General features: G+C 43.3%; 14 protein-coding genes, 1 long non-coding RNA gene and 4 other non-coding genes across 39 annotated transcripts in view; 7 read left to right on the plus strand and 12 right to left on the minus strand.

Moving 5' to 3' along the window:
- The first annotated feature begins 44649 nt into the window (after positions 1–44649).
- On the plus strand, positions 44650–48364 carry tmem98 (transmembrane protein 98). 2 transcript variants are annotated; one of them, XM_054759921.1, is made up of 7 exons: positions 44667–44850; positions 45793–46023; positions 46544–46675; positions 46762–46795; positions 46860–46975; positions 47039–47098; positions 47495–48364. In XM_054759921.1, the coding sequence occupies exons 2-7, from the start codon at positions 45893–45895 to the stop codon at positions 47694–47696; spliced, it is 675 nt and encodes a 224-aa protein (XP_054615896.1). In that variant the 5' UTR covers positions 44667–44850; positions 45793–45892; the 3' UTR covers positions 47697–48364. The 2 variants fall into 2 exon arrangements, with proteins under 2 accessions (XP_054615894.1, XP_054615896.1); XM_054759919.1 differs by lacking the exon at positions 45793–46023 and having other exon boundaries at positions 44650–44850.
- svilc (supervillin c) lies at positions 46187–64941 on the minus strand. The gene is made up of 33 exons (XM_054759918.1): positions 63416–64941; positions 61963–62304; positions 61176–61313; positions 60872–61048; positions 60747–60781; positions 60314–60375; positions 58361–58506; positions 57174–57399; positions 56579–57099; positions 56174–56249; positions 55830–55871; positions 55687–55749; positions 55368–55442; positions 54153–54207; positions 53979–54062; positions 53764–53869; positions 53542–53702; positions 53365–53469; positions 53157–53293; positions 52647–52794; positions 52412–52557; positions 52070–52245; positions 51850–51994; positions 51475–51775; positions 51281–51402; positions 51119–51221; positions 50815–51034; positions 50593–50729; positions 50105–50260; positions 49905–50033; positions 49730–49842; positions 49336–49491; positions 46187–48474 (listed from the first exon to the last, which is right to left on the minus strand). The coding sequence occupies exons 2-33, from the start codon at positions 62184–62186 to the stop codon at positions 48364–48366; spliced, it is 4596 nt and encodes a 1531-aa protein (XP_054615893.1). The 5' UTR covers positions 62187–62304; positions 63416–64941; the 3' UTR covers positions 46187–48363.
- A 1434-nt stretch (positions 64942–66375) lies between these two features.
- On the minus strand, positions 66376–69579 carry cdk21 (cyclin-dependent kinase 21). Of its 3 annotated transcripts, none has more exons than XM_054760359.1 (8): positions 69329–69579; positions 68914–69151; positions 68539–68671; positions 68236–68433; positions 68048–68157; positions 67929–67979; positions 67097–67229; positions 66376–67020 (listed from the first exon to the last, which is right to left on the minus strand). In XM_054760359.1, the coding sequence occupies exons 2-8, from the start codon at positions 69141–69143 to the stop codon at positions 66943–66945; spliced, it is 933 nt and encodes a 310-aa protein (XP_054616334.1). In that variant the 5' UTR covers positions 69144–69151; positions 69329–69579; the 3' UTR covers positions 66376–66942. The 3 variants fall into 3 exon arrangements, with proteins under 3 accessions (XP_054616334.1, XP_054616335.1, XP_054616333.1); XM_054760360.1 differs by having other exon boundaries at positions 68236–68403; positions 68914–69169; XM_054760358.1 differs by having other exon boundaries at positions 68914–69169.
- A 140-nt stretch (positions 69580–69719) lies between these two features.
- retsat.2 (retinol saturase, tandem duplicate 2) lies at positions 69720–77662 on the minus strand. Its single transcript, XM_054760357.1, has 11 exons — positions 77430–77662; positions 76738–76920; positions 76361–76602; positions 76083–76284; positions 74334–74531; positions 74123–74242; positions 73646–73784; positions 73429–73538; positions 73180–73349; positions 70242–70401; positions 69720–70152 (listed from the first exon to the last, which is right to left on the minus strand). The coding sequence occupies exons 1-11, from the start codon at positions 77587–77589 to the stop codon at positions 70004–70006; spliced, it is 1833 nt and encodes a 610-aa protein (XP_054616332.1). The 5' UTR covers positions 77590–77662; the 3' UTR covers positions 69720–70003.
- Positions 77663–78470: 808 nt separating this feature from the next.
- nmt1a (N-myristoyltransferase 1a) lies at positions 78471–88093 on the minus strand. 2 transcript variants are annotated; one of them, XM_054759424.1, is made up of 12 exons: positions 87950–88093; positions 85678–85783; positions 85352–85496; positions 85137–85255; positions 84581–84672; positions 84295–84411; positions 83972–84142; positions 83784–83892; positions 83520–83690; positions 81343–81507; positions 81110–81247; positions 78471–79324 (listed from the first exon to the last, which is right to left on the minus strand). In XM_054759424.1, the coding sequence occupies exons 1-12, from the start codon at positions 88051–88053 to the stop codon at positions 79304–79306; spliced, it is 1458 nt and encodes a 485-aa protein (XP_054615399.1). In that variant the 5' UTR covers positions 88054–88093; the 3' UTR covers positions 78471–79303. The 2 variants fall into 2 exon arrangements, with proteins under 2 accessions (XP_054615399.1, XP_054615400.1); XM_054759425.1 differs by having other exon boundaries at positions 85678–85777; positions 87950–88086.
- A 565-nt stretch (positions 88094–88658) lies between these two features.
- plcd3a (phospholipase C, delta 3a) lies at positions 88659–109416 on the minus strand. 2 transcript variants are annotated; one of them, XM_054759423.1, is made up of 16 exons: positions 107690–109416; positions 107467–107609; positions 99120–99287; positions 97211–97439; positions 96685–96814; positions 96124–96349; positions 94649–94850; positions 94437–94581; positions 93804–93956; positions 93229–93381; positions 91265–91415; positions 91050–91166; positions 90584–90762; positions 89870–90005; positions 89572–89721; positions 88659–89498 (listed from the first exon to the last, which is right to left on the minus strand). In XM_054759423.1, the coding sequence occupies exons 3-16, from the start codon at positions 99256–99258 to the stop codon at positions 89362–89364; spliced, it is 2247 nt and encodes a 748-aa protein (XP_054615398.1). In that variant the 5' UTR covers positions 99259–99287; positions 107467–107609; positions 107690–109416; the 3' UTR covers positions 88659–89361. The 2 variants fall into 2 exon arrangements, with proteins under 2 accessions (XP_054615398.1, XP_054615396.1); XM_054759421.1 differs by lacking the exons at positions 107467–107609; positions 107690–109416 and adding an exon at positions 105874–106328.
- Positions 109417–110229: 813 nt separating this feature from the next.
- hexim1 (HEXIM P-TEFb complex subunit 1) lies at positions 110230–111895 on the plus strand. Its single transcript, XM_054758776.1, has one exon. The coding sequence runs from the start codon at positions 110557–110559 to the stop codon at positions 111565–111567; it is 1011 nt and encodes a 336-aa protein (XP_054614751.1). The 5' UTR covers positions 110230–110556; the 3' UTR covers positions 111568–111895.
- Positions 111896–111932: 37 nt separating this feature from the next.
- Positions 111933–180248, minus strand: arhgap23a (Rho GTPase activating protein 23a). Of its 7 annotated transcripts, none has more exons than XM_054758768.1 (24): positions 151935–152369; positions 144957–145160; positions 131902–131926; positions 131577–131669; positions 130385–130463; positions 129819–129873; positions 126867–128451; positions 123665–123820; positions 122607–122718; positions 122484–122523; positions 120971–121108; positions 120584–120892; positions 120385–120446; positions 120187–120305; positions 119924–120042; positions 119696–119848; positions 119114–119192; positions 118941–119014; positions 118764–118853; positions 118229–118354; positions 118103–118144; positions 117880–117973; positions 115757–115788; positions 111933–115683 (listed from the first exon to the last, which is right to left on the minus strand). In XM_054758768.1, exons 1-24 carry the CDS (start codon positions 152166–152168, stop codon positions 114343–114345), a joined length of 5361 nt encoding a protein of 1786 aa, XP_054614743.1. In that variant the 5' UTR covers positions 152169–152369; the 3' UTR covers positions 111933–114342. The 7 variants fall into 7 exon arrangements, with proteins under 7 accessions (XP_054614743.1, XP_054614744.1, XP_054614742.1 ...); XM_054758769.1 differs by having other exon boundaries at positions 122607–122679; positions 129813–129873; XM_054758767.1 differs by having other exon boundaries at positions 129813–129873.
- Positions 169172–173414, plus strand: LOC129170785 (uncharacterized). Its single transcript, XR_008566680.1, has 4 exons — positions 169172–169318; positions 169390–169577; positions 170366–170466; positions 172712–173414. It is a non-coding gene; the product is annotated as an uncharacterized LOC129170785 (long non-coding RNA).
- Positions 180249–184487: 4239 nt separating the features above from the next.
- On the minus strand, positions 184488–208363 carry lasp1 (LIM and SH3 protein 1). 2 transcript variants are annotated; one of them, XM_054759686.1, is made up of 8 exons: positions 208040–208363; positions 199641–199735; positions 194115–194199; positions 191144–191251; positions 189157–189223; positions 188970–189046; positions 184984–188336; positions 184488–184821 (listed from the first exon to the last, which is right to left on the minus strand). In XM_054759686.1, exons 1-7 carry the CDS (start codon positions 208106–208108, stop codon positions 188163–188165), a joined length of 675 nt encoding a protein of 224 aa, XP_054615661.1. In that variant the 5' UTR covers positions 208109–208363; the 3' UTR covers positions 184488–184821; positions 184984–188162. The 2 variants fall into 2 exon arrangements, with proteins under 2 accessions (XP_054615661.1, XP_054615660.1); XM_054759685.1 differs by having other exon boundaries at positions 188970–189049; positions 208040–208360.
- Positions 208364–209043: 680 nt separating this feature from the next.
- On the minus strand, positions 209044–221684 carry LOC129171382 (plexin domain-containing protein 1-like). Of its 4 annotated transcripts, none has more exons than XM_054759979.1 (13): positions 221537–221684; positions 215159–215316; positions 214027–214170; positions 212981–213050; positions 212662–212784; positions 212469–212587; positions 212304–212400; positions 212135–212230; positions 211763–211844; positions 211587–211647; positions 210481–210586; positions 210254–210405; positions 209044–210184 (listed from the first exon to the last, which is right to left on the minus strand). In XM_054759979.1, exons 1-13 carry the CDS (start codon positions 221601–221603, stop codon positions 210074–210076), a joined length of 1386 nt encoding a protein of 461 aa, XP_054615954.1. In that variant the 5' UTR covers positions 221604–221684; the 3' UTR covers positions 209044–210073. The 4 variants fall into 4 exon arrangements, with proteins under 4 accessions (XP_054615954.1, XP_054615956.1, XP_054615957.1 ...); XM_054759981.1 differs by lacking the exon at positions 221537–221684 and adding an exon at positions 216760–216976; XM_054759982.1 differs by lacking the exon at positions 221537–221684 and adding an exon at positions 216435–216562.
- Positions 221685–222810: 1126 nt separating this feature from the next.
- Positions 222811–233258, plus strand: rab5c (RAB5C, member RAS oncogene family). The gene is made up of 6 exons (XM_054759983.1): positions 222811–222945; positions 229429–229756; positions 230933–231084; positions 231303–231425; positions 231530–231623; positions 232174–233258. The coding sequence occupies exons 2-6, from the start codon at positions 229591–229593 to the stop codon at positions 232299–232301; spliced, it is 663 nt and encodes a 220-aa protein (XP_054615958.1). The 5' UTR covers positions 222811–222945; positions 229429–229590; the 3' UTR covers positions 232302–233258.
- A 317-nt stretch (positions 233259–233575) lies between these two features.
- kat2a (K(lysine) acetyltransferase 2A) lies at positions 233576–241808 on the plus strand. The gene is made up of 17 exons (XM_054758363.1): positions 233576–234020; positions 234285–234408; positions 234658–234803; positions 234892–234981; positions 235085–235458; positions 235521–235627; positions 236872–236979; positions 237046–237182; positions 237268–237476; positions 237568–237694; positions 238566–238676; positions 238745–238888; positions 238952–239066; positions 239132–239168; positions 240395–240458; positions 240651–240735; positions 240834–241808. Exons 1-17 carry the CDS (start codon positions 233796–233798, stop codon positions 241025–241027), a joined length of 2397 nt encoding a protein of 798 aa, XP_054614338.1. The 5' UTR covers positions 233576–233795; the 3' UTR covers positions 241028–241808.
- Positions 241809–241895: 87 nt separating this feature from the next.
- Positions 241896–250290, plus strand: dhx58 (DEXH (Asp-Glu-X-His) box polypeptide 58). 2 transcript variants are annotated; one of them, XM_054758365.1, is made up of 11 exons: positions 241896–243030; positions 243109–243299; positions 244573–244777; positions 244845–245035; positions 245287–245400; positions 245488–245620; positions 247186–247371; positions 247439–247677; positions 247772–248083; positions 248161–248351; positions 249276–250290. In XM_054758365.1, the coding sequence occupies exons 2-11, from the start codon at positions 243123–243125 to the stop codon at positions 249535–249537; spliced, it is 2010 nt and encodes a 669-aa protein (XP_054614340.1). In that variant the 5' UTR covers positions 241896–243030; positions 243109–243122; the 3' UTR covers positions 249538–250290. The 2 variants fall into 2 exon arrangements, with proteins under 2 accessions (XP_054614340.1, XP_054614339.1); XM_054758364.1 differs by having other exon boundaries at positions 249289–250253.
- Positions 250291–252770: 2480 nt separating this feature from the next.
- The window catches only part of znf385c (zinc finger protein 385C), a 116082-nt gene continuing 83159 nt past the window's right edge, over positions 252771–285693 (plus strand). For 3 of the 5 annotated variants that reach the window (XM_054758366.1, XM_054758369.1, XM_054758370.1), the window contains exon 1: positions 258029–258145. The gene's annotated coding sequence lies outside the window, so the exon portion shown is untranslated. Of the gene's footprint in view, positions 252911–258028; positions 258146–281039; positions 281100–285693 lie in introns of those variants that run through there. The other 2 variants (XM_054758367.1, XM_054758368.1) reach the window with 2 other exon arrangements.
- Positions 277203–277296, minus strand: trnai-uau (transfer RNA isoleucine (anticodon UAU)). The gene is made up of 2 exons: positions 277259–277296; positions 277203–277238 (listed from the first exon to the last, which is right to left on the minus strand). It is a non-coding gene; the product is annotated as a tRNA-Ile (tRNA).
- On the minus strand, positions 277776–277869 carry trnai-uau (transfer RNA isoleucine (anticodon UAU)). Its single transcript has 2 exons — positions 277832–277869; positions 277776–277811 (listed from the first exon to the last, which is right to left on the minus strand). It is a non-coding gene; the product is annotated as a tRNA-Ile (tRNA).
- Positions 278189–278282, minus strand: trnai-uau (transfer RNA isoleucine (anticodon UAU)). The gene is made up of 2 exons: positions 278245–278282; positions 278189–278224 (listed from the first exon to the last, which is right to left on the minus strand). It is a non-coding gene; the product is annotated as a tRNA-Ile (tRNA).
- trnai-uau (transfer RNA isoleucine (anticodon UAU)) lies at positions 281612–281705 on the minus strand. Its single transcript has 2 exons — positions 281668–281705; positions 281612–281647 (listed from the first exon to the last, which is right to left on the minus strand). It is a non-coding gene; the product is annotated as a tRNA-Ile (tRNA).

Genomic DNA, 285693 nt, shown 5'->3' on the forward strand with positions numbered 1-285693 from the left:
ATCTCTCCTACTCGCACTGGAACACATTTACTGCGACACACACAAGCACAAATTTTATTTATGACTTATTTTCTCTGATTATATCTACTATATTGGGTAATAGGAGTGTAAAGGTGACTATGAGGGTGTTATTTCATGTCTAGAGGGCTCTGATAATGTTGAAAAATTTAACAAAGATCGAAAACGGGGTTTCTATGTCATTGCTACGAAAATATTCCATTTATAAATCAGAAATGGTACTTTGTGGAAATTCACTTATGATGGAACCAATTAACCGATATAAACATGGGATTACTGTATTTACAATTTAAAGCAGAGAAAAAAAAATGTGGGGGAGTGAATGCCGAACCCCTAATTGGTGGGCAACTACTGTAATATGCAATCACTTTACTTTAACATCATCTTGGTGTCAAACAGGATTGAGCACCTTTTCCTCACATCTGTCATCGCTTTGACAGAAGCGAGCCGATCCGTGTGCTCAGAAAGGTTGGAGACCACTGCTCTCAATTACAGCCTGTCTGCAGTGTAAGGAGTCAGCGGAAAGGACAAAGACAATAAGGAGAGGCTCCATATTTAAGCGCCACACTTCTCCATTTGCTCCATTAGGAAGAACAAAGGAGCTGTTTCGTCTCCGTCCTCACCACGCAGACATAATTGGAAATTTCCTCGGACCTAAATTGCATTTGTTCTTTCGCCCTCCCAATGCTATGCTGCTCTGCCCGCCCCCGCGGCGGGTGGCAAACGAAGGCTACGTGGGAAATAATAACTTCTCGCTGGCCGCTAATGGTCATTGCTGCATAGGCTGAGCGCCACAAGGAGGATGAGAACATTAATTCCACGGTGCTGCCGCCTTAAATATTAGGCCAATTTCTCGCAGTGTAAGTCATGTGGGGGGGTAAGAAGGCACCAAATGAGCCATTCATTATGTTTGCATTGCATTACTGCTGCAGGGCCTCTGGTGTTACTTGACGATAAGTTGTACGGCACTGGAGATCATTTATTCAGCTAAGGAAAGAGTCACAACTATAGCTTCTAAAACGTACAAAAAGTAAAAATTCTAGTAATAGTTCACACTCCAGTCCAATAGGGGGCACCGTGGCATCGTGCACATCATTTATGTTTCCTTGCTGATCTACTAAAGGACGCACAGCAAACACACACAAAAGACCACACTCTGCTTGAACATCTGCTGATCTGTCAGCCGCCTGTTAAACGGGCCGAAAGACAGTACAAAAAATGCAGAGTACAAAAGATGCATATGTCTGTTTTTGTGGATAAAAATCATGTTTTTAGCACAGCGTTGAGTAAAAGCTTCTGGCAAAAAGCATCCAGAATCATTACAAAAAAAAAATGGTCGAAAAAGGGACTTCATGGTAATTAGAGGTGAAACATTTGAATCAGCTAGCAAGGAGTCACATTTGTGACCCTCTCCTGACAGCATTTAGCTATTCATTGTAATTAATTAACATTAATTACACGTATTACAGTCCCTTGCCACTGGTGCTCAGACAAACAAGCTTCAGAGACAAAAGGTTCATTTCCACATTCACGCTTTTACAATGTACACACACACACACACCTGAAGTAGAAACTAAGCACTACTGTATACTGTATATATATCTCAATTACTATTATTTTGGGCTGTTACAGACTTGAAAACATTTGCAGTCTGACAGTCAGTCAGATGGCTTTCCAGATGATTTCCGTTTCTACCGCCAGACACGTCCGCCGTTGCCCATTCTGTACATTTGTATGCACAAACACAAACACGAGGCCCCTTGATGAAGAGCAATCCATACTTTTTCCTTACGAATCAGGCGGCACGAAGCAGACAGAAGAATAGAGATGGTGTCTGCTCACACAATCTCTTCTCCAGCTAATGAAGTGTGTGTTTTTTTTTAAGATCTGTTCCCGTCAACGAGCGCACACAGCCAGCACAGAATGTGGGGAAAGTCACATTTTGGAGGCTCGTCTGGAGCAATGCTACAGGCCATCTGTTGACTAGCACCTCATGGATGCTTTCTTCGAGGACCTTCCTCCTCTTAACTCATAGTCTGAGACGCTACACTGTGCTAAATGGACTCACTTGTGTATTTTCTTTCCATCTGCAGTCTCACATGAGAATTTCTACAGTTTCTTAGGCATTATTAGCAAATATCTATATAGAACTATTGATTTTGAATGGCATAAGTGTGGCCCTTATTGTGCATTACAACACATTTGTGAAATAACATGAATAGCAAGTGAAGCTGGAGTTTCAAACCCCCAAAAATACTAGAAAAAAAAGAGGACTTAAGCAATTTTTTGTTATAATAATAACAACAAGGTGGAACAGGACCTGATTGGTTGGTTGGATTGTCAACAAATGTGACTGACTTAAATGTGTTCCACAGTATTTGAGGAAATATGGCATCCAAACCAGAATGGTAGAGGAAGCTTGGGTCAAACTCCATTCCTAATCCTAACCGTCCTCTTCTCAATCAATTTAGAGCAGTGGTTCTTTATTCTAACAAAGTTAATATAACCATTAAGCGATGGCTTGTTAATAAAAGCCTTGTGGGTTGAGCGGGTGTGTCACATGTTGTTCCTGTACGTCGGCCTTAATGCTGGTCTGGGATGAGCCCACAGACCCTCGCTGATGACGACTAATTAATGATGAATAAATATGACTGCTGTCAGCTCGCGTTTGTGCTCTGCTAAGTGTCGTCAGCGTGCTGTCATTTGGTAAAAAAATAAAAAAAATAAAAATAAAAAAAAGAGTGAGCTGAGCCAGAGCACAAACAAGCTGGAATGAATTTCGATGTTTGAATGATCTCACGCCGTTCACAGAATGACATTTGGGAATTTTAGCCTCTATTTGGTTACCATTAAGGAACACTAGAGCTGCTCCTCCCGGCTGCACGTAACGGTTCTCATTTGCAGCAGCGACAGCAGGGGAACCGCTCAGGCAAGAAAAAGCAATAAAAAGCCCAGTGTGCACTTCCTGTTCACGGGGAAATAATCACAGTGTCTTCAAATCACTTGTCACATCTTCAGCTGATCTGCAAAGAGATGAAACTCGTCACTTTCACACAGAGACGCCGCAAAATAGCTGTAACCATATTGTACATCTAAATCTAGATTTTTCAACTATGCATTTCACACAGAGAAGCAGGATTTCACTACAATTGTGAACGCTTTCACACAGACATACAATAGTGATGGGAAACTCCATTCCTATTACTGACTCCAGTTCTCATTAGTGAACCTTGAGTCTTCATCGATTACCAGTGAATCAGTGAAAGTTGAGTCTTCTTCAAGCACCTGAATGTCGGTGCTACTCAAATATTTGAGTACTGGCAAGTCAGTGAAACTCGAGTCTTCTTTGAGTACCCGTGAGTCAATGAAAGTTGAGCCTTTGTTGAACACCCATAAGTAGATGAAACTTGAGTCTTCGCCGAGCATCCGTGAATCAGTAAGCGTTTGTCTTTGCAGAACACCCGCGAGTCCGTGAAACTCGAGTCTTCATCGAGCATCCACAGGTCAGTGAAACTCGAGTCTTCCTTGAGTAAACCATGAGTCAATAAAACTTGATTCTTAATCGAGTACCCGTGAGTCAAGCAAAATCAAGTTTGTTGAGCACCGGTGTGTCGGTGAAACACGAGTCTTCCTTGAGTCAGCAACACCACTACAGGGTGGAATGACTTCAACCTTCGAGGTTCCACAAAGCACTCCTGACAGTTGGCTGAAGATCGGTTGATAATTGTGTCTTTTTTCATGCACTGAAAAACACCAATAAGATGGTAAATAAGCAAAATTGCACACATGGAAAGTGGTCCACAAATAGGTGGTTTCCAATGGCAGAGGCTGCAACAATTTCATTATTGTGCTTTTCCTGCACATTGAGCATGTTTGTGTAGTGCGGTAAATTGCATTTGCTCTATTCCAAGTCAGAGAGGGACTAGTGTGAATGACAGTTGGAAAATGCTATGCAATGAGACATGTGTGCTTTAAGGTACGAAACTGCTGCATTCACTTTCCGTCAGGTTTAATCAGAGCGTTTATGTAAAGTCGGGCCTGTAATGATAGCGGAGATCTATTGTGTTGCTAATTTTGGTTGCTTTGAGAGAAAAATGTATGTTTTCAACAATTAGAATTGGATTCAGTTGGGAGACGACACTGTCAGAAAAAAGCACAGGTTGAACGCATCAACACACCGTTGGTGCTGACACCTCTCCGCCCCACAGCCATCTTTGTGTGAGGCTGGTTGGAGGCGTCACACCAACGATCCTAATATTATGTCACTTTTTGTTGTTTGGACCACATTATGTGAGAAGAAAAGTGTGCACTAAATGAAAAACAATTCATCATGTGTCGCTGCTTGGGACAGAGTTCAGTGAGCATGCGCCTCAAGCATTAATTAGAGTTTGACAAATACAAACGATGGCGCCAGAAGAAAGCAGCTCTTTTAATTACAAACGGTCTATTATTTCCACCCTGCAAATCCCTGCAGTTATTTGTTACTACACATACCCAGACATATTTACTTGGTCACATGCGTTTTATTGATTAACGAGAGGCGTCGGGAAGTGACGGATGTACTGTACTGAATTGTCAAAAGGCAATATTATACAAAGTCAACTTGGATATACTTTAGAGTAGTCAGTGTACAGCTTGTGCAGCAGTACAGATTTACTATCCAAGGAAAATGAGTCACACGGCCATTATTGTCTATTGTCCCTTGCTACATTGCGGTTCACCATTATTTTCTTTTGTGTTTTTTTTTTTTTACAGCGTATGAACGTGCATTGTGTTCTGCATCCTGATTGGCTAAGGTACAACCCGCACATTGTGTTCTGCGTCCTTATTGCCTAAGGGAGAACCACCTTTTGTGTTCTGCGCCCTTATTGGCTGAAGGAGAACCCGCACATTGTCTTCTGCATCCTGATTGGCTGTAGACCATTGCCAATCTATCGATCTATGTCCTTCGTGCCGCACTGCCATGTCTCCTGCTGTGTTCTTCGCGAGCAAACAGCTGGCAGTGACTCTGAACTCTGTATGTTTGCAAGTTTTCTCCCCGACAAAAGCCACAATGTCGACGAAACGTTCTGCACCTGAAAAAGGCAGAGGAAGTCAACCATCGCACTAAAAGGTGGACTTCCGGACATGCTGAAGGAAGGTAGAAGTTATGCGGCCATTATGGAATAAATTCATCTTCGAGGAGGAGGATAACTGCGATGACTGACGACTGCAGCAATATGTTTTAACAAGGATCCAAAAACGCTACGGCGAAGCGGCGCCACGACGAAGGGGCACGGTCAGCAGTGAAATACGCGTGCGTCACTGTTAATTTCTTGTGTCCAACCTCGTAGGTTGATCTTTAAAATTCAAATGAAGGTTTGCACTTTGAGAGTGTTTAAACAAGAGAGAAATGTGAGGCAATGTTAAAAGTTTATGGTATAAAGTATAAAGTGTATGGTAGGGGTTTTACAGCCTTAAAACATATATACAGTAATAATTATGCTGGCTACTTTGCAGATTTGCGAAGCTAACCCCCGCCATAAACGAGCAAACACTGTGATTGTGTCTGCAGTCAAACATGTGGGTGCATGAGTGCTGCGGTGCATTGAGGGGAAACATGAATCCCAACATGTGTTGTGACATAGCAAAGCAAAAACTGGGCCACATAGCAGTTTACCAACATGATAAGGAGCCCAAAGACAGCCCCGAGATGACAAGTGTCTTGCTGAGGAAGTTGAATGCAAAGGTAATGGAGTGTCCAAGTATGTCTCCTCCACACCTGAACACAATTGAGCACCTGTCAGGTATCCTTAAGGAGAAGCAAGGAAGGAAGGTGGAGGAACGCAAGGTGCCTAACATCCACCAGTGGAGGAGTAGAAGAGGATTCCAGTAACAACCTGTGCAATTCCATGCCCAAGAGGATTAAGGCAGCGTGTAGATGATCTGTCAAGCTTGGCCCCTGTGGAACCGCACTACTGTGCCAAAGTACTATGGATCAGTTACTTCACAATCTTTGACAAGAGAATGCCAGAAACTAATCTAAACCTGTGAGGACTGAGCCAAATTGTACAGATTGGTGGAAAATTGTCTTTGTGACTGTGTCTGTGTGAGCGTCCTCCTGCGTCCCTGAGCGTCCACGTAGCAATCATCTGTCAACACCTTCACAGAGAGGCAGCGTTGTAACATGTGCAAGAACTATTAACAGCAATCTGCTCCCCCCCACCCCAACAGCTCTCGGAGAGCCGACAAACAGCGGAAACAGAAGTCTCTTTGGCAGCAATAACGTATTTATCACAACACCTGCGCCCCGGCGTTGGGATGTTGACGGCATACAGTATGTCCGAGATGAGTCTTGGGAAGGACACAAGACAAGAGGTCATCTCCAAACTGAGCAATTATAGATGAAGGGCTTTTTGTCCAGAATCTTAAAAGTCTGAATAAATGAGAGACAGATTCTTATATGCTGATAAGACACTGAAAAGAACTTTTTGCCAAAAGGGAGCTGAGCGACCGCGCCAAGAAGAAAGAAATCCTCTGGCCACACGAAATGAAGTGTTTACTGGCGTGTGGAGGACACCAGTCAGTGGACATGACCTCATTAAAACTAAGCCTACAGTCAATCAGACTGGAGTCGTTCAGCAGCAGACTGGGAGGGCAGTCAAGACAAACACCGCAGAGCTCATGGCCAAAAAGCCCGGCGGAGTCTTGAAGCGGTGGCGTATTTACGTTCCATAAGCCGGAGAAGACTCAGGCCATGTCCACACAAATGTGGATATTTTCCAAACTCTGGTGTTAAAAAAAATCTTCAGACGTTAGTGAAACCCCCCCGCCCAAAAAACACATCAAACACATTCACCAGCCGTTAGACCAATCAGAAGCCTGAAATAGCAACCACAGGTGACTTCATCAATATTGTCAAATATTAGATGTGCAACGCCTTACATATTATCTTTAAAATCAACGCACACGGAGCCCAGAGAATATATACTGCATATGTGCATGTATGAGTTCCGTTCCTATGACACTGTCCACAGAACACACGAAGGACGTAAAATACAGTAATCAAAAGATTAAATACAAGAATTAAATTAAACAACTGACTTAAATGAACAACTCACTTTTATCCCTGTGGTTGTCTTGCACACTAGAAAAGGTGTTGCAATGGAGGGAGAGATAGGACTATAGGAAGGAGGAACTCTCAATAACGAGACCACTACGCTTGTCATCACTGTCCATTTCAGTGGAGCGGATCCTTTCACATGTTCAAGGATACCATCTACCTCCTTGATGACGGTCAACGCTAGGACGGCCATTATCGGTTGGCATTCCTCCACTTATTGTATGTCTAATTTCACTTCACTTTTCACTTTCCTTTTCTTTGATGCACTGCAATCAGAAGAGTCTGCCCTCCGCTTGGGAGACATAAAAGGGAAAAAAAGTTAACTAAAAAGAAGGAAAGTCACATTGTCCTTCCTCAGTGTAGCAACTTTTTATTGTACAGCATTAACAATTTATGGGAGTGCGTCGTAACTACGAAACTTATAAAAACATTTTTAAAAATCGTAAATTGAAGACGCACACACATATACATACACACACATCCATATACATACATATAGATACATACAGCTCTAAATTTAATCATCACCTGAAAGTCAGTAACTTCATCGTTCATTTTCTGTTGTTAAATAAAGTTGTTAAATACGCTAATTTATTTTTCCATACACAAACACTAAAGGCGGAGTTCTCTTCACCCTGAAACGATCAGTGTGTAAGAGACAAACCTATGTTTGAATGTGGATGAAAGGTCAAAACGTATAGGAAAATCTGTGTGTTTGTGTGTCATCCACGACCTGCTCCCGATGGTCCGTTTTGTCCTCTGAAGACGCAGGTCCGGTAGAATGCCATGTACTGACACTCTGTTTAGTGAATGAGTATGGAGAAATATGATGCAACAATCAATTCATAGAAAATATCTTTTCACACCATCTCTTCATCACCATAGACCTTGGAGCTTTTGCTTTGTTCCGCGGCCATAATGAGGCCTTTCTCACCGTGTCACATCAACTCACGCCATTGAAAGCCCTTTGACAGAGATGGTTCCCGTTCTCAACAAGGAGTGCTTTTTCTGTGTGTTGTTGCCTCTTCTCCTCCTGCTACGGCGACGAGTGCCATCGAGGGTATGAAGCTTTACAGCGTCGTCACACACCATTCCGGCAGAAAACTGCTTTGCGAGACCCCTCTGAGAAATGTTGTGTATTTCCAATTCACAGCTGTCAGTGAAGTGTGGGAAAGTAAATGGAAAAACAGTGGAGCGTCTCATCAGAGACCTTGGGATCGCTCTATAAAAATAACAAAACGCACTGTGAGACGCCATATTTTGAAATGACAGACAGGGCACAGCAAAAGTCACCACTTCATCAATGAATTAAACAATTAGAGGTTGGACTAGACCGCTTTGGGGCCTCAGAATCTCTGGATTGACACTCAGAACAATAGAAAATTCTGGAAACGGCAGTGGCTAATTGCACTGCTCCGTACCATACGGACATTTCGGATAATTAACTATGTTGGTAATTGGTTGGTGTGGTTAGATGAGCTTCTGATGCATGTTGACAGGCAGTCCAGCTGTGCAACGCATCAAAAGTAACAAAGGCCGATGCCTCCCGTCATCACAGAGAGGATGTGCTCTTACAGCAACATGAGCAGCGGGAGATCGGGCTCTTCTCCGCCCCGTTGCCACATCTGTCCACGCGTGGCACTTAAATAAGAAGCAAAAAGGTCAGCCAAGCGGCGACGACCGGTCACGGTTTTAGAAGCATGCCAAGTGGCCTTGAGGTGTCCACTCTGGCCAACATCTCCTCAGGCCCAGCAGCCTGAAAAGGTCTCCCCCTCTGAGGATTTGACATATTCAAAGCCAGCACCCTGAACCGTCTGTACACAGCACAAGTTCACGCAGAGCAGCTGCGGCCCTGATGGAGCTGTGAGTGGGACCGACATCGCTTGATGCCTCTTTTGCATTTTTGCATACGATCAGCAACATTCAGACTGCAGATGCTCTGCCAATCAAACAGCAGCAACCAGCGAAGGCACAAAGTCAATTTTCTTTGACACACCACAAGAACACCTCTTTTTAAAGTTTCAGTGAAATCTTTTGTGTCGTTTTAGCATAAATAATCCAGACTAACAAGACTGCAATCAAAACAACCATGTGCCTTGCCTTCCCCCCCATTAAAAACAAATGCAAAACTGCGTCTTCTAAAGGGGCAGCAAGGATAACATCATACTGCGATTCATCGACTGTAACATGGCATGCAAAAATATTTACAGTATGCTCGCAAACGTCTCATTCTGAGACGCAAAGTCCACTTCCATGGGCAGAATGTGAGATCATCCCCGGGGATAAGAGCAGCAAGGAAAAGTTGAAGGTGTAAATTACAACTTGACAGCACACATGCAGACCTCCCCCCCTTGCCTTTTCCTGCAACCACAGATAAACTCCGCTGACCCCTTCTATCGGGATGAATGATGAGGAGATGACAGGTTCCAGATGTCATTTGTTTGCCACATCGCGACTGTTGAAAAGCGAAGCATAAATGTAAAAAGATGAGGAAAAAAGGGGAAGGAAAAATGAGCTATGAGGAAAAAAGTGAGTATACAGAAGTAGTGGCTTGATGAACACTACTGATTGCTTATTCATGGATTTTTCTCGAAAGATCAAACTTACATGGAAGATCTCATGGAAATGGATGGTCACACTCTCAGGGTTTTCAGACTCTTATTTACAGTTATTTTGACATATAAGTCTAAATTTAATTCGGTCAATCTTTAGGCATCAAACACAATGGGCGAGGGGGTAGCTAAAGGTTAGCTGCAGTTTTATTTTATTTTGTTTTTTTATTTAAATAGTGTATTGTTGTGTATTGTTCCCCAGCTGCCCTGAGAGCACCAACATTCAAATGTAACGCATGCACACAATAGTTATGTTTGTTGCCAGCTAATGATAGTAGCTAAACTTTTTCCAAATAGCTAACATTAGCTATGACTGAATGTGTAGCCCAACTGTATAGCCTCGTCTTTTTCGGACTTCAACGTCACTCCTGCTTCTTGCTAAGTTTGTTAGCACTCGCGGTTGTGCTCACGTGGGCTCTCTGGGCGCTGTTGGAAAGAAGTGTTGGAGCAACGTCTGAAATAGACTCCTTGTATCGGCGTGCAGGCCAATATAATCCGTTTTTTTTGCTGATATCGGATCAATTTCCGATATCCAATATCAATATCGAATCAGGACACCTCTGGTACTTTTCTTGTTGAACAACAAATGAACGTACAAAGTGTGCAGTACAGTAGAACACAAAGCCAGCATGAAATATATCTGCAAGAGAATCAATGCAGAAAACAAACCCAATATGAGTGCCATAAATCAGAAGCTAATGAGACCAAAGCCTTTTAAACCAGAGAAATTAAAATGGCAGCATATTGGCAAGTCAACCTCCAACAATGTTAGATATTCCATTCCAATATTGGACATTAGCACACAGCGGCTAACAATTAGCCTGCGTGTTGCACAACGTGTTCTTCCCAGCAGCTACATACAATCAAACATGCTATAGAAAACCCTTGACGCTCATTAAGAAGCCGATTTAAAACAATAAGTGAAGGTTAAGCAACTCCAAAGTAATTTACACTTACCATTCTGTGTTTTGAAGACAACCAATCTACATCTCCATGTCTTAATGCCCAAGTCCATGTTCTGCACGTTCTCTATTTCATCTCCAAATGTTTCTTCCTCCTCAAACTATTGACACATCGCTCAAATCTTTGCTATAATCACTGTAGACATCCTCTGTCTCCTACACCGCTATGTTTACCTGAGTGATAGTACCCCGATGGCCTCTTCCGGAAATTAGGCTGGACTGCAAGAGCTAGCTCGTCATGGCTGGTGCCATGAAATATAAATGGGATTTCTGTGAATTTATCATAATTGCTCACAATATATAACATATTTAAGACAAGTTGATGAATCAGGTTAGGGACCCTTCAAGAGTCGCGATGGACATCGAGTTGACAGCTGGGGGTTCCGTAGGTAGCACAATCAACTCTCATTCTGCGGACCCCGGGGCTGATTGGACCAGGTGCGTTACACATGTTTTGCATTTGTTCCCTTACTGTACCCAAAATTAACCAAACCTCCACCTTAAAGTCAAGCAGTGTACCGATCCGTGATTATGGCGTAAACATAACAGGAGTGAATGCAAAGCACACTTGCACTCTTCTACTCAGGATTCACCAAAAAAAAAGTGTTTGGTCCTGCATGCAAGCGATAAAGCAAAGCCTGTATTTGCATGATCAAACTTAGATGAAACTCAAGCACACACAAGCATGAGGACAATTGTGGGATTTGGAGGCTTTGTTCAAGGAGCGAGGTTCTAGAAGGAAAGATACCGCACTGAAATCATCTTCCGAGGATTTCTCTGCGTAGTGTTGGGGATTATCACTGTGTGAGGACGTGTCCTGGTGGCGTTTCGCAGATGTGCGGCGCTCGGAGACACAGAATGAATAATTCTCTTCTTGACCTTACACACGACGTCGTACAGTTTGCTCAGCCCCGCCTCTCGGCTTCTGGTAAATGTTGGCATTAGCATTTTGGCATTTGCACTGTTTGAGCGCTGCGCCCGTGTGGCTCGGTTCGAGAGTGCAGGCGAGGGCGGCATGGGTCGTCAGGTACTAAGGCGCTCACATTGCATGCGTAACAAGAGGGCAAAGATCTGAAACATCAGAAACATCTACAATGTGCCCTTTTCCCAGGGTCAGAATCTCACTTTTCACTGATCTCATTACGCACAGTGGCATTTCATTAGGCGCGGGCAATCATAAAGTGCCATTATCTGGTCAGCTGATGGAGTCCTCACAGCCTCACAGGCCTGCCTGCCAAGAATGATGGCTCGTCTCATACCGCAGCTCGGCAAGGAAAAAAAAAAGTAGCGAAACAACTTCAAACCAGGCTCTTATCTTATTCTTATCGAATCAACCAGCTTTAACAATTCAATATGGCTTCAATACAGTGAGATATTTGCCAAGTGTTGGCTCCTCAAAGGGCTGAAGAGGAATTCAATACGGCGTGACGTCTCCTAAGCAGCGCTCTCCAGGGAGCTCTTCATGACGGTGGCGTAGGCGGGGGTGACCTCTCAACCCTGTAAGAGCAAGTGTGTGTGTGTGTGTGTGTGTGTGTGTGTGGGAGGCCAACAGCAGTAATTAACCCAATTACAATTGCACCGCGCCATAGCATTACGTTATGGGCTCGGGTGTTGAAGTGCGGAAAGGTCGGACGCTAGTTTCCGCCTCCTTGAAATAGCAGAGGACGCGTGTATTGATGTCACGCGTGCTTGAAGGCCACCAGCTCACGGCAGCACTTGCATGGATTCATTTATGGTTTGGGGGGCGGGGGCTTGAAAAAAAAAAAAAAGGCTTTAAAAACTCAGTTATGACCGATAGATCACATAAAAAGCAAATAAAGTAAGTATGAAGGTGGATAAAAGATGATTAATGCATGCGCTACTTTTATACACTGACAACATGATATACCGTATTACAGTATGAAAAAACCTCATAATTACCCATTTTATTACCATTTTTAGGTTTAGGTTTCCTTTTATACAAATGTGACTTAATGACATTCGAATAGTAACATGCATCCCTAATTCTATCATCTACCTCACTTGTTTGCTCCCCTTTAGAGAGAAGAGGCGCTCAAATGCTCACTTTTGAAGTTACATGACATGAAAGAAAATCCTCCTTCCTGATGGACATGATACCGCCTCTGACCGGCCCTGAGCTACTTTGTTTAAAAAAATAAAAAGCAGGCTTTGCTACAAATCTTAAAATTCAGCCCAGAGCTCTGCTAACTAGCTGTCAGTCAGCTACATACTTAGGAGGTGTACGTTTGATCATGTTGTTTTCATCAGCAAACAGGCTGACCTAGCCTGATGTTGCCCTTAAAATGTGAGTGTAATGTTAGCACTTTAGCATCACCTAGCTATGCTAGTGTTGCTAACATTTGTCCCACTCCTTAATGTTACGTTGTTGTATGTGGTAACTGGCATCTATTACAAGTGCAGAGTTACTCTAGTGTTTGTGTAAAAAAGTGGACAAAGTACGCAATAGACCTTCTTGGAGACACACACAGCTCCGTAGCCTTAAAGCTACAGACAGCCATGTTCCCAATAGTGCTTAATAAAAGCTTTTAAACTGCCTACATTCCAGTATCAAGGCTAACACACTTCCAATACACGATTGATACATTTAAAATTGGTGAAAAATACTACATTGTAGATTTAAGAAAAATATTGAAATGTATTTCATCTAATGGACTTTCTGCACTAGTACAAAGAGAACATTGATGCTTGAGTCATCCTTCAGAGACGAAACAAAAAAACCCTAATGGCCTCTCCTGTCATGCTGCAGCCTCGTTACACCCGATTGCCAATTAGGGACTTTAATTAACAATGACGCCTCCTTCCGGCGATACTAACGGAATGTGATGAGAGCTCACACTTCAACCTGCAGAAGCCATCGTTATGATATTAGTGCCCGTAGCATGGTAGCGCCGCTAATGATGGAGAATCTCCTCCACAGGTGATGTCACACAATGAATGGACCAATGAGAGGCCATGAAAGTTAGCAACACATATTGTTCCACACCAGTGCGGCGTCCTATCCCAGGTGTGAACATTATCAAGCAGCGCAGCTGCAGAAGCAGAGTGAATTCATTTGTAAGATTTTATCCATATCTTTTAGCCCAAGTCATTAAAAACGTGCCCTGGCTGCAAGACCCGCCCGGCCCGTCGGCGCCGCAGTTGATAGCGGGGACCGTCCTCTGTGGGCTGTCGCCATTTATCACAGGCGGCGCTGATAAATGAAGGTGAGAGAAAAGGCGACGACGGAGATTAAACATATGAAGTTTTCCCTCTGGTGCATACAGACGCCTGGACTCCTCCATGCGACTGTGGGACACGTCACGCTTTCCACGTAGGTACATACTGTACTTGGAAAAAAGTGGATAAAGTACACAATAGCTCTTCTTGGAGAGCAACTTCATAAACTGTGCAAATAAATATAATTCACAATGTGGGTTGACTAATGTTGTGACAGCTTTTTTTTTTTTTTGAGTTAATCAGCATTACTGTCTCTGTAAAGGCAGAAACTGCAGAAAATGTTTGTATTAGTATTACAGAAGATCCCCTCCCCTTTCATGCGTTCTCAGTGACAATTACACGTTCACACATTCTCGCACATTTATATACTGTACATGAAGACATGCACACATACAAAGATACCTGTACACATGTACACACATGTATGCACACGCATAGTGCATACATACTTCCCCGCATAACTCACTGACTTAACCTGGGTGTTATTATGTTGTTGGTTTTATTACAGTGACGGCGATGTCGGCAATATGATTATAGTTTTTTACAATTGTGTGCATTACAGTAATTGTCATTCTGTTCACTATCATAGTTAATTATTTCATTACTACAAATATTTATGACTGTTGCAATGCAGTATTATTGTGGTTGATATTATTTTGTCCTCTCCGTCATGGTCTTTATAGCAGTCACAGACATGTGCTGATGTAGTACTGTTTGTTTCTGTTTTGTTATTGTCGCAATTTATTGTTGTTGCTGTTCTCCTCGTCGCTCTCTGTATTGTCCCCCTCTTGTCCCCGCACGTGCCTCCCCGTTTTCTTTTCTCTTCTTCTCTATCCCCTCCTGCTCCCGCTAAAATTTTTCACCGGACTTTGCAACTTTTGCAAACTTGGTGAGTTAAGGCCCTCAAAAAATGTGAGGAAAGTGCAGGCATAATAATAATAATAATAATAATAATAATAATAATAATAATAATAATAACAATAATAAACAGTTTCAAGGGGGCCTTCGCATGGAGGTGCTCGGGCCCAAATTAATTAGGCTTCCAAAAAAATAAATAAAATATGCAAGACAGAACCAAACACGTGACAAACTAAAGTCAGCATTTATGCAAAAAATGTAGACTGGAGTGTGGACAGAGTGTTAGTGTCGGTGTCCAAGAGGCGAGACGTGGAAGAGGAGGTGTGAATGGAAGACATGGATCAAGATAGAAGGTGTCAATGAAGGAGCGTCACATGGTGGAGGAGCGAGCGGGCCACTGGCATGTTGGGACCGGGCCGCTCAGGTTGGCGGACGTGTGAGCAAGTAGTGGACAGGTGATGAGGACGTGTCATCTTGAGGAGATGATAAAAGGCTCGTCACGTTCCAGACGAAGGTGAGGGCGTGGGAGGGTGTCTGGAATGAGCTATTCCATGTGTAGCTATTTTTCCTCGTGTGAATAATTTAAATGTTAATCTAAGGCACACAAAGATGGAGATCAATGCACGTCATCTGTGACAGCCTCAAAATGTCATCCTCATCAGACACAACTAAGCCTTTATCGTTACTACAGTATGTAAGCCACTGAAGTGGAACATTCCTGCGCTGTGCCCTGCTGACGGGCTGACAGGCTGTGGTGTGAAAGACTACATCAATATACAAATATCAGCCCTGGCTAGATTAAGACGCTGGATTCTATGTAAACTAATTATAAGTGAATACTCGCTAAAGATAGCTAAGTCGCTAAGTTGGCAACACTGATCCCTAATGCTATATCTTCTTATTCTCTAGCAAGCCTGCCATCTAATGTACAGAGTTGGAACAACAGGCTACATTCACAAACAGTCCCGTCAATGTGTGTCTGAGCGAGGACGAACAGGTCCAAATGTATTCGTGGCGGGCCAATGACAATGTGTTGGAAATACTGTATGAAGACTGAGTATCTTAGCGAATTTGCATTTTACTAATTAGCAGCGGTTAAGTTCTTTTCTACACGACAGCGGAATGCATGACGCCAGCTTACCATCTGGAGAGATCATTTCTCCTCATCAGCTCGTGCCTGCCGTCCCGATAGATGCTGCCTCCTCACACGGAACACGCTTGCAGTAACAGATATATCAGCAGCGAGCTGGTAAATGGAGAAAAGATGGGAGAACATTCGCCTGCAGTCAGCACCGACCACTTCAAGTGAGAAGCAACATTCTGGAATGTTCTATTTTAAAAGGAAAAGCGTGAGGGGAAGAAAAGCAAATTAGTCTTTTTCAACAACAGATCATTGATTGTTGAAATGTAATCACAGTTATGGCGGCCCCCGGCCCGGCCCGACCCATGCCCGCTTTTGTGTGCGGCTGAATGGCTAACATGGGAATAGGACTTGGCTAATTGAATTGCTTCTGTAACAGATCTTAATCAGGCCACAGCTTCAGCACGCAGACAGCAGGCCCATGCATCTCCCAGCCTGACATCTCAAGAACCATCACAGATCCTTAGTTGCGGCGCGTTTTTTTTTTACCCAGCCGATAAGGAGTGCCACGCCCGCTTCCGCTCTTAAAAACTCTCGTCGGCGATGTAAATATGCAAAGCCGCGTGAGTCACACTCTTCACAATCAGGCCCAATGTCACATACTTAGGGTCACTAGTGGAGGATTGGGATTATCATATAAATGCGAGGCTGATTGGAGGAGGCTACAAACTAATGTCCACGCGTGTGCGCATGATGCCAGACTTGAATTGCCTCATGCAAAAGGAACATCAAGCAAATCATATCATTTATAATTGATTTTTTTGTGATAATATTTAGGAGTGTGAGATTATAACATGACGAAATTTCTCATTTCGACTAAAGCAGCTAGAAGCCAATGAAACTGAACTATGGCATCACTACAGTGAATGATAACACACACAATATGGAAGTGGCACTGTGCGAGGCAGGATTGGAACTGCACATTAAGTTGCTTTACGGACACTATAAACCTTGCAATCCAACCTACACCTTGCTGTTCCCAGCACCAGCGAATGACGTGTAGCTTTTTTTTATTGCTCCCCCCCCATCGGCATTGAACAGCTGCCTTGTTAATGTCCAAGCAGAAGCTGTGGTAATTGTACTTTTAATCAAACTCACTAAAAACACGATCGCTGCGTAAAACTTCTATCAACACATGTGATAGCAGCGTCTATTTCGTGGCGATTGCGGCTCGATAATGAAATATCGATACTTCCGATACCAGCTATTCATGCTCTTAAATTGATTCTCAAATTTTAAAAAAAATATCAATATTTCAGTCATTTGAGGTCATGTTTGTCTGAAACATTCGTCTGTTGAAACGATGACCGATCGGAAACAAAGCCATGTGTGATTTGTGAGTAAAATGTTTCATTCTTATAATAGTTCTTAATAATGAATCATTTATCTTAATGGTTTCACAATTTTACTTTTTTTTATTGTTTAAAATACAATTTTCACATGTTTTGTTGAGTTTGTCGTCTGTGTTTTTCTGCTGAATATTAGCTTGGCTATATTGGAAATCACCCCGCTACCTCAATATGTCAGGGTTTAAAGTAAATAAATACAATTATTACATTCTTAAAATGAATCATTTAAATTAATATTTTTTAAAATCAATCAATAAATAAATACATACATTACTTAAATGACTTGTATTTATGCTATGATATGAAATACACTACACATTAGGTGAATTTGCACGAAGTATCGGTATTGCCAATACCATCCGGAATTTTGCTCGTATCGGAAACGAAATCAGTGGCATCACACATCACTACTAATTTCAGACTAATTCACTACTTCCCGGTAGCGCACTCTAAGCATCATGGGAGCTGTAGTTTTTGCGTAATCTACTGCGATGTATCTGACAAGTGTCTTTGCATAACTACACAACATAACTGAATAGTAGTAGCAGCTACAACGTACTACTCTCATTATTTTAACTTTTATGTTTAGTTTTTGTTTCAATCTGTTTTGTGACTCCGTTAAATAACAAGTCTGTTATTTGTTGTATATTTTGTCATTGCAGTTTTCTTAAAGGTAATGTTAAAGTTAATATCATATCGTCTCGCTTTTGTGAAGCCAATATCGTGTCTTGTGAGCTTGAGTGTACTGCGACACCCTTAATAATAGTTTAATAGCGATTCAGAATTCACGACCCCACAAATACAGATTTATCAAAATATATATTTTTTTTGTGGAAATTTCACTCAAAAGATTCCCTTTTAGCAGAACTCTGATCGTCGCCATACAGCTAGCTGCAGCTCATAGCTACACTACTCACTACGACAGTACAGTGAATCCAATGATGTTAGTATTATTATCTTGGACTGGATGTGTGATGTCATTCAGGGCGCAGTACAAAGGCCTGAATAAAATAAAACACATTGAGTGTGTTAGCTGTGCTGATAAGAGCAAAGAGCACATTGGGAGGATGCTCTTTGTCGCCAAACGTAAAAGAAATGTTTGTTGTTGGGGTGTCGTCCCTGGCAACGGAGCGTCCCTACGCTCCGCATTTGTTTGCACAGTCATTACAAAGCTCTCCATCCTGTGTGATCACACTGTTGTCTCAGTGGCGGCATTCCCCACCCCCACCCCCCCGGGTGCCTTTCATCTCTATCGTCACGGGAACAGAAGCCGCAGGGGAGAGATGGTCCGCAGGAAATGAGGAGAGTGACAAGATAAGAGGCGGCGTTCATCTGTATCTGTTCCCTGGCAACCAGCGAGAGCAGCTGGGGATGACTAAGGAAAAGGTAACTGCTGATGCTTTGTCTTATTACTTATAGTCACTTTCTTCCAAGCCAGACGTAAGTAACGCTATCTCGCCATCCGTCCCCTGCGGCGGCCGTGTGGAGTCAACACTTCAGCGTGCTTCTTCCAGAGCGCGACAGGAGGAAGTGCGGGCCCGTCTCTCACTGCGCTTTATAGCTCGGCACATCAGCACCGGCTGATAAAATGTTATTAAAGCAGCCGTCCCGCTTCTCGCAATGAAACTTGACGGCAACATTTCCAATCTGCCACACTTCGGGGATGATGAAAAAGTGAGCAAGGCATTGAGGGAATGAAGCAAATTGAAGTTGAAACAAGCACCGTGCAAAAAACAAAGTAGATTACTGCTTGCACTCATCTCAGTGAACATAAATGGTCCTGCTGGGATTAAGTGGCCTGCTTGAAGCTTCTGTGTAGAAATGTTCTTCCTGGCTGTCTTTCCACCAACATCTTTGCTCCTGAGTCAGGCTTTACTGCAGGATTACTCAACTGGAGACCCGCGGGCCAAATCCAACACATGAGTGACTAGCGACTTCACTTCGAAACGAACACTTTTGCAACAGACACACATCAGAGCACTCTTGTCATATAGAGGATCTCTGACTAGCCTTTTGTGCAGTGGATCCTTAAAAACACCAGAGCACTCCTGTTTTATAGAGGATCTTTGATCAGTGTTTTGGCAGTAGGCCCTTAAAAACAGAGCGTTTCTGTCATGTAGAGGATCTTTGACTAGCTTTGTTTGCAGTAGGTCCTTAAAAAAACAGCACAGAGTTCCTGTCATATTGAGGATCTTTGACTAGTTTTTTTCCCAGTAGGTTCCTAAAAACAGCAGAGGGTTTCTGACATATAGAGGATCTTTGACTAACCTTTTTTGCAGTCTATCCTTAAAAACAGCAGAGCGCTCCTGTCATATTGAGGATCTTTGACTAGCATTTTCCCAGTAGGTCCTTAAGAACACCTCAGCGCTCCTGTCACGAACAGGCTCTTTGACTAGTGTTTTTCCATCCTTTAAAAACAGCACAGCACTCCTGTCATACAGCAGCAAGCACTCCTGGCATATAGAGGATCTTTGACTGGCATTTTTTACAGTAGGTCCTTAAAAAACAGCAGAGCGCTCCTGTCATATAAGAGGATCTTTGACTACCCTTGTTTGCAGTATGTCCTTAAAAACAGCGCAGAGTTGCTGTCATATTGAGAATCTTTGACTAGCGTTTTCACAGTAGGTCCTTAAAACCAGCATAGCATTTCTGTCCAATAGAGGACCTTTCACTAGCCTTTTATGCAGTAGATCCTTAAAAACAGCAGAGCATTCCGGTCTTAGAGGACCTTTGACTAGTGTTTTCCCAGTAGGTCTTTAAAAACAGCAAAGCACTCCTGTCACATAGAGGATCTCTGACTAGTGTTTTTCCATCCTTAAAAACAGCAGAGCATTCCTGACATATAAAAGATCTTTGTCTAGCAATTTTGCAGTATGACCTTAAAAACAGCAGAGAGCTCCTGTCACATAGCAGCAAACACTCCTGGCATATAAAGGATCTTTGACTAGCATGTTCTCAGTAGGCCCTTCAAAACAGCAGAGCGCTCCTGCCATTTAGAGGATCTTTGACTCGCAAACCCCATGCCAATATAATGCTGGCCAGAGGAGATGAACCATGGTGGAGGTCTGACCTTTTCAGCAGCAAAATTCCAAAGGTGGTTTTGACAGTCAAATTGATCCACAATGAAGTCCCAGCAGGGAACGTCCGTGCACAAAAGGCAGATCCCGGCATTGGGTGGTTTAAACAAAAAAGGGCTTGTGGACAAGCAGACGCTGAGCGCAAACACTGACCTTCAGTGCTTCTCTCTGTCGAAAGCCTTGCACAGTTGGCGAGCAATAAGACGTATTTGACAAAATGATTTGACATTTAGCTCGCCATTGTCCCTTCCCTGTGCCATCGCTGCTGACACAAATCAACAAGCTAAAAAGGCAGAAGCAGAGTTCAACACTTCCATCCATACATGTTCTATGCCGCTTATCCTAATTAGGGTCACGGGGGTATGCTGGAGCCTATCCCAGCTGACTTGGGGCGAGAGGCGGGGCACACCCTGGACTGGTCGCCAGCCCATCGCAGGGCACATATAGACAAACAACCATTCACACTCACACTCACATTCATACCTATGGACAATTTAGAATCGCCTATTGTGTCTGGAATGTGAGAGGTAACCGGACTACCCGGAGAAAACCCACGCACGGGGAGAACATGCTAACCACTCGGCCACCGTGCGGCCCCAAGTTCAACTCATCTAATGACAAAATTTGTCCCCAAAATTCCCATTAAATCCATAAGCAAGTTTGTTCAAATTCCACCTCCGCCAAGGATTAGCAGTCAAACAAAGCGGGGTGAATAAATACATGCACACTCGCGCCACAGTCACAGTGTGCGCCTGTAAAATGACCTCTGACCTCAGCGTGAGCACATGAAAGTCAGGATGTTTAGCATGGCCGTGGGGCAGAAAGGCGGGAAGTCGGACAGGCTGTCAGCCCCCATCAGCTGCTGCTCATCTGTGATTCAGCAGCACAAGCGGGGGGGGGGGCGGAACAACAGGCGTCCACTGGGGTCGCATCCACGACAGCTGCCAGCGTCCAGGGCCTTACGCTCACACAGGTGTAAAAACAACTGTGACATAAGTAACGTTGTGCAACAGACATGGAGAAGAGGTAGAATTTAAAAAATAAAAATAAAAAAAAAATTTGCAGCCATGTTGACTTGTGGAACTGTAATCATGTGATGTTCCTTGATGTAACTCGTTAAGCATCAAATGAACCATCACCACGCATGGTGATATTGGACAAAAGTATTGGGACATGGCTTTGAATATGCTTACTTCACGTCACTTCCTATTCCTATGCATATTGTTGTTATTGTCACCGTTTGGGTCATTTTGGTTAACTCCAAGTTGTAGAACATAATTTTACACATTCAAGATATATGCTTAAGATATAAAAACTATAAACGGAATCAAAACTTTACAAATAGCTCTTGGTGGAGTTGTGCAATACAGTCGGCCTCCGCAAAATCACAGTTTGGTTGCTGCCCCCTCCTTGTATATCGTGGCTTTTCAGACATTAATGAATGATGGCTGTTTGTTCTATTAGTCAATTTCAACTTTCTTCTTAAAATAACCTTTGTAAATTATACAAACTAATTGTAAAAGTTACAACTTTATTTTGTTTTATTTGATTGTCATATGACTCTAAATAATACCATTTTTTCTTTACTATTTCAACTCTATGCTACTAAAATGACATTATTTTTCCTCATAATATAACAAGTTTATAGTTGTACAATGGTGACATTTATTCTGGTTAGAATAAAACGTTTTTCTCTTAATATTTTGACTTTATTCTTGAAACATTATAACCTTTTCCACAACCAAATTTTCCAAAAATAACAACTTTATTAATAGTTTTGTTTCTCATATTATAGATACATATATTTCTTAAAAATAATGCCTTTTTTCTTTAATAATTTACATTTTATGCTAGTAAAATGACATTGACATGACAAATTTCTCCTCATAATATGATGTTATTCTCCTAAAATTATGACATTGTCTTGTTAGACTACAACTTTTTCTCTTAATATTTTGACTTTATTCTTGTAAAATTACTGCTGATTTTTCCATTTTTGCCACCCCCGGGCCGCACTTTGGACACACCTGGTCTAACGCTTTCCACCAAATCAAATCAAGATGCCCTTGTGTCATTTCTTACATAAGCGCGCTTTCAGCAGGCCAAACGGTGACATTCGGCTTGAAAAACATGCCGAAATAATGAAAGCTCTTAAATTCTATGAGTAGTGACAGCGACGTGACTGGCAGACATGGCTGCCTTTCTCTGTCCTTTACGCTCATTCTTGCTCATTGGTGTCAGGCGTGTTCTCCGACATTACTAATATTTATTCACATGGTTTGGTTTGGTTTGGTTTAGTTTATTTGAACATGAAGGTTACAATGGAATACATCTCGTGAATCATTCTTTGACAGTTCCACATGTCCAAAAGGAGTAGGAAGAAGCAAAGCTTATTTAATCCTACCCCCCATCCATTCTACATCTAGTACAGTACATGTAGTTCACTTCCTGGATTCCATGTCATGTTTTCAGTGATAGTCAGGATAACACATAATAGATAACGGTGAGATAACCCTCCCCCCAAAAAAAGAGAGAACATTCATAATAATGATAATAATGATGACAATACTAAATAAATAAATAAATAAATAAGAACAAAGCTTTTTTTTTTCCCTTTCCTTTTTTTTTTTTTTTTTAAACACAACAAAGAAAATTATAAAAAAATAAATAAATAAATAAAAAATAAAATTTAATTAAATAAATAAAAAATAAAATAAAATAAAATAAAATAAAATAAAATAGAAAATAAAAAAATAAATAAATAAAATAAAATAACCAACCTGACAGAACAATCAGGACTCTTCTGCCTTGTATTTAGCAAACATCAACTGCTTGTATTGTTTTTTGAATTTGCTCATCTCTGTACATTGTTTGAGTTCTTTACTCAATCCGTTCCATAATTTAATTCCACACACGGAAATGCTGTGGGTTTTCAGCGTTGTTCTCGCATATAAATGTTTTAGGTTTAATTTTCCTCTAAGATCATATTTCTCCTCTCTGATTGAGAAATACTTGATTAGATTTTTGGGTAACGAGTTATTATTAACTTTATACATTATTCTAGCGGTTTGAAAGTGTACTAAATCTGCGAATTTTAATATCTGTGATTTTAAAAATAAAGGGTTTGTATGTTCTCTATACTTGGCATTATGAATTATCCTCACAGATCTTTTTTGCAGTACAGTGAGTGAGTGAAGATTGCTTTTGTAATTATTTCCCCATATCTCCACACAATACGTTAGATATGCTAATACTAAGGAACAGTACAGAGTGTGGAGTGATTTTTGATCAAGAACATATTTTGCTTTATTCAATATAGAGATATTTCTTGCCACCTTTTGTTGTATATATTTAATATGAGATTTCCAACTCATTTTTTCATCTATTATAACCCCAAGGAATTTATATTCTTCCACTTTTTCAATATCCGTTCCATTAATTTGTATTTGGTCGTACGTGTCCTTTCTACTATTACCAAATAACATTATTTTAGTTTTACTTAAATTCAGAGATAATCTATTCTTGTCAAACCATGACTTTAATATGACCATTTCATCCTTGACCTTTTTAATGAGTTCTTGTGTGCTTTCACCAGAACAGAAAGCAGTGGTATCATCGGCGAATAAGACCAATTTTAAGTTGTTAGTTACTTTGCAAATGTCGTTAATGTACAAGTTAAACAGTTTTGGTCCCAATATGGACCCCTGTGGTACTCCACACGTGTTGTGTAGACTCCCAGATGTATATTCTCCTAGCTTTACAAATTGTTTCCTCTTTGCTAGGTAGCTTTTAACCCAATTTAAGACTAAACCTCTAATTCCGTACCTTTCTAATTTTGAAATTAAAATAGTGTGATTAATTGTATCGAAAGCTTTTGTCAGATCCATGAATACTGCAGCTGCGCATCTTCTGTTGTCTATGGCAGTAGTGATTTCCTCCGTGATTTCCATCAGTGCCATAGAAGTTGAAATGTTGGCTCTGTAACCATATTGACTACTTGCCAATAATTCATTCTTATTAATAAATTTGTCCAACCTATTATTAAATAGCTTCTCCACAATTTTCGAGAATTGTGGTAACAAGGAAACTGGTCGATAATTTGTAAATTGGTGTTTGTCTCCTTTTTTGAAAATTGGAACCACCTTGGCTGTTTTCATTTTGCTTGGAAATATTCCAGTCTGAAATGATAAGTTACTAATATATGTTAATATGGTAGGAGGACATGGATGTTTATGGTTGTTTCCATCACAGGTAGCTAGCAAACACCCTGGAGGTGTCTGCGCTCACATGCGGCTTTCATTATTGCAACACGGAGGATTAGTATTGGTGACAAAGTGCACACTCGGCAGGAAGGCCTGCCTGGATAAAACCCTGAAAAGGAAAAACTCCTCGGATTGAGGAAAATGTGAAGATTTCCGACGGCTGACTCAGGAGGATGAGGAGTACCATGCTTAAAGACGTGGCTGTCATCAAGCAACATGTTGGGAAATCTCTATTAAATTCCTCTCAGGCCATCCAGCTGCTTTAAAGAGATTCTAGGAGACTTTAGGAAACAAAAGCATCAGCGACGCACACTTTGCAGAGTTTAACCAACACAATCTCTACTGTAAATAAATGCTTTCAGTTCAAATGCAGATGCCTCATTAGAAAAGACAGTTTGCACTCCACTGAGAAAAGTGAAGAAAATAACGGCGCTCAGTAGAGCAAAAACCTCCACCAAGACAACAATCCCAATTAGAATCACCTTCAGACACCATAAGTGCTCCAATTAATACCCCCATTTGATTAACCGCAAAGTCCCCTATAGTCACCGCATGCTCGTCTACCACAGCAAATACCCGTCGGGGTCTCTAATTAGCCCCAGGTCAAAAAACATTGGGAGCCGTGGCTGTAAGCAACCTCTAGATGTTGTTTTTTTTCATTTTGTTTTCTGTTTTCCTTTTTTATATAATAAAAAAAAAAAGTGACTGCATGGGGAAACAACCAGCGTTTATCCTCAGCGCACCTTTAACCCCCTCTCATGTGCTCTTTTCCATCGTTTAAATTATGCAACGAATCAGAACAAGAACAGCGACGGTTAAGCTGTCAAGCCTCGTCGTCATCCGTCAGCGTCGTCTTTGTGCGGCGGAGGGAGTCATGTTTAATCTGCGCTTGCTCCGTCTCGCTCTCTCCTACTGCTGGATAAGATGCTTTTCAAACTTTAGGGTTGCCCCCCCAGGCTGTCAAATCTCCACTTAAATCCTTAACCCTTTATACCAATAACGCTCACTTGCTGGAAGAGCTGATTCTAATATGTTATTTAGCAAAGGTAGTGGTCAAAATATTTTAGAGCTTCACTACAAACCAGCATTTATTTTCAATAATTGATTTTTTTTTTTTGTGGTATAAAAGTTTAATGACCCCCCCTCGGGGGAATGGACTTATTACTCGAGCAGCAACAATGATTGCAGCAGAGAGGATAGATGGTGTGAATAAGGCTGCGTGGAAATGATGAAAAGCTGCCACAGAGAGCAATGTGTGACCATGCATCACACCGGAACCAGGCGCTTCCAGCCCCATATTGTGCTATTTGTCAGCAATTATAAAGTCTGAGGCGGCCTGCAATACAGTGTATTGGAAGCGTGTTCCCCTTGAAGTTGGACATTTAAAAGTAAGATTTGTGTCTGTAGTTTTAATGTTAATGAGCTGTGTTTGTCCCTGATAGGGTGTGTGTGTGTGTGTGTGTGTGAGTCCCGGAAACACTATTGTATACTTTTTACATATACAGCGGTACCTCCGGTTTTGTCCGACTGTCCAACAGTCTGACGAAAACAGAAACAAAAATCGAGGCAAATTTTCCAACGCGGAATAATGTAAATCCAATGAATGCATTCCAGACACCCAAAAACATTAACAAAAATACATTTAATAGAGAATAATAGATTTACATGCAGAAAACAATGCAAAATCATTATAAACGACGAATGAATGGAACTTAATGTTGAGGCAGACTTCCCATACACCCTGTAGAAATGAATAGTGTTTCTCATCTCATTTATAAAATTGCTGGCACTCGCGACTTTCTTTGGCCCCATGGGGGGTTGTTTAGCAGTCACACTTAAAATAAAACCTTCGCTATATCGCGTTTCTTAAGAAATTAATTAATCAATGATGGCTCTTTCATGGTAGACCATGGTCTATTATTAGTCAAAACATATTGAAATACAAGTGATATGTAGTATTCTGGTCACTAGGTGGCAGTAATCACACATTGATAAGACATTACCTTAATACTGCATGAAGCCATGAAGTCTGTCACGGCAGAAGAGTTCTCCTCCCATCCCGTGTCGAAGTGGTATGTTTTTGACTTCTTAAGTTTAGAAGAAATAAATTCCAGGCTAACTGGTTATCTAGCGGCCGTCTTGAGTACCTGCAGCATAAGTGTCATAAGCGGCAAATTTTCCAAAGCAGAATAATGTAAATTCAATTAATCCATTCCAGACACCCAAAAATATCAACTAAAAATACATTTTATAGAGAATAACAGCTTTTTGCAGAAAACAATGCAAAATAATAAGTGACAAATGAACTTATTGTTGATGTGAGCTTCCCATACATTCTGTCAAAGTGGAATTCAAGAGTGTTTCTCACCTTTATTGAATTGTTGGCACTTTCTTTAGCCCCATGTTGGGTTATTTAGCTGTAACACCTAAAAGAATGCGCACACATTGAGTCAGAAACATGTAGGGTGCTTTGTTTGTGCACTCCATTTCGCTGAACGATATTTTACAGGGCAAATGGACCCGTTTGTTACGTGCAAGAGTGTACAGACAAAACAGACAAAATTTGGGCAAAAATTTTCAACGCAAAGTGGGGCGTACCTAAACTGAGGTTTGACTGTATAGTGTACCTCTGCACCTGTCATAGGTAATCGATGGCATATGTCACATACAACATTAAGGAGTGGGACAGCAGGGTCACATACTATATGTTGCTGACACTAGCATAGCTATGTGATGCTATAGTGCTAACAATACACTCACACTAACAGAAGCAGCATGCAAGGTAGCCTATTCACTGAAGAAAAACTAAATGATCAAACTTGCAGCTCCCATGTCTGTAGCTGACTGACAGAGTCGGCAGAGCTCCTACTTGCTGTATTTTAAGACATGTAGCGAAGCCTCTTTTTTTTTTTTTTTAAATAAGTGGTAAGCATATATACGTTGTGGGACAGAGGTTTCTCCTTCATAACATCATGAAAAGGCGCACCTTCAAAAAGGGAGCCTTTGAGCACCTCTTCTCTCCAAAGTGGAGCAAACAAGTGAGAGAGATGATATTTTTATCACGTTTGGTGCTCATAAAAACAGGCTCGAGGGACCCATATTACTGTTAGAACGCCATCAAAAATCACTTTGCATAATAGGGGAGCTTCAAGTGATTGCATGGTGAATAACAACCGATTACAATGATTTACCGAGGGTCACTTTTCTGATTACACCTGAGAGAATTCACAGCTCCATACATGTTCTTGTGATCATCCACACATGAATAAGCCAGGGAACATGCAGCCTTGACGTCACAGCTCACACGGCGTGTAGCCTGTGTGCAGGAAGTGGAGCGTGAGCACAAATGGTGGGAGAAGCCGTCATCCTAACAACAGACCGCGAGGAGGACAGAAAGCACAGCATGATAGCACACCTTAAAAGGTCAACAACTGTCATCACTTGTATCACACCAGGGGTCACGTGACCCATCTCAGGCAGGCTAATACAGTCATGGCAGGAAGCAGTCCACTAGCAGGGAAAACTAGCGACTGGCGCTTGCCGTCACATCTCAGCAGCTCCTCGCTCTGCTTTGGCGAGCAGAGCCAGACGCCGGCACTTGACGGACGGCCAATGCGGCCTGCGGCGACTCGGCCCTGCCAGCTGGTCGGAGCAGGAAGGACAACAGAACGCGGGTTGTGGTCACGGGCTCGCCCGGAGACGACGGGTAGCATTTGGCGGCCTTGGGTGCCACTGGGGGGCTTGTTGAAATATCACATACAGAGAGACCTCCACCAAAGTTCATGTCATATTTGCTGACCAACCACACAAAAAAATTTAAAAAATGATAAGCTGCATACACTATATGGATATGACACCCCTGGTCTATTAGAATGATACTGAATGGTGGTGGTGACATATTGAGAGTATGAGAATGCTAATTACATGTCAAATAAAAGCATGTGCCAAGTGTTTTCCTTTTATGTGTGTGTGTGTGTGTGTGTGTGTGTGTGTGAAATGTTGGCTCCCTACTGCTCTTGGATTTCAACCTCATAATTACTGTGAAATACACAAAAACCACAAGCCGATTCTTTTTAGCGATGCCAACTTTTTCTTCCTGTTGTTGTTAGAAAGTTCTACGTCTCTTGTCAGGCCAGCCACTGCAGACAGCAGAGAATCGTTAGAACTGTGCTTGGACCGGACAGAACACGGAGGTATTTTGGCTCGCTGTGATAAGATCCATGGCCAATTTGCTTTTTGCAAGGCACTTTCACGTTTAAAAAATATATTTTTTCATTATTGTCTCATCAATGTATTGTAATGACGGCTTTAAATGGCTTCACACTTGTATTACCCAATATAGTAGACAAAATAAGAGTAAATAAGTCATAATATGGAAATAAAACTCCTGCTCCAGCAGTGTCACAGTAAATGTGTTCCCTAGGACAGGGCGGGAGGACAGATGTGTTGGGGACAGGAAGTTCAGAGTTGAGTTTTATCTAGGGTTATGGTTATTATGATTACTATATTATTGTACCTGTGATGAGAATTTAAACTTGCAATAAACACCTGTTCTGATGCTAACATCTAGTGCCTGTCTCACCGAACAATAACTGACACCGAGTGGCCAATGTAGAATACTACATTCACAATTACAGCGCTTCTTCAGCCTTGTATTTGTTTTAGTTCGTTTATTCAGACATTTCTATACTTGAAAATGCTTAATTTAGGCCAAGAATGAGTACAATTTGCTTAAATATGCTTTTTTTTTTTTTTTTTTTTACTAACAGACCATATTCAACCACAAAACAGCAATTTCTTTGTGCTATAGTGAGGGCACGATGTTCAAACGGCAATATAGCGACTATATGATGATGATGATTTGACTTTTTGTAAAATAAAAAAAAAAAAGTATAAAAATCTCAGTGAGCAGCCTGCTGTATCTCTTGAGCTTTCAAAATGCGGCCCTCAGTGGAAAAAGTGTGGCCACCCGAGGAATCTTAAATAGTAACAGGCGATAATTTGACAGAGGCTGTTATTTCCTAAAAGTGAAAACTCATATTTAAAACAAGCCTTTTTTAAATGTAATAATGATTTGGAGTACATGAGAAAGTGGAAAGGAAATAACAGATGATGATGTAAGAGAGTACTATGACAAATGCTGCTGTTATATTTTCTTCAATGGCCTCCTCTGAACTCATCACAGCTTCACGTGATGAACTCTTGACATGCTATCCACGTCCCAGGAGTGTTTGGGCTCATCTGGCGCTGTGCAGCAATCCCACAGGAAGCGTCCTCCTCACAGGGATGTACGCTCGCATCAGCACTAAGCGCTTAGGAGGTTTTTGCGTGAATCCAGTCGAGGGCGGATGCGTGGGTAGGGAAATGTGACGCACAACACATCCACAAGCAGCACAATCATGGACTCAGATAGAAAGGTGGAGGGGGGGCTCTCAGGTTCACCTGAGCCGTCGTCTCACGCTTTGATGCTCCACTGGACAGATGGAGCTTCCAGGGAAAAGCCGCCACAAAATCATCTCTCTCTTTGCTCTGAAAAAGGGGTTGTGGAGTTGACGTCCACCTTTAAACAAGCACACACACACACACACACACACAACACAGGGCGTCCCCCACCTGACTGCCGGACGGCTGCAGGCTCTTCGCTGACGAGGAAGATGATACAAAACACCCAAACATCTTCCAGTGTGTGTCAAATCCAGTTAGCTCCCACCAGCACAAACACCACCGGCGTCCTGCTAGTTATCGAGCATGAGTCAGCGCCACAGACTACAAATCGATGCTTAATACGTGTTGCATTACAGTCAATCACACGCTTGTGGTTGTGTTGATTCCTCATAAAGGCTGATATTGATTGCATGAGGATGAATCATAAGAAGGACCAAGTCAGCAAAACTGTCACTATGCGCAGAGGAATAAGGAAAAATATTAGGGGTGTGTGGAATCGATATTGATATCGGGCTGATATCAGCAAAAAAAGTATCGGATAATATCGGCCTGCATCTAAAATCTCAGAAATTTGTGTGTGTTAAATTTTGCGCTTGTGCATGTCATCGTGCGCACGCTGGCTTGCGACACGGTCCCAGGATGATGAAAAGTCCCAGGATGATGAAAAATGTTTTCATCGCTGTCGCCCAGACGAGGACCAATCAGTGGGAGTTTCATGGATCGACGCATCCCGTGTGATGCCCGTTATGCCACGAGCGTCACAAATGTTAACACAAAACACGTTTTTATACTGTAGTTTTACATGCATAAACCCATTCTAAATGTATGTAAATGAGTAAAAGGGATAAATGAACATGAACATGACAAAACAGGTTAACGCATCACACAAGGTGCGCTGGGAGTGTCAACTCAGGCCGGGGTCATAAGGTCTTTGTGTAAACATGGTAATGACCTCAGATGGGATGAAGCCAAAGGAAAGCAAACGTCCGTGTGCATATCTATATTCAGTATTTACTTTACGTGATGTCTGCTGGGTACCACTGTCAGTTTACACCTGACCTCCACAAACACAAGCAGCAACTTTATGTGCATATCAAAGAATAGACTGCACAGGATGCACGCCGCCATGCATATCCCTCCTGCGTGGACTAGACAGGATATTGTCAGTCATGGGGGGTGTAAGTGCTGCTGCCATATATGAATAATGTGAATATTATCCAGCTGGCTCGGCTGCGGCACAAGGTCAGGTTTCAGCCAACCTCATCTGTTGTTCCTCTAGGGATGAGTGGATGAATTGTGATTTGCAAAACAGTCAGTGGCGACCCAGATGTGGAAAATGCTCTTGATAAAAGAGACTGATTGTAGATGGAAAACAGCATGCATGATCCTGCGTGTGTGCGAGTGTGAGAGGGGGAGTGTGTTTCTCTTATTCTGAACAAAGTGTACTATGCCGCCTTAAAAAAAAAAATCCCAATAATGTGTGGAAATATATCTGACATTCATCTTATCAAGTAACTGAACAGAATTTAAAAAAAACAAAAAACATTTCATTATTTTTATGACATTATTACACAGAGCTAAAATATTTGCCACTAAAAGGCTTTAGAAAATCTTCATGAAAGAAAGCAGAGATGTTTCTTCTAATAAGACACTGTGCTCACAGTTATTAGAAATTAGAGCCTCCAAGTGAGTCAAAATTGCCAGACACGCTATTTCAATCAAGAACAAACAATATCTTTGCATAATGTGCTTCTGTTGGATGCTAGAACACTACAGCCTAAAACGTATGGACAATTGTGTGGTTTTCAATACATTTGTACAATATATGATTTAATTCAATGATTCCCAACCGCTGTGCCGCGGGCAAATCAAAGTTCACTGACTTCAGGGCCGTCCAAAGTGCGGCGTGGGTGCCATTTGCGACCTGCGGCATTTTTTTTTTGCTTATCTGCAATAAGTCCAAAAATTTTGAAAAAAGTTGTAATCTAACAAAATGAAAATAACGTAATAATATTTGATATTGAGGGAAGCAGTAGGTTATGTTACGTGAATAAAGTCAAAATATTACGCAAATCGTCATAATTACAACAGCTAAATTGATGGTATCTGCGTATAGATCTGCTCCTATAAAATGGACAGTGACAACTCGCAGTGTCGTGGGCTCAATATTGAGACTTCCTCCTCCCAATCAGCCCGACTCTCCCTCCTTTGCAACGTGCCCTTCCAGTGTGCAAGACAAGCACAGGGATAAAAAAGAGCTGTTCCCTCTTTTTCATGATTGCTTCATTTAATTCTTGTATTTAACCTTTCTATTACTGTATTTTATACGTCCTTCAGGTGTTCTGTGTACAGCGTGAGTGGCTTAGATCATAAGTAACTTAGGTCTAAGTTCCAGCCTACAATAAAAAAAACTCAACTTACATGGCCGTCGTAGGGTGATGAACGGTAGAATGAGACCAAGACCATCCTATTCATAGAACCTGAATAAAGGTTCACAGCAGCTTATCAGGCAGCTTGATTAGATGCACCATTTAACAGCTTCAGCATCAGTTCATAAAAGAAAAAAAGGCTAGAGGCAGGATAATAATTGTGGTCATTTTCAGCGCTGTTGTACAGCTTCCACAGGGGACGTGAACAAATACCACAAGATCCAAAAATCCCATCGGCATCTTCACACATGATATTAGTACGACATTCCCTGTGGAGTGGCAGTGCGTGTGCGAGACCGAGACAGAAGGTGTGTGATTCTGTGTTAGTCCATCTATCGCTCCATAATTCATCTCCAACACGTTACATAAACATTGTGTATTTATTCACCGCGTGCTTTCACACCGTTTGTTTACATCACACTGTGGTGTCCGTTTGACGTCCAGTGCAGCTGTCGCATCACGGCGACAGTGTGGAAGGCGCCAATGAATTCAACAAAGAGGAAGGCCACACAACAAGAGACAACAATGGCGGACATCCAGCGTGCTCTTTCGTCTCCATTTCTAGTGTAACTAACTGTGTTCCAGTTTTCATGGGTGCATCTTGCCTCAACTCTTAGCTATGCTTTGGTTGGAGCGTCAGGCTTGTTTCACATTGACACGCTTGCTTCAGAAAGGCATAACCGCAACAGGAAGTCAAGCATCTGCAATTATCGACTGTAACTAACTGTCGCCACGGGAGAAGGAAGTCAAATTAAAATGGAGGTGATTTGATTGGACACAAGCCACACCAGGACAGACAAACTTAACGCAAGAATATTTCTGGAATTTCCCCTTGTGGGACTAATGAAGGCATATCTTCTCTTAAGGCAGGACCTCCTTTTTGACACTACTGTAGGGACAAATATACAATAGCACTGTGTATGTGTTTAGTGAACATATTTGTAGATTTCTTTCCTCTGCTTTAAATTTCTAACATCTCAGTTTGAATTCTGCGGTTTCACTAACGGTTTTCCAAAAATATAAATCACGCTGTTTCGTGGTTGAATACGGCCGATTATTAATCAAAAATATGCGTATTAAAGGACTTTTGTGTGTCAGAAATGTTCGGTGAGACATACAAGCGCCAGACAACTGGCTTTTATTGCAGGTTTGAATTATCTCACAACACTAACATACATTCATTCATTCATTGTCTATTAGGGTCACGGGGGTATGCTGGAACCTATCCCAGCAAACTTCGGCCGATCGATCAAAGCATCCCTTGCTAATCCAAGTGTAAAGAAGTCATTAGGTAAAGGTGACTATAGGGGTGTAATCTCATGTCTACAGAGCTCTAATAATGCTAAAATCCTTATTTAGAAGGTCGTAAACAGGTTTTCTATGCTCTTAACTACAAAAATATTCAATTTATAAATACGAAATCCTACTTCGTGGAGATTCACGAGAGATTACGATATTGTTTTTCATGGTAAACAGAGGCCGCACGGTGGTCTAGTGGTTAGCATGTTGGCCAACACAGGAACAGTCTGGAGATTGGGAAGACCTGGGATCGATTCTCCCTTGGGCATTTCTGTGTGGAGTTTGCATGTTCTCCCCGTGTGCGCGTGGGTTTTCTCCGGGTACTCCGGCTTCTTAATTGGCAATTCTAAATTGTCCATAGGTGTGAGTGTGAATGGTTGTTTGTCTATATGTGCCCTGTGATTGGCTGCCCCCGCGACCCTAATGAGGATGAAGCGGTATAGAAAATAGATGGTAAACAGAAAGTGCATCCAGCAGAGGGAGCTGTCTCACAAGTCAATTCACTCATTTTCCAGCAGGAAGATGCTTTGACAAGATGTGATGTGTAACTGCACGTTCTACAAGTACAATAATATCCACTATATGCCCGTTTTGATTTGCCGTGGGTGTGTGCATGACCGATATGTCAACAATGTTCAGCTTGCAATGACAGGATACAGTACCTATCTGTATACCCACGCGAATTTCTTTCCCTGCCACCACAAAACTGGATCCATCCATAAACACCTAATTGCTTCTTCTACACCGTGCATTTCCCATGAAGGTGATTGTGTTCATTTTGCAACTGTTGGCTGGTGTCACGTACCGTACATGTTTCCATTTGCAGGACAGACAAGTCATGAGTGCTTTATGTTCTCACGCAAGCCGAAGGTGCTATTTTACTCCACTGACTCATGACCACGTGAGCGGCGCCACAATGTCGTCGTCCATGTTAATGCATGCACACTCATCACATTTTAATGAGCCAGTGTGCTACAAAGCATGTACAGTTATACACGACATCCTAGCGTCTGCTCGCCACTCTCGGAGAACAAAGTGTGGGCATCGCTGAGGCCGAGTGGAACGCCGTGTTTGAACTCTTCCCCACTCTGCTGTGGGAGTGGGCGAGGAAGCAGAGGTGAGGTAAAATTCTCATTTCCCAGCTTCAAAGCGCCGCCGGCTCAGCGGCGTGTCACGGCTCCTGGCAGGCCGAGGCTTTCCCTGCGCTCTGCCGGTGGAATCAACATGACCCACAATCCTCCGCGGGGGAGCCGCCAGCTCAGACTGCGGGGGCCCGCCATCTGTTCGCTTTGGCCCGGAGGTGCATGCTTTTGTACAACAAGCTAAGACGAGGATGAGTCGGCACAAACGTCCCTCGCCGACCGTCCATTTAGCATGTGTCATTGATTCTGCTGAGTTATCGTTCACCGCTAAGTGCTGAGGCGCTAAAATTAGCATCTATGCCCTAATTAGCCGAAAGAATCAATTAGTGAGACTTAATGGCATCGTGTTTTCTGTCAGGAGAGTTTCTACGTTTGACCACATGCTGTGATTGCTGCACACACACACACACAGGGATACATTGATCCAGGTGAATCCCCTGTTGAAGCACGATGATTTATGATGACTCATTATGAGCTGCAAGGTGCTAATTGACAGTGTTTGGCTTTTTAGAACTTTATGGCCAACCTTATCACGCCAACAGCAATGCTCACTTCCACCACACTAATCTCAAACTCGCAAACGTTTCTCCGTCGTGCTCCACTCTAGCAACCAACACACTTCCTCATTAATGCTGAGGTGCATTCATGAACATTCCCAACATCAATATTACAACACAGAACATGAAGTCCTCGATCTTCGTACAAGTTCTGTTCCTACAACGGCAATGTAAATCGAGTTTGTGTAAATCTGAACTTCTACCTAAATGGTATGTAAATTAACTCACAATGTCCACAGAACAACAGTTTCATATCCAAATGATGAAGAAGAAAGAGGGCAAGACTTTTGGGTACGGCAGTTCATGGAGAACTTGCTGAAACGTCTGTTCTGAGGAGCATATGGGCTGATGTCGGAGCCAAGGAGTGGTGGGACATTGACGTGAGCCGCTTCAGACACTTGAAATAATTTTCAGAGGACAACAAGAACTCTTGCCTGCATCGGTGAGTACCTCATCCAAGTCTCGCACACACAAACACTTTTGATGACGTATAGGTCAGATAAATGAGACCTCACCGTTGAGGTGACCGCAGCAGCTCAGATATATCAGACATCTACATACGAATGAGGCCGAAGAGGCTATCCACACGGAAACGCTTTCAGGTCAAAACAGCAAAGTAGTTTATCATTTCACCTCTCATCCACACGGGAACGAAGTTCTGGGTGTCCTGAAACTGCATTGGGTATTACATCGTTTCACTCAGCAATGCCTTCCCGTCTGGATGCAACTATATGTACTAATCCGGCACAGTGTGGACGCTTTTTTTTTTTTTTAACCCGCCAAAAAAAATCCCCAGTACGTTTCTGTGTAGATAGGGCCTAAGTCACGAAACAAAAACCTGAATTGTACTGTTGACACGGGCATGAAAATATAAATAAATAAAAACACAGATACAAGTCACAAGTAAAAAAAAAAAAAGAAATAAAAGAAGTCTGAACTGACCTGCAGTGTGAACGTTGTCATAATGAAAAAAAAAAAAACAAAAGCGACATTCCTCAGTGTAGTGGAGTGACACGCGACTACGTATTCTTCACCCTAGGTATACTTCCACCTTGGTATTATTCTGCTGCACGCACGTAACTAGGTCTTTTTCTTTTTGTACAGTGTTAATTGTGTACATAACAACGAAATGCCATAACACAAGGACCGTCTGTACATTGCCAAAGTTCCTTAATCAATGGGTTGCATCATTTTGCTCCACATATTGATAAGTTCAAAGTTGTTAGTGTTGCGTGGGCGTACCGAGTTTTTAAATCTAATTTTTCCCTGTGGTTGTATGTCTCCAGTCTTGTTGGAAAAAAATTGCCAGCCATTATCGGGGAGCAGGTTGTTAGAAATGTGAGAGAAAAATCCCACGTGTGCACACAAATAAGAACACGAGAACAAATTGTGACACAAATTGCTTTGAATTGGCTTCACATTCCCACATGTCTATCTTGGAATGCTGTTCATTTTTCCTTCCAGAAAACAGCCAAATAGCAGAAATCAATCCTGTAGCGTGTTGGCACTCGGCAGGATCGAACCTGTGACTGGTCTATGATTGATAGGCTTTTTCGGAGTTCCTCACTCCACTTCATTTGGCCTCCTCCCACGCGGAGTCATTAGGCCCAGCGCGCGTAGGAACACACAGCAGCTTCAAAGCATCAGGCTTCATCTATGTGAACTAATTTGGATCCTACTCCCGTCACCAGGCGGGCAGAAAGAACGGATGCAAAAAAACCCCCAAACAAACAAACAAAAAAAAAACATCTTCCGTGGAAGCCAAAACCACAGACCAGGCTGAAGAACAAACGTCTGTTGTGTAGGCGATGTGGCTGCTGGTCACCAGATACGCTTAATTGTGTTCCGTTCAAAATCTCCGTTGGACTGATGGATGATCCAGGAGGCGTAGCAATAATTGAAGCACCGCATGCAGCTTCGAAATGACGTGCATGTATTTCACACGTGTTGAGATGAAGGATGGGGACCAAAGTGGAACGTCAGCGGGCAATCAATAACAACCAGAGAGTGATACTATACAGTACATGGATGCATCAGGTTTTTCCGCAGTACAAGAGTCTATGCGGTGGTGAGGTCCAGCCATGCCTCCTTTCTGGTTCTGGTCCGTCTCAACAGACAAATGTACCCTGCCGCAGTTGCGGCCGCCCCTGCAGCTCCCTCGTGCCTCAAACTAATGAATTTTTAAAGACAGCATCAATCAAACCGCAGGCCAGATCAATAGACCACAGAGAGGGATCGGTGCACGCTTTGGTCACGTCTGCTTGGCCTTTCTATGCTCAAGTGGGCTTCACAGCTGGCGCCGTGTGAGATCGGTTGGGTCACGGGGGCGGGGGGCCTCGCGAACCGAGAGAAGAGCGATACAATCAAGGCGGGACGTGATTACAGATAGAGTGGCTGATGGCTCACTGTCATCAATACACAGCACACTTGACTAGGACGATGGTGATAATGATAGGACAACAAGCGGTCCTGTTGGGAAGGTTAAATCCTGATCCGCCTTGTGAGTGGATGCGGGATCAGCCACGTAACATCATAGCACGGCGACAGCGTCAGGTGCCAATCAAGTCAACAAAGAGGAGGAAGGCCACGCCGTAAACAAAGGATAACAATGGAAGCTGTTGCCATAGCTACCGCCTAAAAAGAGCCTTGTAATAGCCGCTGCCACAAAAAGCTAATGGAAATCATGTGACATAATGTACAAAATACATTTTTCCCCCATAAGAAATCATGTAAATCCCAATAATCCGTTCCAGATACCCAAAAATAAAGGGTATCTGGGGAAATGGAGAACCACACGGACACCACCTTTGTGCTTTGCTACGACTTACAACTTTCTTTGGCTCCATGGTGGGTTATTTTGAAGCCACTCAATTAAAAAAAGCAGAGACTTGTGGTGTAGCTGTGTTAGTTAGCAAAGACCTACAGAGTCAACTGGTGATGACGTCACAGAGGGGTGATGGAACTTGGGGACAATGACTTCAGGGTGGGAGTCGAGAGCACGTTTTATAATAAAAGATAACAGCTTGACTCACGAAGTGTATTAATAACACAGCAAGACTGAGTCACCAGTCTTGTTTGGACACTCGACTTCGCAGAATGCTATTAGGGCATTTGGTTAAGCGCAATGATTGGCCGTATTGTATATTTGTGGCAATATTTTTTGTTGAAAACTGAATTCAATAGTGTTTCTCACTTTCAAGTTTTGGCACTTGCAACTTTTTTTGTAGCCGTCCTAAATAAAAAATTTTAAAAAACAGATTATGCTAACACGTTAATATGCAGCGCATTTAAAAGCCCCATCAGTCCATAGCACAGTGCTAGATAGGACGGAAGGAGACTGATAAGGAGTTCATTGTGCTGTGTGCGTTCTATGAACAAATAAAGCACACGCACACTAAAGGATTCCGTGGCCGGAATCCATATCTATAAAGTCTGCCAACTCAAACAAACACTCTCCACTCCTCAGAGACTGAGTCACCAATGCGTGGATGCTTTGTTTGGGAACTCGACTAATTTGTTAGGCGCAGTCTGGCCATATAATAACTGAGACAGTGAAAAAAAATTGAGACATTTGTGGCAATAATTTTTCTCGAAAACCAAATCGTACAAAAACCAGGGTGGTATGAAAACCGAGGTACCACTGTACAATGACAATACAAAGCCAGGAAATTGTGTACCATACCCAACTAAACACAAAAGAGTCAAACTTTGGTAATACTCAGGCAAAATTTGGACCAACATTGCCTAGATTAGCAGTCTGTAAAAACGGTTGTACCAGCCAGGACCTCTCATGTTGCATTGGCACTAGTATTAGCGCAAAGCTTGTGGAGTTGTGTGCAGTGTCGGTACACACCAACTAAAAATAACCAGACAATATTTATTGGAAGACATGATGCATGTAGGGAAGGCTTGAGGCCTTAAAAACATGTACAAGAAAAGAGCAGCCAATGTTCTGTCACGGTTGTTTACTTGAACAGTAGCTGGGTAGGGATCAAGACTTACCAAAGTTGGTGGGAAAATGACCTGAACCTCCATCAGAGTACCTCGAGATAAACTCTGCTTAAGTCTTGATTCATCATGAGCTGTGTGAGAAAACAGACAGGCTTGACTTCAAGCAGCAGCTCCATCGATAGCAGCTAAAACGATTAAAGCCTCCTCGCTCCGCTCTCTCTTCGCCACCAACTTGCTCAGAGATTAGGAGCCATGCGATGCGGAGATAAGAAAATCAAGAGGTGAGTAATCCCCTTTTTGCTTCAATAAAATTAAATTACAACTGTTGGGAGGAAAGGAAAGTGCAGGCAATAACATTAGCACTAACGTGCGTCCGCAGGAACATGTGTTGGGAATAGGGTTTGGTATCGTTACACAGTATTATCCGATACAAGTCGGTACCGGTGCTTAAACAGTGCCCAAACCAGTAATTAAAAAAAGGAAAACAAAAAAAACTATTTAATGCTGCCGGCAGTTCATTGAGGGAAATGTGAATTCCAACATGGCCTGTGACATTGTCAAGCAGAAACTGGGCCGCACGGCAGTTTTCCAACATGGCACGGACCCCACATCTCCAAGATGACAAGTGCCTTGCTGAGGAAGATGAAGATGAAGGCGATGGAGTGGCCAAGTATGTATCTTCCGCACCTGAACCCAATTGAGCACCTGTGTGGCATCCTCAAGCGGAAGGAGGGAAGAGTGGAAGGAGATTCCAGTAAGAACCTGAGCAGCTCTGCTCAGTTCCATGCCCAAAAGGATTAGGGCAATGCTAGATAAAAATGGAGCTCACTAAATATTCACATCAAGGACACAATTTAGCTATTTAAACAATGCTGGCTGTGCGTTGACTCGTTTTCAATGGACTGTAGATCTATACTGCCATACAAGCTGTACACAGACTATTCTAACATTATAGCATTATGCTTTCACATGGCTGAGTACATTACAGTGCTTAATTTTAACGTTAATGACTATCACCAGATAAAATGCGCTAAAAATCAATATTCTACTGCATCAGGCATCCATTTTTCCAACGTTACAAAACATGGTTTCAAAGACAACAACAGATTGTGAATGCATTGAAGAACTACGCAAACATGCATTAAGATGACCGCGCGTGTAAATAATAGGAAGATGGATGCAAACATGTTAGAGCAATTGCAGAGAGATCAAAGAAGCCGACTGTATTGGTCAGAACCGTCGTATGAGCATGTGACGACATGCTGTAATCTCCAACCGGAGCAACAAAAGAGCAAACATGCTTTGCGTCTTTCCCTGCCAAGAAGCGCCACTAAAGAGGACTGGGATGAGCGGGAATAAAGAAGCTGCTGTAGAAATATTTTGCTGCAAGCCTGCTGGAGTCTTTGCTTCTCAAGGACATGCTTTTTCCCCCTCTCCATCCACCACCCCCATCAATGGTAATCCGAGTGCACCCCACTCAGCACCATTGTATAATCCCAGTTTGCAGCAAAAAACATGGATCCGTCCTTGCTTGGAAGCTGCAGAGCTCCCACAGCAAAGACTCTCTTGACAGACAATTAGCGCTTTTAAAACATATTGTTTTCTCAAAACGTGGCCAGGGATGTTTCATCAACTGCAGAGAGTATCAGGCAGACTTAGTGGACAAAGGTTATTCAAAATACAGTTTTGGATATGACATGAGAGGGCAAAGTGCCGTCGCAAACATGCTGGTAACAGCATTTTCAGTTGCTTTCTTTCAGAGTAATTTAATCTTTTTTTTTAAAAATGCAAACAAAAAAGTGGAATACTCCCCAACCTTTGCAAGCCCACGGGCCAGCACGTGTTGTGTCAGAGCCCTGATGGACCAGGGTGCAGATCTGTCAGATTTTCTATTAATCTAATATAGTAATCTCGTGTTACTGTCAGCTACTGACGTATAAAACAAAGACGAGGTGCGAGCCTTTGCGAGGCTATTTTCCAGAGACAAGATGATAATAGCGTGGCTTGATGTGAGTGGGCGACAGGCGCAGCGTGTTTGTACGGAAATGGCAACAACGTCCTCGATGTCATTGTGGAAAGTTCTGAGTAGTTACTTTTCATTTTCATCCGAAAAGACAAAACAACTACCAACTTCTCCCCGCACACAATGAATACACAAATGGCTAAGTTGGCCTCACCAGCGACGGGATCGCACGCGTCCAACTTTGACCCCTCATGTGACGTCAGAATAAAAGATTTGTTTGCATTTTATTTTTTGATATACCATAAAAAACAGCCTTGCTTCCAGAATGTATATGCTTTTACAATACATTTGATTTACAGTGGTTCTTGACGAAACTTTATTTAAAAATGTGAGTGCTTCTGAAAGTTTTTTTGTCCACTGGTTCGTGGACAAGGCTGCCCGGTTGTTGGAGACCCCTGCTCTAAGGCTATGTCCACAACACATTTTTCTATGCGCTTTGACCTTTCGTCCACAGGCAAACGTAGCCTTTTCTCCTTAAAAACTAAGCTTCAGCATTCGTGTAGCTTTTCGACTTGTGCTGTAAGAAATGCGCTACATCATCTCCTGTAAATCTTACTCAAAGGTGTGTTATCCTGCTCATTTCAGGGGCTTTTAAAATTCTAAAATGGACCCCAGTGGGGTACTAGAGTAAGTTTCTCTTAATTAAATACTCCATAAATATCATGTTGTGTACATGGTGAATCTGCATTCTTCTCCTCTTGGCCGAAGTGCTCGTATTCCGCAGCCTGCTCCACTGACCACGCCTACTCTATTGCATTTTGTCAGATGTCGAGGGTTAGCTTTGTCTAAGCCCAGTATTTGACGCTTCCTGACTGACAGCCATATCTGCAGCATGCCAACAAATAGTTCAATTACATCTTGATGGCTTCTCTCTGGCGATGAAGCCACTGGTAACGTTTGATGAGCTGTTCCGCTGCTCACTGATAAGGCCAGTCTGCTTGTTAGCCAGCGCCGCTCGGAATCCGTCCACATGATGATGATGAATTAGGAGCGCAGAGGGAACGGGATGACCGATGACGGCAAACTACGGGAATGTTATACGCAAGCTGACACATATTGTGGTCCACAATGCCGGTGAAGCATGAGAGCGCAGCACAAACACACCTGTGTTGACAGCACGCTAACCAGACTGTGTGCCGCCTCCACGCTGACAGCGAGTGGAATTATCTCTGCAGGCAGCGTGGCAAAACTCACTGTGGTTGTGGGTCATTAACTAGGTGACTAGCCTATAACTATAATGGATAAACAATTAACCAGAGGAGGAAAAAAAGGGAGTGCAGAACCTTCACAGTGATGCTTTCTGTCAGATCTGACCATCTTTGCACACCTCCTGCAAACATGAGAGAAAAAAAAAAAAAGATTTAGTCTCATATTGATTTATAATACGTTTTATGGTGATAGCATGGGAAGTGTGGTGGATAGTGGTCAGCACATCTGCCAGGTTTGAATCGTTGCATGTTCTGTTCTCCCTGTGCTGTACCCTGCCTCTCACCCTAAGTCAACTGGGATAAGCTCCAGCTCACCCTGATGAATTTAAAATTTAACCTTATGCATTACATTGTGGTTGCGATTTATGGTGGTGTACAAGTGCACTGCATTGTATTGACAGCTATTTAAAGTTACATAATTTCAGTAGTGAAGCTACGCGGCCGTGGCCACCCTTGGTCACTCTCCGGCCACCCCCACGGCTGGGGGACAATCTTGCCAAACGCGGCTCTGTGGTGCAGAACATTAGTTCAACCTTACCGCAGTTTCCGCTTGGACGCATTTCACTGCAGCACACAACTTTCCGTGTGGAGGAGTTGTCAATAAAACCGGGTCTTGCATGAACTGCAGTACAGAGGTACGTTTTCCGTGATAACTTTGGTCGGTTCCGCTCAAGTTTTGTCAGTATGTTGACTCTGACTTAAATTCTGAAGCATGACTCCGCACATAAACCTGTTAATAATGGAAGCTCTCTGTAGCAGCATGAGTGGGCATGTAAAGTGTAGCGTTAAAACGGCATCAACTTCCGTATTATGCTCGGCGCGGGTTTGGCCGCCATGATGAAGAGCAGAATCCAGAAAACTGTACATTGAAAATATGTCCTAATAAGACAGTCCAAAAGCAGTGGCAGAGCTACGGGGTGGCCAGTGGTGGCGGTGGCCATATTTAATTTAAATAAATTTAAAGTGGTCGTGGCCACCACTGGTCACTCACTCTACTGCCACCCCGCTGGCCATTCAGTATCAACTTATTGCTACCCCCAAGTGAGTAATGTTCTCACCTTGGCCACCCCAATGAAAAATTTCTGGCTCCACCACTGCGCCATTTTAGCCATGACAAACATGATTAAACACATAAATAGCTAATTAAAAGTGCATCACCTGCTCGTGGAGTAAGGACAGTGCCGCCATTTTGAGAGTCCCGTCACGTACTTTGTCCTGTAATGTTTAAAAAGTAATCTTCTGTGTCATGTTTTGGCTTTGTGCTGTTGGAGCACGACCCCAGTGTGGCGAGAGATGAGACCCGATTGCAGGTAAAATGTATATTTTAATAATAATACCTGAAATAACTAGAAGAGAAACTTAAATTAGCAGCAGGTGCGCGTAAACAGAAGAGCAAAGCTAGCAAAAACACAGGACGCAGCAAAAAAAACGGAAGTAATAACAAAATAAGAGCATACAACCCGGAACTAAGGCATCAAACGGGAACATAAACACAGTCACGCGGGCTGAATCACAGAGCGTGACACTTCTGTATGCTCTTGGGACGAATCCTCGTATAAATGTTGCTGACAAATGTGACATTATATTAAATATGATCTTGTGAGATGTTAGCTTAGCTTGGTTCGTTGTAGTATTGTTTGGCTTTAGCCGAGTTACGGTCAGGTAACATGTGACGTCATTGCGTCACGTCGCAGGCTAACGTTGAAGTGCTATACCGCGGAAACAAAACAAAGGGCAAAAATAGTCAACATAAATGTTCCTCCAAACGGTTTTTAAGCATGTTTACATCAAAATGTAATCTGAACGTTCCGTCTATTTATGCACCATTATGGAAATATTTATGCTTTACATAAACGTAAACATTGTGAGCTCAAACTTTAATCACATGCTGTCTTTTAGTTCTGCAGATATTTGGTCCCATGACGAAGGTGGTTAAGTGGTGTTGGTGCGCCACCTGCCGTTCAAAGTTCCCACACGCCTGATGGGTGAAGTTTCAAGTTTCCTGGGAATTTTGTCATCATTGGCTGAACCGGGAGGCGCCTTCAAGTTCCACTTTGTTTGGAGATGTCGGCGCCGTCTCCACCCCTCATCCTGCTGCTGGAGAGGGAGGAGGAACTTTTTTTTGTTACTTTTTTTTGCGAGGAAAAGGAATCCTGCTAAATGCAACAAAATGTTAAGGTGAGTCATATTTCTGTTTTTAAATCACCAATTGTATTGAAATGTGCTGCTCTCACATGTAAAGACTAATTTTAACATATTTTGTTTGATTCAGTTGACTTTTTTTTTTTGCAAAGCACACAACCAATAAAGTGTAGTTTGTAACTCATTATAATTGCATTGGAAAGCACTTTAAAGTAGTGGTATTGCCGTATCGTTTGGTTTGTTTAAAATAACAGCTGGATGAGGCTAGTGTCGCAAAAAGCTGATTAAAGTGGCGTTTATGTCCTTTTACAGAGTCCTGTACTTTGCATCACACATTTGCTTTCATTTGAGCCAAAAAAAAGTGCAACATTTTGCATTTAGAAGTTGTATGAAGAAAACAATTATGTAACTACTGTATCATACAGAGAGAGCAGTTTCTATGTTGCGGTGGGATTATTCAGCTACATGTCAGGGTCAAAAATATTGTAATTTCGGATACAACCCTTGCATAGATGACTTTAGATTGTGCAGGTGTGCCTAATAACATGTCTAGTGTGTTTATTTGAATGTTATTCAAATGTTACAGTCCAGTTATAATGATAATCTTATGGGTTTTTTTTTTACCGTTTTTGGCATATTCCTGAATAGTGAGAGCAGGAGAAAGCCCCGTACGACACGGGCCACTTACCATTTAACCCAAAAATAATCAGATTAAAGAATTACAGCATTCCTCAACAGTGTTGGCGCTTCACCGAAAACTCAATGTTCTTTCTTTTTTACCTCAAAACATCCACACAGAAAAACACACAGTGTGTTGTGACAAGAGGAGGTGAATGGGTCAAAGATGAAGGATTCTGGCGTATTTCTGTTGTTACACAATCTACTAGTAGCTGGTGTAGTTCAGCTTTCTATTGCAATCAGAGCTAAAGTAGAACAGCTCTTTCTCATACTGAATCTGCCAATGAACCCCCTCCACAGATGAGCGCCCGTACATAGTACCTCTTGGACAGTCTGGCAGCTCGGCCTTCAGTATTTCGACTTGGACTCCGGCCGCTGTGGGAGGCCTCGCCCGGTCGCCATGGAGACGGTGGTGATCGTGGCCATCGGGGTGCTGGCCACCATTTTCCTGGCGTCCTTCGTGGCCCTGGTGATGGTGTGTCGACACCGCTACTGCCGCCCGCACCACCTGCTGCACCACTTTGACTCTAAGTTAGTCACGCCGGCCAAATACTGTGATATTAACAATATAAGACCATTTTGGTGATTTTTCTTCCCTGTTTCGTGGCATTAATTGGAAGCAGGCAATAATTGGGCAGTTAATGTTTTACCTCAAACAATGATTTGGAGTGAATGAGAAAGTGGAATGCTCTCTTTGACCATGTGGCTGTTTATGAACAAGTATATTGCACAACACAGCAGCAACAGAACCAATGCTGTAATAGCAGTAAGGAGCTAAACTGCTCAGCCAACATTAATAGCGAGGATTAATTCATTGTAAAAAAAAAAAAAAAAAAACAACTATGGGCAGTGTACACACATCATTTTCACATCAACAGCTGAGTCACAACATTTTAAAGTGGATGCAGAGGTAGATAAAGGTGCTCCATGACTCATGACACTTCAGAGGCAGCTACTACCATCTTCTTTGTTTTTGTAGACCATGCAACTATAGGAGAGTCTCTGCGGTAAACAGAATAGAGGCGATAATCTGTTCTTCATGTCCCATTAGGCCCACCGTGGACCTGATCGGAGCCATGGAGACCCAAAGCGAGCTGTCAGAGCTGGAGCTGGACGACGTGGTCATTACCAACCCTCACATCGAGGCCATCCTGGAGAATGAGGACTGGATAGAGGACGCCTCGTACGTTCATTCAGGCCGCCCTTGTCTTGTCTTTTGTCATGAAATGATTTATTTGTGTCTGAATTATTTGTGTCCTCCCCATACAGTGGTTTGGTGTCTCACTGCATCTCCATCCTGAAGGTACCTCAGCTTGTTATATTGTCTCGGGTGATGAATCCATGCTAATAGAATTATTTTGTCATAGATCTGCCACACTTTGACTGAGAAGCTGGTTGCCATGACGATGGGCTCAGGGGCAAAGGTCAAAGCCCCGGCCAGCCTGAGTGATATCATCACGGTGGCTAAACGTATCAGCCCCAGGTAAAGCCATTAAAGCTCTTCGTACTAACCTGCTGGATAAGTGACGTCCTTGCATTTGAACAGGGTAGACGATGTGGTGCGTTCCATGTACCCGCCTCTGGACCCCATCCTCCTGGACGCCAGGTGAGTAAACAACTTCTAAAAAAAACACTACAAAACTGTGTGTAGAATTATTTGTAAATTATTCACGCTTCTAAGCAACTAAGGCAAATTTGAGTGAGCTACCAGGCTGCAACCAGCAGAGGCGCTGTTGTTGATTCAGTTGTAACTACAGCAGTTTGCTGTCAAAAGGTTAACACATCAGCTAATGTGGTTATGCTTGCAAAAAATGCAAATTCACGTTTTGCTGATGCTAGTCAAGTTAGCATGTCTCGTCCAGTTTAGGTAGACAAAAGACCAGGCCAAGCATTCAATTATTGTGCTGCCCCCTGCCGACTTGGAGAATGAACTACACCGCCCCAAGTGAGTTAACATCCTATACGGATTGCTCCTAAATTGTAATTTATCTTCCTGACCCAGGGCCACGGCTCTGCTCCTGTCTGTCAGCCACCTGGTTCTGGTCACCCGCAACGCCTGCCACATGTCCGGCAGTCTAGACTGGATCGACCAATCGCTGAACGCGGCCGAAGACCACATGGTGGTCTTGCGGGAAGCAGCTTTGGCCTCCGAGCCGGATCGGAGCCAAGCTGGAGGTGAAGTCCAGAGAGAGCAGGCCATCTAGACTTAAAACATTCTTCATCTTCTCTTATAGGCACTTCCTCACCACTTTAAGTAATAATAGTTGGAAATGCCAAGTGGGCCATCTCCCAGTGGTGGTGGGCTTTAATCCAATCACATGAAGGCTTAGTGAGCTAATCCATCCCGAGAAAAATGTTCTGCTGCTGAGCGGACCAGCAGAACCTGGCGAACAAAATGTGAACAAGGGTCAGTGTGACTTCAGAAACTTCCCTTTTAAGGTGAAAAAAAATGGTTTGGTACAATACACAAGTAGTAAAACAGTTTTAGCTCGAACAAGCTAATTGCTAACTGGAGGCGGAGCACAACTTGCATGTTGTTCTGCGAAGGTGCAGTCCAACATGGCTGCCAGCTTCACTGTGTTCATCATAGAATATTGTTGTAACAATCACGCATAAAGTGTGTCTGAATACGTAAAGACAATCTGCTTAGACAATTAACCTCTTTTTTCCTTGTGTATATTTTTTATTCGATCTTTTCTCAGCACCCATGCACCACATACACTAATTGTCACTGAATTATCTCCATAGTCGGTCTACCTGTGATTTGTACAGATTCAGTGATTGGAAACGTGTCTTCTACTGTCTGTACGTGTTTAAAAAGTCCATGAATTACATAAATAAAGTTGAATTATACCATACTTTTTGTGTTTTCTACATACTATTTTCTGTTATTTGGGAAAGCAGTCCTTTGTTTCTCTTCAGGTCAGCTTGCTGCCGGCTTGACAGGGAGGCAAAGTCCTTTCGCTCCATCTCCAAAATGGTCTGAAACAATCACAGTTCATATATTAAATTTGAAACATGTTGCAATTTGTCTGCAGAACAACTTCCAGTGTTTCCCAAAGGACTGCAATCAATCTGTGGTGTCGGGTTGAGCGAAAGGGGGCAATGTCATCACTGTCTAATTTGCACAATTCTTAAGTTACATGTCATATGTTTTTAAACCTTATTGAACAACACAACATGACGTTATTGACTTATGGGTGTTGGTTTCAGTTCATGCAGTGGTAGACAAGCATGTGTGCACCTTACAGGCACAAGCAATTCAATGTTATCTGGGCTCCATGTAAGCACGCGCTGACTTTAAAGATAATGTACATGTCATTTATTGCTATTTAATGACCACATGCGTCACAGTGCGCAACCAGGCCAGTTGTGGTAGCATTTTCAGGCTTCTGATTGGCCAAGATGTGCATGACAGCCAGTGATTGTGTTTTTATGTGGAGCATACGAGGTGTGTCCCATTATAATGTGTTTATGAGCAAGGGTGAACAGGTAGCACCAAATCTAAAATAAAATCTAATTTTAAAAAGTAGTGGCAAATGGATTTGTGGCAGTCCAAATTTATTTGTGGTAGTCCACCACAAGACTTGATTGGACAAGTTTCTGCATTTAGATCAGGAATTAGCCAGCAGAGAAATGTGAGAAAATGGTATTGCCTGTCTGAGAAAAGTATATAAACTGTATAGTGAAGGGTTTTACAGCCTTAAAACATATGAAATAATTGTTGGCTACTTCGCGGATTTCACTTATTGCAGGCTATTCTGGGAACCTATCCCCCGCGATAAACGAGGGAACACTAGTATTTTAAAATCGAGCTAGTTTAAAAAGTTCCCGTGAGCCTACCTTGAAGTCCTGGTCCGACAGGTAGACCTCCAGGTGTCGCGGGTCCACTCCATCAGGTAAGGGGCTTTGCAGCAGCCGCTCCAGGGGGTACTGGATCCGCGTGAGCTGGGCCAGGGCGTCCTGCACCAGGGTCAGCTTGGATCGGCCCATGCTGCCCTGAGATGATTTTGGATAAATGTACACTAATAGGTTAGTTTCTGGGGTGCGTGGCCTTTACAGCGTCTATTGATTGGACAAGTTTCTGCATTTAGATCAGGAATTAGCCAGCACAAAATGAAATGCTCGAAAGAGATGTGCGGTCATGCTAACTCTTTCTCTACACATGCACACACTACTGCATAACTTCTGTGCGTGCGGTACATAATAAAGTGGACATTAAAGCTCTAGTTCACACCTGCGCCAGGCCTTCCCGGGTCCTCTCCCAGCGAGGGAACACATTAGTGAAGGTCAAAGGTTCTGAGCCCTCCAGGATGAGGTAGGCCTGTGGAGGGCGTCTGGGGTTGGCCTCTGTGACAAGGGGAGGCACTTTCAGCTCATCCTCAACCACCTTCTTTGTCAGACGGCTTTACCGTTGCAGTACTGCAGCGCCGTCTCCATGGCGCACTTCCTCTCACTGTTCCAGCTCTCTTCACGCCCCTGCACAGGATGGTTTCTTTGCCACAGATAGACCTCAAAGCGGTTGTCAAGCAGGAACAGAGCTAAGGAGGGTTTATGTTTGAGTGTTTTCTTTGCATGGTGGAGGTGGTCAAAGTGCTGACTCTGCTCTCACCAGGTGGTGGCGGCGCATACAAGGCCTCCTGGACGAAGGGCATGGCCATGACCAGACCGGGCAGACGCAACGGACTGTGCAGCTCCTCCACCCGGAAGCTTCCAGAAGAGGCGCTCAGGTGGAAAAGGCGGGGGGTGAAGTTATACTTGCCTGGATCTGATTGACAGCCAGAGAGGAAATAGTACATGAGTGCATGACCTGGTGATGCAGTGACTTAATGATGTACTGTACCAATATTATATTGTGCCTGTTATTGTAGTGCTATAATAGTGATGAAGTGACTTGATGATGTATCAACATGATATGTAGTACTGTATGCTATTGCAGTGATAATATAGTGAACACATTAGTTGTGTATCAATGATATACGTAGAATGTTATTGTAGTGATAATACTATACAGTATAGTGATGCGGTGACTTAATTATGTACAGTATCAATATGATAATAATGTATAGTGATGTGACTTAGTGATGTACTGACGTGTACCTTGCAGCATGCAGTCATAGGCCTTCCTGTCCATGTGTCGCAGCACCGCCCAAAAGTCTTCAGGCTCTGAGCCTTCCTCTACCGCCTGTATCTTCACTGGGCTGCTTGGACCACGGAGACCTAGTTCTGGTGGACACCTGATGCACAAGCACACATCACATCCAACTTATCATCCACATGAAAGTGGACTGTAACGAACTAGCAGGAGAACATGACACTCACACTTGAGTAAGGCGCTCCACCGCCCTTTTGGCCACCTCCCTGGAGCTAGCAAGAGCTTTACAGCCAGTCCAAAGGTACAGCACTCCCTGCTGGCCGTTGACCAGGACCAGCAAGCCCCTGGAGCGCAGGGCGGCGCAGCAACACTCCACCTCTAGCAGCGAGCCCTCATCAGGGAGCTCCCCTCGCACGCTGAACATGTGCCAGGAGCCTACATGCTCTGCTACAAATTAAACACAAAGCATCACTTAAAAAAAAAAAAAGTACTGGATGGGAAATTAGTGTACTTGCTATGAATTTACAGCACCTGTTTGAGCAGAGGTGGTCTCTCTGTGGCCTTTGTGGATGATCAGACCTCCCTGGAAAAGCTGCAGGAAACATGGAGGCTCTTTTCCTTGATGGATCACAACCTTCAACATGACACATACAATCAGAAGTATAGTAACAAAAATCACCGTAAATGACTTACCTGTGATTCTTCATTGTTGTTCACCCCGATGGAGAGAAAGGCAGCAGTGTCCCGTCCACTCACAGCGGAATGACGACCTCGCCACAGGAAGAAGGCTGCGTTTTCTTTTTGTTCACTCTCGTCTGCAGCAGACATTAAAAGCCATCAATTTAAGATGTTTTGAAGTAAAAATGCATCACGAGGATGTGACGGACCAGCAGTGCTGATGCTGTATGTCCAGCGGATGACATATGAGTCCCCCTCGTAGAGTTGTCCCGTGCTCTCTACAGGGACTTCGCAGTCGTCAAACTCGTTGACGTGCCACGTGTCAATGCCCACCGTCCTCAGCTGCGCCTGCACCCCACCCTCCAGCGTGACCGCGCCATAGCCCCTCTGGACGTCAACGCCAGCCAGCACAGTATGGGCTTCTCCGTCCTCGACCGCCGCTCCACCCGACACCAAAGCCTTGGCGTCACAGGGCCTTAGGGGGTCACATGACGGCACCACTGAGAGAGACTACGACAACAGAGGAAAAACAGTCAGAGGACATTTTGTGTTGGGATTCAAGTAAAGAAGTTCATACAATGTACCTGAGTCTCATTGGCCAATGGAGAAGCTTCTTCCTGGGCTCCGCCTCTTCCTGTCCAGTCCACAAACTTCTCTTTGAACAGAGACGTCTCATTGTGTTCCAAGATGACACCAAACAGAGCCCAGCTGGGACGTCCTTCCCCCCTCCTGAAAAATAAAGAAACCATTTTAAAAATAAAGAGAAAAAATTATGAAACCATCACGTGGAGGAGGCTTTCTTACAACTGCGCATTGGCGCTGCACCGTGTGGGATCCAGCGGGTTGACTCGACAGTTGCCATAGTCGTAGGCGCCGACCCATACCTGCCGACTCAGCTGGAGAGCCACGTTCCGACCACTGGCGGGGACGTCTTTCCCCAGCCACAGGTACACCTCGCTGCCAAAGTCAAACACCAGCGCCTGGACACACGACACACACAGGAGGTCAGAGTGAAAGTGGCCTCAGCTGGACAACTGCACAAGTATTAGGAAACTCAGCCCAGTGACAAGAACACATCAGTCTCACAGTACTTTTGTCCACATAATGATGCTTCTTTGCAAATGTGGATGTTAGCTTGAGGCAGACCTGACTGGACTCCAGCAGGGACATGCTGGGCATGGAGGCCCAGGCTTGTTCATGAGGTACCAGTCGGTTCTCCACCAGCTTGTAAACACAGTTGGACTCCACAGCACCGCGTTCATACAGTTCATCGTCCTCTAGTGATGATGCTCCTGTCGGGAACGGCGGACATCGAAGTAACACAACATAACATAATAACCCTTCTTTTGCACAAACAATGCTTGAATGCAATAAGTATAACCTCTGGAAGGTGTCCTTCCTCCCAGAACATTCCAGAAGTCAGTGGCCTGGCTGCTGTCACAGTTAAGCCCCTCCTCCAGGTGGACGACCTTGGTAGCCTGACAGCCGAGGTCTTTGTGGCTGTGAATGAAAGACGCCAACTCTGCGGCCTGAGGGACAAGCATTTAATACTGTAGTAGGGGACGGACATTTGACTACATTTCCAATTCATTATTTATACTTCTTCAAATGTTCTGAAGACTTGTTTCCATGCCAGTGTTGTATTGAGCAATAACATGCACGTAGCTCAACTTCCCGTAGAACACGTCATGTTCTTCTTTACAAACTACTGTAGTTAACACGAATCAACAGCGCCTCTGCTGGTTGCAGCCAAGTAGTGCAATTCCAAACAACCCACAGAATTGAAACAATTACTGTATTATCACAATCCCTATTAAATGAACATTGCTAACACTCCCATAAACAACAAGGACGCACCAGAACAATAACAGTAACCCATCCTTGCAGATACCTTCGCTCGCTCCTTCTCGTTGGCAGACTTTCCGCTCCACAGGACGCAGTTCTCTGTGGTGACCAGGAGGAAACAGTCTCCGCTGTTCAAGGAGTTCGCCGAAGGCTCGGCCAGGCGGACCTGGACGCGCTGCCTTCCTGTCAGCACAGACGCCAGTCAGTAGGAAGACCACAATGTGACGAAAAATGAAGCGCGTGTGTTTGCTGACCTTTTATGAAGACCAGCATCGGGCTAGTGAAGGGTGGATGACACTCCTGAAGATCCGGAGAGGATGAGGAGGTGTTCAAGTGTGCACTGGAGGAGTTATTAGACTCTATAGACAGACACCAGGTTAGATTCTTCCAGACGAGGAAGACAAAGCAAAGAAAAAGACATTCCCTCTCACTTTTCTCTGACTGTGTGGTCTCCTCAGTGGTCGTGTTGAGCCCCATGAAGTCCTGCCTGATGTCCTCGCGGGCTGCCAAAGCCCGAAGAGGGTTGCGAGATCCCTGCGTGCGGCGGGACGGACGCACTGCCCGACGGTGCTCAGCAACGGCTGAGGTCAGCCTGCACACAATTAGGCAATTACTGGAAGTCTTACTGTAGCTTTTAATAAAATCCAGCTCACATTGGGGTGTTGGTCTGGCAGAGCAGGTCCAGGTCCTGTGCCCCATCTGAGGAGGGTTGGCGGGTGCAGAAACCATTCTCAGAAGGCATCTCTTCCTGGTTATCTGCTGAAGGTAGAGACAGCACTGTGAGACAGCACTGCATGACTCATACAACTTCGCACATTTATGTGTTTTTGAGTGTAAAAGTGCGGACATGGTCTTAATCTGGCCTCACCTTCAACTGTGCAAGCTGGAGTGTCACTAGATTGACTCTTGTCACAACTGGGGTGACTTCGGGTTAATTCTGGAGATGCAACAGCTACCAAAGTACACACAATGATTCATTCATAAAAATATTTTTTAAAAAAAACAATACATCTAAAAGTGACTGTTAAAAATGTAAACACACCTCTCTTTTCTTCTGCATCAATCAACAGACACATGTTCTCCCCGTCTTCTTCAGCCTGCGCAGACAAAAAAAAAAAAAAAAAAAAAAGACATTGATCTGTTAGGATATGTCAGGAGTGTCCAAACTTTTTCCAGCGAGAGCCACATACTAAAAAATTACAGTAAAGGATGCAAGGGTCACTTTGATATGGTCAGAAGTTATACACCTTCTCATTCAATGCATTTTTTTTTTTTATTTTCATGACGAGATTCCCATCTACTGTAAACTATGAACGAACACATGTGGAATTACATGCTTCACAAAAAAGTGTGAAATAACTCTAAATATTTGTGTTTTATTTTAGATTCCTCAGAGTAGCCACCCTTGGCTTTTTTGATAGCGCTGAAAACGCTTGGTGTTCTCTCAATGAGCTTCATGAGGTAGTCACCTGAAATGGTTATCTCTTCACAGGTGTACCATGTCAGAGTTACTTAGTGGAATTTCTTGCCTTATTAATGGGGTTGGGACCATCAGTTGTATTGAGTGCGTCCAAACTTTTGGCCTGTACTGTATTTCAAGAAAAACCTGCATCTCAGCTTTGTGATATAATTGAAAAAGCCTATTAGTATGAACTTGGCTGTTTTTTTTTACCCCATTTTTCAAAAAATTACTTTATTTTGCTTTGTTTGTTTCTGACAATGTTACGACTTTAAAAAATAATGTATTTTTTCTTTCATATTTAAACTGTATGCAACTAAAAAGACGTTATTTCTCATCATTATATTACGAGTTTATTCTTGTTAAATTGCAACTTTTTTCTGTTAATATTTTGACTTTATTGTTGTTCTTGTTTTTCCATGTCTGCCATTTTTTCCCTCATAATTATGACTATTTCCATATTTTTTCTATTAAAATTACAACTTTATTCGTTGTTTTTTGTTTACAACTTTAAAAAAAATTACCTCATTAACTTCAACCTCATGCTACTAAAATGTAGAAATTTGCCCTCATCACGTTATTCTCAGAAAATTACAACTTTCTCATTAGATTACAATTTTCTTATTGTAAAATTACTGCTGATTTTTCCATTTCTGCTGTTGTTTTTTGTTTTTCCTATTGAATTGTATTTTTAGAAGTGCAGTGGGCCAATAATAAAACAGCACACTTGGCGCACTTTGGACAACCCTTAGATAAATAGATAAATAGAAATAAATACAAAATGCCAGGGTCTTCCACCTTTTCTCTCCACTGAGGCGGACTTCGGGTCTTCGTTGGAGATGCCACCTCTTGTGCCTCAAAGGACTGGTTGGTCTGAGGACAATATTTAATAACATGACATCTGGTTATTTTTTTGTACTCTTGTAATTCAATATAAGACAAAAAATTGCATCCAACCGAAGTCTACCCAATGCACTTTAGCACCCCCTGTTGGCCTGACACATGCAATTCTCACAATTCTGCAGCAAGCCTTTACAAAGGTGATGAATAAGAGATAAAAATGGAAGACGCCTTTGGTGGCTGAGGTAGCAAAGGGAATTAAACATGCAATAATTACCTGATTGAAACACACAATATACTGAGGTGTACGGCTAGAATACACAGAGGCAAAGACGGGCTCCTGGGAAAGCAAAAAATGGAGTATTTAAATATTGGGAAAGCAAACGTTATTTTACACTTTATTTCTTGTTTACAACTCACCCAACACTGAGGCCTCACTCCCTCTGGGTGACAGTTTTCTCCCTAAAATACAAAAAATAAATATAAAAATGCAACCAGAAAAGACAAGACAAGGTCATGAACGGGTCAACATTTGACCACCAGTATAGTGTATTTACATTCCCGTCTGTCATCTCAGGCAACGAGTCGCCTGTAACAACCCCCCCCTCCCATGCCGAAAAGGGATGCACCAGATCTGGTTTCAGTGGAATGGCAAATACTCCAATTAAAGCAGCAGCAGCAGCAGTTCTCCAAACGTGGCACGGCAGGTTTTTATCGCAAGAGAGAAAAAAATGAAATAGCACCCATGACACTGTGCTTCTTACCTTGCTACCGTTGGTCATCTGGCGCATTTGAGTGCTGCCGTTCACTGGAGCAGTGGTGACGTCTTCATTATTGTGCCTTTTAAAAGACATCACAGCACATTGGAATGGGAATTGTATGGGACATTGCCAGACAATAATAAAGTTTCTACCAATGAATGGATGCATGACAAATCCAAGCTACATTTACTTCAGTACAGTATTTCGCAAAAGCACAAACACTTCACACGTTTAAACAACCATCAATGAACGGCAGGTCCCCAGTGCCAGCAGCACTCATTGACTTGTATTGCCATCTATCACCACCTGTACACGCACAATATATCCAAAACTTGTATTTGTGGGAATTTGTTTCCATTTGTGAGGTCAGAAGTAACTGATGTTGGATCTGACAGAGATAAAAAATACCTTCCAGTGTGTTCTACAGATATAGTGGTCTCTGGCGTCTTCTGATGTGGTATCTCCTCCTGCTGATCAAGATGTACCGACAGCACTCGTGTTGGCATGCAAGCGATTGTCTCCCGCCTGTTCCGAGCCCTCTGCCTCCAGGGGGCGGCCGTCAAAGTTCTTCCGCCCTCTCCGGAAGCCTCACATTCCCCTCTCTGCGGTGTCGGCCCATCCGTCCTCGCCTCAACTGCTCTGTCTCGGTGCGGGACAGCTCCGTTGTGTTCCTGAGGCGCGTCCAGGTAGGCGCACGGCGTCCTGCCACGCTCCGAGCGGCTCCTCTTGAGGATTCCTCTCAAACCGGGCTCAGATTCGCATCGCTGCATCTCCTGCTGGGAGGCGGAGCGCTCTGTAGGGCTGATGTCGGGTTTGGATTGGGTGAGACGCAGCTCGCTGGGCTTCAGGTTGACAGACGAGGCCTGTTGTCTGTCAGACAGATGAGAGGACAAACACAAAGCGGGAAGCTGCACGGGGCCTTTCTGGAGCTGAATACAAACACATTAAACATCATTACTCGCATCCATGACTACACGTGTTGTATGGTTTCATCTGTGCTCACCAGGCTGACTTCCTCCACTGTGATGGGCTGGGTGCGGTAGCGGGCCCCCTTCTGCCTGCGCCTCTCCGGAGGCCCGTCAGCGTGCGTGGCCCCCGGCGCCTCCGGCAGTGAGAGTTTGTTGAAGAGCGCCAGCTTCTCACTCACGCTCAGCTTACAGCCCTCATCGTCGCCCTCTGCTGGCTCGGCCTGTGAAGAGTCGGCCTCCTGTGGTGCTGCTGGGGGCGTACTGCAGTCAAAAATACTCACTATAATTTCTAATAATAATTAGGTGTTATAATTAAAGGGAAATTGATTATAGTCTGATATTCAAAGATCTCAATGAAGGGGTGGTTGCTTTAAGTTATCAGTCATTTCTAATTTGTTGACCTTTCCAAGATGTCTTAATATGGATAAGTGAATATTGTCTTTACGTGTTTCTATGTTTGTAAATCTATGTCAGCTAAAACAAGACAGTTTGCTAATAATTTGCTGCTCTTATTTATCATTGTCATTTTTAAGTTTGATAATTAGCACAATTGCACACAAATTTGTAGATGGAAGGCATTTTGATGCCAATCCGTGATTTTTACCAAAAATAAAAATCAACAGTGTTTTCCATACATTCTTTTATTTGTGATGGCCACAAACACATTTGGACCGCCACAAAATAGTCATCCCTCGCCACTTTGCGGTTCAAATTTCACAGCTTCACTCTATCATGGTTTTTCAAAAATATGAATAGCTTATAGTTATAACTTCATACACTAGATGGCATCGTAAGCACACCTCATATGCATGTGGTCTGCAACAGAATACGAAAAACGTTGCAGGAGGGATTAGTGTTGCCAATTTAGTGACTTTGTGCAGCAACAAATCTAACATCTTTTGCTGGTCTTTTTGGACACCTTGAGACCAACATGAAAGCACATATCGCTCTTCTCAACGAGCCGCCTACCAGAACTACGTAGAAGCACTCATAGGCGGTTCCATCAAAAAAAAAAAAAAAAAAAGTGAGAGGAGGAAGTTCTCTTGTATTTTCTAAACATACTTGTTTTGCTCTTCATGTTTTTCTTGCTCACTTTTTGTTTCCCACAGCGTCCATAAAAATTCCATGCACATGCGTCAGGGCCAACAATGCAAATATCACAATGATGTCATTTTTATCAATGAAGCTGTTTACGGCGTGCATAGTAGGTCAAAGCGCTCACCTGATGGCCACCATTTCCTCGCAGGTAATTGGCTGAGTGAGGAAGCGATGGTCGTTGCCGCGGCGTGCCCTGCGTTCGTGGCAGATGCTTCCCGAGCGAGGCTTGAGGAAGGCCGATGCCTCGGGTGCGGCCGTCTTTTCCATTTCCTGCAGGTAGAAATGTCAAAAAATATATATATTTAATTTGTATTTGGCAGCATCCACTACATTTTAGGTGGATGTAGTTATATTAATATCCATAGTCTTGTGCTAAAGCCAGAGGGTGCCACTCATTTTATGTTGACATATAATGTAAGTACATATTGAATATTGACTATAGGATTAATATTGACACAGTGACGGCCGTGTTTGCTTAACCAAGCAAGGGTCAGGCTCAGTCAGCAGCCGCCGCCTCCGCCTCCTAAAAATTCATGAGCACAAAAACAGCAGCGAGCACTCTTGTTCTATTTCTAAAGGCCGAGGGGAGCCAAGGGAGCGCAGGGAAAGCAGCTGGCCTCGAGGCGAAGCGTCATGGTCGCCAACCCTAACGGGTCACAGTGTAACCCGAGTGGCACAATCTTCGGTTTCTCCCCCCGCCTGGCTCCACTAATTATAACCTGGCCGCTACGGTCGTCAATGGCAACACAACGTGTGGCACATTTTCACCTAGCGCCCCATTGCTAAAGCAGCGGTACTGGACGGCACTTTCGCATCAGGCCGCTGCACCTGTTGGACCAAATCACATCACGTCGCCATCATAATCATCACGCATGCTCACTGCACGTCTGGACTTTACCTTGAGCAGCTGGAGCAAAAACTGCTGGCAGATTTCTACGCGCCATACAGTCATGGAAAAAGTTTTTAGACCACCCTGGTTTCTTTAGTTTCTTGTTCATTTGAATGCGTGATACAACTAAAGGTACTTCTGTTTGGACAAATATAACGACAAACAACAACAAAAACAGCTCATAAGAGTTACATTTTTTGGCCGCACAGTGCTATAGCTATTCATGTAAGAAATTAAGCGATTTTAGTTATTATCAAGAAAACTATGGAAGTTGCTAGATATCAGCTCTTAAATTAAACGAGCTATATTGAATGAGCTATATTTGTTGTCATCATTATATTTGTCCAAACAAATGTGCCTTTAGTTCTACCAGGCATTAAAATGGATTAATAAACCAAAGAAACAAGCGTGGTCTAATCATTTTTTGTTCTTAAGCTTTGCAGCTTAAGAACATGTGACAAGGCTGACATGTCTCAATCGCCCCCGGTAGCTTTTGGTGTAATTACTATAAAACCTGCGGCGTCATGGCTCTTTGTCTGACAATAATAGCGATTAAATGTCTCAAAGTGTATGTCTTTGTCAACACACCATGTGTCCTGACAATTTCACTCAGCTGTTCCAGATGTATGCAGTGTTTCTTGACAAAGTTACATTGCCATCTACTGGCGCGGCATGCACATTACAGTGTTCTTACGACGTCGTCATGTGTAGTCTCGTTTTTACTGGTTTGTTAATGTCTAAACGTGTCCATAGCTGCTTTGAGAGTGTTAGAGAAAGCTTGATTTAGTGCAAGTAAGATTTTCCCTAAAATAGTTGTTGTTGTGGGACTTGATGATAGAAAGTGGGTGTAACATCATGATTGACAGCTACCCTTTCCCACAATCACATCTGTCCATTAACTTTTAAAACAATGCCTGGGGAAGTGACTCATTTGGACCTCTAACTGTAGGAATGAATGGAGTTTCATCATCCAGAATTAATAAACAGTCTGTGAGTGGGGTTTATCTACTGATGGGCGCTGCAGTTGTGTTTAGAGGAGTTCATTGAGGCTTTAAAATGAAATGTCATTCAGAGCAGCATCCTCTATTAATATGGCTCTGACGGTGCAAGAATGAGAGCGGTTGCCACAGCAGGGGAGGACGGTTATGAATAGCAATGAGTATCTTGTTTCAGGAGACAAAGACTTACTTTAAATAAAGACATCTTGGCCGCCACGCTCATTTGGGCTTTTTCATCTGTTTTCACGTCGGCTGCGGGACAAAAAGAGGGAGAGTCTTGACAAAGTCTCCACAATATGATTGATGCTTTTACTCAGTAAAGGGTCATAGGAGGCCTTGGTGTGTATTTGCTTTGTGGTTACAGCTTGAAGATATAAAGCAGTGGTTGCGTTGCTTGTAGTTTTGTTGTCTTTTATGGGCGAACATGGCTCTGACTCGTAAACCTGTCATCACTGAGAACATGGGCCTAAAAATACGACCCAGTTCATTTGATCATGTATAATAGAGCTGTCAATTTTGCAAGAAATGTGTCAGGATGAAGGCTGTATCTCTTTTATGGTCATGTTTCAACTCTATTTGAATTCATCACCATAGCTGGCATGATGTTAGTTTGTCTTTCATACCTTCATTCTTCTTCTCTTCCTCAGCATCCACCATCCTGGAAGAGAAGTAACATGACATCACCAGGCAAAATATGGCAGAGGGCGCCGGCTAAATAACATCAGGTCATCCAGTGACCGACACTTACCCGCCGGTATGCTCCATCTCATTGGCCGTGATTGGCTGAGTCCTGAAGCGCTCACTGTTCTTGCGTGCGCTGCTCGGCCCGCCGGGATGGTAACGCCGGGTGCGCCGGCGGCCCCCGTCCGAGGCTGGCTTCACCGCCAGGTCCAGAGAGGACGTGGCTCGGCCGTCATCCACACAGCTAACACAAACATACAGAGGGAGGACGTGTTGGCCTCTTCAGCAACTTGCAGTTCAGTTTAGTGTAGCAGAAAATGTCTTTCTATTGTCAAGATGTGCTAATGTCATGTCATGAAGGTGAAACATACATATTGTCCGTCTCCCCTCCACTTCCAGCCTGCTGCAGAAGAGCACTCCTCAGCTGGCCGACTGACACCCGAGTGTGGAGCTGCTGCACCGGGTGCCCCTCCTCGCCTGGCATGTTGGCACTGTCCTGGGAACCCTGCCTGAGGGGGTGCAAGGGCGGAGAGGGGGGGCAACGAGAAGTGGTTATGGCAACAATCAGTATGTCAACTACCCACAATGTGTATACAGTATATGTATATGAAAACAATACATTATTTTCCTAGAGGGGGGACAGAGATGTCTAAGCTGTGTGTGTGTGTAGGAGTTAGGAGTTAAGAACATAGGATGACTTAAAAGTGGGGTACACTGGCTCATGGTTTCCAATACATTCATTTATTTGTGGCGGTTCACCATGAATACAATTGGACCATCACAAATAGATATGGCGCTACCTGTTAGGTGGTGATATGTACGCATCGACTCCACTCCAAATTCACACACGGTACGCATTAAAAGTGTTATGAAGTGAATGAATACTTTGCCGCGGGAGCGGACAGCCAGACATGCAGGCCAGCTCCACAAGCTCGGGGAGGGTGCATTACCACGCCGTAGGGCTAAGAAGACAAAGCCTGGAGACACTTTAAATTATTTGGTAACACTTCTCTGTGAAATACGTAAACCGGGGGTGTCCAAAGTGTGGCCACTGAGCCATTTGAAGGCCACTGCTTGTTTTTTTATACACTCGTGGCACATTGTAGATAAAGTTTTTAATGAATATTTATGAAGTCATGGTTTATTTATGTGACTCACCCTGACAAGCAGGTGGATTCTGAAAGAGGGTCTGATCCATTCTGGACTCTGTACATCTTTCCATTCACTCCCTGGCCATGTGAGCCGGCCTTGTGCACCTCTCGGTTCACCCGCTGGGGAGTTAAGTCCTCCATGTTGCCGAAGCGCTCGGCCAGTTCCCGCCTCCTCTCCGCCTTGTAGCGGGCGATCCGCTCTGACCTGGGCTCCAGGACCGGGTCCTCCATGTCGTCCCTTCTCAAGGATTCAGTTCAGCTGGTTGGATGAGAAAAAGTGTCGCCCATGGGACTCAAAGACGTCCTGCTTGGCTCACGTGTCCATCAATAGGAAGCGATGGAGTAAGTCCTAAAAGAGGAATAAAAGTGGACTTCATCTAACCTCTTCTCCCTCTCACTCCCTCTCTCTCTGTAATGTAAGCTGAGCCTCAGCATGCTGGAATCTCCCACTGCACTGAAACACAAGACCAAAAGATCCTCTCTGGGCCCACGAAGACCTGCCTCATGAGTCTGCACCCTCGCTGGTCTTTTCCACAACACACAAGTAACTTAATCTGCCAGCTGAACACCCCCCACCTTTACATCGGTGCAGCCAAAACCAGCCAGTCGAGGCAAACGGCCGCCACAGGCAAAGACCATATGCTCGACACTTCAGAGAAAAAGGCAGGCTTCGCTACACATCTGAAAATAAATCCCGCTGCTCTGCCAACTATCCGTCAGTCACCAACAGACAAGAGAGCTTTGTTTTTCTTCAGCCAACAGGCTAACACAGCATGATGTTGCTGTTAAAAACATACTAGTGCTGTAACATCACATAGCATCACTAGCATAGCTAACGTCTTCCTCCATTATAGTCTGCTTTCTGCAGTGTGGACCGTTTGTTGGTAGGCGGTGTTTGTGTGAAAGCACCCTGAAACACCCTGGCAATAAATTCAGATGGTTTTCCTTGTTGTTTAGTTGCAAATATTTAATAATTTATGACACTCTTCAAAGCATGGCCACTGTTGTCTGCCTGGAAGTAAATTCATAACACAGTGAATGGCTGAGACTTTAATCCACATTATAAATAACAGCCATCCAACACTTGTATGTGTGTGTGTGTGGGGCGCATGTATTAACACGTGTGTGTGTCTCCCCCGAACTGTGGCTGTCAGCATTCCTGATATTTTAGCCTGACGCAGGAAGCACAATGGAGCTGGAACAAAAGAGACGTGAGCCGTGGACTTAGCACCCTGACTGGCTAAAGCTTCTGTTTGCAGCAAAGTTCACTAAATACCTAACAAAAAACACATTTTGTTTGCATGTAACACTTTCTTACAAGTGCTTCAACTACAGGAAGGACTTACAGTCTTAAAACGGGACAAAACATGGCCAAAGTATGACACAAATGAAGTGCATGACTGCTGTAGTCGGACACCAATAGAAGACACTTGGTCACCATGGAGACAACCAGAACTCACCTCCGCGTTTGGAGCCAGAAAAGCATCCCTGATCTCCCTCATGCACCTCACTGTGCGATGCTGTTTGCAGACAGAAGCCGAGCACAAGGCCACAATGGCAAAAGGTCATGTGACAAGCTGAGGTATTGTTGATTGGAGCAGGAGGTGGGGTGGGGGGACGATATTGAGGCTCAACGTGGATCACCAGGGGGATTGAGTCAAACTTAGGGATGAGCACACAGGAGCCACCATGGTGTGGAAAAGCACTCCAAGAGTAACTCCTTGCGGTCTGTACAATGTCACAATGTAATGGCCACGTTCTGACCCCGGAAGGGATTATCAGGGCCCGAGCACGGAACTGCAATCGGCTTTTTGACGGCTTTAACACACTGGAAAACTCACCACATTTTGCAAGCACGTGCATCCTGGTGGAATGTATGTATTTTATTGGACGTATTTTACGTATTTATGGGTAAAATGATAGGTACAATATTATCACCCGCCTCCAGTGTGACCGATTGACACAAAATCCATCACCTACGTTCATCAGGACAAGACGCACAAAAAAATCATCAAGGAACCTATGCTGTAAAGAAAACTCCATCCATCCATTTTCTATGTCGCTTATCCTCACTAGGGTTGTGGGTATGCTGAAGCCTATCCTAGGTGACTTCGGGTGAGAGGCGGGGTACACCCTGGACTTGTCGCCAGCCAATCGCAGGGCACATATAGACATTCACACTCACATTCATACCAATGGACAATTAGAGTCGCCAATTAATCTAACATGCATGTTTTGGAATGTGGGAGGAAAGCAGAGTACCAGGAGAAAGTAAAGAACACTCAAAAAAAAGTAAATAAATAATATATATTTTCAAAATAAATACATAAAAAATAAAAAACTACATAAAAAAAATTGAAAAACCGCACAGGGAGTCGGCCATTTTGGTTTGCAGATGAGGCCGAGTCCAGGGGTCGTACGTAAACGAACTCCTCCAAGGAGTCTGCACAGGCACCAAAATTGAACCACGACTTTGCATAGTAAGCAGTTGTTGGAGATTCGCCTTGAAACAGGAAGTTAGCAAAGATATTAGCACCTGCCACCATTGACTGTGGTGCGCATGTTCATCATTCACCTATAAGACGCACAGGTAGACTGCCATTTTGGTCCCGCCTTGACATCCATACATCAGATTCCAGAATTTCACACAGCAGCACCTAGTTTCCACTGTTGAATTCACAAAAGTCATCCTATCAAAGACTGTATGAACTCTTGTGGAGGAAAAAAACAAGTCACATAGACATGTAACACAACAAAAAGTAGATAAATATACGTAAACACTTATCGTTTTCTCCTTACAAAAAAGCATCTCCAAAAGCAGGTGACTTCATGGCTACTTCAGGGACCTTCCTCGCGAGAGTAAAAAGGAACCACCAGATTGACAAGACGCCGAGCGAGTGACGTAATTTCTTCTAATAACATCAATTAACAAACCTAGAACTAAAGTTAATCATTTGAGATTTTAACGGAGTAACAAATTTAACAAATTTCAATGTACACTTACGATGTCCAGCGAGTGCAGGCAGAAGGGGGCGTGAACAAGCGCCAGGTCAAGCTAGCGAGCACTTAACGTTCAAGAGCTGCTCCAAAAGTAGTCAGCCCTCGGGAGGAGGGGGACATGGCTTGGGGGCGTAGCACACACGGATGGAGAGTAAAAATAGACTCCATGGCTCTCGAAGTGTAGACTCTGTCCGGGAAACAACCTCCTAAGCCGCAACAAGTCGAAGGGAAGGGGTCTATCGCTGTGCCGAGATGCATTTAAAGACAGTCGGGGGAAAAAACTTACGGAGACCTGACAGGTCAAAACATAATATCTACTTTTTTAGCATCAAAATTTAATACCGGTTTTTCATAATTAATGTCAAGTAATTAGTCAAGTGTCAATACTATCACTTGCAAATGACCGTCACTCTATTCGGGGTAGGTATATCGATCCAAATACCAGTCGTATAGATACAAACGGTAGTATCCGTATTTGATGGATACTAGCGTGACGAGTTCGATATTACGCCGATTGTTACTTTTACAAATATCGGTGTTTTTTGCTGTGTTTATATTGTTTTATTTACGTATTGTTTATAAATTTAGGGTATAAATCCTTGGATAGGAAGACATTAGGGGCAAAAGGCCAAATTTTTAATGGCAGCCAGTCGTAGTTTTTTCTTTCATTACTTATTTAGCACTATTTACTTTATTTTTGCTCAAACAATTGTATATAATAAAATGGACTGCATTGACTGCATTGGTTTGTTGATATTGTTACATAGTTATACTATACAGTATCTTCCTACATGCAAGTTTGTTGATTCAGTGTTTAATTCTGATTGTAACCATGATCAACATATTAAATCCTGAAATCATTCAACGACCTATGAAATATTTCAAGAATCGGTGTTAGTGTCGGTAGTACCACCCCTGTACACTACAGTATTTACATGATACCAACATTTGCAGTATCGCCCAACCACTGAAAAGGTAAGGCTAGCGACAGCGCCCTCTGCTGGCACATAGAAGGAAAGACATCCACCTTTGAAATAATAACTTCCATCCTTCCACCAATTTTCTATGTCGCTTCTCCTCATTAGGGTCGCGGGGGAATGCTGGAGCCTATCCCAGCTGACTTCGGGCGACAGGCGGGGTACACCCTGGACTGGTCGCCAGCCAATCGCAGGGCACATATACCTGTAGACAAACAACCATTCACACTCACATTTGCTTCATTCTATTAATTTACCAGTAATTGAGAGAACATTTAACTCACATAGAACTGAGCCATAAATAATAACATGATACACATAATCTGTATAGTGTTCTCCTTACCCGTGTGTGGTGACTTAAAATTAGAAGTATAAAGGGATAGGGATAAATGGGACAGGCTCCACCCTTATGACAACAAGTGTTATAAAAAATGGACGGATGCTGTAAGTCCAAATGTCAGCCATGAAAGTGCTTTAATGGATGATGTCATAAATGTACTGTTTGCACTACAATGCAAGAATCATTATAAACAGTGGAACACGAGTAGGAAAACATCCTCACAAACATGGCTAGCGGTGAGACACTGCTCAGTGATCACACTGTAAAACCACAATCTTCACAAAATAAAGAGTTAGCTGTGCAAACTGACACAAATGTGTACACGTTAAGGTGCTCGTAATGTGCTTTTAAACACCTCGTAACAAAACAGACAACATCTGAGTGACTGAATGTCGCATTTCTTTCTGCTTTAAGCCCAAATGTCAACCTGCCAAGAAACGCCACGTGGAAAAACTCTTCAATGGAAGGGTCAAATAAAAAAAACAAACTAGTAGCATTAAAGCCATAATCTTCACTAAATTATGTGCTAGCTGTGGAAATAAAATATGCATTGAAGATAAAAAAAAGTGTCCAATTTAAGGTGGTTTGTTAAACAAGGTACTCCATTCATAATGCAGGTGTGGATGATGGTGGATGGAGTTCTCTATGAAGTCATCTATCATGGCCGGACTCAGTTCTTCATGAAGAACGGGTGAGCGAGGGCCTTGGCGGCTGAGATGCGTCGACCAGGTGTGAAGGTCAGACATTTCTGCGGGGCAGACAAACGAGACAAACGTTTGTGCTGCCATGGTCGTGTTAATATCCGTGTAGAAGAAGAAACTCACAAAAAGGAGGTCGCTCTCGTCCAGGCTCAGCTTGGGCAACAGCTCGGGAGACGGGCTTTGGGGGCCCCAGGAGGGAGTGTAGGAGATGGGACTGTCCTGGGGCCACTCGTCCTCGTTAGGCAAACCAATGACCCTAATGGATCAAATTCAAGGCGATACCATTTAAGGCGCATGTTGAGAAACACACAGATATACGCAAAATAGATCATATAAAACAGGGGTGTCCAAAGTGTGGCCAGGGACTGTACTTTTATTGGCCCCCGGCACATTGTAAAAAATATATTTTAACAAGACAACTTAAAAAAAAAAAAAAAAAAAAAAACAGCAGCAAAAATCAGCAGCAATTTTACAAGACTAAGTCAAATTATTAGGAGAAAAAGGCTGTAATTTTTTTTTATTTCAATTTAATTACAATTTTTTTTAAAAAGCTGCAACATGGGAAACAAACAAATCAAAATAAACTTCTCATTTTGTAAAATTAGGTTGGGAAAAGTAATAATATTATGGGAATTAAGTCATAATATTGCGAGAATTTTTTTTAAAGATTATTTATGAAAAAAGTTGAAATATTTGGAATATTTAAAAAAAAAAACAGTAAAAATGGATGAAAAAGGAAAGAGTGTTGCAGTTGATACTAATAATGGGCTTTTTCACCTACATCACAAAGCTGAGATGCAGTTTTTTCTTGAAATATATAGAAGTTCTTAGCATATTTACATGTGTTGCTTAACAAAATATCACGGTGGCAAAGTTGCATCCTTTTGTTTTTCACTGCGTTGCCCTTGTTGGAAAAAGTCTGGACACCCCTGATATAAAAGGACAAATGACTCACTCAAATATTTTTTGCAGCTGCTGCACCTCAGTGAGTCCTCTAAAGAGCGGCCTGAGGGATGCAGGAGCACGTTCAACGTGATTTTCATGCCACCACGGACACCAGCGAGAGCATCTCACCTCAGCAGGAAAAGCTCAGCAAAGATGCAGCCGGCGCTCCACACGTCCACAGACAACATGTAAACGGAGTTGAGCAGAACCTCTGGCGCTCGATACCACAAGGTGACAACCTGCAGTGACAAAAGTCGTGTATCATTTTAAAAATATCCACTCTGGACCTCACCAGCAGAAGGCGTGGGTGCACGTACACCTGGCGTGAGGGCCATGTTGAAGGTGTAGATACGAGCCAGGCCGAAGTCGGCGATCTTGACCTCTCCGCGGCTGCTGATGAGGATGTTCTCTGGCTTGAGGTCGCGGTGCAGAACCATGTTGCTGTGCAGGAAGTCTAGGCCCTGCATCAGCTGCAGCATCACGTCCTGTATGCAGCAGACACAGGAGCACAACATCTTCAGGGGCACAGATAACATCATCTTCTTATTTGCATAATTTCTCTTTTTGTGTTTTTTTAATGTCACAAGCAAGACAAAATATAACTATACTATTTTCTGCACCTTGATGTTGTCTCGGGTCAGTCCAGTGGCAGAGGCTTTGGACAGGTAAGCAGACAGGTCCTGGTCGATATATTCCAACACCACAGTGAGGTCCAGGACTCTGTCCTGCACTATGGCAGAAGCATCCAACAGCCTGTGGAGTCAAATGACAGCAGGAACAAGACCATATGCATTAGGACCCCAGCTAACAGCAAAAAATGTGAGAAAAAAATCTAAGGAGAAATAACTTTTGATGCCAATACAGTACAGTGTTTCCCATGCATTCATTTAGCACCCCACCTCAGCGCCACAGATATATTGTAGTCCTGTGGGGAAAACGAATAACACAAATCTACATGCAGGTTGTTTTTTGCTCAATGTTTGTTTGGGTCTTACTTGACGACGTTGGGGTGGTTAAAATACTTCATCTTGCCCAGCAGCGCCACCTCGCGAAGCATGAAGGGAGGGATGCCGCTGTCGCACGAGGCTGCTTGGATGTTGAACTTCTTCACCGCCAGGAGGCGCCCTTTCTCTCCCACCTCCCTGGCCTTGTACACTTTGCCGTAGGCGCCCTCGCCCACCTCCGCCAGCAACTCGTAGCACAAAGCACTCGCTCCCACGTCCATGACGGCACCTCACAAATTAAAATAATCTGACATTTTGATTAGAAACGTCCTTAAATTCTAGTGACAATTTAGAGAAAATGATAATGCGAGTGCTAATTGTACAGCAGACCCTGTTTAGCTAGCAGACCACCAATAAAGTTCTTATTACTCTTAATACTATTCATGACAACACGTTTTTACCTTACCTGATCACAATCCTGCCTCCATGTCGCTGACTTCGAAAAATGTGGCAGCCGAAAATTTACAGGGTAAAAATGACAACGCTTAAACTGTCCATCTAATCCGAAAACAACAGGATGTGCACGAGCAGGTGGACATGGACGCCACGCGCTGCGTTTACGTTAACAACGGAAACTTGAGACTTAAACATTGAAACTATAATACAGCTCGACTTAAAACTTTTGAAACATTTGTACAGTTGCAAACTTTAGGTTCGTTTGACGCACACTTCTTTGTATTGTCAGTGATTTAGGCATTCGTTGCAAGTGCTTGGAAGTTTGTACACTCCTACTTTTTATGTGCCGATGTGCAAATAACCACTTGTGCAGACTTGAAGGAATTGCATGATTCACACACTAAATATTGATCAGATTTATTGGTGGCACAATGGTTTTTTAATATAAAGTGTGTTAGCTAACAGGTAGTTATATGGTGCAAGAAACTGCAAAATAAGTTAGAGTTAACAGAGTACATAACATGATGCATAGTAACAAAAATTTGACCTACACAATACATATGTTATCATAACCCTATAACTCACTCAAAGCTTACATAGCCCTACACAAGTCTCCACACTTAAAGCACTTTTTTGTTGATAAATGGAGTCAGCCAAAAGCGAAGCCACTACTATTCTGCCCCAGTTACTCGTCTTTCAGTTTGGCGTCTACACAATTGATCCTCTTGGCCAGCGCCTGGGCGTCTAGGTGCAGCATGCGCTTGAGAATGGTCGAGGCGCAGATTACAGCGCCGTTCAGGGCACCCGCGAAGCCGCACATGAACACATCCTGACCTGTGACACGCAACAAGAGCATACAAGTGCAGTGAATGAGGTGAGTGCTGCTCAGGTCCCGTATGCTGACGGGATGACGCCGGGCCCACCTGTCAGGTAGAGGTTCTTCAGCGGCGTCTGAGGTTTCATCATGATGTTGAGCTCCGGGCTGAAGCGCTGCAAGCCGTGGTCCACTCCATAGAGCTCGCCTTTCGGTGATGCGATGTAGTGCGTGTTGGTGACCGGGGTCCCGGCGTCGATATATTCAATCTGCACAAGTAAATGTTGATTCAAATATCAAGTGTGTAAAAGGTGAGGTAACACGAGGCACATTCAAAAAAGATTATTTATCAAGAAAACCAAAAAAAAGAAGAAACATCAAAATGAAAAAAATCTGCAGTTATTTTATTTAATTTTGTTTAAAGTATAAAAGTGAAAATATGAAGAAAAAAAACGATGTAATCTAACATTAAAAAGTCATAATTTTACAAGAATAATGTCTTACTATAATGAGGAAAAACGTCATTTTAGTAGCATAAAGTGGAAATATTAAAAAAAAAAAAAAAAAAAAAGACCCACTTTTTTAAAAGTCGGAATATTATAAAAAACAAACAAGACGACAAATAAAGTTGTTGTTTTTGGAAAATGATCTTACTGAAAAAGTTATAATGTTATGAGAATAAAGTCCAAATATAGTCAAACTTGTCTATAGCGGCCACTAGAGGGAGTCTGCAAAAGTGGCCGCTACAGACAGGTGGCCTCTATAGACCGGTTGGCGTCCAGTTTGAATGTTGACCAGTAGAGGAAAAAAAAGAAAAAAAAAAAAGGGAAAAATAATAATAATAATAATGTTGACCAGTAGATGGCACTGCGGACTGCTGATAAAAGTTGTACAGCACTACTAGGCTTGTTATTATCATGGTTCATGGTTTTAATCCTGAACATGCATGAGTCAAACAGTAGCACATCACATAGTACAATTCACAATTTTGCATGTCCAAAACGGAGTAGGAAGAAGCAAAGCTTATTTAATCCTACCCCTCATCAGTTTCACATCAGTTGCAATACATTTATTCACCTCTTGTTCTTCCAAGTGTACTTTGTAGGTCTACATGGCAATGTAGTGCAATCATAGCCAAGGTTTTTACTTACTAAAAGGAAGCTAGAGGCTTAATAATAACTGATAACTGATAAAATACTTCAGTTAAGTACAACCGAACTCAGTTTTGCTCCCGCTGCCGCATGCATGCTAGCATATGTTTTTTTTTTTTATTGTAGCGTCGCTGGGAGCACGTCCTGTTCCCAGCCTAATTTGCGGTAATGTTTTGGTGCAAATGCTCTTAAAGTTACATGTTTGACCAGGAAATAGCAAGCTCAAAAGAAGACGGCTTTTTTGTGTGGAACAACTGACAGTTTGTGTGGATCTTGTGAATGATTGTGACTGAGCTAGGACTCAGTAATTAAAGTCTACACACGACGCCGTCATTGATTGAAAAACAAAACTTTTTCATGCATGAAGCTTCTACTTGAGTTGGTAATTTGGCTGCTATATGCAGTCAGATATTGACCAAGGGAGACAAAATGGGTGGCTGCTGGCCACGTTGGACAGGTGACTGCTATACACAGGGTCTATAACATGTAAATTTGCTGGGGGGGATTTTTCAGTGGCTGCTATAGGCCGGTGGCCCTTCTATAAAGGTGGCCGCTAAGACAGGTTTGACTGTATTGGCTAAAGTATATGGCTAATAAATATGGCTAAAGTCATAATTACGAGAAGAAAATTTCCAAGAAAGTTGAAATAGTTGGAAAATTTAAAAACAGATGAAATGGGGGAAAAAAAAACAGCTGTAATTTTATGAGATTAAGAGAAGAAAGTCGTATTCTAATGGGAAAAAGTCACAATTTTACAAGAATAAACTGGTTATATTATGAGGAAAAAAAATGTTATTTTGGTAGCATTGAGTATGTTTTGTTTTTGTTTTTTTAAAGTCGTAATATTATGACAAACAAAACAAAATAAATTTGTCATTTTTGAAAAATTCGGTTGTGGAAAAATGTATATTATTATGGGAATGAAGTCATTATATTATGAGAAGAACATTTACAAAGATTATTTAAGAAGAAAGTTTAAATATTTGGAAATTAAAAAAAAAAAATGGGGGGAAAAAAAGAGCAAAAACCGGGTGTCTTAATAATAATAATAATAAGTTTTATTCACCCACATACTGTATATCACAAAGCTGAGCTGCAGCTTTTTCTTGAATTATGTACAACTTCTTAGCATATCACAAAATAAAGAGGCCGTTGCATCCTTTTATTTCTGACTATGTGGGCCCTTGTCGGAAAAAGTTTGGACAACCCCCGACTAACTAGAAAAGCATTGTTGTAGACTACTACAATGTACGCCACCAGACATCTTCTGGATTTTTCTCCCGCACACAACACTTTTAGGGCCGCACGGTGGTCTATTGGTTAGCATGTTGGCCAACACAGTAACAGTCTGGAGATCGGGAAGACCTGGGTTCGATTCTCCCTTGGGCATTTCTGTGTGGAGGTTGCATGTTCTCCCCGTGTGTGTGGGTTTTCTCCGGGTACTCTGGTTTCCTCCCACATTCCAAAAACATGCAAGTGAGGTTAATTGGTGACTCTAAATTGTCCATAGGTATGAATGTGAGTGTGAATGATTGTTTGTCTATATGTGCCCTGCCATTGGCTGGCGACCAGTCAGGGGTGTACCCCGCCTGTCGCCCGAAGTCAGCTGGGATAGGCTCCAGCATACCCCCGTAACCCTAATGAGAAGTGGTATAGAAAATGGATGGATAAACAACAATTTTACAAACTTCAAAGCACTTTTTGGGATGCAGACATTTTGTTTTGTGAAAATTGTTGATTTTGATATTTTTGCCTGTTTCACCTGTTTCATTGCCGTGGCAACGACAACCCATGATGAGCTATTTTGGCTGTCTGACGTTGTGGTGGACCAGCCTGGACCTGGACACGTAGTGTGTGCTGGCGCTAATGCTAATATTGTGCGCAGAAAAGCATCACCTTGTCTCTGGTGACTTTGGGGAAGACTTGCAGGACCACCTGCAGGGCGGCCTCGATGAAGGCCTCCTTCAGCTCCTTGTACTCGGACGCCCTGTTGGTCACTTTGTCGTCCTTCCACTCCTCAAACCACTTGTATTTGGCAAAGCTGACCAGACTCAGAGTGGACTTGCCTGGGAAGAAGAGAAGTGAGCTGCTATCTGTAAATAAAAACAGCCTGCTGTGAGGGTAAAGATCTCGTTTTGTGTGTACCTGGGGACCTCTCCTCCCAAGTGGAATCTTTCGCAGACGGAGAGGCGACAAACAAGACGGGTAACCTTCTGCAAGCGTCCTCTCTGTCTCCGTCCTGGTACTTTTCAAACCTGAAGCGCCAAACATTTCTCACACGTACACTGCTAACAAACCGCAGCCTCTGGACGCTGACTGGATTTTGTGACGAGCAGAACGGATGGATGGCACGTGGACTTACAGTTCGTCTAAATTGTTTTCGGGAAAGATCCAGTAGTTGTCAGCTTTCAGACCCAACTCCTCATTGCTGCCGTTCAGTCCCAGAAAGATGCTGAGGCCGCCCTCGCCGTTCTTGATCATGCTCAGCTGCCTCTGGATAGCTGCAACCAACCAATAACACTCATGCATCACTTAAAGCCGTCCTAGTCATAATAATGATTTCAAACCCACGTGCACGCTACACTGACTTGTAATGAGCAGAGTAGCAGCTCTGTTGTTGCCATAGCAACACCTACTTTGACAGCACTAGCACTAGGGGCTATGAGTAGCCAGTACCGCCATTAGCTTCAGGCCATGTGTTTGTCACATGAGCATGTTTACCTTCTCTCTGTATTTGCTACAGTAGCTTCAAGGTTAAATGATACTGCAGGGGAAAACCCTGAGCGAAAATGTTTCTTACTGCTACTTTAATATATATTAATATATAAAATATACATACCCGGGGTGGCCTGGAGCTCCTTTGGCAGCAGATTCTGGTAGGTGTTGAAGATGCCAGCATTGGAGATGACCATGGGGGCGTGGATATGTATTTCCTCCTGGCCCTTCATAACACTTACACCTGGAAACAGAGAGAATAATAATAATAACAACAACAACAACAATTAAAGACAAGTGTGTTGTGCTGGTGAGTGACAGCAAAGCGAACCCACCGCAAGCTTCCTTGGCGTCGTTGAACAGGATGCGATTGACTGGCGCACGGACCAGGACGGCGCCCCCTGCCTTCTCAATGACGGGGATGATGTGGTAGGCAATCTCACTGGCTCCGCCTTTCGGGTACCAGGCGCCGCTCAGGTAGTGACTGACCAGCAAACTGTGCGTGCTGAAACTGGTGTCTTTGGGGACGCTGCCTGCAAGGTTGTGGTCAGTGTGTGCTTTTATTTAAAAAAAGGTGCCCAATTATGCAAAAGTTCATTATTAACTCATTCAATTCCGGCCATTTTTCAAAAGACAACCCCTTCAGTACCGGCCATTTTAGACCATGTTGACTGATCTTTCGGGCACACAGAATATTGCTTTCTATGGTTATACAAACATGGAACCTACCAAAAGAAAGATTAGACTCCAGTCTTTCATTCGAAAAAAATGTTTGTTTCTACCTTTTTCCGTTCTTCAGTAATCAGCAGTAGAACATAAAGTAGGTACGTTTCAGGAAAATATCAGTTCCCGACAAGAAAAGGGAGAAAGATACATTTCAAGCATAACTTTCACTTTGACACAAACGCTTTGCTTTTGTGACAGCTTAAATGACTAAACAACTATAACACATCATAAACAACACATTTGGAACTATGCTCTTCCACTTGCTCCTTGCTGTCGAGTGTGTTTTTACATGCAAAGATTCCATGCCGAGGTCTTATCAAATGCGCGCCTGCCACCTTGTGGCTGTTTTTATGGCTTAAAGCTGCTCTAAAAGTGACATCTATTAGTGGGCAGTCGTTTTGCTTTTTATTTATTTACAATTAAATATTTCCTGTAATTGTGACTCTATTATACATAATGAAAAATGAAAGCTTTGCCACCGTGGTACACCGACACATGTAGATACACTCTCGATTTTTTGTTATAGGTGAAAAAGCCTATAATTAGTATCAACTTCGGCCTTTTTTCCCCATTTTCGCTGTTGTTTTTTTAAATTTTCCAGATATTTAAACTTTCTTCTTAACCTTTGTAAATTTTCTTCTCGTAATATTTTTTTTAATTTATTCCCATAATATTACAACTTTTCCCCAACCTAATTTTCCAAAAATAACAACTTATTGTTGTTTTATTTGTTTCTCATAATATTATGACATAAAAAAGTATTTTTTCCTTAATATTTCAACTCTATGCTACTAAAATGAGATTATTTTTCCTCATAACATAGCTCATAAAATTGCAGCTTTTACTTTTATGACTTTTTTCTCTTAATATTTAGTTTTTATTTTCTAAAAATGTAAAAAAAAAAAATAAAGTCCTACTATTCCAACTTTCTTCTGGTAAATTATTTTCTCATAATTATGATTTTATTACCATAATATTTTGACTTTTTGTCATAACATTATACCGTTTTCTGCAACCTCATTTTCCAAAAATGACAAGTTTGTTGTTTTGCTTATTAGACTTAAAAATAAATAATTAAAAAATAGCATATTTCTTTAATATTTCAACTTTATGCAGCTGAAATTATTATTATTATTGTTCCTCATAATATTACAAAAAACCTGCCCCCGGGCCACACTTTGGACACCCCTGAAGTAACTGATCCTTCTAACTTGATTTAACTAGCAAATTTTTAACTAGCTAGCTTCCAATTTACATTCTGTTTGGATTTCTACTGTGCTCCACCATGCCAGGGTGCCTTCAAGAAGTAGCGACTACACAGTGCACACAGGCATGTAGACGTGAACATGGCGGCCTACCGTAGGTGCCATAGCTGTAGGAGAAGATGGCCCTGAGGTCCTTGTTCTCCGTCAATTCATTGACGACCTCGGTCAGGCTGCGGGGCGCCATTTTGTAGAAGGGTGACAGAGTTTTCAGCAAACCGCTGTGGACCAGTAACTTGGCCAAGGGGGCGGGGAAAAGCTTCAGCAGCACCATGTGCCAGACGCCGCGTGCTGTTGTCTGCACACACCACAAAGAAAGAAAAACACAAAGTGTGGTGGCTTAACTGTCAGCGACACGCCATGCGTCCTCCTACCCTGACCAGCCTCATGTACTCGTCGATGGCCTTCTCCTCGCCAGGGAAGCACTTCTTCAGTTCGGCGGGGAAGCGGGTGCTGCCGAAGTAGATGGGATAGCGGCGGCGGTTTTCAGGAGGTCCGATCACGACGTGGTCAAAGGGATTGTCCAACAGGTCCCACTGCAGCTGCCCGTTGGTGATCTGGTCCACGACGCAGCGGAACGGCTTGTGGCTCTGCATTTCGCCGATGTAGTGAATTCCTACAGAACATGACAGCAGCGTGACCTTTTAGTGTAGGAGGTATGGTACGCTAAATTGTCATTAACAAATTCAACTGAATTTGTTACCACACAATTACTGTTGAATTGTTGTTGAAAGGAAAGTGTACCGCATACCAACGTCAAACTCAAAACCCTTCTCTGTGAACGTGTGGCAGCATCCTCCGGCCCGATCGTGCTGCTCCAGGACCAGGACTTTCTTTCCCACTTTGGCCAGCAGTGCAGCGAGTGCCAGCCCGCCGATCCCACTGCCGACCACCACGGCATCCAAGTTCTCGGGTACTTTACTGGTCAGGAAGCCTAGGAGACGTGACAACGTGTATCAATTTGCTGTTTCAAAACAGGAGGATCAACTCAAAGATGCAAAAAGTTGTTTACTGTCTCTTTTTTTTACTGGATAATCAGTCTATAATGAAACCTGTAATTCAACTTTCCTGCTAAGTGAAAACATGTGTGCTGGTTAAATTTTTTTTATTATATTCACGCTTTCTGATGTGTATAAAATGATCAAATATACAGTATGAAAAATGTATAAGAAACATAAAAATTTATTCTAAAGATATTTCCAAACAAATCTCGCGAGAAAAACAAGACATTCTGGTGGAAAATCAAAATGTTGACAGGGTCGAGAATAATATTTGATCGACTTATTAGCTACAATTGTGAAATCACTAGCTCGTGTCTGCACGATGTGAGTTGTTGTTAAATTAAAAGTGAACTTAAAAATAAATTAACTATGGAAATAAATAGCGTATGTTGCTAAAGTGAGCAAAGGTTGATTACATAAGAACCATTACCACGCAACTTACCTTGTTTCAGCACTTTGTTCTTCTCTTTTCGGTTGAGGACCATTGGTTTGGGGGCTTCACGGCTGTCCTCCGCAAAGGGATTGAGTCCAGGAGCTGTGAAGACATATTTAAGTACCAAAGCAAGCAAAGCCACACAAACTAACGCCACAGCTATCCACATTGTTGCTCTCAGTCTTGACTCCTGTCAACTGTTAGCTCCACGCGCTCGCAGAGCCTGGCAGTGTTGTTCACCACTTCCGTTATGGTTGCAGAGAAGCACCGCCCATATTACTAACATGTCACCTTGTTGGCGAATCAGAGCCGGTTGCTATAAGCGTTAGGAAAAAGCTCACCAATCAACGTCAAGTATATTAATTCATGAGTTGATTAATTTATTGACTCTATTTTTATTCACAACACAGCACTAATATAACATAAAAATTTTTCCATCAATATAATTTTACCTTTTTGCTAAAATATTGCAAAATGTTTCCCATTTTTGTTGCTTTTTTATTTGTACAATTGTGGACACCCTTGACCTGATTATTCTTATATAACGCAAGTGGCCTCCTGCAAAGCAAAAAGTGCAAGTAAGGAATTGGCCTTATTTACATACTTGCACAGAATTATTGCAATAAATCACCTTCTGAGGTACATCAATGAAAATGTTTTAAAGGTCTGTTGTTTTTAAGTGTCCTCTAAAAGGAAGACGTTGGGGGTGGAAGAAAAAAAAAAATCAAGATTTTTCCAAGTTTTATTTCCTGCTTCAAAATGTCACCTGCAGCTTCACATGCTGTCGCCATTTTGCTCATTTTCTTTACAATTGCAAAAAAACCCGAAAAACGCATTTGACTCAAGAGACTTGCTTCCCTGCACAATGGCCACAATGCTGCTCCAAACTTTGAATCGGCAAGCTGCAAAGCTTCTATAAATCAATACTGCATGTCATGCTACACACAACCTCGCTGGAAATGTAATGTTGCAGCTACCAGCGTGATAATGCTTGCTTTGTATGATTAGTGGAGTTTGACTCATTAAGAGTGACAAAGCAAAAGCAAAGCAATTTGTCCAGCAGATTTATTGGTAACAAAGGTCAAAGCCAGCGAGGACATTGCAATCATATCACGACGTATCGGATCCTTGCATCAGCGCACCTTTCCACTTCTGTGCTGGACCCGCCGTGCTTCTGCTGACAAAGCCAGTCTCTCCAAGAAGTGTTAGAACAAAAGCTTTGATGAGAAAATAAACAAGACTTAAAGAGAGAATGAGAAAAGCCCTTATCTCCTATCTCTGCTCAGTCTTTCACTGTGAGACTAATAAAGGTTTGTCATCTTATGCTATTGCCACCTCATTATGAGCATTATTTCTTATTAGCTCTAAAACTCACGGACAAAATGTATCTTAATTGCAAAAAGCACTCCAAAGTAAAACAGCAGGTTTCTCGTGTGCACGTGTTGGGGTAGAAGTTTGCAGTCACACCGAGTTGATTATTTACATGCTATTTTTTGTTGGTTTTTTTATGTTTTATTACGCCAACAGAGAGAGTTTGGCATGCAGCCACACTTGCAAACTGGTCTTGTGTGTGTTTTGGTACAATCGGGACAGCTCTCAGATGCGTGTTTAGGCTGATGTAACCACAATGGCTTTAAGGTCCGTGTGAAGAAGGGAGGGGCGGGGGTAGAGCTGCCTCCCTCCCCCCCCAAGCTCCCTGCCTGGCAGCGATAGTGCAGGTCAAAGTTCAAAAAGGTCACCAAAAAAAAACAAAAAACCAAAAAAAAAGTGTAAAAATGGGCGGTAAGCTTCCTCTCTTGAAGCTCTTCACTCCATCAGTCAGGGGGCGGGTGCGATGGTGCGGTCACGTGGTCTGTCGGTTACACTCCATCCTGGTTGGGCCATCACTGCAGGACCAGCCCCACCTGGGGAGCAGAGACACCGGCATGAACACAACCGTGCAAAAGTCGGAAGCTACAGTAAAAAGTTTTTACTGGGCCACAACACACACTGGCTTTCAGGGAAGGTAAGGTGTGAGGTGTGAATCCTGTTTGACTAATACAAATATGCAACACACTTTAACGGGATCTTCCTCAGCCCATGCACCCCCTCTCTCTACAAAATCATGGGTCATTAAAAAAGGTGCTGAAAAAAAGAATACCCTCTTCTCCAGTGAATTGTGCTGGTGGAGGTTAACTGTCTGTCCCCTCTTAAATCAACCACTAGCAGACAATGTTTTATTGTTGTTGTCTTGTTTGCTTTTTGCATTTTCCATTTCCTGTCTTGTCTTTTCCCTCTTAATCACTAGCAGATCACGTTGTTGTCGTCTCATGCTTCTGTTTGCTTTCTTTCTGCCTGTCCTCTCTTAAACCCAAATAAACCGGTTGCGGTTGTCTTTTGTTTGCTTTTTGTTCTCCGCTTCCTCTGCCTGTCCCCTCTTAAATTGGTATTTTATTCTGTTGTGTTCTGTTTCTTTCTGTGCGCATTTAAATAAGCTGTCTGGTGGATTTTTTTTCTATTTCCTTTCTTTCCTCTCTCTTAAGCTAATTACTAGCAGATCAAGTTGCCGTCTTCTGATATTTTGCTCTATCCTTTCTTTAGTCTGTCCCCTCTTAAACCAAACTAAACCGAGTACTAACAGACACTGTTTTTATTGTCGTGTTTTTGCTTCTTGTTCTCCAATTCCTGTCGTTCCCCTCTTAAGTCAATTACGAGCAGCTCATATTGTCTTCTGGCATTTTGTTGTCTTTTCTTTGGTTTTCATTTGTCCCCTCTTAAATGGAAAACTACCAGACAATGGTTTCATTGTTGTTGTTGTTTTGTCTGCTTTTTATTCTCCCGCATATCAGTCACTAGTACATCATGTTGTCTTCGGACACTTTGAGTCTTTTCTCTCCGTCTGTCCCCTCTCAAGTCAAACTTAACCAAGTACTTGGAGACACTGTTTTTATTGTGTTTTTGTTAAACAATTGCTAGCAGATCAAGTCTCCTGGCATTTTGTTGATTCGTTTCTTTGTGTCTGTCCCCTCTTGAATGAAACACTAGTATACAATGGTTTTGTTGTTGTCGGGTTTGCTTTTTGTTCTCTATATCACGTCTTTGCCCGCATAAGCCAATCAATCACAAGCATATCAGGATGTCTTCTGACTCTTTGAGTCTTTTCTTTTTGCCTGTCTGTTCCCTCTTAAAAAAACTAAATCACGTAACAAGCAGACACCTTTTCTATTTCCTGTCAGTCCCTGTGTAGTCACGGTCTTCTGTTATATTTATTCTGTTCAGTTATTCTCGCTTTCTTTTTTTTTTTTTTTCTTAAACTGTCTGGTGGCATTCCAAATAAATGACAACACCTTCCCCAACCAGTTTCACTATCCACTGTCACGTATCATCAGTTATGAGGTCCTCACTGTGGTATTTGTTTCTGCTTTCTTCAACTTACGTTTGTTTGAAGCCATGTGTAAAATGACACTTTGCATTCCCAAACGATTGAGTAAATACACGCCCCAAAAAAAAACATGTACAACCTGTCCACAAATGTATGATGTAAGGGTTGACATAAAAAAATAGTCTGTCAATACATGACCCATTGAGTCAGTCATAAATGTCTTTTTGCTTTGTTCATTACTAATAATGAAATGTTTCCTGAGGAATCAATTTGGTGGACGGTGAGTGATGTTAACAACTACACATTCATTCACATTTTTACAGCGTACCTTTTCTGAGCCCATGCTGGGACACTTCCAATTGTATAGGTAATACTGTAGATTGCCATCGCCGATGCCGAACTTCAGCTTCTCCAAGAAGGTCTTGTTTTCCATCAGATCCAGTGCATTGAAGACATCAAACCCTTTCTGGTAGACAGACAGACGGAGAAAGAGAGAGGTCATTTGGCTCCCTGATAGAGAGGACTAGAAATAAGGACACAGGGGCGCCAGGGGTCACGCACCGATTTGGCCAGGATTAGAGCGTCAGACATCAGGTCGAGCAGCGGGGTGGTGGTGTGCACGTTGTAGAAGGAGTAGGCGGCTTTTAGACTGCGGTGCACAGGGTGGTTCATGATGGTGGAGGGCAGCGTGTAGAAACTCAGGAAGTCTGTCACTTTTCCATCATTCTGGCGAGAAAACAACCGTTTTTAAGATAGAATTTGTCAAAATGAGATTATTATTATTTTTATTATTATTTTTAATCAACAATAACAACATGAGCAATGATGCAATCTCAAAACATTGGTGTTTACATTCTGACTGCAGGTTGCCCTGGATGATGATGATGATAATAATAATAATAATAATAATAATAATAATAATAGATTGGATTTGATATAGCACTTTTCAAGGTACCCACAAGCACTTCACAGTGACGTGAACCCATTTTTCATTAACTCCTCAGTCACACACTGGTGGTGGTAATGTACATCTGTGGTAGAATGAAAGAAACATGACTCGCAATGCGTGCCAACGGCCTCTCTGACCACCACCAAACATTCATACACTAGTGTGGGCAAGTGGGTGAAGTGTCTTGCCTAAGGAACCAACAACAGTGACTTGGTGGAGGGAGCGAGGATCAACCTTCCGTTTTCTGGATGACCTGCTGTACTTCCTGAGCCACTGCCGCCCCATTTACTGCTGTTTTCTTACTTTTGTGCAATTATTATAAAAACTATTATGAAAACTACATCCATCCATTTTCTATGCCGCTTATCCTCATGAGAGTCAAGGGGGTATGCTGGAGCCTATCCCAGCTGACTTTGGGCAAGTGGCAGGATACACCCTGGACTGGTCGCTAGCCAATCGCAGGTCGTGTCTTTAAATAATGCTGCAAATAAATATTGCGCAACAATTACAGGTGCATCTCAATAAACACAAATATCACACCAACAGTTCAATTCAAACTAAGAGACCATTTAAACTGAAGTTTTTACAATTCATTTGCTGATTAGAGCGTGAATAACTAGTTTACAATATTGAACGTTTTGACAATTTTTCACATTTTATGAGAAACTGAATTCGTTTACTTTTTTTTTTTTAATACCTGAACAGTATAATCGTACAGACTTAAAGAAATACATGATTGAAATATGTTTCTTGCGTCTAGTGAATCTATATAATGTAACATTTTCACTTTTGAAATTGAACCACTGACAGAAATTCACTTTTCAAAGATATTGTCATTTATTGAGATGTACATGTTCAAATTATGTAACCAAGTTCATGATTAATGCCAATAACATTTATGAATTGTGGTAGTGCAAGAGTGTACGTCTATACAGGTAAGTATGCCTGATGCATGATGCATGTCAGACTGCCCTGTATATCAATCAAGTGACAAACATCATAGTGAGCGTAGATGACAGGCTGATGTCATTTTTTTTTTTTTTTTTATAATGCCATGCAATGGACTCGCATTTACATTCCAGATACTACAACAAGGAAGTTTCCCCAATGCTAACGTGTGATGTCTTATCGTATTTCATGTCTACTACATTTGGTAATGTGAGTATAAAGGTGACAATAGGGGTGTTATTTCATGTCTACCGGGCTCTAATAATGTTAAAAAAACAGGTTTTCTATGCTGCAACTACAAAAATATTCAATTTATTAAATACTGAATCCTATGTCTTGGAAAATCACTTATCGCGCTCGAGTGTGGAACCAATTAACCACGATAAAACCAGGGAAGACTGTCATTGAATTTGTAATTCTATGTAATATATTGTGGTAATACACACACTGAAAAGGAAGATAGAAAATGCTATTTATTTTGCTTAAACTAGTAACTGCCATTGCCTCCCTTTAAAATAATATTATTTTGTTTATTTTTATTATAAAACATTTATAATCATATTTTTAAAACTACAATTGAGAACTGCAATCTCTTTGTGGCAGTGCGTTGCAGAAGGCTCTAGATGATGTCATCGTCTAACTTGCTAATTAACTCGTCATTTCAATGGACACAGTGGGAGATAAAATGTGAGCATAAAACAAATGTTTAGAAATACAAATGAACTTTTTTCTTTCACTTCCTTTTGTTTTATGTTATAAGAAAAACTGTGCCACCATTTTAGCGAGGAATTTTGGTGGTATGTCGCCCGCCCTGTTACAGGCCAGAGTGCTGCAAGTTTACCTCCACCAGGTAGGTGTCGATGATGTTCTCCTGGGGCAGCAGCCAGTGGGCCACCTCCTCTTGGTTCATGGCAGGCACCAGGTTGAAGTGGCTGAGATACTCGCGTAGGAGGCGGTGCACGGCGGGCACGTCCTTCTTGGTCATCGGCCGCAGACCTGAAGTCTTGGGGGCCTGAGAAGAAAGACGGTGGTAAAGCCCTTTGGATTGTGCAGGTGTACCTAATGAGAGTGCCAGCGAGAGTGTCATGTGCGGCGACCAACATACCTCGGGCAGACGGTACAACTTCATGGTGCGCTGCATAGTCATGTTCCTGCTCAGGTGGGAGAACTTCACCTCAATCAGTTTGCGTGGGTTCAGAGAGCGATGCCAGTACCTGCCCTCACACACAAACAGCACAGCTTCTAAAAAGGCACGTTTCTAACGGAGTATGTGCATTTTCTGTCAAGGCCCACCTGCAGGTGCCCACAGGTTTAGGCAGAACCACGCCGGCCGTGTAGACAGCCTGGAAGATGCCCTGCAGGTTAACTCGTCTGGTGATCTCTCGGATCAGGACCGGAGCGACTCGCTTGGCTCGAAGCTTCTTGTGAACGCACAGGAAGTTGATCTCCACCATCTTCTTCTCTCTATAAAAAAACAACACAAACAAAAAAAAAACCCTCAAGATTAGCACTTCAATTCAAATATGTCTTAATACCTGTCTAAATAATGCTAGTGGATGCTTGAAGAGCCCCCTTGGTTGCAATATAAAAATGCCCATTAAAAAGGAGGTGCGTACACGTCGTAGATGCGGATGTTGGCAGGAATGGCACTGATGAAGCCCACCAGCTTCTGGTTGGAGTTCACCCTCACACCACAATGCCACTGGGGAAGCCAGCCGGGGGGCCGTAGAGCCCTGGGGAAGAAGAAAATAATGCTTTAAAAAATATATATAAAATAAAAAAAAAAATAAAAAAAGTTAAATGCACACACCTGACATCACCTCATGGATTATTAAAATACAGCTTAGAATGACAACAAAAAATTCTTCTTTGCAGTCAAACATCAAGCAGGAAGACATTTACCAGAGTAGGAAGTCTGGGGAGTAGTCAAATCGAAACATATTGTCGTCATCTTCCACGTAGTTTTCATTGAGGAGGGTGTAGAGCTCCTTCAGCTGGTTCAAAAGAAACGAAAACAATGCAATATTTTAATCATGTCACATTGTTATTCTATGACATTGTATGAATGTGGAATGATGCCATGAAAAAAAATGAATTGGGGACAATAAAAAGGCAGGCAGGTTAATAAGTCGCAGTATGTCACTGCAGTCAGACACGATGCAACCATGCCCCCTAGTGGCTAAGATTGCCATTACCACGCCAGTTCTATTAGTTTATTGTGCTTGCTATTAATGAAGACTGAGCATCATGGAGGAAAAGTACAGGGTTTCAGAATGACTTAGGTGTTTGGATTGAGAAAAGTCATCGCTCAACCACCTAAAACAACTCTTTCCTGATGGTGTTGTGATCAGAAAATGGAATGTTTTGTTTTTGATGCACAGCTAGCACTTAAGTGACATGAGAAGTACGATTGTTTTTTCTGATCATCTCCAGTGATAGTGTAGCGATGTCCTCTTACCACAGCGGAGTTGCCCAAGTCAAGGGTGTCCCAGCTGAAGCCCTGCGGGAGGCTGTACGGCTCTTCACGGATGTTGTCCTTGTCGGGCTCGATGGAGCCGTGTGATGTCACCGTCTCACCTGAAGGGAGAAAATAAATAAATAAATAAAAAATAAACACATAAAACGGTTAACAGCGTCTCACCAAGAAGACCAAACCGAGGCGGTGGTACTTACCCAGCTTTGGCACCGGCTGTGTGTCCCAGAACTGGTAACTCCTCCGGGTGGCCTCCTCCATGGTTTTGGCGGGACCTTGGCCCACGGAGAAAAGCTCGATAGCCTTTTGGATCTCCTGCAGCTTGTCGGCGGGCAACGAATTCACCTGAGAAGGTGGAAGACCACACCACGTCAAATGGCAGCAAGACCAAGCAGTGACATACTTGCTTCAGTTTCTAAAAGGTTTATTAGTATGTATGTATTTTTAAAAAGAGGAGCAAACTTGGAGAAAAGTCAAATCAATTTTCTCAAGGAATTCTGCTGTGAAGTTCGGCATTGAGTCGTGCCTTGGCGAGAGGATCTTGAGACACTTCTGTGGCACCACTTTTTTTCTTCTTCTTCTGCTTCCTTTTCTTCTTCTTGGTGCTGACGTCGTCACCCTGACCCCTGTCACTGACACACAAAACATTACTTTAGACTTCTGATTTTTAAAAACACATTCCATTTCTTTTTTAGTTCTACACCGTTTACATAATCTATTTAGGGCATATAATGATGTTGTTTTCTGCATATTTTTCACATCCAAGCTGTGAAAAATAGAAGGCTTATTGGATGCAAGCCGATTTTTTGGTAAAGTGGTGTATTAAAAGTGAGGGACAGAAAGTGTACATTTTGCATTCCTCAAGCTCGGGAAGCGTGCCTAACAGCGGGCGAAAATGCGAGGCATTAGACGCGGAAGCCGCGATCCAGGCGGACGAAGCCTGTGCATTGCATTTTATTTACTGCAGAATTACCTGCCACCAGTTTGCAGTTTTTCAGGTTTCATTTTAAAAACCATTATGCTGTTTACACAAGCTGAACACTTGTGTTTTGCTTTTTTCCCCCCCGCTCCCTTACTGTATCAAAAATGGGCCGCACGGTGGCCTACTGGTTAGCATGTTGGCCACGCAGTTAGGGGGATCAGGTTGGAATCTCCGTTGGACATCTCTGTGGGGAGTTTGCATGTTCTCCTCTCCGGGTACTCCGCTTTCCTCCCACATTCCAAAAACATGCATGATAGGATAATTGACGATTCTAAATTGTCCATATGTATGAATGGTTGGTTGTCTATATGTGCCCTGCGATTGGCTGGTGACCAGTTCAGGGTGTACCCTGCCTCTCACCCAAATTCAGCTGGGATAGGCTTCAGCATGCCCCTGTGACCCTAATGAGGATTAAGCAACATAGAAAATGGATGGATGGATGGATGGATGGATGGATGGATGGATGGATGGATGGATATATCAAAAATTAACCGAACCGTGACCTTAATACCGAGGTACATACCAAAGCATGATAATGGCGTACAGTTTCACCGCTAATATGGGGAGGGAGGGTGTGGCCTAAAAATCCCAACACCTGACATGACGATGTGCACACTTATTATGCTAGCCTCATCCTACCTTAGGTCAGTTTAAATCACTTTAACACCCCTCACCCCCACCCCCCGCCGCCCTTGCACAGCTAGTGTCATAACCTCCTCATTCACCCACCCTCCAATCCATCCACCCTTCTGGGGCGCATACTTACAGGGGATAATCTCATTATTGTTCGAGGCCGAGCGCCAGCCAGCCCGCATTTGTGACACCAGCCCAGATGGCGAGTCACATGACCTTTGCAGGGGGTGGGGTCACAGTGTATGTGGACTCATGTATGTAATGTATGTATATAGGGGGGGGGGGGGGGGTTGACAATAGACAACAAAACATTGTATAGTTTGTTCCACAGGCTTCCACTTAGCAGAAAAGGGTCACAAGTGTTCTTTGTGCTCGTCCTCGCTTGGAAAAAGCATCACATGGTCAGGTTAAAAAAAACAAAAACATGATTCCCAGACTGAATCTCATCAAGGGAGCAGTTTACAGCACAGAATCCAAAACGCTTTAAGAAGTTGCATTGAGCTCATAGTTAAATGAGAATAAATCGCAATAAAAAAAAATACATTGCTGTTTTACTGTAATCCACATTTTGCCTGTTCCATGAGCACTTGTGCAAGTCTACCTGCGTCAGACATATTCATCAAACTGCGCACAAAGCAACTTGTTTCACTGTTATTTCTGCTTCTTAGTGCACATAGATTTAATCTGAGACAATGAAGGTTTTGACAGCTGTGTTAGCTTGCATGCTAATTAGCAAAATGTCAACGGGATTGGAGTCAACTGTGCGAGTTGGTTAGACACACTAATACATACACGGGATGTGATTTTTTTTGTTTCGTTTAAGCGGCAACTAAAGTCAAAGATGCGTGGTTGTTCTGTAGGATTTGAATGTGTTAATGTGGAATTGTTTCTTATCTTTATTTTCGGCTTTCCAAAACCCTACTACGCCTTGCTAAGCGTCGCAGTGCTTACAGTGTGACGTTACACTCCGCCCAAATGACCCTTCTGAACCAATCGCAACACAGAACACTCGGGCAAACACATTCCCCAGCCAATAGTGTAGAAGAGAGTGGGCGGGACATCACCCATAGTCGGCTAACCCTCCCGACAAGCTCGCCGTGGCCAGCATGCACTCGCCTTTACTTTTGTCCTATGTCCCCGAGACAATTCTTTCAGCGCCGCGACGCCTACCAAGCCTTCTTACCCATCGTCAAGGTGGTGCTCTTCATTTTCACAGTCGCTGCAGTGCCCGTGGTCTTCTACGTCTTCTTTCTCCGGCAATGGTGCTGTCTCATTCTCATCCGCCATCTTCAACCAGGAAGTGAGTCGCCAGCGCGTGTCCTACAGGCCTTTAAACGTCCCTCGCTGTGATTGGTCGGCGCTTGCTTACGTCACTGTTGAGGTTCACTGTCAGCATCTTCGCTATAAATGTGGGTTTTTGCACATATTAAATGGCGAATATATCACAAAATAGTGTCTATGAAAGGCAATATTGTATTTTGTTATTTTTATTTTATTTATTTTTAATGGCAGTTTCACAGATAGATAAAATTATATTATTATGGCTAACAATTGAGTCATGCAGTGGAACTGGGAAAAACTCCCACATGGAAGCTGGAAACATGTGATCAGCAAGTTCATTAACTTGACAGAAAACGTGTGAGTTGTGTTGATATGCATGGAGGAGTTGTGTCACGAAAGCCTTAAAAATAGCAACACTGGTATGTTTTTGTGCTTAATATTTGTCACTGAGGTCAGCAAAAGTAGCAGTTTAAAAAAATAAATTAAGCGCCCTGGTACTTTGGTTTATTTGTTGTTGGAAAAACAAATACAGTATAACAACTCTTATTATCTTCTGGGAAATCCTTTAGTGTGGCTTTGCAGAAATGAGATGCAGATGGTATACACCGAAATGTATTAATAAAACTTTATTGGCACTTGCTGGAGGACAATGGGGGATTGCATTAGAAAGTAAGGACATCAGCATTCACGCAAGTCCTTTGTTATAAAACAAAACGAGGATAAGCACAGAGAATTACTCAACATTATTAATGACTTTGAGCTGATCGATGTATAATAAAACAGTATTTACTGTATTATGTAATTAGCAATACATCTATTAGTTACAATAAATAAACCACTCCATAAAACTAAACATATGTTAACAACTTGTAATACTGCAAGGTTTAAATTAAGAACTCCTTCAGTAATCCATGTGCATGTGCAACACTTCATTTTATATAGGACGATTTAACAATTCACTAGAAAGACCAGCCAATGAATTTGCAATATTTTGGCAACGCAGAGGACAAGAAAGGTTTGCCAGCAACAAACAAAGTCAAACGTTGACTCATCTGGTAAGCTTATGTGAAATGTAGCATGTAGAGGACGAGTAAACATTTGTCTCTGAGATAATACTGCTTTTTAAGTTCAAGTTCATGTGGAGGTAAAAAAACGTCCAAGAGACATGAAAAGTGCCAAAGTACAGTAAGAGCAATTCAATCAAACACCAATTTGTTGTTCTCCATCTCTTTCTAGATCGCAGTTAGTGCTGACGTGTTAACTGGTGACAGTATTAATCATCTTTAGTTAGTGAGTTGACGCTTCTGATGGAAGTCACACTTTCGGAGAAGTCGTACCGTCAGACACATTTTTGATGGGAACTCCTTTGCGTGCCACCTTGACGTGGATGAAAAGTGTGGCCGGGGACAGCCTGGACCCATCCCCCTTCAGCAAGTGCACGTGTCTGTAACCTGAGACGATCAATAAGCGTATTAGACAACATTCACAGTGTTTTATACGGTACGAGCGGCGGCTTGCCAGCACCTGTGCGCAGGCTTGTGAACGGTATTGTGTACTGTCCCACAAAGTCGTTTTTGGCCGTGTGGTCGTGGTCCTCGATCATGAAGCGCACCAGGGCCAGCTCGGGGACCTGCAGCTGGAAGCTGAGTGTGCAGTCCCAGCGTGGGTTGAAACCTGCAGGGGGTGCACAAGAGCTGTGGTGAATGCAAGATTCATCAGTCGCCACAGACAAAGAAGTTACATACTCATATCATCTAATAAGAGAATCATTCAAAATAATCCATCAGTTTGACGAATTATTATTGTATTCTTTTTAAAATACCGTTGTTGTCAATGCGATGAGTTTTGTCTCGGGTGTTATCGATGGCCACCCCGTGGATTTCCACCCACACCTGCGGGTCCACAATGGAGCTCGCCTTGTTCGTATTGATTTTTGGAAGCTGCTGCGCTGATATTACCTGAAATAAATAAATAAAGACTCAAAAGACAGTTTCCAGACAGGGAACATCCAGTGTTAGGGAAAATTAAGACATTAAAAAAGATAAAACTAAAAGTATAAAGGTAATAATAAGCGTACTAAAATAGTTTAGGGCCGTAAAAGTAACTTAAAAAACAGCGGGGATTCTTTAAGTTAAGCACAAAATGATGAATTCCCTGGCTACATTTTTTTCTTAGCTGTGAGTGACACAGGAAAGTAGCATTTTTCTAATATTATTCATTCTCTATTTCAATCCACGCACGTCCAATGTAATTCATGTGTAGCTGATGAGAATGCTCTTGATTAATATGACAAAAGTTAGCAGGATCCTTCAGAATGATGTTAAACATTGTCAGGATCATGAATAATTCATTCAAAATTGGGAACATTTCTCATTAATCTCGCTAAAATGAATAATTTTGCCAATTTCTTGAGTCATATCCAGCCAGAAGATACCCATTCAACAAAACAAATTCACTTTAAGGCACTTTAAAAATTGCCATTTTAAGAAAGACGCCGAGTTGTCCGATGAAAAACATTAGTCAGTTCATCAATTACTCGTATAGTCAACTGGGTGGGGATGTGGCCGGGTCCGCCGCCCGTGTTCTCCGGGTTGAAGTCGGACTCGCCGGTGCACAGGAAGCCGGGCTTCAGGACGTAGCCGCAGCGGCCGTTGGGCAGGAAGCGTCCCTGGTTCAGGTCCATCTGCTCGCCGGGTGTCTGAAAGTTTAGGGCCACTGTGCGCGTGCACACACACACACACACACACACACACACACACACACACACACACACACACACACACACACACACACACACACACACACAAAGTCAGCCACATGATTAGCATGTCCTCACACATGTCAAAAAGAGGCTTTGTCACATGAAATGTAATGCAGTCAATGAATGTAGTGCTGTTGGAAAGAGCACTACTTCAGGACATCTTCATGTTTTTTTTTGTTTTTTTTTAATGAATGGCCTTGATTTACTGCAATCATAAGAGCATCTGAATTGGAGCACTAACCCATCTGGCAGCCTCCGTTCCACATTTCCTGGGGATCATAGTTGGATGACTGCAGGCGCTGGCCGGAGGGGTAGATCCGGCTCAGCTGCCTGCTGTTGTGTCTTACAAAAAGCTTGCCTGAAAATGAAAAGATGCGTGAGGAGGAGGGGTAAAAATACACATTCAAGACTCCACTCGAAGCCTACTGTAGCGGTCAGATGTGGTCGCTTGTATACCCGAGTCTTTGATGAGCTTGAGGGCGTCGTTCTCCGAGAAGGAGGACATTTCTTCGGGTGGTTTTTCCCACACGTTGCCGAAACCGCAGAAAGGGACGCTCCGGCAGTACACCACCAGCTCAGATAGCTCCACGCTCAGCTTGGAGCAGGCCTGCAAGAAGAATGCATTTACTGATGAAGACAACAAAAAGATCATTTGTCATTTCCTCCATAAGATCTGACATACATCATAATTTCTATTTAAATGCTGTTATTTTAATCATACTTTAGTATTTCAGCCTGCTGTTTTACTGTGGCTGTAAAGTGTCTGAGCATGTTTTGTAAAGAAAATGTATTATTATTATGATTACTATTTTTATGATGACATAACCACTTTTTACAACCGAATCTGAGGAGATTCTGATGTTTTTCAAACACGTTAACGGCACTTTAAATGTTAATTATGCATTGCATTAGAACATGCATTATAAAACTAGAGTCCTACGAAGAACAAACAACCTCATCAAGGACAGCACACATCCACAACACTCATTGTTCACACTCCTACCGTCAGGCAGACGCTACAGGAGTTTGAAGTCCAGGACTGGCAAACAGCTTTTACCCACAGGCCATCAGGCTTCTCAACGAAGCACTCACACACGCACACACTCATAACACTATATATTTATTTATTTGTATTAATGTCTCTTCTGTTGTTGCTTAATTTATTGTTATTGTTTCTTTTTTTATTGGTATTAATGTTTCTTCTGTTCTTATTCATTTTCTTGTGTTTTCTTTCTTTTTTGGGAGAATGAACAGAATAAGAATTTCATTGCATAGTATAACTTCCTGTCTTACTGTGCATATGACAATAAAACTCTTGAATCTTGAATTATGCATTGCAGCCAAATGCTGTAATCTAAATTTGATCAAAAATCTGTTTTCTTTTTTTAACCTCTCGTAAATTGAGCGGCATTGTTTGTAAAATTCTGTATGTTAAATTTTGTTGAGGAACCAGATAAAGGTGGGTCTACAAGAATGTTCCCTCATGACATGGACGTTTGGGCTAAGTGGTGCAGTGACCCACCATATCCAGCAGATGGAGCTGCAGCTATAATAGTTGGGGTGGAACAGTATGAGAGTACCTACTCAATTGTTACAGTCGTCCCTCATTTATCGCTGTTAACTGGTTCCAGACCCGACAGAATTTCCGTGAAGTAGGATTCAATATTGATAAATGGATGAACCGATTTATTATTATGACCTTGTAAATACTGTTTTTACCATTATTACAGCTCTCTAAACACCCCTATAGTCACCTTTAAACTTGTATTACCTAATACAGTAGCCATAATAATAGAAAATAAGCCATCGTAGACATAAATAAGATAGATTGACACGTTTAGCATTGACAGCGTACTTCCTGCTGGCTATTGTCTCATCAATGTAATGTTACTGACACCTAGAGACCAGTGTAGAATACTCGTCTATTGCCGCTGTTTATTGTTAAGTAGAGACTTACGATGTACTTCAATCGCTTTATCAACAAGCAGAGAACAAATGCAGTGAACATTCACACAGGAGCTGCTGTCGGCCACTCTCTAACCTGCTGCTAGCACGCAGCTAACAACTCAACTCTAGCCTGCTGAAGTCACACAACACTCACTTCCTAGGCCTCGCTTCTTAAAGACAGACACAAAACATCCCAAATACTGTATTACACTTCATATCACATCTTTGGAATGCCTTACATTTGTATTTTCGCTCATTTATCCAATTTTAATTTAGGCCCTGGGTAGGTACAGTATGCTGAAATATGCTTATTTTATACTAATAATAGACTATATTCAATCACAAAACAGCAATCATTTAATAATTAATACATTTTTGGAAAACCGTGATAAAGTGAGGGCGCGATGTTCGAACCGTGATGAAGCGAGGGACGACTGTATCATGAAAAAGTGCGACTGTCCCTGTGAACTGACCTTGGACGGGTCCTTCTTGGCCGTGCTCTTGTTGGTGCTCGCTTGTTCATCTTCAGAGCTGGAGGAGAAGCTGCCGTAGCTGCCGTTTTTGGCCAGCTGGCCCAGGTGAGGGATCTGCTTCTTCCCTTTGACCAGGATACGTCCCCTCAGATCCTAGAGGGGAGCATTATTAGGGGATGACAAAGTACCACAGATTTCTTTTCTCTGCTTTAAATTGAATTTTTTTATTTTATTTTATGGTAACTTAAATAGAAAGCGGTTTGGAAGGCGCCTTCTGCAGGAAAAACAGAGTGCTGCAGCTATGAATCCAGCAGAGGGCACTGTCTCACAAGTCAGTTCACTCAATATTTTCCAGCATGAAGATGCTTTGACAAGTTGTGATGTGTAATTGCACAATAACGTATACTGTAGGTTAATGTGAAAAATATAAATTTTAAGTGTATTAGTAACTGCATATTATTACAGTTTTGTGTATAAAAAATGGCATCTTTAGGCCTTTTATGGGTGTGTCCTTTACAGTATGTCTCGTTTTGTGTGTGTGTGTGTGTGTGTGTGTGTGTGTGTGTGTGTGGTACCTCAGGAGAAGGCAGATCCTTGAGAGTCTGGCCACTGAGGGGCTTGGTGAGCAGTTTGTTGCCCAGGATGTTGTGAAGGTGTTTGGCCATGACCACCTGCTGCTCAACGGAACAATGGTTCTCCAAGGACAGGATCAGAGGGTACGGGGACGCCTGTGGGGAAGAACAATGGAGAAAGTACATCCTTTCAGGTACTTTGGAGCTGCCACAGACAAAGGTTGAGGGTGTTTCTACTCAGTGGCTTTATGCACCTTCTCCAAGATGGATTTCCATGCATCTGTTCCACATATAAGCTATGGTAAGCTACGTATTTACATTTTTAAAGGTCTCCTATGATGCAAAATAACTTTTTAATGCTGTTCTAAGTAATATGCGTCCCTACAGCCTGTTATGATAAAAATGTATCATCTCCCTCACTTTTGCTATAGTTTTGAGAGATGAGGCCCTCACAATGCTCGCTTTTGTGGCTTTTCATGACATCATGAAGGAAAAACCTCCTTCCTCATGAACGTGATACCACCTCTGACGCATGCAGAGCTAGATGAGCCCGCCCTGTTTATACGTGATACGTGCAGCATTCGCTACACATCTTAAAACAAAGCCTGGAGCTCTGTTTAAAAATGGCGCTCCCACCTTGAAGGCGTACTGGGCGATGGTCTCAATGACCTCCTTGAAAGGCACTTTGGAGGTGAGCGTGTGGCCGTGGTATATGACCGGTTCGCCTTTGTCGCCATCCCAGCAATCCAGCTCCACGCAGCGACAGCCTTGATTCAAAGCCCTGACACACAAACAATATTATAGTCAAAATCATTTTGTAATTCCTAAGATTGTGCTGATAATACTACCGGATGTAGGGCTCTGTGCTGCTGGCGCTGGTGACTTGGTCTTTGGTGAGGTAGGTGTTGTGGGAGGAAGAGATGAAGTAGTGCGCCAGGGGGCGCCTCATGTCCTGGTAGACTCTGGCGTGGTCGGGGTTGAAGACGTCATTCTCCCCCGAGAGCATGTACATGGTGAAGCCATTCTGGGTCATGAACTGGTTCCTCTGAGCTGCAACAACAACAAGCAACTTCATGCTGTGCAGAGATGTTAGATAGACGCCCTCCTGGTGGCAGCCAGTAGGCAAAGGGACGTGACCAGGTTCATAACTAGCGAGAAGTCAGACGAGGAAGGTGATGGTCGGGCAAACTAAACAACGTTGCCAAGGGATACTGCTACTTGCAGCTTCACTATTTCAATAGAGTGAACATGATCACAGCTGTTGTTGTTGTCTTCATGTAGGTCTTCATTTAGGTCAGTGGTTCTCAGCTGCAGGACCCACCATCACCCCTCAATGACAAGCTTGTGACCCAAACTGTGGAAATTTTTCAACTGAAACGTCTCAAATACCTTAGACTTAAAAGGGACTGTTTGCAACACAACATGATCTACAGCGATGAGACGCTGTCGCCATAAAGAGGGCGACAGCGTCTCACCGCTGTAGATCATGTAGACGTCCTTTTGTGTCGTCCATATGGCCAGCGTGTGTCTTTCGTACGTTTTGCTCGGTTTGGGCAAAATGTCATTTTCGGGCGCTACACGTGCACCTCACATACGTAATTACAGCGCACATTCATATATTTCGTACGTCGTCCATGTGTGTCAAGATCTTACTCCTTCATGGTCACCACAACTTCTCCACAAACAACAACAACAAAAACAGTGATTTGAGGAACGCCAAAAATCGCATGGTCAAAATTTTTTTACGTATGTCCGGTTGTGAGCTAGGTTTAAGGGAGAGTCCAGCCACCCTATGGACAAAACTCATTTTGTCTGCTTGCACCCGCGATCTTGTCCTTTCGGTCACTACCCAAAGCTCATGACCACAGGCGAGGGCAGGAACGTACAGTAGATCGACCGGCAAACTGAGAGGTTTGCCTTTTGGCTCAGCTCCCTCTTCACCACAACGGGCCGATACAGTTTGCATCACTCCGTGATGCATCACATGCTGCCGTCATGTGATCTAACATAAAGATGAAAGGCAGCGAAAGTCACGCTTGCTTGACTGGCTTTACGTCACATGACTTGATGTGTGGATAGTCGCACTTTGATGTCGCTGTCGTTTAAATAAGCTTCTTTAGTGATGACAGTGCATGATAGGCTGCTTGATGCTATGCCTCGCTGACGATGTTCGGCCATGTGATCAGCGTCGCTTTGCTGGGAAGGTGGATTAATGAGTGGTAGGTAATAAGATCACATAAGATTTCGTTACGCCATGAAGAGGGTGTTAAACAAAGTGCAAAATGTGGTAGGGTCTTCCCATGAGAGTGCTTGGTAGACCCACCCCAGTCATTGAGCTCGTAGGTGAGAATGAGACTCTGAGCGTGGGACAAGGACGCGTCCTCGCCCTGGTCGCCCAGGAAGTCACGCAGCTCGGCGGTGGAGAGCACGCAGCCGTTGCTGGAGTAGTGGCGGAAGACGGCGTCCAGCTCGGGCCGGCGCAGCAGCTCCCTGCAGAACTCCTCTATCTCGTTGTGGTCGAGGCGGCTGTCCCCGGATCGGTCACACCTCTGGGAGAAAGAAACAGAGAGAAGATTGGAAGAAAGCCAAAGTCAACACTTGCACACCAGACAAGGTAGGGCGCAAATATGTGAGGGAGTGCTCCAGATTCCCTGCGGAGAAAGCATCACTGCAAGAATTCACCCCAGCTGTGCGTGTGTACATCTCTCTCTCAGGAGAGGCTCTAGTGCACATTCCATCAGGAACACCAACAGCTGCATTAAAGAGCAGAGGGACAGTGCAGGATGCCCCCCCCCATCAAACAAAATAAAGACAAATAACCAGCTCGTGATTGGTTGTTGGGAGGCAAACAGGCTGCTGGTTGAGCAGATGAATGCCAGCTCACCTTGAACAGAGAGCGAGCGTACTGCTCACTCAGGTCGATGTTGATCATCTGCAGCAGACGCTTGACTTCGTCGTAGCTCATCTTGCCGTCCTGGTTCTGATCCGCTCGCCGCAGGTATCCGCGGATCCAAGTGTGGAGGATTAAGGAAGAACATCACTGTGGAAGATGTCTACGTCTGACAAAAGAGGGGACAATTTAGCCTCTTCTTTTTGTTTGACCTTCAGTGGGGTCTTTGCTTACCTTTCCTGTTCCCCTCAAGCTTGAAAGCTCCCCTATTGTGCAAAAGTGATTTTTTTAATGATGTGCTAACAGTAATATGTGTCCCTAGAGTCTGTTTATGAGCACCAAATACAGTATGACTACACAAAATTCAAGACTGGTCCTTAGCGACATAGGTCTCTAATGAGAGACTATAATTATTTATGACACTAAGACGGGACTTTATCCACCATGTTTGCCGTGCTGTTGACGTCGCCATAGCGATGCTATCGCAGCCACACTATTATTATCACACCGTGCAGGATATTGGTCCAGCTTCTCCTTCTGAGTCATGTTGGCCACTCGCTCCTTCAAGGTGCGCAGCCCTCGCACCCACCGCTGCGCTTCATCCTCGCACGGGCACAGCAGGTCCAGACTCTTCCTGGCCCCCCGGAAGACCACCGTGAAGCAGCGGTTTTCCGGCACCGACCCGGACAGACGCCTCAGCGCCTCCGACTGGCAGCCCTCACGCACGCACTCCACCTCTGTCACCGCAACTGGTGACGGAGAGAGAAAAGAGGCTGTATTTGAACTGGAAATTGTCCAAATGAAGGTACAACAATAGGACAAGATTGGTGAATTAAGTCGAACGGAGGACATGACACCTACAGGAAGTGAAAAATTGAAGCTATAAAATCTCCTGGGTTTGTTTGCTACAAGATTTTGTCGATTTTTGTCCAATTGCATGGTCTGTGGTCCCTGATGTTGGACCTGCTGGTGTTCTTCCAGAGCAAACTCCTTGATGGACATCGCTTTGTGCACTGGGCCATCCTTAAAGGTGTTCCCACAAAGTTGGAAGCATACAATTCTCCAAAATGTCTTGCTCAAGGGAAGAATTAAGTCCTCATACCACCTCTGCCCCAACACTTACGATCATTTAGTGCTTCTGCAAGGCTGTGGTGGGGTTTGACATGAGCTTGTCACTGGGCTGACAATAACTTCATTCTCTCCCCTGAGGCTATGGAGTCTTTTCAAAATAACCCCGCATTCAGTCTTCAGTGCTTTTTGCCAGAGACATGGCAAAAGTGGCACGCATGTGTGCGCGTACGCGTGTGTGTGTGTCTGACTCCAGAGGTGTCACATTGAACCGGAGCGCTGAAATGTGGACATCACTCACATCACACCGAGCTGATGTGAGGCACTAAAAAAAAATAGACAGGAAAGTATTGGGATGCCTGTACGTGGCCATTTAAGGCCTTTAGTTGCTTCATGAATCTTAATTCTTCATCTTAGCAAGGAATTTTTGGAAGGTGTATGCTTCCATTATTGTGGGAACGCTTTGGGGAAGACCTGTTTCTGCCCCGCTGCACTCTTCCCTCCATGTAGTGCGTGTTAACCAGGCATCCTGCGTCTGTTTGTCCAATATGTTGGCAGAGGCGGCCGCGCTGTTGCCTGCTTGTCATATTGTATATACTGTATGTGGCGCAACTTGAACACTCTACAGTATTTCTGGCGGCACAATCAAGACGGCCTTCACCTCCCACCTAACAAGTTAAGATTGTGCGGCTGCTGCGGCTTTTGCAGCTTTTATAGGAGCCACAGACTAGAATGCATAGTTGTAAACAACCACAATGTACCTCCCAATTGTTTATAATGCTATATATGCACAATTAAAGTTCAGGTTTCAGAAATAAGGTCACACGAAACTGCTTCTGACTAAGGTCGTATCTCACAGCCAAATGTTGTTGGTTACTCGAAATGTAAGCGATAGGATTTTTGCTCCATGTTGAGATCTCAAGTGCGTACAAACACAAAATATTCAAGTGCTCTAACAGCCGAATGACTCTGAAGCCACTCTATTCCCTGATGAAATACAAAAATGCTTAGTTTTCATCGCCACTGTCTGAGAAATGTTGGTGTATGTTAGTGTTTAATATTGTGGTTGTAGTTTCTGCACTGCGTCATAATGAGAGCTGTTCTACTGGGTCTGGTTAGACAGACGGCTACACTGAATGAGTGGCCGAGGGTCAGTTCACTGGCTCCCTTCAGGCAAAGCCCCTTTCTCCTAATCTGATGTCGCTTAGGTTTCCTCCACCTCTCATTGTCGTCCAGCTATTCTTATGCATGAGCACTTTCCGTTCTCCTTTTCCCTCCCGCACTTCCTCCCTCTCCAACGACGCTACAGCCAACCACTGTTAGCCCTCCTGACCAGCCCTCGGGGTCCACGGTCTGCTTACACGTCTGGCGGGCCTTGGCCTTGCGGGAACTTTTGGACGACTCGCACCACACGGTGAGCCCGTCCTCCAGCAGACGCAGGTTTCGGCTTTTCTGCCACCTCGGGGAGCGAACTTTGACCATGTTGGAGCCCTGCATCATCACGCGGACGTCCTCGTTGTCCAGGAGCCCTGAGACACACACAGACAGGACATTTTAGTGGAAGTGGGCGTCATTTTTTGGTTTTTGTGATAGGCTATTTGCAGTGAGTGTGCTTCCTGTTTTCAATGTTTGCACGGGAGTCCACTGTAAATATCCCGCCAAAAAGCTAGAAACTGAAATAAAGAGGTTTTTGTGCAGGTTTTTATAGTGTTTTCTGACACCCTCGTCCGAGTGCCACTTAGCAAGGCTTTTTTGGAAGCTGGGTGGAAAAAAGTCATTTTTTCAGGCTGAGCTCACAGATACACGACACACATCTCCAAAAACGATACTTGTTTCTTGTCCTCAATGTTGACCGCAACCAGAAAATGGAACAAACACATGCACCAAAGAGAAGAAAGAAAGAAATCAATCGCTATTATATGTAGATTTATTCTCCTCCAGTGGGACAGGAGCCGTCCAGCGGACATGAGGAAAAAAAGGGGGGTGAGTTAACATTTAAAAGTCGGGAAAAGTTGCCAACGTCTCCTCCGTGGATGGAAATGTAATCACAGACGAGGTTGAGCCACGAAAACAAAAGGCTAAAAAACAAAGTGTAAAAGATAACGTTGCTAATAAAGCACAATAAAGATACTTAAAATTCCCTGCACAGCAGGGGTGTCCAAAGTGCAGCCTGCGGGACATTCGAGGCCCACAGCTTGTTTTATACTGGTCTGCAGATTTTTTTTTTTTTTTTTTTTTTTTATGAAATGAAAAAATGGCATCCATCACAGCGATGTGTGATTTGGGCCACACTTGAAAAGTAAAAAACATTTAAAAGCTTACAAGACCAAAGTTACCTGCCAAAAAAGCCTGAATTTGAAGAAATCAAATTGAATTTATAAATAAAATGCAATTTAATTTAATTTAAATATAAATATATATGTGTCCCATAAATTAATTTAAATATAAAAAATAAACAAATAACTTAATTAGGGTAATCATAATCAGGGATTATCAGTTAATGTATTAAAATTGTAGCTTGAACAACTCAGTACTGTACGTGTATAGCATTCAGATAATCATTCATTTCAATAAGGTAGGGGTGTGCAAAGTGCAGCCAGGGGGGACATTTGAGGCCTGCAGCATTAAAAAAAAAAACAACTTATATATCATTTTTTTTCTTTACTATCCCCCCAAAAAATCTCATTAATCAGTAAATATTTTAAAATTTACTATTATATGCATAGACTTCAGTGACTTCAGTTAAAAAAAAAAAAAGTTTTTTGGTCTGCGGCCCTCATTGGAAAAAGTTTGGACACAACAAGGTTTATGATGGCAACGGTTTGACCCTGTAACAGATGATTTCCTATGAGCAACGCAAACAAACTGGAGGTGAACCTGCATCCTGGAACGGATCGTGTTCGGCCTTAGCGGTTGGAACGTCATGTTCTCAGTAATCGTAGTCTCAGCAGATAAGCTTTTAAGTTTACAAGTGAGCTTTTGAGCATGACTGGGCTTTGTTATCAGATTTTGGGTGTTGTAACTAAAAAAAAAAAAAAGTGTTTACCCAGCAGCCAGTCTCATTCCAAAGGTTTAAAATTTGACTGAGCCGACATGGTGCAATCCTCAACCGACTCTTTCATGATTGTGTCCACCTGCGGTGCTTTTTGGCAGAAAGCTGCATTTCTTGTGAGCTCGCGGAGCAAAAGTGGAGTTTTACAGTGGATGCGTTTAAGGAGGGCCGCTCGGCTATGCATCGCTGGCATGAATGGGAGTGCTGACAAAGGCCGAGTCTTTCCAAAAGTTCTCCCATGTCACATTACTCCTCTGGCTTGGTCTCCGCGGCGCACCTCGGCAGATTTGTCAAGCTGGAATACTGGCACCCTTGCACATTCTGGTGCTTTAATTACACAACCCACTGAAACAACAACAACCTCTTCTCCTCAGTGTACCGCCGCTATCAAACTGTGCGCAGCCATGGCTTCCTTTCCCCCCCGTTGAACACAAAAGAACTCCCCCTTGCAGGGCCCTCTGTCCATAACAAGCTTGTTTTCTTCCCAAGCTGTTACCACATGCAAGGCATTCCCACAAGCGGAGCACAAGGACCACATTAACTTGCAGGTCATTGACCACGCCAAGCGGCCCAAACTGCTTTTCAAGCCACTGCTGCACCTTTTATGTCGGCCTGGTACGGAACATCTCACTGTACTAAAGTGTGAAGCACCTTCTGATGCGTGCGTCTTGAAAAAGGTGTGTGAAATCGGAGGGGTTGAACTGAAGGGCTTTATTTTCATGCTCGGCTGCAGAAAAATTCGCTGCCACGTTCTCCATCAGACACGCTAAAGGGCCGCATGCCGGCTGGCTAGCAACCACGCTGCTCTGGTCCAAAATGCCAAGTGAATCCCAAGCACAGCCGTCAGTCAGAAAATAACAAAAACAAAATAACACCCGGCCTTGAGGGAGGTGAGAGCCCAGCTCCACGCACATAGCAGCTCATGTTTCTCTCAGGATAAGAAGTGCCACCAGAGCCGGCGAACGAAGGATGGGACGTAAATATAGACAAATTAAAGGTGTCGCTGTCGGTGCGCTCTGTCTGGTCAGATGGTAAAAAGTAGGGCAGCTGTCCGCATAGCTTAAGTCTGGTCTGGAAGACAGCCCGCAGAGGAAGTCTTAGCAATGACTGTTGTATTAAAGGTCTCACAAACTATTTTAAATGAACCTAAGAAGTCCCACAATAATGTATTAGCTGTGATGCTGGAATTTAGATGGTTTCAGTAAGCCTGACTGGGTAGCTTTAATGCTAATGAGCTGTGTTTGTGTTCAAGAAGCGCTATTATGTATTTTATCCACATATACCCTGCATATATAAATACTGTAGATGCCATTTCATCACATACAACAGTATGTGTGGGACAGGACACAAACAGGAGCGACACTAGCATAGCTATGTGACGCTATAGTGCTAACATTACACTCACATTTTAACAGCGACATCATGCTTGGTTAGCCTATTCGCTGAAGAAAAACTAAATTCAGTAATTCCACATTTATGGTGGTTCATTGGTTCCAGACCCAAGCGTGATAAGTGAATTTCCGCAAAGTGGGATTCCTTAATGATACATCAAATAATTTCGTAGTTGAAGCATAAAAAAAGCTGTCTGCAACCTTCTAAATACGGATTTTAACATTACTAGAGCCCTCTAGACATGAAATAACACCCCTATAGTCACCTTTACACTTGTATTGCCCAATATACTAGACATAATCAGAGAAAATAAGCCATTTAGGACATAAATAAAATCTTGTTCTGGACGTGTGGAGGACAGAAAGTGAAGTGGAGGGTTCAGATTTGCGTGAGCATATTGACAGCAGCAGTAGCCCGTGTTATTACTGTGATCATTGTTATTACGTATATTGTGTTGTTAGGGAAGGTTAGCCATCGTAGGGAAATTTTAACGCACGCACACAAGCACGTGCACAAACACAGTTCAGTTTCAAATGTGAAAATTGTAAATAGCTCATGGTGTTGGATTTGTCAGTAAATTGCTATTTTGATGTAAAACAAACCCTTTTTGTGTTTTGTTGGTAGAGTTGTTTACATATTTGGGCTGTCACAAAAGCAAAAAATACTTGCGTCAAAGTGAAAGTTAAGCTCGAAATGTATCTTTTTTCTAGTTGGGAACTGATATTTTCCTGAAACTCAACCTATGTTCTGCTGCTGATTACTAAAGAACGGAAAAAGGTAGAAACAAACTTTTTTTTCTGATGAAAGACAGGAGTCTAATCTTTCTTTTGGTAGGTTTCACGTTTTTATAGTCATAGAACACAACATTCTGCGTGCCTTGAAAGATCAGTCGACGTCGTCTAACATGGCCGGCACTGACGGGGTTGTCTTTTGAAAAATGGCTGGGATTGAATGAGTTAAGTGGTGGGCGTATACATCGAGCTAGAGGCGGTATCATGTCCATGAGGAAGGAGGTTGTTCCTTCGTGACGTCACAAAAAACTTCAAAAGCCAGTGTTTGCGTGCCTCTTCTCTCTCAAAAGCGAGGAAGATGATAGATTTTGCTCATGTTTGTTGCTCATAAAAAGGCTCTTGGGACACATGTGACCATCAAAAGAATGCAAAAGTCACTTTTGCATTCTGGGGAAGATTTATGTTGAAATGCTGCGCTGCTAAGAGTGAGTCAACGTGACCTCACGACTGACTTGACTAATTATTACGGGAGATTTAAGCAGTCATTCCAATCAGATCACAGCTGAAAGGGGGGTGTCACCACTTTCCAGAAAATAATGCAGAAACAAACCAAAAGCAATACTCTCTTATAAGCGAGAAGAATCATCGTGCTGTTGGCCTAGAAATGAGTGAATCAATGATTTTTTGGGAAGCAAGGAGTACTGAGCTCACACGGCAACAACCCACAGTAGATGGTGTTTGTGTCAAACCGGAGCGTATGCTGGCAAAGCACAAACACACCGTCACACACACCCAGAAAGATATCCGCAAACAACCCCCCAGGCCTACACACATTTAGGCATGTGTGTAATCAAAATGAAATTGACACTTCGGTAAAGTGTGTCGTTGACTGTTAGGGAACTGGTCAGTTTTATGAGCAAAGCCTTCAATATGAATCCCAAATTAAGAGCTTGAGCCACAGGCACAATGTCAACATTAAACATTCAGCTTACGACACACATTACGACATTTGGAGTTTATGAAGAAATTCATTAAAAACGTACATTTTAGTCCGTCAAAACGAGACTTAGTTACAGTTAGAGAGTACGTGCCACAGGCAGCGCAAGAATACAGAGAGAAAGACATTACCTCTTCGCTATTTGCACTTGGTTACGCCTCCCAAGCGGCAGGGCGCCAAAGAAAAGGAAAGCCATCACCGTGGAAGTGAAAACGAGCAGCGTAAAAAGCTCAGAGAGAGGAAACACACACACACACACACACCAATGTTGGCCGCTCTCTTGGTCTCAAGCGCTCGACTGTCGCGACCATCATTCAGGGTAAAGATGATTGAATGCTAACGAATGCTAGAGGGGTCATGGATTCCGTGCGCTGTTACAAGGTCATCCTTCCAGACTAGCCTGGGACAATAATTTAAGAAGGTAAGGATAAAAGTAAAGTGTTTCATTTCATTCTTGTATTTCATTTTTTCTGACTGTATTTGATGTCCTTATTGTGTTTTGTGTACAGCGTGAGTGACGTGGGAGTTCATTAAGGTACAAGTCAACATTTACACTAAAAGTCAACTTACATTGCATTCTAAGAGCCAATCTTCTTCATAAGCCGAGGACCACCTGTACTCAAGTCGTACTTTGTTGTTGCTTATTTAAGGATTTTGTTGCTGTTGTATCAAAAATATCCCAAATACAACATAACCTCTAAAGTACAAGTACAGTTACGATTCTTTTTGGCGGGGGGGGGGACAAGGAACATGCCTCTAAAGTTGCACAGAGCTTCTGATTTTGAAACGAGAGGCGTATCACGCAAGACGTCGGGTCAGCGACCATCCACAAAGGCTTAATTGGGCACTTTTTTTTCTTTGGTTATTGGTGATATTTTCACAACAGGGGCTCACTTTTTACACTTGCGTGATGGACTAGTATATGGCTTTTAACGGAGGAAATGTGAATTCAAATGTTAATTACAGAAAAATGTTATGGCTTTCCCATTGCACAGTCATTAAAGTGTTTTTTTTTTTACGTTAACAGTGCTTACCTTCTTTTTACACTTGTGTAACAGATTCCAGCTGGTGTGAAGTACATCGGTAAACCACACCCCCTGACGCTTTTATGCATCTTTAAGCCGCTCGGGCTTTTAGCTCGTGGACTAGCATTGCTCCACTCTCACTTAGTGGGGCTCAGTGGATGCCGGGTTCGAGCTACGTCAGGTGCAGGGCCGAATTGCGTGGGTCACCCCCGTTAGCAATGTTAAAATGCGACTTGAAACAATGCCTGCACTGTTAATAAAGCTTTTAGGATGACCACAGTTTGACCCCGGAACGGATGATTCTTATTTCCACTATTTCCATTTCATAACTTTGTAAAATGAACCTCCGACACTTGGCTATGACTGATGGCTTGATAAAGATATGTGAACATCCAGCAACTCCTCAGGGGGTTCTGACAGGTGCTACTGCTCAGCAGGTGTCTATTTTGGGTGGGTTGGTGTACTGTACTGTACTTTACTGGGGTGCGTGTGTGAGCGATGGAAATCAAGAGGAAAAAACATGACCCCCCCACCTTTTAAACTAATCTACGCCCACAGTCCATTACAGTGCTCATTACCTGGCAGCTAATTAAGTAAGAGCTCATTTAAGTGCGTGTGTGTGTGTTACATAAGCCCCTATAAGATGTGCACTGTGTTGTCACTACACTACCATACGGTGCGTGCTGCAATAACAGTATACATAATACGTATTAAATAAGTTATGTCATGCCAGACATAGAAGATCTTTTACATGAAATATCTGCAGCGTAATCCGTCTGCAAATGTGCAAAAACACAAGTACTGTACTGTGTACAACTTCTGACTAAATGAGGTCACAAATGAACCGTTTTCAAAAATTATGGTAGAAATACACTGAATAGAGTAGCTAGTGTAAGGCAGGCTCGAGTGTGATCTTACCGAGCCTCCGAATGGGGTCCATGGTCTTCTCGGCCACTTTGGGTCTTTGCTCCCTTGCGGAGGACGCCGCTGACTTCCCGCTGCTGGCCAACATGATGGCGCGTAATAAGATCAGCAAGCCGAGACGCTCGACTCCTGCCTGCCCGGGGAAGTGACTCTCCGCCGCTGCCAGGTGTCCCTCTCACCGCGGACTGGCCCGGAAAGACCCCCGGACACCGCGAAGGAGGAGCAGGAGTAGTGAGGAGTCGTTCGCGAACGACCCGGCTCTTTGAAGTGAACGATTGGGCTTCGGTTCTTTTGAGTGAAGGAGCCTTTCTTTTCTGTTAATGCCGTATGTGATTTATGGCTCTTTGAAAAGAACCGGATCTTGAGGCGCCGTCTTGATCAACGAAACAATCACTGCTCGCAGATATAAGATAAGATTTGTGTCGGAATCATTCAAACGTACACATCCCACCAATATATAAGGGCAGCGGGATGGAGGAGGAGGGAGGACTCCTTCTCGTCCACATGCACAGCAAGTCCCTCCCAGTTGCCTCTGTGCGTAATTTGAACCCAACCCAAAGCAGGCGCACACTTTGGGCTGCTTATCCGCCTGCACCAACACAGCAACCTGACGCTCTTCTGTCGACATGGCCCAGACCTTGCTTTTGTTATTTTTAAACAATCCCCCCATATATAAAGCTCATATCTCCGTAAAGACCGTTCACATTTGGCTAGCATTGATATTTTTAAAGTGAATGCACTCACATTCTGCTTAAAACACAACAAATTCCTTCATAAAATGTTGTTTTCTCCATTAGACAATTTACTTGCATGCTGTTTTCACAACTTACCTCTTTTTAATTGATGCAGCACCTCCGTCTGACCGACAGATGGCGACAGAAACCACAATAAAGCCAAAACTGTTACTCCTGGAAATTGTGACGTTTTTGTTAGAGTTGTACGGTGGCCGATAGAGAAACGCCACAAAACAAATGCAAAGGGAAATGCCGCAGAAAAAAACCGCATGAGAGAAATGCTGCAAGTTCAGGCAACAAAACGGAAGTTTGCCAGGCCACCAGGAAATTAGCCAGGTTACCAGGTCAGCCACACCTGAGAGATGTCCGCCATGGAGCAAATATATCTGTATTATATGTATGCTAGCATGTATTCCAAATCATTGAATATAACCCATAGGGAAAGCCACAAATGCCAGTTACAGTTACATGCTAATTACACAATAATACACACATATAGCCTCCTTGTGGCAAAATGTGTAGTTTGTATGGCTTTAGCGTGTGTGTTTTGTGGAAACAGACTGTGTTGTGTAGCAAAACAGTGGGTTTTCATGGAAGAATGTAGCATTTTGAGAGCAAAATGTGCATTTTTATCTACAAAGTCAAGTGTTTTGGCGCAAATTATGTAGTTCCCATGTTATTTAGGTCAGAAATTTTGGAAACACCGTAAAGTGTAACCACAATGATAAACACGCCATTTGAGGGATATTTTTTGTATTGGATGTCAGAGTGTGCAGGTAAGTCCAGTGAGGTTTGCACTGCAGTTTGGGTTGGCTAAATTTTGTGGTGTCATTTCACGTGAAACAAATCTCACCTTGAATTTGCAGTATGAAAGCAAGCCGTGCTTGTGTTTGTGGCGTGATGATGCGAGTTGTGGAGTCATCTTTTTTGCAGTGTGGCTACAGTGACTGAGGTTCTCTTGTCTTCAGCTGTGAGGAGTCTATTCCACTGATGCACCTTAGGGGGAAAACAAGACACATTTATCTGTAGGGGGGCTGGGTCACAGTAAATAAACACAAAAACACTCCATTGCTTACCCATCACTGGGAAAGCAGCGCCCCTCTATGGTTAACTGTGGCTACTGCCACTGCTGCTACAACAATGCATGAAGTCAAATCCATCTTGTATGGACAGATAGATGTGTAGGCACACTGTGGATCAAAACATATAATGTGCTGCATGAAAAATAAGCTGTAGGGCAATCTTGTGTCCAAGGAAGTGGAAGTCTCACGATGGAGTTATGCTACATGAGGTGGAGGAGGAGAAAATCCCTCAAACTCTAAAATGTGTGCACACAATCAGCGCACGAGATGATGATTCAAATGCACTCTCAAATGTGCCCTTGCAGCCTTAATCCCCTGTGAAACATTCACTCATAGAAACTCTACTGTACTGTGCTGTGTCCGCCACTGAATTAGGCGCAGCAAGGCCTTTCAACAATATCTTTCATCTTCTCCTCCATTGCTGCACCCACGTTTTCAGATTAAGTCATGTTTGCTAATCCGCACAAGCTGTGTGATCTGTGCAGGAGGAGCAGCTTCGTCCGCCTGGCTTGCTTGCAGCCGATTCTCCGTTTCCAAAAGACACCTTGGTATGATTTGTCAATCCGGGCAGCCATTAGGTTTCAAATTAACTGGTGGAAGCAGAAACATTTCTTCCTCAGAGGAGAAGTCCCAGCTCTGTTTACCAGGACTGAAACTCTATTAGTGGAAACACCAGGCCTGTGTTGTTTGCAGCCATACTACTACTAGTAGTAGTAGTCACTACTAGCCAGTCACTGTGCACACCTATAAATACATGCATGCAGTTAAAAATGGGATCACTGTAAACAACCATTTGCTATTTTATGCCAAGGTTCTCACACAAACACATTAAACATGAAATCCATTTGGAAGCTATTGCACAGCAGCAGTTTTGTAAAATTAGTTTGCTAGTCCTCAATAAACTAAACACCCCTACTTATACGGAAAGACTGGGCGATGTCTAATTCCTGAAGCACACTGGGCGTTAGGGTGCTAATGTGTCGGTTTAATACTCACAGCAACCGCTTTGTAGTACACTGGGGTATAATAAAGCAGAGTATATAAGATCGATGAGACGTAGTGTGGTAAAGTGTATTAAATTAAATAGTATGTACTAGTGCGGAACTCAAACAGGGAAGTAGCGCCCTCCAGCAAATACACCAGACCCGTGTGTTATTAATCACAATGACCTAGTGCGGCAATTTGTGAGGCTTATTGACTTTTATTCACTTTGTTATTGCGTTGTTTAATCTATAATGTTAACAAAAAGAGACATGTTTGTCAAAAGCTGAACTGTAGAAGACTCTTTATTGACCATGGTATTGTTTCGCGTCGAAGGAACTAGCTTAGCATTAGCCAATGTCCGTTTCATTCACGGCGTCAGCAATGGCGTTATTTCCCCACGTTACCCTCCCTGTTTTCTAAAATGGCTTATCACTGATCACGCAACCGTCTAAGAAACAATCATTTTCAAGTGTATTTGGGTGCTGGAAATGACTTAATGTGTGACGCAGTGTTCGCTCGCTTTGCTAGCCAACGTTAGCAAAAGCTAGCTTATCCTTAGCGTGTTCCACATGAGTGTCAACACGACAGCACTGCACTGCAGAGTAAAGGGCGCTCGCAGAAAGCCTCTCGACGCTTGAATGTGGCTCCGATGAGACGTTAGGAGGACGATGGAGCAAATCTGAGCCACACGTCTTAAAAAAATTAACCACGCAAGAGTGCGGCGGTGTGCTCGGCTTGGAGGCTTTACTGCGTTTGCCGTTTGTTTACGCTGATTCCACACTTCCGCCAGCCCCTGCCCACCCCCACCCCTGCTATGTATCGTTCCGCACGACGCCAAAAAACACTCATCAAAGTCTTTGTTGCTCACATTCCGTCGAGTACGACGCTTTTCTTTGCAGTTAAACTCTGCAGTTTGCTGCACGTCGGAAATATGTATTTAAAAGCCTTTTGTCTTTGCGAACATTTGAAACGGACTAGCTTCTATTAGCGGTCTCCTTCACTTTGCTTCAAACGTAGGGGGTGTGTGTGTTTTGTTCGTACGATTTGCTTTCGACTGTGTCGCCTTTTTTTCTGAATAAGCCCTAACTCCTCACATATAATAACTATTATATGTCTTAGCGACGTTATGTCGTCGTTTTCAAACGCTTCATTCCGATTCCTTGGCGTTTTTTTAACACTCCACCCGGAATTCGCTGGGTAGTATCGCCCGAGCCCTAGCCAGGGAACGCTTTCTTGGTTCTACGTGACGTCATTCAGATTGACAACCAGACTGCCCAATGAGAAAAATGCTCGGGCTTAGCAACAGCAAAACCACCCTCCTGTCCAATCAGCGACGAGAGATGTTGGCACTGACTCGCTCAACATGCCGGCACCCGATTGGTTCGCGCTTTCGTCAGTTAGCTGAGTCTTGTGGATCTTGTAGTTTAGGCACAGCCCCTCTTGTTGGAAGGTACAGCAATTAGAACAACATAACCCACAATGCATCGAGGGCTATGAGTTGTGGCATGCGCGAGGCTGGAGGCGGAGCGTGTATATATAGAGGAGCTGGAGGTGCTTGAGCAGCACACTGGCCACTGTTGTGACGGTGAAACGACGTCTGCAAGCGTCACGTTGACTTTGACAGCGTCGAAACGGTTAACAGTAGTTAGCGACAGTTGCCCTGTCAAACCCTCCGAGGAGTCTCTTTTATTGACTCTACCTAAGTTTACTTTCATGTTGACGTTTTTTCCCCCAACTTTTCGCAACAATTCGCACTTTTATTTTTTTGGATTGAGCTGAATCGTAGTCTCAGTTTGGAGAACTTTGACGCTTTTTTAATTGTAGAAAGTTTAAGATGCGCTAGGGAAAAGGGAGTCAGAAGAGAGGAATCGCCAAAGATGACAGATCCAGCGGAGCAGAGCCATCACCTGAAAAGTTGTGGCAGGCCATCAGGTGGGAGCAGCGCCGACAAGCATCTCCCTGCCAGCCAGCGTGCAGCGCCACACAACGGCACAAGAGGGCGCCAGAGGGGCGAGCAGCAGGACAAGTTGTGGCACAGCCGAGGCGGGCAGAGGGGGGTGTGCCCCGGCTTGGCTGCCGGAAATGACCGAGCCGACTCTCTCCTTGCACCACAACCTCAGGTTAAGAACCCCGAGGATGCAGCAGCAGCTCCACAACCGGTGGAACCCCTGAGCCAAGCCCAGGAGGGGCTCCCCGTCGACTCTGACACCGGCCTGGACGCGCGCCTTGGCAGGAAGCGTCACCGACGTCGCGCTGCCAAGAAGAAGCGCCACTGGAAGCCTTACTACAAACTTTCCTGGGAGGAGAGGAAGGCGCTGGAGGAGCGCGAGACAGCCAGGGCGTCCCGCCTGAGGGAGGAGATGTTCGCCAAGGGGCTCCCTGTGGCCCCCTACAACACTACTCAATTCCTCATGGACGAGCACGACCGAGAAGAGCCGGACCTCAATACCGAGACCGGACCTCGGCGCACGGACGACACGGGCAGCGAGGAGGACCTCTTCGAGCACGACGACGAGGAGGAGGACGACGGCAGCGGCGGTGGCGGCGGCAGCAGCGACGGCATCGGCAGGCCTGGCAACGCTGGCGGGGAGTTTCTGCAGCGGGACTTTTCCGAGACCTACGAGATGTACCACGTCGAGAGCCTGCAGAACATGACCAAGCAGGAGCTGGTCCAGGAGTACCTGGAGCTGGAGAAGTGCATGTCCCGTCTGGAGGAGGAGAACAACCGGCTGAGGCGCGCCGTGGAGCCCGGGGGTCTGAGCGTGGATGGCTCCTTGGTGAGGCTCCGGGAGCTGGAGAGGGAGCTGGAGAGACTGAGGGCCCAAAACACGGAGCTCCTCCTGCAGAGCCAGTCCGGGGAGGACCGAGGTCAGGTCACCAGCGACTAGGGACTCTCGTCAATCATTGAGGACTCCATTGAACAGTCCGTCAGCCCTTGCAATGCACTGCAGTACAGTTTTTCCTTTTCTGGACTTTAATTCTTTTACTGAGGAATTGTAAGTATTTGTTTTTGTTTTGTAAAGACAACACGAGGTCTCTTTCAAGTGTCATCGACATCCATTTTCTCTCTCCCCCCCGTTTTATGTTGCATTTCCTCCAAAAAGAAATGAGTTATTACAACATAACATCAAATCAGGCCAGTTAAATGTTAACATTTTAACAGTTGTGTGTTAACAGCCACTCAAAACTAAAATAAATATTTCATAAATTGACTAACTACCATGCAGTGTGTTTGTGTCATCTCATAATGTATAAGCCTACTACATGTCGTTTGACAGCTTTAATTAATGTGCTTTTTTCACAGGGGGATAATAAAAAAAGGGGATTATTCACTTTAAAAATATGATTAAACACTAAAACCGTAAGGTGTTCAGTATATTTCAACAATTATTGTTGGCGTGATCCGTGCGGCTCCAATCCTCCATAATGGTCAGTGATTCACTTTATGGGGAGAATGTTTCAATAAAAACAAAAGCTGCGGGCTGCAAATGCCCCCCAGGCTGCATTTGGGAAACCCTTAGTTGTTTTTTCACATTTAACTGGAACTCCAAACATACAAAAATACATAATGTTGTTGTCACGACCTTGACAGATACTTTACATTAATAATAAAAACTTTATTCCAGAAGCTCTTCCCAAGAAAAAGAGCATTCAGACTCCATAGAAATTGAACTATGACCCAGTTTGGGCGCCCCGGAACTCTAAAGATGCTATAATACGCCACAAGAAATGAATATGATGTAAGAAAAGATGCTAAACATGAAGGGTTTGCTCTGTTTAAAAAAACACCTCAAAGAACTATTGAGGCCATATTACCTGTAACCACAAGAGGGCGCCATTGACAATTTAACACCAGAAGACAAACACCCCTTTATTTTTTTGTACGTACTTCTTTTTATTTACATTATATAATCATAATAATAATAATAACCTTGCTTTAAAGCACGCAGACAATTAGTTTGACTTAAATGTACACAATGTCAGACAATATGTTACATATTACGATAGTATGTACACAAACATAAGCGACAACACACTGTTTTATTCTCAACAAAGTGATGTGTGTGTGTGTGTGTGTGTGAGGGAGAAAGAGAGAGAGGCAGAGGGAGTGCATAGACGTGTCCTTGGCATGACGTGTGCTTATTTGAAGTCTCTATGCCCACTTGAACTTGAACGTAGACGTCTTAGTGGAGCGTGAAAACCACAGGAGGACAGACAGGAACCTCACAGGGAAGAAGAAGAAGAAGACTGAATGGGAAGAGAAGCTAGCGTGGCACTGCTGGACAACATTCCAGAAATTAGGCACTTGTTGAAAAACCAACAAAGAAATGTTGAGGTATGACGAGACTGTTTGGATTAGTCACCGCAGTGTGGTTAAAAAAGCCTCAAGACAGGAAGTGACAACCAGAGGTGGCGATATATATAATATATATAATACATATATATATATATATATATATGTATATATATATATATATATATATAAAACAAACAATATATTAAGGGAGCATTTCAAGTCTTGAAAGAAACGACGGCGTGTGTTTGTGTGCGCACGTTTGTAAACCATAAAAAAGATTATTATTATCATTAAGAAAAGGTAAAAACAAACACGACAACGTTGATATTTACAACTTAAAAACAAGGCTTTGTACAAATGTTACAAAAAGGAGCGCGAGAGACGAGCGGGGTGGGGGCGGGGGACGAGCGAGCGATCCGGGAAGCGATGAAATGGTTTTACTCCGCGTCTTGACTTTTTCCAAAAAAAGAAGCACCATTCGTGCCCTCAAGGTGGGAATTGTTTGCCGAGCTGTGCAAAAGTGCCGAGTCACCACCGACGTTGCCTCTTTAGCAATGTCACGATGACCATTTGGGACTATTTTTTTTCATCTTTCTACAAGTATGAAGATCACCAGCAGAAAGTCCACCAAGATGAGTCCGTTGTCACTTTTACGTTGGAGCAAAAGCAGCAAGTTGTCGCTCTTCAAGCTAAACCCGCATTCATTCCATTGCGTGTCCTAATATTTAATACTGTTTTTAACTATAAAAAGTCATTTAATGGGTTTTGGGATTTGTTGTTTTTGTGATCTAATACAAATTTTTGATGGCAGGAAAGTGTGTTTTTCCACACTGATAACTTTTGTTTCCAGAATAATCGTTCTTATATTTCTCAATTCTACATGAAATGGGCTCCTATTAGACAATAAACTAGGTGCAACAGCGCCCCCGCTGGCTGCTGCCAAGTAGTGCGCCTCCTTTGCTTCAAGTGGCCACAAGTCAGTTGCTCACAAATGGACATAATTCATAGCGATTCATCGTTCTATTGCATTCTATTCTATTTCCTGATTAAAAGAACAAATCTGGTGGTGACCCAAGACTTTTGCACAGTTGTGTAGGTAACGATGAGGTCATCCTGTGTTCACCCTGCTGCTGTTGTTGTGTCACTTATAAAATAAAAACAAGCGCAGTTAAAGAAGTAAGAAAACGAAAAGAGCTTTGGCAACGTTGAAAGGAATTGGAGCGCCCCCTGCTGTACACAAGACGCGTAGGTTTAGATGAATACGAGACACAAAAAGATGGCGGCGTCTTTTTAAGCGCTAGCGTGCTGCCAGTCTGCTGACCTGCAGCTCAGCAGGCAGCTCGGCGCGGACGCTCGCCGCCAGGATTCACAGGTACTGGTGGAACCTGGAGGTGGGCGCGTGGCGGCCACAAGGCCCCCGCTCGCCGCCATCTTCCTCCTCCGGAGGCCCCGGCTGCGTTTTAGCGGCGATGGGAGACAGCGGGAACTCTGTGACGGTCAGCGGCGGCCTCTTGTCGCTCGCCTCGGTGGGGGACGCCACCACCGTGTGGCGACGCCAGGCCCGCCTCTTGCGGCGGCTCTCGGGCGAGAGGGGCTTGCGCATGCCGACGCTGCGCAGGTCGTCGGCCGAGCCCAGCAGGCGGGCGCGCACCTGATCTGCGAGGGACTTGGCGGCGGGCGTGAAGGAGGCGGCCTCGCTGGGCAGCGCAGCCGGCCGGGGTCGACCCGGGCGGAAACTCTCCTGGCTGCTTTCCGAGGAGGGGTTGGTTCTGGGCTCTCTCCTGGTCCTGGAGGTGGCGTCCGGCGTGGCGCTGTGGTTTTGAGCGGGGACGTCGAGCAGGTCGAGGGAGTGAGCCTTGACCTTGTCGCCCTTGAGTTTCTTGCGGGCGAGCGTGTCGCACTGGATCAGCTTGTGGGAGTTGAAGGAAGGCCGCGAGTGAAGCCTGTGAGCGGTGGAGGACGACGAGAAGGATGAGGACGATGGCGTGGTGGATCTCGCCCCTCCTTCGCTCCTCTCTGCGCTGTCCGGAGTGAGCGTGGGGGCGATGGTGGCGGCAGGCGGCGGGGCGATGGCGTCAGCTGGTGTCGTCGTCGTCGGGGGTTTGTGCGGGGCACCGCGCGGCCCTGCCGTCCGCTTCTCGGGCCGCTCCTGCGTCAGGGAGCGCGAGGCGAAGCCGCTCTCGTTGTCCGTCTCGCTCACCAGCTCGCTGTGCTCGTCGTCGGCATCCTCCGCCCTCCCCTCCGAGCCCAGGCTCCGCCCCAGCGTGGAGAGGGTGGAGTAGCCTGACACGATGGAGCGCGCGTCCTCGGGCGCCCGCCACGCCGGCCCCTTTTCCTGGTTTGACCTTCCTTCCGCCGCCTCTTCCTGTTTTTTTGGACCGCAAGCCGCCGCCTCCTCTTTCACCTCCGCCTGCACAACTTCCTCTTCTTCCTCCTCCTCCTCTTCTTCCTCATCGTCGTCTGCCTCCCCCTCCGCATGAGGAGCGGTGTCTCCCGGTGGCGACTCTGCCTCCTCTTCTTCCTCCTCCCCCTCTTCGGCCCCCGGGTGTCCCGCCTTGACGGGCTCGTGCTCCGAGTCGTCGTCGGTGCTGCTGCCCACGCGGCGAGCATTGTGCCGCTTCCTGCGCTTGCGGCCCGTGACGGCCGACATGATGGACAGAGTCAGGAAGTCCTTGGCCGTGAGGTCCTTCTTGGACCCCCAGGACCCCTGAGGAAGAGGATGAGTTAACACAAGGCCTCTTGAGGTGAGAAGGCGCGCGTGGAACATGACGAGGTGTTACCTTTGATTTTGCTGAGTCACTGTTGGTGGAGTCTGAAGGGAGAAGAAGAGAAAAGGAGTTTACCAAAGGGAGGTAAAAAAAAAAAAGGAGTAAAAGAGTCTTGGGAGGAGGACATGGAGACACTTGGTGTGAGCAGGACAAATATCTAACCTCACCCCGACAAAACCAAAGAAAAACTCGTTTCTGGGCAAAAATGTGCATAAAATACACTTTTTTGTTCCCAGTGCACAACCCAAGCTGCATGGAGGCATGCTGGGATGAGTTTGGTGTGGAAGAACACCTCCTCAGCACACTTTGGCCTCACGTTGATTGTATGTTTTCACCAGCAGGAGGCGCTAGTGTGTCCTGCTAAAAATGTTTTTTTCTTCCCCCAGCAGCTTTAATAGGAAGTGATGTCATCACACAATGGGCGGGGCTAACACAGCATCATCCTCAATACCATGTGTGTCTTTCTGTCTCCGTGTCCTCAAACCCGGAACACACACACACACACGCACACGCACGCACGCACGCACGCACGCACGCACGCACGCACGCACGCACGTACTAGACACAGTGGGAGGATAAACAATGATTTTGATGAGGAGGAGGAATTAAAAAAACACACACACAAAAGAAAACAAAGGAAGATCATCAAAAGGTGAAACCAGCACCAACACACACACACACACACACACACACACACACACACACACACACACATGTCTCTGCAGGATAAAAGCTCTTTTTAGTCTTTGGCACATTTCTGAATATCCTTTAAAGATCTTTTTTTGGCAAATGGTGATTAATCATGATTAATTCAGTTGAAAACAGTAATTCGTCTGATTAAAATTTGTCATCATTTGACAGCACGGCGTGGAAGACGGCGTACGCAACGTTTCGTGATTTTGTGCGTACACAAGCTTTATAAGTAAGGCCTCTGGTCTGCCAGAGAAAAAGAAGGCGGTGTTGCCAACTTTGTCGCTATATTTAGCGAAAAAACACAAAAATAGCGACAAATCTAGTGAAGGGACTTTTGGGGAGTGTGACATGAACACAATGAGCAGTGGGTGCCGACGTCGGCCCCTCCCTCATCTAAAAGCACTCACGGGCGGCTCCGTCTTGTTTGCGACGTTACAAAAGCAAAAATAAGCGACAGACATTTGTTGTCCTTTTACTTGTCATGTTTTTTTTAACTCACTTTTTGGCAAACGTGTCCTGGCCAATTATGCCAATTAGACAAACTAGGTGTATTACATTATATACAGGTATGTATATTCTTATTGGAATTGATATACAGTATGATCATATTTATTCAACAAAACACAAGCACATAATAGGTCTTATTTTAGGAATCAGAAGTCCTCACATGAAAGGAAACAAGGAATATTCTGAGACTATTTTTTGCAGTTTTGGTCTGACAAAAGACCCAAAAGGCTCCCACCAGTTGAGAGTTGCTGCACTTTTGTGTATGAGTGGAGTGCATACAGAAGTGTGAAGCGCATACAGGACACTAGTAGGGAGGTTACGCACTCCAGTGTCACGCACAGCAGCTTTAAAAGGCTTCCTGTGTTAATTCATTAGTGGGGCAGTGACAGTGCAGGCAACACTCTCATATGGAGGGACAGCATGGAGACACCAAACACAGTGACGCACACACACACACACACACACACACACACACACACACACACACACACACACATAAGCAGGCGTGTATTGGCGTCCTACCGCAGTGTCTGCTCCACAGGCTCGGCTGAGAGAAATGCAGAGGACGCACAGAGAAGAAGTCAAAAGATGAGCGACAAGGAGTGGAGGGAAAGAATACAACGAGAGCAGAGAGGATAGAAAAGTGTCGGGACACAAAAAAAGCCACAAAAAATCCTATAAAAACATCAATTCAGATACCGGAAAGGAGGGAATTTTGTACCACTGCGCTTGTACAGCAGCACTGTGCCATACTGAGACGTGTGTCTTATTATTTTCGGTCTTTTTTCTCATGGCTAAATAAGGCGATTCAATTCCCTCCTTCCACCAGAAAACAGCGCATGGCGTTAGCGTGTGGCTAAAACTACCGTAAGTGACCAGATGGGGGCTAACAGCGAAAGGCGGTACAGCGACCAGCAGGGGGGCAGCGTGCTCACCTGAGGCGTCCCCGAGCAGAGCGGTGCGCCCAATGTTGGACAGGAGGTGGTCAATGTTGGGGGCGGGCTGCATGTCCTCCGTGTCCACCGGCGTCTGTGCGGAAAGACACGCGAGGAGAGACTTTTGATATCCGCGTGGCTAATTGCTCGTTATGTTATTAGTTATAAGCAGCTTGTCAACAAAGAACAAGGTGAATGGAGCCGTCTCCAGTCTCCTGCGTACCTTTTCATCCTTGTCTGGCTCGTCGCTGAAAAACCAGATGTACTGCACAAAAACCCAAAACAAAACACACATTCAGATGGTGATAGTACTGCATTTGCGTGTTTACGTATGTGCTGCGATCCTCACATGCTGGACGAGCGTCTCCACTATCTTGTAGCGGTCAGGCATGTGTGTCACCATGTCCTTCATGTTGTCCTCGGACGTCCGCACCAGAGTCGGCCCGAACACCAGAGCCAGGTTACGTGGTTCCATCTGCACACGCCATGACGCAGCAGGACATCAGCCCCAGCCACACACTACTACATGTTCAGGAGCAAATCGGTTGCTAAGGGCCGCACGGTGGCCGAGGGGTTAGCATGTTGGCCACACAGTCAGGCGGTCGGGCAGATCTCAACTCAAAGAAAAGGAAATATTTTGCCACGAACTGCAGTATTATCCCGCAAAAACACGAGATATCATCATGCCCACCGTAGAACTGGACACCATGTCGTCCAAGAGAATGCAACACTGCGACAAATGCGGCATTTCAACATGACAACAAGAGAATCGCATATTTTACACCAGATTTTGCTATAAAACTGCATACTTTCACACAAAAATCCTACATTTTGTGAAGAAAATACATTTTTTTTTTTTTTAAATGACGACTTGCTTCACTCACCTTGTTTTTATCAGAGTGGTCCGCCACTGTCTTTAGGTGACACACTAAGAACTTCAGAGTGTGGTAGTAATAATCTGGGAGATCTCGGATCTAAAAACAAAACAAAACCAAAAACACAAGAAGTGCATTGATGATGACGCTAACAGGAATCAAACGGTACAAATGAGTGTAAGGTACCAGCTTCTTCATGGTCTTCAGTCTGTCTGATGCGTCTTCCATTCTGTTGGCGTCAATGAAATCGTTGTACTTGTCTGCAAAGACGAGACAGGAAGTCCTCTTTGAGCGTGCGTCCGTGACAGGAAGTAATGCAGATGCAGCAGGCCAGCTTGTCCTAACATATTTGGACTCACCGTTGGTGAAGAGTGGCTCTGGAAGTTTCCGGAAGAAGGATTTAAGCAAACTACTGACGACATTGAGGTCCTGCCACTTCTGTTGGCAGCAAAGAGAACAAACATGAGTCAGCAGTTTGACTATTAATAGCATAGTTTAGCACTAAATATTTTGCCACAAAAAGGGTATGTATATTTATTAATGTCCTAAAATGCTATGAAAGGTGTTGGTTTCATGTCATGAAGCGGTAGTTGCTAATTTTGCAACAAAACTCTACAGTATTTCAAGGAAACCAAAATGTAACATTTCTTGACAAAAGCACAACTCAATATTATGGCATAAGAACCACAATATTCACCCGTAAAAACAGGATTTAACCACGGTTAACCACATGTTACCCTCAGAAACATATAATAAACCTACATATTTTTGCGATTAAATGCTATATATGATTAAGAAAACAATATTTTGTCATAAAAATGCTATAATGCCACAGTAGTACCACGATATTTTATACAAACATGATATTTTACCACGAGGAAGCTACAGTATATTCCGGCAAAATGTCACACAGGAAGTGTCATGTTCCATCGTGACGTCACCTCCTCTGCTGGGTTGATGTCGACACCCTTGTTGAGTTGCTCCTGCAGCAGCGACACCATGGCGTTGTTGCCCGGCACGCGGTAGATGCCGGTGTACTCCAGACCCATCTCTTCCACCAGACCGCAGCAGATCTCCACGATCAACGGGATGAACTGGGAGGACAGCGTATGGCGTGAGTGCTGTCAGCAGATCACCGAATGAGCGGCTGGCAGGAAGCGGAGGCTAACCTTGTTGTTGACGCCCGGCTGGCACTCCTCCAGCCTCACGCCGAAAGCTTTGGGACCAGCCTTCTTGGTCTTCTTCATGATGTTGATTCCCCACGGGGACTTGGGGGGGCTGCTCTCGTCTAGGGACACATTTAACTACTTAAAAGGGAAGCACTGATGGCTTTTCATACCTCCATCCTATCAAACATTTTCACAAAATGACGTCTTCCGGAGTTAAAAATGTCACCACTGGAGTCCAGTAGACACGTATGCATGATGCCGACCTTTGCCATCTGGTTTGGGTGAGCGCGGCGCCCCCAAAGCGTTCTCCGTCTTGGCGAGCAGGAAGGGAGGCTTCATGCGGGACATCCTGGGTGAGGCGTCCGGCTTGCTGCCAGTTGGGCTGCAAGGGGCGACAGAGAGATGCCGGGTCAACAGGCGTGTGCTTTTAAACTAGCGAGCAAGCAGGTCAGGTGACCCACCTCTGTTTCCTGTAGTCATTCAGCTTCTTGTTGATGAGCGCCTGCCTGGAAAAGCCCAACTCCTGCCGGAAAAACACACATTTCTGCATTAAAGGAGCAGTAAGTAACTACTGTGTTTTAGCTCCAGGTTCCCCACTGCAGAAGTTAGCATTTAGCGACGATATTGCTACGCTAAACACATTCCAGGCATGACTCTGACCTCGTTGTCCGTCTTGCTGTTCTCCCTGATGACCTTGATCCAGTCCAGCATGTCCTCGCGGTCCTCCGCCTGCAGCAGGTACTCGCAGAAGTCCTGCGTGGTGAGCCGCAGGGCGTGCTTGCGCTTGGTCTCGCTGTAGGCGATGTCCACCAGGCAGCCCCGGATGCTGATGGGCTGCTCGTCCTCTGCGCCGCCCCCCACGGTGGCCCCGCGGAGCACCGCCTCCCGCTTGTCCTTATAGAGGAAGAGCGAGTGGGAGCGCAGCACTGAGAAGACTCGCTTCCACGGCCGCATGCCGCTGCCCACCTTCTGTGATAAAAAGAGGAAACAATGTGGCTTGATTTCGCGCCAGGGGGTTTTGATTTCAGCCTTGCTGGCTCCGCCCACCTTGCCCTTTTCCGTGAGGATCTGCTTGTAGTGCAGCCACCCTTGTCGCAGCACGTCGCTGTACATGATGTTCCCCAGCTCCGAGGTGGAGTGTCGCTTGGATCGTCTCTCCTCCTCCGTCCCCAAGTTGTCCAGAGACTGAAAGGCAACATGGTCACGACTTCTTTAGTCTTCAAATCCATGCCATGACTTACTTATGGAAGGAAGATTCAGGATTAAACGCAAACTAAAGCATACTTTAAGGATATGGAGCATAAAACAGACAAGGTCGTTTTCACAGATTATCCAGCAGAGGGCGCTGTCGCTCAATTGTGTACAAAAGGCACTCTTTTCGCTTCATTGGCGTCACAATTAACAGTCAGACAGTAACGGTTCCAGCTTTAATGGAGCCCCGTGTTCCTGGTGCCATCAGCTGAGGCGATCCCTGGTCGGCTCAAGAAGATGGTAGACAATTCTGGTGCTCATGTCAAATTTTAAATAAAACCTCATGCAGAACGCTTTCATCTCATATCCATTTCTTGTTCAAAAATTTGAATTATTAAAGAAATTACAGTGGACGCCTGCACAGTCGCAATTTTTCACCAAAATGTTTTTTCCTGCAGATTCTCATTCACTAAGTTGGAAATAATCTAAAGGTACTTGATAATACGGGTAAAATACGTGTATCACTGTTGGAAAGGCCTCCATTTTTACATTTTTATGTCTTTATGCTTCACTGATAATGTTTTTTTTTTTTTTGGGCCATGCGATGGGCTTTGTAGCAGCTCTTGAATGCAAGTCAAAAATAGATATTTTTATGGGCGTATATTTTACCCGCAGTTTTCCACCATGTAACCCCTGGGAAAACCTAAAACCACAAAAATAAACTTAATAATAATAATAATAATCATGTCAGTAGTAATAATACAGTTACTACCACTCTAACGACTACTATCATGAACTAATACTAAGGAGACATGTGGAAATGTTTTACATAGTGAAGTGTTAAATAGAAATCATTAGCATCGGGGGTGACACGAGACAGATACACGATATTGAGTCTATGAGGACGAGATGGGATTTTAATATTACTTTTAAGAAAAGCACAATGAAAAAATATTTTTTTAAAAATATGACAATATAGTGCTAACTACTACTTGAATTTCTACTACGTTACACTCTTCTGCACTCTGTGTGTATGCGAGCAGCCCCGCCTCCACCCACAGAGACAAAGAGACTGTCTGACTGACAAAAGGGCTCACTCCGTTCATGCCGTTGTTCTGTGGAACAAACCTGCAAAGGTGCCGAAAGTAATACACAGAGTGAGCCCTCTTCTTGCCTGTTTGGACGCGAGGGACGAAGAAAACACACACGCATGCACATAGCAATGTATTGAGGTCGGCAAAATGATGGCGTTGTGTCATCAATTTAGTATTGTCCCAGGCCTCGTGCCCATGAGACACGTTTTAATCTCGCTAGCTCTTGTGACACGCTCAGTTAACAGTGTTTAATATTATTAATAAATTTAACTCACCCCATCCGTGAAGAAGCTCTTGACTCTCTTTGGTAGCCTCCTGTGGAAAAAAGCAACAAAGCAAGTTAGCTCCCGCCACACATGACCACACGCTGGAGCACTGGGAGACAACTTTGCACTCACGAGAAGACGCGTCCGTCCTCCCGGAAGGTGTTGAGCCCCTCATCGCACGACTTGGACCTCTCGGAGGTGATGGCTAGAAGATAGGAGGAACGGCGACCGGATTTAATAGCGCCTGCTCAGCGACAGGATGAACGAGTGGAGATGTGGGGAGGGAAGCAGAGATGGAAAAGACAGGATGGAAGAGAGAGAAAAAACAAGAAAGAATGTTGATGTGATGACGCCAATCACCGGCGGTGTTGGATTGATCGTGGGAGAGTGGGCGAGCGAGCGAGCGAAGAAGCTGCGGGGAGGCGGTGAAGGAAGTTTTTTTTTTTTTGGGGGGGGGGGGGGGGGGAATGTGTTTAGAAGATGAGCTGAGGTGTTGTGTCCGCCTTCATGTTTCACTGTTCTACATGCATCCTTTTTAAAAGACCTCGTGCAAAAACACTAAACTGCTTTTTTCCCCACGCAATAAAACTAAAAAAATAAGGTCCAAGCATGCATCATGCAAAAAAAAATGAATGATCAACCATTTTCTTTCCAATATTGAGCCCTGCAAAGAAATTCCTGGAGTTAGTCAGTAGCTTGTGAGGTATTCATTTATTATTGTGGTTGTGGTGTACAACTGCACTGCACCTGTTGTGTTTACCTGCACGAGCGGGTCAAAATATGAGAAACAAACTCTCTGTACAATTTTAATCCGCAATAAATCCTAAAACTGATCATCTGCCAATATGACATTACTCAAGTGTGGCTAACTGTTACAAGATACAGACTAATTCCTGGAAAAAACAAGATGATCTCAGTGTCAATCGAAATTGTGCACTTTTATTTGCAAAGGCAAGAATCAGTCAGCACCTTGGAAGGCTTAGACACGCTGGAATGACAATAAAGAGAGAAAATTGTACTAATTCCACTAAATTTTGGACTCAATGGAGAAAAGTACTCGATGAGGTTTAAGCTGATTATAATTTCTTGCAGAGGTTCCTTCAATATCATGCATGCTTCTTTCATTGCGGCATGCAGCAGGTGGAGAAGAAGGGAGGCGGGTAGCGGAAGGGGGAAGGGGGCACACTCACTGCAGTCATGTGAGAAGAGCCTAGTGGCGGGGAAGGTGAAGGTGGGGGAAGCGGGGCTGGCGACAGCGGCGGGCGCCGAACTCATGCCGCTGGAGACCACGGAGGACGCCGGCACGTGGCGGGCGCGCAAGTCAGCACCAGGGCTGGTGGGCTCATCTGTGGGAGGTTGGGGAGGGATTGAAGACGGGAGCGCAGGAGGCCCGGGAAAGAGAGGAGAGGAGGAGGAAGATGAGTTAGGTGTTAGGAGGGAGAGGAACAAATGTTTAAGAGAAGGTAAGCGGAAGGGATTTGTTTTATTTATTGTTTTTTGAGGGAAAGGAACGACGGGGAACCAGTTCATGTCCAAGAGGAAGTGTTTGCGGGTTTCATCTTTCTTGCTGCGTCATTGAATGCAACATGCAACCATGCTGCAGCGTGAGGCTTGTGCAAGCACAGAGTAGCCATCCAAGTCTCCAATTTTGTCAATAACGTGACATTTGATCACCCTAATGTCAATGAGGTTGTGTTATGCAGTTTCAGTGTATGTTAGCAAGCTACCAGCAGAGTGTGCTAATGATTCAGACCCGACTAGTTTGCTTCAGGGTGCAGTAAAAAAATAAATGACGGAAGGAGAGCGAGACTTTCTTGAAAAGCAAAGACGTTCATGGTAAATATTGTTATATTGTATACACAGCATACACTGCTGACAAAGAAATGGAGTGAGGTTCCCAAGGCTGATAAAATTAGCGCCTCATTAAGTCTGACAGCCTCGCTCAGTAGACATTCTCAAACAGGAGAAGGACTAACATTCGCTAGATTTATTGTGACTTTATATCGTTATGAAATTTTGCACGTGAATGTGAAGAAGTTGAGCTCAGAGCCTCAGGCGCCACTGGCTTTCCGCTTTTGATTGTTCCCTTTAAACAAGGCAGTCCCAATTGTTAGTCCTGCTGACGGTCCCCACTGCATCTTCCGCCTGTGTTGTCCACAATTTGCAGGCGAAAACATTCCCAATCTGGGCCGGCAGTTTACGAGGACGGCACCAGAAATAGCCAAGCTGCGGCTTTAACAAAGGCCGTCATTAAGAGGCAAGGGAGCTCTGAGCCACGCATCCATCCATGCTGGGACGCTGATGCTTGCCTAGTCCACGTTGTCTCCGAGTTGGACGCAAAGACAGGTGGATTTGGAACTTCAGGAGTGCACTTCTCGTTTTGCCTTACCACTACCTTACTATTGTACACCACTGCAGTTGGTACCCCAAAAGCAGGCTGCGGAAAAGTGGGAGCGATGTGTTGTTTTGGTGGGTATTACATCTTTGACAAGACAATGAGTACTGTACCAGGGGGTCTCGAACATTCGGTACGGTACAGAGTCGTACGGAGTTCACACACGGTACACATCAAGTGAGGGACGGGAAGTGCACGTGTCTACACGCAGTAAACAAATACAGCACAGCCCAGCCTTTGGCTAGCGGGATTCTTAGCTAGCGAAGCAGCCAGGGGTCAAAAACCCTCGTCGCTAAATTCTCCTGTTTGGGAACACTTGGTCTTCCCAGCGAAAGACATAAATAGACAAAGACAAGTGGCTAAGACGAAAGCAGTGTGCCGTCATTGTTCAGTAGTGGCTGTTTATGCAAAAGCTAAGCACTTGTATGTTTTGAGCTTGGTTCCCTAACTGTTCCCAAAAATGAACTGAACTGTGACCTTAAACTCGAGCTACGTACAAAACTGTGGCGATGGTTACCGTGAGAACCGCCCGTGTAGACCACCCCAAATCTATCCTGCACAGAAAGACAATAGCAGCATTGAAGGCAGGAGTTGCATTTCTCCACATGAAGCGCCAAAATAACCCTCCCGCTAATTTGCAGCCTCCACGTGCTGAGAGACGAACTAAGTGCAGAGTGGAAGAGTGCTTCTGCTGGTGTGCCTCCTCCTGTTTTACCAAGGCCGCGTCGCAATGAAATACTTGTGTTGTGTTGGAGCAACGCCGTCAAGGAGGACAGCCTTCTTTTTGCTGCACTCTTGTCTCGCCACTTTTACAAGGACCATCTCCGTCACAGAGGAGTTAAAAAAACGCTTGTGGGGAAAAGTTTCGGTTCAAGGTGATGAAACGTGTCTGGGCCTGCCACCTTTGGCTGTCTGTTTTCATTTAAGAAGCAAGAATGTGTTCCTACACACTCCGAGAGATGCCTCCTGGTGGACTGCCTGCGCTTCATCGGGCTACAGGTTCAGGGTAAGAGGAGGTAGCACGTCAGCTGATTTGTGCCGATTCCCGGGCGAGGTTTTTGACTCAAAGGCCAGCAGTCTCTGTCAGGTGATACAGTACCAGCGCTGCAGATCCAGAGACTCTGAATAGGGTATACAAGTCTGGACCTGCCTAGGAGCAGCTACCTACAACCACCCCACCCGTCACTGAACATTTGTGGGCCAAACAACCACTGGAATCAGCCTGTCTTCATTGCAATCATTCCTTTCATCCAGCCACAAGAAGGCTGTATTTAATAAAGGAGGCGTAGTAAATGAATTAAAAGCTTTACAGACAACAGCGGATCCCCGCCTAGTCTCGATTCAGCATTTGCACCCACGCATTTTCACAGATTTCTTATCAAAAATATTTTTTTCATTTGTGGGAAAACAAGCCTGTTCATGTTTTTTCTCTCTGCAAACGGGTCTTTTTTTTTGCAGAAAACAAATATCATTCACTGTAAGTAATAATGAAAATACGGGATAATAAAGCATAAAATAACATAAAACATAACAATGTTGCAGGTGGAACTTAATATGTGATGGTCAGTCGTGGCTGGAAATACAACAGGCAAGCAGTGGGTTATGTACACGCATGCATCTGACAGATGCTAGCCGGATGCGTTATTTTTCGCAATTCGGGGATCTACTGGATTTGGTCATGGCTTCTTCACTGGGTTGATACCCTCAAAAGTCCCACTTTATTACCATTTTAGATGTGGAAAAGGTACAAACAGTTACCTTACGAGTCCAATAATTAGTCCTGTGGGGTACATTACTCTGTGGGAGGACAGAAATGGATTCTTACTGTACTCCGATTTCTGGAGTCAATTCCAGCTGTATTATCTTACTGAATACTGACACTCAGTGAGCCATATTAGACATCCACAGAAACTCCTTTCAAAAGAGCTTTAAGAAGGAAAAGACATCAAAAAGCAACACAGAGTGACGAGGAAACACCACTGGGACAGGAAGCTTACCGATGAAGGGGATGGATGCCAGGGAGTCGTCCTCCAGGGACAGTGGGACAAGGCCGCCATTTGCCTTACACGGCACTGCCTCTCCTGAGGAGCTGGAGGCGGCTGCCGAGTCTGGGGGCTCCGGAGAGAACAAGGAGGGCTCCAGGCCGTCCATGGGGAGCACGTAGTGAGGGTGCCGCATGCCGTGGGCGTTCCGCCGCCCGCTGGGAGGCTTTTGCCGCATTACTACTTCCTGGGTCTGCGCTGCCACCACCTCCACCGTTGACCCTCGCTCCCTCTCGTGGTTGGTGGGCCTGTATGCTCTCTCCTGGGATTCGGGTGAGGTGGAGGCCAGTGGAGTGGCGGGTGAGACGGCCGGCGCGCCCTCTGGCGGGCTGGTGTTCCAGTTCAGGTGGGGGCCAGAGTACGAAGGGTCCCTGAAAGAGTGGGCTTGCTGCATGATGCGGCCCGTCTTACGGTAGAAGGAGGGACTGTAGCTACGGTAGCCAACCGGTTGGTCGTCCATGCTCTGGCCTGAAGGAAGCCGCCGGTTCTTGAGAGGCACCTGTTGGGGTTGGGTCTGTGTGGGGTGTTTGGAGTTCGGCTGTGGGTGTCGGGGCATCGAGGGTGCTTGTTTCGCAGGGTACTGACCACCATGTCTTTGGTGGAGATCAGTCCTGGGGGGTGGCTTGGGAGGCTGATTCCACCGCTCACACCGAGGTGAGACCAGTCCAGCTGAGGTTCGGTCCAACATCTCTAAGGAGCGTCCGTGACGATCATACTGTCCCAGCAGGTTTTCAGAGCGAGTCCTTGTGTAGTTGGAGGCAGGATGGCCCCTATCTGGTCCCCACTCTCCATATGACCAGTAGGGCTCTCCATGGGGCCCCGGTCCTGACTGCTGCAGTAACAGCAGAGTGTCCTGGGAGGCACTGTGAGGCCAGCCGCCTGCCCGCTGCTGATGCTGCTGCCTCCTTGTGTCGCTTAGCCGGTCCTGGGAGTAGCTGCGTTGGCGAGTCTGCATGTTGCGCCCCCCCGAGCGCTCGGGCACTTGGCTGTAGTACCACTCTGACAGCGCTTGCTGGCAGCGCTCAGTGCGCCCGTGACTGAGGTGGGGCAGCGGCGGGCTGGTCCAAGCTGAGTTGCTGGACTTGCGAGGCTGGGCCTGCGTGGAATTGGCTCCATGGTGGTTGGGGTAGTGGACCTGCAGCGGGCTGGATAAAGGGCCTCCTGACGATGAAGAAGATGAGTAGGAGCGCCCCCTGGTTTGACCCTGAGGCTGCTGGCCAGTCATACCATACTGGATCTCCTCTGTGCGGTGGGCCGGACTGCTGTGCCCCACGCCGCCGAGCTCTACCGAACGCCCGTCCTGCCAACTGGGAGGGCTGCACACCGAGGAACGGTTGTCCAGGGGTGATGAGGGACTGGGGGAACCGGGCCAGCGACTCCAATTATCAAGCTGGTTCTGCCCCATGGGGGCAGGCGGTGGCGCCCCTGCAGGTGACGTGGTCCTGCTGCGGGAATAGCAGAGGGGCGGTGGCGGCGGGAGGTTCTCAGCTCCCCCCGAGAAGGGCTCGTTGCCGGTCAGGTAGGCATCTTGGGAGTACGCCTGGAGGAGGAGAGGAAGGCAGGTGAGGCAGCTTGTACAGGTGTGTGTTTTTACACGCTGCGAACAAGTTTGACAACAACTATTAAAGCTGCCTTTTGCTGCACAACAATGCTCAAAATGGAAACGGGCTCTCGGCTGGGTTGGTCTCCAAGGCTCCAAACACCAACTTAAACACACGCTGGCGAGCAGAGGCAACGACACACAAACATACAATGAGGGCATTTATCACCAATATTGAAAGCACTACTTACATTCCCGCGGCAGAATTTTAAGAATTCTTTGAAAAGAGCGTAAACAAGATGTTCTTGGAATCTTAAAAACACGAACACCCGAGGGGGAAGAAGTAGACGTGTCCTCACAGAACGACTATGTCTTCCTCCTTGTATACGCTCTTTGTTTTGCGCATATCCAAACTTTTCTACTGTTATTATTTCAGCGCTCGCTCCCTTGATCTTGTTTTCTCATCTCCTTCCACACTCACTCTCTCCCTCTCTCTCTCTTAGCCTCACTCCACCCAGTGGGCGTTTGGAGGGAGGCGCAGGCACCGTGATCTCACGCGAGGAATGTTGACGTCGTAGCGAGGGGAGGAGTGTGAGGACGTAGAAGTACACTATGAAATGCAAATGCTCCAACCGTCAACTTTTAGCTCGTTAGGGCTCTCATAAGGGTTGACGCTTCCAGGCGTGAACGTGAGGTCAACCTGACGTGTTTTGGCCGGTGGGATGCAAGATAATGTGCATTCCGGTGAGCGTGGACTGTCAAAAAATGTTGTTTGGTCATCCAAAACACAGAGCAGGAGAATTGAGTCATTGTCCCGATTGGGGCTGCACAAAAAAACCCCACTAACATGCTTCACTGACACGATTCACGCTAACATGCAATCTAATTTGTAAGTATCAGAATTTTTTTTTAACTTAACGAGGTGCATTACAACCAAAACGCCATTTTACTCAAAAACTGTAAAAAATAAAATAAAATAAAAATGCTGTGCAATTTAAAATGAAAGCATATGGCCCTGAACGTGGGTGCGCATGTGTGTGTGGAAAATGAGTCATTTGCGGATCGATACTGAAATACAGATACTTTCGATAGCAGCCATTCATGCTCTAAAATCGATACTCAAATGAAAATATTGTTACATTTGATAGATTTGAAGCTCATGTTAGATATGTTTGAAGCCTTAGTCCCGACATTCAAATGGAATCTCCACATTCTTTTTCACACAAACACTAACCACCACATTAGGTACAGCTGTGTGGGATCTTACTCGATAATACAGTAGAGAGTGAGTGCATATGTAGATGAGTGAGTGTTTTGGGTGGGGTAAGGCATGATTTATAAGTTAAAAAAAACATACTCACACTTACCAACTGAAGGACGTCTTCATCTTTTGGCATAATGGAGAGCTCCAGCACACTCTCACTGTGTGAAGAGGGGAAGATGTTAGTAAACAGGAATTATCCATCCATTTTCCACTGTACTTATGCAGGTTGATTGACGTGGGATGGGTATTTTTACTGCGTCAGAATTTCCTAGTGCAGGCCTGGTGGCCTAATGGACAAGGCATCAGCCTCTGGAGCTGGGGATTGTGGGTTCGAGTCCCACCTGGGTCGTGCATACAAACTATTTCCATGTACCGGTGTCACTAAGAGTTATTCAACGCAAATTTATTGAGAGACTGGTTTATATGCAAAACTAACACATATTTCCAGTGGCAATTTGCATTGAAAGACCGACAAGAAGTCGGGCACGCCTCGCTACGTTCCCAAGCAGCTAATTGCGCATCAAGATGTGTTCCGCTCCGTGGTCGTGTAGAACACAAAGCTCCAGGCAACTCCTTTCAGAAACGATTACCGTGAGCGTCGTCTCCATGCTCAAGGCTCACACACTTCAGTACATTTCAAGAGACGAGGGACGAACAAGGAGGTCCTACCTGTTTTGGATGAGGGTGATCACCTGGGAGTATGTTTTCCCCAGCACGCTCTCCCCGTTCACCTTCACCAGACGATCCCCTGGGGGACAAAGGAGGCACGGTGAATAACCAACATGTATGTTGACCTCTGAATGACACACGTAGTAAATTATTGTGATAAAACTGATAAATGTATTTATACTAGAGTGCTAAGTTGTCCCTGAATCTTAATCCTTCATCTTAGCAAAACACTTTGGACAATTGTATGTTTTATGGGAACACTTCGTCTCTTCCCCGTGCACAAAACAAGGCCCGTATGGGCATGCTAGGATGAGTTTGGTGTGGAGGAACTCTGAGTTCACAAATGGACACAAACGCACTCCAAAATCTTCTTCCCAGAAGGACGGAAGCTGATATATTTGCAACAATCTCCACATTTTCTGTCCACTTCCTGTAGGTGGAATGTGTCCATACGCTTTTGTCCATGCCATCACAGAATGCAGTATTCTCAACACTGATCCTACATATTTCAAACTTTTTCCACAGAGGGCCGCATAAATAAAGATGAAAGGACGCGGGGGCCATTTTGATATTTTTATTTTGTAAACAGGCTAAAAGCAATCCATTGTTGCTGTGCATGTTGCTAAAGGAGTGTTATCTTCAGTGTTCGTTATTGCAACACACCTTTCTGCTATTTTTTTCCATTTTTGCTGTTGTTTTTTTTGTAGTTTAATTCTATTTTTAGAGTAGAAATAACAAGCCGTGGGCTGCATTCTGCACACACCCGCACTAAATAAATGTGAAAAGATCAGGTCTGTGACATGTGAAGCAGCTGAGCCTCGTGTGAACCCAGTATGAGCTGTTAGATAACTACCGTGTGTGTGTGTGTGTGTGTGCGTGTGTGTGTGTGTGCTGACAGTGACTTCATGCAGTCACAAGTGCAAACAAAGCGCGTGTTTGCAGATGCTAATAACATGCGACTCTCTGGAGGGGACACTTGGCTTGCCGGCGCTGCGCATGAGTGCTCATTTGGTTTGTCAGAGAGCTCCTCCTGCCTTCTTCGGGCTGCTAGACCGGACTGGATGAGTTGTCCCGCCGTGTGACACAACCACAGAGTTGTCTTAACTGGTATTTATTCCATCACCAAACACAAACTCCACCCCTCCAGATGATTTACAAAGCAAATGGGGAAGCAGGAGTACAGCCTCCTTACCTGTGCACAGGCCCGCCTGGTGGGCTGGACCTTTCTCTCGGACGTTCTTCACAAATATGGTGTCCATGGGCTCCAGTCGTCCCTTCTGGAACCCTGTGACAAAGCCAATAATACCAGATGAGCAAACATATGCGTCCAGGCTGCTCAGTACATCATCAATGACTGCGAATGTATTCCATGAGACTTCTTAGTTGCACTTCTGTGTTGTGCCCTGTAGGGGGCAGAGGGAGGCTGTAGAGTGGAAGTAACGTCTCCAATGACATCAAGTCTTTGTCCCATCATTCTGCACACACTCTTAATTTTTGTCTGATGAAAGACCACTCACCCTTTCCGTTGCCGTTCTCCTCATCCTGCAAACAGAAGACAAGAAGCACAAAGTCAGACTAAAGCTGATACACCACTTTGCTTTTATCCCAACCTGTATTTTTACATTTACTGCACTTTTCCAATTCATTGAAAGGGTCTTTGTGCTGAACAAATTTTATAGTGAACAGTAACAGGGCGGATTATGGCCAGTTTCATTACGAAGCAGCTCCAAACACACTTTAAATTTAGACAAGATGACAAGCGCTCATGACATCATACACACACACACACACACACACACACACAGTGGCAGTTAGCACACACACACACACACACACACACACACACACACACACACACACACACACACACACACACACACATTCTCGTTTCCATGTTTTTTGAGGACCATATTTTTTATCGTCACTTGTGAGTACCACCCTTTCTAAAGGTGCTACAAGGATGAAAAAAATCAGGTACTCTAACCACATTTTTATAAGCTTATACACGACTTCAAATATCTAAATTGTTGACGTAATGAATTTTCTCGTGCTATGTGGGGACATAAAAAAAATCAAGAAAACACGGTTAATGGGGACCTCATTAACATAATATTTGCATACTTCACACCAAGTCCAATGTGATTAGTGGGGACTTTGCAACAAGTATATTACCAATGTGATTTGAAGGGACTTTGCAACAAATATATTACCAATGACATGTTCAGATTGTCACATATATTAAAAAGGTTTTTGATCAAGAGATCAAGAAATCAACTATTACTATCACATTTCAGATTTCAGATTTAAACGTTGAATGGACAATAATGCAACAACTATGCATTCATTTGTGCTCTGATGTCAGCAGTGTAAGTGTTTTGCTCCAGCAACTTCAGATGTAGGATGTACTGGTCACAGGTCATATTGTCTGTGGATGAAAACTGTGGATAAAACTGATTCTTCAATATTTTCACAAAGAGTGTGTACCCAGACTCTGGTGGAAGGTGTGTTGTGGGGACCCCGTAAATGTCCAAAATACCCTCTTTATTAAAAAGGAAAAAATATTCCTGTGAAGTTTAAATTATGCTACAAGTATTGCACGATCACTACATTTCAACATATATTACATAGAACATCTTTGTGTACTTGTACGCAATAGATTGGGGGCACACACTGGTGAAATGTCTTCTAAACGTTTATTATGTAGGAAAATGTTTACTGTGCTGGAAATGTACTTGCACCCTAAGGTGTTTAACATACTACATTTAGAAGTTTACTGCAAGTGCAGTACTTGAGCAGAATTTTAAACTTCACAGGGATTTTTTCTTGGTTTATGATCTATGTAGTCTGGGCCTTGACGGCGTCCCCACAACACACCTTTGACAAGAGTTTGACCTGACCCTGTGTGTGAAACCTGTGGATGAAACTGATTCTCCAATTTTTCACAGAGTGTGTACCCAGACTCTGGTGGAAGGTGTGTTGTGGGGACCCCGTAAATGTCCAAAATACCCTGTTTATTAACAAGGAAAAAATATTCCTGTGAAGTTTGAATTATGCTCCAAGTATTGCACGATCACTACATTTCTACATATATTACATTTACAATCTTTGTGTACTTGTACGCAGTAGATTGGGGGCACACATTGGTGAAATGTCTTCTAAACGTTTGTTATGTGGGAAAATGTTTGTTGTTCTGACAATGTACTTGCACCCTAAGGTGTTTAACATACTACATTTAGAAGTTTAGTGCAAGTGCAGTACTTGAGCAGAATTTTAAACCCAACAGGGATTTTTTTCTTGGTTTATCATCAATGTAGTCTGGGCCTTGACGGCGTCCCCACAACACACCTTTGACAAGAGTTTGACCTGACCCTGTGTGTGAAACCTGTGGATGAAACTGATTCTCCAATTTTTCACAAGAGTGTGCACCCAGACTCTGGTGGAAGGTGTGTTGTGGGGACCCCGTAAATGTCCAAAATACACTGGTAATTAACAAGGAAAAAATATTCCTGTGAAGTGTAAATTATGCTACAAGTATTGCACGATCACTACATTTCTACATATATTACATTTACAATCTTTGTGTACTTGTTCGCAGTAGATTGGGGGCACACACTGGTGAAATGTCTTCTAAACGTTTGTTATGTGGGAAAATGTTTGTTGTGCTGGCAATGTACTTCACCCTAAGTTGTTTAACATACTACATTTAGAAGTTGAGTGCAAGTGCAGTACTTGAGCAGAATTTTAAACTTCACAGGGATTTTTTTCTTGGTTTATCATCAATGTAGTCTGGGCCTTGACGGCGTCCCCACAACACACATTCGACAAGAATTTGACCTGACCCTGTGTGTGAAACCTGTGGATGAGACTAATTCTCCAATATTTTCACAAAGAGTGTGTACCCAGACTCTGGTGGAAGGTGTGTTGTGGGGACGCCGTAATTGTCCAAAATACACTGATAATTAACAAGGAAAAAATATTCCTGTGAAGTTTAAATTATGCTCCAAGTATTGCACGATCACTACATTTCTACATATATTACATTTACAATCTTTGTGTACTTGTACGCAGTAGATTGGGTGCACACACTGGTGAAATGTCTTCTAAACGTTTGTTATGTGGGACAATGTTTGTTGTGCTGGCAATGTACTTGCACCGTAAGGTGTTTAACATACTACATTTAGAAGTTGAGTGCAAGTGCAGTACTTGAGCAGAATTTTAAACCCAACAGGGATTTTTTTCTTGGTTTATCATCAATGTAGTCTGGGCCTTGACGGCGTCCCCACAACACACCTTTGACAAGAGTTTGGCCTGACCCTGTGTGTGAAACCTGTGGATGAAACTGATTCTCCAATTTTTCACAAAGAGTGTGTACCCAGACTCTGGTGGAAGGTGTGTTGTGGGGACCCCGTAAATGTCCAAAATACCCTATTTATTAAAAAGGAAAAAATATTCCTGTGAAGTTTAAATTATGCTACAAGTATTGCACGATCACTAAATTTCTACATATATTACATTTACAATCTTTGTGTACTTGTTCGCAGTAGATTGGGGGCACACACTGGTGAAATGTCTTCTAAACGTTTGTTATGTGGGAAAATTTTTGTTGGTCTGACAATGTATTTGCACCCTAAGGTGTTTAACATACTACATTTAGAAGTTTAGTGCAAGTGCAGTACTTGAGCAGAATTTTAAACTTCACAGGGATTTTTTTCTTGGTTTATCATTAATGTAGTCTGGGCCTTGACGGCGTCCCCACAACACACCTTTGACAAGAGTTTGACCTGACCCTGTGTGTGAAACCTGTGGATGAAACTGATTCTCCAATTTTTCACAGTGTGTACACAGACTCTGGTGGAAGGTGTGTTGTGGGGACCCCGTAAATGTCCAAAATACACTGTTTATTAACAAGGAAAAAATATTCCTGTGAAGTTTGAATCATGCTCCAAGTATTGCACAATCACTACATTTCTACATATATTACATTTGCAATCTTTGTGTACTTGTTCGCAGTAGATTGGGGGCACACACTGGTGAAATGTCTTCTAAACGTTTGTTATGTGGGAAAATGTTTGCTGTGCTAGCAATGTACTTGCACCCTAAGTTGTTTAACATACTACATTTAGAAGTTTACTGCAAGTGCAGTACTTGAGCAGAATTTTAAACTTCACAGGGATTTTTTTCTTGGTTTATCATCAATGTTGTCTGGGCCTTGACGGCGTCCCCACAACACACCTTCGACAAGAGTTTGACCTGACCCTGTGTGTGAAAACTGTGGATGAAACTCATTCTCCAATATTTTCACAAAGAGTGTGTACCCAGACTCTGGTGGAAGGTGTGTTGTGGGGACCCCGTAAATGTCTAAAATACACTGTTTATAAACAAGGAAAAAATATTCCTGTGAAGTTTAAATTATGCTCCAAGTATTGCACGATCACTAAATTTCTACATATATTACATTTACAATCTTTGTGTACTTGTACGCAGTAGATTGGGGGCACACACTGGTGAAATGTCTTCTAAACGTTTGTTATGTGGGAAAATGTTTGCTGTGCTAGCAATGTACTTGCACCCTAAGTTGTTTAACATACTACATTTAGAAGTTTACTGCAAGTGCAGTACTTGAGCAGAATTTTAAACTTCACAGGGATTTTTTTCTTGGTTTATCATCAATGTAGTCTGGGCCTTGACGGCGTCCCCACAACACATCTTTGACAAGAGTTTGACCTGACCCTGTGTGTGAAACCTGTGGATGAAACTGATTCTCCAATTTTTCACAAAGAGTGTGTACCCAGACTCTGGTGGAAGGTGTGTTGTGGGGACCCCGTAAATGTCCAAAATACCCTGTTTATTAACAAGGAAAAAATATTCCTGTGAAGTTTAAATTATGCTACAAGTATTGCACGATCACTACATTTCTACATATATTACATTTACAATCTTTGTGTACTTGTACGCAGTAGATTGGGGGCACACACTGGTGAAATGTCTTCTCAACGTTTGTTATGTGGGACAATGTTTGTTGTGCTGGCAATGTACTTGCACCCTAAGGTGTTTAACATACTACATTTAGAAGTTGAGTGCAAGTGCAGTACTTGAGCAGAATTTTAAACCCAACAGGGATTTTTTTCTTGGTTTATCATCAATGTAGTCTGGGCCTTGATGGCGTCCCCACAACACATCTTTGACAAGAGTTTGACCTTACCCTGTGTGTGAAACCTGTGGATGAAACTGATTCTCCAATTTTTCACAAAGAGTGTGTACCCAGACTCTGGTGGAAGGTGTGTTGTGGGGACCCCGTAAATGTCCAAAATACACTGTTTATAAACAAGGAAAAAATATTCCTGTGAAGTTTAAATTATGCTCCAAGTATTGCACGATCACTAAATTTCTACATATATTACATTTACAATCTTTGTGTACTTGTTCGCAGTAGATTGGGGGCACACACTGGTGAAATGTCTTCTAAACGTTTGTTATGTGGGAAAATTTTTGTTGGTCTGACAATGTATTTGCACCCTAAGGTGTTTAACATACTACATTTAGAAGTTTAGTGCAAGTGCAGTACTTGAGCAGAATTTTAAACTTCACAGGGATTTTTTTCTTGGTTTATCATTAATGTAGTCTGGGCCTTGACGGCGTCCCCACAACACACCTTTGACAAGAGTTTGACCTGACCCTGTGTGTGAAACCTGTGGATGAAACTGATTCTCCAATTTTTCACAGTGTGTACACAGACTCTGGTGGAAGGTGTGTTGTGGGGACCCCGTAAATGTCCAAAATACACTGTTTATTAACAAGGAAAAAATATTCCTGTGAAGTTTGAATCATGCTCCAAGTATTGCACAATCACTACATTTCTACATATATTACATTTGCAATCTTTGTGTACTTGTTCGCAGTAGATTGGGGGCACACACTGGTGAAATGTCTTCTAAACGTTTGTTATGTGGGAAAATGTTTGCTGTGCTAGCAATGTACTTGCACCCTAAGTTGTTTAACATACTACATTTAGAAGTTTACTGCAAGTGCAGTACTTGAGCAGAATTTTAAACTTCACAGGGATTTTTTTCTTGGTTTATCATCAATGTTGTCTGGGCCTTGACGGCGTCCCCACAACACACCTTCGACAAGAGTTTGACCTGACCCTGTGTGTGAAAACTGTGGATGAAACTCATTCTCCAATATTTTCACAAAGAGTGTGTACCCAGACTCTGGTGGAAGGTGTGTTGTGGGGACCCCGTAAATGTCCAAAATACCCTGTTTATTAACAAGGAAAAAATATTCCTGTGAAGTTTAAATTATGCTACAAGTATTGCACGATCACTACATTTCTACATATATTACATAGAACATCTTTGTGTACTTGTTCGCAGTAGATTGGGGGCACACACTGGTGAAATGTCTTCTCAACGTTTGTTATGTGGGACAATGTTTGTTGTGCTGGCAATGTACTTGCACCCTAAGGTGTTTAACATACTACATTTAGAAGTTGAGTGCAAGTGCAGTACTTGAGCAGAATTTTAAACCCAACAGGGATTTTTTTCTTGGTTTATCATCAATGTAGTCTGGGCCTTGATGGCGTCCCCACAACACATCTTTGACAAGAGTTTGACCTTACCCTGTGTGTGAAACCTGTGGATGAAACTGATTCTCCAATTTTTCACAAAGAGTGTGTACCCAGACTCTGGTGGAAGGTGTGTTGTGGGGACCCCGTAAATGTCCAAAATACACTGTTTATAAACAAGGAAAAAATATTCCTGTGAAGTTTAAATTATGCTCCAAGTATTGCACGATCACTAAATTTCTACATATATTACATTTACAATCTTTGTGTACTTGTTCGCAGTAGATTGGGGGCACACACTGGTGAAATGTCTTCCAAACGTTTGTTATGTGGGAAAATTTTTGTTGGTCTGACAATGTATTTGCACCCTAAGGTGTTTAACATACTACATTTAGAAGTTTAGTGCAAGTGCAGTACTTGAGCAGAATTTTAAACTTCACAGGGATTTTTTTCTTGGTTTATCATTAATGTAGTCTGGGCCTTGACGGCGTCCCCACAACACACCTTTGACAAGAGTTTGACCTGACCCTGTGTGTGAAACCTGTGGATTAAACTGATTCTCCAATTTTTCACAGTGTGTACACAGACTCTGGTGGAAGGTGTGTTGTGGGGACCCCGTAAATGTCCAAAATACACTGTTTATTAACAAGGAAAAAATATTCCTGTGAAGTTTGAATCATGCTCCAAGTATTGCACAATCACTACATTTCTACATATATTACATTTGCAATCTTTGTGTACTTGTTCGCAGTAGATTGGGGGCACACACTGGTGAAATGTCTTCTAAACGTTTGTTATGTGGGAAAATGTTTGCTGTGCTAGCAATGTACTTGCACCCTAAGTTGTTTAACATACTACATTTAGAAGTTTACTGCAAGTGCAGTACTTGAGCAGAATTTTAAACCCAACAGGGATTTTTTTCTTGGTTTATCATCAATGTTGTCTGGGCCTTGACGGCGTCCCCACAACACACCTTCGACAAGAGTTTGACCTGACCCTGTGTGTGAAACCTGTGGATGAAACTCATTCTCCAATATTTTCACAAAGAGTGTGTACCCAGACTCTGGTGGAAGGTGTGTTGTGGGGACCCCGTAAATGTCCAAAATACACTGATAATTAACAAGGAAAAAATATTCCTGTGAAGTTTAAATTATGCTACAAGTATTGCACGATCACTACATTTCTACATATATTACATTTACAATCTTTGTGTACTTGTTCGCAGTAGATTGGGGGCACACACTGGTGAAATGTCTTCTAAACGTTTGTTATGTGGGACAATGTTTGTTGTGCTGGCAATGTACTTGCACCGTAAGGTGTTTAACATACTACATTTAGAAGTTGAGTGCAAGTGCAGTACTTGAGCAGAATTTTAAACCCAACAGGGATTTTTTTCTTGGTTTATCATCAATGTAGTCTGGGCCTTGACGGCGTCCCCACAACACACCTTTGACAAGAGTTTGGCCTGACCCTGTGTGTGAAACCTGTGGATGAAACTGATTCTCCAATTTTTCACAAAGAGTGTGTACCCAGACTCTGGTGGAAGGTGTGTTGTGGGGACCCCGTAAATGTCCAAAATACCCTATTTATTAAAAAGGAAAAAATATTCCTGTGAAGTTTAAATTATGCTACAAGTATTGCACGATCACTGCATTTCAACATATATTACATTTACAATCTTTGTGTACTTGTTTGCAGTAGATTGGGGGCACACACTGGTGAAATGTCTTCTAAACGTTTGTTATGTGGGAAAATGTTTGTTGGTCTGACAATGTATTTGCACCCTAAGGTGTTTAACATACTACATTTAGAAGTTTAGTGCAAGTGCAGTACTTGAGCAGAATTTTAAACCCAACAGGGATTTTTTTCTTGGTTTATCATCAATGTAGTCTGGGCCTTGACGGCGTCCCCACAACACACCTTTGACAAGAGTTTGACCTGACCCTGTGTGTGAAACCTGTGGATGAAACTGATTCTCCAATTTTTCACAAAGAGTGTGTACCCAGACTCTGGTGGAAGGTGTGTTGTGGGGACCCCGTAAATGTCTAAAATACACTGTTTATAAACAAGGAAAAAATATTCCTGTGAAGTTTAAATTATGCTCCAAGTATTGCACGATCACTAAATTTCTACATATATTACATTTACAATCTTTGTGTACTTGTTCGCAGTAGATTGGGGGCACACACTGGTGAAATGTCTTCTAAACGTTTGTTATGTGGGAAAATGTTTGCTGTGCTAGCAATGTACTTGCACCCTAAGTTGTTTAACATACTACATTTAGAAGTTTACTGCAAGTGCAGTACTTGAGCAGAATTTTAAACTTCACAGGGATTTTTTTCTTGGTTTATCATCAATGTAGTCTGGGCCTTGACGGCGTCCCCACAACACACCTTTGACAAGAGTTTGACCTGACCCTGTGTGTGAAACCTGTGGATGAAACTGATTCTCCAATTTTTCACAAAGAGTGTGTACCCAGACTCTGGTGGAAGGTGTGTTGTGGGGACCCCGTAAATGTCCAAAATACCCTGTTAATTAACAAGGAAAAAATATTCCTGTGAAGTTTAAATTATGCTCCAAGTATTGCACGATCACTACATTTCTACATATATTACATAGAACATCTTTGTGTACTTGTTCGCAGTAGATTGGGGGCACACACTGGTGAAATGTCTTCTCAACGTTTGTTATGTGGGACAATGTTTGTTGTGCTGGCAATGTACTTGCACCCTAAGGTGTTTAACATACTACATTTAGAAGTTGAGTGCAAGTGCAGTACTTGAGCAGAATTTTAAACCCAACAGGGATTTTTTTCTTGGTTTATCATCAATGTAGTCTGGGCCTTGACGGCGTCCCCACAACACATCTTTGACAAGAGTTTGACCTGACCCTGTGTGTGAAACCTGTGGATGAAACTGATTCTCCAATTTTTCACAAAGAGTGTGTACCCAGACTCTGGTGGAAGGTGTGTTGTGGGGACCCCGTAAATGTCCAAAATACCCTGTTTATTAACAAGGAAAAAATATTCCTGTGAAGTTTAAATTATGCTCCAAGTATTGCACGATCACTACATTTCTACATATATTACATTTACAATCTTTGTGTACTTGTTTGCAGTAGATTGGGGGCACACACTGGTGAAATGTCTTCTAAACGTTTGTTATGTGGGAAAATGTTTGCTGTGCTGGCAATGTACTTGCACCCTAAGGTGTTTAACATACTACATTTAGAAGTTCAGTGCAAGTGCAGTACTTGAGCAGAATTTTAAACTTCACAAGGATTTTTTTCTTGGTTTATCATCAATGTAGTCTGGGCCTTGACGGCGTCCCCACAACACACATTCGACAAGAATTTGACCTGACCCTGTGTGTGAAAACTGTGGATGAAACTGATTCTCCAATATTTTCACAAAGAGTGTGTACCCAGACTCTGGTGGAAGGTGTGTTGTGGGGACGCCGTAAATGTCCAAAATACACTGTTTATTAACAAGGAAAAAATATTCCTGTGAAGTTTAAATTATGCTACAAGTATTGCACGATCACTACATTTCTACATATATTACATAGAACATCTTTGTGTACTTGTTCGCAGTAGATTGGGGGCACACACTGGTGAATTGTCTTCTAAACGTTTGTTATGTGGGAAAATGTTTGTTGTGATGGCAATGTACTTGTACACTAAGGTGTTTAACATACTACATTTAGAGGTTGTGTGCAAGTGCAGTACTTGAGCAGAATTTTAAACTTCACAGGGATTTTTTTTTTTGGTTTGTCATCAATGTAGTCTGGGCCTTGACGGTGTCCCCACAACACACCTTCAACACACCGAGTGCATATATTATTCGATATATTACATTGAACCTCTTTGTGTACTTGTCTTAAACTGGCTATGACATGTAGTTTTAAACTGTTGTAAAGTTGGAGTGCATAATCTTGAGAAGTATCTATTTTTGGCCCTCATGTCTTTGTTTTTTTAACAGTCTATCAACATACAGGAGAAGGCCAAAAACATACACACCTCTCAAGATTATGCACTCCCCTGCTGCAGCAAGCTAGCTGCACTAACTATAACTTTCCTGTAAGTTGAATGACAGTTGAACACTTATTCAGGTAATTCTAATTTGTCACACAAATGCACTTACCTTGTGTCACACAAATTCTTGACTTGTAAATTCTTCTATAATCATTCCTTATGGGGACCAGGAAGTGGGCGGCACCCAACCATTTATGGAAAAGTGTGTGTGGAGAGCGAGTGTGTGCAGTACCAGCCACAAACTACTGGGGGAGCTTGTGGGCATGCCACACACACACACAGCCATCGAAAACCATGTGTTGTGGGCCAATGCTAAAAACCACACGGGCACCTTCAGAACAGCTTCTGGGTTAATTTAATACCATTTTCTTTATGGGGACCTGATTTTTGGTCCCCATACCGAAATCGGTCCCCATGACGTGACTGTGTAAACAGATCTTTGTCCCCACAAAGATATGATTACAAACACACACACACACACACATACCCAAGCTGAGTGGACAGTTTGGGGTTAGGGGAACGTGGGCTGACGGCTGCCCGGCTTTAGGCCTCGCTGAGTGGGCTCATTCCTGCACTCTGCACACAATGCTGGGGGGGCTTTAGAGGCACAGAAAGGAGGGCTGCTAACCCCCAAACCACCACAAACTAGAGAGTGTAGACCGTAGATGCCGGGCCACCGGAGACCAAAGACGGACACAAGGTTAAGACTTTTAGGGTAATGTGCTACAAGTGATCATGTAACTGCAACGGTAGATTGTAGTTTGGTTCTAGTTTCTAAGACCATTCAAGAACCCAAAACCTTCACCCAAAGTCTTTATTAATTCGTTTCGTGCATGTAAATGGGTAGAGAAGTTTAAAAGTTTAAATATGGCAGAACAAACCAATTCAAATAACATTTGCAATGTGTGTGGGTTCAGATGAAGTAACGTCAAACCAAGGCCATATCCACATGCAAACGTTCCTGGGATTTTTTTTTTTTTTTGGCGGGTTGAAAAATATTTGTGTCCACACTCTGCCGGATTAGTAAATTGTTGTCATAGTTACTGTCACGCTGTCCGAATTTGATCGGATCAGGTTATTGTTTCACACAAAAAATTCTGCGCAATTGTGTTTTTGCTAGCTTTGTTAGAATCTGACTTTTCAGTGCAAAGCGGCGGTGAAGCGGATAAAGCAGGGGTGCCCAATCTTTTAGCAACACCAAAGATGCATGCAGGGGGCCATTTTGACATATTCTAATTTTGTAAAAAAAAAAAAAAAAAAAAAAAAAAAAAAAAAAAAAAGCAATCCGATACGCAAAGAAGTTAGTCAGAGTTAGAGTCACATTTGCAAAACAATCGCATAAACATACCTAGAATTTCAGTTTTTTGTGTATCTAGGTGCTCATTATATTTGTTTAGATGGTCTGGAACGTTAGGTGGTAAATATTTTCACCTTGAGGGACGTCTGCACCCCAATTAGGTTAATAGCGTTTAGCAGTATGTAGCTTATTTCTGGCTCCAATTGTCCAAAAACACACCACCATTGTGACACTGGGGGGAATGGGGGGGCAGAACCAGAGCCAAAAGGCCAGCAGCAGTGGGCCTATTGTCCCCCGCTTGTCCCCCTGGTACTGCCTGGCTGTGAGCAGTACCGGATCCAAGACAACGACTCTCATTCAATCTGCAGCTGGCGGGTGACGAGGTGGTAGAATAACAACAATAATAATAATAATAATAATGGACGCTTTGTTTTCAGCTGTTTCACGTACACATCTGGAGACGTTTGCGCCCCCCACACACACCTCAAGCCACCCAGTTGCATTCGAGCTTGTTCTAAAAAAAAAACAAAACACAATCCAGAGCTCAGAAACAGGCTAAACCAAATCTTAAAGAATAATGTTCGTTGGTAGAGAGGTTGAGGTTCTTTCTTCACTGCCGCTGATGTTGTCGAGAAGTTTTGCTAAATCTCTGCTGCGGGACAATTAGCTTTATCTCTGGCTTGCAAACAGCTCCGCCCCGGGTTCAACAGGGTAAGAAACAAGGCTTCTGTTGCTGGGATAAAATGGAGACCATGTGTGCTAACAAAAATAAACATGGGGAAAGGCGTAATTGTTCTTAAGCATAAACTCTGGAAGCCAAGCGCATTTAACACCTTCACATTTGGTTATTTGGACCTTTCAGGCTCGTTTCATTTCCGACTTTTTCGCCGTTTCATTGCAAAAGGTCCCAAAATATCGTAGTAGAATGGAAGAGTGGAGCACAAAGAAAACAAGTACAGGTGGTCCTGGGGTTATGAACAAGTTCTGTGTTGAAAGTCACATTTTAGTGCCGGAACGCATACCTAAACTAACAGTTGTGTCACTCACACACTGCACAGAACGCAGGGGAGGACTAAAATAAAAACACTAAATACAACAATTCACAGACAGAGAAATAAAAAACCCAGAACAAATACGTAACCACAGCGTTGCTTAGTTATTACTGTCGCTTTCATAGGAGCAGTTCCTTTAGCATGCTCAAGGATACTGTAGTTACTGTATATACCATGAAGGTGACAGGTGCATGCAGAAAGGACAGTTGAGTTTGCTGATGTTGTTTTGGCGTGGTTCGTAACCACCGAGGGCCACTTGTACTGCTATCTAAAAAAAAACGGCAAAGAAGAAGAAGAATCGACAGCGTTTCTGTCGCTTGTTCCCATATGATCACGTATGAGTAATCAGTATGTCGGAGGGGTGGAAGTATCAACACCGCAACACATTGCATTGTTATCGCTCACAGTGAAGTTTCGATACAGAGATATCAGAAAATCGATACTTGTTCGAGATAGTTGTTTCGAAATGGCGATGCACTGGAGATGTTATATTCATCAATGTACTGTATATCAATTATTGCATAATCACTGGATTGGCATTGAAACACAAGCCAGATCAAAATTCGGATCCGGCCTGAACTGGATTGCTTGGTGTAAACACGGCTTTGTCAGCCACCTGGGACTCACCTTGAGGTCGGTGTGCAGAGCGGACTCCGGAGGGTAAACGATGAAGTGGCGCAAGGTGAAGCCGAAACCCTGCGAGTTCTTGCGGAGGACCAGCGTCCGGGGGCCTTTCCAAGGCGCGCTGACGCCCTCCCTGCCCGGCCTGGACGCCATCGGCGGCCGAGGGTTGTCGGCGGCGGACGAGAGACCATCCCTCCGCCCTTTCGCCTGTGAATATAAAAAAAGATGGAGGGGATTTAGTCACTAAGGTCCGTAAACACGCTTGCGGGGGTCCGCAATCAGGACCGGTCCCACGCCTCAACTCGGCAGGGCGGGGGGTTGGTGGGGCAGTCCGGACCACAATGACCTTGGTCTTATCACCAGAGGGAGTTTTTCCCGCACGCAGATTCCCACCATCTCTCTAAATATCTCATTCCGAAAAGGCCGAGTAAATAAGCCGGGCTGACAGGCACATGTGAGAACTCGCACCCTCGTGCTGCCCTGACGACCCACATCTGTCACTCAAGCGCCGTCACCTGACCAAACAGGGAGGAGGGATAAATGCCTCGGAGTCCGCTGGGAGGTGTCTATACCACCCCACCTACATAATCATGAGCGTTATTCTGCTTAAAATCTAACACCCACACAATGGAACAAAAAGCAAAAACAATGCGGTAACCGGAGCCGAGTTAACGGCGCCACACGCTAAGCTAGTAGCGCATCAATGTGGAGATATTTCCATGTTTTTCTTTCAAAAAAATATATATAAAAAAAAAGGCCAAAAAGCTGATAAAACTGATCGGAGAAAGTATGTTATGAAATAAAGATGATAGCCATTTGCTACCTATCTCACCAACTGTTTGAATGAGCTTTTTGCCACATTACTTACTGTCATCTAATGACCACAACATATGATCTATTTGGGGCAGGAGGCCCCAACCGTGTCAAAAAACGTCTGTGTTTGGCCAAAACATCAACACATATGACTGACACATAGCAGACATCTATGCAAAATTAAACAACTACACACACACACACACACACACACACACACACACATGCACACCCCCACACTAACACACACAAGTTTTGACATGGCAGGCTAGTTGGCAACAAGCGTCCGCGCCGCAACAGGAAGTGTCAGGCTGGAGGCAGGAAGTGTGGCTAGCGTTACAGGGCAGGATAACCAGACGCTCCTAAAAATAATCAGCACTTCCACTCCTTCGCTCCTCCGTCTCCTTCCCTCACCTCGCCTCCTCCCTTTTCACCTCTCCTTCCTTTCTTGACATGGAAATCCTTCTCTTTTGACCTTCAGTACACGTCCCCCCGCCCCGACCTCCATTTTTACAACTAAAAGAGAGCAAAACGAAGTCTCACATTCCCTAAATATTGCAAAGTAAAGCAGCCCATGTTTTGTAGATTTAAATACATGAATATTAACGGGACTTACAGTATGTAAATGTTAATACAAGATTTCTCAGGGCTTTACAGGTTCCAGTTTAGAAGGCATTGTTTTATAGGATCACAAAATGGCATTTGGCTTCTGTAGCCGTGTGGACAATATTTTTTTTCGCTGAATGTTTGCAGAACATTTGGTGCAAATAGCAGGCAAAATGTCTTCCTCTAAAACAGTAAACAAGTCGCACACAATCGACGGCATGATTGTTACCTGTTAGCTCAGGGGAGCACGTTACAGTGCGTCACAGAAAAGGAGCGCTTGATTTGCTCACCTTAGCCCCCACAATACAGTACGGCTAATCTCGCCTCATTGTTTTTTTTTTTTTTTTTTTAAATTAGCTATTTTTAATGTTAATGGATTTATAGGTATGGCATCATAATTCCTCATATCGGCTCGATAATTATCGGACACCCCTAGCAGCCGTGCTAATTCACTCCTGAAATTACCCAACAAGTCATTTATGCTAAAGCTGGTGGTTATAAAGATGGTGGCCATGGAAACAAGGCAAATTATGGAAGTCTTGACATGGTTTCTGGTTTTCCAGTTCAAAGAGAAGGTGGTGCCAAAGACAGTGTGTTGTCTTGTTTCTTTTAAAACATGCAGCTGTGCTAAGTACTTGGATAGCTGGATAGCTAACAAAGTTATTTATGGAAAATATGAAAATCCTGACTGGCTTTGGGCGCTACAGCTGGCTATTGTAGCCATACTAATGTCCTGCTCAGGCTAGCTAACAACTCATTCATGCAAAAATATGCATCGTATCTACCAGATATGACCACAGTTAAGGTGGCATGATACGTTATGCTTGTAAGGAGATAAAAACGAACATCAATCAGATAACAAACATCAGTCGGACAAGTACTGTAGATGTCGCCCGTATACGCACAATATTTTGTCTTCACTTCTTCACAGCTGACGTGCTGGAAGCGACTACTTTGCGTCGCTGTGTATTTGTTTTGTGTACTTTATAAAGATGTCTGAGAGGAAGGCGGCGGCGGCGGCACGGGAGTGGGGGGGTGAGGAGGGTGTCAAGTGAATGATAAAGCAAAAGAAAAAGGCTAAAAGGAAGTGAAGCAGGGTGAAAGCAGAAAGACAAATTCCTCAGAGGGAGCGGTTTGGCTGGGACAAGTTTGGACAGAGACGCTAACAGAGAGAGTGAATGCGAGGAGGATAAGAGGGCGAAGAGAAGAAGAAGAAGGGGGTGAAGGAGGAGTATCGGGCCTTGGCGGGGGACAGGCTCCAACACGCCGGTTTCAACCACATGGCCCCTCCCAGCACTGGGAATACCAAAGCCTGTGATTACCCCAAACACACCAGGGGCTCAAGCCTTTTCCTCCGCGGCCGGTCCACTGGACCTTGCAGGACGCTGTCCAGCGTTCGCCAATTCGACCCCTGTCCCCTGAAGCCAGACCAAATGCTGGGTAGTACCTGTCTCTGGCAACAACCAGTCTGTCTGCTCACACACAAAAACCACGCAGATGTCCTCCTCATGTTTAACCAAAGAGGCGCTTGGAAAGTTCTCTGTGGTTTTCGGTCTAAACTTGACTTCCTACGCGAGTTTAGCGCAGGGAAACATCACTCTTGTTACACTGCAAAGAAGACCTCTCCAACGCCAACATGCCCACACTGAACTTTCCCCTCGTTGTCCTCCAGTTGCAGGAAATCAAACCTGAAGAGGAAGCCATTAAAAGCCGCAAAAATGGCCAAGCTAGCATTAAGCGCTTGGCACGGGAGAGCTTCCTGCTTCCACGAGGCTCATGGACAAGTCCTGTGCTGATTTTAATAAGAAAGTGTGACATGACACGAGGGTAGACGTAAAAAAACACTTCTTTGGTTATAAAAAGAAGACTCGGGTGCCTTTTTAGCAACAATGTGTGTAGCTAAAAATTAAAAAATTCAGTATTTCGGCCTAAAAACCTTTGAAAAATTCCTCAAAGTGTACATTTTTGAAAATGGACATTCAAAAGACTGGTTTGAAAAAGCCCCTTGAGGACAAGCAGTTAGTACACATGTGCTTGACATCGCCCACTAGTGTCTTGGCATGCACATGACAGCATTTTCAGACGCCCTTTTCAGCCGATGTCGTTTTAACAATGCTGCCCTTTAAAAAATGCAAAGAAACAACTATCAGTGTCATGATAACACAGAGGAATGGCAATTCCTCAGGCTAGCTAGCAAGTCATTTATGCAAAATCAAATGACTAAAATATGAAACCTGTGTGACAGGTTTTGGCAAGCTAGTAAAGACAGCATGTAAAACTGGCGTACAGTCATCCCTCAAATATCACTCCTTCACTCACGTTTAAAAAAAAAAAGAATTAATTAACAAATGAAAGCTATTTCATGGTTGTAACAAAATGTTCATATTTAAGCAAATAGTACTATTTGCTTAAATAGTAATATTTCAACAAGTATTCTTGGCATAAATTAAGTATTTTCACGCACAAAAATGACCAAATGAACAAACTAAATGAATTAAAATACAAAATACATACTAATTGTGAATGTAGTACTGTGTTCTACATTGGCTATTAGGTGTCAGGAGTTGTTCGGTGAGACGGGCACTACACTCGTCACTAAGGTTCCTAGGGAACACATTTACTGTGACACTGCTGAAGCAGGAGTTTTATTGAATGGCTTATTTACTACTATCATGACTACTTCATTGGGTAACATGAGTGTAAAGCCATTTAAAGCCACCATTACAATACATCAATGTATTTTAATGGTGGAAGTACGCTTTTCTGCACTTAAAAAACTATGTATTTTACCTTTTGGCACTTTGAATCTTGTTGTATTTATAAAAATGTGGACGGAGGATCCTCCCAGCATTGCTTGTTTATTCAGCCATCGTGGATCACACACCCATCTCCAAATCTCATGGTACTTTAAAACCCTATGTTACACAAACTGGTCCGTTTGCCACATCAACATTCAATTCAAGTTCAATCCCGGGAACGAAAGAAGAAATCTTTGTGGTGTTAACAAAACAGAGATCACAAACGACCAAACATGCTGTGAGGAAGATTGCTTCCATTTTCGTACAGTACAGTTTTCTTTGGACTTTTACACCAAATTAATAATGAAAACCGAAGTACCACCGCAGAGAAAGATTTAATAAATAAAGGTTTTATGATAGCGAAAATTGACTCCAGATTCATTTGATTTCCATTGTTTCCAATGGACAAAATGTATATCAAACAAAATTGGACTGTGTTCCATCTTAATTTTATACACCCAGTAAGTTTTTGTTTCTGTGAGTTTTCTGGTATAATTCAACATCAGCAATTGTAGGCAACACCCCCAGACACTAGTGCTAGCCATCAGCTATCAAGTTATCGGTGCAATAACGCAGTCAGTCAGTCAGTCGTCAGTAGGCTTCCTTCATCAAAGCACTACGAGGGCTGGCAAAGCGCAACGGTCCAGAACAACAATGCTCTTTTAAAGAGCTGAGAGCTGCAACCTGTTTGAATGAAGCGGAGCTTTACGCAAACTGCTGACAAGCCTTTAATCCCGACGGCCGCAGTGTCTGCGCCCGCGGCCCGGAGCCGACAGGCTGCTCGGCCCGAGAGGGAAGAGGAGCGTGGAAAAGGCGGATGTGCCGCCAGATACAAGTGTCAAGTGACACTTTATTGGGATGTGCGGCTTCTGTCAATACACGTGTGAGTACATTAAAAAAAGGCAAGTCAGGCAGTCAGTTGGACCGGGTGATGCAAAGTCGGTTGAACCGGTTTCTCCATCATGGCAGCCGTACTATACATTGTGCTTCTTCTTTGTCAAACGGAAACCTGCTTCTCCACTCACCACCGGGCCAGAGAAATACTTTCCTCGGTTCCAGTTGGGAGCATTACATCATTTTAACGAATAACTGACACAGGATGACTTGAAGAAGTCTTTAGCAAACAGTCCCATGATTGAGATGAAAGATAGTAACTAATACTCTTCTGCTACTGAACTGCTGCACACAAACAGGTGAAAATTTGTCAAAACATGCACATTGCATGCACGTTGCATGTCCTCCAGAGCATTTTGAACAACCCATAGTGTGTCCGAATTTTTTTTTTTATGAAAAAGTCATCATGCAGTGTTTCTAAAAAAAAAAGTAGGCTGTCGTATTTCAGTCCAGTTCAATAGCATCCAGTCCTAAAAGAAAACAAGTCCAAAGTCCACTCCTGGTTTTCCCGCAGATACCCAAATAAGTAATCTGGATCTACAGTATGACATCATAAATCCAAGCGACGAGGTTTACTTTTAGCCACAAAGATTTGGGTCTGATATGATGCTGCCTGCCGTGGCTTGGGCGCTATCAGCTCCACACTGTCTGCTTCAGTCATCAGCTGATTTCTTATTTGAAAATCACTTGTAACTTCATCTCATTCACGGCGAGATGCTACTCATTTGTCTTGTAAATATTTGGATGGTTCAGTGAGGTATGCGGCATGGAAAACTTGACAAGACTCAAACAAACAAACAAACAAACTAGTCATTCCTAAAAACATCTGTTTGTCCCAGCTGTGTACGTACAGCACCACCCCAATCAACTGCCAAGTACTAGACCACTTGACCGTGAGTTCTTCTATTAGCAAGACCATTTTGGACAATTGTATGCTTTTAACTTTGCGCGAAGGCCCTTTTCTGTTCCCAGTGCACAAAGCAATTAAACGCCTTCAGGCTGAGCCTCTGACCTCACAAATGAACAGACATTCCCACAGACACTCTCCAAAATCTTGTAGAAAGTCTTCCCAGAAGTGTGGAAGCTGTCATAGCTGCAAACGGCTGGAGGAACAACCTTCTTGTAGGTATTCTTTGGCACCCTTAATTGTAAGGGAATTGGGAATTGGCGTCAGTTCGAGGTCGCATAGCTTTAACATTAACACCTTGTTAAAAGTGGCACCTGGCTTGAAACTCATCTCTCCTCAGCCATTAATTAGAAGAGAGACCAGGCGGTGGTAAAAACATCTGCTACAATGTGCACACTGTCTCTGCCATCGTTAGAGAGGTGAATAAAGCCTATTAGGGATACACAGATGCCCTGCAGAAGGACACAAGTATTTAGTTTTATTGAGCGAGTTTGACAGAGGCGTTGATTTATGCCACAGTTTGGTTTGGAGGATGGTAATCAGCGGTGCTGCTGAGCTCTGCTGGGATTGGTTGCTCACGCTAATTTGTCAGACACCATGCCACCATGCCTATCATACGAATCATGTGACTGAACCCGACCTTTAGGGGACTTGCGTGTGTCACATTTGAGCAAGATTGGTTGGAAAAACACATCACATCAGGCAAAAGGGGCAGCATTACAGTGTTAACTGTATGCTAACATGCCTTACAAAGCATTATGACCACAACCCATATGGGGCACCCCCAACGTCATTTGGATAACGACCACGAATACGAGTACACAAATTACCAATTCCTGCATATTACATACTGTATAAAACTTAAGATGGCGTGCTTTAGTTCTTTAGACACACACTGCAGCGTCTGTGGATGCCGCCATGCCTACCATATGAATCATGTGACCCAACCTGACCTCTCCTTACCCTGAGCTGCTGGGAGATGTGGCGGCGCCCGACAGGCATGACCGGCGGCGACGGCGGCCCGGTGGTGCCACGCAGCACCGCCAGCCAGATGCAGCGAGGCTCAGGGGAGCTGCAGTCCACCCCCACCGGGTTCTGGAAGCTCCAGTCGGACCCGGCCGACGCGGGGCACGGAAGCATGGCAGCTGGCATCGGGGTGCGGCGATGGCTCACATCCACATCGCTAACAGAGCGCATGGGCACCAACACAGTCAGTGGACCAGAGAGGGCAGCCTCAGATCCTCCTCCTCACAGGCCTTCCCTTTAACATCCGCTCCATCATCTTCTGGAAAGCTTAATCCCACAGGTTCCACATCATGGCGCCTGAATTCCAGAGGAACACCACCAGAGAGAGCTGCACAGAGAGTGACAGCGCTGTCCGCCGCTGGTGTTTTGCATACAAAGCAACTGTGTCCACCCCCAAAACACTCTGCCTGTCCCAGAGGGCTGGATCTCTCCTCCCCACACCACCCTCCCTCCTTGCTTGCTCTCTTCTTCACGCTGTGTTGCTAAAGACAAACAAATCCTCACATCTCACAGCCGCTCCATCCAACTAATCTAATCCCAAAAACATCATCTCCAGCATCCGGGACAGATGCTAGCAGTGGGTTGTGGCAGTCCAGATGGAGACACCTCTTGCAGCCTGTTGTAGCTTAAACCCACAGGGGATCTTTCCGGTCAAGAGGAAGCATGACGGCGGCACGTGCACAGCATGTGCGTGACGGTCCAACCCCTCGGTTGCCTGCCGCTTCACAAAAAAGCGTCAGCAGACGGAGAGAAGGAAACATTTCCCCTGCACAGGAAAAACCTGCATGTCGACATGACCCCAACACCTCACGTAAACTTCTATCTGAGGGACACCTAAACGCTGACAGCCCCCCCTAAGAAGACCCCCCCACCTACACACACAGACCACATTTCCCACCCCCCGACCACATTTAGCCGACAAACTTCGCACCACAGCGCCAGGCGTCCAGTTTCTGGCAAGTGACCTCGACCATGACCACATGAGCAAGGAGGGTTTTTGCACATGCTGATTTAATTATAATTATAAGTACCGTCATTTCTGCTGTATTATTCTACTTTTTTCTCACGCTTTGAACCCTGCGGCTTGTACAGTGATGCGCTGCTCAGACTGCCAACCGTCCACTATCACAAGCAGGTTTCGAAAGGCGAGACTACTGCCTGATGGCAAGGATAGCTCAAGTTAAATGGCTAATTTGCCTCGGGACAAAAGTGATTGCAAGAGTGGCTACAAAAGAGAGAGCGAGAGAGAGAGACTGACTGAAGTGTGTGACAAAAGAATGATGAGCCTGTTCAAGTGTGATGCTGAAGAAGATGACCTTAATGGCTTTAGTTCCCAGGTGGAGGAGGAGGACAGCGATCAATGACTTTTCTGGTAGACTGTTTAACTAGCCATATTACAAATCCATTTTTTTTTAAATTGAACCTTTATTTAACCAGATAAGACCCACTGAGATCAGGATCTCATTTACAAGGACGACCAGGCCAAGAGGTCAGCAGCACACGTCAAAATAAATACAAAATTTAAAACCATTTTAAGGTTTCTTGCAGCTTAGTGTGTAAAATAAAATGAAAAGCTTTGACTGGGACTAGTTCTGACACTCTCAGTTCAGTCTGCATAGTGTTCCAAGCAGTGGGGGCAGCATAACAATTCAGTTCTGACTCTGGGCACATTTATATGGTGAATTGTGCAAGACCATAAGGCAAAGGTGCTCCTTGATTTCTGAAGCAGACAGCACACTGTAGGTAGGATGGAACTAATCAACATTAAGAGACTTACAAATCAACATCATCCAAAGTGTATGTGTAACTAGCCATATGACACGCACTGTCCGGCACTGTTTGCAAAAAATAAAAGCTTTTATTTCATCAAAAGTTAAAATCTTTCCGTGTAACATCTTGCATGTTACGACGTGGACACCTGCGGCTTATAGGCAGGTGCGCCCTATGTATGTACAAATATTTTTTTCTCTTTAAATTTAGTGGGTGCGGCTTACATACCGCACATATGCGCTCTATAGTCAGGAAATGACGGTATATTTGCTGCCATTAATGAGTTTATTTAACCAAAGTAATGCACTATGTGTACACTTCTAAGGCTCCCCCCCCACACACACACACAGTTAGAATGCAGCCCTGCATCTGTTTACCTGGTGTTTTAAAAGGTAGAAGCTAAGATTTACGAGACACACAGGAGAAACGCATATTTGTGGTTATAATAGGAGTCAATGGGACCAGATCGGCCCCGAGGGTAAAGATGCAGTACAGTATATGCAAACCTCACATTCTCTATGCCTTGCATCGGGGAATTTTAAAAACATTGCTAAAAAGGCCTTCATTCTTCATTCTCAACTATCAAAAAAATCTAATCAATTGAGCAGAATGTACACGTTTTATTGCATCTTTTCCAGAAGCGGCTTTCTTCGGCCTTCTCACTGACCACAACGACCTCAATGCAGCGAGTGACTATAGCGCCACCTGGAGCCACCTGGAGCTGCCTGGAAATGCACATATGGGATGAGATTTATTTTTGAAAAACTGTCTTAAATTTAAGGCATATTTTGACTGAGTGTGGAAAACAAAATCAAAAACATCCCATCACTTTGTGGGCAACACAAGTGCGGCCACACACGCACACGCACACACACACACACACACACACACACACACACACACACACACAGAGCTGAGTGAGTCAAGTCAGCTATAAATACACTGAGATATATAATTATGGTTTGTCATAAAACAGTAGGCTGGGGGGTGAGCTGCGCCAGGCTGAACCGCCCTGCAATGAGGGGACAAGTGGGTCACTGGTGGGCGTATTGGTGTTTGGGGGGCGAGGGGTGGGGGTCTGGGGTGGGAGGTAAAGACGCTACTGGGGAACATTTAAAAATTCCAGTTACCAGCTAGCGTTGGAACAGGAGGGCGGAGCCAAGGGAGCGCTTTCAAACGCAGGCTCCTCCCCTGTCACTCTCATTTTCCCGACCCACGCAGACTTTTCCAATAAGGAAATGAGCAAGAAGGAGCAGGACAAAAGACAGATGCGTGTGTGTGTGTGTGTGTGTGGGGGGGGGGGGCTGTTCAGACACACACATCTTAAAGGGTTCCTAATGTAGAGGGGCATCCTCAAAGTTCACCTGTGACAACAAACATCGAGTGTGGGGCGCTGAGGGAGGCGAGGGAAGGGGAGCAGCGAGGGCAGCACGCCTGTTGCTCAACTCAAACAGATTAGTTTCATGATAGCGTTTAATCTCATAACATCACTGCTGGGGCCAACAGATTAACAAAGACCCCCACCACCACCCCTCCGACTCAAGCCCTTCGTTGTCCTCCCCACATCTGACTTTGAAGACAAAACAAGCGTTTTATTCGTCAGCACACAACGGTGGCATGTTATTGCAAAGGTATGAAATTCAATAGCTTTAATGTCCAATTAAAGGCGACCAATAGAATATTCAAAATTATTCAAGTCATTAAGTAGCAGCATCATCAAAAACATGACTTTACTTTCCGCTGGTGCACATGCACGCAAAAAAGCTACACATAACAAGGATAATGAGGCAACGCTGCAGAAATAATACAACACGGTGCACAGTAGTCATGCAGTAAAATGCTACAGGCAAAAGAGACATTGAAGAAAATGCTGAAAAAATGTTAAAAGCCCCAAATAGGGTGTAAAAATAATAATATAATAATATTTATCCATTGAGTTTAACAGTACAATAGTGCTTGATGCGTTTTTTTCTGTTTGCTATCAGCGTAGTTCAAGAAGTTGTGCAGGAATTTGGATGGAATTTGGTGTACTCCAAGTGAAGCACTATGGCATACGGACAAATTAAAGAACTTTTGAGAATTCTAATCCGATCCGTGCTGATCTTTGGCGGACTTCTGCGCGTTAATGACTTTTTTCCACTTTGTAGGTCTTCTGGATAGGATACAGGGGAAAAAGAAGCCTCAGGGACATAAAAAAAGGTTTCTCAGCACTGAAAGTGCTTTGTGTGCGTCATGCCACTCTGCTAAAAACGCACAAACAATAACAACTCGACACTCCCAAACCACCGAAAGAAAAGAGTCAGTTTCTCCCCCGTCTAGACAGACATTACTGGTAATCTGTCCGAGCTGAGTCCACAAACGAAGGGGCTCGGGTACAAAGTGGACGCAGCTGTTTAAAGCAGGTTAATTTTAACTGTAATCTCCAGTAAATCCCCACCTCCCACCCTTCACCACCACCACCACCACCACCACCACAGAGAACCCGCTGGCCTAGCTGACTGGGTGTAGTTACAGCGAGGCGGCCACTAGAGGGCGGCCACCACTGGAACACAACAACGTTGCAGACAGTTTTAAGAAGCTAAAAGTTTAGATGTGCTCTTCATGGCTGTCACTAATGAATAACACGAGTCAGGGGATGGTGGGGGCGGTTGGGGGGGGCAGCAGTGAGGTCACACATGCTATAGACCTTTGAGGTGGAATCGACCTCCAGAAGTTCACACAGCAGAGCAGGTGGAGTCCAAACGCAAGGCGGGGGTCACACATCCCTGTCCCACAGCTGAGGGGAGGTGGGTGGTCCTCACCCCCACACCCCTCACTCTGTCCCCCACTGCATCCATTCCTAAACCCTTTCAAGAAGCAATACGACAACATAAAACAGCAACTTCACACTGATGGATTAAAGCGGCTAAAGCATCCCACCTGACAGATTATGCATGTGTACTTTTAATGTGTGTGTGTGTGTGTGTGTGTGTGTGTGTGTGTGTGTGTGTGTGTGTGTGCGTGTTACAGAACAACCCCGTGCAGCCCTTGTGAGTCTCAGGAGTAAACAATCCAGCGGAACACTCCTCTTTGAACGTGGCACTCATTCAAATGTTAAAAAGTGGCATGCAGCAACGTATCTCATTGGAATTTTGACTTTACCACGCTCCTAGATGAAACATTTACAGCTCATCTGTGAGCAAAATCAATGTGCAGTACACTCCGATGCGACACTCGGCTCAACTTAAGCTCAATTTGAAGTAGGGCTGCACAAAAAAATGGAAGAAAAAAAAAATCTTATTTCTAAATATCAACTTTTTTTTGTACTTAACAAGCTGCATCACAAATCCACGCTGACTTTTGACTTTTACTCAAGGAATGTTTGTGTTGGAGGTGACAAAGCAAATTAGTGTAACATCTACTACTATAGTTTATTAATAATGAATGTATCTTATTTTATTTAATATGCCAAGGGCCAATAAAAAATGAACGGCGGGCTGAAAATGGGCCCCCAGGCCGCACTCTGGACACGCCAAATGAATGCAGTTCAATTAACCCCTGCAACATTTGTGATTTTTGATACATTTGATACTTTACATGCGTTCAGCAAGAGTGTGAAGCATATTAAACCTGGATTGTGAGAGCGAACAAAGGGGAGGGTTCTGGAGCTAAATGTAACACAATAATTACAACAGTAACTTTTAATGCAAATGTTGAACTGAAATCCAAGGAGAAACTAGCAGGAGGGGGGGACGAGCTGGGACGAGTGTGTGAAAACTAGACATTCACGGTTCTTCACCATTCCCTGGTGGTCCTGGAACGTAACCCCCGCACTGTATACTATTTATCCTACATGCTAAATAAGATTAGAGGGGCAAGTAAAAGTAATGGGGGGGGGGGAACAGATGTTGTTGACACCTGGAAAGGCAGAAGGCTGGGAGTGCGCCTCATCTGGATAACGAGGTCAGAAAACAGGAAGCTGGCGAAAAGAGAGCCGAGAGGGAAGCTTGACACGGCCATGACACACATTCCCCTCACAGACACGCTCCAGTTGGCTCCCGTACGCATCCTTGCCCTCCTCTCCTCATCAGCGCCAAACTCCTGACCGACTATAACGCCACGCACCGATGGCACGGGAGGCTGTGACGGCATCCATGACACGCGTGTGCTGCCCTGCTTGTGATGTTGATGAATGATTAAATGAGAGTGTGAGTGAGAGTGTGAGATCGTATCACTAATTTATCCTCGGAGATGAATCCATCCCGTACTCACCGTTTCCTGAGTGACTGTTTATCCCAAAATGAACCATTAGGTGGGGGGGAGAGGGAGTTTGTGTGTGAAGTGGGAAGATAATGACGGAGAAAACCACATCAACGTGAACATACGTTATTTTCCCCACAGGTTTTAAGTGGAGCTAATGAGCAAGGCCTCTAACGGAATGTGGTATGTGCTATGTATATATATATATAAAACTGCCTGTTACAGTATTTTTAACCAGTTTAAGTATGAATAAATGGAAGTTAAATAGTCTCTTGGAACCAATTATGTTAACCCTCCGAGCCAGCAGGTGGCAATGCGCTGGACTGTAAAACAAAATGGAAGGCAAAGGATGCCAAGGAATACTCCTAAACCATTACATCATGAAAACGAATTAGGATTGTTTACTGCCTCTGTGGGGAAGCTGGAGCCTATCCCAGCTGGCTTTGGGGCAAGAGGTGGCGTCCACCCGACTTGGGACGGCTCGCCAGTCAATCACAGGGAGGTGGTGGTAAGAGGCCGGTTCGCTGTCAAGTTTCGGCAGCTTTACTTCCTCCCGGGTTGGGCGTGTCCTAACCTCTGCGGCGGTGACGGCATTTGGCAGAGCGGCCCCCCCCCTCGCCTTCCTCGCTTTCATCCCGTGAGCCGACCGATCACAGCCTCTGGGAGCAATCACAGCGGTCACGTCTGAGCTCCGCTGCAATAAGAGCCCTCCTTCATTCATTCACCTCCTCTTCTTTTCTTCCCTCAGAAAGTGCAGCAGCTCCAGAAAAATCCCCCCTCCCTCCTCCTCCTGCTTTCTTCAGCATCTGGGCGAAGGCCGGCGAACGCTCCTGCTGGCCTGCCGCCCTCCCCCCACCAGGAGGCCCACATGTACAAAATTAGCCGCCCTCCGCCTCCGTGTAATTACAAGACAAAGATTATAAGTTTGCAGCCGGGGCCGTGACGTCAGCGCTCTCCAGGGACAAACCCGGCGGTCCAGCCTTGGGGTGGGCGTGGCCGAGCCAGCTTGGGAGGCTCAGGGATGGAGGAGCCTCAGTGTTTATTAGAGCAAGTGAGATGGCCTGCCTGGAGTTTCCATTTGAGGTCATCTGGTTTCTGCATTCCTGCCACGCACCAGCGCTCATACGCCACGGAGGAAGTCGTCCGGAGGTGTACACCGGCCATTTAGGGAATTGTCAAAGCGGCGAGGAAAATCTTGAATGCAATCAAAATTCTGCTCAGTGAAAGCGGACATGTGACACTTTGTGCAGCCTAGCATGAAGCGGCTTCAAAATCCATCTGGATCACATTTTAAAAGTCACTTATGATGCTATTTTTCCACACAAAAGCATCCACAATAGTGTATTGGAAGTGTGACGGCCTTGATGCTGGAATTTAGACAGCATCATTAGGAGCCCTACTGGGAACACATCACTTTGTGTGTCTGTAGCTTTAATGCTAATGAGATGTGTTTGTCTATGCGTCTCCAAGAAGCGCTACTGTGTATTTTATCTACTTATTACGTATTAGGCATAGGCCGGGATCAGATTCTGACGGTATGACAACCTCGAGCAAAAATAGTACTATAAGTACAGTTCTACAATGTGTTATTTTGAAAAATCTTTACGGAAAAGAAGAGAAAAAAACTTTTCTGTTGATCATTCGTTTTGAAAACAATGTAATAGAACACGACGAAAGTGGAAAATATATATTTATTTCTAAATAAACAATAAATAAAATGCAGTTCTTAATTCAGCCTATGGTGGCTAGTCTTACGACTCATGTCACAAGACCATAAATATTTTCTTACTAAAAAAAAAAAAAAAAAAAAAAAAAAATGCAACTAAATGCAACCTCCGGCTCAATCAGTAGCTCAAAAAATGTCACAACACAAATAATAATATTTTTGAAAAACACATAATGTTGCGTTACTATTTCATAGTGTGGTGAATGTGCAGGTCACAACCTGTCGACAAGTGTTTTGGAATTGTCGGATTGTGTATTTGCCAAGTTTTTATTCATTTGCTTGCGTCACCAAGTTTCGCTTCCGTTTCCGGGTCATGTGATTGTTGTTGGCAACGGTTGCTTGCTGTTCAGTGGAGAGTGAACGGTTTAGACCGCTTATCCTCAGCTTCCGTCTCGTTCTGAACCACATCTCCACATTCTGTGACCCTCGACGTGAGTCATATGTCCACCGACAACTATGACAACAGGAACGACGACACGTGTGCCTTCATCGAGTTCTGCCATGCATATAACAATATAACATGTTGTAAATTTTCTCAGTGTGCTTCCCTTTGAAGGAATCTTTCAAGTGGGTACAATGTTTTCACTTCATAATGTTATATTAGTGTGTTTTGTCATTGACTGTATGTTTCAGCCGCAACGTGTCATGTTTGTTTACGCTACAAGCGATTAAACGATGACATGTGCTTAAATTCACGTTAATATGCAGAAAATGTACTTAAATAGTGTTACGTGCTTACATTAGCTGGACAGCTGAAAAGCCATGTGAAATACACACTAATTCCACAGGCTACAGGATGCAAAACTCCACTAGATGCCGCCGAGGCTGCTAACGTCACTGCTAGCTACGCCGACTTTTGGCAACACAGCTCATGCCCGTGGTTTCAGCACAGTGAAGCCCAGTTCCAGCTGCCAGGAATAACACAGGACAAGTATTTCCACATAATGGCTGCGCTGGACCCGTACTTTCTCGGTATGACGGACTATTTTAGCGGTTTTCAAACCGTGACTTTTTCCACACCGTGGTATACCTTGAAACCGGTAACCAGCCCACCCTTATTACGTCTACACTGTAACACTTGTCCAACGTAGTAGAGGCCATATACTGTATCACATACAACAACGCAACATAAAGGAGTGGTACGGGGATGACACAAACATTAGCAACACTAGCATAGATAGCTATGTGATGCTAAAGCGCTAACATTAACGCACATTTTAACAGCAACATCATGCTAGCTTAGCCTATTCGCTGGGGAAAAACAACATGATCAAACTTGCAGCTCCCGTGTCTGTGGCAGAGCTCAGGGCTGCATTTTAAGATGTGTAGCGAAGCCTGTAACCAAAGTGGGGTTACAGAGACGGCATCATGTCCTTGAGGAAGTTTGGCCTTTTATATTAAACGTCACTTGAGCACAATAGGGGAAAATGAGAGCTTATTCCCATCCTATATTTCGCCGGCATCCACTTGCTGTGACCGTGAGGACTGACAGTAGCTCCTCTGAGGGCTGCTGCAGACAACATAATTGACTGCAGCAGGAGTCTGGACTGTGATTTATCACATCTTCTTGGGCGTATCGTCGGAATTCGCCTCAATCTAGCGGGCTCTAGATCCCTGAAGCGTCTCTTACAAATGCAAGTCATGCGCTCGTATACCGCACAGAGCAAGTACGGCGGTATGGTACTTAACTGGAGGGATAGTGCATGATCTTAAGTTGATGCAGCAAGTGGTACAAATGGTAGTAAGTAAAGACCAAAGACAAGTACAAGGACATCTCCAGAGGACAGATGTTGATCCAAAAGGCATTGACCTTTGCTATGTAACATAGAGCTCCATATGCCAGCGTGATTCTTCCGGCTTCCCGCTTCTGTTGGCACGTGTTAGCCGTCGTTTGATGCGGGGAAGTCCGCAAACGCCCCCCCGTGGGCATAAACTGTCCTCTGCGGTGCCATGACTCGTTCCAACCCCGCAAGAGAAGGTCGCAGCGGCACCCTGGAGGGACATGAGTCGCACTTCTAGTTAATCTGCGCGCTGAACACGACTGCAGGGGGAGGATTTGTAAGAATCAAATAAATAAACCTTTTAAGGCCGCTTTTATGGGCAACACTTGGCTCTTACCAGCGCCTTTCGAAGCAGATGAATCTGCATTAAAATGTCGGAATGTGCACACTGGAGGGAGAAAACCAAAGCGCTGGAAGGAGAAGACCAAAGAAGGCAGAGAGAGGCGATCAAAGCTGAGGTCAGGGAAGCGAGTCGGAGAGGTGGAGCATTAAATCCATCTCCTGGGCTTCTTTCTTCTTCCTCCATATTTGAAGTAAACAGTCCGTGCCACCCAGCTAGTGACCGTACCCTGAACGGATGAGGCGAATCTGACTATCAGTGCTATCAGTGACACAAGGTCATGCACAGCGGTGCCAATTCTCAGGAGCTGCCTCGGTATCACCAGCCAGAGCGCAGATGAAACAAACGCACTTTGATACTTTTACACTTGTGATTTTGTTTGGGTCCTGACTAAAATCTCATGACTAGCCGAGGAAGCTAATGTAACTCTTTTTTTAACAAAAGCTGGTGATGGAGAAATGCATAAATTCCCTCTCTCTGAATGTTCTGAGCTCCTGTTTCCTTGCCAGTGCAGAATAATGCTACCCAAATGAGTTGTGCCACAGCCGACATTTGAGTGCATGCAGCTCGACTTCCCATTTTCCTCCTTTAAGCCTGGATAATGCTCCCGCATCGAGGCGCCAGCATACGCTACGCCGGCTCCTACTCCAAAACCTCCTGCGTAGCTTGGCATGCATGGTAAGGCTGTGATTGGTCGGCTTGTATTAATTTTCTGTGTTTATTGGCAACATTTGCAATAAAAATGACTGTTGTAACATTTCCAGCTTCAATAACACTCGGCGTCTCTCTTTAATTGCCATTGTTTGCTTGCGACAAAGGAAGCTAACAATAGCTAATAAACAGTCGATGAGAAAACACTGCCCCTACTGTTTCTGCAGAGAATTGCACGTCACATGCCCAACCCAGACGAAGAGCCATAAAAGGATCAAGACGGCGAAGGCATCATAACTGCACAGCAGCATAATCCAGGGTTTCGACAGCACCAACAGCGCCTCTGCTGGTTACAGCCAAGTACTGCCACTTTTCCCTGAAAAATCTGCACAATAACGTGGAATTGTGATGCCAAACTACACAACAGCATCCTGTGACCACTCTTGAGGATGCAAACAAAGGCGGCATTGTCACATTGCTGTTAGCGTTAGCTCCTCCACGTCTCCTCGTTAGCTTGTTAGCTCCATCCCATGACTGTGTCTCTCAAAACAGCCCGCATAAAAATAAACAACAAGACTAAGAGCGGTGTCGCTAAATGCCTCCTTTGGAAGCAAACTGTGGGAAAACATCCAACTTTTGCCAACTTCCCAACCTGCTGTGTTTGTGCACGCATTCCGTAAAGCATTCCGCTCCTGTTTGTGGGCATCGTTCTCCCGCCGTGACTCATCGGGATTCTCCTCATTCCCTCTACCTCCTCGCCCTCCTCTCACTGCCTCGCTCACATTCCAGTCGAGACCCCGATGTCCCTAAAAAGTCTAGAGGGGGGAGATTTCAGGAGAGGGTGTGGGGGTCCGCACTTGTTTGCACTCGATGTTTGAAATGTAAACACGATAAGGAGATGAGAAAGTCCGCTTCTTCCAGACACAACAAGATGCGGCGGCAAATCAAAAACGCTGCCCCCCCCCCACTTTACACCCCCCTCCTGCCGTGGCAGTCTCATGAGCGGAGCGGGGCGGGGCGGGCCTAACCTCTGAACCTCGACTCCGATCCAAGCTGCCTCCGGGCCGATCCCACACAGTCAAGTGTAGGCTTCAGAACAAGACCGGACCTGTCCTCCATTCCTGCTGTGCGACCCCTCGCGCGGGACATGTCACACAGCACACAGCCAGGCAACCACGCACAAAGAAGAACATTTAGCATTATACCACAATTTGCAACCCAATTGCAATATTGCAATGACGGAGTCATCCATCGTAAGTTGTCAAATAAAAAGCCGCATCTGTTTTGCACAGGGGTGTCCAAAGTGCAACCCGGCGGGGCGGGGGCCGTTTGCGACCAGTGGCACATTCTAAAAATATAATTTAATAAGAAAGCTAGAAAAAACAAAATAAACAGCAGAAATGGACAAATCAGCAGCCATTTTTACAAGAATAAAGTCAAAATATTAAGAGAAAAAAGTTGGAATCCAACAAGAAAGTCACATAGCGAATAACGTAATAGGAAGAAAAATAACGTAATTTTCATAGTATTAAGTTAAAATATTAAAGAAAGACATTTTTTTCGCAACGAGTCGCAATGTTATGAAAAACAAACAACACGATTAAAGTTGTAATTTGTTTTTTTTAATTTTTTTAATTTTTTTAATTAAAAATAAAAATAAATAAAAAATAAATAAATAAAAAAAATAAAAATAAATAAATAAATAAATAAATAAATAAATAAATAAATAAATAAATAAATAAAAGTATTTAAAAAAAAGTTGTAATTTGTGGGAAAATTAGGTTGTGAAAATAGACACGTCACGAGAATAAAGTCAGCATGTCAGCGTGCCAATAAAGTCATAATTATGAGGGGGAAAAAAACTGCTCTAATTTCACGAGAACAAAGTTCAAATATTAAGAGAAAAAATTCTTAGTCTAACAAGAAAATAATGTCACACACTATGAGAATAAACACGTCACATTGTGAGAAAAAAAATAATGTCATTTTCGTAGCACACAGTTTAAAAACTAGAGTTGAGATTAAAGAAAAAAATATGTTATTTTTTTAATGATGTAATATTACGTAATGTTATGAGAAAGTTGTCATTTCTGGCAAATCAGGTTTGGGAAAGTTATAATATGGGGATAAAGTCTAAATATTATGGGGATAACGTCAGAATGTTACGAGACAAAAATGTATACAGATTATTTTTGAAAAAAGTTCAAATATTTGGAAGAGTTAAAAAAAAAAAAACAACAGCAAAAATGGGGAAAATTGCAAGGAGAGAAGTTCAAACTAAAATGATGCTTTTTCACCTGTATCACAAAGCTGAGATGCACTTTTTTCTTGAAATATATACAGTATATACAACTTTTTAGCATTGCTTTACAAAATATCAAAGTGGCCCTTGCATCCTTTCATTTTTCACCATGTGGCCCTCGATGGAAAAAGTCTGGACACCCCTGGTCTAGCGCAAGCGACGCGACGCCATTAGCAGCTTTGCAGAGCCGCACAACAATGGTCGCCCGCCACAAGTAAACAAGGTCGGTGACGACTGACGCCCTTGGCCCGACCGCAACACCAGCTGGTGTCAAGGACGTCCCCGTGTGAACACCAAAGAGAAAGAGGCGGGACGACGACAGCGCTGCACATGCATACAGTACGTATTGTGAGTGTTTCATGTCCACACAAACACAAATCCTTTTACCGTCCACATGTATGGACTCCATGGGTTGCATACGTGTCATATAGTTATCCTCAAAGTTCTATAATCATTAGACCAATGGGCAATGACTTACGGACAATTAGTATAATATACTATAGTATAGTGTAGTATAATATATAGGGGTCAAACTTTGGGGTTTAATCACAGCGCCACCATGTGGTGTATTTGTCAGAAAAGTAATAGCACAGGCAACACAGTAAGGGTGCGTGTCGTGACACATTTTCACCCTTTTGTGTGCAGCGGTTCAGGAGTAGAAGAGTAGGCTGACACAAACAAATACATACAGTCATGTAAAAAATATGTATGCCTTGGTGAGGATCTGGATAAAAGGTCCATCCATCATCAATCCATCATTTGATGGCGTCATCAGTTTGTTGTCTTCCAGGAACCAGGAAGTGTGTGAAAACTGACAACCACACATATGACAGCCACCGATCGCGACTGCGCCTTTTCCCGAAACAACTTTCTTCAAGCTTCTATTAGCTAATATGGCATTAGGGTTAAGGGTTATTGCGCCACCTGTTGCTTTGCCATGCACTTGACAACCTGCAAACATCAACAAGGGCTGTTTGACCTCAGGGTGTGTGGCAAAAAGTTTGTTTGTAAAAACGTGTATGAGTGGATTCTTCGTACTGGGTGGTGTGTATGTAAATTTGATTAACACACACTCAGACACACACACGCACACACACGCGCGCACACGCGCGCACACAAAGTCCAGGTCAACAACCGTGGCAGCGAGGTGTGAGCGGCAGCTGTGGTGTCGTGCGGGATTGCGGCCGTGGGCCGCGTGGTGTCAGGGCGGGAAGGTAGAGGTGTGAAGGCGTGAAAACGTTTACGGTGTGACGCTCTGCTCGGACACCTGCACTGCATACACACGATGCAAAACACACACACACTAGCAGAGTGTGTCCTGTCAACACATCACTGATTAGCTGTGAGAAAAATGTATACGGTATCGTAAGGCTCTAGCCAAAAACAATGTGAGCTTTTATTATTGCTTTGATGCGCAACGGTCTTCTTAAGTCAGTAGCGAACGCTAACGAGAGGTGAAGACCTCGCTCATCATCTGTCATTCAAAAATCAGTCTTGTTTCAATGCAAACAAGTGACCATTTTAAGGAAGATGAGCTGAAAATTTGACCTCTAACTTTGTTAAAAAAAAAAAAAGGCTTTGCTACACATCTTAAAAAGCTCTCCTAAAAATATGGAAATTATTTTAATAGTAGACTTTTAAGACAGGACAAAAGATATGAACTTTAAAGGAAAACTGCACTTTTTGAGGGGAATTTTGCCCATCATCCACAGTCCTTTTGTAAGACATGAACACAGGTCTTTCTCTTTTCTGTGCATTGTAAAGAATAAAAAGACTACTAAAAAGAGGCAGGTGATTAATGCATGTAACGGGACTCACCTATTCCGCATGTACAAAAGGCCCCAACAAGGTTTAATGTTTTTATATCCATGCTGTGACCGTGTAGTAACATTGATGGAACGTTGATGATAACATGGAATACTTACAGTATTTTCCCGTATTTTAAGCATTAGCGGAACTTCCTTCCTGGCAACATGGAAAGGAACGCTACACCTAGTGTTAACATTTCCAAACTCAAAAACAAAAACACAGCAGCAGTGGCTGCAGCTCCAATATGTAGTGTTAACTTTCGGCAGTGTGGTGCGGCGAGGTGTCAGTACGCTGGTAAAGTACTTCTTGGGCGTAACAATCGTAATAATAACAATAATAATAATAATAATAATAATAATAACAATGTCACTGCAGCTTGGTTAATATGAAGGTCACATTATGTAAATGGAGCGCTGTTGGCTGTTTTTGGAAGTTTTTTCAGAAGGTTTTATACGCATAATAGTTGCATCCAATTATGCGCATTCTTTTTTTAGCTGTTTTTATATCTTTAGAACACACAGAAAGAGAAAGGTGTGTGTACATGTCTCACATAAGGATTGGGGATGAAGTCCAAAAAAAGTTCTGTTTTCCTTTCAAATCAGTCAGCTATACCGACAGGAATCAGTTGTGTGCTGTAGTCCAGGTCTACATCCAAGATGCTCTCTACATGGACCACAACACAACTCCGACCTGAACTTCCTCAATCCTACACTTCAGCAGCTCTGCGGGATTCCGAGCAGTGCGCCCCTTGAGGACGGCGGCGTCTGCCAGTGATCCCGGCAAATCCTGTGCAGCATCACCCAGATGTTTTCAGTTGGGGACCTGATCCCGAGACCTGCTGACTGCATGGAAGTCTGCCCCCGGGGGCTGATTCCTCTGAGATCTGACGCCACACGGGGGTCGGGCTTTAACGAGTGTGCGGTTGAGGGCTGAGAGGAGCTCCAGCTAAACATAAAACAGCGTGTTGCTACCGGGAGGGGATGAAGATGGAAGAGGGGGAGGACAGGGTCCACATGAGAGGGCCTTCATCATCAATTAGGATGCTCATAAAAGCTCTCTGGTGTTTCCCGTCATCAGTTGGCTGCTGCAGCATCAGTGCAGCATTAGCTGGCGGCCACGCCCTGCCCGCCTCCGCCTCGCTGTGGAACATTCTATTGATCCATCCCTTCAGTGAGAACGAATGCATGTCGAGTATGAGCACCGTAGCGCATACATGACTCTGTTTAAATAAAGTTGAGTTCTTTTGATATGGAGGCACATGTTTACTGATGCAGTTACGCTCAGAAGTATTTGGACGGTTTCTTGGGATTTTTTTCATGCCCTGCAACAAATAATTTGAAAGAAAACAATAATCATGGGATTAAAGACCAGGCCGTTGGTTTTCATTCAAGAGGTTGCACCACAGGCAGCCATTTTTTAAGCACAGTACAGGAGATCACAGGTGACATAATTGCAAATAAAGGCATAATTAAACATCACCATATGTACTGGATAAAGCAGATTACCTCATTAGCAAGCTAGCTAGATGGATGAGATGAAGACAGCTGAAGGTATGTTTATCTATAGTTACTATGGCAACACTACTAAAACTCATCATGTGTAACTATGGCTGTTGAATGTGTTTGTTTTTTTTAAACATATAGTACGTAATGAAGAAAATGGCATGCAGAGGCCTGCTCTGCTACATCCAAAAGGTCACAGTTAACATTTTTATTCCAACCAAAACGTAACAAAACCACAAAGGAGGAAACGTTCTTAGCTGGAGGGAACGAAGAGAACACACAGACGAGGGAAAAACATCTTTTTTTATAGATGAGAAGATCTGACAAACTTCCAAGCAGCACACAGACGGAACTTACCGGAACATAAAAGCATCGATAAACAGAAAAAGCCGAATCAAAGAGTGTCACTGCACCACATTAAACGTTGATCCTTCCATCCAGGAATCTTTTTTTTTCCCTACTACTTTAACAATCCTGCTTATGCAACAAGGAAAGGGGCAAAAACACCACTACACGGGGTCGCGTGATGTGCACTACAGCAGTGGTCATACTTTTACCATCTTTTCATTTGCTGGCTGTGTTTAAATGTGGGGTTCATATCACTACTAGCAACCACGCAGCAACTTCAGAAAATAAAGAAAAACATCTGGGTCAAACCTGCTCAAGATAACTTCAGCTATGTTTAAATGTGGGGTCTCCATCACTCCAGTACTAGCAACCATGCCGCAACTTGAGAAAAATAAAGAAAAACATCTTTTTCAAACCTGCTAAGATAACTTCAGCTATGTTTAAAATGTGGGCTTCATATAACGACCACAACTGTGCAGCAACTCGAGAAAAATAAAGAAAAACATCTTTATGAACCCTGCTAAAGCAAGTTCTGTTCTTTTAGTTCTGGCTGTGGGAGAATAAACAAGAGTCTGCATTAAGCAGAAAACGCCACAATATGGTCCATAAAATCATTTTTTTGCGGAAATAAGAGAGAATGACGTTTTCTGGGGGGGGGGGGCTCACTGCAACCGCTGAGCTATAGTCAAGCCATCACAATGAAAAGACACGTAAAGTAGACCCTCATCTCCTCCAGGTTACCACCCCAGCTTGGGACGTCCTGCTCGGACTGACAGCCAGCCTCCAGCATCGAGGGCCGGACAAAAGCCTAGCCGGGGGGCGTACAACATTCCAAAGCCGAGAAACAACACCGGTAAAGTTGGTTTAAGTGCGGTTATCTCTACGGGCGTGTGCGTCCAAGTAAACTGGACTTAATCCTCTTAGGAAATCACGCTCGGCGGCGGCGGCGGCGCGCCCCGGACTCCCACCTCCACAACACGGCGCTGACTTACGTGGTGCTCGGAGGAGTATGGAGGTATTCCAACAAGGCAGAAGGCAACTCCATTCATTGGGCGAAGGAGACTGTTGGACCGCGGCCGCAGGGGAGTCCACTGGAGGGTCCAACGTGCGGGGTGTGGATAACAAAGCTCCGGCTGTAAACTTGTTCGACACTTATCCCGCTTCTTCCTTCTTCAGTGCCCACCACCACCGCCGCCGCCACTTCCCCGTCTAAAATGCCCAATGTGCGGTGTTTATCTCAGGGAGCTCCCCCCTCCATCGCGTCCTCCGCCCCCTCCGTCACTACTTCTTCTTCTTCTTCTTCTTGGTCTTCTCCTTCCGCCAGACCGCATCAGTTGTTCGCTGAATCCGTCCGCCACACAAGGCGAAGCGGCGCCAATTAACCCGGAAATGTACCGGAAGTACGGTGAACCGCCCTTCAAAGTAAAGAGCAATACTGTATTCCCAAAAAAGAGTTTTTTTAACAATAGCAGCGATATCGGAAGATCAATACTGATAATAACAATACCGATAATATCAATCACAACAACAGTAATACAAAAGAAATAATTACTTACTGCATATCTCAGTCAGTAAAAGGTTTGTTACATTTTTTTTTTTTTTTTTTACCAAAATGACCTTTCAATCAAGTTACCAACATTGTTTTCCATGCTGGAAATACCAAAGCACAGTGAGAAGACTCACCATTAGCCATTATTCATTAACTATGAACCCTCAAGGATGTAACCCCTGACCCAAACAGGAAGTGCACCTTCTATACCTATTAAATCAGACATAAATGCCACAAATGTGGATGCCACGTTGTCTAATTCCTGCCCCTTCCAGACAGAATCCACTAGAATTGAGTCCTTGTGGGGGAAAAAGTGATGCTAAAAATGTATTTTTATACTTTTTTGTGCAGGCACAGCCAGGGGAAGCTTACTCATCAGGAGAAGAGGAAGCTCAGCCTGCTGCCAAGCTACGCTACGCCGTCATCGTCATCATTATGAAACACGAATGAAAGTAAGCGCAAATTAAAAGGGATAAAATACACGGAGGAGAGTCGTGGAGTCGGGCCATGTGGCTGCCATGACGCTGTGAGAACCACTTCAAAAGCAGGCTTGGAAACCCTACAAAAAGTGGATGTTTCCTACGATTTACTCTTTTACTACGTCAATATGGCCGCCATGCTTTAAAACAACAACAATAACAACGCCAGAAAGACTTTTGCATGATACATGCACAATGTGATGACCTCCGTGATGGTAGGGGGCGCCACATCTCTAACAGCATGTAAATACACTAAGTATTCAGGTTAGATGGTGGTCACTCTACAAAATTGTCTTCTACGCCGTCCCATTCCTCTGGGGCAACCTCAGCGGCGGATACACAGCCTCGGGCCTGCAGGCCCCGCCCTCGTCATTTTAACGGATAAATGACGGCGATGCAAGGTGACACATCCTGCGCGTCCTCCCCTCCATGGAGTGTACCATTTCTGCCTTGAGACAGCTCGGGGGAGGGCTTCTCCGCACCCTTACGTAATCCCACCACGACAAGCAGCCTTGGCTGAGCCGTAAACAAGCATCAGCTGCTGCCCGTTTAGTCGGCTGACGGCACGCTTGACCGCTTTTAAACAAATGGAAATAACATTGACAATGACGTGAAATGAAGTTCAAATGAAATAACATGGAATGAAAATGAGAATGAAATCACGTTAAAATGAAGAAAAACATTCAAATGAAAATATCATGAAATTAAATGAAAATGAAAATCAAATTCAGTGAAATAAAAAAATACAAATGCAAATTAAAATGTAATGAAATCAAATGAAAACAAAATAAAGTAAAATAAAAATGAGAATTAAATTTCATTAAAAAAGAAAAAACATTAAAATAAAAATGAAAATACACTATAATGAAATTACATGAAAATAAAAATTGAATTAATTTAAATGAACATTAAATTACATTGGAAACAAATTTAAATGAAAATGAAAATCTAATACAATAAAATAAAATTACATTAAATTAAATGAAAATGGAAATGATATACAAATGAAAATACATTTAAATAAAAAAAACACGAATGAAAATTGAATTAAATTAAATAAAAATGAAAATAAAATAAAGTAAAATAAAAATGAAAATTAAATTACATTAAAACAAAAGAACATTAAAATAAAAAGAAAATACAGTATAATGAAGTTAAATTAAATTAAAATTAAATTAAATGAAAATAAAAATTGAATAATATTAAATGAAAATTAAATAAAAATGTAAACAAATTTAAATGAAAATGAAAATCTAATGCAATAAAATAAAATTACACTAAATTAAATAAGAATGGAAATGAAATACAAATGGAAATACATTTAAATAAAAAAATAAACACAAATGAAAATATAATAAAATGAAATTAAAATGAGAATTCAATTACATTAAAGTGAAAAAAACAATAAAGTAAAAATGAAAATATAATGAAATTAAATAAAAATGAAATAAAAATTTAAAATACAACTACAAATTAAAATATAATCAAATTCAAAATGGAAATCAAATAAAATGAAGTCAAAATGATAATTATATTGCATTAAAATGAAAAAAACATTCAAATGAATAAGAAAATACGGTATTAAGAAATTAAATTAAAATAAAAAATTGAATTCAATTAAATAAACATTTCATTAAATGTTAAATAAATCTAAATAAAAATGAAAATCTAAAATTACTTTAAATTAAATAAAAATGGAAATGGAATAAAAAGGAAAAAAATTTAAATTACAAAATAAACATACAAATGAAAAGCTAATGAAATGAAATTAAATGCAAATGAAAATAAAATAAAATGAGAATGAAATTACATTAAAATGAAAAAATATTCAAATAGAAATGAAAATACAATCCCCCGCCTGCGAACCTAGTAAGGACAAGCAGCATAGAAAATGAATGAATTAATAAATGACATAAAATGAAATGAGATGACATTATTGTTCATATTGTTCATAGCCAACTCCGCTTTAATCATCAAATCAAATGAGAGGTGATGAAGGGGTCAAAAGTGTGGCCTGTCATTTAAGGTTTGATGATGGCTTCGGCGGCTTACGTTCATCACAAGTTCACTTTCTATATTCTATATTTATATTTCTATATTTCTATAGCATTGCCTCTTGAGAAGCGACGCTGTCATAAAAATGGTTGCAGAAATGTGATAGACTGTCCTGTCAAACTGCAGACAACAAGGAGGAGAAGTGACCCCAATGTCGTTACAGGAATGACCTTTCACCCCAGCTGTCTACCACAAGCCTCGCAGGTCACATTGTTGCTTTTCACACGTTGAGACGTCCCAATAAGGAGAAAAGATGAGGATGTCGGGCTTTGAAGAAGCCGGAATAAACTAGAAGTGACTCGCTTGGGGGTATTCCAAGGTTGCTAAACACGGGAACTGTTGCTATAAATGCTTGGAAGTCCTTCTCCTCTCTTCCTCTGGCATTTCTTCAGAGAAACACAAAACAAACTCATAGGAACGCCGTGAGTTTCCTTCCCGCTGCGTGTCACTTGACAACGGCGCTCTACCTTTCACAGCTCCTACTTCCTGGCCGCGCTGTCACTTCCTGCGGCAGGGCTGAAAGTAGGGGAGGCGATGGACAATGAAAACATCATTAGCCTTTGAGTCACATTCAGGAAGCGGCCCGTCTCTTTATGGTGGACAATATTGACTTCTCACGTCCCTGCTGGTCAAGCGTGAGTCAGGAGCATCCCATAATAACTCCGCTGGAATTGCTGGAAAGTGTACGCAACGCACCGTGTGGGTATTTTTGGACGTTGAGTATCTTGGTGGGCTTTTTTTGGTGACGTATCCTGCCATTGTTACAAAGTCACAAACCGTTTTGTTTGTGTGTGTGTGTGCGAAGCCACAGTGATGGAAAGAGCGTGATGATAACCATAGAGACAGACATGAAGCTCACTGTGGCGATCTAGTATGTATAAATAAACATGTCCCATCATCCTTATGTGTGTGCTGCTTTTTAAGGCCAGTGTTTTCAACATTTAAATGTATGACGTCCGCCTAGCAACCAGTGGTAAACATGTGGCGTGATCAGGAGAAGTATTACTACACAAGCTAGCTCATACTTGTGCCACCCGGTGACACGCCTTCCTTCCTTATGTCAGGCAGGGTGAGTATTTTTACCTGGCTTTAGTTTTATTGCACAGACGTTTCCACTTTATTATGTTATTATTCCGTTACACAAGGTTGTACGGAAGTGGGGAAATGGCTAAACCGGGGATCTCTTCTTCAACACTTAAAGCACACTTCTGACTGCAAGTACGTCCAAATGGAATAATCCCGGGTGCCTGAAGGGATCATATGCTAATCCGGGGGCATTTCCCTGGCCTTAAAGGGCAGACACAAGTTTGTCTAGACATGGCCTTAAAGGCAGCCCCTTGTTTGCGGACGTCAGCAAGAAGCACACCAGAGAGGAACGCGGACAAGGCGGAGACGGACAGGTCACACAGGACGGGCAAAGTCTTTCGCTGCGTGAATGTGTTGCACTCATAAAAGAAATGACACAAAGAATCATCTTTATCTGGGCTGAAGTCAGCAAAAAAGTCCACCATCTGCTTACGTGCTGCTCACGCCAGAGATTTCCCCAACGAGATAATCTTCAATCCCCTCGGAAGAGAGACAATTGGGTGCAGTTACAGCTATCCACCACAGGAGGGCGGAATGCTAAACAACAAACTAAGACAAGGTGGGACACACAGTACGGTGCACTGTAAATAACACCTTTATCACTTTATGTTGATTTATAGAGATAATAGCAACGATAATAGTAAGGAATTATGCTCTCATAAATAAGAAAGTGAGCGTTTGAATAACGGTCAAGCCAGAGGACGATGAGAAATACAATACATATACTGTATTCAAATAAAATAAAATTAAATTAATGTTTTTGAAATAAATTAAATATTTTAAAGTTATTTTTAAAATTAAATATAATACATTTTGAATTATTTTTTTCATTGGTGTTTTTAATTTCATTATTTAGTTTACTTTTAAATTATTTTAAAATAAAATAAAATAAAATAAAATAAAATAAAATAAAATAAAATAAAATAAAATAAAATAAAATAAAATTTTCACTGAAACTCATTCTCCTGCTACCTTATTCAACCCCTATTGTAAATTAAATTTACATTACATTTTGAGTATTTTGGCCTTATGTGTGCTGAACTTTCCCCCAGGCACACACACACACAAATGCATCATGTGCATTAAAAAAAAAAAAAAAAAAAGTCCATGCTGACAATTACTGAGAGTAGTCTTCCCCGAGCAGAACGGGAGCTGTTTACTTCCTGGAGACGGGTGTCCTACTTTCTGTCCTGGGACAATCTGCCCATTGTGCGCCGGCAGGCATCCACCAATTGGCCTTTGCTTGCATATTAAGAACACGGACACTGTACAGACGCGCTTCACACGCGATGCACGCATCCCACGTTCACACCAGCAAAGCGCATACTGCCGGTGAGGACACGTTTGCTCTCACAATGCGTACAACTCTCCAAAACGTCTCGCTGAAATGAAGACTTAAGCACCAGCTCGAACTGTATCGATGAATAAATTGACCGAGGGGCGTGACCCAAGACTTTTGTCCACACAGTGTCCAATTAGCACAGTGAAGATGTTGACAAAGTTGCTTCTTTCAGGCTCGGCTGCTCGCAACAAAGCCGGAAGACATTCCTAAGAGTCCAAAGATGTGAGGCTTGGAAGTTGCGGGGGGCCCTGGGGGGGCTGCCAGGGAGGGGGGGGTGTCCTGGGGTGGGTGGGGCGTCAGATTAGACCACCTGTTCCACCATGCGGCACACACACACACACACACACACATTCTTTTCCCTTATCTTTGCACACTTGTTCGCATTCCCTCTCGCTGAGCCGTGTGTAACTCAATAGGAGCCTCTCGTGCACACTTTCACTTCTACGTGGAACACTGCAACGTGCGCGACAACTGGCTCACTCGTGCATGCACTGCAGTATAATGCAGAGAAGTGATTCAGTAGGTATAAATAAACATGTTACATCATCCTTATGGTGCTGTTTTTAGGCCAGTCTATTCATTGGCCCGCCAGGATGAAAGAGTCGCCTATGATTCGTCATGAAGTTCCAAAACGTGTCCCTACAGCCAAAAGAATCCCAACAAACCTGAGAAAAATCTACCATCTCCCTCACTTGTTTGCGCCACGCTCACTTTTTAATAAAAAAAAAAAAAAACGAGCAGGCTTCGCTACACATCTTAAAATACAAACGTGGTAGCTATTTATAATGATTTTTTTTTCTGTAAAAATACTATAATATGGGAGCTTTATTTTATTTTTTTATGGATGAAAAATAGTATAATATGATAATATGGGCATTTTATTTTATTATGAAATTTATCTATCTATATATATATATATATATTTTATTTTTTTTTTAATCTGTAAAAATACTATAATATGGGAGCTTTATATATTTATTTTAATTAGATTTTTTGTGGATGAAAAATAGTATAATATAGGCATTTTATTTATTATTTTTTATTTAACATAACATAGGCACTTTATCCTATTTATTTATTTTTAGTCTTTAAAAATAGTACAATATGGGAGCTTTCGTTATTTATTTTAGTTGTATTTTTTAATGCATGAAACAATATTATATGGCAGCTTTGCTTTGTTAATTTATTTGTTAATTTATAATTGATGACAAATAACACAACCTTGATACTTTACTTTATTCTGTTTATTTATTCATTTACTTTTAATTTGTAAAAAAAAAAAATGCCATAATATGGGTGCTTTATTTATTTAGTTATTTTTTTCTGAATGAAAAATACTAAAATATGGGAGCTTGATTTTTTTATGGATGAAAAATACTATAATATGGGCATTTTATTTTATTATGAAATTAACATAACATAGGCACTTTATTCCATTTATTTACTTATTTTTAATCTGTAAAAATACTATAATATGGAAGCTTCATTTATTTATTTTAGTTGTATTTTTTATGAATGAAAACTACTATAATATGGGAGCTTTATTTTATTTATTTATAATTGATGAAAAATAAAATAAGATGGGCGCTTTATTTGATTTTATTCTATTTATTTATTTTTAATCTGTAGAAAATACAGTGATATGGGAGATATATGTGTTTATTTATTTATTTTATGGATGATAAATACTATACCCAACCTTTAGGTAACATCGGTACCAAAACGTTAGGGTACCAAATTGTATGACCGTACGCGTCAATTGAATTGGCACCCCACGCAACTTTGTTGCTAACTTTCCTGCTCAGTGGTCTAGAAAAGCAAATAGCTTGACATATTAATAATTACAGTTAATAAACCTACAAAGACTGGTCACAACAAAAGGATTCTGGCCTCTCTTGTCCTCCATTAAAGCAAAGAGAAGCTCTCTCCTGATGGATGTGGTCAGCAGACTCCGCAAGCAGAGCGGGCGGCCCCGCCCAGGTCGACCCTAATGACTATTGACCGAAAAGCGCTGATGACCCAAACGGAGCATGACGTCCTGATCTTCCCTGGGGGGCCAATGCCGCTCCTTTCCCGCTGTCGGTCCGACCGAGTGTGAGGGACGATGCTGTTCATGGCTGGGACAGAAAGAGGCCCTGGCCCTAATTCCGCCAGCGCCCTCCCAGCTAGCTTAGCATAGACACCACTGTGCCGTGAAAATCAAATTACAGTCAAACACAATCCATTCCAGGGCAAAAGCAACTATTCCTCCCACAGGACATCATGGAAACAGTCTCTTCCATGGTCAAAACGTCCCTTTCTTAACTCGACCTAATATTCTAAACTGCCATACAAGTGTAAAAAAGAAGTGAAGCGCCATTAATGTCGAACGGCGACGGCACACGTTAACTTTTGCGATACGCGTCGCCAAAAAAAGCCACAAAAAAAAAAAAGAAGCCAAACGCACTCCCATCCTTGGATGCTTGCAAGAATGAGGTCCTGTGTTGCATCATGCAGGGATGGAGACTCAAACTCCAAAGATGTGTGAGCGTTCAGAAGCATTCAAGTAGTCGCTATTAGCTCGTTAACGTGGCGCTGGCTGGACTTAGCGACACATGTCAACAACGTAGGTGCAGGTCGTGCGTGGTTCCTGTTGACGGTGATGTCACTGGTGTGTTTAAACCCTCGTGAGTCACTGCAGATGCACGCTGGCTGATGAGGACACTTTGGAGGCAACACAGAGGGAGAGAGAGAGAGGGGGGGGAAACACAAGGCCAAGATAAGGCTTGACGGCCTCCCTGCTAAACAACAATAATCCTTGGTCACATGACCCAAAAGGAAGCGACATAATCATATTTGGACTTTACGTCACCATTTTCTCTACTCCAATGACACTGGGCCTTGCCAGCAACTTACACACACACACACACACACACACACGCACACACACACTCCTACAAACAGCGTGTGTGCTTCCTGTGTGTTGTTGGGTAAGCTACATACTTTTTAGACAAAGCTATCTATGCAAAGTGGCGTATCGCGACACGGCCCATATGTACAGTATGTAAGTATTCTAAGCTAACTTTTATCTGCTAGCAGAGCCAATCAAGCAATGACATTCACAGCTTATGCACTCTCCACCCACCCCCACAACATTAGGTACACCCGAGACAAAGATTCTGCCCCTAGAAAGACAAAAATGCTCACTTTGGATTGAATGTTTTTCACTTAACAGTATTTATTATTATGGATGCAGGTTGCAGTAGCGTAGATCCTCTATACAACAGGAGCGCTGCTCTGTTTAAAAGCACCTACTGCAAAAATGCGAGTCAAAGATCCCCTATATGACACGAGTGTCCTGTTGTTTTTAAGTACCACTGCAAATATGCTAGTCAAAGATCCTCTATTTGGCAGGAGCATTCTGTTGTTTTTAAGTACCTACGACAGAAACATTCGTCAAAGATCCTCTAAATGACAGGCGTGCGCTGCTGTCTTTAAGGGAATCCTGCAAAAACGCTAGTCAAAGATCATGTATAATACACTAGTGCTCGAAGACGCTCTATGACAGGAGCGCTCCTCTGTTTTTAAGGAGTACTGCAGAAGCACAAGTCAAAGATCTTTTATATGACAGGAGTGCTTCTCTGTTTTTAAGGACGTACAGCAAAAATGCGAGTCAAAAATCCTCTAAATGACAGGCGTGCTCTGCAAAAGCACCAGTCAAAGATCCTCTATAATACGAGAATGCCCTGCTCTTTTTAAAGACCTACTGCGAGTCAAAGACGCTCAAAAACACAAAAACATTAGTCAAAGATCCTCTAAATGACAGGAGCGCTTCTCTGTTTTTAAGGATGCACTGCAGAAACACGAGTCAAAAATCCTCTACATGACAGGAGCGCTTGTCTATTTTTGAGGACATACAGCAAAAATGCGAGTCAAAGATCCTCTACATGACAGGAGTGTTCTGTTGTTTTTAAGTACCGCTGCAAATATCCTAGTCAAAGATCCTCTGTGTGGCAGGAGCGCTCCACTGTCTTTAAGGGCATGCAGGGGTCAAAGATCCTCTTGTCTGTTTTTAAGGACGTACAGCAAAAATGCAAGTCAAAGATCCTCTATATGACAGGAGTGTTCTGTTGTTTTTAAGTACCGCTGCAAATATCCTAGTCAAAGATCTTCTACAGTATGTGGCAGGAGTGCTGCTCTGTTTTGCAGTACCTACTCCAAAAACACTGGTCAAAGATCCTCTAAATGACAAATGACAGGAGCGCCGTGCTGTTATTATTAACCTGTACTTGCAACGTTTTTTTTTTTTGGGGGGGGGTGTGAAAGTACTCACAGTAACAGAATTGTTCACACGTGCATCTTGTGTGGCGTGCAGGTGTGCCTAATAAAGTGGTGTCCATGTAGTATGGTTTGTAGTACACATACAGGAAGTACATCGTGTCTGGCTGGCGGCACTGATGACATCACCTCTGCTAAGGGCGGGGATGTTAGCCATGGTCACCCTGACCAAGTCGGGCGGGTGGGCACTACATGCATTATTCACCTAAATGAAGGCTCGCGTTGTGGCGTCAGCCTCCTCATTCACTCCTGGGGAGATGGCGGCATGACGGGGGGTGGGTGAGGTAATCAATGAGCAAGATGCTAGGAGACGGAGGAGGGACGGGGGGGAATAGGGCGGCAGGGAGGGGTGGACCGTAGTGGACCATTCATCTCTCAGCATCCTGCAGGTACCGGATGCTGAGGCGAGGATGGTGAGGATGCTGTCAGGTGAGCACACACCTTTCTAGCGGCGCCCTGTTGCTATGAAGCGAGCCGTGTTGTTTCTCCTCCCCCGTGATGAGGCCACGAGGGGATGCTCTACACCTAAACAACCCTTGACACGGAGCCCACGCACCTCCAAAGGAGGTGATTGTCATCATTCCTCCCTTACCTGCTCCATGCTTTCAGCGAGCCTCCTCCCTCCTCCTGCTCCCGGTCATGGCTGACTCTTCCACTCCTGGGAGTCTTGCGGTGCTCCGGTATTCCCAACAGCAGCAACGTGATCCGGCTTCCCTTCAGAGAGGCGAGGCAGCAGCCTGGCGGCACACGGCCTCTGCCGTGCGACCCTGCACAGGCATGACGGTGCCCTTCCTTGGAGCTTCACACGTCCTCACACAGCAGCTCCTCCTGGTCCTCCCTGCTCTTCCAAAAAGGGCGTGGAAGATGGGGGGGGGTCCTCACCTATCTCCTTGATAACGGAGGCAAAGAGGCTCCCGCTCTCCGTCCTCAAGCTCTGACTGTGTAAGCTGGCCCCTCCCCTTCACCCCCCCTTCTCCCCCCCCTCCCCCCCCTCCACTTCCCTCCTCTCTTTCCATCACCCCTCCCCCCTCCCTCCCGCTGCAGAGCCAGTGAGAGGCGAGCAGCGAGAAGGGCGGCTGCAATGTGATTGGCTGCCTCTAAGGGGAGGAGGGGTGGGGGCATGTTATTCCTCGCCCCCCGCCCCAAAGACCCTCTGCCAGCTGTCCAGCTCATGCTTCCCTAAAAACCTCTGTTGCCATTGGCGACAGCAACCACAGCTCACCGGGAACAACGCCATTGGCTGGCGGGTTAAACAACCCCGCCCCTTATTATTTATGAGCAGGGGTGGGGGACATGTTGGGACATGTAGTCTTCTTTTGTGCACAGAGGAATAATCCTGGCGGCCCGGGCATTCTTAGTGAGCCGGTGGGAAAAGCACATCCTCTCTCGTTTCCAGCGCACAACAACAGGAAGACCACAACGACGAAGACTGACTGGGGACCCCCCCCCACACACACACACACACCCCGCCCCCGACTCAAACTTTTCCTGTTTCACTCCTCACCACCCCACCCCTGACTGATGCCCCACCCACGGATGACGCTCTTCCTGGAACGCCCCCATTGACATTCCACAGGTGCAGCACGAGTCAAAGGTCACACGGGCATCCATTGACAGTCAAAGATCCTCTATTCGAGAGGGGGGCTCTGCTGTTTGTAAGAACCTACTCCAAATACATTAGTCAAAGATCCTCCATGTAACAAGAATGCGCTGCTGCTTTTAGAAATCTACTGCAAAAACGCTAGCCAAAGATCCTCTACATAACAGGAGTGCGAGGCCGTTTTTAGGAATCCACGACAAAAACGCTGGTCCAAGATCCTCCATCCTCCACAGGCTCTGCTCTGCTATTTTTAAGCACCAGTTGAAAAATTGCTAGTCTAAGATCATCTATGTGATGGGAATGCTCTGCTGTTTTTAAGGACCTATTCCTAAAACACCAGTGAAAGATCATCTATATGACAAGAGTGCTCTGCTGTTTTTAAGAAAATACTACAAAAACTAGTCAAAGATCCTCTATGTGACGGGAACGCTATGCTGTTTTTAAGACACTACTCAAAGATATAATAAAAGTGATCTGCTGTTTTTAGGAATCTACTGCAAAACGCCAGTCAAAGATCCTCTATAAGACAGAAGTGCAAAAACTGAAGTCAAAGAGCCTCTATGTTACAGAAAAGCCCTGCTGTTTTTAAGGACCAACTACAAAAATTCTACTCAAAGAACCTCTATGTTACAGGAAAGCTCTGCTGTTTTTAAGGACCTATTCCAAGCACACTAGTCAAGGATCCTCTTTAAGACAAGAGTGTCCTGCTGTTTCTATCCATGTACTGTCTTTAATTACCGCTGCAAAATGCTAGCCAAAGATCCTCTATGTGGCAGGAGCGCTCTGCTGTCTTTAAGGGCATACTGCAAAAGTGCTAGTCAAAGATCCTCTAGATGACAGGAGTGCTCCTCGGTTTTTAAGAACGTACTGCAAAAACGCCAGTCAAAGATCCTCTAGATGACAGGAGTGCGCCTCTGTTTTGCAGTACCAACTAGGAAAACACGAGTCAAAGACCCTCTAAATGACCGGAGTCATTTAGATCATTTATAAGATCAGAGTGCTCTACTGTTTCTCGGGTCCAACTACAAATCAACTTTAAGAAAAGAGAAAACTACTATTTTTAGGATTCTACTACAAAAACACTTGTCAAAGATCTGCTATATGCAAGGAATGCTCTGCTGTTTTTCGGAATCTACTGCAAAAATGTTACTGGCACAGCGGTACAGTTGGCCAGTTTTGGGCCACGAGCCGCCAGTTGAATACCTGTGAGGTAAAGGATCACTCCCAGACTTATTAGGTGTCGATTGTTTTACTGTTACAACGACATTTAAGCACGAGGGGCCTTCGTGGCGCTTGAATCATACTGGAAGTGATGGATTTCTCCCAGTGGGATTCTTGAATGTTTGCGCTCAAGTTCCATTTGAACAAGGATGATTTTTTTTTTCTGTCAAGCAAGCCATTAAAACTCCCAGAGAGAGAAGGAGGCATGTTAATGTGCTCACTTCTTCCCAAACGTCACAAACAAACAGCAAAGGCAAAAAATAATCAAATAACTTTAACACGCTAACATGCTACTATGCTACTAACTTGCTAACGCCATCACATGCTATGCAGCCTCTGCCCTACTTTCCATTCAATGCACCCCAACCACTCTCGTCTATTTAATGCGCTCGTGTGTTGATGAGAGCAGCGAGAGTATTTTGAGGGCGACGGTTCCGGATGATACTCTCAGCGCAGGAATTTCCCACACAAACTTGAAACTTCAAGTGGCAACGAGCGACCATCTGCTTCATGTCTTTATACTTACACGGCAGGGGTGTCACGAGTGTGCAAAAGCAGACAACAATGTATTGCAATCTACTCATTTCATTTCTACTACATTACACTCTTCTGCACTCTGCGGGTATGCTAGCGGCCCCAACCCCACCCACCGAGACAAAGAGACTATATGACTGACAAAAGGGCTCACTCCGTTCATGTCGTTGTTCTATGGAACAAAAATGCCAAGGAGCTGAAACCAACGCACAGAGTGAACCTCTTCCTGCCTGTTTGGAGGAAAACAGACACGCATGCAGATGGCAATATATAGAAGCCGGCAAAATGATCCAGTTCATTTTCATTTATTGGGTGATTCATTCATTTATTTATTATCGTCCCACACCTAGCGCCCACCAGAAATCTTGTCACGTTTTACTCTCATGAGACCTTGTGACACCCCTATTAAATAGTATATTGTAATAGTAAGATTAAAGTATCCTAATGTTATGAAACACTGACTTCAATTCATATTTCTACACACAAAATGTATTGTATTTATTAATTGCAGACATATAATGATATCCACAGGTATATATATATATATTTTTTTTTATTAAATTAGGAATTAAAATTAATATAATCAATTAAAAAGATACATATTATTAATTAATATTGTGCACTGATAAAAAAAATTTCAAATTTATTTATTCATTTTAATAAATGTATACTTAAAGTATATGTTTTATCTGGGGTGTTTTTACTGGGTTTTTTTTACACACCAATCAATGCCAATGTATCGATAAGTCCATCCATCCATCCATCCATCCATCCATCCATCCATTTTCTATACCGCTTCTCCTCTTTTAAGGTTGCGGGGGCCTGCTGGAGAAGTCCATACATATTTGCTGAAAAATCATACTCGATGAACTGAAGGCGTAATATTTACAGTAAATAAACGTCCTTCAAAAGAAATGTATGTTAACTTAATATAAAAGAAAACTATTCAACACATTTGAAATGTTATTAAGAATAATTGTTACATATTTTTTCAGAGGGTCAAAAAAATATTAGAGGCAGCTGTCAAATGCAAAGTTCAGCCACAATGATAAAAATATTGTTAAAATAAATAGTAAATGTGAAAAAAAGATTATTAGATTGATTGTACCTAATATTTTATGAATTATTTGAAGTATACAGTATATGCCAACACGGTACTACATGGTAGTGAGACATAGGGTTGTGTGCCAACATATTGGCACACAACGCTACTCTAGACTTCACTCTAGTGCAGGCAAACGACGTCCCCTGCTGGGCGAAAAAGAATATGACAAGGAATATCTGTTCCATAGGTGAGCGGATGGATCGAAATATGACGGATACCTGGGTAGTACGGATTTTCGATCGATACTAGCGTGATCATTTCGAGATCCAGTTCTCTTCTGTTTGTCACAAATACGGATGTGTTTTTTGTTGTGTTGTTCGAATGTATTGAATATATTTTAATATGATGCACAAGTTGTTGGACACAGGATGGATTTGGGGACAAAAAGTCAAATTATTTTGTAGTTTTTGCTTTTATTTAGTTATTTTGCACTATTGACTTTATGCAATAAATGGAAATAATTGTATTATTTTGGTGATTTTTTTTACATTATCAATACAAATACAGTATTTTTGTTGATTGCTTCAGTAGAATCCTGATCAACAAATTAAAGGCAAAAATATCAAAATCATTCAGAGATCTGGAATAATGTCCGAGTAAAATGTCGACAATACTGGCTTTGCATTTAATGTTTGTGATTGATACCAAAAAAAATGTGGTATCACCCAACCCAACCTTTGGTTCCCGTGTTGTCTGAAACCAGGGATATCAACAATGACAAAGTATAAACGACACTGCTTTCACTGAAATCATCTTTATTCAACACATACAAATAACCGGATTCAAACACTACAGTTGACGCTTGAAGATTGTGTTTAGAAACAAAAATATATATATTTTTGTCCTGACGTGGAAGCTGATTGGACATTAAAACACGGTGGAATAAATAACTTTCATTTTACAGTGCGAAATCTAGATCCTCTTTGGACTGCCATCATAACAACACTAGTTGCAAAGGGTTAATGAAAGGAGAGCATGTGGATTGAATGAAGGGACGAAGAGCTTCCTCTTTACGTGTCTTCTGCTTGACATTAGAGTCCATCATGGTCCAGCCACTGGGTCTCCTCCCTGAAAACAGATGATGCTGTGCTCACATTTCACACTTCACTTCCCTAGCATCACTATTGCACGTGTCAAAGACAAATACAGGCAGAATTCTTCATTATTAATCTATAATACGCCACAATAACCCACATTATTAGCTTTATAAAACAAAATACTCATATTTACCGTATGCAATTAAACGCCTCCTCGCCCAGCCTCCATGATGGAGAGAGCAGGGATGCTCGCCTCCCTCCTCCTCCTCCTCTTCTTCTTCCTCCACTCTGCCGCCATCATCACAGCATGTAGATGATGTAAGAGAGGAAGACCAAGGCCATAATGGCGAAGAACATCAACACCATAATGTCCACCATGATGACAGTGATGACAGAAGAGTAAATCGAGTTCAAGGATAAGAGTCGTGGCAAAGCAGGCGGAGCCGATGAAAAAGATCGGCCAAAATCGGACGTGTTCGGAAATGGGCGCTGTCTCACTTGGAAGAAAGCCCTGTTGTTTTCCAGGAAGGAGTGCCCGGGTGTGTTCGATGACGAAATAAGATAGTTAATGACCATATGTTTAATCCCAATAATATTAATCAACTTTTAAATGTCTGCGTCTCTATGTTAGGTTAGTGAAACATGTGTTTCAGTGGTGTAACGTGTAAGGCAAAAGACGCCAAGGAAAACAAAGCCAGGGCAAACTAAACCCAATTCCACCATGTCCTAGGAAAACTCATTGCTCATATTGGAGTTTCGCGATGATTAATGCGCTGATTGTCTTTGGAAATACTTTCATATGTATTGCTGGTTAAATATTGTTCACATTATTTATATTAAATCTATAAAGATAATAACAAGGCTGCTGTTGTAGCGGAGTTTTTCCGGCAGATGGCGTTGAAAACACAATAGATGCGACAGGCCGTGAAGCTACATTAGAAGTACATAACCCGGAAGTTTCCAAGAAATTGTAAACAAATGAGCATTTCAGCGTCCCACTTGTACGCGTACAAACATTTACGGCCCAAATAGTGAGTGTGGCGTTGAAGCATCGATTCACTGCGGCTTCTGGTGATAAACGTTGGGCTGTTTAATACACAGAATACGAGGTGAAATTGCGGGGCGAGAGTTAGCGTCAATGCTAACCACATGTCTTTTCCGTACACGCAGAAACAAAATCGGCGATGTAAACATTAAAAGACAAGTCAAACGTGGTGTATCAGCTGTGAGAGTGGGGACCCTTACCTCTGAAATTTAATGGTAGAAATGAGAGCACACAGAAGTCCAGTTGTAGCTGAAGGCCCAAAACTAACACACCAAACCTGAGGCATTCTCACTGGGGTGCAGCAAAAACGTTGCACAGGATTAAACAGTCTTGAGAAAAATGACATTTTTATTGACTCTGCAGAATCATCAGTACAGATGAGCTGTGACAGGAGATGATATCAGGTCCTAATATCTGAGAATGTACTTTTTAATATTTTTTTTTTAAGTTTTGATAGGGTGTCAATATGCATAAGCTATCTTTATTCCATTTTGTAAAACAATAACAAAATTATATTTAAAAAAATGTCCAGATGAAATGCACAAAACTGGTCTGCACGCTCCACCTGCAGATAACATGATTCCTACAGAATCTAAAGCGGAATGACGAGAAGCACGGAATGATGAGTAAGAAAGCATGGGGAGGGGGCTGGACGATGAAGGCCGAAAGGGAAAAGCGAGCTCAGCAGAGGATGAGGACAAAAGAGCGGATGAGGAAGTGGTGCTACGTTTTCAGTGGGTAGGTTTGACGCAAAAAAACACCCCCAAAAACAAAACAAAAAACCCTGACTGACTAATATCCCAGGCTGGACACATGGCACCTCCACTCAAGATCATCCTAACACTGCTCATCTTTGGCCGTTTCCACACGCACACCATGGAACTCCATACAAAGCACGTCCAGAATGGATGTAAAATCGGGAAAGCTACAGGTATTAGTAGCTTTAGCCTATAAAAATGTCATCAAACTTCCACCCCTAACCCATCAATTCCTATGCTTGCCTGCAGTAGGGCCCTACTCTCTCAAACGGCATTCCTTGCTATAGAAAAAAAAAATGAGTGAACGCCCAAACTGACCAAAAGAAAAAAAAAAAAATCAACCATACAATTTCTGCTGACAATTTCATACATCCGTTAAAAAAATCCCAGATCACACGCAGACAGGACAGGTCATGGCCTCCACAGTTGACCCCTATGATACATACACCATGGTACAAAATGTCACCTAGCTACATAAAGAGAGCCCCGTACACCACACCTCTCTCAATCGCAATCAGAACGTGAATATTTACAAAGAGGAATGGCGGCTGTCGCGCTACGCTAGGTGACACGCTATTCGTTTTAAAGTCGCTGAGGTCAAACGGCTTGCTCTGTCACCACCTCATTCCGAGCGTCATCCAACTCCCGACTACACAAATTGAGCTGCTGGTTTATTCATTTAATACACTTTTTTGTTTGTTTTGAAAATAAGCATCATACAAAGGCAAAGGAAGGAAAGTGTGAGGGGGAGGAGGACAAACATTTAATAAAGGTAAGACTATTCGTTCATCTGATGGACAGGAAGAAAAAAAGTTGAAATGTGTCACAGTTAAAATGATTAAAAATGATAGCGTTGTGCTTGGCTCCTCTTTTTTTAACATACATGTTAACTTTGTAGACAAAAGGTGACAAAAAGCCAATTTTGAGCAAACAGGAAGTCAGGTGTCTGACAAAAAAACACGACAGCAGGAGCTCCAGTTTCCAGTTGAACAACATCACCCACAATGCAGCACTGTGCACCAGGAGTGGGTGTAACATCAGTTAGATGGGTCTATAAATATATATATTTATTTTTTAAAAACCTCGCAGTGGGACGGAGGTCAAAGGAATGTACAAGTGTTCAAGCGTTAAGTTTGGAGATTAAACGCACTTTCCAGTTTGGCAAAGAAAAACAAAAAGAATGCGCTAAAGTGAATAAACATCATCTTCAAAGGATACTTCCAATTTTTTTTTTCCTGGTTTTTCGCATGAAGTCGGGAATGTTAAGTGCTATAGCGAGGATGGAGCTGCATGATGAGACAGGAGGACGAGGAGACACATCCAAACAGAGACAGACATCAGCAAGGACAGACAAGAAGGTGGACAGAAGTCGTCTTGGGGTTAGCTAGCTAAAAACAGAGAGAGAGAGAGCGGGAAGGGGTCGGGGGTCTCAAAAGGGATCAGATTAGGTTAAATCAAGAGAGGCGGCATTTAAGATGAGATGGCACTGGGCTTTTTTTTTTTTGTTTGTTTTAAATCCTTTCAACATTTTCCTCTCTTTCTCTTCCTCCTCCTCCTCTTCTGCTGCTCTCAGATGGCCTCCACGTAGTTGGCAGGCAGCATGCCCAGCTGGCCGGTGCGCTCCACGCGGCCGTACATCCAGCCTTCGTCGATCAGCTGCACGTCCACGATCACATCGTCCTCCATGAAGGACACCTCGTCCTCATCAGCAGCGGCATAGTCGTACACCGCCCTGTACCGCTTCTGTGGGCGGAGGACGTGCCGCCCGGTTAGTTTATGGAGAGGAAAAAACAAAACAAACATTCCTCTCCCTTTTCGAGTTGGGAACTGATATTTTCCTGAAACTTACCTATGTTCTACTGCTGACTACTAAAGAAGGGAAAAAGGTAGAAACAAACATTTTTCCTGATATGAGACGGGAGTGTAATCTTTCTTTTGGTAGGTTCCATGTTTATATAACCATAGAACACAATATTCTGTGTGCCTTGAAAGGTCAGTCAAAATGGTCTAAAATGGCCGGTAGTGAAGGGGCTGTCTTTTGAAAAATGGCTGGGATTGAATGAGTTTAGGTTTTCGGGGGGTATTTTCCATCTTATTAAACAGTGGTGAGCTTCTTTTTCCACTTGCGTGACAGTTAAGAATGTTAACATGTGGCTTTAAACATTGACTTTACAATTCAAAGCTTTTACAATGGCGACAGTTTGACCCTGGAATGACCCTGAACTATTTCCATTGTTTCCAAAAATAAGAGATTTTTCTACATCTTATATTCTCACCGAGCCCCCGGGGAGCTAATAACAGATGGTACAGTCACATTTGCATTCTATGTACTGTAGGTTTCTTGTCAAACTTTGAAATGTGCGAGTTGGATCGTACCACAGCGCTGGGAGGTGGAGCGGCAGCTGCCTGGCGCACGGGCTCAGGGGTAGGATCATGGTGGTAGTTCTGAGAAGCTGCTGGAAAACACAACAACAAAATGTTGATTGGTTGTCACAGAGTGATTTGACAATATAAATTAGCAGTGCAGATCACTAAGGGCTGGTTTCAACTAGTATTGGACTACCTGGAGTGGGGTTGCTTTGCGGATGATGTGTACTCTTGCTCTTCTCAAACTCCTCATGGTACTTGATCTGCAACAGCACACAAACAGCACAAATCAAGACAATTCAACATGCAGTTCACTTTTCCTCCAGAAGATGGCTCCCACTTGCACCCAAGCCTGATGGGTGGGGGCAGAGTGCAGCGGCGCCTTGAGACACTGACAGGATGTGACATCTTGGCGGCAGGAAACCGTGAGCGCGCAGTCACAAGGCAACCGTCGCTGACACACCAGGCGTGAAAAAAAAAAAATAGGGAGGCAACTAGGTTGTTTTTTTTTTGTCGAGAATGCGTCAGCAACGTTGAAGAGGAAATAAGGGAGTCATGAGTGACCATGTGTCTTTCAATCATGTTCACGCTCTCAGGTGGGACTGAATTGTGTGTCACAAGGATAGCAGACACATTTAAAAAAAGAAAAAAAAAAAAGAAAAGAAAAGAAAAAAACATCATTGATGAAGCTGGCCCTTCATGAATAGCAGCCTGTCACCAAACTGACTCACAGCGGACCGGGTCAAGATTTACGGCTCGGCTCGCGGCCACCATCAAAGGGCCCACTGTGCTTGGCGGCGGAGGAGTCCATTTGCAAAGGCTGGGCCGAGTGACCGAGTGTTTGCGCGATGACGGCGAGCCAAGTGATGCAGAGAACAATGAAGTGCAATATGCTGCTTCTTTCGTGTGTGTGTGTGTGTGTGTGTGTGTGTGTGTGTGTGTGTGTGTGTGTGTGTGTGTGTGTGTGTGTGTGTGTGTGAGGGAGATTATTTGGGTTTGTTTCTGAGGGACGTGTTAAGCAGATGGTGAGGATTTACAGGAAGTGACCTATGCTGTGCATGGAGAACCCCCCCCCCCCCCCCCCCCCCCCCCCCCAGTATGCAAGAGGCTAGACGAGGAGTGATGGAAATACAGTGGTGCCACGGTTTTTGTTGTGACGAAAACCAAAATGCAGAAAAAACCCAAAGAAATTTGTCCCAATAGGAAATCCAATCAATCAATCACTGTTCCAGACACCCCACTTTTTATTGAAAATAATTACCATTTTATATCCAGACAATGACAAATTATAAATGATGAATGAAATGAATCAATGGACATTTAACATTTTTACATCTCAGTGGCGAAGACGGAGTGGAAAGGAAAAACAGAAGGAAAGAGGACGCAGTCTTTACGCTTTATGAGTTCTCTCTTGAATTCAATAGTGTTTATCACCTTCTTTACCAAATTGTAGGTGCACGGAACTTTCTTAGTCCCCATGGTGGGTTATTTAAAGTGAGTCAGTAAGGTGTAGGGTAGCTTTGTTGGATACAGTGTAGAGCAAACGGACTCACTTCTTATGCGTAGAAAACTGGGCGTTACAAAACAGGTCTGAGGAGGAAGGAACAAATTGAAGCAAAACATGTCAGAATGTGATGTGCCCAGACAACAAAGGAGAGGAAGGAGGACTCATCTAACACACTGATTGCAAGCAGATGTCTCAGTTCGGGCGTTGAGCCTCAATCCTGCTCATCACCATCATGTGGGTTTCTGTGTGTGTGCGCACCCATAAATACATGTAATGCACCTTTTCTCCGGCCTGCACACTTCCTTGATCTCAGTGATTAGCCATCACCCTCCACTTTGACTGTGTCATTACATGTAGTGAAGCATGTGTAATGTGTATGTGAGAGAGATTCCCATGGGAAGTGAGGCAAAGAGGAGGGGAACAGGGGATAAATCATGTGTGTTTCTACTCCACTGCTCTTATTTACAGGCAGATTAATGACTCTTGATGTGGGACAGAGAGCAGAAATATAGCTTCGCTGATGAATAAACTATTTCTGCAGAAGGAAAATGCACTCTGGTTCTCAAATGGGGGTACCCAGGAAAATAAATAAATAAATAAGACTTTCCACAAGCTGTTGCAGTGCGTCCGAGGGCATCCATGTGGGAATTGATGACAAAAAAATGTTGACACTCACATTGCTGATTTGGTCCTGCGTTCTCTTAAGTCTCTGCAACTCTGGCGTGTCTGTGACCACGCTGAAGGCTTTCCCTTTTTGCTTTTCAAACTCCTCCCTGTAGTGAACCTACACCGGACATAGAGGGGAAAAAAATACACCAAATTAGCTGGGAAGATGTAATCTCAGATTACTGACTGGTCGCCAGCCAATCGCAGAGCACATGTAGACAATCATTCACACTCACATTCATACCTATGGACAATTTAGAGTCACCAATTAACCTAACATGCGTTTTTTTGGAATGTGGGAGGAAACCGGAGTACCCGGAGAAAACAAACGCACACACGGGGAGAACATGCAAACTCCGAAAGAATCAAACCCAGGTCTTCCCGATCTCCAGACTGTTACTGTGTTGGCCAACATGCTAACCACTAGACCACCTGCAAATATCAACTATTAACTGTGAAAGACATCCTATTATTAGACATTACAACTGGTCATACGATACGACTGAAGAGAACTTCCATAACCTCATATCATCACATACTGTATTAGGGACGTAACGATTAGCTGTATTAATGATTAACCGCGGTAAAACTCCATATGAAAATGATCGTAATGATAGTAAAACCGGGATTGATACCCGTACTTCGATCAACTCACAGACCAGTGACATTTCTTATTTCCTGGGGAAACAGCTATTAGTTCAACTGTATATATCTCTCTCTCTCTCACTCACTCACTCACTCACACAGCATCAATTGTGGTGTAAGCAAAAGCTCTTGCTCTCAAAAACGGCACCCCTGGCCCACAATTCAGTGCGCGATGACGTGCCCTTTCGAGCCTGGTAAGCAGCAAGCATTCAGAAGAGGGTGCGCATGCGCAGTTTGCCATGTTGGGCTTGGCCGAGTAAAGTACGATATATTGCGAGTGGTGTTTTTTATTTTACTAAAACTTTGTTAGACTTCAGTGTGTATCAGTACTTTGGAAACATTTTTAACACACATACAACAATACCGTGATAATAATGATAATGTGATATTTTGGACACAATAATCGGATCATAATCGGATATCAAATTTGTTACATCCCTGACATATTTAGAATGTAATTTCCTCTCTTTAATCACAGTTTCTTCAGCTATGTATTTTCAATTGATTTAAAAAAAAAATGCATAGATGTGCTTAACAGGCCGTGAAAATCTAACAAATATTTATCATTTTTTCTTCATTTCTAAATGCAGTTGACTCATTATGTTCTGGGTTTGGTATGAATAGCGTTAAAACAGCGTTTCTGGTGTTAGCAAAGTGCAGTCAGGCTTGACCCAGTGTGTATTTGCGTCGTCTTTTGTGGTGACGCTCACTTCCTCTTCCATAGGGGAGTGAAGTCCAACGGTGGTAACCATATATGGCCAGGAGGAGAGGTAGCATACAAGTCAGGGTGTGTGTGTGTTTGCACTAGTCTTCCAGCCCCAGCAGGTTAGAGGTTACGTCACTTTCCAGCAGACATGAACCTTGAGGGGGCTTTTACTTTTGAAGCAACTCTACGTGGAGGGGATATTTAGAAGACGACAAATCACTTCACACTTCCTGCCCTCTGGATTCCTGCACGCGTTTCCTGTGCTGCAAGCCGCCACCCTGCTTCCACACAATGCCAGGCCATCGCCACCCACGGTGAGGGCTGCTCCTCATCATGTGATCATCCTTCCAACATGCAACGCTTACGATTTCTTCAATTGTCTCCTCTCCTCCAACTGCGGTGCTGCTTCTGCTCCCCACCCAGCTCTACTTGTCCCTTTGTGCGCCTCTCGCATGCATTCATATTTTACTGCTTTCCATGTGGTCGTCTCATATAAATCTGGAAGGAGCTCCTCCTCGCTTCTTTTTGCATTCCTCCGCCTATTCTTACAGGGGATGTTGCATCTAGGTCTTCCTCTTCTTTCACCCTTCCCGCCCTGCCTGCCTGCATTGGTGCCTTGCTGTCTCTCTTCCTCTTCTCTCTTCGTAGTTCGTATTTATCTCCTACCATGATGACTCACTCTGCACTCTATTTATCTGCAACCACTTTTGAAAACAGCAAAGTGCTGTTGCTGCTAGATTTAAGAATAAAAAAAGGAGGGAAATGGTCTAAGATTCGGTAATTCTTCGTGAAAGAATAGCTTCCTGTCCTGCAGAGATAAGTGTGCTTGTTTTTCTCATCCAACATTACTGTTAATGCAGTGATTCACTAGATGTATGTTTCTGTTTTGTGCACAATTGACATTTAAAAAACACCAGCTGTCACCCCAATACGCCACAAAGCCCCCTTTAACATGTGCAGAGTGTGGTCTAATCTGCAGTGGGTGACACAAACACCCAGATAAGTCGAGGACAGTATTTAAGATACTTTACAATGAATAAATAACTCATCAGTCCATTACTGCAAAAATACAAATGCAATGTGTTCTTCCTCTGGCTGCCAAATTGAGAACATTGTCCAATTCCCATTTGGAGCCACTTTTCTATTACGGGGTAATAGTAACACATGACCCATATAAGGAGGATATTTTGGTCTAATGAGGGTGCTTTTTGTAAGAACATATGTGGGTTTCCTGTTTGAAACAGCCGTGATAGCGTCACTATGAAGTAGTCACTGTTCTCACACGCGTGTAAATAAGCAGTGTAACTATAATGGCCGAGAACTAATCTCCACTAGTGAGCCTGGTAAATCAGTTTCATGGCTGCACTGACCGGACCAGTGTTTCATCTTAAATACGCTGATCGCTTCATCATAAAGTGGCCTTTGCACTTGCAGACACGCTTTCAGGGTTAGCTCGAGCGAGGCTTTTCGCATTAAGCACGCTGCCTCCCTCTGTGGAACTGTGCCAACGTGTGTGTGTGTGTGTGTGTGTGTGTGTGTGTGTGTGAGAGTGAGTGAGTGTGTGTGTGTGTGTGCTCCACAGCTGGAGTTTGACTTAGCTGTAGATCTTGCTACTGGCATAGGGGCTTACCTGGCTCTGCAACATGGTCTGCTGTTTGAGACGGATGTTCTCTGGAGTGTCAGCCACAGGGGTGAAGCCCGCCCTGGGGTAGTGTCTGCAAAATACAAAAAATCACACAAAACTGCAATGAGCGCGAACAGGCATAAAAACAAGCATTCATCACACCAGATTTTTTTTTTTTGTAAACACAATTTCAAGACTGGATTTAAAAAAAAAAAAAAAGGCAGTGAGCAGCCTGTGATTCCAAACTGAGGCATTTGTTATTCACAGTGGTCCTTAAGTTGAGTTAGGAGCCCCTGAAGAAAAGCATGTGGTGTCAGGGGAGGCAAGGTAGCCTCTGAAAGAGGAAGTGAGGCTCGTTGGTAACAGGAGCCTCAAGGCTGCAGTGCTCTGGGGGAGAGCCATAGCAGGTGTGTGTGCGGGGAGAAAAGAAGCTTACAACACACACAGGCACATATTCATGGGTCCGGTGGCTCTGGGGTAGGTTAACAGGAAGAGGAACCGCATGAGCGTGAATGGTGGAAGCCTTTTTGTGACTGGGTAGTTATGCTACTTTTCTGCTGCACAGCACCAGCTGCAAAAAACACACAGCAAAGCGTGCTATCAGCAACGATAGGAGAAGAATCTCTCAGTATGTGACTGTTGGCCAGTGTCGGGAAAAACGTTTTATTCAAAAGGAGACTGAGGGCAGCAAGAAAACAGGCCACTGCAGCCAAGCAGAGCCTGTGGAGGATAATAACTGCAGTGCGAGTATTTATTTTTGTTATTTCTAGCCATCTATTCTCAAAAATACTGATTATAACTATCACTTCCATCACTGTGCAATGGGAAAAAAACATTTAGTCATGAATTGAACCATGTTTACTGAAACAACACATCCAAAAGTGAGTATTAATAGCGTGTCTCTATGCTGAACATCTCAGCGTGGTCCCATAGGGCAGTTGAGACACATGGCAAAGAACAACTCATATGGACTGCAATTCCCAGCATGCCTCAGGGTGAGGGGGTGACCTCAAATATCATCTAACGCACTGTGCCGGTGGGGTAGCCCATTTAAGCCGCTTGTTTACAGTTTCCTTGACAGCATGCTATAATACAGCAAATCCCCTATAATCCCCTTGTGATGAAGTATCATGTTCGGTGATTTTTACAGAAAGAGCTGTTACACAGAAAACACTTGAAGACCAAAGGAGTCAGTGAGCAGGAGTCATTGCCATTTAAAAGCTCTATGACCTAAAAAAAAAAAAAGAAAAAAAAGAAAAAAGAAAAAAAGAAAAAAAATAATAAGAAAATCAAACAAACAAAAAAAATCCCCCGAGCACGAGATCACAACTCAAAGCCTGCATGCTTGACCCTGCACGCTTGCACTTGAATGCTGGTACACATCCTTGTTGTTGATCAGAAACGTTTCAAATGCAGATGTTTCTTTTACTATGTTAGCTAAAAGGGACCGTGCACAGTGACTAGCTCACCAAGCTGGGGAAATAAATGAGGAAAAAAACACGGCCATGTTTTTAACACGTATCTCCATATGTCTCCTTCGACTGTAACTGGGAATAATCTCAGGCAAAATAACATTCTCCCATTGAATTGCACCGCAGTAATCTGGGAATTTACTGTCTTGGTTTCTGCTTTGTGTCGGCATCAAAGGCACATCTTGTCTGAAGCAAGACTGCGTAAGCGTGGCCTCACCCAGCGGCTCTTAACAACTTTCCAGCCATCACTAATGTGGCCTCAGCAATTGTCCTTGCACTAATGGGCCATCAAAATTGCTTTACAACCACACACAAGTTACAGTGCAGCATATATAAAAGCGTGGTGACACGTTGAGACGTTGAAGTGTGTGTGTGTGTGTGTGTGTGTGTGTGTGTGTGTGTATGCAACCATGCAAGTGAGTCACAAGAACCCTCATCTGTCTTTCAGGTTGCGTAACCCAATAATGAGTCACAGACCTGGCTGGGTGGCACATGCACAAAGTGTGAGCACTAAAGAAGTAGTTACCAAATTAGAAGCAAAGTACAGTTTTTAAGTTATGAGTGTTGCGTGTCGGGGAGGCTATGCACACGTGCGCTAGGAATGCATACCGAAACTCGATACCATAATGGTGCAGATTCTGATATAGACTGTAGTAACCAGACTGAAAAAAACAAAGTAGATATCGGTGCCTCATTTTGGTGCAAAAATGAGATATCGTTACCGCCGCCCAACTCTTGACATTAAGATTTTAACCTGCACAAACGATATCCAAGGAAATGCTGGAAAGTTTGGTTGCACTTCAGCTCAAAAGATGCAGAATTTGACTGCTTAAATGTTTGCATGATATGCACTTAAAAATACTATAAAATATTTTTTAACATCATCTGATATCCAATATCCAACCCTAACGTGCACACACGCGCAGGAGGGGAGAGATGTTCATATACTGGGAGCAGGAGATGAGGAATTCAACCTGGAAACAGCAAAGGGCAACATTTTAAGAAACACTTCAGCGCACTAAACCAGTTCTGGGTAGTTTTCCTCCCAATCCTGGGGTCAAACAGTGCTTAAAAAAACAGGTGAAACTGGAATTGACATGCTGTGAAATCACACCAAAGCAACAGGTAGAACTTTAGCAGCATGAAAACAATTACAAAGGAAGGGATTTTTAGTGGTGGAGCAGTTTTATAACTGATGAATTAACGTTGGTATTACAAATTACGCCTAGAGCTGTTTTGAAGATGACAGAATATAGTTGTGCACAAAGGCAACACATGAGAGTGAAATAGGGTAAGTGGGGTGTTTTTACAGCAAAACATAAGATCAAGATCATTGTCCCTGCTTTAAATAAGCCGTTGGCTCCCACAGCCTCCAGGGGCAAGGAGGAATTCTTCTGTGTACATTCCGGACCTCCTAATGTAATGTAATGACTCATGTCTAATCAAGGAAGAGCTACAGTGCAGAAAACATCCATTTAAAAGAAACAACAATAGCAGCGGTATAGAAGAGCAATGATAAAGAGCTCATTCCTCAAATGTTCCTTCGGTGGGAAGCTCGTCCGCTGATGTTTACACTCATGAGGGCCATTTTAAACAAACGGGAAGAGGCCAAATAAACACACTCTGAAGGGCTCTCGCTCCTTCCTGCTGGCGCCGCGACAACTCAAGCAGGGAAAGTAAAAGGAGATGCCAGTTTGGTCTGGAGTGAGAAAAAGATGGCAGCACGACTACAACAGGTGCTACCGTAAAAAGACCGATAGGCAGAATAATACGAGAAAATGATGAGACGGAAAAGCAGCGGTACTCTGTATCAGTGTTTTCTACAATCGCTAAAATGCATAGTCGTAGATGACTGCAAGATATGCTATCGGGCACCAAATTGTCAACCTTCAAAGGAAAATGATGATACTCAGATCCATGCATTATTATTTAGAGTAAATTCCCAGAAAGAATGTTAAGAAAAGTGGAAACAAAGTCCTGGATATGCACCAACTTCCTTGGAAAATCAACACAACACAATAAAAACACACCGTCACTGATGGAGGTAAACAGACGCTGAGGAGGTCACAACAGGCCTTTTCATGGGCTGCGAGCGGATAAAGCACATCCATTTCCATCCACGGCTGTTTGCAGAGCACTTGTTGGGCCCCCCGTTGCATCGCCTTGCACACTGGGGCACACACGAGCAGAAGTGAACGGCGTCATTGTAAGCGGTATTAGGAACATCTGTGCTCGACTTGCACGGGCAGTCCAAACATGTGGTGGCCGGTTACAAGCTTCGTCATGCGAGGATTTGAAACACAGATGCAGACATTGTGCCGGCCGGGCGCTGAAATTGAGCCTCGTGAACCATAAGGTTCTTGCCTGTCTTGTTCCATTCTATTAACACATTTCATAGAGAGTACCACAAACACACACGCTTAATGACAGTCAGCATAACATATCTTAAACAGACGCTTGCTAGTTCTGTTACGTTACCAGCGTTTACAATATATTACGGCATCCCGCCACAGATAGATTTGGAGCTCTCTTGTCCCTTGCTCACAAACACATAACGGGACTGTCTGTTTAGCTTGTCGTTACAACTCCGTACAGTAGATGGTATGGTACCTCTGCTTTTTAACATAACGTACCTGTTCATCAATACTGTGGCGATCTTGAGCCAAACAGGAACTGGTCAGAGGCACTTCAACTAGCTTGACAGCACAGAACAACGGCAGTCAACGACGGAAAATAAACAGCACAACACATAACAGGTAAGTTAACACCCAACAACAATGAATTCTATGTGGGTAACAACAACTAAGAGCCAACAACAAACACGTAACTTAAACTGTTATTTACAAAGTTCCCGCAAGGAATGCCGTCAGACAATAACTTCACAATGTGTTGTCAAATAACATATAAAAACATGATAATGTCACAGATTTTTTGACAAATCAAAAAGCTCACTGATACCCGCCAACACGCACGCGCGGAGTTGGGAGTCTTTGAAAACCTCAACTCTGGCCGAAGTTCTGCGTCATGGCCAATTCTTCAAATTAGACGAGGACATAATCTAGGCCCCTGCCTGCAACCAAACACCACAGATAGATTGAAGTCCTGCAGGAAACCGTGCCAAAGTGAATTTATTTCAGTCGTTCAATTAAAAAAGTATTTTTTTAATATATATTACAGATTCACTACAGACACTGAGCTTTAACAATATATACAGTATCTTAATCATTTGGACGATTTTAGATTACAGCTAATAAAACCCCCAAATTCAGCATCTAATGAAAGCCATAATGACATGCACCTGTATGTGGGAGAACTTTGAAATGATTTCATAAATCCATGCGACCACACTGTTTAACCAAGATTATTTGCAGGCCCATAAACTCAAGAGGGCACAAACACTTATGAAGGAAAGTTGGACGATATTTTGTGTGGGCGCTAGCTGAAGCCAAAACATTTAAATCCTCATGCATGAAAATGAATTATAGGTCGAGCGGCAAATGAAAGCTGTTTCTTACTAAGAGGAGGAAATAAGGATGTTGTTTAATTTTAACACTGGCTGAAATAACTGGAGGGCAAATCCAGTAATAACAGCTGTTTATTAGCTAGTGACATCACAATTTTGATTCATGACGCTGGCTGCATGATGGTGGTACGCACAAAAGAAGGAACATCATTCTAATGGGAGATTCCACAGATTCCAGATGAGGATTTAGTGTGGAGCGTGAGGATGAGTGAACAAGCTAGTCAGCGCTGTGTCCTCCTGTGTCACTCCAGAGGAACTTGAGGAATTTCCTTTGTTGATTATACCCCCCCCCAACAAAAACCACCATCCTTTTCACCGCGGAGGAGGGAGGGGTGGGAGGCACTTTCCCACACAGCACATACACAGGCCATTTCTGTGAGGGATGGGGTGGTTCGCCGAATCCCCCATAAAACAAGAGGAGGAGGGAGAGAGGGGCCTTGCGTTGGGTAACGACATGCACAAACACATTTACAGCTTGCTAATGCAGGCTGAAGCATGAGCGCGAGGCACAAAAAAGTACATGGTGATGAGACTTACACATTGCAGTATGGTCTCTTCTCAAAGCCTTTGTAGTTGGTCATGGTTAGAGTCTTATTGCAGACCTCGCAGTTGAAGCATCCTTTATGCCAGTACTGTGGGGAACAGAGAGAAGGGGGTGAGAAAAAAAAAAACAACAACAACACCACGTCAACATAAATAGAGCAGGAGACATTTCCAAACACAGTCACACGTGGAGCACAGCAGACAAAAGCTAATTGTAGCGTGAGGCTTCAGTGGGCTGGACATAGAGAAAAGTAAAGTAGTGTACTGAAAACAGAGGAGAGATGTGGAAACAGTAGCTGTCGCTTGCAGTAGACATTTTGCAAGCAAATTGCATGGTGGCTGTTTATAGCTCTGTAGGGCAGGGCTGGCTGCTGTGGATTGTACTAAAAAGTGAGGATGTAATGTATTTGATACTTTCAAACGAGACCTCAGCAGATTAGTAGTAGGACTGAAGTGAAGATGCAGCCTATTTAGACACACGATGCCTCAGATCTTGTTGACACAAGCTAGTTGGAGCGCTAATTGCGTCCTTAACCAAGTATCTGCTGGGTCAATGCAGACAGTTAATTAAAATCTTCTGCCACGCTTGAGTTGTCCAACAATTTGATGTCAAAATGGCGGCTATCTTAAGGGACGTACGCACCAGGGAAATTGAAGCGATATTGTATCGTTGCTGCATGTACTGTTTCAGGAAGGTTACCTTTGCTTTGCCAACACAAAGCTAAGATGCAGATTGTTCAGACAGCTTGGCATATATTCCCCTAAAATAGAAAGTGTAGACAACCTTGGATAATAAATGCAGGGAGCAGGTGTGTGACGACTGATGGACACTCAACCGATTCTGACTAAATTAGCTCTTAAACTAAGAATTACGCTGGTTTTGATGTGAAATATTACCTGTCTGAAAGAAAGCTGCTTTCCTGTGTGGTGTGACAATGTGTAATCCCAAAACTACTTTTCTGACACCTCCACGTGTGTTGTAATTATCTCTATAGGCCTGAAAAGTCCATGCCAGTATCCCGTCCCTCCCAACAACACCCAAGCCAACCTCCCTCCCCTCCCATCCTCCTCTGGCACTGGGCCTGTCCTCATGCCTGAGGGTTCAGCGAGGCATTGAGAAGGACTGGGAGAAATGGGAAGACAAGGGTGGAATATATGGAGAATAAAAGAGAAAGAGCAGGGAGGGGTGGCCGAGGCAGAGAGAAAAGACCAACGCTGTTGTCAAGGGAAGGAAGGAAGGGGTGGAGGAAGAGTGCAAAGACAAGGCGAGGGGGGACGAAGGAACGCCAGAACAAGTCCTCAACTTGGCCTCTTTATCATTGTCTTTCATTACTCATATTAGGAGTCAAAAAGCAAGAGAATGACTGGTGTGGTCAACATGGAGATAGGAGGACAAAAGGTCCAACATGGCGGAGGAAAGCAGGATCTGCCCTGTTCCCACTCGCGCAGCGATCCAGTGTGATAATGTAGCGCGACACACACAATAAATCAAGCTGCCGTCGAATTGTAAAACGCTGGAGAGCGGACACAATCACAGCAAAACACAGCAGTTCCACTTTGTTACTGAATTGAGCGCTGATCTGGCTTCAGGCTGGTTTAAACAAGAAATGCTTCTCTGCGTCTGGATGCAGCCGACCACCTAGAGCGCTGACAGCGGGTCAAGCACATGTGTTGCTTCATTGTCGTGCAGGGCAAATCCCTTCTGGATCTGCAGCAGGACTTCCTTTCCTGCGTTTCCTGTGGTGGCTGCCACGTCTGCAGCCGCACCGTCTCCTACAGCTACATAAAAAGCAGGGTGACTTTGTGCACAGCCACTGTCGCACTGAAACCTCTAAAAAGGTCCATTCATTTTAATAACCGTCATACATGTGTAGAAAGAAGATATCAAACCCTAAAAACATTCAAATTACCTATGAGGAGACGTACGACATATGACATATGGCGTAGCTGTTATGAAAAGGACAAACGAGTGTAAAAAGAAGTTAAGCAACAATGCTGCGAAAAAGCCGTCTTTGATAGTCTTACTGAGTAACGCATGCAGAAAGAGAGTTCATAGATGTTTTGGGTGACTTTAGAGGCCTATCTTTCCTGAAAAAGATGGTAAATTCTAGGGATGCACTTTTTTTTTTTCAAGCTGATACCAATAACTTTCTGCTTCTCAACAAACTCAGTATCTTCAACGACTGGTAAAGGTGGTTGTCCTCCGCCATCATATCCATAATGAAATCACTGATCGTTTCAGCCCTGGGGTCATCTATGGCAAACTTTTAGCACTTTTCAAACGCCGTGGCGATAGGAACAAGCCCCACGCCCCAGGCGTCGTAGAGATGCTGGCAGATAAGGTTCGATGTGTTAAAGCTTGATGTTTTTTTCCCCTCATCGTGGAGCATTTGGTGCAAATGCCTTCCTCTAGAACAGTGAATGTTTATTTACAAGTGCGCTCAGGGGACATTACGACAGGCCGTTAACATCGCAGGCAAGAGGAAAAAGGAGCACTTGATTGGCTCACCAGCACTACACAGGTAATCTCACCTCATTGCAGCATTTCTTTAAATTATTGGTTATCCGAGCTATTTTCACAATTCCTCATATATCGGCCCGCTGATTATCGTGCACCCCTAATAAATTCTGAGCTGTGGCAGTAAATGCTGAAATGTACTCTGCAGTTTTAATTCAACGCAAAAAAAGGTCAGCTGAGGTTGGACTTTGGAACCTTCCCAGAACAAACAACACTACCCCTCTCAATGCACTCCGCTGATAGGACCTGCATAGACACACACTTCTGCGCCACACAAAAACCTGCTGACCCGCATTCCACCAGGACAAACCTCGTCCACCTGTAAAAGCGACACGCCGCCGAGTACTTCCTCTTCGTCGTCAACCACAAGCACACACGGCTCTACTGGCTCAGCGTCGCTCATGCAAAATCTGAAGTGTTAAACACGACTTGCATGACTTGCACCAAGTACGTATCTATCCTGCTGTTGTGTTTTATAACGGCTGTGTTTACCTGGACACGTACAAACCAAAGACCCAATATGGACGATGGCGCTTACGAGTACGTTATACAAAGTAAAGCACAGTGCCAAACCCCAAGACAATGTCCAAAAGGTGTGTACTCCCTTCATTGTGTTCACTGGTCTTCAAAAATGGTGCAGAACAAATGTTTCCTCAACCCAAAAGTGTGTGTCATCTCATCATAATTTGCAGTTATTAAAGTTCTCTTGCTCGCCTCTCACCACTGAAACAGCAAAAGACAACAACCACAACTCAGATGCCACCAGTGAGTATACCAAATGTAATGCCATTAGGGCTAAAAAAGGTAAATCTCAATTCACAGTAACATGCAATCTAATTTCTAAATAAAAAAAACACTGAAGGAGTTGCATCACAAACATCACTCAAGGACTCATGCGAGTTAGCGAGCCTCGCCAGCCAGAGCGAGTTGGCTCGTCTACCCTGGCGCGCTGGCTATCGTTCATCAGCTCGTGGGAGAAGCGGTTGCATTAATTAATTGACTTTTCTTGTGACTTGTCTTTTATTACATGCATGAATGTATTGTGGAGTGAGCGAGCATGCCATGTTTTTGACTTGATGGATTCTTTTCAGTCTTTATTAATTTCATTTTATTTTTTTAAGTCCAACTGTTCTTCCATGGCCTACCATGAAAACAGCAGAAAAACAATTTAAAGTTTCTTTAAAGCACAACAAGACAACAAGAAGTCTAAAAATAATGATAATTTAAAAATGACCAGTGACAACATTACATTGTGCCATATTGGAACTTTGTGTTTGGTGGGACGGAGCTAAACATCCCAAACACGTACAACGGAAGCCGTCCAGCAGTGCAAGCATTTGCTTACAGAGACATGACCTGGCAGTCAGATGGAAAATGAGGACACTGCAGAGATGAAGCCCTAGAAACAGTCATTAAAAAAAAAAAAAAAAAACTGCTTCGTCTCCCTGCATCTTCACAGCTCAAGGGCACGTAGGCATGTGTCTGAATATAGACTACATGCGTGTTGTACTGTATGTAGGTTAGATTTGTGCGTCCACTCATGAGCAAACATGCTCAGTCAGCCTCGCAGCGTCCACTTGCCGGTACATCTTCAGTCGCTATGGGCGTGACTCATTATAAACACACTAATTTAATACAACAATAAAGTTTCACGACAGCTGTTTAGGCTTGGTGAGTCTTATGATTTCGTGCACAGGGTAACGCAAGCCGAAAGAAAAAAGTAGTTGACATCTGGATACTCCTAATAAACTAACATGTTGCAAAAGCGGGCTGTCTGGGCTGCTTAAAGCAAGCAGACAATGATGTGAGAAGACATGCTAGGCTCATAAATGTGCTTAGCGTACAATTACCACACTTCTCACACCACACATGCAAAATAAAGACAGTTCTTTAACATCAGACCGCCACTTCCACTTTGTCATGTATGCACTTTTAAAGCAGAGGGAGGATTATTTGGGCCTGTGTAAATAAAAGGTTGACAAAGCAAACACGATATAAAACTAAACTGCTTCCTTGTTGAGTCAAATAGAACAAAAGAAGAAGCACACTCAGGTGACTGTGACTGTCATTTGGAAAAATCTGAATCAGTCCTTGAAATAATTGTCTAAATACAGAAAAAGCTGCACATAAATTCCAATCAAAGTGGCGATAAAAAGGTAAGCGGTGCAGCTAATGCGCTTGCAAAATAACATAATTAAACATTGGATAAATACGTTTATATGACTGCATAAGTTTCAGTAATTAACAGAATTTAACATCCGTCAGGATATTACGCTTATTTTAATCATTGAATGCAATGTGATGACAGCACGACAGGAAAAATGTCAGAAAACGTTTTTTTTTTTTTTTTTTTTTTATTAAAGTGTTTAGATGACCATAAAACCACAAATGGATCTTCTTGCAACGCAGGAAAGGAATACAGTATCTCCCCACTATTTGCGAGGGTAACGCTTCAAGACCACCAGCGAATGGGAAAAAAAAAACGCAAGTACAGTAGATTACCGTCACACTGTAAGAAGTCAGCCATGGCAAGTCCGACACGACACGACACATTCACTGTGGAAGTGGTAAGTTTTTGACTTCTTTGCCCTTCTTCCTACTCCGTTTCCCACCCTACAGCACAGTAAATAAATTCGAAGCTAACTAGTTAGCTTGCTAATGTTTAAAGCCATGGCCGTCTCTTGTGTCCCTGCAGTGATCCTGTAGCCTGCGCATTACAGTTGAGCAATGTGGTGGAAACAAAGAATAACAGGAATGTAAACGTGACCATAGGGGTGGTATTTCATGTCTACGTGGCTCTAATAGTGGTAAAGTCAAACAGGTGTCCTATACTCTAATTACAAAAATATTCCATGTATTAATATTGAATGCTACTTTGCCAAAATTCACTTATCGCAGTCGGGTCTGCAACCAATTAATCACGATAAAGAAGGGATGACTGTAACTAACACACCGATTAAAATGTCTTTTTTTCCCCTCCTGCTAGCTTGACATTCTCCTCAGATTTCAGATCAACATTTGCAATAAGACTAATTATTTGTTTCACCTCCAGAAGCCTGTCCTTCTTTCTTCAATAGGCTTCACAAACAAACAAATATTTAAGACTAAAAATGCATAGGTACTCACCACTAATGTATGATAATGCAAGATGATAAATGAACAGATGAAATGGGAGGCACAGTGTAGCCTTAGCCTGGTCGTCAGGCTAGCGCTAGAGGCTAGCAGACTAGAGAAGCCGTTTGTCTAAGCTGCATCAACGTGTAAGTCGAGGGAAAGGCTTCTTGAGACATCATCTGTACTTCTGTGAAGAAAGTGTCGAACGTTTCGCTCCTCATCCGAAGAGCTTCGTCAGCGTCGTGTAAGTCGAGGGAAAGGCTTCTTGAGACATCATCTGTACTTCTGTGAAGAAAGTGTCGAACGTTTCGCTCCTCATCCGAAGAGCTTCGTCAGCGTCGTGTAAGTCGAGGGAAAGGCTTCTTGAGACATCATCTGTACTTCTGTGAAGAAAGTGTCGAACGTTTCGCTCCTCATCCGAAGAGCTTCGTCAGCGTCAGTTCGCTACAGATGACGTCTCAAGAAGCCTTTCCCTCGATGGACAACTCCTGTACGACTGAGAGCCTACACAGACACATCAACGTGTAAGTTTTAATCTTTTTAATCTCTTTTAATCTTGTGGTTTTCATGTTTTTTTACTGACTTTTTGTCTCCCACAACGTTATTCGTCTCTCCTGCAGCAGCCATTACAATCACACGCAAACACGTCATGGCCAGTTACGCAAATTAGGACAACTCCCTCCCCACAAACCCACCACAAATAGATTGCAGCCCTGTGTATACTGTATTTCCATTATTACAAGGTAGGTAGGTGGCAGGTATGTGGTAGTGGAAAAGGACTGTGGCGCTTCACCTGCATGTAGAAACATGCACTGATTCAAAATGCAGTCACACAGGCAGAATTGATGTGGAATGTACACTTTCTACAAAGTACAGACTCCTATTAACGTGACAGCGACTGACAAATATAAAAATGTTAATTTTAATGATACTGAAATCTGCCTTGTAGTGACCCGTTTTTCGCCAATAATTCTTCTTACTTCCGTTTAACAAGCTTTACATTCAGCACCAAAAAGCTGCTGGGACACACAGTATTCGTCATCTTTGGGAAACCAACCTATATGCAGTAACGCTGACTAGTAACAACGAGCGTTTTAAGTGTGAAAAGAAGGCCAAACAAAGGCGGAAAACTACCAACAACAAGAAGCCGAGCAGCATTCACTTCCTGTCTTTTTCCTGCAGCACTGCCTCGGCTGGGCCCAGCCCGGCTCGACCGGAATGCAGCTGTCAGACAAACAAGCCTTTGTAGGTTGAGACCGTGCACGTAAAATGCAGGAAAGAAGCCTGCCAGGTGAGGACATTCAACGAGCGGCTGAGAATACAAACAACAGTGGCAGAAGAAGGCGGCGGCGGCAGCGACTCCACTCTTCACCTGAGCTAACCCTTAAATAAAAAACAAGCCACAGAGAGGTGGAAAGGGAGAGGCCGTTTTGGCCTTTTTCTGGAAGGGAGCGAGTGCTGATGCAGAATGGCAGCAAAGAGAGACGGCGTGGAGACGGCGCGGCAAGCCTCTGACGGAGCATGTTTTATGGGAGGGTCTGTCTGCAGGGGAATGTGCTTCCTCGGGCCAGATTCCACAGCGCACAGAGGTTGCACTTGTGGAGGCACATCAATTGCAGCCTTGCAGCAAAGCACCACTGTATTTTTAGGCCTCGACATTGTGAGAGGGACTTTTGAGGAAAGCAGAAACAGCACAGCCGTCTGAAGCACTTTAAGGGAAAGCATTAGTCACCGTGCATCTCAGAAGAACGCACCGGAGAGGGAGCTGATGTTACTGGAAGATAATGCGCTGCGCTCTCGTCTGTCAACAAACAAGCAGGCCTTGACAGGGATTGATTTTCAATGGCAATTCAGGCGTCCATTAGACAAATTATCTGCCGGCCTCAAGCTCTGCTGTGAGAATCAGACCACACCCACAGCTGGAGTTAAGCATGCCGCTGTTGCATGCATGCATGCTCTGGCTTGTGGGTTTACATACTGCTAAGTGAACACCTCCAACCAAAGAATAAAAAATTAAACATCCAATAATCACTTTATAATCCAGCAAACGACCCCGCGGAGAATCATGCAGTGCTGATGTGCTCCAGTGCTGGGACTGGACACAATTGATGGGATTTACCACCTGAGTGTCAGATTAGGTTGTGGATTGAAAGTGAATCAAGACAAGCTAATCATTCCTCACCGGGATTAACCCAATCCCACACTGCCCCCTTAAACAGGCGTGGACACTAAACCCCCGCCGATGGCACCCCCTGAACAGGAAGTGACCATATCCGATCGGTTTCATTGTTGATAGGAGTATATGAAAAGGGGGGGAAGGGGCATTTTTAAACGAGTAGAAGTTTCAATGGGGAGTGGGGGGGTGCTTCAGGCGCCAAGGTAACGGTTTCGATCGGTCGCGATCGAAGTACAGGCCCTGACCACCCCGGTCTGGTCCTTGCTCGCTGGAAGCCTCACCGAGTAGGTTTAAAATAACCCCGTGAGACGAACGAAGCCTCAAACGACAAATTTCGATGGCACAGTTTTTTGTTTTTTTAACAATGTACCTAATAACACTGCTCTGGTAGCTTTACGGTAGCTAGTTTAGCCGTTAGCTCACCATGCTAACGATTAGGTACCTGTTCCCCCTTCGGGGTGCGCGATTCATTCACAAAAATAGCGCAAGGTGTCCGTTTTGCAGAGATGAAACAACGGTGGCGATTGATTACATGTGTTGAAAAAAACAAACAGGATGGAGTAAAATGGACTGTAGTGCACTTACCTTATCCAGACAATTGACTTTTTCCGTTGGGTAAACGATTCGGTTACATCTGCTACAATGCGGATTCATGTTGGAGGAATGCTCGTCGTTAGCTAGCTAGCGACCGACGACGACACTACCGTTTGGGTTTTTTGGCGTCGTTTCCCTTCCAGACAGGTGTTCGATATACGATTCGGTAACACAGGACCGGTCCCGACACGGTGTGAAGGTTCTCGGCGAGGGTTCCCCGGGGAGAGGCTGCTGTTGTTGTCGTGGTAGCCGCACACAGCTGGCTGTCAGTCCACACTAAACCAGGCAGGCAGCAGACACGGTGGGCGCGCGCACTACGCCTCCCTCCTCCCCTCACCTCTGAATGCGCGTTCTCGACCAGAGACTGGAGATGGGTGGATCGAGCCAAATATCGATATTATCAATACAATGGTAGTAGCGGATCAATGTTTTCAGTTTTTTTGTGTTATGAGAATAATAAGGTAATAAGCTGTTGATCACAGTAGGGCTATGAGGGCAAAAAGCCACAGGATTAAAATGAGAGCCAGTAGTAGTATGCGTTTGTTTTTGTTATTTTTGCACTACCGACTTTTTAAAAATATTGTTCCCAAATAAGCGTTGATACACATATTCTTGTTTGCTTCAAATATTTGTCCTTTATAATCATGATCAACAAATTAAAGGCAAAAATCACAAAATCACTCACTAAAAAGTGATGTAAAAAAAAGTATTGATATGGGTGATACTGGCCATCGATACTAAGATTATTTTGTAAAAAAGGCTTATTAGTTATTAGTATTAACATTTCAGCTTCTTGTCTTTACATTTTGCCTTTTTGCTCTATTTTTGCCATTTTTGCTGGGTTTTCTGTGCCACGGGCCAATAAAAAACAAGCTGCGGGCCGCAAATGGCCTCAGGGCTGCACTTTGGACACCGCTTAGAACATCACATGTTCACATTTGAATGATTCAACATGTCTGAAAGGGAGTATGAAGAAGCAGTTTATTTCATCCTGCCCATTCCCCACCATGTTGGTAGCATTTCCTTGCTCAATCAGCTCAATGGTTTTCCTCCACATATGAATATGCTAAACAATTGTTTTTTCCCCCTGAGGTCTAGTGGAAATGTACCATATTGGTGAATTTTCAATATCTGCAATTTAGGGAATAGCGGGTTTGTGTGTTGTCTGTTATCAACATTGTGTTCCCCATATTTCCACACAACACCATGATGAGATCACCTACAACACATAATATCACATATACATGAGCAAGCCTTGATTGTGCCATGTTTTGACAACCTCATTTTTTTGTGCGTTACATAATCCAGGTCCAACAAATCAGATTTTTTTTTGGGCTCCATCTGTGATTTCTTGCATGGTTGTGCAAGAGGGGTGGAGGAGGAGGGGGGAGGGGTTGTTGAAGGAAATCAAATGCTCTCAAATCACATTTACATACAACTGCCACGTTCAACTGCAAGAAGCGTATACTTGGTGTCAACATGTGCTTAGACTGACACCTGCTGCTGATACACTTTCATGCATACATTGACCTCTTATGTCCCTATGCTTGTTCATTGTACACGCCCATCTTTCACGAGCTGAGCTCAACACAGTAAAATTTGGAATGGCCTTTTATTGTAGCCGGTCATGCTGTTTAATCAGCATCTTGATATGCCACACATGTGAGGTGAATGGATTAGAACGCAGATTTGTCATCAATATATTAGAGAAATACGAAGGTCTTGTGTGTACATGCAAAATATTTTGGAGACAAATCACACCGAGAGCTGTTCCTAATATTGTGGTTCCTTCATGGCTGTGGCGTTGGGCTCAAAATATTAGAAGCAGTTGTCAGTATGATGCAACAAGAGAAGAAAAAAAAAGGAACGTGACTTTTTGTACTGGATTTCATCACATTACAGTAATGCACGTGTACTTAATGTTGTGGCTCGTCCATGTATTGGATTGGTTGTTGGGTTACGAAGAGTTTGGAATAACAATAATCATGTGCAGATTGCTGCTAAAACGGCAAATAATGGCCTCCATCACGGTCCATCTTGGACGATGCTGCTCCTCTCCTGCCCGTCTCCTTCCACTTCTGTGTAGCCAGGCTGTTGCTTCTGAAACTTTAAGGAGGGCCAGTACCTCTTGTGTCGCTGTAAAAGATATACTGTGTGGTTAAAATAGCAAAGGTAAACAGGATTAAACACGCTCTCTGCGCTCACCTGGATGAAATATGTGGCAGTTGGGTGGCAGTGGACGTAAAGCGCCACAAGCACCAGAGCCAAGAGTAAGACCAAAGCGGATGCAACACCTGCTAGGGCTCCTGTGTTAGCCCAGCTGTTGCTACTGTGAGTAGTCGACTCTTGCTTGGCATCTGAGTAGAAGACAAACCATATTAATATACTATCTGGCTTACATGCACAAAACTAGCATAAGATACCATCCTTACCGTCACGTTTGCAGTCATTTTGTAAAGCGGACGAGGTCACATCTTGGATTTCTGGTGTGATAGAACTGTTTTCTCCATTGTACTCATCACAGGTCGCCCCTATGCTCTAAGTGTACACAGAAAAATAGTAAAATACGCACGCCAGCTAACGAGAATAAGCCACAGTTTTACAGCAGGGGCAGTGTTTCCCATACATTCATTTCTTTGTGGTGCTAAATACCAATGAATTTGGACCGCCACAAATAGCTTTGGTGCTACCTGTTTGCCCTGGCTCATAAACACATTATAGCCTGGTCTGCCAGGGAATAAGAAGACAGAGCAGGAGGGAGAGTCTGACATGAAAGCACCTATCACTCCTCTCAACGACCAACGGGTGCTGCGTGGGCCCCTTCCCATCTAAAGTCTGTTGTTTGTGACATTAGAAAAACAACAACAAGAAAAAGAAGTGACGAACTAAACTTCATTTGGAGTTTTGAGAATATTTGTTGTGCTGTTCATGTTTTTTTACTCACTTTTTGCAAATACTTTAGGGCCAATAATGCACATTTTTTGATGACATGATTACGTCAACACCTCCCACCAGCCAATCACAGCCACAAATACATTGCAGTCCTGCGGGAAACACTGAGGGTTGTGCAAAGAGCAGCCATTTTCGGTCTGCAGCTTGTTTTTTATTGGCCCTCAGCATATTCTAGAAATAAAATTAATTATTACTGAAATGTATTATCAGATATCACACTAACTTGCTTTGACACCTATAAAAAATGCTAAAATGTGGATGTTTTTTTTCATTTTATTGGATTATTTGAGGTACATTGGATTTAGTTTAGCGGTCTTGCGGCCCTCATTTGAAAACATTTGGACACCCCTGGTTTACAGCAACAATGTTCATTTTCGGAATAGTAGGGATGTGAGAACTATACTGCAACATACGGAGGGATGTTGCCACTATTTATGAGCACATAAGGCCACCAAACTATAGGCATAACTCGCTATCTTTGTAAAGGCAGACAATTTAATACAACTGTTGGATTATTCAATTGTGCAGGTTTCCCTAATAAAGTGTGTTATGGCAATATTTAATCATTCTCCACACCCAATTGTACCTCCTCTGAACAGCCAAAGTCCAACCATTCCTGCCTGTGTCGATCCATGCCATCCGAACACCTAAAACACACAATATGACCAAAAAAAAGCATCAAATATACATACAGGTATACTGTATACCCAATGCATGAGGAACAGCAGCGTATATAAGAAGATAGCGAGTTTGTCAACCCACCTCTGGAGCACATTACACCAACTGCAGCCAGACGTCTGGTTGGAAGAGATGCAGCGCTCACAGTTGTCATGTTGCAGGCAGGCTGAGCAGGAAAAATTCAAAATGTTACTCAGACAATTAATGTGATCAGTATATTCATTGAAATAATTTAAAAATGTAATTTTTTTTACTCCAAAATGAGGGAAAATAAGGGAATTCTGGTGATTTGTATGTTTCTACCATCTTGTGTTTGTGTATGTAAAGTCACAATAAAAGGATTTCATCTACTGCCTCATTCTTGTCAGAGCACACTCTGACGATTGCAGAAACTGGCATTCAAGTTTCCAAATATGCTTCCCAAAGCCCCCATTAAGGATGAGTGTGTTGTCTTACTTGGTAGCGGAGTGAACTCGACCGCGGACAAACTGGTGATATTAGCGGCGTCTATCTCAATGCGATGGTACTCGTACACCGTCTGCCTCTGGACGCCTGCGTGGGAGAGAAACGTCACAGCTTTGACGGCACATGGTGAGCTGGTGAATAGATGCGAGTGAATGCTAACTTGACGACTGGGATGATGACATGACCACAAATGCATCAGAGAGGCCCGCCTTCACAGGGTGTTTAGCTGGACCGATATCATTGGGAGGCACGGGTATCTGGAAGAACAACACTCGTGCTTAAAGGATGACAATGTGGTCCAAAGTGGAGAAGAGGTTTCTCTCACGTCTTTGTAACTGAACGTGACGGTTCCTGTTTTGTAAAGCGCAGCCTGGAAGGTGAATGCGCCCATTGACTCTTGGCCCGACAATCTGACCCGCTCCCACTGTACCACAAACACCTCGCCTGGAGGAGCCAAGCACGGTTAAAACAAACTGAAGTGCAAGGCATGCAGCGGCAGGTCAAGGTGCAACTTGTACCGTTATCCATGTATTGCACGGTGGACTCTTTGGAGTGGCTGGGATCAAAATTAGCCATCAGTGGGGCGATGTACTGTGTTGATGTCAACATGCGGTGGATGATCTCGCCAGTGAAGATGAACCCTGAAAATGTAAAAAATATATATATTTCAAATAAAAGTAAAATAATAATAAAATAGAAAAAAAATAAATAATAAAATAAAACAAAATAAAATAAAATAAAATAAAATAAAATCACTTATAGTAAAGGTGCTGTCTGCGTTGGTTAGGTACTGCATGGGCTGTCAAGGCACACGAAGTGTGTGAAAACATCACGTACCTCCCGTTGCTATGGTAATCTGCCTCAGGTAATGTCCATAGAAGGGGAAGTCAAATGACAAGGCAACTTTCTGCAGACAAAACAAGTTTATTAGATACACCACACCAACATGTAATGACTTCCAATGCAGGAGCTGCATCACAACTTTACTTTTTAATAATACTTATTAACAATAAAGTAAAACCTGAGCATTATTATCTTGGTAAAGGCAGGTTTGTGCCTGATGTTGTGGCATGTCAAGAGAAACCAGACTAACCAGTGTAAGTACAATTCAAATCTTTTTCGCTGCCTTGGGTTGTGTTTCCGCCCACTCCAGTCCACATTAGGAGGCTCACCCAAGGAAAAAAAAAAAAGCATAAATCTGCTCTACATTTGCAAACCATCTGTCAGTGCAAAACAATGTTTCCCAACGCGCCGTATGACGCAACTTTTCACAAGGGATTATGGGTTAAAAGACAGGACTCTGCGGTGCCGGGATCAGGTCGCTGGGGTTAGCGGGCGTGAACGTAAAAACAGATCATCTGCAAAACATCTTTAATAGCGCTGGGAGTCGTTTTCACGAACAAAATAATAAATGCTAATGGAACTAGAGTTTGTGCCGTTAGGAAAATAGTCTTACAGGCTTTGTCAATGATTTATGCAGTTTATATTATGTATAAAAGTATGCTGAAATAAAGACAAGGCAGGTGGCTGACAGGCTGGTGGCTCTTTCAGCGTGACTCAACACTTCCCAGGGTTTGAAATCCCTCAACTGTATGACCTCATGGTTCAGTCTGAATTCCCCTGGCTTGCTTTGCTTGATGTCTGTTTTGTCTTCTTGTGATTGCTGTACATTTCATTTGGCCAAAGACGTGCAGGAAAAATGACTTTGGCAATCAAACTGCAGGATTGTCAGTTTGATACATGATGTACTGATTGCTAACACAAAGATGGAGCTTTCAGTTGTGGCCTCTCAGCTCAGCAAGTACATTACATTTGTTTTTTTAAAGACACATTGAAGATTACACACGTGACATACAAATATTGTCTGTGTGTGCGAGACTCACGGCAGCCTGTTGGTAGGCGTTTGACAAAATACCATGGACACGGACTTGGCCGCGCCCGAGGTCGCTCATGTCCACCCATAGTTCCCGTGCGCGCCGGTCATCGGGGCTGAAGCATCGCCACGTGTAATATTTGCTGGCATCCGCCTTCCGAACACACACAAAAAAGATGAAATTCAATCTGAGGTTGGACAAGACACATTATTCCCCTCTGAATCTTAATTTTTCATCTGAGCAGACTGTTTTGGACATACAGCTATGTAGGAACAGTTTGGGGGAGGCCATTTTATGTGCCTGGTGCACAAAGCAAGGTCCATAAAGGCACGGTTGAAGGAGTTTGATGTGGTAGAACACATCTGGGATGAGTGGGCCCCAAAAACTGCCAAAAATGCACTGTAGAATCTTGTAGAAAGTCCTGCCAGAAGAGTGGAATCTTTTGCAGAAGTTTGCACCAGCTGCAAATTTGTTTTCATGATAGTGTCCCAATACTTTTGTATATAAAGTTTTATACTGTAGCCAGTCAAGTGAGTAGCAACAAAAAGTACACTGTAGCTTCCAAAAGATGGCAGTGTTTAACATGGACTCTTACAAGCACATGACACACACACACACAGACACAGAGCCGCCTGGCCCATGAGGCAATACAGACAGATGCAAAAGGCGCCGTGGCCTCCAGGTGGCGCCAAAAACCCGATTCAAATGTAAAGCAATGCCCAATTTATATTACACCAAGTAAGTCTCCCCACGCCCATCAGATTTGCATGCAACTGTACTGTATATAAATATTGCTTATTTTATTTTGTAGTTGTACATAGTTCTTTCACAGTTATTGTGTGCAAACTGTGTGGTTATTTAAATTGTTTGATGTTGATTGTATTGAGGACAAGCGGCATAGAAAATGGACGGAGGGTTCATTGTATTGTACTTACAATTTATTACTATTACTATTACTTATTTTGTGGTAAGAGTTTTTGTATTTATGATTATGTATTATTTATTTATTACTTGTTAACCATGTAAGAAACATCTTACAAATTAAAGACAACGGTAAAAGCAATGCCATTAAATTTCTTTTGTACACACACACACACACACACACACACACACACACACACACACACACACACACACTTACCACCACTGTAGTCAAGTTGTCCGTCAAGGTGTCAATGGACAGTCCTTTACCCAGGATTGCTCTGCTTGTCCTGACATGTCCCAAAGACCACCTGTGGGCTCTGTTAGCATGACTGTTACTCCCCGTTGACTCGTCTGATGCCACTATGTACCCCTCCTCTGTTCAAAATATACACAATGTGGTTAGTTTAAAGCTGCACTGGTGGTCATCATTTATACATGGCATGCAACACTGAATTGTGCTCACGTGGTTTATAGTATACATCAAGGCTAGATTCTGTTTCCAGTCCACCTTTTGTGCATTTAAGAAACAATACTAATGCACATTTACTGTGTTCAATCTTGAGAAGACATTACAGTAATTGATGGTGTGTTTTCTTTCCTGAAAACCACATACAGTAGGCTATGTGAAGCAATGGAGGCCACCCAGAATTATGTGTCACACTAATGGTTACATTACAGTTGATGTTGGGGCTTATTTTACCACCTTATTTCCTCTGAATTGTGAAAAATACATGAAGGCTTGCACACATACAGCAAGGGCTTGCAGACGTTTTTGGCCATTGTGGAACCTCTGACTGAGTGCTGATACACTATCAGCATCCTAATGCAAAATTTGATGATGCCAAAAAAGGCATATTTTGTAGATAGCTACTGTAGATATCAAGAATCAAGTATCGTTAATGTCATTGTGTTTCCACTCAGCGAAATTACGATTGGTAACTCCCAGCTATAATATATATAAAGTAACAAACAAAAAGGCACGCTATATAGAAAGAAAATAAAAACAGAGTACACACATACTGTACATGAAATGTTAAAGAGAACATCTCCAATGCAAGAATAAGACTGGGCACCAAAATGCGATTAAAACCTCAGAAATTGTTATTTCAAAAGTTATTTATGATTTATACTGTACCCATTACATTATATTTTGTCTTGTAAATGTTTTTTTCCCACTCGATGTTACTTCTTTATGTTTTTTCCCACTCGATGTTACTTCTTTATGCCTTACAGACTTTTTAAGTTAAAATCAAATATTGACGTATTAAGGCGTGTTCAATGACGTCATAAAACACTATATAAACACCCTCGACGCCATATTCCAATGCGGAGTGTCTGTTCCTAACCCTAAATCGTAGTTGCTTCTCGTACATAACGTTTCCTGTTTTCTTTCTCGGGCTTTCAGCAGACTACGTGAGGCTTTCGAAATTGACGCTGGGATTGCGAGCCACCAAAAAAGCCCAGAGATCATCCACTCCGCCGTGTTCAGTTACCCGACGGAGGCACCGTGAATGTACGCCGTGGTCAGCCTGGCTGCCGCGAAGAGTTAGCCTCTGTTGCTCCGGTGTCTCAACGTCGGGGTTGGTGGGTTACGACTGAACACATTAATCTGAGAAGGGCAACACAGCCTCACTGAACTCAATGGTCCGCTGGTGTAGCCCAAGCTCAAACATTTACATGCCACGACGATATCCTTGGCGGGTTGATGTTGCTAAGTAGCTTGACGTAGCTAGTAGCACTGAGCCGCCTCCTTCGCCTTCTTGTCTGAAAAGTTTAAATGCCGATTTATTATCGTATCACACTAATAGGAGTACCTACCCTGTATCAGTGTGTGTGCTTCTCAAATTAGCCACCAAATTCATTGATTAAAATACATTAAAGGTTTAAGTGTTTCCAAAAGAATCACCACTAGACTTTGCATTGTACGTGCTACTCAATTGAAATGACTACAACTTAAGTCTAATGATCCAGTTTGTTAGCAGAAATACCGGCCTACATCATGCCTCCTTTGTTACTCTGCGCTCTTGTAAATACTCAATGTCAAATAAAACAAATAACTGAGCTACAGGTTGATAATTGGGTCTTAAAAGTTTCTTGGGCATGATTATATGAATGCCAAACTACTGTAAATGGTACCTACTGTGCCTGTTGGCGGCCATTTTGGTGTTAATGTGCATATTCTTTAAAGTAATTCATTATGCCTTGTTCACTTGTTTCGACACCTGACACGCCCATTAAAACCGAAAGGTAGAATTCATTTTTGAAGAGCAATTCCAAATGTCTTTCCCCACACGGGTATCTTTGATGCGGCAGAATTCGTAACTTGGAAACACAAGGCGGCCATTTGGATTTTGAGAAAGCAGTCGTTTTTAACTGCTAGGTTGTGCCTATATTACTCGTTGGCCCATTGAATGTGAAATTTTAAATCCATTTGTGAAGTATCAGCCCAAAAGTCTTCCCCTAGTGGCTTGCTTGATGCAGCAGAGCTGTCCATGTAATGATTGTAGCTCATATATCAAGCCCACATGTCACTAGCAAACAGCCGATCCACCTTCTATGAGGCAAGAGTACATGCAGAAGTTGGGTGGAGAGGTGCAGATGTTGAATATAAATTTGATCTGTTTTTTTTAAATAACTATCACTGACGAAATCCCTTCACACTGGGACCTTCTTGTAATCACTATCTTTAGCGCTGAACTCTGATTTCAGTGGGTATTGTCAGACATTTCACATTATCCAGTCATATTTATTGGAAGTTTTTGTGAAGTATTTTGCTCATTTTTGTGCATTAAAATGATACGATATAATACATTTTGTACATTAAAGATTATAAAACTAAGTCAACACACTCAAACTTCCCACAACCTACTTTTCGTACGATAAGGTTTATGTTTTCGTACACCATCTCAGTTTTTGTACGGTCCAATGCGCATAGCAAACTAGTCAGTTTACCCGCGCATTTTGCATTTTACATTTTACCCGCCCAAACAAAGCATCACATACCTGGTGATGTCATGCTTTTTTTTTTCTTTACTGAAAAACTTGAATGTGACAACTAAATAACCCACCATGGGGCCAAAGAAAATTTAGAGTGCTAGCGCTTTGCTAAAGAATGTGAGAAACACTACTGAATTCAAGAAAGAACTGGTAGCAAAGTACGAAAGTGGCGTACAGGAAGTCTGCATCAACCATACGTTCTGTCCTGTCGAAGAAAGTAGGACTCAAGAAAGCTAATGTTGCAAAAGGGGTAAAGGCTTTAACGAAACAGAAATGAAAAACGATTGAAGATGTTGAAAAGTTGCGTGGATCGACGAAAAACCCTCTTGGCCGTATTGTAAGAGTCTTCAATAAAGGTAAAAGTGATGTAAAATGTACATTTACCCATTCCATTAGCAATTTATATTTATTTCTCTGTAAAAATGATTCTCAAATGTATTGTTTGGAACAGATTAATTAAATTTACATCATTTCTTATGGGACGTATCAGTTTTTGCTGGACTTTTTGGAACAGATTACTAATGAAAACCGAGGTTTCACTATACAGCCGTCCCTCGCCACATCGAATTTTGTGGCTTTATTATATTACGGTTCCCCAAATATTAATAAAGAGTGCTGTTTCATGGTTAAATACGGCCTATTAGTAGTAAAAAAAAAAAAAAAGGCTAAATGAGCTAAAATAAAAGGAATTGGGAAGCCACATTACAGTTGTGAATGTAGTATTCTACATTGGTCACTAGGTGTCAGTAATTGCTTGGTGAGACAAGCACCAAACTTAATTGCCAGAACAACAGGCACAATAAGAAGAATAACAATAGTAATAATCATAAGAATAACAACACAGGCTACTCTTGTGGCCGTAATACAGCTAAAACTCAACTTTGAAGACCCAACGTCACTACCTGTTCACATGTCCAGAAGACATTTATTGCAACACACATGAGCACCAGTCACATTTATGTCTTAAATGGCTTATTTTTCTCGGATTAAAACTACTATATTGGGTGATATTAACATAAAAGTGACTATAGGGGTGTTATTTTATGTCTACAGGGCTCTAATGGTGTTAGAGGTGACAGAGCTAACTGGTGTAATATTTAATAATATATCTAATAATTAATGTGTCAGACTTTTTACAACACGCACAAGGCCAAGAAAAAAGGAGCTGTTGTCCAAAAATGGAGACCGGGCCGCACTGTGGGCACCCCTGGTCTGTATGGTGGAAAACAAGCTCAGCACAAAAACAGCTGCAGGTTGGTTCTAAAGGAAGCGTGAGCTTAAATGAAAGCGCAGATGTTTTGGACAGACAATTGACCTCCGCCGTTTCTTTTTGGAGCGGCCACCTGACCACAACATCACAACATAGCCGTTTACCATCATGCGAGCGGTCTGGAGGAGCGAGAGAGAGTCGACACGCCCTTCCTAAGCAGAGGCTGGCATGGCCTTCCATAAAAATCACCCAGTGTTGACGCTCACGCAAGACACTGCTTGAATTGCCCATATGACAATTGAAAAACACCGCTCTGCATTTGATCCTGGATTTGTATCCATGAGGGAACGTTGATAAAGTGTGTGTTGGCCGGCCATCTCCATTATGATCCATGATGAAGGAATTCATAACATGGGGAGCAGCAGCCCCGTTAAACTGAGGACAAGCGACGTTCCAATTCAGAAACAAAAACACTGGCTTGCAGATGGCTCTTAATGAAACTAAATCTCTGCAGTGGATGTGCAGAGACGTGATTTCATCAGCGTCTTATCTGATAACCAAAATCAGTCATGAGATGGAGTTGTGAGACAGGCCAATTTAATTTCCAATAGCATTATTGTTCCCAATAAAATGTCTAACGACGAAAGGTCCCTTGGTCTTGAAAAATTTAGATTGTGCTTTTTCTTTGGCTTTTTTTAGACAGTGGCTGGCGCGCAGCAACGTCCAAACGCTTCAAAGACAGAAATGATCCAAAAGCACGCAAACAAATGCAATGGGAAAATGCTGCCAATAAAAAATGCTGCAGTCACTTAAATGCTGCACTATCAAAAACAAATGCAAATGAAATATCCTGCAAATGCCAAAAACAGCTCACAGAAATGCTGCAAGCCAGCGTGGCTGTGAGAAAGTACGTTGGTAAACCTCACTCCCTGATGCCTTAAGAGTCGTGCTGGACATCCAGTTGACAGCTCGGACTATTAGCTCAATGCCTAGCACTCTCGACTCACTCAGTAGACCCTGGTTTGAGGCCTGGGCGTGGGCTGGGGAGGACATGACGGTTTACTCTGGTCCCGTGGTGCCTCACTCTCTGACGCCTCAAAGGGACGACAAGCTGACAGTTAGGGCTTTTAGCTCGTAGGCTAGCGCTGCTTAGCTCTCATCACTGGAACAGCCTCCACACTAGTGTGAAGTTAAGATTAAAAGTTAAGATTGTTTGATAGTTGTGGGGGTTTTTTTACGTTTCCCAGTGGTTAACTTTTTACACTTTTAAGAATGCTCAAAAAATTACTTGCTTGAGGCACATCTGCCACACAAATCCTGTTTGCATTAGGGCGTCATTAATAATCATTAAAGGCTTAAAGATTTGATTAATTCTGTGTTAATACGAGCAATGGTTAACTGTTTTTACATCTGTACGACAGTTCAAAATGCTACTGAAATCAATTTGAGGGAGGAGCTCATTAATTAAATCACCTGCTGGAGAAACTTGGAGAGAAAACCTGCAGTGTCTCGGCCCTCTATTGACACGTGCAGTCGAGGACGACACTAGCTGGCATCCATTACACGAGCAACGATTAACTTCTGTTTACACTTTTTGTAATATATGTTAAAAACGTTACTAAAAATGTTTCACAGCTAGCAAAGAGTTGTTTTTTTTCCTTAAACCTCAAGCGTGTTCTGCTGTGTAAAGTCAAAATAAACTTTTATAAGATAAGAGGCACAAGACAAGTAAGGTCTAAATATTCCATCGTAGGGTCAGCATCAAGGTTTTTTTTTTGCTGAGAGAGAAACTTCTCAGGGAGGCTAATCGCTCATTAGAGGTCACTGGAGTAGAAAGTGTTCATTTTGGCTCTGTTTTACAGTCTGGTCTAGATTGCGTAAATGGCTCTCTTAGGACTAAAAATTGAGTACTGTGCAGTTTTGAGGGACAAGACGGATAGGAGTAAATAGGGAAAAGAAACAGAGACGTATAATCCATCACATTTTTGCACAAAGCTGGGTGTTCTCCGTCTTTGACATATGCACTTGAACACGCTGCTTTAACGACATGTGTCCTCTGTCCAGCAGAACACAACAAGAGTCCAAATCTAAATTTAAACCTGACGCAGGCCGTTTGTGGCTGGTTGTTTCGACTTAATTGCACGCTTGTGGAATGTTTCTTTTATTGTACACTTCTCTTGCATTCAAGTGCAACACCCCCCCCCCCCCACCCCCACCCCCCACCCACCCCCCACCCCCCAAAAAAAATAAAAAAAAAACGTGTGATACTACAGGAAAGCAGCATGTTAAAATAGCAGACTGGTCAAAAAGTATATATCAGGAAAAACATTTTCATGCATGACCATTTAAAGTTATCAATCAATGTAAAAAAATGATCAGGTAGCTCACCTGGTGACTGTTGGAGCAGTGCTTTTTGGCAGAGACAGAGGACGAGCATCGCCACATGGAGACTCATGTTATCGTCAGCAAGTCAAAACTTCTCTGTCCGCTTCTCTCTCCTCCTCCTCTGACTCCCTCTTCACGACTTGCTCCACACGCCAACCCTGTTTTCTTGACTCTCCTCCTCCCCATAGGGCTGTTCATCTGTTTCCATGGTGATCAGGAGAGACCTCAGAATCAGCTATCAAGGTGATGTGTTTGTTTCATTTTCTACTTTAGTGAAGGATTGTGCAACAATATCATATTATTCTTGTTTTATTCCTATTTTGGTGAGCTTAAAGTGCTGTCGAAATGTTTTCAGGTAAGGGTGTTACTTCAGAATTGTGTTTATGTGGGGGAAAATGTACTATGTATGTCTGAATATTTAACATTCTTCAACCTCAGGTGGTCTAAAGGCTTTCTTTAGCGAAGATATTGTTCATAAACTTGACAAGTGATTAGTTTTGGGGGCTTTATAGCTCATTTTATATATGCTTGCTTGTTTTTTCACATGTATTGCTTGACGGTCCATTTCACAATAAATCAACTACTGCTGGATTAAAGTATTGTTTGAATCTGTAGAGGAAATTACTAATATAAGAGTATAACCTCTAAATTATCTGTTCACGTGTGGACATGTATATCATATGTCTGAATATTACATATAATTTAACCTATTACATTAAATGGTGGTCTTAAAGTGTTGAAAAGTTTACATTTGGGTAGATTTGTTGTTATTATTTAAGTATACAGTTTGAATTTGTCTAGGAAATTACTAATATAAGGGTGTAACTTCAGAATTCTCTTCACAACATATGTCTAAATAGTAAAGTAATATATTAAATGGTGGTCTTAATAATACCCTTAAGGGTATACACTTTGCATGAAAAATGTTTAGTTTTAGCTCATATAGTGGTCATTTTATACCAGGTTCTGTCTGAAGGTCCTACTCACGATAGGGTGACTACCGTGAGCTTAAAATACTGTTAAAATACTGTATGTCTAGGAAATTACTTATACATAAGGGAGTAACCTCAGAATTCTGTTTATGTAGGGAAACTGTCTACAAATGTCTAACATAGAATATTATTCAGTGTAATATATTTTATTTTTCCGAACAGTTTGTTTAGTGGTAAAAGTTGGTCCGAATTTTGAACAGGATAAATGTTGGTCATTTAGCATTGTTTGTCCTGCCTGAAGGTCCTTATCGCGATGAGTGGACTGCCCGCGAGATTTGGGCCTGTGTGACTGCCATTGGTCAAGCGGGCGGTGACTAAAAGTGGGCGGTTCCCGGAAAAATCGCTAACCGGAAGGAAAGGCCAGAGCCCAACAAGAAGACGAAGACGGCCGATGAGACCAGCCAAAGAAGAAAAAGTACTGTAAGTTAAATCATTTTTCAAATAATGGAGTGTCCCGTGGAACAGCGAGTTGTGACACAAGGTGGTTAGCTTATAATATGCGCCTCATCACCTTTTGTTCATATTTAAAGGGCGATCAGTCACGTCCGGGGCTCATCCGAAAGACGAGAATCTTCGCTAGCCTTCCCAGACCGAACCAAAAAATAGCACAATATGAAATCTTTCCCCCTTTATGACATCATTTCTTCCAGTTGAGGCAAAGTATCAAAGTCGACACTCGTCCACTGTTGAATGTAAAATGAGTTAACGGCGCAGTTTGAGTAGAAAATGGAAGTTGTTTTTGGATAATGGCGTTTTTTATGGAGCTACTAAGCTAGGCTAACGCAGGCAGAATGTTAAGTTTTGGGGGGTAAGCTTCCTGTCATCGCTGCACTGTGATCTCATATCAGCTGATGCTAACTAGCATGCTAACACTAGCGACGGCTAAGGGAAAGCTGACGTTAGCATGTTATCGTGTCGCCAAGTGCGTAACGTTCGATTTGAACACGGAACAGAAGCCTGTCCAAATTGTATGTACGTTACTGTCTTGTTTATCTTCACTGATATTGTGTCCTCGTATGAAGGCAGCACTCTTCAGCTTGTAGCAACATGCAGAACAATTGTACCCGTAATTGTGTCTTAACAGAAGCTTTCACTTTATTTTTTTGTAATTAAACGGCAGGCGCAATACGTACGTTTGTAAAATGATTATTATGGCACGTTGTTAATTTAAAAAGCCCCGTTGTAACATGCTGGATTGAATATATGGACCTTGCCCGGTGCAACTGAAAGCAATACAGGGTGATGTTATTTTTCAACATAGCATAAATGTAGGTTTAAAAAAAATTGGGGCAATAGGTGCTTAAGAATGCTGCACTCTACATTGTAGTCGTAGCTTTCATCTCACTGATTTATGCTTTTCTGTGTTATTATTGAAGCTTTTACGCAGCTTTTATAGTGTTACAAGTAAACCCTTAAGGCATTTGTTGCCAGTTAATAATATGTGAATTTGTGAAATGTTGATGGGATTTAAAAAAGTGTCTCTTCAGTGTCTTTTTTTTATGGCATAATAGCGTTTGAGACGGCAAGGGGGATTTACACTCTCTTGCCTGAACTTTTCTTGTGTTTATGGTGATTGGACGTTGTCCTCTAGAAGCCGTGACATGTCTTTAAGAATAAAAGCAGCCAGAAAGACGAGACGGGGATTTCTTAACATGTTTGTTGATGCTGGCGAACTGGAAGTTGGATGTTTATTTTGAAATGTGCTTTAAACCTTTGTTGTCTGGTGGAGCACATCATATTTGAGGGTTTCTCTCGGCCCGGAGGAGGAATGTTGTCATGGTTCGAAGATGCAAGTGTCAGAAGTGATTTATGTGCACAAATTGAATCAAAAAGACATATTTTCTTTTATTTCGTATGCACTATTTGATGATGAGTGAGGCATAATGACATAATCATCGAATTTGCATAAATGGCCATGATGCATTTGCAAAAAGAAAGTAAAAAAAAACAAACAAACACGAAAAGCAAAACAAACATGTTTAACAAATGAACTTTCTTCTGTCACTTCTTTGTCATTTTTCTCATGTCACAAACAACAAAGAGTATTATGTATGTGAGTGCTTTTAGATGGGGGAGGGGCCAACAGCAGCACCTGCTGCTCGTTGAGAGGAGCAACACGTGCTTTCATGTCAGTTGCCAAAAACCTCTCAACTAGTAGCTAGAGAGGTCTGAAGACTCGCTAAATATTGCGACAAAGTCACTAAGTCTGCAGTACTGATCCCGAGCTCGGTCTTCTTATTCTCTGACAGATCAGGTACGTTATGTGTTTTATGAGCGAGGGCAAACAGGTATCGCTGAATCTTTCTGTGGCGGTCCATACTTATTTGTGGCAGGCTGCCATAAATAAATCAGTGTATGGGGGCACAAAACTGTAGCCATCATGAAACCTTTTATTAAAGTGATAGTTGGGATTTTTGGCACGGAAGTTGTAAGACATCCCCATCAGCTGTGTACTACCTCAACAGTGACTTATCCCCCAATTGGTCCCATGAGCCCGGTTCTGGTCGGAGATCCGTTTAGTTGCTGGGGCCATTTAAGTAAAGAGTTTGGCTTCTCGAAGCAATATGCTTTCAAAAGAGTTAATACATTTGCATCACAACAATGACTCCTTAAAAAAAAAATGAGACATCGCATGTCAATGCTCGACGTTACATTTGTTTCCGCCGTATCCCTGCGCACTGTCGCCTGTGCATTCCTGCTGCGTATGTGATGAAGACGCTTGCATCTTTGGCCATCTTCTTGACATGCATGTTCCACAGCGGAAGAAGATGCGAGTGTCTTCATCACCGCTGATGGGGATGTCATACAACTTGAGGCCAAAAAATCCAAACTATCCCTTTCACTCTACAGGTTTGAAGTATCATTTTAACATCCTTTAGTGTTGTACATGTGTAAAGGTATATTTTGGCATAAAACACATTCTTTTATCTTAGACTTACAAAGATGACATAATCAGAAACGCCGTCTTTGACTTACAAAGATGTAATGCAAAGGAAGGCGCATGGCATCACTTTTTTTTAACATTCTTATCATAAATGTGTTTAAAAGAAGTTAATCACCATTGTTTGTACAAGCAATAAAACACTTTAAAGTTCTCATAAAAAAACATTAAAAAATGGTAATTTATTTATTTTTTTGCCATAACTGCTGTCACAGGTAAACAACTATCATTTAGGAGCGAAGTGGTGATTTTTGATTGATTCTTGTATGTTTTGGCTTTATATTTCCATCAGCGGAGAGATATGGAAACATTTGTCCCATGAAGTTTGCCGGCGTATTTGATGAGGCGAATGGTTTCGAGGCGAATGTGAACAAGCTTATTCATTCTCGTCGAGTGTTCCCGCAAAAACCTTCAACACAACGAGAGATGGCATAAGATAAAAATATATATATCACAACAGAAATTCATCGAGAACTGGACCATAACAAAAGAGAAACGACAGCTTCCAGGTGGGAAATTCTCGTGTAAACCTCACTTGATCCTCCTCCTCTTCCTCCAGTCCCGCAAGAAGTGATGAAAATTGTAAAAAAAAAAAAAAAAGTTAATTATTTTGACATTTGAGTACACGTCTAACACAGGAAATACGTCTTTCCATGTTATTTTTCAGGGCGAAAATAACCAGATTAACGTGTTTTGGTGTCTTGAGCACCGACATAACTAACTATACCTGAAGGTACTCAACTTGTAGTGATTTCTCAGCATCCCTTTCTTTTGCATGAAGTAAAATGGCTGCAAAAAGCCAAATAAAAACGCAGTTAGTTAACCTTTGACGCTCTCTGAACTGAGCTCTTGTGAGGTACGTTGACATCTACTGGCCAGCATGCATAATTGTGGTTACGTTTTGTGCAGCTTTCGGGGCATTTCCCCAACATCGCTGCTTGAATTGCAGCACCAGTCAGTAGCTTTTCTTTCTTTTTTTCCCCATAGAAATCAGAAGAGACGGAAATGCCAGTGAGTTCCTTCTGACCTTGCTAACGGCTAGTGATGGGTTTCCTGTTGTGCCTTTCCTGAGTTATGTCACCAGTTTCCCATCCAAACTCTTGTCCTGTCTCCAGAACGGCAAATATGCCCGTTAGCCACATAGCAGAGCAGTGCATTATGGCAAAAACAGCAGTTCGTTCTCGCTTCGAGTCGCAGCTTGCACTTTTTTATGAATGGCCCGTTGACGGCTAGTGCAGCTACCATGAATGGTTTGGTATCATCACATGTGTATGGAGCTGGATAAGTCCTCAGCAACATGTCATCATTTTTAGTTGTTGTCACATGAACCTACTTCATTTTGTACACATTTAGAGCGTGGATGCATTGATAAAACCCCACCAAACGCTGTGCTATTGTGCAGCCTGCACAGGAGGCCATGATGAATATTTCACAGGCTCTCCCCTCTTGAAGGCTCCTCCTTCCACCCTTTTCTTCTCCCTCTTTGTCTGACCCATGTCCCACTCCCTTTCTGAACCCCCCCCCCTTCCCCCCCGACCCCCCCTTCGACCCACTTCCTCTGGAGGTCTTCAGAGCCCATTAGGGATGCCAGCAAAGCATCCGATTCTGATGTGAGCAGCTCTGTCTCTCTGCAAGAAGAGGGGAAAAAAACAAGAAAGCTATCAGCTGCACTTACCTTCACACATCAGTGTTTCCCACAGGGATGCAATCTATGTGTGGCATTGTGTTGTTTGTGTGTGTGGCTTGTTGTCATAGCATTTGAAGATACACAGCTAGAAATGATGTCAATAAACACGCATGCGCATGTAAATTTAGCTCTGCAGGCTGCACTATTTTAGCCCATAGTCTGCACTGTGCTGTAGTGAGTGTTGCCCTCAGTCTCCGCTGATACTGTGCAGCTGGCTTTAGTTTTTTTGTAGTTTCCTCTCCCTCTGCTACGGAGCGTGAGAAATAATAATTTTCAGCATGTATGCAACTACTGTAAGATGAGAAAAAGAGCCTGAAAGGTTTGTCAAACAGCTCATATTGCACTTGAGTCTCATGATTGGTTCCCGCTGAAGATTTTATGTGCTCTCCTGTCACATGTTGAAGATTAAGCCCAGCTCAGCACACAAGAGGGGAAAAAAGCAAACTACAACCAAACTTAAGTCGATTGCATCAGTCGTGATGTTTTAACTTCATCTTTCGTCATTTTTGGACTTCTCTCCACCGCTCCGCCTCCTGGTGTAGTCCTCGCTCGTGACCAAGTGGAGGTTTGCCCAACTTTTCATCCTGGTCAACAGTAAAACATCTTTCTGCTGGCTACATTTCTCTTGCTGGCCTGACTTGTTTCCTGTTCTGTAGCTTACCACAACGCTGATTGATCTCAACCGGTCTGTCTTATCGCTTCACTCGTGAAAGGGGGTGCGTTTGCGAGCGGATTCTGAGTTGCAGGTGTTGTTGCCACACGCGTACACACACGCACACACACAAACGCATTGCCACAAGGCTCACATGTTGATGGTGTCAGGCTCTTTTAGGAACAGGAAGTCACATGTCGAGTCGAGTCCAGCTTGTGTGCTGTCTGACACTTGTATGCAGTTCCTCAGCACTGACAGTTGTGCTTTGCTTATATTTGTTTACCACAGGACTGCAATCATGTAATTGTAACGCTGTAGGAGGGAGGAATAACTTTGTGGGAGAGACACAAAAGTGAGTAAAAAAACATGAAAAGCAAAACAAATATGTTTAGAACTACTTCTGGCACCTCAAACAAGACGGAGCCCCCTGTGAGTGCAGGAGCGACACGTGCGTTCATGTCGGAGTCTTCAAAAGTCTCAAATAAGACCAGAAAAAGTTGCCAGATTTGTCGCTAGTAGGGGTGTCACGGGATGCTCGGTTCACGTGACGATACACAAGACTGGGTCTACGAGAATGAGACAAGACAAGATTTTTGCATTACTTTTAAGAATAAAAGTGCAGTAACAATGTATTGCAGTCTACTAATTTAATTTCTACTACGTTACTTTGTATTGCTCCTCATGAGGCTACACTCTTGTGCACTTGTGTGTGTATGCTAGCAGCCCTGCCTCCGCCCACCTAGACAGAGACCGTGTGACTGACAAAAGGGCTCACTCTGATCATGCCATTGTTCGATGACAATATATTGTGACTGGCAAAATGGTTAAGTTCATTTTTATTTATTGTGTGATAAATTTATTATCATCCTGGGCTTATTTTTTTTTAAGAATGACAAATCCTATCACTTTTTATCTTGCGAGATCTTGTGACACTCGTAGTCGCTAGTCAGTTTTTTGAAAGAGTATCTAAATATTGCTAAATTGGTAACACTGATCTCTCCTGCTACATCTTCTTGTTCTCTGGCGCACTACATGTGTTCAGAAGCGGAGTTATGTTGTAAACTGCCATACTGCCAACAGTTGCCAGCTGTTGTTATGTGTTAATGGGAAACACTGTGTATATGGTGATGTTGCTGTGTGTGTGTGTGTGTGTGTGTGTGTGTGTGTGTGTGTGTGTGTGTGTGTGTGTGTGTGTGTGTGTGTGTGCAATAATCAATCTTTTTTTTTTTAATTTAAGCGTGTCATATGCACGCAAGTATGCATTGTTGTCGTCGTGATGCAAGTGCTGGTGGTGTGTATCTGTGCTATCATCCAGAAGCATATGACATTTCAATTTGTATGCCATTAGTGCAGTATAGCCTTTGCTGTATTGTGGTAACCAGGCGTGTTCTTATTATAAGCACACATCGTCATGGTAACCTGAGGATGTTTCAAAGACTAATGCTTCTCCTCCAGCACTTGATCAATGCCCAGGCTGGTTAAATAATAAAGAAGGGTTCGTGTGGAACCATCAACGTGGAAAATTGTAAATGATGAAAATGAAGCAGAATTTTCCTGGTAACGTGGCGTCTTGTGGAGCACAGTATGAACATGTCTCATGTGTGTCATTTTGTGTTTTCTCAGTTCCCCTGGCTTGGTCTCCTCTTCCTTTTGGCTCATCCACCTGCCTTAACTGACCCACCCGGCCCCCACCCCCCCTTCACCAAGCCTAAAACCTGCCACGCCTGCACACATTCCTCCGCCTTGCTCTCTCCCTTAAATTAAACAAAACCTCCAAGCCACTCTATGGCCGGACGAGGCGGACCCGCGCGGACCAACGGTGCCGCGGCGAGCAACAAGATCTGCCAGTTCAAGCTGGTGCTGCTGGGGGAGTCGGCGGTGGGCAAGTCCAGCTTGGTCCTGCGCTTTGTCAAAGGCCAGTTCCATGAGTACCAGGAGAGCACCATCGGAGGTGAGTTTGCACTCTGTCTGAAAGGGGTGCTCTCATGCCAAATGCTTGCCCTGTCAGCTGCGGGCCGAGTCAAAGATTCCAGAGCTTTTAAACAATGTGCTGTGGAAGTGACAGCTTGGTTTCCTCTGTCATGTGACCAGAAGCTGAGTCAGCATTGCCACTAGCCGCTCTTTACTTATAAACTTTTTTCTTATCGGGACCTTTTTGTGTGTGCTTTCTGGCAGGTTTTCTAGCTTGTGACTCTGGATATTTGAAATATGTGCATTTTTCTATGCATTTTCACCTTTTATCAGCATGCAAACTGCATTTTAGATCACTAAATCATAATGCACACAATTTTTCTGTGTGCACTAGACAGCACTTTGATTTTCATTATTGTTGCAATTCTGTTTTTTTGTTATGACATTTCACCAGCATGCATGCCTTTTATTCTGTCTGTACTTTAACAGGCTGCTGGATTTCTGGATTTCTCTTGGAGATGAACAAAATCTCTATCTAAAAAGTGACTTTTGAGAAGGCAGGGTTCAGCTAACTCTACAAAAAGTCAATTTTCATTTCATGATTAATAACTTGTTTTCCCTGCCTGTCTCTAGTTTCTGTTTGTTGGCTTCCTCTTGTTCCTCAATTCACCATTCTTGGTGTGTATTTTCCGGAAGTGAGTCCTTTGAGCCTCAGATTGGCTATACAGTCGTCCCTCTTTTACAGCGTTTCATTGGTTCCAGACCCAACCGTGATAAATTAGCTCGCGAGCTAACCAGTTAACCTTGAATTTATTTCTTAAAACTTACCACTTCCACACAGAATGGGAGTAGACATTTTTTTTCACTATCATGTGGAACATGCCATGGCAGACTTCATGACTTCATGCAGTGTTAAGGTAATGTAATGCAAGGTCATGTCTCAGTGTTTTGTGGCATTACTGCCACCTATTGACCAGAATACTACATATCACTTGCATTTCAATATGTTTCGACTAATAATAAAAAAAATAGTCTACCACCGTCTACCGCCATCATTTCTTAATAAGTTTTTGGAAAAAACGTGATATAGCAAGGGAGTGATAACGAGGGATGACTGTATTAGCCTTGCATTGTAGCGTTTGTGGTGCCACCTGTTGCTTTGTCTATTGCAATGTCAGTAGTGTTACCCTCATGGTACTTTCTCTCTCCCATGCAGCGGCCTTCCTCACACAGACGGTATGTCTGGATGATACAACAGTCAAGTTTGAGATCTGGGACACTGCGGGCCAGGAGCGGTATCACAGCTTGGCACCTATGTACTACAGAGGAGCGCAGGCGGCCATCGTGGTCTATGACATCACCAACACAGTGAGGGACCATAATATAATGACGGCCAAGACAAGACGAGTCCTTGGCTATTTATTAGTGTGCTGAACCTTGTCCTCCTGTTTGTGGTTGATGATTACTCAATGCCTGGGGACCTTTGTGCTTTATGTGTCTGAGTCATGTGTAGCGCATAAAAATACTTGATAGATTATTTCAGTTTGTCCATTGTCCCCTTCCCCCCTTTACCTTCCTTTCTAAAGGACACTTTTGCACGTGCAAAGAACTGGGTGAAGGAGCTCCAGCGACAAGCCAGCCCAAACATTGTAATTGCACTGGCAGGGAATAAAGCAGACCTGGCCAACAAGAGAGCTGTGGATTTCCAGGTAGAAAGAGGGAGAGAGATTTCTTTTATTGTTTATCTAGCAAAAGAAATCCTTGAATGCATTCATCAAGCTGGTGTGTTCGTGTGTGCTCGGCTTTTCATCAGGAGGCGCAAGCGTATGCTGATGACAACAGTTTGCTCTTCATGGAGACGTCAGCCAAGACTGCCATGAATGTTAATGAGATTTTTATGGCTATAGGTAAGCACAAACGCACACCAGTTTTTAATACTGCGCCATGCTGAAAGAAATCACCCACTGCCCAAAGATATGTGAACATCTGGACGGCATTATTTTATTTTGTTTCTTTGTTTTGTTTGTTTTATTGTGTTTTTAAATTTGAATTTTACTCTATTTTTTCCATTTTATTTTTACATATTAAATGTTATTTTCATTTCGTATTTTGGAATTTTATTTTTGCATTTTAAGTTTAATTTTGTTTTGTAATTTTATTTCTACTTTTTTATTTTCACATTTAATTTTCAAATTTTTTCAATTTCATTTGACATGTTGTAATTTGATTGTTTTTTACATCTGTATTTCCATTTGTTTTTTGATGTGTATCTTGATTCATACAATTAAAATACATATAGGCTAATTACATTTAATTTGATGACAAACGTCATCAAACACAATTCAATAAAATGCAGTAGCGTGCTGCTAGTCTCTTTTTGATGAACGTTTGTCTTAGATAGGTAGCCTTGAATCTGTCGCAATTCACAGCCTACATCCTTGTGTTTTTGCCAACCAGCCAAGAAGCTTCCGAAGAACGAGCCTCAGGGTGGCGCAGGAGCCGGCGGCCGAGCCCGAGGCGGCGTGGACCTGCAGGAGGCAGCGCCGCAGGCCCGGAGCGGCCCATGTTGCGGGGGTGGCAACTAACCCCACGAGGAGTCCAGTCAGTTACCAGCTTCGATCAACCGGACCAGATATTATTAGCCAGCTGTCAAAACAATGTCGGACCCCCAAAGGCCCGGTCGGACCAACCACACCCCCTCAAGCAACATATGGCGGAAATTACAAACTGTTTGGCCGACCAAATCATTGGCCGGTCGACTGCCCAGCGACTGCTGACCAAGCAACAGACCAAGAAACCTAATGTCACCCAATCGTGTTTTAACCCCAGAAAACCTCTCTATTGATGATGGACACTTGACGTCACCTTTGGGGAAGAAGCATCCCACTCATGGTATTGTTAAAAAAAAAATCTGTCATTACTTATGGCACTTCTTTGCAAAGGCCACCATGCTCCCTTTTCTTTCTGTATTTGTGTAGAAATAAATAAAAAAAAAATGCAACAAGAAGGAATCCAAATTAAAGCCCTATTTTTTTCTGTCTTCTGCAAGTCTTTCCATCACGCTTTGACTGCCAGATGTCCTCCCCTGTCTTATTCCTCACACTTTGGGGAAAGATGGAGAAGGTTCCTAGCAGGAAACTGGGCAGACTTCCTTCTTGGTAGATTTGTAGCTGCAATACTGTCCTCACTATTCTTACTTCTTTTTGACAACGTATGATTTTAGACTGCTTTACAATCACCTGACCATTAAGATACTTTATTAACATCGACATCCATACGTAGTTTGAGCATTAATGTTTTGCAAAAATAACTAAGACTTGTTTTGTTGACCAAACTGTATTGAAAGCTGTAATATTTGTATGCATACTTCTCAAGTTTATAATCAATCAGTGCTTATTGTCACAAACGATATCTTCCCAATCGCAACATATTTTTTGGGTCAATTATTTTCTGATGTTTTTCTTTTTGTGTCTTAATTTGTTTTTCTGAAAATCTATGGTATTAAATGCACTGGTTCTGTCTCATCTTTTTGTCAATCCAGAGATACTCTCCTCAGTGTTTCCTTTCTCGCTCCTCTCCATATCCTCGAGGTTCAAGGCTCTCCTGTTTTTGGCATCCGTAAACTAGCAACTACCAATAAACCTGGAAAGGTTGTATTTTTTTCCCGTTTTTTGATTTTATATTACAACATTAATTATAATTTATTAATTATAGTGCGTCCCTTAACTTTAAAGATCAATCTGTTTAAAATGTTTCTTTATAATGTATGACATTGTGCGATATATACGATGCATGTTAGTATAACGTTAAAAACTACATTACCCACAATCCACGAAGCGTTGCTTTCAGAGAACGGAGACTGCAGTAATTCTTTGTTGTTAGCAAGTAAAGCAAAAAAGTGCAAATTTTACGGAAAATTAGGGACGTATTTATTGGGGCCATCTACTGCGGCGGAAAGTCTAAATAATACAAATAATAGGGCTTTCTTCTGCTTAACACAATTTTCCTACTGCGCATGAAGGCAACATGAACTCCACGCTATAGCAGTCGACGACGAAGAAGAGCATCGCAGCGTGGCTATGTCCGACCCGGCGGCTCAGGCCCTGCAACCCCGGCTTCTCCAAGCCCAGTCCGCTGGGTCGGCTGGGTCCAGCGTTGCCGCCACGGGCTCCGGTTCAGGGAACAGTGACCCGGCCAGACCGGGCCTTAGCCAACAGCAGCGCGCCAGCCAGAAAAAAGCTCAAGTTCGAGCCTTTCCACGGGCGAAAAAGCTCGAGAAACTTGGCGTTTTCTCCGCTTGCAAGGTAGCTAGCTAGCTAGCTAGCTAGCCTGGCTAGGCTAAGTTCAAAACAAAGCACTCTACTCTTACTATATTGGGGCTCGTCATTAGCCGAATAAGAAACTATTACTACCAAAGCAGCTAACGCAACAGTTGACTTTTCCATGTAGCAAGCTAGCAATATTTGTGGAAACATTACGCGCTATTATAATGCTAGATAATTGTGACTAAGTAGACCTATTTGAGGTGTTGTTATTATTCATTTATTGCAACTTGTGTTCATTCTCAGGCAAGTGACACATGCAAATGTAATGGGTGGAAGAATCCGAACCCACCCACGGCCCCCCGGATGGACCTGCAGCAACAAGCCGCCAGCCTGAGTGAGCAGTGCCGCAGCTGTGGACATGCCCTGGGTATTAACTAACTCCCATCCAGCATTCTTCTGCAAAAGTATAAGCTTATATGCACTGTAATGTGACCTGTTCATCTCATAAACTGTTCACCAGCTTGGTGAATAATGCACAATGTTAACGCCACATGTGATAGAGCTATAGAAAACGTCACATTTAAGAAAGCGTGCTTTGTGTGGACCGTCAGCACTTGATATGCTGACTAACCTTAACTAGCTGTCTGATCCACTCGTTTTGATGCCGTGCTTGCAGCCGATCACGTGTCCCACCTGGAGAACGTGTCAGAGGATGAGATCAACAGGCTGCTGGGAATGGTGGTGGACGTGGAAAACCTGTTTATGTCCGTGCACAAGGAGGAGGACACGGACACCAAGCAGGTCTACTTCTACCTGTTCAAGGTGAGGGCTTGCATGGCGGTTAGATCTACTAGAATGTGCAGCGCGAGCTCAAACGTGGAACGTGTTTTTTATTCTTTATATTGTGTAGCTGCTGAGGAAATGCATCCTGCAGATGAGCCAGCCGGTGGTAGAAGGATCACTGGGCAGTCCACCTTTTGAAAAGCCAAACATTGAGCAGGTGAATGTGAAATTTCACAAATGGGAACCAAGGGGCATCAAAGTTTCTCAGCTGCGCTCTTCACCGTTGAAACGTTTCTCATATTCCGCCCTTCTCTCCAAAGGGGGTTTTGAATTTCGTCCAGTACAAGTTCAGCCACCTGGCTCCCAAAGAAAGGCAGACCATGTTCGAGCTGTCCAAGATGTTTCTCCTGTGCCTCAACTACTGGAAGCTGGAGACGCCGACGCAGTACCGCCAGCGCACGCAAAAGGACGACGGCACGGCGTACAAAGTGGACTACACCCGCTGGTTGTGCTACTGCCACGTGCCTCAGAGCAACGACAGCCTGCCGCGCTACGAGACCACGCAGGTCTTCGGCCGCAGCCTGCTCAAGTCCATCTTCACGGTGACGCGGCGTCAGCTGTTGGAGAAGTTCAGGGTGGAGAAGGACAAGCTGCTGCCGGAGAAGCGCACGCTCATCCTCACACACTTCCCCAAGTAAGAACAATTTGTGTCTCAGCATCACAATCGAATTGATGACTTTTATCATCGGTCATCAGGTTTTTATCCATGCTGGAGGAGGAAATCTATGGGGAAAATTCTCCCATCTGGGAGGCCGACTTCACCGTGCCCGCCGCTGATGGTGCACAGCTGGGACATCACACAGGTGAAGCGTGCAAGAAACAAAAAAAAATATTCAAAATGTCTGTCTTTGCAAAGATCATAGCGCTCAGTTTCGATAGATATACTTGATTAATCCTGCAAGGGAAATATTCACACATAATATTCAGCTGCTCTATACATAATATACATTTTCTACAAGCTACAATAGGGAAACAAATAAATACAAGTAGCATTAAGAAGGAACTAAAAGGCCGGAAAATGTTACCCAAAAATAGACGGATAGACACTATCACAGAGGTGTTATGGTATTCTATTATAGTCACCATTTCTTTGGTAGATTATACACTGGGAGCAACTTTAAAGCGCAACCAAAGAAGCGATTTCCACCAAACTCAAAGGACGGTCAGTCGGGTTGGCTATATTTTAGATATCATCACAGTTGTCAAATCCGTATGTTTGAAACCGTGCCGGTGCTTAAATGGCGCCCAAACCAGTACTTAAAAAAAAAAAAAGTTTTTTTTTTATTACAACAAGGAACTTTCTCAATGCTAACGTTGAGTTATTATGTCTTATTATTGCCTATCATGTCTACTATTGTAAGTAATACCAGTATAAAGGTGTAACATAGGGGTGTAACTTAATGTCTGCAGGGCTCTAATAATGTTAAAAAACATTTTTAGAAGGTAATGAATAGGTTTTCTATGCTCTAACTACGAAAATATGGTATTTATTAATATTGAATCCTACTTTGCGAAAATGGACCTATCATGGCCAGGTCTGGAACCAATAAACTGCGATAAACGCGGGACGACTGCATATACTGTATATTAGTAATAAAATCACCAATTTGAAATAAAATCCTCAACAAATTATTTACAAATTGCATATTGTTACAGCAAAACCAGCAGCAACACAAGGTACCTGATGTGCAAACATTTCACACAGTTTGAGGAGATATTGATCATTGCTACACAGCTGTGGCAAAGGTAGACCAGTGTTAATCGTACATGCAAGAGTCGGGTATTAATTGAGCATCCCTGGGGTAAGGCGCAAGCACAGATGCAACAACCATTTCATCGAGTTCTCTTCTGTTCTCATGCGCTGGAGTAGGACTTGGGTTTCATGCAAAGCCCAGCCAAATCACATGGTTCATGTGTGTGCTTTGTTCCAGCTCATCCATTCTATACTTCATTTGCTGTATGGAATGAAGTGGCCAGTGGCCGAATATAAACATACAGTAATATGACAGCTCATTTTGGTGTTTTTGGGGTTTTTTTTGTCTCCCAGTGATCAGTCCGGCCGCTGTTTCGGGCTCTTCCGCTCTCTCGAAGGCTTTAAGCGCCGGTTCGTCATTGGGCGGTCTTGAGGGTCTTGCAGGATCAGAGCCAATCACAGGTCAGCAACTTTGTGTTTGATCATTGTTCATTCTGTATACTCTTTGACGTGTCCACTTGTGTTCAGGAGAGAAGCGCAAACTCCCCGAGACGCTGACACTGGAGGATGCCAAACGCATCCGTGTGATGGGCGACATTCCCATGGAGCTGGTCAACGAGGTCATGATGACCATCACCGACCCGGCCGCCATGCTGGGTCCCGAGGTCAGTTAGTCAGTTAGCCAGTCAAATCAGGGCCATAATCGTGTAATTTTACACGCATTGATAACTTGATTTTTGTTCTTTGCAGACCAATCTATTGACGCCAAATGCCGCCCGCGACGAGACGGCACGTCTGGAGGAGCGGCGTGGCATCATCGAGTTCCACGTCATCGGGAACTCTCTCTCCCAAAAGTCCAACAAGAAGATCCTGATGTGGCTGGTGGGGCTGCAGAACGTCTTCTCGCATCAGTTACCTCGCATGCCCAAAGAGTACATCACGCGCCTCGTCTTTGACCCGTGAGTGGGACTGCCATCTCAGGCGCCGAAAGCTAAAACGTCACACCTGCTCGCCTTATCGACTTTTTTTTTTATTTTTACCCACCAACAGGAAGCACAAGACCTTAGCCCTCATCAAAGATGGCCGCGTCATAGGGGGCGTCTGTTTTAGGATGTTTCCCACTCAGGGCTTCACAGAGATTGTCTTCTGTGCGGTCACATCCAACGAGCAAGTCAAGGTACTCAACTAGCGCTTGAAAGCAGCTCTTTTGGCAACCACAAGGGGGCAGCATAGTTTGGAGTGTAAAGCTTCACTATTGGAATGCACCAGTGGAATGCAAGTGTATTTTTTTTCCTTTCAGATTTTTCATAATAAAAGGTTTAAATTAGCAGTAATTCACTGTTAAGACAAGCACGTGATTGGCATATGCCGATAAATGCCTTTCAACGTCGATCACAAAAGCCGATCACCTGTGGCTCGTACTATTGCAGCATGCAGCCTGTGGTGCAGGCTTTCCTTCACACTGCGCAGGTATGCCAAACCCAAAACAATCATGTCTGCCGTGTGGGACTTACCTGTTATTTGTGTGAGTGGTATAAATATACCTCCCTGCAAAATATGCTACGAAAAATATCTCGTCGGGGTAGCACATGTAGCCAACGCTACATTAGCTGCCATGCATATTTTAACAATAAAATACATTTAAATAATTAACTATTACACAAAATTTATTTGTTGTTTTTTTTGTTGTTGTTGTTGTTTGGGCTGCAAATATGGCACAAGGTGGACACCCTCACCTTACCAGTCCTACTGTACAGGGATTCTAATGCCACCTATGAGCCTAACCTGCATGCATTTGAGATGTTTTTGGTGACTGTTTCAAAAATGCAAGTGTATTTTTTTCTTTCAGATTTTTCATAATGAATGGTTTAAATTAGCAGATAATTCATTGTTAATGTAGCGGTCAATGTGATATTTACATTTATTATTCCACTATTGGAATTGATGCATTACCACCAGCTCTGATTTTGGCCAATTTCATCCTTTCATAAGATGCTTGTGGTTCTATCAATCCTTAGAAATCCTTTCTTCCCTTGGTTTTCCATCAGGGCTACGGCACACACTTGATGAACCACCTGAAGGAGTACCACATCAAACACAACATTCTCTATTTCCTCACCTACGCCGACGAGTACGCCATCGGCTACTTCAAGAAGCAGGTGACCACCCTGTTCACTCTCCTGATCCCCTTTCCCACCTAAATGCACGTTCCTCCTCCTCTTGGCAGGGCTTCTCCAAAGACATCAAGGTGCCCAAGAGTCGCTACCTGGGCTACATTAAAGACTACGAGGGAGCCACGCTCATGGAGTGCGAGCTCAACCCTCGTATACCGTACACGGAGCTGTCTCACATCATCAAGAGGCAGAAAGAGGTGAGCCGTCTTCTTCACTTTACTCAACTTCTTTTATTATAATGTCATCATACTCCTTTCCAGATCATCAAGAAGCTGATTGAGAGGAAGCAGACACAGATCAGGAAGGTCTACCCTGGTCTGACTTGTTTCAAGGAGGGAGTGCGGCAGATTCCCGTGGAGAGCATCCCCGGCATACGTGAGTGTTGGCAGTGTATACTAATGAATAAGCAAAAAACAAGCACTGACCTTGTTGTCTTGCAGGAGAGACTGGATGGAAACCCAGCGCCAAGGAGAAAGTGTAAGTCATGCAAAATGCCATCACATTGGGTTATGTGTGGATGTATCGTTTACAACAATTGGAAGTGCTACAAAAGCTTGGAATCTGACCTAAGGTGTTTGAAAGAGGATTCATTTAGTAGTAGTAGTAGTAGTAGTAGTACTTTATTAATCCCACAGCAGGGAAATTCACTTGTTACAGCAGCAAGCAAGATACACAAGTAAAGAATGCATAGTGACATAGTGAATACAAAATGGTTCAGGTGTTGTAGAGCCTGATAGCGGTCGGTATGAAGGACCTGCGGAACCCCTCCTTCTTACACCGTGGGTGTAACAGTCTACTGCTGAAGGAGCTGCTAAGGGAACCCACAGTGTCATGTAGCGGGTGAGAGGTGTTGTCCATGATGGATGTCAGCTTAGCCAACATCCTTCTCTCCCCCACTTCCTCCACGGAGTCCAAAGGACCGTCCAGGACAGAGCTCGCTCTCCTGATCAGTCTATTTATCCTGCTTCTGTCCCTGTCCGTGCTGCCCCCTCTCCAGCAGCCCACAGCATAGAAGATGGCTGAGGCCACCACAGAGTCATAGAAGGTCCGTAAGAGAGTCCTGCACACACCAAAGGACCTCAGTCTCCTCAGCAGGTGGAGGCGACTCTGGCCCTTCCTGTAGAGGGCGTGGGTGTTGACGGACCAGTCCAGTTTGTTGGTAAGGTGAACACCCAGGAATTTGTAGCTGTCTACCAACTCTATGTCTGCTCCCTGGATGTTCACCGGTGTGAAGTGGGATGTTTTCCTCTGGAAGTTAATGATCATCTCCTTTGTCTTGCTGGTGTTGAGTTGCAGCTGGTTAAGCTCACTCCAGCTGACAAAGTCCCTGATGACCGCCCTGTATTCCAGATCATTCCCCTCCGAAACACAACCAACAATGGCTGTGTCATCGGAGAACTTCTGGATGTACATTTCATGATTTACATTGTATAATATAATAGTAACAGGTGGTGGGCATCTAGTTCCATCCATCGTCTATGCCGCTTATCCTCACTAGAGTCGCGGGTACGCTGGAGCCTTTCCCAGCTGACTTCAGGCGAGAACCCCTGGACTGGTCGCCAGCCAATTGCAGGGCACATACAGTATAGACAAACAACCATTCACTACGGACAATTTAGAACACAGCACTAATTAAAATGGCTGCCATGTATTTGGTTTTCTTGCTCATGTTTATGTGTTAATTCATGAATTATGTCTTCTAGGAAAGAGGTGAAGGACCCTGATGTGCTGTACAACATGCTGAAGAACCTCCTGGCCCAGATAAAGGTAAGCAAACAGATGTTAAAAAGTGTAGGCCCTAGAATTGAACCTTGAGGTGCGCCACAGCCCATTTTGATAGCATTTATATCAAAGGAAACATTTTGTGTTTGTGTGTGTGTGTGTGTGTGTGTGTGTGTGTGTCTGTGTCTGTGTCTGTGTGTAACGTGATCTGTACTTGAACTTATCTCATTTTAACAGACTCACCCGGACGCTTGGCCTTTTATGGAGCCCGTGAAGAAATCCGATGCTCCGGATTATTACGAGATCATCCGCTTCCCCATCGGTCAGCCGCCGCTCGCTCGTACTCGTCGCCGTTGCGTTCATTTTTCAGTCTCTTCGGCAGAATGACCCACACAGGGAATGTGTTGCTCTCGCCCGCAGACCTGAAAACCATGACTGAGCGCCTGAAGAACCGATACTACGTGACCAAGAAGCTCTTCATCGCCGACCTGCAGCGAATCATTACTAATTGTCGCGAGTACAACCCCCCCGACAGCGAGTACTGCAAGTGTGCCAACACCCTGGAGAAGTTCTTCTACTTCAAGTTGAAAGACGGAGGCCTGATAGAGAAATGAGAACCCCAAGTTGTTCTTCTCAAGACGGCGGGTGAATAATCTGCGTACCAAAGTTCAGACACATTTTATTTATAACATTTACGCCATTCCGCTCTGCGTCGCACTTCGGAACTCGGGGACTTCAAAGCCATGTTGCCTTCAGTTACCGACACACTTGAAGCGTAGTCTATTGAAGGAAAGGAGCACAACATTTAGGCTGTGCTTGGTGGGATCGTCAACAGCAATGAGTCTCGTCTGGGTGTTGAAATGTTACAATCGTGTATCACCGTCACAGATTCGACAACAAAAATGATTATTTTTAAACCTTTTGGTGTTTAGCTCCATTGTGATGAATATGCGGAAGAAAAGGGAATGCTGATGAAGATGTTGGTTACATTCTGCATTCAATATTCAGCCTAGGGAGAAATTGTGCCACTGGCTTCAAATATTTTGCCTGAACAGTGCTTTAACTATTTTTGGCACTTGGGTGCTACGTGAAAATATCCCCGATTTGCAGCCTTTAAATACCTGCATAAAAATAGTAAATAATGGTTGTTTCTTCCATTTCAGAGAACTTCGTGGCTATTCCATTACTGCTTTTTAGATCTGGACTGTGTGTGTACATGTGTAGATAGAAAAGACGCTTGTGTACTATTTTTTGTTTTCTACTTGAAATCATGTTTGACTCACTTTATAAAGCGTCGTGTTTGTCCCACACTCGTTTCCATAGCGCCATGGTTCACACGCCAGTTACCGTACTGTCACTGTAGTGCTGTTAATGACAATAAAGGTTGTTTAGGTTTTTTTTGTCTTTTTTGGTTCCGAAGTCGTCAGTGTGTAGTGCTAACGTCACAAGTAACCAAGGCATCATGGCCACCTTCTACATTGAGCTATATAATTTCATAATTTTGCATATAACTTCAATTGAAAGAAGTATTTACGCTTGTTACGATGTTAGGCAGCCATCTTGGAAGTTGTGTTCGCGTGCCCTCGGAAATTGAAGTGGCCGTGACGTTCACTGTCCCTCAGCATCTTGGAAATGTAAAAAAGACTGCAAAACTTCAAATCTAAAGGGTGTCCCCAAAAGTGTATACACACTTTAGCTAAATGTAAACAAGTGTTTATTAGAATTCATTCAATTTTGAAAATGCAATAGAATTTACAAATATTTTTTTGTTTTGTCATCGCCTTTTCTCCAGCTGTCATCCAGACACTGCTGTTTCAACTGCGTTTTCATACGGTAGCGTCAATATCATACGGTAGCATTTTAGAATTAATTTCCTTTCTTCCAAGTTTAGTCTGGCTACCTTCATTCATTACAATGGGTTTTTAATCTGCAAAGGAAAAACAAACAATTGAGTTAGCAGCTGCTGAAAGGTGAACATAAACAAATTTTGGGACACCGTGTGTTTACAGTATTTTACAATTTCAGATCTTCGTATAGTTTTTACTTAAAACTGCTTTCCTCCTGGTAGCACTTTTGTTTTTGGTGCATTGTGTAACTTTGCGGAACTGAACATTCTTTTCAACGTCAGTGTGCACTAGAAGTTTCGCTTTCATTCTAGGAGGAGGAGCACAAGAAGCCAACCCCAGCTGAGTCTGTTGCAGCTTCTCACGTTTACTGCACTTGGAGGCCTCAGCAGGGTTAATTTAAAAGGGCTGCAAAGGGTGTCACTCACCTTGAAATGAGTTCAATGTGACTTTAGTCTCACTTTATTTTGTGTCTTGAACATTTCAGGTGTTGTAAAGTTTGTGGAAAGGCTCACAGTTTTTAGACATCCTTTATTTCTGTCTGGCATTTTTTCCAAGTGCATATGGACACTTGTGCACTCTAATACATTTGTTATTTAGTAGTTACAAGGGTGAAAGCCTGTCGCTGCTCAGTCATGCTGTTGTTGCTCCAGAGCCTCCCTCCCTGGGCCCTCTCATTGTGACTCAGCCAACAGGCGTTAAGTTTCGTTTTCCAGCTGACAGCTGTGCACAAAGGGACACGATTGATTCACATGCTCGCTTTGGTCTAGCTGGTAAGTCATCTTCACCATGACCACCCAGCTTTAACCTCTTCAGATCAGTGAACTTGATTGATTCTGTCCTCTCGGCAGTGTCCCATTGCAGGATGTCAGACTTTGGACTGTTTGAGTACCAGGAGGAGGTGGTCCAGAGAGCTCTGCGAGGAGAAAACATCATCATCTGGCTGCCCACGGGGAGCGGGAAGACGCGTGCCGCCGTCTACGTGGCCAAGAAGCACCTACAGAGGAGGCAGCAGGGCAAAGTGGTGGTCCTGGTAAACATGGTAAAGAAAAAAAAACACTGAATGTTTAAAAAGGTGATATCTGCTGACCTTTGGCAACCATGAAGTTCATCTGTCAATCATTTGGTGGTAGACATTCTATACAGGTGTTCATCGTGACCTTTGACCTTATACATTTATAATAATCCATATAACTAAATAATCCATAACACGGCTTTTCAACTCAGTTGTCAAAGCTCATCAATGTGGCAGGAGGACTTTCTGCAAACCTGCAAAAACGCTAGCCAAAGATCCTCTATATAATGAGGAGCACTCTGCTGCTGCTAAGTCAAAGGTCCTCTATGTGACAGGAGTGCAGTGCTGTTTTTAAATTCCTACTGCAGCAATGCGAGTCAAAGATCCTCTATAGACAGGAGCACTCTGTTGTTTTTAAAGACTGCAAAAACACTAGTCAAAGATCCTCTAAATGACAGGAGCGCTTTGCTGTTTTTAAGGAGCTATTGCTAAAATGTTAGTCAAAGATCCTTTATGTAGCAGGAGTGCCGAAGGACGAGCTGCAAAAACACTAGTCAAAGATTTTCTATAAGACGGAGCACGCTGATTTTCCATAGCAACTGCAAAAATCGCGAGTCAAAGATTCTCTATACAACAGGAGTGTTTTGCTGGTTTTTAAGAGCTGTGATAAAAAAAAAATGCTAGTCAAAGATCCTCTATATGACGGGAGTACTTTGCTGTTTTTAAGGAGATATTCTTAAAATGGGAGTCAAAAGATTTTCAATGTGACAGGAGCGTTTTTAAGACATTCTATAAAAATGCTAGTCAAAGATTGTCTATATGACATCAGTGTTTTGGTGTTTTTAGGACCTACTAGAAAAATGCTATTCAAAGATCCTCTATATGACAGGAGTACTGTGCTGGTTTTTAGGATCTACTGTAAGAAAGCAAGTCAAAGATCCTCTCCATATGACAGGAGCAGTCTGGTGTTTTTAAAGACCTACTGCAAAAACACGCGTCAAAGATTATCTGGAGGGTTGTGCTGTTTTTGGGGACCTGTACTGTAGCTAAAATCAGCTAATCAAAGATCCTTTATCTGACAGGAGTGTTGTGCTGTTTTTCAGGATCAACTTCAAAAACACCAGTCAAAGATGTTGTATATGGCAGGAGTACTTTGCTGAGACCCTCAGTAGGACAGAAGTGCTGTGCATCTTGACAGTTACTTCCAGTCATCAGGGTTGTTGGTGTGAAGTAGTGTTTTGTATTTGGATGACAGTAGGCTGTAGTGCGGTTTGTACAAATGAATGGTGTCGTGGTGCAGCTTCACCTGGTGGACCAACACTTCAGCACAGAGTTTGTTCCCGGCCTGGCGCCGCCCTACAAGGTGGTGGCGGTGAGCGGTTACAGTGACGAGAAGGACTTCTTCGGCAAGCTGCTGCGAGACTCTGACGTGGTGATCTGCACAGCGCAGATCTTTCACAACGCTCTGGTCAGCACGGAGGAGGCCAAGCACGTGGAGCTCTCAGGTGGGTCAGAACACCTCCGTGTGACCTCCGTGTGGCCCCAGTGACTCATCCTCAGGCCGCTCTGCAGAGATCTCCCTGCTCGTTGTGGACGAGTGTCACCACACACACAAGAACATGGTCTACAACAAGATCATGAGAGAATACCTGCACCAGAAGATGCTCAATGGAGCAACACTGCCTCAGATTCTTGGACTCACGGCGTCCCCGGGCACGGGCAGAGCTAAGTGTCTGGACAGAGCTGTGCTGCATGTTCTCCAGGTCACTAGATACTCAAATAGCTACTTGTCAGTTTTTCATAAACAGTATTATTACTTCCATATTGCATTTATTACGTCAGATGATCAAAAAACGAGTACTAAATCAAATCTAAAGCACATCTTGAAAAAAGTACAATAATTACAGTAATGATACAATTACAATGCCATAGTATTATTATAAAAAGTAAAAGAATATTTTATTTAAAGTAAAAGTCAAAGATAAAACAAAAAAAGTTTGTTTTTCCCTGCCAGCTGTGCGCCAGCTTGGATTCTGTCATCGTTACAACCAACAAGTCCACTCAGGAACTCAACATGAGAGTACCGCGACCCGTCAAGATCTTTGACATAGTGGAAAGAAGACCCCAGGTAATATTATATTTGTCAGAAACATATGATGTCTGCGCGGTACGTGAGGGTGCCATCTATGTACCGCGTGTCTATCCTGCGACGTAGGATCCCTTTGGAGATCAGCTGAAGTGCATCATGCAGCAGATCCATGACTTCATGAAACCCCCAGAGGACTTCACGCTGAGGGAATGCGGCACGCAAGAGTACGAAGCGGACATGGTCACACTGGAGAAGAGAGGTTGGTTGGTGGCTTTCTTTCAGGGTTTTAGCAATCAGCACAACTTCCTCTTCCAAAGATGTCCTCCATTTTTTTTCTCCTGATAATTGATAGTAGGTAATTATCATGCACACATTCCCTGCTTATATTTGATCACTATTAGTCACTGATAATAGTGGAACACTAATGACTTATTTGTCTCTTTACATTATTTTCTTAGATTCATATGTTCATTTTGCTATTTCAGTTTATATTTTTAGATCATTTTTATATTGTTATTTTTATATTATTATTTATGCTTTATTTGCATTTTTAAATGTATTTATTTATACTTGTATTTCTTAGTTTTAATATTTTAAATAAGCCACATGTAGAGCTTTTCATTTGGGATTCAGGAAAGCTGTAATGTCAAACCAAACTGAATCCAGATTTGATCCAGATTGCACACAAAGCAAAGAAAATCAAATTGAGCAGACAAGATAGAATTTTGCATGTCAAAAGTCCCCCAAAACTCAAATTTAACTTGTTGTGTTTTGCCTACTTTTCCCACTTTAACGTACTGAATTTGGATTCTGAATTCCGCTTGAGTGAGCATTCACACTCAAGATATGTGTGTCACAAAATGTCACTTTTTATGTTTGTTTAACATAAATTTTAGTATATTTTTTTAACTTTTATCTTTTTGGAATGTGTGTTTTGTTTGTTTTTTTTTAATGTTATGGACACTGCAATATCAAACCAAATTGAATCCAGATTTGGTCCAAATTGTACACAAAGCAGACAATAAAATTGAGCTCACAAAATGTAATTTCACATGTCAAAAGTCCCCCAAAACTCACATTTAACTTGTTGTGTTTTTCATACTTTTCCCACTTTAACAGACTGAATTTGGATTTTGATTCAGTTTGAGTGCGCATTCACACTCACAATGTCATAAAAAGTCATTTTTTTATTATCATCATTGTTTTAAAACTCTTATCTTATTGGATTTTTTTTTTTTTTTTACAGGTTTAAGGAAGCTCTAATGTCAAACCAAATTAAATCCAGATTTGAACCAGATGGCACACCAAGTAGAAAATCAAATGCAGCACGCAAAATCAAATAAAAAAATCAAAATACCCCAAAACAAATTAAATCTGTTGTGTTTTTACCATTTTAAAAATTGAAATGGGATTCTGATTCAGTTTGAGTGAGCGTTCACACTCACGATGTGATAAAATATCACATTTCTTTTTTCCCACGCAAGTTTTATTATTGTTTTGAAGCTGTTATCTTAGTGGATTCATTCTTTATTTTTTTTATTTTGAGCATATTAATGAAAGTTGTCAGCCCATGTTGAATCCAGATTTGATCCAGATTGCGCACAAAGCACCAAATCAAATTAAACACAGAAAATCTCATATAAAAAAACACCCAAATAATCACAATAACAACTGAAATGTTATGTCAGGTTGCAAAGTGTTGATGATTTGATTACATTTTGTATGGAAAAAGTGGATCTGGATGACCACTGACGTCGTAGATGTCCTTCGTGGAGGTCTCCACTACATGCTGCTTTCATAGAATTGCTGTATTCTGTGTTGTAGGAGTGCAGGAGTACAACCGCGTGCTGCAACAGTGCGCCATCCACTTGCGTAAATACAACGACGCCCTGCTCATCAACGACACGCTGCGCATGAAGGACGCCCTCAGGTTCTTGAAGGACTTCTACAAACTCAGGATGACCACCCTCATCGACTCCACCGACCTCTTCCTGGTACAACTCTTCCAAGGTGGGCTGCTCTTGTCGTTGCTGTTGCTGTTTATTGTCCTCACCCGTCCATGTGGTACGCACCGCAGAGAACCGACAGCAGCTGAAGACGCTGGCGAGGGACCCGCGCTACGAAAACCCCAAGATGGCCCAGCTGGAGGCCACCCTGCTGAGGATTCTCCGTCCAAGTGTGGAGTCCAGGGGGATCCTCTTCAGCAAGACGCGTAGAAGCACCAGCTGCTTGATGGACTGGGTGCTCAGGAATGCCAGCCTGCAGGAAGCGGGCATCAAGCCCGCCATCTTGATTGGCACCACCTCCATGACGCAGGTGGGCGACGCATTTTATGAAGTGTTGTGGAAGATAATCTTGAAGCTACCGTACGTTTTTTTTTTTTTTGTAAAGCCATAATTTTCTTATGCAGCACGAGCAGAGGAGCACCATCCAGAAGTTCCGCCAGGGCGCCGTCAACCTCCTTATCGCCACCAGCGTGGCCGAGGAGGGTCTGGACATCCCGGAATGCAACCTGGTGGTGCGCTACGGTCTGCTAACCAATGAGATTGCGCAGCAGCAGGCTAGCGGGCGCGCTCGAGCCAAAGACAGCCAGTACTCCCTCGTGGCCCAGCGAGGAGGGCGGGAAGAACGCCGGGAGCACGTCAACATGTACCTGCAGGAGCTGACCGCCAAGGCCGTCGCTGCGGTCCACCAGATGACCCCCAGCCAGTTTAGTGAAAAGGTGGGACCAACTCCTCTCCTTCTCCCCCACCTGACCTCCTCAGCCGTCCATCATCCTCATTCTTCTTTTGCCTCCAGATAGCCGAGCTTCAGAGGGAGGCGGTTTGCCAGGGCCGTAATGCAGAAAGCGAGAAGAAGAAGAAGAATGGTCGCTACTCTGCCTCCAGCGTGCAGCTCCTGTGTCAGCACTGTTTGACACCTGTGGCACGTGGCAGCGACTTTCAGCTTGTGGAGAACATGCATTACGTCAACGTCAACCCCGACTTTAAGTGAGTTAGCGCTCAAGGAAGGATTCAAACTGTTCACAGCCACTTGGTACCATATTTGGGTGTCATCCCTCTTTTATCACAATTACTGGGTTCCAGAGCGGGAGTCCTTTTGTATATATGGGATATTTCTGTAGTAAACCTGTTTACAACCTTCTAAATACTGTTTTTAAGATTATTAGAGCCCTCTAGATATGAAATAACACCCCTATTGTCACTTTTACACTTGTATTACCCAATATAATAGAGACAATACGACATAGAAGACATAATAATAACATACACTCCTTTTTAACTTCCGGGTTCTGTACAGCACTTCCTGTGGTGGCTCTTGTCTCGTTAGTGTAGCATTACTGACATCTAGTGACCAGTGTAGAACACTGCATATCATTACAACATCTTGAGAATGCGTTCTCTGAATGCCTTATACACTGTATTTGTATTTGACTTCATTTAGCCATTTTCATGCTTGACAATGCTTAATTTCGGCTAAAAATGCGTGCAATTTGGTTAAATATGCATATTTTTGGCCTTATTCCCATTATTATATATTTCCTAAACCGTGATATCGAGTGAAATTTGACTCCTGAAGTGGCGAGGGATTACCATACAGTCCTCGGTTCATTTCTTCGACACTGATGTGCACTTCGTCATTCATCAAAGTGGTGACTTTTAACGTTCAAATGCAATTTTTGTGTGAATTTCCATGATTTTGTCTCAAATAGCCACACTTGTCTCTTGATGGATTCAAAATACAAAAATGATTTTTAACGGAGAAAAACATAGCACCTACTCTGCGTCTTAAGGTGTCATGCCAGTACTTCCCAGAGCCACTAGGGGGCGTATGTGCATTACATTATGGTCCTTTAAACAGTGGCGAGTCTCTGAATGGGTTGCAGTTTTTGTTTTCTTTCTTGTTAATGTCAGGCTCTGGTCTCAGGGAGAAGTACAACATCGGCGCACAGGTGCAGCTAGAGAGGACCTTCGCCGACTGGGAGCCCGGCTGCGTGATCATGTGCAACAATGGCAGCTGCAGCAAGGAGTGGGGGTGCGAGATAAAGTACAGGAAGGTGGCCCTGCTGCCCAACGTGGCCGTCGAAAACTTCGCCCTGGAGACGCCCGGCGGCAGGACGATGGTGAAGAGGTGGAAGGACGTTCCTTTCACCGTGGAGGAGTTCAGCTTCACTGACTACTGCCAGGATCACTTTCTTTGCAACTGAGGTGAAGGCTTCTACGTGGGAGCGTCGGCCGCCATGACGCAGCGCCGTCCCTCCACACATGCAAGCAGTCGCTTGTGCCTGCAGGCTGGCGAGGCGCGTTACGCTTGAATCATGCTTGAAATGAGCATGCCAGCTTTGTTTATGCCCAAGGTTTTTTTTGTGGGCTTCATCTCAAGTCATGCACACGACACAACACAAAGTGTAACATGACCCCAAAGCATCATGCGTGGACCCCCACCCCTTACAATTCAACACACATGAAATCTTTTCTTTGTGCTATTATATAACACGTCTTTAACTTAAAATGTTTACAAATAAACTGTAGCCTGTACTGATTAATACTATTAATAATCATTTTATTGGTTTGTATGTTCTGCAAATTAAACACTAACATGATCTTATTGTCGGTAGATTGTCTTGCCTTTGTGGACCACTAGAGGGCTCTCTTAATCAGGCAATGCCTACATAGATTGTAGTTTTGGCGGCTGAATTATACATCGATAACAAATTCATACATGAAATAAAAAATAATAAAATACAAATCAAACAAAATGCATATTTTAAAATAATATAAGACACGCTATAGAATGAATAAAAACTGTGTTTAATCCATGTAACATTATACTAACGGGGAGAAAACACTATAGGGACAAGCGATAATAGTAATAATGATAAGGTTAATTACATGACATTTGATATCCTTGGTGGAGTGTTTTAAATGCACGATATAATTATGATGCATTTAACTGCTTCACTGCCTGACTGGGTCAATTGTTTTTTTTTGTATTTCAGGCCGGCTCATTTAACACCATCTAGCAGCACTGGAGTGGCAGCAAATCTGCAAATAGAAGATAAGATCATGTCCACATGAGGGTCAACACACACACACGGCCGCACGCATGCCGCAATCACCCTCACGACAACAAAAAAAGCTACGCCTGACTTGTTTGGAGGAGGAAACTGGTACGATTGACGGTGATGTGACTCACAGCGTCTCTAATCAACGCTGATTATTTCCTTTTTCCACACGCCGTGCTTGCTGATTGCAATTAGCTGTGTGTGCGTGCGCGTGTGTGTGTGCATCATGTACATGTTCATGGTAGCATACAAAGCATCAGCCTGTAGCGTGCCCCTCAGAACTATTTTTCCTACAGGAAGTAAAGGAAATAGAAATCAGTTCCAGGTTTAGCATGCGGCCATCATAAGGCAGTTTTTTTAAGTCACATTTTAACATCGATGACTTGGACTGCATGAGAAAGTGGAAAGTAAAAACAGCTCCCTATGGCCACACGTCATTTATGAATAATTGCATTTCACAACACGGCAGCAGCAACAGAACCAATGTTGTAATAGCCGCAAGTAGCCAGCAGCGCCGCTGACCACCCCCGATGCAGCTGCTGCCATCTTGTGGAGTTAATAAAACCTACAACGGGGTTGGCTCATCAACATCATCGTCATCGTCAGAAGCAATAAGAAGAGCAGTCAAATAAGAAATGGAGTCATCGATCATGCATGGAGAGGAGAGCTGCGGGGTTGCGAGCTGCACCTTTAGCCTAATGGAAGCACTACATTAACTGCTGGACTCTTTTGACACATCCAATTATACGGGACGCCCCCACCTGAAAATACCCTGCAACCCATCCAGGGAACACCCTGGGACTTGCAGCGCCATCCACGCAAGTTGTTGCCGCTGAAGTAGTGAAGAAAGGACATTTGACAAAGCACCTTTGGCCGATGTTTAAAATACCAAGACTGCCACTGCAGCAAAGTGGAGACTGTGGACTGTACAGGGTAAGCTAACGTTGGCATGTGTGTTTGTTTATGTAGGTTGTAGTCGTGTGTCCTCCAAGGTAAGCTTACCTGAGCATGTGTAGGAAAGCCAGCTGGATTTGTTGGCTCTTGTCAGCATGTTAATTCAAGAGGAGACTGAGGGCACCACTGCAGCAAAGCGGAGACAGTGGAGTGTAATAACACAGCAACATCCATGGTGAGCTAACCTTAGCATGTGTAGGGAACTGTGAAAACCCTACTGGGTATGACGTGTCTTCTCAGTAGGTTTATTCAAGAGGAGACTGAGGGCACCACTGCAGCAAAGTTGAGATTGTGGCCTATAATACCACAGCGCTCAGGGTAAGCTAACGTCGGCATGTGTGGGAAACTGCAAAACCCATGCTGGATTCAAAGTATCAGAACAAGACATGCTAACAAACAACAACGCAGGAGACTGAGGGCCTCCTGTATTTACTTCTCGACATGTTCATTCAAGAAGAGACTGAAGGAACCACAGTAGAAAAGCGAAGACGGTGAAGTATAGTGGCAGCGTCCAAGGTAAGCTAACCTTAGCATGGATGGGGAAGCTGCGAAAACCATACTGGTTTCAATGTATCTTCTTGGCATGTTTATTCAAGAGGAGACTGGGGGTACTACTGCAGCAAAACGGAGACAGTGGAGTATAATAAGATGTCAGCGTCCAAGGTAAGCTAACATTAGCATGTGTGAGGAAACTGCGCAAAACCATGCTGGAGTCAACATATCTTCTCAGCATGTTGATTCAAGATGAGACTGAGGGCATTACTTCAGCAAAGAGTTGTGAGCAATAAGACGACAGCGTCCAAAGTAAGCTAACCCGAGCATATGTAGGAAATTGCAAAAACCCTGCCGGATTCAACATATCTTCTCAGCATGTTCATCCAAGAGGAGACTGAGGGCACTACTGCAGCAAAGAGGTGTGAGCAATAAGACGACAGCGTCCAAAGTAAGCTAACCCGAGCATATGTAGGAAACTGCAAAAACCCTGCTGGAGTCAACGTATCTTCTCGGCATGTTCATCCAAGAAGAGACTGAGGGCACCACTGCAGCAAAGTGGAGACTGTGGAGTATAATAACACGGCAGCCTCCAAGGTAAGCCCACCTTAGCATTTGTAGGAAACTGCGAGAAATGTCTTGGTGAGAGGAGGAATGAAGCACTAAGAGGTTCAGTTCAACCTAATGCAAAAGGTGCATCTCAATGCTTTGGGTCACATGATGCAACTTTGTCAAGGTCTGTCTCACAAAGTAGCGGAAAGGAAACGTGAGAAAATGAAACTTGTTGGCGTGAAAGACGAGGACTTGCACAAAAGAGCGAGATTAAAGGTGATTTATGACTTGACTTTTTCTTTTTACAGTCAGAGGCCTCTGATGCGCCTCGCCGTTGGCTCGCAGGAAATTGAAGGGGAAGATGAGAGAGGCGGTGGAGGGCGGAGGGCAGGCGTGAGGCGGGAGAGGACGGTGGTGAGACTTGGCGGAAATGAGCCAGCCTGGCGTGACCTCGCCTTCTGGCCTAGACGGAGAAAACATCCAAAAGTAAGTAAAACATTCCACCTGTAGAGAATATTCCGCTATGAACCAACAAAGTGACTCACTAAGTCCTAAGTGTTGTACTTGAGGACAGCGTAAGACGCTACGAGTGATGTCCACAACCACTGTCGATAAACTAAACTACCAAGGAATAAACAAGCAAACAAGCGAAGTGCTGTGTTGTTTGCTGTCAGCTAACGGGACCAGGAAAGATGTGACAAATGATGGATAGTATCCTTTTTTAATGAACTAACTAAAAAACGAACAAACGAACGGACAAACAAACACACTAAGTTGGACGTCATTAGCATCTTATTTTTTGCGAAGACAACGTAAGACGTTACGAATGATGAACAACACTGTTTTCATTCATTAACGAATGAACGGACAAACTAACGAACGGACTAACAAACTACCTAAGCCCTTCACTTTACTTTGCAAGCTAACAGGTTACTTCCTGGTTTTGTTGAGAACAACATAAGATGTTACTAATAACATACGAATTTTGATTAATGAACGAACAAACAAACAAGCGGATAAATGAATGAACAAACAAAACAACCATCTAACTAACAAACTATGTAAGCCCTGTACTTGTGTTTGTTAGCGAGCGAGCAGCTTACTTCCTTGTTCCGTTGAGAACGACGTAACCTGTAACGAATAACAGACAGTGACATTTTTCATTAACGAACGAACAAATGAACACACTAACAATCAAACTCACGAAGAGTCACATTTGTTGTTTGTCATTAACTAGCAGTGTACTTCCTGGTTTCGTTGAGAATGACGTAAGATGTTACAAATAATGGACAGTAACATTTTCAATTAATGAACCAACAAAGAAACAAACTGATAAACGAATGACTGAAGAAACTAACTATGTAACTCACTAAAAGTCAGATATGTCTGTCATTAGCTAGCACGTCACTTCCTGGTTCCGATGAAAACAACGTAAGATAATGGACAGATACTTTTTTCATTAATGAGTGAATTAAAAAAATGCCATAAATGACTGAATGAACAGACTAACTGTCTAACTCATGTCATGTTTGTTTGTCCGTCATTAGCTAGCACGTCACTTCCTGGTTTCGTTGACAACAACGTAAGATGTTACAAATACTGGACAGGTCGATTTTTAATTAAAGATCGAACAAAAAAAACATAAATGCCTGAATGAACAGATGAACCATCTAGCTAGCAAACTGATAAGCAAATGAACGAACAAACAAATGGACAAACTAACTATCTCACTCACTAAGAGTCATGTTCGTTTGCCCGTCATTAGCTAGCAGGTCCCCACTCGCGAGAATGACGTAAGATGTTACAAATAATGGACATTAACATTTTTCAATGAGCGACAAAAACACACAACAACAACAAAAAAAAACGACAAATGACTGAACGAACAAACTAACCGTCAGTCTCACTAAGTCATATTTGTTTGTCTGTCATTAGCTAACAGGTCACTTCCTGGTTTCGTTGCGAGTGACATAAGATGCTACAAATAATGGACAGATATGTTTGTCATTAATGAACGAGCAAACAAACAAACAAACGGACAAATCAACCATCTCACTCACTAAGAGTTGTGTTTGTTTGTCCGTCATTAGCTAGCGGGACTGGTTTGACTGATCATTAATGATTGACAAAAAAAAAAAACACAAACTAACTATCTCACTAAGTCATATTTGTTTGTCCGTCATTAGCTGGCGGGTCACTTCCTGGTTTTGTTTGAGAACGACGTAAGATGCTACAAATAATGGACAGGAACAGTTTCCACGGATAGACAAATGAACAAACTGGTAAATGAAAGAACGAATAAAGAAATGGAAAACTAACCATCTAACTCTCAAAGCATCATGTTTGTCCGTCGTTAGCTACCATCCACAATTTATGTGTTTTCAGTTAACAACTATCACGTGTGTGCAAATTGCGTGTGTGTGTGTGTGTTTGTTTTTTTTTTTGAAAGTATGTTGGCCTAATGTGAGTGGAGGACAATGACAGCAGTTCTCCATGCGCTCCACGTCCCCGTGCCCCACTCCCGCCACGCAGTCCCGATCAGGTAGGAGTGCGATGTGCGACGTGGCGGGCGGGGGAAAGAAAGTGGGTTTGCTCTGACGGGAAATGTCTATTTACAAGACGAAAATGAAGTGGGCCTTTGTGACATTTTAGCAGGCCTGCAGGCAGGAGTAACCTTCAGGATCGCTCCAGTCAGGCAGGTGGTGGTGGGGGAAGGTGGAGCTACCTGGAATCTTTTCAACTAATGTCACACATTGTAGACAAGCAGAGGCAACCTAGGCTCCCTGGCTGAGGTAATGACGGAGTTGTAAATTGCAATTATAGGCTGGAGGCTGCGATATAATAACGTGCTTATCTCTGTACACGCAGACTAACAATTACGACTCATTTCCATGAATTATGCCGCTGCGATTCTATCACAGCCAGCAGACTCTCATCATGACATAAATGAAACACCAGTCATGTTATTGCTTATATGGTTTCATATTATTTTCAAGCAATCTGTCTCATGCATTACAATACGGTCACCGTATCTCATCTTTTCAATACGTTTTCTTCTGGGTGAATCACACAGTGTGACCAATGCTAAAGTATAAATGCACACATTCTGTTATTTTGTGGGTTTTTTTCATTGCTGGCGGTTTCTTGTCACTCACGCAAACGTTTGCATTCAAAGTGCAAGAGAAAAGTTCCGGCGCTCGCGCTAACTTTGGAACACAAAACGCAAAGAAGTCAATGTCAGCAACTCAAAGGTATAGTTTAAAAATCAGTGCGCTTCTTGCTTTGACGTAGAACGATGTGAATGAACGGCTAAAGATCAGTTAGGTCTAAAAGAGCCGATCGATTCAGAACACTTGAAGACATTGCAATCCAGAATCCTAACTTTTAGCAGCTCAGAAAAACACTCCAACATGATTTGGCCTATCAAAGCTACCGTACCTGGGGCCATTTTGTGTCGAATATCACTCAAAAACAATGCAATCCTTGCTTGGCTACAGACAATGAATCCCCAAATAGGCTTTTTAAAAAAAGATATTGACTGACAGAAGTTCTAGTCATAGACAATTAATCAACAAATAGGCTTTTTTGAGACATATCGAGTGATGCACGTTCTGAAAGGGGAACAGCTACTAATTTGTTCTAAGATTTCAGCTATCTCGACCACCTTGTGTCGATTATCACTCTAAAACGATATCTTGCTTTAGTCATAGACAATTCATCCTCAAATGGGCATTTTTGAAGAGATTATGAATTCAGTCATAGACATTTAATGCCCAAATAGGCTTTTTTGACCCATATTTTGACTCATGGACGTTCTGAAAGGGGAACAGCTACTAGTTTGTCACATGACATCAGCTAACTCGGCCATTTTGGATGATTATCACACAAAAATAATAGCATTCTCGCTTTTTTAAGCTTTTTTGAGAGATATTGACTGACAGAAGTTCTGAAAGGGGAGCTGCTGCTAATTTGTTCTATGACCTCAGCTCCCTTTGCCATTTTGTGTGGAATATCACTTAAATAATACTGTTCTCGTGTTGCCGTACAGAAAAAAACCCTTTTAGAGAGAACGAGTGTACCAAAGGACAACGCTGTCCCGATGGGACCTCATCAACTATATCGTATAGCGTTGAAAATGAATGAAATGAGTTCTTTTATTAGTGAATGACAGCGTTAACGTGTTGGGAGGTGGTTGGCTAATGATGGATTCAAGATGGAGGTGGATGTTTGGCGGCTGTCTTCACGTCTATAAGCAGAGCTGTCAGCACTGAAAGGGCAGCAAGAGAACCTGATGGCCGGCAGGTGCACGCAGGCTTTTTGGACGGCGACCTCAGATACCTCCTGTCTGGCTTACATCCTGACCTTTAGCCGCCCCACGTGCACTTGCCTCGCACCTGAACCCACAACCTGGCAAACATGTAAAGACAAGACAGACTCGTTATCGTAGCACGAATGCCTTTAGGGCTTCTAAGGCGTCCCGGGCTGATAGCGGTGTTGTGTTTCGGCCGCCACGCTCGCCACGTTCTTGGCCGCCTTCTATTTTTACGATCCCTTCTTGTTGGCGCGCCAGCACATTCGCATGATGGAGGATGACGACGCAGCCAAACAGTCGTCATCGCCTCCCTGGTGACAATGTGCTCCATGCAGCGCTCCCACTGAGCTGCTGTACGCTGGCTCAGCGCTCGAAACTCTAGTCTGTTTGGCTTGTTGTTTATCGCAACGTGTGCACTGGCTTGTCTTCACGCTGCAAAGAGGAAGTACAATTAAATGGGGCGAATAGATGTTTAAAATACACATGATCAGCATTTTTTTCCCACATACTGTATTTTGTTACCACTAACTTGTTTTTACTGTTTAGTTGACTTTTGTGTTTTTCTGTTTATTTATTTATTTTATAGATTTATTGTATGCCTTATTTCCCCATACAGCACTTTGGTCCACTGTGGTTATTTTAAGGTGCTTTATAAATAAAGACGGACTAAATTAAGAATATATAATAGAATGTAATGTGATATGATATAATATGATAACATAATATACTGCAATATAATATAATATATGAATTTTAATTTAAATGTAATCCCCAAAAATATTTTACTGGTGTAAAACAATATTTAATAATAATAATTACTGTAGTGTAAATTATATGATGTGGATTACATAATTTACTTAAATTACTAATTCAATTAATTTAATTTATTTCATTAAATTAACTTATGATAGTTAAATTATGTAAAAAGTAAAAAAAAAATAATTGTATGGGGTCAAAATATAAATAAATTGTTTATAGTTAATTTGCTAGCAAATATCAAGGCTAGTTATGATGGTTTCGTTTGACAATTTCAAGCTTGAAATGTTTCAAAATGTGGCATCCGGGTTGTAAAAATGATTACAAAAGATCATATAAACCTTGTGTTAACAAAAACACATCCTGTTAGTATATCTTTTCTCCATCACTAAATGATGAATAACCGTAAAGAAACAAGTAGGATAAAATACATTTCCCAACCTAAACTCGTGTTAAGCTCACGTTTGTGCTTGTACATTGAAAGGGTGTTTCCGGTGCTATCCCCCCGATCTTAATTTACTGGGCTTGACGGAGCCGCGGCATTGGATGGCTGCGTCGTCGTCTTTAGTCTGTCAGTCGGTACCGACTTGCTTCCTCTGCCGCTTGACATCATCGACCACCACCGGACCGGGGAAGAGACGGAACCGGGTCCGGTAAGACGTCCTGCTGTGTTAAAAAAAGACTCCGTTGTTTTGTTTGTTGTGGTTCGACTGTGATGCTGTGTCTTCAGGTGTGGAGTGGAACGAGACACACCTGGAATGTCTTGGAAGTTTTACTGGAGTTTCTTGTCACCTTGTTCGGACCGGAAATGAAAGTTTGTGGTCCAGAAAGTTTGCAAATTGGACCCAGGAAGGATGCTTTGCTTGCCTTCAAGTCGTAGCGTTTAATTTTAGGGTGCTGACAAAAGATTATAAAGAGATGACTGTCTTAGTTGTTTTTTTTAAACTATTCATGCTAACACCTGATAGCTCTCAGTGGATGCTAGCAACATTTCCTCCGGCATTATTATGTCACCAATTGTTAGTATTTTCAACGCAAATTCAGTTTCCCTCCTCTTTAGCTTTTGTGCTCTGTTTTGTCCAAATGACCTCAAATCTCCAATATTCTTCTGTTATACTGTCAGTTTTCACGCAATGAAAAGTCGAAATGACGTCATATTTGCAAACTGATGTGACTTTAGCCTATAATTTACCTCCCTCAATGACAATGACTGAAAAAACAAACACCAAAAGGTCTATTTCTGCTCAGCACAGACCTTCTCAGCTGTCGTTAAAATGTGCTATTGTTGGATTTTTGTGCAATATGCCTGTGTAGTAACGCGGTAGTAGCCTTAAAGTAGTGCAGTACACCTGTAGTACACCTGTAGTAGTGCAGTGTAAAGCTTTCTTTCTACTCAAGGGCTCATTGTCTTTCAAAAGTGGATTAATCATTCATATAGCTTGCAAAAAACAAAAACAAAAACAAAAAAAAATATATGTATAGCTTGCAAAAAATGGCCACGACCCGCTTACGTCGACGCCCCTCGGACTGACGGACTGAGGTCAACATGAGCGGTTGTCGACATAACCAAAACCAAAACTGTGTTTCAAATGAATTTTTATACTCTTATCCAACCGAGCTGCTTATGTTGACTCTCTTGACTACGATGACAATAAGGCTTTCGTGCATGAGCTACGTCACTCAGCCGGAGGCTAACAATGTTACAAAAAATGACACTTTTTATGTTGAAGCTTATTTGCACTGAACAGGAAGTCACTGTGTGCACGTTTTAATGCTGTGTTACTGGACAGTAGTTACGTCGCTGTTGCCGTTTCACGCTGCTTGGCGATAATGATGACAACACATGTCGACATAAACGGACCTATTTTTTAGTAATAAGAAGACCATGGTGGACCCGGGACTTGATGTTCTGGTCGACAAAGACGGGTTGACGGTGCTAATGCGCTAATAAAAAAAAAGTGAATGGGCTTGATAATATGCATTTCTTGCTGGATGTTTAATACAAGCAGTTAAGTGTGTCTATATTGAGCACCTTCATGGCAGTTTCTGCCTCTCCTGCTGTGATGATCAACTGTATTATGTGCGTTGATTTATTTGCCGCCGCCAGAGTGTTGTTTTTTTAGTGTTTTTTTAATATGAGGCAGAGCGCTGGTGCCCAGTGGTCTGCATGGCGTGCTTTTGAGTGCCGTGGGAATAGCATCACCTCGATGCTTTGGAAATGTGAGGAGTTCAAGTGTTTCATTGTGGAGAGAGATGGCAGCCTCTGGTTCAGGTCGCGAACACAAGGATGAAAAACGTGGGAAGCGTTCAAGGCTCCCTGTAGGACGTTTTGGGCGAATTGAACTTTAAAACGGAGAAGCTTGAATGATGTGTCGCATGTCTTCACCAGGGGGAGCTGTTTGCTGTCAACTGAAACTCGGATTTGCAGTCGTCGTTTAAGTTACAAGTATTTCCCTTGCCATACACTGAATATTTGTGCTGCTGCCTGTAGCTGCATAAATCACTTAGACTGTCTAATGCTATATCGTGTCATGTCTAGGGACAACAATTTACAGTGGAATCTTGAAAAGGCGACCGCAATGCGACATGGAGTGCTGCTTGATGTACGATTCGGCATATTTTGAAGCCCTTTCTTCCCATAGGAAAAACTGGAAATAGAAAGAATCTGTTCCAGGGTCAAACTGTCACCTTTGTAAAAACTTTATTAAATGTACGGGCGGTGTTTAATGAAACATTTGAACTGGCAAATGTAAAAATAAGCTAACCATGTTATCAGTAAAACACACTCTAGCCTTTATGGTGGAATTGAGACGGTTTAAAAGTGCTTTTAGTAAGCCCTGCTGGGTGCACGCCCTTTTGTATGGCTGTAGCTTTAATGCTAATGAGCCATGTCACCAAGAAGCGCTGTTGTGTGCTTCATCTGCTTTTTCCACACACATATACGTAATAGATACGATATATCACGTACAACAACGAAACATGAAGAAATGGGACAGGTGGACACATACATGATGCTACAGCGCTAACACATTAGCCTAGTAAGTCAAACGTAACTTTCACGTCTGTAGCTGACTGACGGATGGTTGCCAGAGCTTTATTTTAAGATGTGCAGTGAAGCCTGATTTTTTTTTTTTTTTAACAAAGTGGTGAGCGTATACACAGGGTGGGCTCCTCTAGCTAGAGGCAGGTAGGTCAGAGGCATTATCATGTCCACTAGGAAGGAGGTTTTTCCTTCATGAGGTCACGAAAAGCCGCAACGTTTGGTGCTCATAAACAGGATCTCAGAACAGCCTGTTAGAACATCACTGTAGACTTTTCTATTTTCTTCTTCTTGCTTGCTACTTGCTCTACTCGCGGCCTCACCTCACTTATCCCCAGCCGTCCGCTCGACCTTTTGCCCATTTCGTTTTGACCTTCCGTCAGTCTCCGCACGGCCGTCATCTTCGCCCGCTGAGCCAAGGTGACCCCTCCCACCACTCTCCGCCGCAGTAGAGGCTGAGATTATAGACGCCCGGTGACCTCTCTCGAAAAACCATTAGTGACCTTCAATGGGATTCTGTGAAAAGTTATAAGCGGAGGCGGCGTGGAGGACGACAGTAATGATGATGCTGCTGGTCGCTTGTTGACCCGCCAGTGCAAACACACACTTAATTCCCAATTAGGAGGAGGCCACTGCAGTACCGTCATGGTGACCAAACGTTGACTGATACAGGAGCTTTAATTCAATGCATTATGGGACAAGGCAAACTGTGTGAAAGGTTGTGAATGAAATCACTAATCATGTTATCTCTGTGGACAAATTCAGTGTTGTCACATTTGTATTTATTTTAGGGCTGTCAGATTATTACAATTTTTAATCAAATTAATCACTTTCACTGTTTTATGAACAGAAAGATAAATGATGTTTTTGCGTGGGGAGTAGAAGACTGTTTGAATCAGCTTTAGTAGTTGTTACTCACTGATGGCCAATGGCCTCCTATCACCTGCTTGTGTTGTGGTGATGTTCGGAGTTTGGAGTGTCTGTGAATGCACCTCGAGGTTGTGAGGTAATGAGGAAGTGCGGATGAATGGAGCGACGTGTTTGCGAGTTGGTGTTGGAATTGAGCACTGCTTTTCATGTTTTAAGGTAGAAATAAACTTTAAAAAGAAAGAGTGTCAGACTACGTGTGGCTTGCCGTGATGCGCATGCGTTGTTTGCGATAAATATTGTCACGTAATTCGTGTCATAAATTAGTTACTAATAATGCTGTTAATGCGTCATCTTAGAAAGCCTCAATTTATTCATATGTTACATCAGAAATGTCTTCATCGGTATTCCAACTTCCAAAACTGAGGCTGTGAGAGACGCCATTCACCCTTTGTGCCCTTGTCCCCTTCATCGGTTGAAAGGTCGGAAGAAGTGGAAATTAAAAACAGTAGAAGCAAAAGGCAAAAATTTCTCACATCTGAGCAAATCCTGCCTCAGGCAACCCCCCACCCCGCCCCCATCCCAACATCACCCGCACCCCCTGCCTGGTTTGACGGGCATGCCCCAAAGGAAGCACTCAGCCTGGGGAGAGACCCGACAGAGGCTGCCTGGCTGCTCAATGGGGAGTTGCATCAGTGAAACGCTTTGCCCCCGAGGGGAGGCCACGCTCTGCTTGCACTTTCTTCCTCTTGTAGTTTTCAGAAAAAGCAGCATTTTTGGGGTGATGCATGCAGCGCTGCATATATTCAGCCATGTGTTGCTAGCATATACAGACGCACTAAACAAACAAACTCAATAGAAGCTGCCTTGACCACTTGAACGCATCTCAAAGGCGACAGATGCCAGTCAGGGTATGTCACAATTGCCTAGTCCAGTGGTGGGGGCCATTTACGGCCCAATGCCGCTTTTTTATTGGCCCTGACACATTCTAAAAATATGAATTAACAAGAAAACAACTAACAGCAAAAGTGGAAAAATCAGCAGTAATTTTTCCAAAATTAAGTCAAAATATTAAGAGACAAAAGCTGTAAATCTAACAAGAAAAAGTTTTATGTAAATTTGATTTAAGTAATTTTATGAGAATAATGCTGTAGTATTATTAGACAAAATAATGACATCTTAATAGCGTAAAGTTTAAATATTAAAGAAATGTTTTTTTTTATAAAGATGTAGTAATATGAAAACAAACAACACAACGGAAGAAGTTGTAATTTTTGGAAAATTAGGTTGCGGGAAAGAGTTATAAAGTTACAAGAATAAAGTCAAAATATTGTGGGAATGCAGTCATAATTACGACAAGGAAACAGCGGAAATGGAAAAAAAACTGCTGCAATTTTCTGACAGTAAAGTCAAAATATTAAGAGAAAAAAGATGTATTCTAACGAGAAAAAAGGCACCATTTTATAAAAATAAACTCCTAACATATATGAGGAAAAAAATACATTTTAGTAGCATAGAGTTGAAATATTAATATTAATTTTTTAAAGTTGTAATATGAGAAACAAAACAAATTGACAAAGTTGTCATTCTTGGAAAATTAGGTTTGGGAAATGTTATAATATTATAGGAATAAAGTCAAAATATTATGGGAATAAAGCCATAATATTACTAGAATAAAATTTACAAAGATTATTTAAGAAGAAAGTTGAAATTTGAAAACCGCCCCCCAAAAATAGTGAAATAAATGTGAAAAAAACGCAATGACCAAAGCTGAGACCAATAATAGGCTTTTTTACCTTTTACTGAGATGTAGTTTTTTCTTGAAATATATATGACTTCTTTGCATATATCAAACATGTGGCCCTCAATGGAAAAGGTTTGGACACCCCAGGCCTAGTAAATAATGAAAAAAAGTCTTCTTCTTGATTTGGTTTTGACAGTCAGCAACATGCACAATACCGACACCTGCAGGATGTATGGGGAACAGCAACGACCCCAAGTACAGTCAAAGCACATTTACAGTAGTTGTTAGCTTTTTTTTTTTTTAATGTGTGTTTTGCAGTTGGGAACTTTGTCACAACGCTCCGTCGTCTGCGTGGAGCTTCATTGCACTTCAAGTGAAGTCATTCTAATAACATGCACGCCTCACTACCTGCACACACACACACAACACACACACAGTTTCTTCAGTGTGTTTCTCCAGCTTACACAAACACATAAACAGTGGAGCGTTTATGCTGCCGCAGGAGTGAAGGTGTTGCGGTGTTGAACACAGTCTCAGTGTGCTCCGCCACCACCACCGCCAACACCAATGATAAATGGAAAGCTTGTTCTATCAGAAAGCTCACAAATGTGCTCTTTAGTGACTCACTGTGCATGTGTGGGAGCATGCATGTTCATAATAAACAGGTGTGATGCTGTGTTTTATATTTTCTCCATCATCCACCTGCTTAACGCTTTCATGGCCTTGAAATCCAATCATACTGCAAACACAGAGTCTGTTTTACAGAGCTTTTAACTCCTACACAAGTCCTTTGAAGTCGCCGTACCGAAGACGAGCACTCGTCTTAAACGTTTATCGCCTGTGAAATCAATGAGCGAACAGCAGCTTTCACTTGACCCGCATGCAATGATGTCTTCCGTAGCAAAAATAATCATTTTAAAAGTGCTTAAAAATGATACAAATATATATTACTGAGTGATAATCTAAGGCTTTGTGGATTAGTGCTGCTGCGTCCACCTCAGATGGCCGACCCTCGTGGGTGATTTTATCCCCCCTCCCATCCCCGCTACCACGGCAACAGATAGCTATCATTACATGCTGCAGGAGGTGGCGCTGCAGAATCTTACCTCCCCCATGGCGCATCGATGGGCGATTCGCAGGAAGCGGCACCGGCGCTGAGGACATGTCGACGTCCCGGCTGTTATCGAGCAGGCCGCTCGGCGTGGAGGCTGAGTCACTCGTATCCCCCGGAACAATTCGTGTGAGGCTGACTCGTGTCTTTTGCTGCGCGGTCGGACGCCTCTTTTATCGTCTTCATCACACTGTGAAGGAAGAAAGGCGGCCATGTCGGCTTCACTTCCTGCAGGTTGCACTAAATCTCATTCGTCAGCCGCAGTTTTAACAGCTTTAAAATAAACGTGCTAAATGTGCTACATTGACCGGGAAATGATGAGGGCGGCCGCTAATTTAGTCACACTGTTATCTGATAAGTTGCAAATATCCCACTTGGAGCTTACGAGGCCCAAACTTAAAGCGTTACAGTCAAACATGAACAAAAAACATGCTACAGTGCTAACACACACGTCAACAGCAGCATCACGCTAGGTTAGCTTTTTGGCTAAAGAACAACAAAATGATCAAACTTACAGCTCCCACCTCTGTAGCCGACTGATGGATAGTTGGCAGAGCTCCAGGTGTCATTTGAAGATGTGTAGCGAAGCCTGCCTTTTTACTTGTCCTCCTTTGAGGGGTGGGCGTCGTAGGCTTAGGTTCATTATGTTTTCATGAGGTATTCATGAGTTAAGCTTTATAATATGTGAGGATTACAGTACATCAAAAATATGCTGTCCAAATGGGACCAAAATTGGTCCAAAAAGCGTAAAGTGTGGGCAAGTGTGTATATGCAAATCCTCTATTCTATACACCTTGCAATAGAGGGCTCATATATACTTCTAATAATAGTTATAATAACTAACAAGGGCTTTACAGCTGTAAATCTGTAGCTGACCCATCGATAGCTGGCAGAGGTCCATGCTATATTTCAAGATGTGTAGCGAAGCCTGATTTAAAAAAACATAACAAAACATTTTTACAAAGTTGTCCTCTATGAAGTGGTGAACGTATACACGGGGCGGGCTCATCTGGCCAGGACGGCGTCAGACACGTGTATGGCATATCCCCAGTTGATGAGCAAATAATGAAGACCGCTAATTTAGGAGTGCTAACCACTCGGCCACCGTCTGACTAGTCAAATGCAAAGAAAAACATGGCTGGCAACCACAAGAAGATGATACAGCTACACTTTCCTGTTTAATTGTGATTCTATTGTTTATTATGTGGTCTTTGCAAAAACTACTTTTAGCAGTGCGTAGAATGAAGCGACTGCCCTTGGCGCTACATAACAACTTAGCGTGTTGACTCCATCTCCCCTGAGCTCGAGTCCGGTCATTATGAGCTCATAGCGGCCTGACAGACGCCGTAATTGAACCATAAATTGTTGTCGCCTCAGTCAAGAGAACATCCTTCACTGTTTTTTATTTATTTCTTTTTTTACTCTCGTGGCTTTTTTTTGCTGACAAAACAGCAAAGGAGGAGGTTAACAACGGTAACAGCTCTGCTGTCACATTGAGGGCATGCAGAAAGATGAAAAGAATGAGACTTCTCCTCAGGAGATGCTCACATGTACACAAATTTGTCTGGACAAACCTCAGCAACGTGGAAGTATGACATTCACTCTTCTTTAAGGGGGAAAATGGGAAAAATGGGGAAACCAAAAATTTGTTTTCTGGGGAGCAAACGCTAAAGACTTAGCTCACAGTAACTGCTCCTCTGCTGACAGCAGTTTTGAGAACAAAGCACAGTTTCACACCGGATTCTCTAATATTCATCCAATTACATCCAATATGCAATTCTTCTTTACTGTTTCCTGGTAACCATTAGCATGCTACCACTTGAGGGGGGCGTGTGTCTATGCAGGTCTAAGCGTTGGTGGGGGGGTGTCACTACACGATCCGTGCGCACATAAATGGTCAATAACTATACTTCATTTATGTAATATATTGGGGGGTTGTTTTCTTATTGCTCTTATTAAAAGACTTCGCTAGCAGGCGGATGTTTCTATGGTCTTTATTCACCAAAACTGATCTATGTAAAATCAGATGTACTGTAAACGTCATATCCGGACAGAAATGTATTCACAGCCCCCCCCCCCCTCGATTTGAAATACTATTGAGAGACTGATGTATTTATTTATCTGTACTGTACAGACTGTACTCCAAACTGAACCCAGGAAAATGCAACAAAATGACGCATACATGCGTATTCACCAGTCAAATTGCATGTTGAGTACGACAAATTTGTACATGTCGGCAGGTCTGCACTGAAGGTACTCCCTGCCTCTCACCCCCCATGACAGTTCACCCGCCCCTCGATTTCAGAATCACTGATCTAGAGGATTCAGTTTTTTTTCTAAATGGAAAAATCCCATCCATCCAAACACATTTTGCTACCAAATGCTTTTGTCTGTACTTTTTCAGCCGTGAAAAAAAACTTTAAATACTGTATGCAACCAGGAAAAGAGGGATTATCATTTATCCACTTGCACCATGGATATGATAACAATGAAGGGGAAAAAAAGATTGCTAAATTTTTGTAATTTCTCCAATCTTAATGTTTTTTTTGGGAGCGGGGGTTTGGGGAGGCGTGATGTATATTGCACATGCATAGCGTTGCTCAACACTGCCGAAAAATAGGCCGACCGTATGTAGGCGTGGTCTGCACATGCGTAGAACTGTAAGGATCGCGTAGTGACGAGGTGGCGGATTGACCCGTGACCAACCCCAGGCTGTGCAATCCGAGCGTTTTGGCCAAGAGGAGAAGAGTCTTTTATGAAAAATGACTTAATATTGTGCTCCACAGGGATCCAATATTGTTTTAAAAGTTCCTGAAATGAGCAGGATAAGGCCCTTTAAAAAAAATTAAATTAGGTATAAGCAAGATGGTAAAACAGTTTTTACACGGTTGGCATGTTGTTACTAGGGCCGCAATACATTCATGCTCATAATAAAGACAAGTCAAGAGAAAATTCATGCAATTGCTCCTTTGGCGAGATGAAGAATGATAGCCAGCCAGTAAAAACAAAAAAAGATTTGATGGCATGTTAGTGTTAATCAAGGGGGGATTTTTTTGTGCAGCCCCAGTTGTTAAACCGGGGATGTTATGATTACAGTGGTGTTCCTAATGAATTGGTAGTCTACTTGCAGGCATGCTATAGCCATACATTATGATCTCCAAATACACACAGCTACACAAGTGTGGTATGAGAGGCATCCGAGGCGTTCGGTTGGGGGATGAATAGAAAAAGCCTTCGATGTGTCCCAGTAACAACACAAAACATGCCAACGGCAACTTGAAGATCTTAATCGTTGATTTGTGTGCCCGTGTTTTCACTATCACCAGGACGGAGTAAGTCCAGAGATATTTAAAGGCCTTTTTGTTTCATTCATTACACCTCACTCGTGCCTCCATTAATGCTCCCAGTGCAGTGAAAGCACCACGGTGATGCTTCTGAAGCGCCGCTTCTTTGCAGTCAGATGGATTTTCAAAATGTCTAATTAATTTGAATTTGGGTTCTTCTTATCTTGCTTTGCTGAAGTTGTAAAATGTGCAATTTCAGACATTAATTTCCCATGAGTCCTCGGTGAACTTTATAGTTATTTGTTATTGGGGAGTATCTTTAGATACCTGCTCTTTATACATGCAGGAAATGGAAATTCCCACCTTGGCTACACGGTTGGGAGACTAATTGGTGTGCATAGGTGTGAATGGTTGTTTGTATGTGTCCTGTGATTGGCTGGCGACCAGTCCAGGGTGTACACGGGCCTCTCGCCCCGCTATATAGACGACGGATGGATGGATGTTCCCACGTTTGCAGCAGTCTACTCTTTTGGGAAGACTTCCTTTTCGAGTGTGATGACCTCATAGTTGTTTGCTCACTTTGGACCGGTTTTAGTTCTTCCGCACCGGATTTCTCCAAGCATGCCTTCTGGATTTTGCATTGTTCACTGGAATAGGAAAGGGCCCCTAAGCAGAGGTGTCCAAACTTTTTCCAGGATACGGGGGCCACTTTTCCATTTTTTTTAAAACCATCCCATGTAGATATGCCAAAACACATTTTTTAAATATAAGAAAAAACAGCCTTTATCTCAGCTAAGTGTTATTTTTTTGTTTTTTGTTTACAAATATTTAAACTTTCTTCTTCATTTTTTCTTGTAATATTATGTCTTTATTGTCCTAATTTTTAAGAGTTTATTATCGTAAATTAAGTTAAGTCAAATTTACCCAACCAAATTTTTCTAGAATTGCAACAGTTTTATTTTGCTTTGTTTGTTCAAAAAATAACATATTCAAATCTTTAATATTTTAACTTTATGCTATTTTTTCTCTTAATATTTTGACTTTATTCTCCTAATATTTTGTCTTTATTCTTGTAAAATTACTGCTTTTTTTCCATTTTTGCTGTTGTTTTCTTAGTTTTCTTGTTTAATTGAGAATGCGCCAAGGGCCAATAAAAAAAACAGCTGCGGGCCGTGAATGGCCCCCAGACTGCACTTTGGACACCCCTGCCAAAGCAAGCATACAGTAACTATACTGTGTAACTAAATATTTTACAGTTGCAACCATGTGGATTCTGGATTCTTTATCCAGTTTAAAAACTTTTACTGCACAGGAAAAGAGACTTTTTGCTCTTCAAACACACTGCTTTCAGTCTTGGCCGCCGCTGAATGCCGACAAGTCGACCACTTCACAGCCTGGATGTGCCTGTCCTCTAACTGAGGGTCTCTGTTGGTCCCTGAACACACCGCCTGCATGCCCTCTTCTGACAAACTGATGGCTGAGCAGTGAGCCACCGCGAGATAGCCAAAACACACAACAGGGCAGCCCTGTGGCCTCCCCCAAGGCCCCCGAGGCACAGTGCAGCCTTCACACGGATGAAGGGCGTACATTGGAGCTCTGTGCTTTGGTGTTTAAACTTCCTCCTCCGCCTCACTTTTCTACCCCTATACCTTCCATCTGTCCCCTCACACACACACACACACACACACACACACACACCTTTGATACCCTTAGTCCCGTTACAGAGTCTGATTTAGACTGCCTCCTGTTTTTTCTTGTCAACTGTGATCTCAGAAGACCGACTTCATCCAACGTCCTCTGAACAAGCCAGCCTGAGGCGCTCCTCAACCAGAAAACGCTTTTAAAAATTGCTCCTTTTAAATGCCGCCGCTGAAAACGGTCGTCTTTGAAACCGGTGGACATGTAGCATCGTGCGTGTGAAGTCGGCGGTGTAGACATGTGTGAGTGCCTCATAACCAAAATAACAATGGCGGACCACAGCGCAAAGCGTAGTTGCATTACTGTCATAGGTGTTAAAACACTCATGGACGCCAACAAAGAGCATTCAAGACATTTTCGGGGTAAGAGGCAGTTGGTGTGCACAAAGTGACCGCCATCTAGTGACCTGGCATCCGTATTACAGCAGCTTCAGTTTTTTTTTTTCAATCTGGATGACTTCATGTGATAATAATCAAATACACAAATGAAAGATTCTACTGATTTTACTAGATCAAATTCTAAACCCTTTTATCCACCAAAAGACCTTTTGGAACAAGAGCCTGTCGGTATGCATGCGTGATATCGCCAACTACAGGCTCGGCAGGCATATTACGGCCACTTCAGTTTTTTTTGCAGGTCTGTGTGAGACTTCTTGTGACAATTGTCAAAAACAGAAAGGAAAGATTCTCCTGATTTTCCAGGATCTTTGTCCTGTAAAGGCACTCTGAGTGTCCACACCAGCCTCACATAAAGTGTTTTTTACTATAAAACGTGAAATTTGACGAGGCCTTTTAGCCAGGAGCCGTAATGACTGCTGAGGGCACTTGACGCCCCTCGCTCTCCTACACGCCAGGAGACTTGTTACATAAATGGCTAACTATCCTTGATGGACCACTTTTTGCTGCACTAAAGCCTCCTCCCAGGTCGGCATTTATGCTAATGCCTGGAGTCGGGCTCATGGAGTGGCAGGATGTGGGGCAGCGAGCCTGCACATGAAGGAGTTCTTGTGACCTTGGCCCACTTCAGGAGGAGAGTGTTCTGGTTTTGTGGCTAATAGAACGTTCTTTCTCCCACAACATGCACCCAGAATAGCACCGGCCCATTAAGAAAGGTTTTAATTGTTAAACACTCAGTGTGTGCCCTTGGCACACATCAATGACTTCATTTATGTGTCACTCCCACCAAGTGTGCAACCTTAATAGCCTCTTAGCCCTTTCTGGGCACTCATACACATACTTGGCGATGCATTGAAGTACATGACAGAGTCTTTTCTGACTTTTTCCAAGGTGTTTTATTATGATCTTTCACGTGATCAGATAACGTAAGGTATTGTCTACTGTTTTTCCACTTTATTGTGAGGTTTGCATTAGGGTTGGGGACGGTCCGATCCAGTGTCGGGTTCCAATGCCAGCGTAATTCACGTCTCAGAAACCACCTTAATGATCCATGAGCCACATCTGTGCTTTAATGTTTGTTATCACTATACGTAGCAAGCAGAATATCAGCAAACATACAGTAGCTAAAAGACTGTCAGCGAACGTTGCTCCACACCCACAAGTGCTCCGCCTGATGCCTTCACAGCCACACTACAGTTGGAGGAGTTTATTACAGCCTCCTATAAAATCAATAATCATGGTAATGTAGTGACCCGGAAGTTATGTGCAACGGTAAGGAAGGGTGAGGTCTGTGAAGTCACAAATGCGTCAGGCTGAACACTTTTCTGTGTGTGTGTGTGTGTGTGTGTGTGTGTGTGTGTGTGTGTGCGATGCTGCATGTGTAGAGACAGCTACGTTTGCTGATACACTCTTGGCGCGGCTGCATATTAAACAAACAAAGCCCTGGTATCGGAATGTTCCATCCATCTATCCATCCATTTTCTACACCGGTTGTCCTCACTAGGGTCACGGGGGTATGCTGGAGCCTATCCCGGCTGACTTTGGGCGAGAGGCGGGGTACACCTTCTTGACCTCCTGACTGTGAGGCCACTAGGGCACCATGCGGCCTATCGGAATATTATGTAAAGGTATACAGTATGAAAAAAGGTCAAGTGAAACAATGTGGATCGGTGCATCCCTAGTTGGCAAGTCCACCTTCAAGGCCACCTTAAGGTATCAAATAGAGTTCCTTGCCCTGTAAAGGCCTGTGGGTGCTCTGATATCAGCATCTTAGTGCTCACCTTGCAGTTGACTTAAACATTATTGAGCTAAAAGTGGTGTCCTGGATCTACAGGGACTACTAAAAATGATGAATATGACTAAATAAAAGCCTGTGACGGAAGTTTATTTGCTACTCTGTAGAAATCCACCCTTCCTTCCTCCAACTCCTGCCCCAAAAGACCCTCCTGCCCCTTGCCTCTTTTTTTTAATTTGTTATTTTTTGTAAAAGCCCGTGGCCTGCTCAGCTGTGCCGGGACACAAACTCAGATTCCACCCCTGGAGAGCAATAATGCAAGCATTAAGTTCTGCACGGATTGGTGCCAGCCCGTGGTGCCTGGCGTCATGGCTTCTGTGCCTGCAAACGCGAGCAGCTATACGCTGAATGCAGTCCCAGCGCTGCAGTACCAGATGGACGGAGAGAAGGGAGCGCTCCTGGTTTCAAATCACCTCCTGCAGCTGGAGGAACTATTACATCTATTTGTTTACAGAGCTGTGAGAAGCCAGCACAATACTGACATTGTTTTGTTGTGTAGCTTTAACTAATGAAATGATTGGATTTGTTCAGTTTGCAAGATTCATTGCTTCCATTTATTATTATTCTAAAGCCACATAAATAATGCGCAGCGTTTCTTCACAAAGTGGCATCGCCAACTACTGGCCTGGTATGCATAGTACAGCAGTTTTCATATGTGGCGCCCCCTATGGGTTGGGCTCAAAATGCTTTGGAAGACATCATAGCATGCATGTGTGATATAAGCCTGTCATGATAACACATTTTGCTGGACGATAATTGTCCTACAAACGATATTATTGTCAACATTATTTTGAGACCATGATTTTTTCATGAATGTAATGATAACATATGTGGCATAATAATGCCAGTAGACCCTATCAAAAGCAATAAACTTTAATTTCTCAAGAGTATTTAATATTGTAATTTTAATGTCAAGAGCGTTTAAATAAAATAAATTAAACAAACAACATAACAAAAAAAAACGCAATGAAAATAAAAGGGGCCCACGATCTCTTTTAACAAAAATTGCACTTAAATAGAAATCATAACCAAAAACAATTAAAAATAGACACTGTCTCTGTTAGGAAAAAAATCACTCCAATAAAAGCCACACACAACAATAAAATCAATAAATACATTTAAAAAAACTTTAAAACCGAAATGTTCTCCCACTGCGGCCGTGGCATGCATCTTAGAAACCATCGCGTTTTGTGTTTTCATTCATATTTGCGTTTGCTCACTTGCAGGCTGCAGCGCTCGCTAGCAGCCCCGCCTCCACCTTAAGAGACTGAATGACTGACGGGAGGCTCGGTCACTCCGTTCATTCCGCTCTAGAACCAACGCGCCCCAAGTGTTGAGGCAGATCTCTTGTCATCCAGCCTGTTTGGTAGAGAGAGAGGAGGAAAACAAACACGCATGCACTTGTCAATGTATTATGGAGTTGCGATTAATTGATTGATTGATCATTGTGACAGGCCCAGTAATATAGATATCCTCAAAGTGTTACCATTATTAGACAAATGCCAATGACTTGACAATGACAATTAATTGCCAGGTCCCACCCATTTTGCTTGATGGTGGCCATGTTTTTCAACCAGTCTTGCTCAAATTTTACACACATGTGCTTGCCAGTCTCCTAAAGGTGTGTACAAAATTTTGTGGTGATTTGCGAAGTCAAGAATTTCGGGTTTAATAACAGTACCGCCATGCGGCGTATTTGTCAGAGAAATAATAGCACGGGCAACACGGCAGGCGTGCGTGTTTTGACACCTTTTCACCCTTTTGTGCACAGCACTTCTGGAGTAGAAGAGTTAGCTTACACAAAGAAATATAGTCATGTGGAACGTTAAAAGCTGTCAGTGTTGTCATGGGGATGATGTGTGGGCCACTGATTGGTGCTTTATGCTACCCACCAGCAAAACACACATGTCGAAGTAGCGAGCAGCAAATGGGATGAGTCAAAGGAGGAGGAGGTGGTTGTCTTGGTTGATGGAGTCACATCAGTGCGAGCCGCAGTGAATCACAGCGTTATCCCTCACTTTTAATCAACGCACTTTCGGGCCACAAATGACTCACCCGCGCTAGCACGCATCGTTTGCACGTCGCCGCTCGTTTGCTATTTTAATGCTAATGTGTTTTCTACAGCCACCCAGCGCTCTGCCCCCTCTGTTGTTACGTACGGCCTGTATCTCCTCTTCTGGTGTTCCATTATAAAAAGGGAAATGAGGTGAGTTGTCGATGCATATATCGTCTCCGAGTCATCAGGGAGGAATGAGGCAGGAAGACGGTGGAGGAAAAGGTGCTACTTCATTGATTAGATGCACACTACTGTGACTGGTACGCCATATAAAGATTGCCAAGGGGCGCTAAGTTCGTTACCTTGAAGAGCGTTATCAAGCGAGGGCAGCACAAACTACACAATGCATTATTTTGTAACAGCAGTCTGTGCCTCAGTTGTCATAGTGTTGCAATGCAGGCTTTGCTGTTGATAATCTCAGTTTTGAGCATTAATGTAGCATTTAAACCAAGTGTTGAACATGTTGGACACGTGCACTGAAAATTACAGAAGCTCAAATTAAGTGGCCAATGTAGAATACTACATTCACAATTAGAATGTTTCTTCTGCCTTGTATTTTTATTTTAGTTCATTTAGTTTGTTCATTTAGCCATTTTTATGCTTGAAAATGCTTAATTTAGGCCAAGAATGAGTACAATTTGTTCAAATATGCATTTTTTAAAACTAATAATTGGCCGTATTTCAACCACAAAACAGCAATCATTTATGAATTAAAACATTTTTGAAAAACCGCAAAAGAGTGAGGGCGTGATGTTCGATGTTCACGATGTAGCGAGGGACGACTGTATGCTAACATTCTGAACAACAATTAGGATAAAATGTGTACCTACAGTAAATGCATTGATATACTGTATGTATTGAGGCACGTATGTATTGTATGTATGTATTGTTCCAAGACTACTGGATGCTTTCTGTGTTGATTCGTTAGATTACTCCAACGTTGTCATCAGTTTTACACATGCTAACTGGTCAGCAACCACAACTGATCATTGATGAAGTGAGTCAGTGAGTCACTTGCTCAGTTTTTACCATTTTTTCCAGCATTGCAGTATTATCCATACATTTACAGTCCAAATATCAGGAAAAAATAGCATTTAAGGGTGAAACATTCATTCAAAATTATAATATAAGCTGACAGTCTGAACAGTGTCTCCAAGGCTTTAAAATGTGCATTATTTGAAATCAACATGTTAGGGAATGAAGATTGGTTCAAAAACTACTGGACATTGTTGCTGTTGCTGCTGCTGCCTGCCTGATTTTTTATTTTTTTTGGTGAAATTACTGCGTTGTGTCCTTGATGTGACTCAGTGGGTGTGAGCAGAACGCACAGATTTAGTGGCAGCTTATTAAACAAGTCAACCTTTAAATTACAGCAGACTGGCCTTGCATGCATGGCTAACTTCCGGCTAAAAAAAACGAGGAGGGGCAACGGGCGCTTCACTGTCCCTCATGTCCATTCTCGCAGAATGACCTGATCTAACGCCAGTGTTTCCTTTTTTTTACTCTTGCTTGATGTTTGCCTCATTTCACATGATGTTAATGAGTTTTATTGTATGGGTGCGTGATTGCATGCCTCGTGTTTTAGTGGGGGAGGGCAATGAAGCTAAGTGGTGACGTCTGTCAGACTGTTTTTGTCTCTTGTCTTTGCCGAGTACACTTGATGTTGTGCACTTGCGTCTTAGTTTGAAAAAGTTGTGGGAAAGTTGTATTATTAATGTTGTGATTTCGAGACGAATATTCAAGTTGTTAAAAACAATATGAGCGTACATCTACAGTCCATGTAACCCTGTTCTGGCACTGGGATTGATGCATACTCCTCATGCTACTAAGACTGTGGCCATCACAAAACCTTTTTTATGTATTGTTTTTATGTAATTATTTGCATTTTTAATTATTATTTTTAAAATGAATTATTAAATTGTATTACAGTGTTCCCTCGTTTAACGCGGGGAATGGGATCCCAAAATTGCCCACATTAAGTGAAATCCAGGAAGTAGCCAACTAAAGCACCTCACTATACACTTTATGCAACTTTTCTCAAACAGGCAATAACATTTTTTCACATTTCTCTCTTGTTTAAACACTCTTAGAGAAGTTCAAACCTACATTTTAATGGTCACCCTACAGATCGGACACAAGAAATTCAGTAACTCACGCGTATTTCACTCCTGTGACAGTGCCTTTTATGTCCTGGTGCTGTTACGCTGTACTGTAGTGTTTTTGTATCCTTGTTAAAACATATTGCTGCAGTACTCTTCCTGTTGCGGTCCTCCTTCGAACTGAAGATTCATTTATTTACAATCTAGCAAGCAAGCTAGCTAGCCATGACACAGGAGACACGGCAGGGCGGCACAAAGGAGATTGATTGACAGTGGTCTACCACCAATCAGGACGCAGAAAACAATGGGCGGTGCAGACAGACAAGAAAGGGAAGAGAGAGAGAGAGGCACTCAACTTCCCACAATGCACTTCTTCTTAAAGGCTCGGCAGGCTCGGCCTGTAACAGCGTTCATACATTGGAAAAAAAAAAAGAAGCACAAAAAAAATCCGCGAAACAGCGAATCCACAAAAGGTGAACCACATTTATTATTATTATTTGTATTTATTTATTTATAAAGCCTTTATTAACAGCACAGGCATCGTTTTTGCAAAATAAAAATAAGTTAACGCTATTAATATTAAAACATAACAATCACGTTGTGGCCGCAGCACTTTTTTTTAGGCGCATGTTTACTCAGCGCCGTCATGTTTTTGCAGCTATCACGTACCCTCCAAATCCCTGCCTTAATGCCCCTTATTTGCCTCCTGACCTTTATTATTGGTCCAACCTCGGTCCGTGTGAAGGACCATTAGATGTCTGAGGTCACTTAGCAGCCCTAAGCCTCCATAGTGAAGATGAAACGATAGCTTAGCGCATGAAACGGCTCTGACCCGTCTCTGTTTTGTGTACAGTCATTTCATATAACAGCTTCCTAAGAATACACGTTTGGCGACTTGTTCTGATTCTGTCACATGTCGTCAGACTGCAGTAATGATGATTCAGGTTTTATTTAATCCCATGTTTGCATGTATGCGTGTCACGGAATAATCCATAAGGAATGGCTGGTTGTGGCGGTCAGTGTGTGACCAGGATGGAGGGGGGGTGAAAACTTCTCACAGGTAGTAGGTCAAAGGAGAATAGAGAAGAGAATAAAGGACATCTCCTCACAGCCTCGCCTGCAAAAGATCTGCTAGGCTGACCCTTGTTTCTGAAGATATTCCACACCCCCTCCCTGTCCATTGACCGGCATGTTAATCAGTCATGGAAAATGGTTTGAATTACACCCTTATCCCACACGAGCCAGTAATCCAGCGCCCTTGGCTGGGAGAAAGTCATTGACTGGAAAGAAGTGTGTGTAACCCTCACTTTGTTTACAGACACTTGCGACCTTATCTCTGTTTGTGGATAAGTACATTGCAGCTCACACAGAGAATTGTTATCATTCTTTTTTGATTGACAGCATGAGGTTCTTGTTTTTTCTCGGATTAAAAATTGTTCCTCAGGTCGGTTTCAGAGCTGACCCGTGGTGCAGTAACATAATCAGTACTAGAACAGTCATTGAGGTGATGGGTTCAACGATTACTGGAGGTTTTCTGGGTTTACTAGTTGGTTATTCCAATTATTATAAACTAATCACATCTTTTATGAATTTCTCTACAAATCATCGATGAAGTAAAAGGTGCTCCAGGTGAGGCTCGAACTCACAACCTCGGCATCACTCCGCAGTTTACTGTCTTATAAGTACCGCGCGCTAACCGATTGCGCCACTGGAGCCTCTGTAGGGCCTTTCCGTATATGCATTTTTTTCCAATATCGTTCCCAGGTGAACATTGCATTGAGGTGCAAAGATTGGTTCAAAGACTACTGGAGGTTTTCTGGGTCAATCTTAATATTATCATAAGGGCAGCGGGCTAATCACCACATCTTTGACTGCTTTAGCTACCAAACAGGTGATCACTGAAGTGAAAATTGCTCCAGGTGAGGCTCAAATCACAACCTCAGCATCACTCCACAGTCTACTGATTTATAAGTACAGTACTGCACGCTAGCCGGTTGCACCACTTGAGCCTCATTAGAGGCTTCCTTTCCCAAGATTGTTCCTAGGAGAACAGTGAATTGAAGCCCAAAGATTTGTTCAATGACTACTATAGGTTTTCTGGATCACTCTTAATATTATCATAAGCTCTGATTGCTAATCACCACATCTTTGACTGATTTAGCTACCAATCAGAGGTGATCACTGAAGTGAAAACTGCTCCAGGTGAGGCTCGAACTCACAACCTCGGCATCACTCCGCAGTTTACTGTCTTATAAGTACCGTGCGCTAACCGATTGCGCCACTGGAGCCTGTGTAGAGAGCTTTCTTATATGCATTTTTTTCTAAGACTGTTGCTAGGATAACGCTGAATTGAGGCACAAAGATTGGTTCGAAGACTACCGGAGGGTTTCTGGGTCACCCTAAGCTCATCACCACCTGTTTTATTGATTTATCGATATAGTGAGAATTGCTCCACGTTCCCAAGCGAACATTGCATTGAGGCACATCGACTGGTTCAAAGACAATTGGAGGGTTTCTGGGTCACTTCAATGTTATCATAAGCTCTACTTGGAGAGCTAATCACCACATCTTTTATTGATTTATCGACATCATTGATAAAGAGAACATTGCTCCAGGTGAGGTTTGAACTCACAACCTCGGCATCACTCCGCAGTTTACTGTCTTATAAGTACCGCGCGCTAACCGATTGCGCCACTGGAGCTTTTTTTTAATGCATTTTTTTTCCAAGGTCACTCCCAGGAGAACAATGTGTTGCGGCACAAAGATTGGTTCAAAGGCTACTGGAGGTTTTATGTGTTGTTACATTACGCCGTAATGTTGTTGTCAGGTTTACAGATGCTAACAGGTAAGAAACCACACCTATAGATTTATGTAGCAGTCACAGGTAATTGATGAAGCTAATAAACTCAATTGCACCAGGTAAGGGTGAAACGCACAACCTCAGCGTTACTGTGAGGTTCTTATAAGTACCGCACACTAACCAATTGTGCCACTGGAGCTTATGGAAGCTGCTAGGAATGGAATATTTTCCACTCTGTTCTGGAGTCTTCAACATGTATGTGCTTTATCTACAACAGAGAGATAACACATTCACCAAGACCTTTCATTTGGAACAAAAGGCACCCTGTTCTTTTTAATTAAGCACACACGCACGCACATGCACACACACAGTTTCATTATGAATTACCCTTTTTCTCCCAGCCCCCTAACCAAGGATTGGTTGAGACCACATCAGATCAGTACACCAACAAAGAGTTAACGGGAAGTTTCCTAATTATTGGGACCGTCTCCACAGCAGGCTTATGAGGAAGACAAACTCAGTTTCACTTTAGAGATCGCTTGGACCTAGACTTGTGGGCTGACTGGTCTCTCCAGTGCTGCCATTACAATTGCTTATATCTGCTCCTTTTGATATTAAATTGTAAATCATACTTGACTCTTACCGTTATTTCACAACTCAGAACAAAGTCCCTGTAGGTACTCCTCAAAGATGCAGTTATTTGGAAGGATTCCTCCATTTCAGAAAGGAACGATGAAGTTCATCGTGATTAGTTTTGCTGTTATACAGTAAGTAGACACAAAGATTGGACGATATTTGTGTTGAGTATTAGCTTATTGATGTCACGGTTTTGATGGTCTCTTTGTGAGAGCGCAGCATAGTGTACGTCGCTGGCAGTGAGAGATACTCATCAGGCTTTGATCATCATCTTGTCGGTAACGGACTGTACGATGATGGCTTTTCATTTCTGTCACGTTGTTTGGGGGAGGGGGCTACCTTCTTGATGTCTCCCCCCTTTTTTCTGATTACAGCTAACAGTCCATTTGGAAAAGTGAACGCGTTTCGCTTGCCAACTTCAGCTGCCTCTCTTATCATGTTTCGTACAAAATAGGTTGTAATGGCCGCTCCCCCACCCGGGATGATAATTGGGTGAGATCGTAAGTAATGGGCTGATAATGGTGTAATTGGCTGGAGACTTTGGATATGCTTGTTGTATTTGTAGGCTGTCTGTGCTGAAGAGAGATATTTTCTTTAACGTTGCATCTGTCATCATCATTTTAGTGATTACTCTGTGAACCGCTGTCATTGTAATCATTACAGAGAGCTGTGGTTCAGGAAAAAGTGTGATTCATAATAAAAGCTGAGGAATAACTCACATTCATTTGCATGATATTTTGCCCATGATAGCCATAGTACCAGTATTATCATACAACATTGTTTCAATATTCAATCTTCAGTACACCATTGATAAAGTACACGCTTTAGGTGAGGTTCATACTCACAACCTCTGCAGGTTATTGTCTTATGAGTATGACTAGCCAGTTGCGCGTCTGGAGCTTATGGAAACATGCTTGTCATGTGCGTTGTTTCCTTTTTAAAGTATAAAAGCTTGATTTTCCCAATCAATGTTTTTGCTCAAATATTGTAGAATGCGCAAAGATGGGTTCAAAGAGACATTTTCTGAGTTAAGTATTAAGCTTACTCAGATATTATCATCATGTTTACAGATGGTAACTTATCTGGAGACAGACATTAGACTTTCTATAGATTTATTTAAGTAACTAACCCTAAATTGCTGAAGTTGAGGTTCAAACTCACAACCTTGGCAGCATTCTGAAACCGAAATCGGGAACACACATATATACACACACACCCACACCCACACTTGTCAGTGCTAATAGCGTGCTACCTAATTAGCCCAGTTTAACACCGCTAATTGGTTTCACAAGGTCTTTTGGGTGTTGACAGAAAATGGGAAGCAAGGCCAGCGTCTGTGGAGGGGAAGGAGGGTGTGAGTATGGGGTTCCTGGTGTGAGCACAGGTGTGTGTGGAATTACAGTTAGCACTTGTATCAGTGCACGGTGGCCTAGTGATTAGCATGTTGGCCGCACAGTCAGGAGATCGGGAAGATCTGGCTTCGAATCTCCGTTAGACATCTCTGTGTGGAGTTTGCATGTTCTCCCTGTGCGTGCATGGGTTTTCCAAAAACATGCAAGTTATGTGAACTGGCAACTCTAAATTGTTCATAGGTATGAATGTGAGTGTGAGTGGTTGTTTCTCTATATGTGCTCTGCGATTGACTGGCGACCAGTCCAGGGTGTACCCCCGCCTCTCGCCCCAAGTCACTTGGGATAGGCTCCAGCATACCCTCAACCCTAGTGGGGATAAGAAGCATAGAAGACTGACTCTATCAAATAGAGTCAGTGTGTGTTGCAATGTTTTTCTCACATCACAGCATCTTTTGAAGACATCATTTGAACAGAGGGTCGAGTGTGCATAAAGAGCATATGTGTGTGTTTGCTCATTTGTTGGTCTAACCGCAGTCCATCCATCATATTGCAAGACCTCCAATGTCCCTTGCTTGTGACCCAGATAGCGCACGTCTGCAAGCTGAGTTATGACGTTTTGTATGTGTGATTTATAGCCATCAAAAATGTTATTTTTTTTCTACTTCTTTAGCAGTCAGAGGGAATTTGGTGCCATCAACCCTCCTCCTCCTCCAGGCTCAGTGGACTGCAGGTCAGCGCTGATTGCAAAGTCCTCACACACAAGCCTAGACCTGATTTCAATCTTTTCCTCATTTTTTATGCTTGGTAGCATGCTGCAAATGTCGTCTCTCAAAGTTGAAATGCTGTAAAGCTTTTTTTGTGTTCCCTGTATGCATCGTTCTGCGTACTAATTCCTTCTTTATCCATTACTGCACCTTACTCAATCATCTATGAAACTAACCTACGTGTTTTTGTAAACATCAAAGACGGTTTAGAGTCCAAGTAACATATTGGTGTTTTTGTGATACTGAAGACATTTCTGATGGATCTTACGCCTTACATTCATTGAAGACTCTAAAGATGTCTTGGACATGTGATTAGGTAGTTACTTTACTGATCGTGACCTGGAAAAACCCTTTGTTCATAGAAAACTCACAACTGTCTTCAATGTTTACAAAAATACATTGGCTAGGTTCGAAGACTCTAAATTGTCCTTGATGTCAACGATAGATTGATCCTGATGGAAAAATCTGGAAGCTTAAGTGCTCCAGGAGAGGTTCGAACTCACAACCTCGGCATGACTCTGCAGGTTACTGTCTTATAAGTACCGCTCGCTAACCGATTGCGCCACTGGAGCAGACATAGCCACCTGTAAGATCTGTCAAAAATGCCTTCATTATCACAAAAACACCAGTATGTTACGCGATATGACAGTAACCTGCAGACAGTAAAGTCCAAGACAATTTAACTTTCGACTAACCAAGCTTAAGTATTTTTGTGACACATGACAGTCTGATGTCGTGTGTGAATTTTGGAAACACTGAAGACAATTTAGAGTCTTCATACTGTAGTAAACCCTCTGCACAGAAATGCTCCGTCCAATCGCAAGATTCCTGGAACCGTCTTGCTCTGTGACAAAGATACCAACCCTCGGACCACTGTGCTGCCCCCATCGCTAATTATTTTATTGGCCCTTGTTTTTGAGTAGCTTGGCAACACGAATAACAAGCTCTGTCACTGGGAATGACGGATGCACGGACAGCTTTTTCCACAGGGCGGCTCGCATGCCAACAGTGACACTATCGCTGATCCTGGGATTATAATGCTTTGAATGCCAAATGGTAGATCGTGTCCATCCCCCGCTCTTCCCCACATACACACCTGCAGCGCAAGCTGAAGCAGCATTTAAGCACCACTCTATATCTACTTTTATTGGGACAGTTGTGCCATCGAGACCACTTGCTGGCCCGAAAATGCAGTTCTACTGTGTCAGCATGCACACGGCATGGATGAGTGGTTTGAGAAGGTGGTCCGTGACAGAGAGGCCTCAAGTGAAATTTTTAAGTCTTGGGGTAATACTAGAGGTTAAAAAGTGCCTGGCATGCTGCTAATAAATGTTACTCAAATAAACGTCATAAAAAGATATAGGCTGCATTTCCACTCCAGTCCTTTAGGTGGCAATGTTGGACATCCCATCACATTTCATTTCTTACTTGCCTGTAATACGATTTTGATGACCTCACCGTATTTTCTCCTGTCAGACAGAGTTGTGACTTTCCCCTTCTTGTTGTTATTTAATATTTGATGACAGCCGCTTTGAGCTTCACTTGCTTGTTGCATAACCTCATCCCCCCTCTTACCCCTGCAGCCTCCCTAAATTGCATTTGTTGGCAATCAAGCATGCAATTTGTCTCTGTGTGCAGTCATTTGTTTCGCGTTTTGGCACAAATTCTGAATCCTACCTTGTTCTATGTCGAAAAATGACAAAGCAGACCAAGGGAGGATGACTGCGTCTGTGTCGTGACAGCAGGTGCCTTTTAAGCTGCTGTCGTGTGTGTGTGGTTTCTGTGACAATCTGACAAAACACACCAAACGCTTTGTGATGCGGGTCTTTTGATTTATTGGCCCGCAATTATCTTAGAACGTCACCGGACGTGCTATGCGGGCTGCATGTTGCCGCTTCACTGCGGGAAAACTCCCGAGCTAAATAAGTAAACAGGCCTCAAATGCATGTAAGTTACATTATGGGAGAAACAGGCTAGGCCAGGCTAGGCTTGTCGCTGTGCATCATTCCGACCACATCCGAGGCTTCTCCGTGTTTACGCCATCGGTGGCAGATGTCCTTCACGCCGTGTCTGATGCAGAATTCTTAAAGCCTACGCCAAAAACCACTGGCGTGCCTCGGAAACCGCCAGCATTTTGGGTAGCTCCTCGACCAGCGCGTGGCTAAAGGGATGAATAATAATTGGATGCAGTAGCAAACATCTCTTGGTGGTGAAGCTTGTTTGGATGCTGCAACTTGTGTCAGGTGCTCGCTTGCGCAAAGAGGGGCAAGGAACGGCCCAAAGCACAGAATCAGAAAGTCAAATAAACACATCCTATAGGCCTTTTTGCATCGCCATCCTGGGGATTTGCCCCTGTCTAAATATATCCAGTGTTGGACGGAACCCCTCCCAGTATCTGTGGTTACTCCTTTCGGGCAGTTCCCCAGTAGACTTTGTGGTTATATGTGAACGGGCTAACTTTAGCTAAAGGCAGAAGAATGTTTGAATAGTGAGAGAACTGGATGGCTTCTTCTTTGTGTGTGTGGTTGAAAAATGAATAAGGGAGCGCTAGATGGAGGCAGTTGATGGGGCGCGGCGCTGTTCCAATTAGGAAAGAGCCGACGTCGCTTTACAAGGCACGGTTGAGGGTGGGGTAATATTATATACATTCTTAATTCAAAACGTTTAGACTATTTGTCAAGCACGTGCTTCTACCACCAGGCACGCAAGTGTTGGAAAGATAACATTTAGATAGTCTCGCAGAACATTAGTCGTCATGCATTCATATTGGGCTCAGATGGTATTTGTTGAGCATTGAAACCACAATTTTAGAGAAAAATAAACAGTGGAAAAAGAAGGAAGTGTGGTATGTTGTCATGAATGGTCGGCGTGTCCAAACTCAAATGCATACAGAAAGTTATTCGAAGAATATATCCACATCTTAGCTTCTGTCGTGTAAGTGACAAATGAAATAGTTATTAGTATCGTTTCCAGTAGTATCCAGTATGTAATTATGCATAATTGACCGTGAAGGAAAACTCAGACTCAGTGTTTGTGTGTGGACGCGTAAAGCAGAGCTTTTTGGTTTGAACTTTGGTTTGCATGAACTTACTGACTTACGTGTGTTGGTTTCATTCACAACATTTTCACCTTTGATACAATACCAATATTGCAGCTTATCGATATTAATCACAGAGCGCAGCATGATTACTGGTTTTTTTTTGGCGAGGTTTGTCTCTTCTTCTACATGATCTTTCGTGCGTGTGCCTCCGCGGGGGACTGGTGCATGGCGGGTTTGGCACCCGGCTGCGCCGTCTTTTTTGGACTTTCCGACACGGTCTGCATGCCGGGTGCGGGCACTGCTGGATACAAGTGCTGGAGCGGAGTCTGGAATGGACTGCTTGTATCGGAGTGCTGATACTGGAGATTTTAGATGCAGGCCGATACAACCCGATGCTTGTTTTTTTTTTTTGCTGATATTGGATTGATATCAATATCAGATTGGGACACCCCTGCTTAGTTCACCTAACTTGTGGGGGCTGGATTCCTCTTTTGTGTCTCAAAAACGCAAAAAAGCAAAACACGTACTGTCGATGTTTGCTTAGCTCACATCATGCTGACGTCTCGCTCGGCGTCACATGCGTCTGCGGTTTCGAAGCCTTGCAGTTACTATGGAGACATATTTTTCCAGAAAATTGTTGTGTCGTAGCTTCCACTGCATTGTGCCTATCATCTATACATGCACTTTATTCATATCCTGGGTGTGTGACCTCTTTTGTCTTTAGATCCACACAGGGATAATATCTCCTTGTGATAGGGTCCATGGCATGCTGCGCACGTTTCCACACGGCCACAAGTAAACACACACGAGGGGCAACAAAACCCCCCACTGCAAACATAGATGAGCGAAAACACATCAATACATTGTGCCGCTGATTTTGATTGACTCTCAGGCCAGGTAGTGATGGTTGGTGTTGTTTGCTGAGCTGGGCGCATTCTATCTGCAGCCCCCCACAAGCTCCCTCGTTCGCTTTAAGTGTAATTGCACTCGTTAGAGAAGCACAGTCGTTATGTAATCAGGTCTGATGCAGGAGGACACAAAGACTTACAGTAACAATACAGCAGTGATGACACTAATGACACTTTGATTAGAACCATTACACTTTGTGTGCCTCCATGCTTCTTGGTTAATGGATCAGGCAAGGCGCATCCTGCATTTATTTGCAAGCATACTTTGGTTAGCTATGCGTTTTGTTAGGACCAGATGTTACATTGACAGGGTGTGTTTGCTGTAGTGTGGTTTTCCGAGCCGCCCTTGAGCAAGGCATGTATTTTCCCCTGATGCATGCCTTATTTGTCCATCTGTGCGTGTTTAAAGTGGATTTTGTGTTTGCAATGCGTGGAAAAAGAAAAATCAAGATAGTGTAAACTCCCCCCTGAGAGGATTAACACTTCATAGAGTATCTCATAAAAGGGAGTACATGCCTCACTTTGCAACAAGCATTTTATTCTATCTTGTCAAGAGACAATACTATAGAAAGTAAACATGGATGTGCTTTAGAGGAGTCAGTGTACAGCTTG

The sequence above is a fragment of the Dunckerocampus dactyliophorus genome, chromosome 18, assembly GCF_027744805.1.
Source record: "Dunckerocampus dactyliophorus isolate RoL2022-P2 chromosome 18, RoL_Ddac_1.1, whole genome shotgun sequence".
NCBI lineage: Eukaryota > Metazoa > Chordata > Actinopteri > Syngnathiformes > Syngnathidae > Dunckerocampus > Dunckerocampus dactyliophorus.

Coding starts and splice junctions, on each gene's coding strand:
- tmem98 (XM_054759919.1), top strand. CDS start 44,654: ATGGGTGAAGTTTCAAGTTTCCTGGGAATTTTGTCATCATTGGCTGAA. Junction 46,676..46,761: donor GACTGGATAGAGGACGCCTC/GTACGTTCATTC, acceptor CTCCCCATACAG/TGGTTTGGTGTCTCACTGCA. Junction 47,099..47,494: donor CCCATCCTCCTGGACGCCAG/GTGAGTAAACAA, acceptor TTCCTGACCCAG/GGCCACGGCTCTGCTCCTGT.
- svilc (XM_054759918.1), bottom strand. CDS start 62,186: ATGGAGGACCCGGTCCTGGAGCCCAGGTCAGAGCGGATCGCCCGCTAC. Junction 60,782..60,871: donor GAGATGGAGCATACCGGCGG/GTAAGTGTCGGT, acceptor CTTCTCTTCCAG/GATGGTGGATGCTGAGGAAG. Junction 60,376..60,746: donor GGAAGAGAAGAAGAATGAAG/GTATGAAAGACA, acceptor TTTGTCCCGCAG/CCGACGTGAAAACAGATGAA.
- cdk21 (XM_054760359.1), bottom strand. CDS start 69,143: ATGGACGTGGGAGCGAGTGCTTTGTGCTACGAGTTGCTGGCGGAGGTG. Junction 67,980..68,047: donor GCTGAGCTTTTCCTGCTGAG/GTGAGATGCTCT, acceptor TGCATCCCTCAG/GCCGCTCTTTAGAGGACTCA. Junction 67,021..67,096: donor ACGAGAGCGACCTCCTTTTT/GTGAGTTTCTTC, acceptor TCTGCCCCGCAG/AAATGTCTGACCTTCACACC.
- retsat.2 (XM_054760357.1), bottom strand. CDS start 77,589: ATGTGGATAGCTGTGGCGTTAGTTTGTGTGGCTTTGCTTGCTTTGGTA. Junction 73,785..74,122: donor GGAGCTCCAGGCCACCCCGG/GTATGTATATTT, acceptor GGTTGGTTGCAG/CTATCCAGAGGCAGCTGAGC. Junction 73,539..73,645: donor GAAAACAATTTAGACGAACT/GTAAGTCCACGT, acceptor TTGGCGCTTCAG/GTTTGAAAAGTACCAGGACG.
- nmt1a (XM_054759424.1), bottom strand. CDS start 88,053: ATGGCGGATGAGAATGAGACAGCACCATTGCCGGAGAAAGAAGACGTA. Junction 83,691..83,783: donor AGTTGTACCGTCTGCCCGAG/GTATGTTGGTCG, acceptor CTTTCTTCTCAG/GCCCCCAAGACTTCAGGTCT. Junction 79,325..81,109: donor CCAGCATGGGCTCAGAAAAG/GTACGCTGTAAA, acceptor TCTGCTCCCCAG/GTGGGGCTGGTCCTGCAGTG.
- plcd3a (XM_054759421.1), bottom strand. CDS start 105,967: ATGTTGGCCAGCAGCGGGAAGTCAGCGGCGTCCTCCGCAAGGGAGCAA. Junction 94,582..94,648: donor AGCACAGAGCCCTACATCCG/GTAGTATTATCA, acceptor TTTGTGTGTCAG/GGCTTTGAATCAAGGCTGTC. Junction 93,957..94,436: donor TCGCCCAGTACGCCTTCAAG/GTGGGAGCGCCA, acceptor TCTTCCCCACAG/GCGTCCCCGTACCCTCTGAT.
- hexim1 (XM_054758776.1), top strand. CDS start 110,557: ATGACAGATCCAGCGGAGCAGAGCCATCACCTGAAAAGTTGTGGCAGG.
- arhgap23a (XM_054758767.1), bottom strand. CDS start 152,168: ATGCGCTCTGTTAGCGATGTGGATGTGAGCCATCGCCGCACCCCGATG. Junction 129,874..130,384: donor ATCACCCTCATCCAAAACAG/GTAGGACCTCCT, acceptor CTCTTCACACAG/TGAGAGTGTGCTGGAGCTCT. Junction 118,854..118,940: donor TGAAGACCATGAAGAAGCTG/GTACCTTACACT, acceptor TTTTGTTTTTAG/ATCCGAGATCTCCCAGATTA.
- lasp1 (XM_054759685.1), bottom strand. CDS start 208,108: ATGAATCCGCATTGTAGCAGATGTAACCGAATCGTTTACCCAACGGAA. Junction 199,736..208,039: donor AAGTCAATTGTCTGGATAAG/GTAAGTGCACTA, acceptor TGTTCCCCACAG/TACTGGCATAAAGGATGCTT. Junction 194,200..199,640: donor AAGAGACCATACTGCAATGT/GTAAGTCTCATC, acceptor TGTATTTTGCAG/ACACTACCCCAGGGCGGGCT.
- LOC129171382 (XM_054759979.1), bottom strand. CDS start 221,603: ATGAGTCTCCATGTGGCGATGCTCGTCCTCTGTCTCTGCCAAAAAGCA. Junction 214,171..215,158: donor ACAACTTGACTACAGTGGTG/GTAAGTGTGTGT, acceptor TGTGTTCGGAAG/GCGGATGCCAGCAAATATTA. Junction 212,588..212,661: donor CGTGCAATACATGGATAACG/GTACAAGTTGCA, acceptor TGGCTCCTCCAG/GCGAGGTGTTTGTGGTACAG.
- rab5c (XM_054759983.1), top strand. CDS start 229,591: ATGGCCGGACGAGGCGGACCCGCGCGGACCAACGGTGCCGCGGCGAGC. Junction 231,085..231,302: donor TCTATGACATCACCAACACA/GTGAGGGACCAT, acceptor TCCTTTCTAAAG/GACACTTTTGCACGTGCAAA. Junction 231,426..231,529: donor AGAGAGCTGTGGATTTCCAG/GTAGAAAGAGGG, acceptor GCTTTTCATCAG/GAGGCGCAAGCGTATGCTGA.
- kat2a (XM_054758363.1), top strand. CDS start 233,796: ATGTCCGACCCGGCGGCTCAGGCCCTGCAACCCCGGCTTCTCCAAGCC. Junction 237,183..237,267: donor CCGCCATGCTGGGTCCCGAG/GTCAGTTAGTCA, acceptor TGTTCTTTGCAG/ACCAATCTATTGACGCCAAA. Junction 237,695..238,565: donor CATCCAACGAGCAAGTCAAG/GTACTCAACTAG, acceptor GTTTTCCATCAG/GGCTACGGCACACACTTGAT.
- dhx58 (XM_054758364.1), top strand. CDS start 243,123: ATGTCAGACTTTGGACTGTTTGAGTACCAGGAGGAGGTGGTCCAGAGA. Junction 248,084..248,160: donor CCAGCCAGTTTAGTGAAAAG/GTGGGACCAACT, acceptor TTTTGCCTCCAG/ATAGCCGAGCTTCAGAGGGA. Junction 248,352..249,288: donor AACGTCAACCCCGACTTTAA/GTGAGTTAGCGC, acceptor CTCTGGTCTCAG/GGAGAAGTACAACATCGGCG.